At 39.2% G+C, this 288,358-nt stretch overlaps 3 protein-coding genes and 1 pseudogene across 8 annotated transcripts; 2 read left to right on the forward strand and 2 right to left on the reverse strand.

The window, feature by feature from the left end:
• Positions 1-45,181: 45,181 nt before the first annotated feature.
• On the reverse strand, positions 45,182-134,494 carry METTL8 (methyltransferase 8, tRNA N3-cytidine). The gene is made up of 11 exons (XM_082631549.1): positions 134,272-134,494; positions 97,447-97,601; positions 79,147-79,238; positions 69,356-69,726; positions 67,708-67,757; positions 62,416-62,479; positions 61,068-61,207; positions 56,495-56,601; positions 56,288-56,353; positions 55,381-55,544; positions 45,182-46,103 (listed from the first exon to the last, which is right to left on the reverse strand). The coding sequence occupies exons 2-11, from the start codon at positions 97,587-97,589 to the stop codon at positions 46,002-46,004; spliced, it is 1,299 nt and encodes a 432-aa protein (XP_082487675.1). The 5' UTR covers positions 97,590-97,601; positions 134,272-134,494; the 3' UTR covers positions 45,182-46,001.
• Positions 134,495-134,703: 209 nt separating this feature from the next.
• DCAF17 (DDB1 and CUL4 associated factor 17) lies at positions 134,704-172,504 on the forward strand. Of its 4 annotated transcripts, XM_082630376.1 has the most exons (14): positions 134,704-135,139; positions 135,583-135,686; positions 141,372-141,462; positions 144,861-144,997; positions 145,757-145,835; positions 147,321-147,410; positions 150,231-150,335; positions 150,787-150,892; positions 156,376-156,518; positions 159,883-159,992; positions 162,964-163,054; positions 163,774-163,857; positions 166,091-166,246; positions 167,034-172,504. In XM_082630376.1, the coding sequence occupies exons 1-14, from the start codon at positions 135,014-135,016 to the stop codon at positions 167,199-167,201; spliced, it is 1,590 nt and encodes a 529-aa protein (XP_082486502.1). In that variant the 5' UTR covers positions 134,704-135,013; the 3' UTR covers positions 167,202-172,504. The 4 variants fall into 4 exon arrangements, with proteins under 4 accessions (XP_082486502.1, XP_082486503.1, XP_082486504.1 ...); XM_082630375.1 differs by lacking the exons at positions 134,704-135,139; positions 135,583-135,686 and adding an exon at positions 135,911-135,988; XM_082630377.1 differs by lacking the exons at positions 150,787-150,892; positions 162,964-163,054; positions 163,774-163,857; positions 166,091-166,246; positions 167,034-172,504 and having other exon boundaries at positions 134,903-135,139; positions 159,883-159,970.
• An 11,749-nt stretch (positions 172,505-184,253) lies between these two features.
• Positions 184,254-188,206, reverse strand: LOC309809799 (structural maintenance of chromosomes protein 6-like; annotated as a pseudogene). The gene is made up of 2 exons: positions 187,076-188,206; positions 184,254-186,226 (listed from the first exon to the last, which is right to left on the reverse strand). The product of its transcript is annotated as a structural maintenance of chromosomes protein 6-like (transcript).
• Positions 188,207-208,221: 20,015 nt separating this feature from the next.
• Positions 208,222-245,266, forward strand: CYBRD1 (cytochrome b reductase 1). 2 transcript variants are annotated; one of them, XM_082629990.1, is made up of 4 exons: positions 208,222-208,513; positions 224,376-224,584; positions 240,651-240,805; positions 241,521-245,266. In XM_082629990.1, the coding sequence occupies exons 1-4, from the start codon at positions 208,321-208,323 to the stop codon at positions 241,819-241,821; spliced, it is 858 nt and encodes a 285-aa protein (XP_082486116.1). In that variant the 5' UTR covers positions 208,222-208,320; the 3' UTR covers positions 241,822-245,266. The 2 variants fall into 2 exon arrangements, with proteins under 2 accessions (XP_082486116.1, XP_082486117.1); XM_082629991.1 differs by lacking the exon at positions 224,376-224,584 and having other exon boundaries at positions 241,521-241,776.
• Positions 245,267-288,358: the final 43,092 nt, after the last annotated feature.

The following is a 288,358-nucleotide window of genomic DNA, read 5'->3' on the forward strand; positions in this document are numbered from 1 at the left end:
TAATAAAAGTAGACTATTTAGATGGCCAATAAGCACATGAAAATATGCTCAACTTCGCTAATTATTAGAGAAATGCAAATCAAAACTACAGTGAGGTATCACCTCACACTGGTCAGAATGGCCATCATTAAAAAGTCTACAAATAATAAATGCTGAAGAGGGTGTGGAGAAAAGGGAACCCTCCTACGCTGTTGGGGAAAATGTAAATTGGTGCAGCCACTATGGAAAGCAGTATGGAGGTTCCTCAAAAACTAAAAATAGAGTTGCTATATGATCCAGCAATCCCACTCCTGGGCATATATCAGGAGAAAATGCTAATTCAAAAAGATACATGGACCCCAATGTTCATTGCAGCACTATTTACAATAGCCAAGACATGGAAGCCACCTAAATGTCCACCAACAGATGAATGGATAAAGATGTGATATACAGATATATATATATCTCCATGTTTATCCATTCTCTCTCTCTCTCCCTCTCCACACACACACACACAGAGGAATATTACTCGGCCATAAAAAAGGATGAAATAATGCCATTTGAAGCAACATGGATGGATCTAGAGACTATCATACTAAGTGATATGCTATCACTCATACGTGGAATCTAAAATATGATACAAATGAATTTATTTACAAAATAGAAACAGACTCACAGACATAGAAAACAAACTTACGGTTACCACAGGGGAAACTTGGGGGCAGGGGCAGGGATAAATTAGGAGTTTGGGATTGGCAGATGCAAGCTATCGTGTATAAAATAAATAAACAACAAGGTCCTATTGTATAGCACAGGAAACTATATTCAATATCTTGTAATAAACTATAATGGAAAAGAATACGAAAAAGAATATATATATATATATGTATAACAGAATCTGTTAGCTTTCTGTACACCAGAAACTAACATAACATTGTAAATTAACTATACTTCAATTTTAAAAAAATAGAATAGGCTATTTAAAGGATAAGAGGCCACAGACAGGAACACTGGGAACATACCCAGGTTATAGGCCAGTTCTGCTGGATGTGTATTTGTAGTTTCTCCAACATCAGGTAGTCAAACATCTCCCCTTAAAAATCCCACATAAGAGATATTTATTGTCATCGATGTTTATACTCAGCATCTGAAACTCTCTCCTCCGTTTGGGGAATGAATGTTATGAGTCTCAATGGGAAACAGTGACTACTTCTCACTGTAGAGGCAGAAAATGCCAAATGCTTATTTCCCAGCTTCCATATTGGAAGGTTGTGCCACAGTATGGGTAATGCCAATGAGAAATACCTGCCTCAGTGACCTAAAAGTGAGAGTCCCCCCATTTTTTCTTTGCAGGGGATGGTGGCATCAGCAGCAACTTCAGTTGGGGGGCAGCCTTTGGTGACATGGTTTTAGCCATGGTCCTGGCTGCTTCCTGCCCTCCTTATTCTTACCCATTTTTCATTTGTGGGAGTTGCTCAATATTGTTTCAAAAAATTTCTTTCTCACACACTACCTTAAAAAATTTTTTTTCCTCTTAAATCAGCCAGAATTAGTTTTTGTTGTGTGAAATTTGTGACCAAATTGTAGCTCTGACACCTTGGTCGCAGGTAAACTGCTATTTTAGGGGGTTTGAAGGGCACTTTGAAATTTTGAGTAGTTCTCTTAAGTATTTAAATATGACTCTATCCTGAATTTTAAACCTTAAAAAGAATGTTGACATCTATTATGATCATTGACCCTCACTGTAACACTTAAATAATTGGTGCACATATTATGAATCCAATTTTACAGCTTAGGAAACTGAGGCACAGAGAACCAGAGTGCTCTAAGTAACAAATCCACTTAATGGCAAAGCTGAGAATGTTGAAACCCAGTCCCAGATCTTTCTCTTTTTCCTTTACTAAATCTTTATTGTGAAAGCAAAAGAAAAGCAGAGAGAAAGGTCCAGCACCAGAACTCAATTCATATAAAGAGCAGAAAGGTAAAGACCAGCATCAAAATGACTTGAGGCAGCTGCTTCTGTCAAGGCAGCCCCTCAACTCAAAACAGGACGTGAAGGCAGCAGAAAGGGCTTTCAGGTCCCTCACTGTCTTCTGCTGCTAAAAAGACATCTCAAGAGAGTCCTCCTTTTCCTATGGCCAGCTTAGACTGTGGCTGATTGGGAAGTGCAGTGACAAGAAAATCAATCATCAATTTTCTGTGTTTAAGAATGACCTCTGTGAGGTTATCTTAAGGGGAGCAATTACTGCTAAAAACACAGTCATGGAGTAGTAATCAGAAAGGCTTTCTCTAATAAAACGACCAAAGGAGATATTTGTACTGAATAACATCCTTAAAACAAACTTACTTTGCAGAATACATTTCAGTTTCCTACTAATGCTTCTGCTTTATATAAAACTCAACTCTGTAAAGAGTAACTTGAACAATCAGAGCCCCAGGATATCAACTCCCAAACAGTCGTATGCGTTTAATGAGAACTTCAAGGAACATTCCTTAATTTGGAAGAGGTGCTGTCTATAGGCAATGATTGTAGTTATTGCAGGAAACCACTGAGAGTTCAGCTGTTGTGTTAAAAACAAACGGTCGGATTCCATCTTGGAGTTTCTCACAGATTATGTTCTATTCACACAAAAAACAAAATGCTTTGGGAAGTTATATTTTTTTGCTTTAATTCTGGTTTTTGTCTAAATTAGTTTAAAAATGTGTAGCTGATCCTTTATTTCCTCTATCACCCAGCCGCAGATAATAAACTGCAAATTGAGCGCAATGTAGAGAGCAACTGCTATCTCTGGTCGTCTGTGGAAGGATGGGGAATAAGTCTAGCAAAAGGGAAAGTCTAATTTTTTCTTTTTTTTTGCGCGGTACACGGGCCTCTCACTATTGTGGCCTCTCCCGTTGCGGAGCACAGGCTCTGGACACACAGGCCCAGCAGCCATGGCTCACGGGCCCAGCCACTCCACGGCATGTGGGATCTTCCCGGACCGGGGCACGAACCCGTGTCCCCTACATCGGCAGGCGGACTCTCAACCACTGCGCCACCAGGGAAGCCCAGTCTTTCCTAGTTTTAAAGACCTTCTGAGGAGGACTGGTCAGGCATTTTGTAGAATGAGATTCACCCAGTGTTTTTCTCATGTTTACACTGAGGTTATGGGCTTTGGGGAGGAAAACCACAGAGGTAAAGTCCCATTCTCACTGCATCATACAATCAACACAACCTGTCACTGTTGAAGTTTGGAGAGTCCACTTTTTCTTTCATTCTTAGGTACCTTCTTCCAGGTCCCCAAATAACACTCACTTGCTTTCTTTTCCAATTACTGAATTATTATAATTTCAAAAGTAAAATTGAAGATCCAGTATTCAAAGGTAGCGAGAGTACCTAAGGTAGGCAGGAATTCTATAAATTCCAAACCTGTAACATAGGAGAAGGCAGAAAGAGAAGCCTTCTTGTCTAAGCCTCTGCCTTCCTATTGTTCCCCTGACAAATCAAATCACCTCAGACTGAGGAGGCTCTTCCACGTCAGCATATAAACCAGGTGATACTGTCAGTAAAGGACAAGAGGAATTGCCAGTTGTGTCAATCATACTGTCCAGTATATTTTTATACAGCTTTCGTTTGGCTAAATATAGTTGCAATCCATTTCTGTTGCTAAGCATCATATTTTTTATTAGGCAAGGTACTCTATTTGAAAAAGCAAACAGAGTCTGAGTCTTGTAGTGAAGTGCCTGGAAAAAAAGGGACAGACTCTAAATGTCAATGACTTTGGTCAGTTTGAGCTTCCAGATGATTGTGGTACAGTTTCCTAAACCTACCTTACAAATGAGTCCGGGGAGTGACTCATCTTGCAGCCTCCTTGATTTTATTGCCATTTCTGTGTGTCTTATTTCACATATCTTTCCTGTCAGCTATAGAGAGGCTGAGCTACGGCTATGGCTGCTGAGCTGTGTCTCTCCACAGTCATGTGGTTCAGATGACAACAAAACAAATAGCTCACTCAGATGAGCAAGGGCTCTCCAGAGCACGGTGATCTGTAGGAGAGGGGAAGCAAAAATCTATTTAAAATCCTTCCTCGTGAAGAGATGCTTGGAATATATTAGACAGTGCAAGGAGTCTATGGGTTGCTAAAAATTGCAGCAGCTGACCCGTGGAGGTTTATGTAGAAAATTCTTCTCTGGCAGTTGAAGAAAAGCAGAATGGATGTTTGTCTATCTCAGTGGCTTAAGAATAAACTTCTCTGAAACAGGCATAGGCTAAATGTATTAGTCCGGGCTCCTAGTTGCAAATCAGACACCAACAGTAGGTCCTTTAAGCACAAAAGGAATGTTTTTGCAGAGCTCAGCAAATTGACCTGCCACTTATTTTTGTATGGCCCGAAAGTCAAGGATAATGGTTACATTTTAAAATATTGGATAAAATTTTTTAAAAAAGAATGATATTTCCTGACCCATAAAAATTATATGAAATTCAAACTTCAGTATCCATAAATAAAATGTCATTGGAGCCCAGTCACACTCATTTGCTTACATATTGTCTTATAGCTGCTTTCAGGCTACAGTGGTGGAACTGAATAGTGACAAAGACTATGTGACCCACAAAGCATGAAATATTTACTAATGCCTTAGCTCAGGCTGCCACAATAAAATACCATAAACTGAGTGTCTTAAACAACAGAAATTTATTTTCTCACAGTCCTGGAGACTAGAAATCCAAGATCAAGGTGCCAGCATTGGTTGATTTCTGGGGAGAGCTCTCTCCTTGGGCTGCAGACGGCTGCCTTCCTGCTGTGTCCTCCCATGGAGGAGAGAGAGAGAGAGATAGCAAGCTCTCTGGTGTCTCTTTTTTATAGGACACTACACCCATCATAAGGGCCCTATTCTCATGACCTCACCTAAGCCTATTTCCCAAAGCCCTATATTCAAATAGCATCATATTGTGGGTTAGGACTTCAACATATGAATTTTGGGAGGACACAATTCAATCTGCAGTAACTAACAATTCCTTTACAGAAAAGGTTTGCTAATCTCTGTACTAAAGGATATTAGGACACACACAGACTCTCCCAAGAGTGCCCGAGAACCATGCTACAAACTGTGTTGGAGGCAACACAGCTAGGAAATTCACAAAACACACTGCAAACTGGTTCAGGGAGACTCCCTCTCTACCACCCCAAGGTGCTGCTAATACTCCCAGCACCAGGCACTGGACAGGACTGCTAGAGGCCTTGGCATTGCTGCCTCTGTAAACTGGGGTGTTGCTCTTTGCATCCTACCAGAATGCATTCAGCCAGTGTCTGCTACTTGCACACAAGCTTTTGATTCAAAGTCTGGTGTGGGTGAAGCTGATTGGTGGATCCCAGATCACATGTCTGTGTTACCTACAGCTGCAAGGGATGCTGAGACAATGAGCTTCTGCAGGGAAGGGGGTGGGGAACCCATGATGTGACAAACTCTCTAAAGGTACTATCTAACAGCAAGTCACAATGTTAAAATGACTTCTTCCTACATTGTTTGTCCTCCACCACTTCCCCTGAGAATTGTTACCTCTTGAATAAACCCCTCTTCTCCATGGGAAATATCCCCATGTGGCATCCCAATATTTGACTTCCTGGATCCAGAGATTGTTTCTAACAAAATTCCCATTTTGGGAAAAAGTGGGGCTCAGTGATGAGGAACCTCTCTGCAATGGCATGATATGCTGTGTCTCTCCCTCCTTCCCTTATTAAATTCTCTGTTTAGAGATGAGTTGCTATCAGTGTTTCCCACTTTGGAATTAGGATTTGCCTCCTCTATCTGGGTCAGAATTTATTTTAATTCTTTCTTATGACAGCAACATGGGAACTCTGGGAGAACTAGAAAGAAAAGACTCAAAGGATTTCACATTCCCCTTATTCTTTTTAAAATACCATGTGAGGAGAACCTCCACTTTTAGCCAAGAAGGGGTAACAGGGACCAGATTTGGCTTCCATTCCAGAACAACCAGATTTTCCCCTTTCCACCAACACCCCCACCCCAAAGCTTAAAAAAAAAAACCAACCCAAAATATATAAAACAATGGTTTTCTAAGCACTGGACATCCAGCATTGAAAGATACAAGATGAGCCCTATGACTGACCTTGAGAGAGATTCTAGGTAATAGCGCAGGGAGGAGGAACCCAGAAGGAGTATGGCAGACTCTCTGAGTTGAGAAGAACAAGCTGAGAGTCCTGGGTGATCAAGAAGCCTGGAGTTCGAGGGAGGAAATTGCTCCACAGAGAGAGAACTCTGGAAATCTGCAGAGATTCCCACTTGAGCATTCAGAAGAGTACACACCAACCCATGTGAACAAGGAAACTGTCCCAGGCTGGAGAAAAAGCAATCTTAGGGCTTGAAAGAACAGTGTTCATTAGTAACACAGGACAAGAAATACTGACTGTTCCCACGAGCTAATCTGATAAACCTCAAAATTCACAAGGCATTTAGGAAAGTACTAAGTAAGACCTTAGTGGGGAATTGGTCTCACCTAACAAATCTCAAAAGCAAGATGCAAAATGTTCAATCTGCTTCCAAATAATTTAATTACATCCCAGAACAAAACCCAAGAATGTTTATAAGCAAACAAAAACATCCATCTCCCAATAGAGTAAAATTTACTATATTTGCATACAGCAAAAACTTATCAGGTATGCCAAGAAGCAGGAAATGAGGAGAAAAATTAACCAACTGAAACTGATAGGAAGCTGATACAGGAATTAGTGGCAAGGACATTAAAACAGTTGTTATTATTGTATTCTAGATATTCAAAAAAATTATCAGAAACAGGGAAAAATCAAATTTCTAAAGATAAAAACTAACATCTGAGATGAAAATTTCACTGATGAAGTCAATGGCAGAAGAAAAGATTAATAAACTTGAATACATAGCAATAGAAATTATCCAAAAATAAAACAGAGAGGAAAAAAAGATTTAAAAAAAAGAAGGGAAAGACCATCAGTGAGCTATAGGACAACTTCAAGCATCCTAAAATACATGTAATTGTATATCCAAGCTGGGGTAGGAACAGAGAAACTATTTGAAGAAATGATAGCTGAAAATATTCCAGTTTTGATGAAAACTATAAACTCACAGATCCAAGAAGCTCAATGAATTCCAAGCATAAGAAACATGAAGAAAACTACACTAAAGCACATCAGAACCAAATTGCTCAAAATCAATGATGAAGAGAAATTCTTAAAAGTAGCCACAGAAAAAAGACACATTATGTACAGAAAATCAAAGATAGGAATGACAGAAAATTCCTCATAGGAAACAATGCAAGGATAAGACAGTGGAGCAACATCTTTAAATAAATGAAAGAAAACAAAGCGTCACCTAGAAATTTATACCCAGCGAAATATCTTTCAAGTCAGAGGTTAGAACAAAGGCTATTTCAGACATACAAAAGCTGAAAGAATTCATCACTAACAGACCTGCACTATAAGAAATGTTAAAGGAAATCTTTCAGGCAGAAGGAAAATAACACCAGATAAAAATGCCTAACACCAGGCATATCTCAGAGATATTGTGGGTCTGGTTCCAGAACACTGCAATAAAGCGAATATCACAATAAAGTGAATCACACAAATTTTTTGACTTCCCAGTGCATATAAAAGTTATGTTTACACTATAATGTAGTCTATTAAGTGTGTGATAGCATTATGTCTAAAAACAATGTACATACCTTAATTAACGAATACAATAAAGTCAATAAAGCTAAAAAATAATAACCGTCATCTGAGACTTCAGTGAGTTGTAGTAGTAACATCAAAGATCACTGATCACAGATCACTGTAATAAATATAATAATAAAGAAAAGGTGTGGGGCTTCCCTGGTGGCGGAGTGGTTGAGAGTCCACCTGCCGATGCAGGGGACACGGGTTCGTGCCCCGGTCCGGGAAGATCCCACATGCCGCCGAGTGGCTAGGCCCGTGAGCCATGGCTGCTGAGCCTGCGCGTCCGGAGCCTGTGCTCCGCAACGGGAGAGGCCACAACAGTGAGAGGCCCGCGTACCGCAAAAAAAAAAGAAAAAAAAAGAAAAGGTGTGAAATATTGTGAGATTTACCAAAATGTGACACAAACACATGAAGTGAGCAAATGCTTTTGGAAAATTAGTGCTGCTAGACTTGCTAGATGCAGGGTAGCCACAAACCTTCAATTTGTAAAAAAACTTGAAGTATCTGCGAAGCACAATAAAGTGAAGCACAATAAAGGGAGATATACCTTTATGGATACACACAAGAATAGAGAGCAACAAAGATGGTAACTACATAGCCAAATATGTTAAATTTATTTTTCTTATAAGTTGAATATCTTTTAAAAGATAATTGATGGTTTAAACAAGAATAATAACAATGCATTGTGGGGATTATAACATATGCATAAGTAAAACACAGGAAAACAATAGCATAAGTGTTGGGAGGGAGACATAGAAGTATACCATTATAAAATTCATATAGTATATGTAAAGTGGTATAATATGTGAACATTATATTAAATAATGTAATAAGTTAAACATATAGTAACTACGTTAAAACAGACACTAAAATAACAAAATGAAAAGTTATAGCTAATAAATCAACAAAGGAGATAAAATGGAATCATAAAAAATACTCAATCCAAAAGAAGACCAGAAAAGAAGAATAGGATAATCAAGAATATATAAGTTGAGGAACTTCCCTGGTGGTGCAGTGGTTAAGAATCCGCCTGCCAATGAAGGGGATATGGGTTCAAGCCCTGGTCCGGGAAGATCTCACATGCCGCAGAGCAACTAAGCCTGTGTGCCACAACTGCTGAGCTTGCGCTCTAGAACCCACGAGCCACAACTACTGAGCCCCCGTGCCACAACTACTGAAGCCCATGCACCTAGAGCCCATGCTCCGCAATGAGAGAAGCACTGCAATGAGAAGCCTGTGCACCACAATGAAGAGTAGCCCCCACTCGCTGCAACTAGAGAAAGTCCATGCGCAGCAACGAAGACCCAATGCAGCCCAAAATAAAAATAATGAATAAATAAATTCATTAAAAAAATACAACACATCAAAATTTGTACAATGCTGCTAAAGAAGTACTTAGAAGATCATTTATGGCTCTAAATGCCTATATAAAAGAAAAGAAAGGACCCAAATTAATGACTCTATTTTCTACCTTAAGAAACTAGGAAAAGAAGAGCAATGAAACTCAAAGTAGGCAGAAAAAAAGAAATAAAAATCAGAGCGCAAATCAACGAAATAGAAAACAAAATCAATAGAAGGAATTGATGAGACCAAAAGCTGGTTGATTATCCTTACCTGCAAATGAGATTTGCAAAGCTTATATCTGATAAAGGACTTGCATCCAGAATATATAAAAAAACTCAAAACTCAATAAGGAAACAAGCCACACAATTAAAAAAAAAATAGGCAAGAGAATTAAACAGACATGGATGGCAAGTACACATATGAAGCATATGAAAAGATGCTCAGCATCACTAGTCATTAGGAAATGCAAATTAAAACTACAATGTAGTACCACTATATACCTACTGAGGGCTAAAATTAAAATAACTGACCATATCATGTGTTGGCAAGAAGGCAGAGGAACTTGAACCCATATATACTGCTGTGGGAATATAAAATGGCACAACCACTTTTGAAAACAGTTTGTCAGTTTCTTAGAAAGTTAAACATACACCTACCATATGATCCAGACATTCATTCTTAGGTATTTACCCAAGAGAAAAGAAAGCATACATCTACAGTCTTGTACTTGAATGTTCATAGCAGCTTCATTTATAATAGCCCCAACTTGGAAACAACCCAGACAGCCATCTATGGGTGAATGGGTAACAAACTGTGGTATATGCACCCAATGGAATACTACCCAGCAATAAAAAGGAATAAACTACTGACACATTCAACAACATGGATGAATCTCCAAATCATTACACTGAGCAAAAGAAGCCAGACAAAAAAGAGTATGTGCTGTATGTTTATTAATATAACATTCTAGAAAATTCAAACTAATGTACAGTGACAGAAAACAGGTTAGTAGTTTCCTGGTGGATGAGGAGATGGAGAGGTACAGATGAAGGGATCATAAAGGGCACAAGGAAACTTTCAGGAGTGATGGATATTTTCACTAAATTGATGGTGGTGATGATTTCATGGGTGGATACATACATCAAAACTTATCAAACTGTACATTTCAACCTTATGTTATTTGTTATATGTTATACCTCAAAAAAAAGTCAGGTATTTAAAAAAAAATCAAGATTGGGCATTACGCATACTATGTTTCTTCAGCCATTGTAATGGTTCAGGCCCAGAAACTGGTAGTTCTTTTGTGGGGTTTGGGGTGTTCTCTTACAGCCAAGTCTTTGCAAGCCATCCAAGGTGATAGGAAGGGGAGGGTGCCACAGTGTTGAGCTTCTGTATTTCTTTCTTCAAGGTAGAAATCAAAGGTCTTTGGGGTCTTCCAATCACAATTCTTTTATCTCATTTGAGTCACTGATGGGTAGGTTTCTTTATTTTACAGAAACATAAAGAGTGAGCATGATTCCTAAACAAAGTAGGGTATTTGCAGATGTTCTTGTCCTTTGACGCAGATATAAAGCCTATCTTCTGAGGCTGGTGGTCCAGTGGTTAAGACTCTGTGACTCTGTGCTCCCAATGCAGGGGGCCTGGTTTGATCCCTGGTCAGGGAACTAGATCCCGCATGCCACAACGAAGATCCCGCGTGCTGAAACTAAGACCCGGCACAGCCAAATTAAAAATAAATAAATAAATAAAGCCTATCTTCTGAGAAAGGACAAAGAGATTCATACGTGCCTTGCTTAAGAACAACAGACTAAAGTCGCAGCCTGTTAATTCCGTCTGCTTCCCATAGCAAGAAAGATTTTTTACAATGAGGTGTCAGAGGGTCTTCAGGCCCCATGGAGGGAATTTTCCTCAGGGGATCCCTTAACAACCTTCCCGTGTATTTAAGCCAACATGCTCCATCTCCTAGGGTAGTATGCCTTATCTCTAATTGTGGAATATAAGGCTTCGTTTTATTAAAAGAATTTGAGGCATGAGGAGGATGGAAAGTATTTGGTTGGTGGGGGTGAAGTCACATGGTTGCATATTTCTCTGGCCTTGATGAAATCATTTGTGCAGGGAAGAAACACCCAAAGTAAAGTCCTGTCAGATATATTCCAGAAATTGGTAGCTTTCCCAAGGCATTCAGTGACTGGAGCAGATAACTTGCTGGCAAAAGACAGTAAGGACCAAAATAAAAAGCAAACAAACTCAACTTTGAAGTCCATATTTCTCCATGCTTTCTTTTCTGGGTTTGTGGGGATATGTTTGCATAGCAAGAGGTGCCCCTTTCCCTCCCTTCCCTAGCAGAACTTCCCAGACCTCAGCTGCCTCCCTGGCTCCAGGGCTTCTATCCCAGCAGGCCAAGAGGCAGGCTCCTCTGCAATGTGATGCATGGGCGTCCAAAGGGCTTCCACCCAACACACTTACCTTCTTTTACAATGATTCTAGCCATGTTTCCAGTCTTCTGCATACTCGGAGTGTGTGAGGGAAATCCTCACAGGGGAGTTACTCATGTGAAAATGAAAAAAAGGAAACTTCATTTAAATTGGAGTCAGGGGACTTCCCTGGTGGCGCAGTGGTTAAGAATCCACCTGCCAATGCAGGACACACGGGTTTGATCCCTGATCCAGGAAGATCCCACATGCTGCAGAGCAACTAAGCCTGTGCGCCGCAACTACTGAGCCTGCGCTCTAGGGCCCGCGAGCCACAACTACTGAGCTTGCGTGCCACAACTACTGAAGCCCGCGCGCCTAGAGCCCGTGTTCCACAAGAGAAGCCACCGCAATGAGAAGCCTGCACACTGCAACGAAGAGTAGACCCTGCTCGCCGCAACTAGAGAAGGCCCTCACACAGCAATGCAGACCCAACGCAGCCAAAAATAAATAAATATATTTTTAAAACACACAAAATTTATTTAAAAAAAAAAATTGGAGTCAGGAAGGCCAGAAGTGGGAGCTCTCACACTCTACAACTCCGTGATATCTGCAGACCCCAAATAAGACTAGACTACCTTGCATCTCCAACAGGAAAAAGTTACTACTTTCCTACCCCAGCAGGAGGAAGATTTTCTCCCTCGCCTGGCAATGGCTCAGCCAATGAGAGACCATCATCACAACTCAGCCAATGAAAAGCCACTACACTTTGAACTCCCAGTTTCCTCCAATGGACTCTTTCTTTATAACAGCCCAACCTCCCCTTTCTCCTATAAAAGAATGTTCCTCTGCATTGTTTCTCCAGACTTGCCCATAGTTTTTGCTACAGCGTGCTTATGTGAACTGCAGTTTTCTGCTATACCTGAATGAACCCATTTTGCTGGTAAAATAACTGGCTATTTTAGCTTTAAGGTCAACTCTTCCCTACTCCAGGCAGGTTTCCCTGCCAAGGAATGCGGCTTTGGCCTCAATCAGCTGGATGGGGCTGGAATGTATTTTGCATATCCAGGTTCCCAGGATATGTGTTCCTGCTTCAAGAGAGTGTGAAACTGGGGGTCAGCTGTATGGCTGGGGAGATGTGTGAAAAATAGTGTGGGCATTTCACATTATGCCTGAAAACTACTATGAAACTCTAGGGAGAGCCTCAAAAGTGCATAAAAATAAAAATTGTCCTCTAGTAACGTAATCTCTCCTCATAAGACCTCAGAGAATATTTTCTAACAAAGGTAAGATCTGAATAAAATGAAAAGTGTTACTTTTATCCCCATTACTTGTTGGACAATGTTAGGCTACTCTATTCTTTAGGGACCTGTCACCAGTCCCAGAAATCTTCTGAGTATAGGAAAATTTTGTGTGTGCACAGAACATTAAGATAAACCATAATGACCAACCTTGAGTGAAACCCAACTCTGTGCTTTGTCCTCCCTCAAAAAGTGCCTAGTGAATTAGTTTGAACAGAAATGAAACCAAAATTTAATTTGAAAAATAAATACATAAACATGAAAAACATTCAACAATAAAAAAGGGGAATACAATGAAAGTAATTCCTCATCTAATCTCTGCCCCTTGTTCTCCTCCAAGGAGCACTGTTAATAATTACTTAATCTATACATAATCTATATATGGCATTGACATATATGTATACATTATATATATTCAGACATACACACAGAGAATAGATGGATTGATAAGTAGATAGATATAGATATCTCATGTATTCTTTTTTAGATTGTGAATTTCTCCATATATACAAAAGATTATAATGTATAAGTGAGGGACAAAGATTATGACTAACATGAACACTACTGTATCAGTCATGGTCCTAGAAACAGATGGCAGGCTCAAACTGGGAAACTGAGGAGACTTGAATAAAATATTTTCAAAGGTGCAGGCAGGTTTACGGGAACAATAAAGATAAGGCAGTACTCAACGGTTTATCCAGATTTTGTGGAGTTCTAAAGCATATTCAATTTTTAAAACCTTCTTTAAGAAAAAGAATGCAAAATCGTTGATATAAAAGTATGTACAGGGCTTCCCCGGTGGCGCAGTGGTTGAGAGTCCACCTGCCAATGCAGGGGACACGGGTTCGTGCCCCGGTCCGGGAGGATCCCACATGCCGAGCGGCTAAGTCCGTGAGCCATGGCCGCTGGGCCTGCGCATCTGGAGCCTGTGCTCCGCATCGGGAGAGGCCACAGCAGTGAGAGGCCCGCGTACCGCAAAAAAAAAAAAAAAAAAAAAACTAAGGAAACTCTCAGTCCATCTTCCATGCCTAAGAATGGTTTTGTCACTGCCTATGACAAGCACTTTCATGGCTCCTTATCCATTCAGGACAAAGTCTCAACTTCCCTGCATGACAAATGAGGCTCTTCATCCTCCTATTTCTTCTCACCGGTCTGGCCTCATAGTAGCACCTTCCTTCAATTACCTTTACCTGTTCTGTACAGTTTATACTCCAGGAACACTCAGCTACCTACAGTTCCAGAACATCCTATGCTCAGTCCCATTCCTGAGGCTTTCCACATGATGTTCTCTCTGCTTGGAATACCCTCTCCAGCTTGTGCACCTGGCAAACCCACCCCGTGCCTTCAAGTCACAGATGAAATGCTGGTCCTCCTACAAAGCTTTCTTTCACTCCCTCAGACACACTTCAGGTTTTCTTCTTTGTCACAGTCCCACTGATGCAATGATCTCACACTAATGCAACTGTTTGTAGGCTTATCTCCTCACTAGCCTGTAACTTTCTGGAGATCACAGACTGAAACTTCCCATCCTTGGATCCTAGGCACCCAGCACAGGGCCTGGCACACAGTAGGCACTCAGTGTGTTTTCAATGAATGAGCATTGAGCAGACTTCTATATGCCTAGCACCGTACTAAAATGTTATCTCATTTGTGCTTATAACAACCCTATGAAGAAGTAGTGTCATCCTTATTTTACAGATGAAGAAACTGAAGTTCAGTGAGTTTAGTTGGCACATAGCTCTTTCCACCCAGTTCTGATGCCAAAAATTTATGCTGTTTAATACATCATCCTGTTCCTCAAAGCAGGTAAACTGTGCTGTTTCAGTAGCACTTAAGCTAGCTGCATACGGCATGGCTGATCCACCTTTTTCTGAAATAATATACTGTTTTTCCATCTCTCAGAGATCAAAACCCCCATTATGTTTCTGTCCCAACCACTCCCACTGAAATTGCTCTTTTTCAAGGTCACATGTGATCTCTCTGCTGCTGAATCTAACAACCATTTTTCTCTTATCTTTTTTTGACTCTGGATAGTTTTCTACAAAGTTGATCACTCCCGTTGTTCTGGGAATAATTTTCTCTCAGCTTTTGTGACAAACCATTCTCAGTTTCTTCCTGGCCTCACTGGGCACTCTGTCTCAGTTCCCCTTTCTGGCTCTTCCTCCTCTTTCCTACCTCTAAACACTAGATTTCCTCAGAGTGAGGTCTTGAACTAGCTCCTCTTCTCTACCCAACCTCCTGCCCCAGGTGAGTTCACCTGGTCCCGTGAAATTAAATAGGATCCACATGCTGTTCGCCAATGGTGTATCTCCAGCCCAGTTGTCTGCTTACGTTCATATATCCAACTAGCTACTTGATATCTCTACTTGACTGTTTCACTGGAATGTCCTCAATTTTCATTGGCATCTCTTAATTCCTCCAGTCTCCCAGTGTTCCAGTTACTATAGCTATGTGACAAACCACTTCAAATCTTTTTTTAATTGAAGTATAGTTGATTTACAATGTTGTGTTAGTTTCAGGTGTACGGCCAAGTGATTCAGTTTTATATATATATACAACTTCCTGTTTGGTAACCATAAATTTGTTTTCAATGTCTGTGAGTCTATTTCTGTTTTGTAAATAAGTTCATTGGTATCATTTTTTTTAGATTCCACATATAAGTGATATATTTGTCTTTGTCTGACTTACTTTACTTAGTATGATAATCTCTAGGTCCATCATGTTGCTGCAAATGGCATTATTTCATTCTTTTCTATGGCTCACTTCAAATCTTAATAGGTCAGGAATTTGATATATGATAGCTAGCTAGCTAGCTAGATGTATTCATCCAATGGCAGCAAAAGAAGAGATATTTCTTCCTCAGTGCCTCTTTAGCCAGGAAGAAAAAAAATTCCCTTAAGAAGTCCTCCCCCAGGAGAGCCCAGGTCCAGACTTCTTGAGATTCCAGACATTAGATCCAGGTCCTGGAATGGACTTGGCTTCTTGGATCATGCTCTGTCCCTGGAGAAGTCATGCTTGTCAAATGATCAAAGCAATATATCACCTATATCTCTTATAGGAGGTGACCTCATTAAACCACACTTGTTTCTGGAGCTCAGAGAGGTCTGTGTTGGGTTTCCTAGGATCCCCATTTTTATCCAGGCAACCATCTGCAGCTAGGCCTGACCATCCACTTTTAGATCATCTCTGTAAATATTGTGCAATTCCAAACATTCAAAGACACAGACACAGTGGTTTCCAAACACTCTGGATTTGTTACAACACTACATTTATGCTTTGTAGTCCCCACTTACCTAAGAGCTATAGGCATCTATTTGATTTTCTTGAACTAAAAAGAATTACAGTGAAGTGATTTTGAAAGCATTTTTGAAACTTTTGCCAATTTCTTTAAGCTTGGTAAACAGCCTCAGGTGTCAAAAGACCAGCACTCCAAATCACCCATCTAAAGGCCTCTTGACAATGTCATTAGTACTGAAGGTTGGTTTACCATTTCATTTGGCCTTTTCAAGATGTTATTTTTTTCCCTTTTATTCACACTAGAGCTTCAGCCAAGAAAATGTACTCCCAGCTTCCCTTTCAGGAAGATTTTGCTTTTATTGTTTTTACTGCACTTATTTTTCTTTATTTTTTTTCTTATGATAACTTGCCATATTCTCTCTATATTTTATTCTTAAGATGATATTTAAGCCCTTGATACCTGCTACCTTTATTGATAACAAAATGGAAGCTTATTTGTCTCTTCCCTTTGAAACTCAGGAAGGATTTGTCAAGTGTGATGTTTTTTTTAAAAAAAAAAACCCAACAAACCAACTGTATCGGTTTGGCAAAGATTCACTGCTGCATTTGTGACGCTTTTCTCCAGTACTCTTCCTGGGACTGACAGTTTTTTGGTCTATTTCACTAGCTGCTGTAATGTGTTCCCTTACACTGTCTCATCCCCAATGGTTTGGTAGCAAGTCTGTGTGATGAATGAGTCATGGCGAACTGGAAACCAGAGTTAACACGTGGAGCCCTCCACACTCTCCCTCAACCCTGTAGAGGCCACCTCACATCCTTTCCCTGTTGCAAAGAGCCAGGTAATTTACTCTAATACCAATTCATCGGTCCAAAAGATGAGATTGTACAGACCTCACTGAGAGACTATGAAACTTTAGTGAGTACAAATCTGGGATTTTCTCAGCTACCCATTTCCCAGTGGAGAGTTTGCACTGTTTAAAATTTAACTATTCTGATATCTAAAGGATAGTTTTCTGGTTAGGAAAAAGAGTGAACGTTAATGAGCAACATTTTAATTAATTCTCTCAAGCTTTACCCAAACCCCTAACTATCTTATTGCTAAGGAGGATTCTACAAACTCTTTTCAGATGGAAATCCTTTGGACTGGTGCCTTACAGACCAACCTTGAGAACAATTTAATGTGACTGGTCTTTTATTGTTTTCAGTTCGTTCAAAGAAAAGCAAATATTTACTACATCGGATACTTTGTCTCTAGTCAACTGATGTTTTAAAAAGACAAGGTCTCTTTGAGCACTTTATTTTCTTCTAAGTACTCGGAAAAGTATTCTGTTCTGCAATGCTTTTCATAATGTCCCATCTGTTCTGATTTTTCAGAGGCTTTTTTTTTTTTTAATCTCCTCAGAAAATTCAATGAAAAAAAGGTAAAGGCTTTACTGCCAGTAAATTTTTGTTCCTCTTCTTTCTGGGAAAGAGCCAGTTTGAGTTTAAAAATAGACCTGAGAAATGTCTACAGCTTGAGATTCTTTCAACCCACTAATATTTGCTCTAGAATAATAAGGAGATTTGATACATCTGAACTAAAATGATCCCCATATTTGTTACCTTTCCATTTCAGATCAAATGAAACACCAAAGCAGCCTTCTCTCGAAGCAAAATCCATTATGTCAACCACCCCTTCTCTTATTTTTTTTTTTGCGGTACACGGGCCTCTCACTGTTGTGGCCTCTCCCGTTGCGGAGCACAGGCTCCGGATGCGCAGGCTCAGCGGCCATGGCTCACGGGCCCAGCCGCTCCGCGGCATGTGGGATCTTCCCAGACCGGGGCACGAACCCGCATCCACTGCATCGGCAGGCGGACTCTCAACCATTGCGCCACCAGGGAGGCCCCTCTTATTTTTAATTTATGCTGAAAAAAGTGAAGTTGGCAGTTTAGGTCATTCTAAATGCCCCATGTTAAACATTTATCAATTGATGCTATTTATTATTAATTTCCAATAGCAGTTACTGTGGTTCTAACACCAGATTTTTCTCCACTGGGAGAAACATATTGAGGCAATAAGAAAGAATGACTTAAAGTTAAAAAAAATGATATTACTGAGGTGTAATTGACATCAATAAAATTTACAAAATTTAAGTGTACAATCAATGAATTCTCTTAAGTGCGTATATTTGTTTAACTGCTCTCACAATTATGGCATAGAACATTTCCATCAACCCAAAAGGTTACCCCTTGTCTCTTTGTAATTCTTTTCCTATCTTGGGCAACCAGTGATCTGCCTTCAGTGACTCTAGTTTTGACTTTTCTAGAATATTACATAAACGGAATCACACAGTGTGTGGTCTTTCATGCCTGCCTTCTTTTGCTTAGCATAATGCTTTTGGGACTCATCCATGTTGCTGTGTGTATCAGTAGTACGTTGCTTTTTATTGCTGAGTAGTATTCCATCATTTAGATACAGCACACATTGTCAACCCATTCACGAGTTGATGAACGTTTGGGTGTTTCCAGATTTTGATTATGAATAAAGTTGTTAGGAATATTCAAGTACAAGTCTTTGGGTGAAATATGTTTTCATTTCTCTTGGGTGAATATCTCGGAGTGGGATTGCTGGGTCTGATGGTAAGTGTATGTTTAATTTCATAAAGGATGGCCAGTTTTCCAAAGTAGATGTACCATTTTGCATTCCCACCAGCAGTGTACAAACATTGTGGTTGTTCCACATCCGTATCAACACTTGGTATTGTCTGTCTTTTTTATTTTAGCCATTGTAGTGCTGGTGTAGTGGTATTTCATTGTCATTTTAATTTGCATTTCCCTAATGACTAAGGGTATTGAACATTTTTTCCTGCACTTATTTACTATACTCTTCTTTGGTGAGATGTCTATTCAAATCTCTTGCCTATTTTTTTTTTTTTTTTTTTTTTTTTAGTGAAGAAGGACGTCGGCTCAGCTTTTTATTTATTTATTTATTTTTGGCTTTATTGGGTCTTCGTTTCTGTGTGAGGGCTTTCTCTAGTTGCGGCAACTGGGGCCACTCTTCATCATGGTGCGCGGGCCTCTCACTATCGCGGCCTCTCTTGCTGCGGAGCACAGGCTCCAGAGGCGCAGGCTCAGCAGTTGTGGCTCACGGGCCTAGTTGCTCCGCAGCATGTGGGATCTTCCCAGACCAGGGTTTGAACCCGTGTCCCCTGCATTGGCAGGCAGATTCTCAACCACTGCGCCACCAGGGAAGCCCCCTCTTGCCTATTTTTAAAAATCAGGTTATAGGCTATGGAAATAGCTCAGTTGGGAGAGCGTTAGACTGAAAAAAATTAGGTTATCTTCTTATTACTGAGGCTTAAGAGTTCTTTATTCTGAATATAGGCCCTTTATCAGATATGCGTTTTGAAAATATTTTCTTTCAAAACAATGACTTAATTTAGCTAAAAATCAGAGGACTTCTGATAAGCTGACAAATCCAAAAGTGTGGTTGCTTGAATTTCTAATGTCAAAGTAGAGTTCTTGCCACGAATACATTGATGCTGTGATGCAGCCTCAAGGACAGTGTCAAAAGACCTATGTAATAAGATGGTTTGGACGTTTTGCCCTAGGAGCAGTTCATCTAGGCATACAAAAGCTATTCTAAAGGAGCTGTGGGTAAATTTCTCATATAAACTGTTTCCAGAGTGAAGTAAATATCCCTCTCCCCCACAATGGGGATGAACTTAAATTATGGCAATTCTAAGGCTTAGAGGAGTAGGGTGTTTTCTAGGAAGAGGAGTAGATAAGGGACATTTAGGTGGCCAAGGTCCTGTGTGTCCTCCACTGGTTTCTGTCTTACTCTCCTTAAAATAAGATTTTCCTCTTCTTGGTAACTTTTTATCCTGATATAATTTCAAACTTACAAAGAAAAGTTGCAAGAATAACACAAGGAACTCCCATATGTCCTTACCCAAGCTCACCAATTTTTCATTTTGCCCCAACTTAAATAAATTTTACATTTAATTTTTTGTTTCAGAAAAAAAACTAAGGCCTGGTTCTTTTTGAAGTTTTTATTCCCACTTATCTCCAGCCTAAGCGGCAGAAAAAGTAACAATCAACACTCCCATTTTACAGCCTGGGAGACTTGACACACAGAGAATCCTATCGCAGGACTCTGGGGACCCAGTACTGCCTGTAGCCACCATAAAGAAGCCAATCACCATTCAGCTTTGCTTTACAATCCATTTCCTTACCTCCTCCTGGTATCCTTGGCTCATATCCAAAGTGCTTGCACCTGACTCTTTGTTTTGATAACTGATATTGCTCTTATTATCCTGATCGTTGATGTGTCCTCTACCTTTGGTCATTCTGGGAAACAACGTAAGGCACCTGAACTTGGTACCCTGCTTTGCCTCAGTTTTATCAGCAGGCAACTTGACAAGCAGTAGTATTTTCAAGTCTGCATAACTAGTGATACCAGGTATCCCAACACCTACAGTCAGAGAACCAAGACATATTAGTGCTGAAAGGACCTTGAGATCATTCAGTACAAATCTTTCATCTTCAGATGAGGACACTGAGGCCCCAAGAGATATAGTATTTTGTCCAAGGTCACACAGTGAATTAGTAGCAAAGGTATGACTAAAATTCTAGTTTCATGCTTTTTTCCTACAATATACTGTTGCCTCAGATTTTATTACTACTAATAATTAATTCTCAGTTGTAAAAGTTCATGTATTTTTTCATGGAGTTAACATATATTTATTGCGCATTTATGAAGCACTATGCACTAAGTGTACAAGAGACTTAATTTCTCCCCCAGAGCTTACTTTCTGGCAGATAAATAGATGAATAAAAAGTAATTATGCATGGTGGATAATAGTATTGTGGTTCCTCAAAAAATTTAACATAGAACCACCAGCAATTCCATTTCTCGGATTGGAAGCAGGAACTTGAACAGATACTTGTACACTGTATTTGTCAGCTTGGGCTACCATAACAAAATGCCACAGACTGGATGGCTTAAACAGAAATTTTTTTTCTCACAGTTCTAGAGGTGAGAAGTCCAAGATCAAGGCACCATTTGGGTTAGTGAGATCTCTCTTCCTGACTTGTACATTGATCATCAGGAAGAGTATTCAGAGAAGTATTGTTCTGGTATGGCCAAACCCATAACCATAGTCTAATCATGAAAAAACATCAGATAAAATCTAATAGAGGGGCATCCTACAATATACCCTTCTTGCTATGTCCTCAAATGGACTCTTTTCTGTGTGTGCAGAGAAATCTCTCATGTCTCTTCCTCTTCTTCTAATGACACCAGTCTTATTGGATTAGGGTCCCACCCTATGACTTCATTTAATCCTAATTATCTCCCTAAAGGCCCTATCTCCAAATATAGTCACATTGGGGGCTAGGATTTTTTTTTTTTTTTGGCTGCACTGCGCAGCATGCAGGATTGAACCCATACCCCCTGCAGCGGAAGCACGGGAGTCTTAACCACTGGACTGCCAGGGAAGTCCTGGGGGCTAGGACTTTAACATATGAATTTGAGGGGGACACAATTCAGTCCATAACATACACCAATGTTCATAGCTGCAATAGTCACAATAGCCAAAAGATGGAAACAACCTTAATGTCCATCAACAGAAGAATGGAAAATCAAAATGTGGTATATACGTACAATGGAATATTAGCCTTAAAAAGAAAGGAAATTGTGAACCATGCTACAACATAATTGAGCTTTGAGGATATTATGCTAAACGAAATGAAGTGAGCCAGATTCAGAAGGGCAGATTGTATACAATTCCCCTCATTTAAGGTATCTAGAGTAGTCAAATTCATGGAGACAGAAAGTAGAATAGTGGTTTTGAGAGGCTGGGAGGAAGGAGAAACGTTATTATTTAATGGGTTAAGGGTTTCAGTTTGAGATGAAAAAGTTGTGGAGATAGATGGTGGTGATGGTTGCACAACAATATGAATGTACTTAATGTCACTGAACTGTACACTTAAAATGATTAAAAGTAAGTTTTATGTTATCTTTATTTTATCACAATAAAACAAAAAAGTAATTTTGGCTTCAGTATGCAGCTATGATACTGAGAAAGTGTTATTGCCCCCCTCCCCTGCCCATTTTAAATTGAAAAACAAGACAAAATATGAAGTAATGGTTTTCAAACATTGGAAACACAACACCTAGGACAGTAATTCCTCAGAGAAAAGAAATAAATGAGGTGAGCCTTATGACTGCCCTAGTTTATTGCCTAGAGAGTTCCAGGCTACAGCACAGGGAGGAAAAACCCAATCAGAGCCTAGCAGTCTTCCTGAGTTACGTAGCCAGAGTTGAGAATCTGGAGGATATAAAGTAGAGAGAATTCACAGGGCAGAGTGTCAGAGAGGAGAGAGCTGCACGGAGACAAAGTGAGGGCTCTTTCTGAGTCTTCAGTTAGGAACTAACCAGATATGTGAGTGAGGAACCCATCCAAGTAGAGGGCAAGACCCATTGGAAAGAAGCAGACACACAATCTTCAGACTTTACATAGGGCCAGGAATAATTCATGTTCTCAGCAGCCACAGTGGAAAAATTCTGTGCTACACTGATCATCAGGAAGAGTGCCCATGGGACTTCCCTGGCAGTCCAGTGGTTAAGACTTTGCCTTCCAATGCAGGGGGTGTGGGTTCGACCCCTGGTCAGACAGAGAAGCTCATGCACCGCAACAGAGTAGCCCCCACTCGCCACAACTAGGGAAAACCTGCGTGCAGCAATGAAGACCCAATGCAGCCAAAAAATAAATAAATGAAAATTAAAAAAAAAAGATGATTATGCTTCATCCAATCTTCTTACCACCTGTTGTAACCTTAGTATAGTGATACCTAGGTTCACCATTCCTCTGGGAGTAAGACTCCATTCTTTAATAAAGTCTGGCTGGAGGAATAAGGGGCTCAGAGTCCTGTCTTTACTGATTTCAAACATAATCCTTTAAAATAAACTTAGGCTTAGCTTCTGCTACAACTTGATGGGATGCTCCTTTTGGTGAGGCAGAAGTATCTGCTTAAAAGTTAGAGGCAGACATTTGATGAAGGAGATCATACATGGCATAGCTAACTCTGTGCCCTTTCTCAACTAAACAGAGGAAAAAAATTGACACAATAGGCTGGGCTAAAGATGGAATAGAGGATTTGGGTTAGTAAAATGGTCTGGATATTTCCTTATTCTCATACATGCCCTTATTAGAAGCACCATGTTGGGTCACTGTTTTTTTTTTTTTTTTTTTTAATTTTATTTTATTTTATTTTAGATGTTGGGGGTAGGAGTTTATTAATTAATTAATTAATTTTTGCTGTGTTGGGTCTTCGTTTCTGTGCGAGGGCTTTCTCTAGTTGCGGCAAGCGGGGGCCACTCTTCATCGCGGTGCGCGGGCCTCACTATCGCGGCCTCTCTTGTTGCAGAGCACAGGCTCCAGACGCGCAGGCTCAGCAGTTGTGGCTCACGGGCCTAGTTGCTCCGCGGCATGTGGGATCCCCCCAGACCAGGGCTCGAACCCGTGTCCCCCGCATCAGCAGGCAGACTCCCAACCACTGCGCCACCAGGGAAGCCCTGGGTCACTGTTTTATAGCCTTATGTTATTTGTCATTTTTCCCAAGAATATGGGTCTTGCTTCCCCACGTAGAGAGCAGAATGCTTGATGGTAGGGACCGCACTTTGGCCTCTCTGAAAGTACAGCAACTAGTCCATGGTAGGTGTGGCAAAATTAATAAGGAGGAAAAATGCTTTATATTTATGTAAACACAAGTGAGTTAAAAAGTGATTGTAGGGAATTCCCTGGTGGTCCAGTGGTTAGGACTTGCCGCTTTCACTTCTGGGACCCGGGTTCGATCCCTGGTTGGGGAACTAAGATCCTGCAAGCTGTGAGGCGTGGTCAAAAAAAAAAAAAAAAAAAAGGGATCAGGCCTGCAGGTTTGAGAGGGGTTGAGAAGAAATCAGTTACCGTTTGGTACCTGTTTGGACTTTTTTCAGCTTTGTTCAGGTATAATTGACAAATAAAATGGTAAGATATTTAAAATGTACATTGTGATGATTTGAAATATGTGTGCATTGTGAAAGGACATTGAGTAAAACAAGTAGGTAATAAGATAGTGTATAGTGTGTGGCAAGATAGATATTTATCAAACTGAGTGGTGTGATCTTACTTCTTTTTTTCTTGTTTGCTCATCTGTATGTTCTACTTTCTTTACAAGGGGCATATTTTTTTTTAAGTAGGAAAAAATTATACAAGTATGTTTTAAATTGAATGAAATTCTGGATTCCCATTAAGAATTTGGACACTCAGGAGACTTTTCAAAATTCTCACCTGTCTTCAGTGGCTCAGAGGTGTGCTTATCTGGGAAGAGGGATGTGGGCGCATTTCCTTCGATGGAAGATAAGCCGCTCTTCAAACAGCCCACGCAGGTCTTAAAAGAACAGGGCTCAAGAAACTGACACAGAAGCCTCAGGGATATTGGAAAAAACCTAATGGTCCAACATTACGGGATTTAAAAAGTAAATTGTGGGACTTCCCTGGTGTCACAGTGGTTAAGAATCCACCCGCCAATGCAGGGGACACGGGTTCGAGCCCTGGTCCAGGAAGATCCCACATGCCGTGGAGCAACTAAGCCTATGCGCCACAACTACTGAGCCTGTGCTCTAGAGCCCACAAGCCACAACTACTGAGCTTGCGTGCCACAACTACTGAAGCCCGCACACCTAGAGCCCGTGTTCCACAATAAGAGAAGCACTGCAATGAGAAGCCCGTGCAGCGCAACGAAGAGTAGCCCCCGCTCACCGCAACTAGATAAAGCCCATGTGCAGCAACGAAGACCCAATGCAGCCAAAAGTAAATAAATAAAAATGTATAAATAAATAAACAAATAAATAAATAAAAGTAAATTATGGTACCTCCTGGTAACTGGAATATTTGCAGTCATTAAAATCTGTGGTTTATAAGAATATTTAATAACACGGGAAAATGCTCAAATTTTAACATTAAGTCTAAAGTTACATGCAGTTTACGCTATTTCAAAAGAGAATTATATGTGTAGTTTAATTTCCATAAGGAAACAGACCCAAATATTAATAAACATTATCCTTGGGTAATAAAAATATGAATAATTTGGGCTTCCTTACCCCTTTTGCTATTTTCAAAAATTCCTACCATGACTTACTTTTATAATTAGAACACACACAATATTATTATTACAATTATTTTTTAAAGAAGTTGGCTTGTAGAACTGGAGAGTGGTTTGTGGCACTGAAGCAGACAGCCTGGGTGTAAATTCCAGTTCGGCCAGTCCAGCAAGCCACTGTCCCTTTCTGTGTCTTAATTTCCTTACCTTAAAACAGACATAATGATAGCACCTACATAATAGGGTGACTGTAAGATTAAATGAGTTAATTCGTGATTAACATAATGCCTGGCAGTAAGCACCCCTCCAATTAATCTATTATTATTACTATTATTATTGTAGATTGAAAGTTCCAGCACCTTACCTATTACAAGTTTAGCTATTTCAAATAAAGGCTATTTTCTGAATATAATCACAGACCTCCAAGACCAAGGGGACTGCATACAATATTTATTGCAAAAAACTGTAATGATTTCCTTGAGGATTGGGTATATTTAGCTGTTGAATTAGGCAATGGAGAGCAAACTAGCTAGAGAGCAGCTGTGGCTGCTTTTCCTCTTTCTCTATGGCTTTAATACCCCAGGTGGGATCACTGCGTTATACCTGTTTATTCAAAGAGCAGAAGGATAAAGGAGCCCTCTCCGAATTTTTCTTTGGTGGGCTCTAAATTTAGAGCTGTATCTCCACCTCTCAGAGTTTGGTTCAATCCCATGAACCAAATTTGGGTGAAGAGATTCCCTGCCCACGATTACCCAGCTAATAAGGAGCAAGCAGATGTGGAACTTGAACTCATGTCTATCTGGCTCCACGGGTTAATGTTTAATTTATATAATACCTTCCAACTGCAAGACGAAAAGCTTCAAGAAGGCCACTTCATCCAAGACCCAACAGTGGGACATACAGAGGATCAATTTGTTTCCCACTTCTCATTCCTAAATGTCATCAACATAAAACAAATCAAGATCTAGCATGGCATTCATACAAAGATCAGCTCCTGACTCTAACATAGAGTATAGGGCAGAAGGGACCTACCTTCTTCATAAAACAGAGAAAGAGTTATAAAAGTGGCCCATGTGCACCATGAATTGGGTTAGAAATCTGTGTCCCAGTGTCATTATCTCAGGGAAATCAACCTCAGTTGAGGCAACAACTCTAGGTGACTGCTTAGGAAGGGAGGGGCAGCTTGGTGCTCTGAGAGCCTAGAGTTTCCCTGGCTCCTGCATCACTTAACAGTCTGTGCCATCAATCCCTGTCTGTTGTCTGTATCTCTGCCTAACTAGTAGTGATCTCTTTCACATGTCTCGTTCCTGCTTAATAACTAGAATACCACCACCTCTGTGAAGCCTGCCCCTACTCTCTGGGGGCAGCTAATTATTTCCTCCCTACTGAGCTCATCAGCTCTGGGCCTGTTCCTTCGTGGCAGTGCTTCTCCCACTGTGTATTGTTCTCTGTCCTGTCACAACCCTAATTAACTCTCTGAGGTCAAAGACTACAAGTTTTTTTTTAAGGTTGATGGGAGAATAAGTTGAGATGATGTAAGTAAAGTGATAGACAGTGCCTGGTACACAATAGGTACTCAGTAAATGTTCTCCCACTTTGTTGGTTCTCTCACTTGTAGACCCAGTACTCAGAGCAATTCCTTCAAGGCCACAGTCACTAAACACATTTTTCTTGAATAAATGAATGAGTAAATTAACAAGTGCATTCCACCTCCTGCCCCCAGGGCAGGCGTCACATCTTATACTGATCTATATCTCCTGGAATATCTTCTTCCTTTTATGTATATCTTCTGAAACATCTGTAACAATAGTGATCACATGACTGGGCACAGTACATGATGGACTTTCTCTTCTTGCAAAGGGTATTGAAAGATTGAACATTTACCTCTAGGACAGCTACAGGAAATATATTTTCTATCATCTGTTTCATCTTGAGTAAGTGAGATTGCCTGGGGTCTTATAGACAAAGCTTTCAATCTTGCTAGTAAAACTCAATTTAACCCACTTGCCAAGGAGAGGGCTGTTTTCCTTTCTTTCTTTCTAAACAGTTAAGAACGAATATAAACTAAAGAAGAATAAGCCCTCCAAAGTGAGAACCCTGCTGAAATCCAAGGGTTAACTGTTTTGATCCTAAAATCTCATTTATTTCCATATCCCCATGCCAGCCTCATAGGTACTCAAAAAAGTGTTTCTTTAATAAATAAAGTCCCTTTTAAGGAGATAAAGAGAAGGAAAGTGATGAACTCTACAGTGTAATTTTGTGACAGTCTGTGGCTTTAAAGGTAAACAGTACAGAGGAGAGATGAAAAAATAATAATTCACATATCTGGATAGCATTACACAATTGTAAAAGCATTTCCCCCACGTTATATAGTATTACTTACATAGCATTAATTGAACCCTTCCTGTATAATAGGTGATTTAAATACCATTGTGGCTAATCCTGACAACAAATCTTGAAACGTTATGACAGGGCTCATTTTATAGTTGGAAAAAACAAGCTTAGACAGGCTAGATGATTTGCCCAAGGTCACAGACCAATATTGATTACCTTCCCCACCATTAAAATGTGAGGTTCATGAGGGCAGCATCTCTAGCACCTAGAACAGTACCTGGCATATAGCAGATGCTAAATAAATATTTGCTGAGGAATTAACCTTGTTGGCTGACTCCAAAGCCTTAGCTCTTTCTGTAATGTCACCTGCTACTCTGTCAAATGGTCTTTTGAAGCATCCAGAAGTAGTACCCTCTTTACACCCATGAGAAACTGGGGTTCTAGGAGATGAAGTTAATTTGCCTAGAGCTAACAAGGATAGCTGGGCCAGGACTGGAACTCAAGGTTCCAGACTCCTAGCAGTGTTTTTTGTTGGCTAGTCTGCATGGAGGCCACGAGGCAGACTCAAGCTATAGCCCACTTTCTTTCTCCAAGAAAATCCACGGAGTCTGGCCTGAAGAGAAACAGTTAACAAAGAGTTCGGGTGAGGGAGGGATAAATTAGGAGTATGGGATTAACAGATACACACTAACATATATAAAATAGATAAACAACAAGGATTTACTGTATAGCACAGGGAACTATATTCAATGTCTTATAACAATCTATAATGGAAAAGAATTGGAAAAAAATAAAACTGAATCACTTTGCTGTACACCTGAAACTAACACAATCTTGTATAACACTATACTTCAATTAAAAAAAAAAAAGAGTTACATCCAAGACTTTCTGCCTAGAAAACAAAAGGCAACCTGATGCTGGAAGAAAATTATGTCCCCCAATAGATGAGTGGACATTTAGGGTTACCTTCTTATTACACCAGAATTTGATGTTTTGAGATAGGGCTAGTCATGTGGTGATGTCTAACCAGGCAGCAGCAACCTGACAGAAGCTACTTCATCACACAATTGTTTTTTTCTCCTAATCATATTACTTCAAATGGCCATGGGCCTTTAATTTTTCAAGGAAGAGATATGTATTCAATTAAACATCTTAAGGTTATACAGACATCATATATATATATATATTTTTTTTGCCAAAGACTTTTTTCTTCTTTTTTCATTTTATTTTTAATACCAAAGAAAATGTCTATGTATATCCTACAGTTATTATAAGTTAGTAGCTATGGCAACTCCTATATCGATTTGTTAAGTACCCAACTTAACACAGTGTCCCTATGCTAGGTATAGTGTAAGACAAGTAAGTAAATATATACATACATAAGTTAAAAGTTTACAATATTCCACACAGCATTAAAGAGGCCATGTAAAAGTAGATAAATTTATACCAAACCCACAGACAATCAAATAAAACTATTATTATCTGATATAATGGACAATGAAATATTTATAGCTATATAGGTCAAGGGACTAGCCCATCTCAACTGCCATTCCTTTTATACTTTCAGGCTATACTTCCTCCTTCTTTTTTATTAAAAAACAACAACAAAAAAACTTCAGAGTATTTTGTCTGTTTTTCTTTTCAAAGCATCAAAATCAGTGGAGACAAATCAGAGCCTATTCTGGTTACATCCACCTCAGGAATCCCCAAACCTAAGTATCTGGCAACAGCTTGCAGAAGAGCCATACAAACTACTCCTGGTGGGGAAAGAAGTCATCGACCTACTAGCCGCTCATGTGCTGACAAAGCCCCAACAAAGGAGATTATACATGGTCATAATAGCCGCATGGATATGCCTTTTGCAGCTGACACATCAGTCCCTGGATTCTCACACTGTGTCTGCTGTATGCCCTGGCAAAGCTCACTCTGAGGACACCGTGGAGATCTGGAGCCATGTTTTCCTTGGCTATTGTTCCTTCCCTCATCTCCACATTTAATAACTCCACATTGTACAGTGAAATCCTTGGCAAGGTAAGAAAGAAATCAAGCCTGGAAGCCAGGGACAGCTGCTGTCACTGGAAGGGATTCGTGACTGTCTCTTGCCCTTCTCTCTCCTCCTCAGTGCACTTTTGCTCCCCCCTAATTTTTCCATCGTATATATCTTTTATTGTTTTCTAAATATAGACTTGCTAAAACCTCAGTGGAAAGATCGTCTATTGAAACCAGAGTGATAGCAAGTAATGTGCCGGCAAATCGCAAAACAAATAGAGGGTACACTCAGCACTTTTGCTTCTGCTGCACAAAAGAACCCAAATAAGGCTCCTGGAAACATGGGTTGAGTAATCAAGTCTTTTTCCTGGATGTACAACCGCACAGCTTTGGGAGATAACGAATTCAGCTCGTGTAACTGTATACTCATCTAGAAGAGCAAAAGGAAGCACAAAAAGCGAGAAAAGGAGAGAGGGCCAAACTTTTAACTGCTTGCCTTCCTTCTGCACCTGCCATGACTCGCAAGCATAATATCATGTCCCTGCTGGCCACCTGTCCTGAATTCTGAGACCCCAAGACACCCATTGCCCTTGGAATTAAAGAATTACAAATGGAATTTTTGTACCTGCGAATTAAAAAAAAAAAAAGATAAGTGAGAGAACTTAGAAAAGATCCTTTGAAATGTTTCTATCACCCTTGTCAGGCTGTTTTCTGCCCCTGGTGAATGCTAACCAGACATATGAGTAAGGGCTCCTGAGGACCATTTGGCTGTTTTACTGAAATTAATTTTGGTTCCTACAGATTAACCATAAAGAATGCATTGGCTGCAGGTGTGCCAAAGCCAGCGTTAGGAGCAAACCCAGCAAATTTTGTGGAGATGGCTAATGACTCCTGCAAAATTAATTTAAATTGAAATAGGATAAGAACATATGGAAAAAATCAATCATTCCCCATTTTGAGCGAATATTATTTTAGTATGCATAGATTTCTGATATAATTTTCTTTCTTTCCCTTAAGGGCTGGGATGTACTCACACACTAAGTCTTTTTGCAAAAGAAAAGATTTTCTTTTTTCCCCAGGAAAGAGGAGATATGTGTTTCATAAATCTTTTTCCTTGTCTAATGTTGAAACATACATCTGGGGCTTCACAGATGCTGATAAAAGCCCTTGCAGAAAACACAACTCTGTTCTCGGGGTAATTATGCTTTCCTAGTGTCTGGACACTGGCTCTGGCTTCCATTTAGAATAAGATCTGGGCCCACTTATTATGCACGTCCACATTAACTGGACGATTTATAGAATTTAAATGTGAAATGAGGAGAAAGCAGAGAGGCAACAGCAACAGAATGGAAAATATAAAAGAAAAATATTTTTCAAGTGTTTGGAAAGAAATGACTACATTAACAAAAATCCCACAGCCCCATGTTCACACTCTTGTACTCCCATTTCATGTGCAAAGCCATCTCCAAAGTTTGGCTCCAGTTTTTCTGGAGGAGAATAAGACAGAAGTAGACACACCCATTTTAAGGGGTGGGTTCCCAGAGCAGGACACCAGTGTAATCCCTTCTCCTCCATAGACATTCTTCTAATACTATTTATAGTTTATGTACCTAAGTTATTTATACCTTATTCCAGAAAATATTTAAGGTAACGTTATTGATATAAATCCTCATCCACATCAAACACAAATATTTACTGATATTTATTTAATGTTCTTTATTCAACAAATATGGATTAAGATTCTGTTCTGCACCAGGTATTGTGTTAGGTACAGGGTAGGGGAGGATACAAAGAAGAATGAAGACTAGTTCCTGGCCTTGAGGACCACATAATTCAGGGATGAAACTGCCACATAACCTCCTAAATTTAAATATAGTAACATCGTTCATGCAAAAATGATCTACTGATTTTTTCCTCTCTTTTCACTTTGGATTTATTTTCACATGTATTTATTGGACATCTATTATGTGACAGGCAGTATGCTAGGAACTGGGGATATAAATTTGGATACAAAAATCAAAAGAAGAATTTCAAAACAACATTCCACAATTCTAGGGACAGCAGATGAGAAGTCAGAGGACATCTATTTGTAATATTGTGCCAGTGGAGGTGGAGAAGAGAATTCAGAAAATTAAAAAAAAAAACAACATTCCTATGTGGCTTTGGAAGAGTTCCTAACTTTTGTGGAAAGCAGGGAAATAGGGAGTGGTGAAGAACTAATGACTATCTAATTCAGTTTTCCTTAGGCTAATGTTATCACTAATCCCTGTTCCCTGAGCATTCATCAGCTGGGGACAGGGTGGGGATGGGAGGTTGGTGGCGAAGATTAAATCCAGATTCCAGTAGTCGGGTTTCAAACTTTAATTGTACAAAACCCACAAAAGAGATCATCTGGAATTGGGGATGGTAGGGAAAGAAAGGGGACATGAGGTAGCCAGGAAAGGAAGTCCTCAAGAGAAAAGGCAAGCTGGAGGAGAGTAAAATAAAAGACCAAGTCAGATAGTAACAGACCAAAAGAACAGCACTCTTCTTCCAGCCTTGCTGACTAGAATCCTGGTGTAAGCACTTAACCAAGTAATCAGTTTATGTGCTCCATCTGCCTAGCTAATCCCTAGGGGCCTGTGACTATGTTCTGGTCATCTGTAACGCTAAACCTCAGCAGGGTGCCTGGCTCAGAGTTGGCCTTCAGTAAGTGCTGGTTAAGTAGATAAGAAAATGAATCAAGTGAAGGAGAAGACAGAAATAAGTTCAACATGCATACGTATTCTGTGCACAGGAGGCTTTAGCTGCATCCTCTAAGTTTTGGTAAGTTGTATCTTCATTTTCATCCATCTCAAAGTAGTTTCTGGTTTCTTCTTTGACCCACTGATTATGTAGGTGCATACTGTTTAATTTCCACATATGTGTGAGTTTCCTAGATTTTTCCACAGGAAAATGATACTGTAAACTGCCCTAGTCTGGGAGGCCCAAGAAGAACACCATTTGGAGAGGACATGAGTGTACAGATTAGAAAAAGCACAAGATTTCCTGGTAACCTCTGCTCAGGATGAACTTATCGATATAAACCTGCCCTTCAGCTCTCCACCCAGAGAACACAGATGTGTTCAGCAAGTGAATATTCTTCCAAAATATAGATGAAATATATATCCAATCACACATGATCCCAGACACGGAAAGGCGTGGCACATAGCAGAATCAGGATTCCAGGCAGGCCACTGAGCATCATGGTTAGGAGCTTAGGTTCAAATTCCTATTCTGCCATGTTTTTGGCTGTATGATCTTGAGAAAGGTGTTAATTTCTCTAGGTTTCAATTTCCTCCTTTGTAAAATGGGGATAATAATAGTACCTATCCCATAAGGTTATTGTAGTAATAATAATAACCACATAAAACACAGCACCATAGGAAGCTTTCAATAAATGTTAGCAGGTATTATTGTTAGCACTTTGCGGCCTGGAGTCTGAAGCTTTCAATATCAAATATGCTGCTGTATGTATGCCCCCCTGAATAAAGGAACTGGAGCCATCCTTCCTGAGTTTGAATCCCTGCTCTCCCACATAATAGCTATTTGACCTTTATCAGATTACTTAAACTTTCTGTGCCTCAGTGTCCTCATTTCTAAAAGGGGGGTCAAAAAGACCTGCACAAGGTTATTCTGAGTAGATGAATTAATATAGGCAAAGCTCTTACAATAGTGCCCTTCCCATGCTAAGTAGCCAGTCCCTGCAATGATGAGACTTAAATTTTTATTAAGGCAACAGACAAAAACCAATAAAGAGACAATTAAACAAAAGTTACAAATTGTGGTAAGTGCTATGAAGGCAGTAAAATAAGGCTGAAATAGAGAATGGGGAGGGACACCTAATTAAGCTATCAGATGGTCAGGGAAGCCCTTCCTGAGGAGTAAACATTTGAGTTGACAGTTAAAGGAGGAAATGATTGAGGAACATTCCAATCTCAACCTTGCCAAGAACTGAAGGAAAAGCCTCTTAGGCATAGGGAACAGAAGAAGCAATGGCCAGAAGTGTATTTCAAGTTGAATTCCTAACAATATCTGCAATCGTCACATTCCTTAACATATCATGTCTATGTATCTTGTTTATATCAGAAGCGTGATGTAAAATGATGTAACATGATGAGACGTGAGGACATGTGCCAAATTCACATGCCTGAACCTTGCTGGGCACTTCCTTGAGCTGTGCATGTGTGTTACAGTGGTCTACTAAAGTGCACCATTTTATATGAGAACATGTGTAGATCTGAATTTTTATAAAAGACTAACGCAGACCTAAGCCTTCCTAATTCATGATCATTTAAGACATTCAAATAAAAGTACAGAAGAGGCAGGAGGATTCTTATTTTTAGGCTTGCGCAAAAACAAATTTACCTGGCAGCACAAGCTGATGATGACTTGTTTCCAGTGTGGTCACAATTTTGATATGGAACATGTGTGTGTGTGTGCGTGTGTGTGTGTGCGTGCATGTTGTGTTTTAGCAGTCTTTTCAATAGTTAGGAAATATATATATTTAAAACAAAGAAAGAAATGTCTATGGAACCCCTAATTTCACTCAACTCAGTGTCACAGACAGTTTGAAAAGTACTGCTGCAAAAATATCCCAGGTGGGAAAAAATTAATTTATCACCGTCCTCCATTCTCTCCCCATTGGCTGCTTTTATTTCATTCATTCATTTAACATATTTATTGAGCTCTGTGCTAGTTATTCTTCAACCTCTGCCCCCTCCTGCTCTCATCTATTTATCCTCCACTTTTCTCTGCACTGCTTAGGGCCCTGGGAGGCACATCACTCGGGGTCCCTTGCCCTTAGGCTTTTGGTTCCCTACAGCTGGTGGGTGCAGAGCAGAGATCAAAGGTGAGTCCTCTCCCGGCTTGGATCCTGGTTCTGGCAGTGACTGGGTCCCTCTGTAACTAGAACTGCTGCTAGGTGATCTCCTGCAGCACCTCCAATGCTCATCAACTCTAGTAACATCAGTTCCTCCCCTTCCTTTTAGACTGTTAACTGCTCCCCTCTGTTGCTAGTCTCTTGGTGCTTCGGCCTCCTTTGTGGATTTCTTTAACCGCACTTCTGTGAATTGTCCCTTCATTAACACCTCTTCAAAATCTAAACTGAGTATATCTCTTTTTCCTGCTAAGGCTCTGACTTGAACAAGCCTCTGCTACGTTCTAGACCAGTCCTGTCCAATTGAAATATAATTTTAAGCTTTTTATAGTAAAAAGGAACAGATACAATTAATTTTAATAATACATTTTAACTCATATTCAAAACATTATCATTTTAATGTGTAACCAATATAAAAACTTAGGAGATATTTTACATTCTCTTATTCATATGTCAAAACCCGATGTGTATTTTACATGTCTCAATTTGAACCAGCCACATTTCAAATGCTCAATAGCCACATGTGGCTGGTGGCTACCTTACAGGATAGTGCAGTTCTAGATACTGTGTTGGGGCTGGAGATACAGAGAGGAAAGATCTTATCCCTCCCATCATGGAGTGGATGCTCCAGTAAAAAATATGGACAAGCAGAGCATTACAAAATAATGCAGTAAATGCATAATCAGTGCTATGCATAAGATGCTATGGAAGCAGAGCTCTCTCTACCCGGGGGGTTTAGGGAGAGAAGATAATAGGGAACACTTGAGTGGGTCCTGAACACTGATTAGGATTCCGCCAAGGAAAGGAGAGTGGAGAGAGCAATGCAAGCGGACAGAGAGTCCTCACCTTTCCATCTGCCCTAGCTACGTCAGGCCTTTGGGACTACATCTGAAATGGACATCCTGACCACTTAGAGTACACTTGAATCTCCCTAATTATTCTGGTACAGATTTGGATAGATCTCTGTAGTCTTAGGCTTTGGGATGAAAAGTTTTCAAAGGAAACTCAACTAGGCAATAATGGGGAGGGTGCTGGTGAGACGTGTGTGAGGAGAATGCCTATAAACAGACACATTGAGAGAACCTGGATTCATTTTCCAAGGTAACGAAAATCTGGCCACTGATTGGCTTAGTTGGTTCAGGTTCCTGGGCACAGAGTCCAGTTTTATTTTCCTTATCTCATCTGTTGCCCTTGCTATTCTATAAGTGTTGTCACTGGACAGATATTAAAACTCACTGTTCCTATCTTTTGGAGATGCTTCTTTGTTGTTGTTGTTGTTTGTTGTTCATTTATTCTCCTTATATGAGCCTCATTTCTTCAGCGGTTCTGAGGACTTAAGGCTCAACATCAACATCCCCGAAGTCTGTATCTCATACGAAAACCCTACTGCCTTTAGCCAAATATATCTGTCTTTTCCCATTTCAAATGCAGACTCCCTTTAGGGCAGCTCAGAAAGTTCCTATTTCCTATCTGAGAGGCACTGCTGGTTCTCTGCCCTTTGAAGAGAGGATATAACTTAAGTGACAGTAAGGAATGGTCACATCTTTTCTGCCTCAATTTACCTTCGCAGCATACTTCATCAGATATTTCTGGAAGACTCACCTGACTCTCCTGAATCCCCCAACTTGTTTTCTAGCATAAAAGTACTTCACACATATAACAATAACAAAATAGAGCTGCTCACCTTTCAAGCCTAGGGCCTTGTGCGAGGTTCCTCTGATCCTGTTTAGGAGGTAATAAAGTACACTGCAGATCTCTTTGGGTAATTTCACAGTGCTTAATGGCTGGTGAGGATTTTTAAGGATACCCAAACAGTAATGAGAGAGGAAAGGAGGATAACTATTCTTAGATACTAAAAAAGAAGTATGTGCTTAACTCAGACAAACATTCTGCAGTCTTTCTGTATGAGCAGAGCTCTGATTTCCAAGAGGTTGGAGAACTATGGCTGTTTACATCCTTTGTCTGCAGCAGTCAGATGGTATATACACTGCAGCCTTATTTTCCTTGTCTCCTTCTTAAGTCAACCATAAATCATTTTCGATGCCGAGCTTTCCACAAAAATTCCCTGTGGTTTCTTTCAGTCTCACACTCCAACTATCACGTTGCGATTTCCACTGGCAATAATGTCAGCATCTGTTCTTCATATCAGCACTATTTGCAAATACTTTGAGACCAAGTCCTGATTACTACTCAAAAGTTCAACTTCTGTTTTCTCAGAGCCAAAACACATACTGTATTATCCAGTTTAAATAGTTTCCAATCCTCAACTGGGCAGCGGGCTTTTTAAGTTCCTCCCACTACTCATATTACTATTTTTAAATTTCTCTTTATCCTTTTCTTTCAATTCATTCACTGTATAGATGATTAACTTGGGTCTTGAACATGGCTAACTTTGCTCTTCTGCGCTCCCTATATCCCTTCTGAATTCCCCCCCACTAAGGATTTCTTCCGTCCATGCTGATGTGGACTCTGAGTTCTCTTACTCCCAAAGGCAATTTACTGATTGACGCCACCTTTTTGTTTTTCCTGAGTGGTCTAAGTCAGATCTCAGTGTGCCAGAAATCAGGCAACGATTGCACACAAAGAGTCAATTACTCTTAAAGAGAAATTTCTATGGCTTACATCTGGCTATCTTTCATCTCTCTGGCTTAAAACCTCCACAGTTTTGTTTATTTGTAATGTGCATGTATTTACATGGTTTGTTTTTGGTTTTGGTTTTATAAGTGAATGTATGTATGTGGTTTGATTTTGCTTCTGGTTTTATTTGTTATTTTTCTAAATGACTTGGTTGAACAGTTCTTCAAGGGAGCTGGGCATGCCATTCTAGGCACTGTCTGCAATAAACATTTTTATGAGCTGCCCCTTTTGCATAGACACTGTGTTTCTGGATTTGTGAGAAAGTATGTACTCATATGCTCGTGTGTGTGTACACATACATATGCAAAATACAGAAATTAAAACAAGAAACGGGAAACTACCTTACCAAACCCAATAGACCGAAGGACTTACATCTATATTATATAAAAAGGTCTTCTATAAGTTAATCAAAGATAGGTATGCATTTATACAAGAACTAGAAAAAATCATATAAATTATAAAGAAAATCACTAATATCTTACTAGATAACTAATACCAGTGTTACTACTAGCTCTAATTCTAACTTTTTTTTGAAGCCCCTCCATGTGTCAGGTACTCTTCTTATGCTTTACATTTAGAAATCCATTTAATCCAACAATAACTCTATAGATAGGCACTATTATTAGTCTGTTTACAAATGAGAAAACAGAGAGTCACAGAGAGGTTAGGTGACTCATCCACGGTTGCACAGCCAGATAAATGGAAAAAGGGACAATGAGAAAATTCACAGAAGATAAAATGCAATCACAAATGGAAAAATGTTCAAGATTGCCAGTAATCAAAGAAATGTACATTGACAGTAAGTATCCTTTCATACTACACCTTTAATGAGGCTGTGGTTAAACCGTCACTCTCAGATATAGTGAAAACAATGTAAATCATTGTAAGTTTTTAGGAAATCCGTTTGTCAGTACTTATAAACAACTGTAAAGAGACTCTCTTGAACTCAGTAATCACATCCCTAGAATTTATTCTTAGAAAGGTATTCAAAAGAAGACTCATATGAATAAAGTTTGCTGCAGCATTTTTATATTATCAAATATTAAAAGCAATCTAAATTTATAAATACAGAAATACTTAAGCTATGGTACATCAATGAAATGGAATATTATGTAGCCATTTAAACTATAATTATGAGTGATAATGATAATATAAAAACATTAGATAATGTTAAGTAAGGTAAGTCAAATATAAAATTTGACCTATTTGTAATTATATAAAATTATGTATACATATGCTCAAGGACCAGAATGGAACATAAAATGAAAACACTTGCAAATGTTAGGATGGCAAAATTTTTTTTTCCTATTTTTAATTGCCTTTATTTCTGTTATTTCCCATAAGATGGCAAAACCAGGAGTTGGGACAGAATAGAAGATGCTGTCTTTGCCTTTTGATAATATATAATTTAGCTGAGAATTTATAGAATCACTGACTTTTAGAGCTGAAAGGGACCTTATTGGACTCTTGGTTCAACTCCCTGATTTTACAAATAAATACTCTGAGGCAGAAAAAGACTGACTTGCTCAATTGCTCGTATTTAATTAGGAGCTAGAAATTACAAACCCAAAATGACTCACAATCATTTAGGGTACATTTGTTACAGAGAAATTAAGTTAATAGGACTCTATCTTGAAATATATTATATCCATAAAAATGACTATTTTACTAACTCTACCTTCTCATCTGCATTATCAACTGCCTCCTTTCCCCACATGAAATAAGCTTTATGCCAAAGCAAGAGCTCTAATTCTTGACTGTATGGTACACATCATGCATATTTTTGGCATTTCAAAGAATGTCAAAATATTTATCAAGGAGATGAGTATTTCAATAACAATAGGGAAGCTGCTAGTCATTTTCCTCTGATGATAACAGCAGGAATTCAATTAAGATTTGATAAATCAAATTGAATTTCACTTTAAAGCATTTAAAAAAATGTTTTCTAACACTGACTAAAAATCTATTTAAACCTCTTAAAAACTAATTTCTGGGATAGGGGCTTCCCTGGTGGTGCAGTGGTTAAGAATCCACCTGCCAATTCAGGGGACATGGGTTCAAGCCCTGGTCTTGGAAGATCCCACATGCTGCAGAGCAACTAAGCTCGTGCGCCACAACTACCAAGGCTGCGCTCTAGAGCCCGTGAGCCACAACTACTGAGCCCGCGTGCCACAACTACTGAAACCCACGTGCCTAGAGCCCGTGCTCCGCAACGAAGAGAAGCCACTGCAATGAGAAGCCCATGCACTGCAACGAAGAGTAGCCCCCGCTCGCCGCAACTAGAGAAAGCCCACACGCAGCAATGAACACCCAACGTAGCCAGAAAACAAAAACAAAAACAAAAACAAAAACCCACTAATTTCTGGGATAAAAATGAAGAATATAAATGTTTACACAGGTCTTGTAAAGACGCTCCCATCTACTCACGCATGATCACAAAAGAAAAACATGTCTTCAGGAAAAGTAAGACCCACCTGGCAGGTGAAGTTCTCTACTCATAAACCCATTTAGATTATGATCAGTTCTGGCTGGGCTCCTCTGAAAGGACGAATGAAAAACAAAAAACATGGTAAGAGGCTAAAGAAATTTTGGAAGTTGCAGATTGGTGTGGTGATACTAAAGTTGTTCCAGTGCATGTGTGTTGGGGCCGTTACGTCATGCCCCCATGGCTGATTTGCAAGAAGTGTGTATAAGGACAACTTGAGGTCATGAGGTCCTCACTGCTGGGATTCTAGCATGCCTGGGCAGAGTGCACTAGTACAGAGAGTTTCTGGGGGCATCAACCAAATAGCACCAGCAGCCAAAGTGATAGTAACGGCTGCTCCCATCAGTACCCTGTACCTGAGCCCTTGGCAGCAGCAGGAAGCAGCACCAGCTTTGGGCGCTGGGACAGGAGCATGGGCTGGGTGGAAAGCCCTGGATGCCATTTGATAGAAAAGAGCTGTTGAGACACTCTAAGGACTGAGGAAAAAGATAATAAGACACAGATAAGGAATAAGAGAGGAAGACTTTTAAGTAGAAATTGCTTATACATACAATCGGTAGGTTTTTTTGTTTTCTGATACGTATTTTATTAATCTCTCGTTCTCTCTCTCCCCTCCTCTTCGTCTCTCTCTCCCCTCACTATATTTCTTTTTTTGTCCCAGGAAGTTAAGAGATTTGATATACTAAGAAGACCTTTCCTGAGTATATAATCTGTAGTTTCAAGTTAATATTCATATATGTAGGTTCAAAACCTATTCAGATTTAACAATCTGACTCTACTTTTTTACAACTCCAAATCAGTTCAAAATCCATGGAATTCTATGCGATAGTTTCCTTTAAGTCATACCCTCAATGGTCCTCCACCCTGGCTAAGTATCAGAGTCTCTGAGAGAATCACAAACACCAATTCCCAGGGCCCCCGTGGACGGATAAAATCAGAATCAGGTGGTGGGACTGAAGCATCAAAACGTGTTAAGAGCTTCCCAGGTGCTTCTAATGAACAGCCAAGGTTGTGAGATCCATTGCTCCAACAGGAGCAGTTAGAAGCTTTCTAGAACAATTCTAGTTTCAATATGCATATGAATTACCCGGGGATCTTGTTAAAATGCAGATCCTGATTTAAAACGTCTGGGATGGGGACTGAGCTGAATTTCTAACAACCTCCCTGGTGATGCTGATGCTGCAAACCACCTTTTTTTTTTTTTTTTTTTTTTTTTTTTTTTTGCGGTACGCGGGCCTCTCACTGTTGTGGCCTCTCCCGTTGCAGAGCACAGGCTCCGGACGCGCAGGCCCAGCGGCCATGGCTCATGGGCCTAGCCACTCCGCGGCATGTGGGATCTTCCCGGACCGGGGCACGAACCTGTGTCACCTGCATCGGCAGGCAGACTCTCAACCACTGCACCACCAGGGAAGCCCCTGCAAACCACTTTTGAGTACAGAAAGGATCTAGGATAATTAGGTCCAGAATAGAGTGGGCAGTGATAAGCAACTAACAAAATAATAAACTTTTTAAAAAAGGGCAAAACAGAAAGTGTGTATAGCCTCATTTTATATGACCAAAACTTTTAACTTGGTCACAGATTCTAAAGAATCTAGATATTCTCGAAAGTCAAGGAAATACTGAAACTGGTAGCACGGACCTTTCTATATTGCCTCCTACCTCCCAGGTTTGCCATGTGTGTCATATTTGTGACACCCCTTAAGACCAAGCCTTAGGGACCACATTTGTAAGGGATATTTGGATTGAAATAGCAGGGAAGCCAAGGTAATAGGTAAGAAGATGAGCATGAACTCTGAAGGGAGATGTAAGAATCAGAAAAAGGGAAATGAACTTTTTTGTCCAAAGGCAGGAGGCAGAGAGCTGGAGTAAATGCAGTGCCTAGAATTCCAACTAAGACCCTCAACAAATGCTGGGGTGTTTTTTTTCTGTTGCGCCAGCACACTGTGCGGGGAGAGCCAAATGTAACACATTTGCTTTAGGCCCTCTCCATTTACCCATCACTCCCAAACACAAGGGTTGGTGGAAGGTCTGAAACTTTTCCAGGTCTGCTTGGTGAAGGGTTTGATGGTACATTCTTAGTGGTGGGTGTTATGAGAAGGTACTGTGGTGGTGGGAGCCCAGGATCTCTTGTACTTAAACCCTCTCTCCTGGGAGTGGGCAATGAGAGTGTATGCAAAATGCCAGGCTGAGGCCAAGTGGGCTGGGCATAGTGAAGACTGGTGGAAGGCAGGGTGGTGTGTATGGAAAGTGGACGGCAAGGGCAGAGAGCTAGAGACAGAAGGCAGCAAGTTCATGATTTGGGAAGGCCAGGCTGAACACCAGGGCTAGTTTTTGTTTTTAACTGTGGTAAAAATACACATAACACAAAACTTACCATCTTAACCATTTTTAGTGTACAGCCCAGTGGCACTAAGTACATTCACACTGTGTTACCATCACCACCATCCATCCACACAACTCTTTTCATCTTGCAAAACTAAAACCCTGGCAACCCCAGTCTACTTTCTGTCTCTATGAATTTGAATACGGTGTCATATTCCAAGAAATCATTGCTAAATTCAATGTCATGAAGCTTTAGTGTCTCTATGAATTACATGTACCTGTAAGTGGAATCATACCTTGTCCTTTTGTGACTGGCTTATTTCAACTACCATAATGTCCTCAAGGTTCATCTATGTTGTTATAGCATGTGTCAGAATTTCCTTCCTTTTAAAGACTGAATAATATCACTTTGTATGTATACACCATGTTTTGCTTACCCATTCATGTGCTGATGAACACTTGGGTTGCTTCCACCTTTTGGCTATTATGAATAATGCTGCTATAAATGTATATGTACAAATACCTCTTCAGGTCCCTGCTTTTTAAATCTTTTGGATATATATATAGAAGTGGGATTGTTGGGTTACATGGTAATTCTACTTTTAATCTTTTGAGGAACCACCATACTGTTTCCCATAGGCGCTGCACCATTTTACATTCCTACCAACAGGGCACAAGGGTTCCAATTTCTCCACATTCTTGCCAACAGTTATTTTCTGTTTTTTGACAGTGCCATCCTAATAGGTGTGAGGTGCTTTGCAACTGTGGTTTTGATTAGTCATGTTGAACATCTTTTCATGTGCTTACTGGCCATCTGTAATATCTTCTTTAGAGAAACCTCTGTTTAAGTCCTTGGCTCATTTTTTTTTCTTTTGCGGTACGCGGGCCTCTCACCGTTGTGGGCTCTCCCGTCGCGGAGCACAGGCTCCGGATGCGCAGGCTCAGCGGCCATGGCTCACGGGTCCAGCCGCTCCGCGGCATGTGGGATCTTCCCGGACCGGGGCCCGAACCCGTGCGCCACCAGGGAAGCCCCTTGGCTCATTTTTTAGTCGATTTTTTTGTTGTTGAGCTTAGGGGTTCTTCATATAGTCTGGCCATTAACCCCTTATCAAGTCTATGATCTGCATATATTCCCTCCCGTTCTGTGGGTTGTCCTTTCGCTCTGCTGACTGCCTTTTGACGTGCACAAGTTTCACGTTTCGATGTATGTTCCAACTTATCTTTCTGTTGTTGCTGCCTGTGCGTTTGGTGTCATATTCCAAGAAACCATTGCTAAATCCAACGTCATGAAGCTTTTCCCTTATGTTGTCCTCTAAGAATTTTACAGTTGTAGGTCTTACGTTTGGGTTTTTATCCATTTTGAATTAATCTTTCTATGTGGTATAAAGTTAGGGGCCAACCTAATTCTTTTTTTTAATTAATTAATTAATATATATATTTTTGGCTGCGTTGGGTCTTCACTGCTGCGTGCCGGCTTTCTCTGGTTGTGGTGAGCAGGGGCTACTCTTCGTTGTGCTGTGCCAGCTTCTCATTGCGGTGGCTTCTCTTGCTGCGGAGCACGGGCTCTAGAGCACAGGCTCAGTAGTTGTGGCTCATGGGCCTAGCTGCTCTGTGGCACGTGGGATCTTCCCGGACCAGGGCTTGAACCTGTGTCCCCTGCATTGGCAGGCGGATTTTCAACGACTGCACCACCAGGGAAGTCCTCAACTTAATTCTTTTGCACGTGGAAATTCAGTTTTCCCAATGTAATTTGTTGGAAAGACTGTCCTTGCCTCATTGAATGGTCTTGGCACCCTTTGCAAAAATCATTTGAGGATGTATGTAGAGGTTTATTTCTGGGCTCCACAGGGGCTAGTTTTCGAATTTATGTGATCAGGTGATGACTGTGGCAAGAGATGAGCCAGATGAGCCAGGTTTCTTGCTTGGATGACCAGCTCAGGTGAACAGGGTGTGGGGTGGGGCTTTGTAGCACTGGTAGCGGGAGTTTACAGCTCCCTTGAAGGCAGCTCAGACCTCATCTCAATTGTGACAGGTTGGATGGGTTGTGGTAATGCAGAATGGTGCTGAGAGGTATTCTAAGTGGAAGTCCTAAATGCTGTGGCAGGAGGTGATCTATGTAGAAGTATGGGCAGAATTATTAAAAGGGAACTTACACACAAGAGGGTCTGTGACACAGGGGCTACACCTTGTTTCACATGATTTGTTTGGCTTTTGCTGGGTAGTACGTGACTAGATTTATTCACGGAGGGCTTTGAAAAGGGTCTCAAAAACTAGGATGCAAATTAATATGCTGGGGTTGGGTAGACTATGGTGGTCGAATGGCAGTGGCCAGCTGAAGCCAAGAGATTTAAGTAGGAGATACCACATCTCAGACAAATGGTCATCCATCCTAAGTTGTGGGCATCTAAAGAGCAAGGGCCGAGTCTTATTCATTCCAGCATTGTGTCTGGCAATTTCTGGCACACAGTGGATGGATGCTTAATATATGTTTGAACTGAATTGAATGTAAGTCAAGAAAACAGCAATAATTTGAAATAAGAAAACTTAACTCTTCATAGTTAGGAAAATTTCTTATGGCTAATTTAAAATACGTATATTATAGGAAGAGTGCATTTCTCCTCCCTTAAAAAAAGATAGACTTGATCACCATCCTTTGTTTAAAAAAAACTATTAATTACCACTTATTAAGCACCAATTATCTCCAGGCATCATGTCTTGCACTTGATGTGCATTATATTTAGTCCTTACAACAATCTTCAGGTAAGCAATATCATCTCCAATTACTGAGGCTCAGAGATGTTACGTGTCTTGTTTAAGGTTACACAACCAGTAGGAGCGAAGCTAGGATTTATATCCAAATGGGCCCCATGTTTCTTCTCTGAGAACCCTTTTCACCTGTTTCTACCTGGGAGCTAGCATTCTCATCTTCTAGCATGCTCTTCTTCTAGGGTTAATAAACACATTTTCTTCAGCCTCTAATCATGGCCCTTATAACAAATTATTACTAATCATTTATCTGTCTCTGGCCTTTCCCCAAGTTCTCCACGTTCTTTGAGTTTGGCATCAATCTAGCATTTAAACACTATTGAGCAGGGGAAAAAATTACAAGTTTTGACTTCAACAAAAGAACTGAATCATCTCCCTTTCCATTTTACATTGGCATAGAAACTATTTTGCACTGATTCACATATTCACAAAAAGTCAAAATTTTAAAAAGTGAACAAATAAAAGGAACAATAACCACCAGGAATCCTGGTGACAGCTGGGTGGTGAGCTGTGGTTTTGTGTACTTAACACAGACAACTGTATGAAAAGGATAGCAGCGAAAAGCACTGAGCACCTGGACCAAGCATTTCTACGTGCAAGAGCCCAGGCCCTGGCATTGTACACTCTGAGGTGAAGAGAGACAACAGGGCTCAGGAGGCAAAGCTGGACAAGTACTGTCACATGGATTTTTAGTCTCCCTGTGGTTTAGAGCAGTGCAGCTCAAGGGGTCGGTCGTGACTGGGTGCTGGTCTGGGAACTGTTTCATTCCTGGTCTGTGACAGGGTGAGCAGAAAGACCGAGTAAGTTTATAACTGATGAATCTAGTAAAAATCTTGGGCCTGTCTTTCCTTTTTCCTGTTCAACCCTTCATTCCCAAAACCTAGAGCAATGCCTGACATGTAGCTGGTAAGCACTGGCTGACAGGGCAGTAATATGGAGAGATTGTGGGGAGAGGGCAGAGACCAGGAAACAATGCCAGAAACTGGAGTATATCTTTTTTTTTTCCTACTAATTCATCTTTATTGTGTTTTATAAAAGTACTGGTCTGTGACAGGTTGGAAATGGGCAAAACAAAACAAAAAGCAACTACTGGTCCTTCACCTCAGATAGTTGGAGAAGTGCTGGTGTACAGTGAGTCGATGTAGAGGCGGTGCTTGGCAAAGTTGCTAGACCTCCTGGCCATTTATTTAGCAATCTAGTAAAGGTTTAAGTGTAGTAGCGTTCCTAGAATAAGTCACTGGTTATAACTTTGCAAATTGATTCTGTTTGCAGTCCCCGGTATTCTAACCACATACAAGTGTCAGTGCATACCCTGCGGATTCCACCCATCACTAAGGCAGATGCTTACAGACCAGGTAAGCTGCCACAGGCTTACAGGTAAATGCTGAGCAGATGACTCAGCAAGTGACTAAAAGACAAAATAGAGTCCACTCCACATTGCTCTAGTCTTGGTAGATGTGGGGTATGCTTTACCCAGCACTTACAGAACGTTTAGGTAATTCCCACTCCCGTTGTTTCTCGCCATGTAGACGGACAGCAACTGGTCTCCTCAGTGCTGTCTTCCTCATTCCTGGGAGAGGTGAAGTGACTTAGCTAAAAAGTGAATTTGGGAAATGAATTAGGCATGTTTAACCTAGTCCTTTTTCACTCTCTCTTGGAAGCCAGCTACTCTGTAAAAGGCTCTACAGGGGCAGACACCCCATGGGTAGAGTCTCATGGCTGTCCAGCTGTGGGTCTTGATTCTGGGGTTCAGTACTGGGGGGCAACTGTTTCCCTGCTCCCTGAGCCATTCTCTCCTGTACCAGCTACATTGGCAATTAAGCTCATGTTTTAATCTTCATCTGTTGGCACCTCAGTCTCTCAGTTGGTTTAAAATGTGGGCAGGGAACACAGGAATAGTACTTTGGGGGGCTTCTCAAACCTCACCAGATGGTTGTGACTGCATACCATGGTATTGTCTCATAGGCTATTCTGGCCTGTATTCTTTACTTGCCCTCCATTTATTTCCTTGCAGAGGGTCAGCAGATCTTAATCACTTGGTGACTCTATTATATTGATACCTAATCTGTTCCCCTGTGCAAAGTAGGAGCTAGACCTTCCTCTGTCACACTGGGGAATGAGGACGATCTTCTGGCTTGGCCAGTGTCCCCTTCTGCCTGTACCTCTCTGGGCGTGTTTATCCTAAAGCTGCACCCCATTTTTCCAGGTTTATGAACATCAATAAACTCATACTTTGTGACATGTCATGATGGCAAACAAGCACAAGGGCTCTGGAATCAAAAGTAAGAATCAGATAAAGGCAAATCTTTGCTCTTCTAAAAAGTATCAAAGGGGCTTCCCTGGTGGCGCAGTGGTTTAGAATCCGCCTGACAATGCAGGGGGCACGGGTTCGAGCTCTGGTCCAGGAAGATCCCACATGCCACAGAGCAACTAAGCTTGTGCGCCATAACTACTGAGCCTGCACTCTAGAGCCTGCGAGCCACAACTACTGAGCTTGCGTGCCACAACTACTGAAGTCTGCACACCTAGAGCCTGTGCTCCACAACGAGAAGCCACCGCAATGAGAAGCCCGTGTCCGCAAAGAAGAGTAGCTCCTGCTCGCCACAACCAAAGCCCACGCGCAGCAACGAAGACCCAACACAGCCAAAGATAAAAAAATAAAATAAAAATAAAAAGTACCAAAAAAAAGTATCAAGAACAAAATGTCTTAATGGCTATTTCTGTGATATAATTCAGGCAAACAGAAAAAGAGCTCATGGCCTCTGCAGCCTTCCTATTCCCAAGGCTCAGTGAAGTCTCTTTCTTTGGTTCTTCCTGAGCCAGGCTAGGAGGCATTTAAGCTTACAGTCTAGTTCTCTGAGGTTCAGTTTCAAGTCACTCTTGCTACAAACTTCTCTGACCTCACATTTTTCTTTGGGTCACTGGAACAGTATTTGGCTATTCTGCCTGTGAACACTGCCTACTTTCTCTAGGCCAGTGTGCCAGATGCTTCTGCTGGTAGCCTTTCCTAATGGTGACTGTTTGTATGTGTCTGGCTGAGCTTTAGAGGAATGACTGACCCTAGATTCCATTGTCATCATATTGACATGGTACGCTTCCTCAAATGGACCTTGTCTATGCCAATAACTTTGTCTGTAACTCCCCCCATATGGTATTTTATATTATAGATTAAGTCCTTAAAGACAACGCCTACCCCCGATGTAGTTAAGACCTTTGTCAGTCAAGGTTTTCTATTTTTATTATACAACTAACCTCAACTAACATCTTTTAGGGCTTCCCTGGTGGCGCAGTGGTTGAGAGTCCGCCTGCCGATGCAGGGGACACGGGTTCGTGCCCCGGTCCAGGAAGATCCCACGTGCCGCGGAGCGGCTGGGCCCGTGAGCCATGGCCGCTGAGCCTGCGCGTCCGGACCCTGTGCTCTGCAATGGGAGAGGCCACAACAGTGAGAGGACCACATACCGCAAAAAACCCCCCCAAAAACCCCATCTTTTAATGTAAAGAATGTATTAATATATAAAAATATAGGCTCCAGGTTTAGAAAGCCACTCTCTTTGGAAAGTTACTGACACTTCATAACAAACTATTAATAAATACCCCAAGGCAGGATGAATCAAGAGTAACTTACATTCATATATAAACATAACTATAGTATAGATAAAGTTTCATAACTAGAATAAAATTTAATGTAAACGTGCCAAAGAGAAGAAAGCACGAGATTTATAAAGCTTACATGAAGTCAGAAAATGTTCAACTGAGTAATAACCAAAGCTTCATTAACTTGGCAGTCTTGGGGACTTAGAAAGTGAGGTAGCTCAAGCCAAATTCCTTGGGTGTTACAGTCCCTCCCGTCCCAGGCCAGGCAACTGGCAATGGAACTGCAGTAGGGGTAAACACTGCATGTGTTGTACATCGTTTTCATTGTAGGTAAAAACCAGCAAACAGGGAATTCTTTATTCTTAAGAGTTTCCCTGTGCCCATGATCAGCTTCTGCATGCACTTGGAGGAGCGACAACCCTATTAAAATGTCTTTTAAAAAGCTAAAGCTAAATGACTAAACATTAAAGCTTTGAGGAATGGGGGGAAAAAACCTACAAGGAAAGCGTCAGCTTGCTTATCCAGGGAATGAGCAGAATTTAATTCTCATTCCAGCATGGGGCTGCTAGGCACCCAGCTCCTTTCACTCTGGGTAGAAAACAAATCCCCAAGTTGCTACCCAGCCAAACTTTAAAGGCCAGTCAGGAAATGAGCAGCACTCCCGAATGGGAAACGCTGGATCAGTGTTTTTTCTAAAGTAAACAAAAGATCTGCAAAAGTATTTCCTTGCACTATTTGGCAAGAGAAAGAAGCACCTGGAGAGTGAGTTAGGAAGAGAAAGCCTATAAGACAAGGGAGTAAAACAAGGATGGTTATAATGAAGCTTTGTCTTTGTCTCACTAATCTCCAGAGCCCAAGTATTCTATTACGAAACAAAGCAGCAAATGAAGAGATGCTCAGAAAGACTGGTTGATTAAGAATACATTCATGGAGAGGATAAACAGAGTAAATGCTTTTCTGGATCCTGAATTTCATCTTTCATTTGGATTTTTTAAAAAACCTTTAAAAATATCTTCCAAAGAGTCAAAGTGGAATATATACATTAAAATAAATGAGGGCTGTGAAGGAAGATGTATGAGCAAGGAGAAAAGCTATTATCCTTAGAGGCAGAAATTTCCTTGCTTCAATGCGGCATGTGACACTGGCAATTTCAGCCATTCTCTTTCAGTGCAAGTTCCAAATACTGCTTAAGGGGACGCTGTTCCAGCTCACCTGAGGGAGTGCGGCGTAACTAAAAATGTATGGAGAATTATCACGTCTGTTCAGCAGGACAGCCTCAGGAGAAAGACGTTACTCTCAAAAGGCAGGAGGTGAGAGAAATGAGGCAGCAATTGCATAGTGTTCCTTGTGTTAAGTACACAGCATTAAAAAAAAAAAACCCATCAACAAACTAATGCAAGAGACTCAACAGCATCTCATCATTAATTTTAGGAAGTTACACAGTTTTAGAGCTTTTTCTCAATGAGAAAGGCTTAAAGACTTGAAGGGTGACTGACCTTCCCCAAAGTTTTTTTTTTGCGGTACGTGGGCCTCTCACTGCTGTGGCCTCTCCCGTTGCGGAGCACAGGCTCCGGACACGCAGGCTCAGCGGCCATGGCTCACGGGCCCAGCCACTCCGCAGCATGTGGGATCTTCCCAGACCGGGGCACAAACCCATGTCCCCTGCATCGGCAGGCGACTCTCAACCACTGCGCCACCAGGGAAGCCCCCCAAAGTTTTTTGAAACAACCAACAACTGATATATAAAGATTAAGTAAGAAAAAACTAATTTTTCTGCAATGAACTAGGAAGTGTCACATAAAGGAGCAATGGGTTGAAAACACTGCCAAAGAATTTGTGTAAGGATAACAAAACTCATAGTTTTCCTGGACTAAACCCCACCAGCCCAAGTAGGAGATGTTCGGGGCTTTTTAGGAGGCAATGAACAGCTCACCTAATTTAGTAGTTAACACCTGATAGAAAAGCATATATTTTCTGGAGTCCAGACTCTACTTAGTGCCTATCTGCTGGAGAAAATCAAAGATAAAGACATAAATCACTGGGATGCCAAGGACACAGCTAACTAAATGCTATTTGTGACTACTTGAAGTCCATGTGCTCCTAAATATTATTTTTTTCTCCTTATGTAATGTTAACATGTATTTATCCATTCACCTGCCTCTAGCTGTTCCTGACTAAAGGTTAAGTGGTTGTGAAACCACATGCACCGTAGAATCCAAAGCAGCTGTTTTAAACTCTTGGACAGTGGTGGTGCCTCGTAGCTTGCTTTTGATGAGCTCCGGGAGCAGCTGAGGGTGAGCTGTCTTTGACCATCCGGAGGTTTTAATGTGCTCCATGCAGATCATGCCAACCTGGCTTGCCAGAGTTGGGGTCATTGTGCACTGAGACACTTCAGGATGGTGCTCAAGGCAGCTGTGCTCTACCGCCACCTGGGCCCCTCTGGCAGGTGAACTTGCATTTTCAATTTGATGCTGTTTTTCTTACCCTCTGTAGGGACTCACACGCAGAACTATTATTACTTGCATGTTGCTGACTCATATGCAGAGGAAAAAGTAATTTTGTCTTAACACCTCTTCCCTGTCATTTAAGGCATATGTTAATGAAAGATAGATTTTGGCATCCACTCTCCTCTGCAGCTTTGAGGCCACAGTATATATTCATTATAAATGAAGATGCAACTGTTATTTTACTTCTATTTATATTTATAACTACACCAAAGCCAACCTGCAGGTAACTGTGCCTCTCAAATCCCAAGCCATATTCCAAGAAATGCTCAACATGTCATGCTTGAATTGGCATTATTGTACATACAATGTTTTAAACAAAGATGTTTTCACTCATTTTATTATTGACACTCCCTGATCACATATTTTAGATTATGCTGGAGCTGATCCCTTTGAGGGTTCCCCCTACCCCCTTGCAGTACAGACTGATTTATTTTCTTTAAGTGAGGAGTGTGCAAGTGATGGGTGCTCTGTGTGCTCGCAGGGGAGCCAAGCAGAAGGCTGAAGCCCGAAGGGGGTGGGGCGAGAGCAGAAGTAAATATATGCAGAATGCTGAAAAGAGCTGACTGCAAGCTTTTGCTTTGTCATTCCTCTCTGTTCCTTTCCATCTCTTCCTTCCCAGTTTGTAACTGTGGATAAGTACTACCTACTTATTTCATACAATCACTGGATCTAGAATGAGCTGTCTCCTTGAAGATCGTCTGATCCAAACTCCCACCCATTGCTATAATTCTCCGCTTGATTCAGGAGCTCTTTTTCTTCTCCAGCAGCTTTCCCGAACAGCATTTGAGTCTATCAATTAAAAGTGTACTGATGAGACTAGAGGTTTTGGAATCAGACACTTCTGGGCCCAAATTGTGTTTCTGCCACTGACTCGCGGTGATATCCTAGGCAAATTACCCAATACCTCAGAGCTCCAGTCTTGTCTGTTAAATGGTTACAATAAAAACTAATTCATAGGAGTCTGAGGATTAAATGAAGGAATAATGTGGTATATAAAAGTGTAGTGTATAAAAGACTTAGCACCCAGAGGTAAATTAAGAGCAGCTAAGCGGTTCAACAGGAACTAGGACCCATGCTTCCTGTCTGACTTGCAGGCAATATTTTTCCATGCATTTTACTGTCTTTCTCACAAGGTCTCATAAAACCACTGAGAAAGTTTCTGTTGCTGGAGTACTCTGTATGCTGCCTTGTAGACTGTAAATACTGTTATTAATAACAATACCTCACATATATTCAGTGCTTTAGATTTTACAGTGCACTTTTCACAAGGAGGGCAGGTGAATACCCACACCAACACGTCCACTGATGACTCACAGAGGCAGAAAGCAGGAGCAGAGGCTCAGAAAAAGGCCTATTAATGATGCAAATGTGAAGTTATCTGCACTTGTGAGGAGCATAACAAACATTAAAACCAATTAGAAGTAATAATGCATGATATATTCTGGCTTCAGAAATTGGCTTTGATGAGTTGGAAAACCAGAGGAATACAGCATAGGAGTCTGGGGGCAAGAATTTAAGTCACCTGATGTTGAACGGTTTACATGGTCCTGATGCCCCGGAGGGCAGCTCTTTGCATACAGGTGAATAATTTTCACGTACAAATGAGTATAGCAACGATTTAGACTGCATGATGGTAGAAACCTCGATGTGTTCATAATTTAGATAGACGACGTATACGGAACTGAGACAAGCAAAGCAAGTAAGTTCTCAGAAGTCAACATTAACTGAGTGTTTCAATACGACAAATGTGTCATACCGAAATGCAAAACTTTTAATAATAGAAACCGTTACCTTGGCTTTCTCACAACCTTATGAAACAGTACTTCATGTGTGTGAGAATTTTTACATTTGGAAAATGCTCAAAAGTGAATTTTTATAAATGGAGGAAAACAGAGGGTGCATTTTTAGTACAGCATATTTCATTGTTTCTGTATTATAAAATGAAGGAACACATCTTTTTCTGTTAGAAAGAAAATAGTCCTTTTGAAATTCAGCTCCCTCAGCAGATGAATTTTTAAGATTCAAACTCTGACTAACTAACTAGTTCTAGCTCCATGGATGTGAGGGAAAAAATGAGAATTTCATGCAGTTATCAAATATTTTAAACTAATACCCAAGCAGATACATTTGCAACATTTCATGATTTCTTAATATCTATAGGCAATATTCCAAATCAGGTCTTTCTCTTTTTTTTCCTCTGCCAAAAAAATCTACATTTTGGCTGGCACCAAACTCTAAGTAGGGGGTTGATTCAGGTAGGCTAAGGGAGAGAAGGACTGACCAGACAAGCAGAAGACACTGATAGAAATGGCCCATTGAGCAGCCATGTGGAATAGGAGGTCTATGCTAGACAGAGCCCAAAAGAGCCCAGTTTGTGTCTCACAGTCCAAATTTGGTTGATGTATTTTTGAAGTTTCTAAAGGTTAACTACATGCTGTAATACATTATAGAAAGACACGGAGCAGAATTTTACTGTGCCAGTCAAGAAGCTGGCTTGAATCTGCTATTTAGGACAGAGAGAGACAGTACAATTTACATGTATGAGAATGTGGGAATAATTTTACCTTCTGTTGTTTTTAAAACCACCTTGGGCCATGATTTTTAAACTGAGACACAAGAAGATCTGCTGGGGTTCCCATAGCAACATTAACTTATCTAACTGCCCTTGCTGTACGTAGTACCTTCGTTACAGGTTTGGCTTTTAAATACATACTTTAATTAGGAAAACAACTGAGTTAAGAGTCTCAGGCAAATTTTGACTTTTATATTTACTGCATATTTAAACAGAAACCTTGATATTGTACTTCTGAGGACTTGTTATCAAGGCAAATGTATGCAAAAACCTTCTGTGGTTTTCCTTGCCCCGATCTCTGACCTCACTGCATTCCATTCTGTTGACAACTCCTCAATCAATCTCTAAATATATTTATAACACACCATGGCTAGGATAAAACAGAAATAAACCAACCTCGGATGGCTCTAGTCCAGAGACTAGAACCCAATGCACCCTCTATTCAAGGCTGTCTATAAGCTGACGCCCTCCCCATCTTTTCTCCACTATTCTGAATCATGAATATCCCCACCAAACATACCTGTCTTCTCACCATCTTCTGAGAGCATATGTTCTAGGACTAGCCTGAGACCTACCTCCTCCCCAGAACCCTGATTCTTTCCCTTGCATCCCACAGCTGATCTTTCTCTCTCTTCAGAACCATTATTACTCCTGCTACCACCACACGATGTCTGTGACTGGGCAGCAACCCTCCCCTCTTTTTTGATAAGAGTGTCTTGATTTTCCTTTGAGGAACTTGCCTCCATTCCATACAGTCTGGTGGTGCCATCAGGTAACCTGTCCTGCCCCAGTCTGTCAAAAGATGAATCCATGATCCAAATCGGACCAATCATATTCTTCCAGGAAGTTGAATTTTAAGTGAGTTCAAAAAGGAAAAATAGTTGGAACTGATCATTCTGATGGTGGTCCTTTCAAGAGATTGTCCATGTCTTCCAGATTTCTGTGGCTCATAATCAATCAAGCATATCAGCTAGCTGATAAGCTCCCTATTTGAGTACTTGCTCACATATTATCTTAGATCATGATTTAGAGGCTTGGGATGCACAGTTTGCTTTGCCAGCTAGAGCCTATTTATGCTCTCAGAAGACAGAGCTGGGTCTTTATTTATTGTATTATTCCATATAATTCAGCACAACGTAAGTACTCAGTATATGCTGTATAATGAATGACAGACCAGTTTTAGAAACTCCATTTTTACCAAGTGCAATTTGCAAGCCAATTTATGTCTTTTTTGAAGCAAGGTGGTAAATAATTTTTTTTTTTTTTTTGTACGTGGGCCTCTCACTGTTGTGGCCTCTCCCGTTGCAGAGCACAGGCTCCGGACGCGCAGGCTCAGCAGCCATGGCTCACGGGCCCAGCCGCTCTGCGGCATGTGGGATCCTCCCAGACCGGGGCACGAACCCACGTCCCCTGCATCTGCAGGCGGACTCTCAACCACTGCGCCACCAGGGAAGCCCATAAATAAATTTTTAATTGCTACGATTTAAGAATTTTCTTGGGTATGACAGTTGTCTTAAAGAAGGCTTCCAACTTGTACACCTAAGAATAGCCTGAAAATAATATTAGCATTGGTCATACTTCCCCAATTTTAGGAAAGGAAAGAGAAACTAAAATTCTGTTTCAGACATTAGTCTGTGAATTAAAAAAAAAACAAAAGTTTTTTTGTTTTTTTATTTTATATATATATTTTTTATATATATTTTATAAAAATATATATACTTTTGTCTTGGTCTTGTGACTTTCCTTGGAAACAAGGTGAGCTGCTTCTCTGCTATCAGTTAACAGTGGAGGAGAGTTCAACTGTGTTCAACTAATGTATAAATAAAGTAGATGGGTTTTTCTCACTTCTAAAAAATGGGAGGTTTCTGCTTCTCAGAATCATCTGACTTATATCGGTAATTTAACTAAATGCTTATAAAACTCAAAGAACAAACAAAATGGTTAAGATGTAATAAATCCAAACAAGCTTTAGCATATTAAGTTTTGAAAACACAGAATATTGTGCTCTCTTCCAAATCACTTACATGTGCTTAAAATGCACAAAAGAGCCCACCTATGGTAAACAGCAGGATATACAAATTCTCTTCTTCTGTCTTTTCAAAAATGAAAGATTTACAGAAAACTTTGAATAGTGTAATCCTCTGGTTTGTACCTTAACATGATACATAGTTCAGCCATGAGAAAAGAGTGAAAATACCAATTTGGAGCTTCTCTGAGTGAAGGGTAATGGTTTCTGGAATTTTCCTTGAACCCACACTCGGTGCATTTTCACTTTTTTTTTCCTATTAACTTGTAAGCGACGATCGACCAGATTTTGCTTCTCATTTAACCCAGCCTTGCAGAACATATCGTGGACTTCCCCTGTGAGACAAGAATGGCAGTCAAATGTATGATATGTGACTTGGGGGGAGGGGCAGTCAGGAACAATGGAACATTAATGGAATTAATGACCATCTGAATTTTCATTTATACCAAGAAACATTCTCTAGTACAAATTGGTGAAGGAAACCCATGACACCAAGTGGGTTTCTTCTATTTCACACAAACACACCAAGTATAAACAGTTGAACACAGCAGGTGTTAACAGATATACAACACTATCGGTTGCAGCTTTCAATATTTTGAAAGGTGCCCAGATCTGAGTTTTTGTTGGTTTGCAGAGACCCCAAATGGCACATTGTAAAAGTACTCACATAAGTTTGGGGAAAGTCCTTGAATGCAGGATTTATTTTAAATGCTTTTTTTAAAATGAGAAATTGACAAGAGATAAGTAATTTTCTAAGGACTCTTAAAATCACATTCCCTCTTTTGGCTGTGGCACGTCATCAATTTTTTCATATCTGGGTTAACAGTACCTCAGAAATGGAAGCTTCGTTAGGGTATGAGGATGAAACAAGTGATTCTTTAAATTGGAAAAATATTAAAAGGCAAAAAGGCCATTTTCAAGCTTTTACATATAACAGTTATAATCACTAAGGTGTAAAGACATCTAATGTTTATTCAACTCTTGAAGCCACATTTTTAGAGCTTTTAAGTTTCTCCCTGCAAATAATACCCAAGGAAAGTTTTTACAGCTAATTATTTCCTCTTATAGATAAGCATACCTTTTGTAAAGAAATATGCTCTGGTACCATCTCCTCGAACATAAAAGTTTTCAGATAAACAATGCCCTAAAAAAAAAAAAAGTGTGATAAGAGAAACTTAGTATTCCTTAAGAAAACCACCACCAACAACAACAAAATTGACATGAAATGTAAACACAGCATTCTTTAAAACACAAGAAAATAACTCCAAACTGAATATACCATTACCCCTTTTAAAACGAAGCTGAGTCTTATCATATCTTCCATAGTCCCGAAATAACAGCATGCCCCCAGGTTTCAATAACTTGGACAGTCGTTTTACAACACCTTGCATCCTTTGAAAACAAAGCAAGAGACTCTGTGGAAGTCTTGTTTTATACGTCACATGTAACCTCCTTAATGATAAAATAAGCACAGCTCAATGAGGCCAAAGAAATGTAAGCCACAAATATAAGGGGAACAAAACCAAAAATATTTTGTATAGAAAGAAAAAAGGACACCAACCTTCTAAATAATCAGATTCAAAAAGCCTAGAATATCAAGAAATCACCCAAATGACCAGAGTGGTAACTTCACAGAGCTTGATGTATAATGTCAATGCTGAACTGCAAAACCACATAGACATTCCTGATATTAACAGCAAATTAAGGTAGTTCCAAGGCAGAAAAAAATGAAGTCGTTTCATTTTCCTTGCAAGATAAAAAATATGCCAGAACTGTCCCAATCAGACATACCTAAACGGGGATCACCTTTCCTCCAAAACTAGCTGCTTTTCCTCCTGACTTCTTTATTTAGTTCAAAGGTACTAAATTCACCGAAGTGTAACACCTCAGATAAATCTTTGACTTCTTTTATTTTTCTCTTCTTCCACTATCCTCAGCACAACCATTTGGTCATCAAATTGTATGTCTTTTTTAAAAAACTACATATTTGATAGTTTCTCTCTCTCATTTCCCATTGGTACTCCCTTAGTATACAAACTCCAACATCCTCAGGCTGGAAACAGAATTGCTTCTTAACAGATGTTATTATTCTCCCTGCCAATCCTTCCTGCATATTATTGATGAATTAGTATGCTTAAAATGATGGTTTTGTCAAGTCATCCCTTTGCTCAAATTTTCATGATTTTAATCCATAGGATAAAATCTTAGTTTCTTATTTGAGCCGTTAAGATCACCTACAACTGACCTCAATCTTTCCAACATCTTTCCCACTACTTCCTAATCTGAAGCATCTTTAGCCAAACTGTTACATGCTTGGCTCTGAGCAGTCCATGCCTTTGCTCACGTGGTTTCCCCTCAAAGAATTCTCTCCTCCTTACTCTTTGCCTATTTAAATTCTATTCACACTCTAAGCCCCAGCTCAATACTGGGAAGCTTTTATTACTTTCTTTTACTGCTTATTCTACCCATCTGGTTCCCAAACATGACCCCTTGTGACTGTTTTTTTTTGTTTTTGTTTTTGTTTTTTAATTTATTTTTGGCTGTGTTGGGTCTTCGCTGCTGCATACGGGCTTTCTCTACTAGTGGCGAGCAGGGGCCACTCTTTGTTGCAGTGTGCGGGCTTCTCACTGTGGTGGCTTCTCATTGCAGAGCACAGGCTCTAGGCGCACGGGCTTCAGCAGTTGTGGCATGCAGGCTCAGTAGTTGTGGCTCACGGGCTTAGTTGCTGTGAGGCATGTGGGATCTTCCTAGACCAGGGATCGAACCCGTGTCCCCAGCATTGGCAGGCGGATTCTCAACCAATGTGCTACCAGGGAAGCCTGTGACTGCTTTTGATTTAATGTTTTTGGTTAAGTGTTCAAGGCCTTATATGTGATTATGGTACAGAGATGACAAAGATTTCAGATCTCGTATCAAGCCAAGTGACTGACATTGGCTGCCAACGGAGCTCTACTGAAAAGGACTCTTAAGACTCACAGGGAATGACAATCTACAAAATCAATTATCAATGTCTGCCCTGGGCAGAGAATGGTAAATGGCAGCCTGTGTACTAAGACCTTGCTGTCTCTGCTTTATCCAAGCTTCTTAAAGCTTCTGAGCATTCCTTATTTTAAAAATGAGGGGTTTTGATCAGATAATCTGTAAATTCCTTCCAATTAAAACACTGTTCAGGGACTTCCCTGGTGGCGCAGTGGTTAAGAATCCACCTGCCAATGCAGGGGACACAGGTTCAAGCCCTGGTCCGGGAAGATCCCACATACTGCGGAGCAACTAAGCCCATGCGCCACAACTACTGAGCCTGTGTGCCACAACTACTGAAGCCCGCGTGCCTAGAGCCTGTGCTCCAAAACAAGAGAAGCCACCGCAATGAGAAGCCCACGCACCACAAAGAAGAGTAGCCCCCGCTCTCCGCAACTAGAGAAAGCTGGGACGCAGCAATGAAGACCCAATGCAGCCAAAAAATTTTTTTAATTAAAAAAAAAAATTAAAACACTGTTAAGTGGAATAACGGGGTGAAACAGTATGTCAGGTTATGAAAGAAGTAGGTAATGAGAAAATGAAAGTAACTATGAAAACAAGACAGAAATGACAGAAAAAGGTGCCATGATTAGAAAAAAAGCTCTTTAAAAAAAACTGGAACATAAGTACATGAAAGAGAAAAAGAAAAGTATTTTTCCTTGTTTATTTTATTACAGGTTATTTTCACACTGTGCTCATATCCTTATAATTTGGCAATTAAAGAAAACCATATCTAAACCTTAAAATATTCACTTTCCGGATAAATGTTTTATGTACAGAGAAAAAAAAATCTCTTTCTGCAATTATTAGCAAAACAAGCATGAAACAAAAACACAAAAAAACAAACAGCCAAATACTTCAAAATGTAGCCTCCTTCTGCAAATCCTCTCCTCCCAACTATCCTTTAAAGTCTGCGTTGCAGGTGAAGGCAAGAGGTGGGGAGCTGCTTCTCTTATCAGCCCATCTTGGCTCATAATGCAATTCCAGAGCCAGTTCCTGAGAAATGCAGGTGGGAGTGGCCTGCAGGTGAGATGGACAAGAATGGGGGAAAGCCCCTTTTCTTTTTTTTATCTGACTTGGGCCAACTCTGCTATCCTCACCTATCGCTGGATGGAGGGAGAGAAGGAAAAAAAGAGATTAATTTAAAAAAAGAGTGTTTATTGACTATTCTATGCTTAGATCTTTAGAAAACATATTATACTTTTATTTCAATAACAAGAAGGACAGCTACCTATTTTTTTGTAGCCTTCTATGGTTTACTCCCATTTAAGCTGGGACCCCAAGACTCAAGATCTAGCTGAATTGCTTTTCCAAGCTGGCAATAAGCCATTTTTCTAGAATTTTCCTGGGGCTGAATCTACTACCACAGTGCTAGATGACCCTAAAGATACTACCTTACTTTTCACTTACTATTACCCAACTTCTACTCATTCACCTCATTTTTAGATCATTTCCATGTAGGTAAGAAAGTAGCTACTGACATGATACATCTGAACTTATTTTATAATAAATAAATAGAATGAATATATGTACTATAAAAACAATCTTTCCAAGATATCTGCTTCCCCTCTTTAACATTCAATTCAAATCATGACAAATATACATTATCTAAACTAATTCAAATAGTCTTTTTGAGGTCTCATTTTGAATTTAAACATTTCCTGTTATAGGTGTCAGATAGAAAATCTTGTTCACTATCCACCTACTCTATCCTTTTTACTATTCATCCTTTTAACTGTGAAACAAAATACATAGATGACATCCTTCTACCAGTATCTGAATAATGCCAACAGTATAAACAGATTAGCAGAAAGAAATAAGTTATAGAAACTGGGAGGAAGTAACTTCATGGAACTTGATATATCTCACCAGGTGCAATTATATATTTCATTCGTCATTTGGAAATCTAATTTGCTTTTCCACAAGTAATCAAAGTGCACATCTCTGAATGAGAAGTAAAAGGACTGTAAAGGGTCCTAGTGACCTTATAATAGCAAAGAAAGAAGGACACAATACTCGATTTCTTTGGGAAAGAGTCACACTCACCAAACAAAAAGCGGTTGATGCCAAGTCTGTATCTATTACCAGAAGATCACGAAAACCCAATTTTAAGAAATGTTATGAAGGCACAACCCCTGACACTTACCACACATGTGTCTTAATACATATAAGGTGGCAAAATTTTAAGAAAAGTGATCATTTTAATTGCTGGTAATATCTCTTTGTGCTTCCTCTTTGGAGAAAAGCTTTATTTATTATTTCAAAACCTTATGTGAACAAAAATATTTAAGTCATGAATATTTAAATGATGGCACTAGGCCAATCTTAGAGTATAAAGGTCCAAGGTTAATCTGGCAAATCTTGATAACCCCTAATTCCTTAGTGGGCTTCTTTAAAACGAATATTTTAAAGCCCATCGACAGACCAGTGTGAAGCCAAACAGATTTACAGCCCACCTCTTCATGAACATTCAGCAAGATGCTAAATCAAAAATGTTTGTTTCTGATCACCATGTACAATTTCCCTCTTGGGAGTCTATTAGGCTGTTCTGAATTTGTAATTTCCTTGAAGCTCTGTCACTTTTAATAGGTATGTGTCTTGCCAGAAGATGTTTACTTCATTCTGACAGTGACAGAAAGCTCACTAAAGAAGTAGTGTCACCAGTTTCTTTCTGAAAGTCTGAAGAAAGGAAAAACTGCATTTAAAGGGCTGCATATTATACATAATGTAGTTCATTAAATAATAAATTCAAGAATTGTCATTTTTGCTTTGATAGTTCTGAAAGCCACTCCTGATAAAGGGGCTGTACACATTTGCTCTGCCCTTTCGTCTTCATTTACCTGTCAGGATGAATGGAAGAGAGCACAAAGACGAGGAGAATGACATCCAGGATCCCATCTGGAAAAGGGTAGGGTAGGCCATCGTCACAAACGTCATGAACAAAGGCACAGCACTGGGCTGCTCTGTATGACGCGTGCGACTGTCATGATAAAGGAATGAAAAGACAAAAACAGTTGTTAGCAGACTTCTAGTGTTTTTCTCAAATTAAAAAGGTCAATTTAACTTCTCTCAAGTGCTGTTCTTCTATAAATTTGATATTTGGATTAGGTATTCTGTTAGGTTATTTCAAGCTGTCGTTAAAAATTAAGTCTAGCACTTGGACTTGATAACAAATATTCTTTTGCAATCCCTCCTTAGCTTGAAAAGTGGAGTAGCGTAGTCTTTCTGAGTCAGTAGGCAGTGTTGCTGGAAGCCCACCCTGTGTTACTTCACAGGCACTGAGATGGTCCTTGGTTCTCTCTCTCACTGCTTATTCCATGCCTCCTTTGGCATTAATATATAAATATCCTATAGTACATAATTAACATTGGGTAATGGTGATGGCTGTACAACTCTAAATATACTAAAAATCACAGGATTGTATACTTTAAAATGGTGAAATTTATGGTATGTGAACTATACCTCAATAAAGATGCTATTTTAAAAAACCACATTAGCGTACATACACACACAATTTGCCTATAAAAACAACACTAGAAGGATATATACCAAAATACTAACAGTGATTCACTCTAGGACTCTAAAAAAGCATATTATAGGTAAATTTTATCTTCCCCTTTAGGCTTTTCAATATTTTAGAAAATGTCTACAATGAAAAACTATTAACTCTTATTATCAGAAATTATGTTCCATGTGTTTACTATACATTTTTGTTAGAATTTCCATTCCTTTTCCATTTCCTAAAATTACCTCTTTTTGCTATGATAATGCTTACTAGCAGTTGGGAATTGGTCAAATAAGGCCCGGTTCCCACCACTGTTTTCCTTACAGTTGAGGACATTTTAGATTTGTAATATATACCTTTTCAGACCTTTTTTTTTTTCAAAATTTTTAATTTAACGAGTGCCTACTATGTGCCAAACTGTGTGTAAAGCTCTAGGGACATAAATATAAATACCACCTTGTAGGAACCACTCCCTTGAACTCTATATTAAATCCCAAACAACTTCTATTGTTTTAGGGTACCATCTTAGGCATCAGTTGATGATATGATTTGCAAAATTTTAAAAGCTCAGTTAAAAATGGTCACAGATTACATTTGATGCAGTTACATTAAAAAAAATCACTTCAACAGCAAAAAATTAGATTTTTTAATATAGCTCTCTTTAAAGAAAATATAAGGCATACCTTTACCAGCTCCACAGCTCCAGAAGCAAAATCACAACAATAAAGAAAGAACTCTGGAGCATTCCTATGAAAATGGAAGAAATATTTAAATCTAGAGCCCAGATATGCTGAAGCTACAGAAGAAAGGAAAGTGTAGGTTTGAACTTGTTAGTATTTCTTTAACAGAATTTTGGATGACACTTGGCTTGTTTCTTCTTTTTTGACACTGTTCTCTGCAGTGGTGTGTGGATGCCTTCATGTTTCTGAACCAACATTATCTCAAACACTTATCAATTACAGGGTGACTTTCAAATTCCTGCCCTGATTTTAAGGCCCTCCATTATGTGGGCCTACTTGCTCTATATCCCATCATACTCTCCCATGGGAAACCTCCAAAGCCATCCATCAGCATTGCTCAATCTTCCTTCTATCTCTCACAGGCACTCTTTCTTGTCTGCCTCCAGCCAGCATGGCCTGTAACTCCTCTTAGCTTAGCCAAGTTCTATCCTCTCCAAGGACCCTCAATCCCCAGTTGCATTTACGTGCTGTTAAATGTAATATTAATATGTTTATATTAACAGCATGTAAATACAACTTCTAAAAAATAATAAAACACTAATATATTCTTATCTTTTCAAGTGATTTTCAAACTTTTTTTTTTTTTTTTTGCGGTACGCGGGCCTCTCACTGTTGTGGCCTCTCCCGTTGCGGAGCACAGGCTCCGGACGCGCAGGCTCAGCGGCCATGGCTCACGGGCCCAGCCGCTCCGCGGCATGTGGGATCTTCCCGGACCGGGACATGAACCCGTATCCTCTGCATCGGCAGGCAGACTCTCAACCACTGTGCCACCAGGGAAGCCCAATTTTCAAACTTTTATTGAGCCTTTTATATGGACCAAGCATTAGAATACAAAGTAGTAAATGAAACTGTCTAATAAAAACTGTCTAGTAAGAGTATGGGATTTGGGAGCCAATTACACCTGTGTTTAAATCCTGGATTTGCCACTTATTAACACTGAATTTGACTTAACTTCTCCGAGACTCAGTTGCTTTACCTACAATACGTAAATAAAGTAAGCAAATTCATGGGGTTTTTTTTGGGGGGGATGTTTACCCATATGAAAATCCTGACTAATTTTAATTGGCCTCCACTGAACTTAGACAAGTTCTATTTGGTCTTTACCTGAAATTCAGTAACAATGGCTGAGCCATGGTTACTAATGGGCAGGCACATACAGCTGTCCCTTGAACAATACAGGTTTGAACTTCCCAGGTCCACTTACACATGGATATTTTTCAATAGTAAATACTAAGTGCTATATGGTCCGTGGTTGATGGAATCTGCAGATACAGAAGGAACCACAAATACGAAGGGTCGACTATAAATTATTCATGGGCTAACCCCACACATTGTTCAAGGGTCAACTGTACTTTGAATTTTGTGGGTCAGTACCCTTCCTAATCATACCTTGTATGCTATTAGCAAAGGATCCTTGCATCATCTTGCTTAGTAGTGTGTCTGAATCACAGAAAGAGATCAGTATGTCCTAAACAGTAATTATAGGTATGGTCCTGGCTCTTGTGGATTTTATAGCCTAGTTGGGGACATATACAATTTCTATAGAAGTGTGCATAAGGCAGGCACCCTCAGGTGAAAGTCGTAAGAATTTTGAAGGAGGGGGATGGCATTGCTAAGTGGGGAGAAGGGGAAAGGGTTTAGAAGTGGGAGTCACATGCTAGGGATGAGAAGCAGAGTTGATCCTGAGAGCCCAGTGTGTGACAGGATATATGGGCTTTGAAGCACATAATTAGAACTTCTAATTTGATTCAGGAGGCATTTCAAGCAAGGAGGACTTCTAAATAAATGCGGAATATAAGCACAAATATGCATTTAGCAAAATCTCACCCAGGCTCGCATTACTCTCTTAAATGCTACTCACTGATGAATACTACATTCATGTATAATATTCATATACAGTATAGTATTCATATATAGTGCCATTCTGTGGCACTAGGGGTTTGTATTCAAATTAATATCTGTCTAAATAAATTAATGTATCATGAATAGGATTTGGTTACGAAAAGTTAACCAGTACTGAATCAAAGTTAAAACTTGTGCTGCTTGTCTTTTCTCATCCATCCCATATAAAAATTGTGCTTTATTGCAGCATATATACCCTTATTGTTTCCTATGAAATCCATATATTTGTGACTTGTAATTGTTGGTCGGTCACACATGTTTGAAATGTCTCAAAAAACACTCAGATACATATAATACTATCTGGTATGATGGCTAAGGGCAAGGGCTCTGAAACAAGACTGCCAAGGGTTGAATCCTGGCTCTACCACTTAGTTGGGTGACCATGGAAGAGTCATCTAATCTCTCTGTAATTGATTTCCTCTTCTTTTATATTGGAGTATAGTTGATTAACAATGTTGTGTTAGTTGCAGGTGTACAGCAAGGTGATTCAGTTACACATATACATGTATCTATTCTTTTTCAAATTCTTTTCCCATTTAGGTTATTACAAAATATTGAGCAGAGTTCCTTGTGCTATACAGTGGGTCCTTGTTAGTTATCTATTTTAAATATAGTAGTAGTGTGTATATGTCAATCCCAAACTCCTAATAGAGATAAATATGGCATCTAAGTTGGTTGTAAGGATTGAATGGACTCATATATGTAAAGTTTCTAGAAAGGTGCCTGACTCAGAGTAAGCACCTAATAAATGTTAGTCATTCTTATTATTGTTGCTATCATCATCACCATCACCATCATCATTATCATCATTGTTATCATCATTAAAGGAAGATCTGCCTCTGCCTTCCAGGAACTTAAAAACTTAAGAAATTAACATGGTTCTATAAATACTTCCATATAGCTCAAAATGCTTCTCTGGACACTGGCACATCTAGCTATTATGAAAGGTATGCAGTCTATCTTTGGGCAGTAGTTACTAAACACTCACAAGATACAGAACAGTCTAGTAAGCTAAAGGAAGGCATGTGCCATTTGCCATGTGTCCTACCAGACGGCAGCTTGACCTATGAAACTGAATTCCAACAGCAACCCAAGTTGGTCTTGTGGTCACCCAATGACTTTCCAGAGCTTTTCAGTAAAATCGGCTGACTGCCTTGGCCCTTCTCCCAGCAAACAGGTGTAAATATCACCACTACCACCATACCACCAAGCACTCTCTTGGCAAGGGGTTTAAGAATTAAGTGATCCTTGGAGAATGATATGACCTCTCAATTCCAGAGGTCTAATTATGGTAAAATATTCTAAAAATGTAAAACATTAATCTTACACTCTCCAAAAGTAATAAAACACAATTTCTGTGGTGGGAAAAAAAAGTCTAATCCTCCCTTTGGAAGGCTAATCACTGGTTGCCTTTTAAAGATGAATTAATTATCTCAGGTTATTGAGCTACAGTGATTTCTAAAATATGAATATGAGGCAAAAAAAAAAAAAAGACACATCCACAAAGAAAGAGTCAGGGGGTGAGGAGGCAAGAGCTTGCAATTATTAGTTGGAGGGAGAAGTAGAAGAGGGAAAAATACAACTAACAAGTGGGGAGCCAGAGATATTAATCAGTCAGTATGTACCAAGCTCTATCTATATTGTATTGTTAGGCTACCTGAAAAATCAGATTAGAGTAAAATATGCTCTTTATCTCAAGGAATATACGAATAGTAGTTGAAGAAATAAGACATAAAGAAATGATATGCGGGCTTCCCTGGTGGCGCAGTGGTTGAGAGTCCGCCTGCTGATGCAGGGGACACGGGTTCGTACCCCAGTCCGGGAAGATCCCACGTGCCGCGGAGCAGCTGGGCCCGTGAGCCATGGCCACTGAGCCTGCGCGTCCGGAGCCTGTGTTCCGCAACGGGAGAGGCCACGACAGTGAGAGGCCCACGTACCGCAAAAAAAAAAAAAAAAAAAAAGAAATGATATGCTAAATAATAACTTGAGATGAGTCATAAAGTAACACATAATCAACTGCCAGTGTAGTAGATTTATGTGTATTAAACGTTCAGAGATCACAGGGGTGAAGGAATCTGACTATGTGGTATAAAAGTACAGGAAATTTTGGCCCAGAAATTGGAAAAGGGAAAACAAAGAAATTAAGTCCCGAAAGAGAAAGACCATTCAGAACTGCAAATTGGCCAGCACCACTTCTGGCTGGACACTTTAACTGGTAATTTGATGATTATTAGGGAATTACTTAATTTTTACTATGTTAGGCTTATAATAGTAATGAAGTATGTCCTGCTTTTTGGAGATCCATCATAAGTACTTAAAGATAAAGTGTCATGATGTTGGCCTTATGTGAGTAACTGTTGAAACAAGGTGGTGGGTGTATGAGAATACACTGTATTACTCAGTTTTTCTGAATGTTTTTACATTTTCACAATGGAAAGTTAAAAAAAATACTTTCTTAAATTTAAAAATAGGCATAGTGAAAAGACTGAAAGGAATTATAACAAAAATTCTGTCAGCAGCTATGCTATGGTGGTGGGAATAATGGGTGATTCCCCCCAACCCATTTTCCTCTAATGGGAACGTTCTACAACGTGCTTATGTTGATTTTATAATGGAAAAATAATGGGAAAGCTATCATGTAAACTTAAAAAAAAATAGGGACTTGACAGACCAGCCATAGGTAAAAGGTGTTAAAGTTTTGTAAGGTGTATCTTCTTCATCACCTACTAAAACGCATAGGTGAGGTGGTGAACTGGAAGGGCAGGTCAGGAGAACATCTTTGCTCCTATCCCCTACTTCTGCCTTTTTGAATCTTAGGGTTAGGTGCTATAACTCCAAACAATTTCAAGTCTAGATACAGTCATCTGACATAGGAAGGTTTTATACTGGGTGCGGCTCCAGAAGTGATGACAAAATAAAATGAGTTTAAAGCTTACACTTTATTTTGTGTAAGCTTTAAACTCAATTCTGTATGTGTAAAATGACACCTAAATAACCTGAAGGGGTAAATAAATCTCTAAAGCTCAGCAATTCCCAGATTAGCAGAAGGATCAAACCTCTTACTCTCTTTTATTCCCTCATCCACATAAACACAGGCTTAAAAAATTACTTCAACTCATGGTGGACAACCCATGCCTGTGAAACATAATTTCAGAGTAATTCTCAGTTCACATGAAATTAGACACTTAGACCAAGACACTTCTTTTGAAATTTCCTTTAGTCATTGTTTATATGGGAACAAGAACACTACTGGCATATATATGACTTTTTCCCAGAATTTCTCAACCTCCCATATGTATGTAGAATTTTGTAGGAGAAAACTCTAAAACTCACTGCAAAGTGTTCAGAATTGGAAAAACACTATTCCCAGCACCACAGCCAACCTAAAATCAAAGAATAAACAAATATCATGAAAATAAAGTTAAATTTTCCTCACCAATGTCAGATTTTTTTACTAAAAAAAAAAAACTAAAAGAAATTTACTGGATCTCTGGGTATAGGAGAGTTTTCTAAACTCAAAAGCAATGAAGTAAATCACAAGAATAATATGCACTGAGAAATTTGACTATGGAAACATTTAAAATTTTTACATACCAAACCCCAAAATAAACCAAATTAAAAGGAGACAGGGCTTCCCTGGTGGCGCAGTGGTTGAGAATCCGCCTGCCGATGCAGGGGACGCGGGTTCGTGCCCCGGTCTGGGAGGATCCCACATGCCGCGGAGCGGCTGGGCCCGTGAGCCATGGCCGCTGAGCCTGTGCGTCCGGAGCCTGCGCTCCGCAACGGGAGGGGCCACAACAGTGAGAGGCCCACGTACCACAAAAAAAAAAAAAAAAAAAAAAAAAAAGGAGACAAACATACTGTGAAAAAAACATTTGCATTAAATATGATAAAGGGCAGAGCTCATTTTTTAAAAAGCATCTGATAAATAAAGGAAATAAACAGAACACAAAAGAAGTACAAATGACTTCTAAACGTTTGAAGAACTATATGACCTATTTAACAATCAAAGGAATGCAAATTAAAATAAGGTATAATTTTTGTCTAACAAAGCAGAAAGCACTAAAATAAGAATATTCCAATCAGTAAGGGTGTGATGAAACAGACCTACACTGCTGTGAATTGGTATTAGTACAACTTCTTAGAAAGCAATTTGGCAATATATTTTAACAGTATTAAATTTTTAAAATAAATTATGAACTAGTAAATTGAACCCAAATAATAAAAGAAAATGCAGAAAAGTCTATACCCAAAGATGTTTGCTGTTGAAAACCTGAAAACAATTTAAATGCCCAGTCAAGTGAAAACAGGTAAGCAGAATCATAGTATTCCACATAGTAAAGTATTTTGCAGCCATGAAAATGTTTATAGAGAATTTTTAAAGATAGGGAAAACTGTTTATGTTATAATGTTCAATACAAACAAAGCAAAACCCCAAAATGCAGGTAGAGTATAGCTCAACTATACAAACAGTATAAACAAAAGGAGAAAAAAGTCAGTTAAATGTTAACAGTGGTTAAATTAAATCCCTTGTTTATGGGACTGTAGATTATTTTATTCTTTCTCTTTAGCAAATTCTCTGTAATCAGTATATATTATCTTTACAATCAGAAGGAAAAGGTTTATTTTTTAAAATAGAAAATCAAGGTCTACACCAGATTATAGCAAATTACATACTTCACTTATTTCTATTTCACCTAAAAGCAGGTAATAACAGAAAGAGATAGAAATTAAGGCTAAAACTTTATTGGTATTTAAAACTTCCTTCAAGTTAGAAATTAGACAAATTAAAAAAAATTTAAATCACAAACTTAAAACCTGACTAATTAAAGATGAGTCCCTTAAATAATTTTTATGCACAAAAGTATATGAACACTTATTTAATAGTTAGATTTGATCATTTCCCCCCTAAAAAATCTGGATCGTTATTAAAGTAATATGGAATGTACATTAAAAAATTTTTGCCCCTGCAGTACCATACCTCTAGGATTCTGAAAGTGGCGCTGCTACCAGGAAACAATTCAGTCTTCAGAGGTCCTTTTCTGGGTTCTTTGGAGTCTAGGTTGGAAAAATCAGATCCTGCTTTGTTTTGACCATCTGATGAGCCAGAACTTTCTCTATTATGATTTTTTTCTTCAGGCATAGTAGGGCAGTGCATTCTTGAGAAACAATTTGCAGCATGAACTTTTACATGATTCCATGATAATTCTTTTACCTTCTCTTCAGGTTTTTGACCAACTGGAAGAATTTCAGGAAATTCCCTCAACAGCCAATTACGATCTTTGAAAAACTTATTCTTATGAATCTTATAAAATGTGTCCCAGTATTTACTAGCTTCACTCTCATACTTTACTAAAATAAAGAGAAGAAAAAAGATTTATTTTACTATGAATTATATTTATCATTAGCTACTATTTTAATAACTATATTTAATAATTAAATACTGTTAAATATATTACATATACTATTCATTTATAACAATTATATTTACTATTGAATAACTTTAATATTATAATAATTTTTATGATTTTTTTAACCTTTTAAAGGTTAAAACTACAGAGTATTAATCCTCACAAAATGTGTCAATGTGTGGGGTATTTGGGCTTACCCTGGTAAGTCTGCTTCTGTCTCAATAGTTTAGCCAATACATTTTTGTGAGGAATATAATCATTGCACACTGCTTTCTACAGTCTAATCTTGAAATCTTAATGATCACATTTTTACCAATAACCTGTAAGGCTCTTTATTATCTTAGAGAAATGATACCTCATTTTTCATGTCTCTGTAAATGCAGCTTCAACACGACAAACGTCTGTGCAAACTGGTAATCAAACAGGAAATTGTGGAATAATAAATGACATAACCTTACAGCTAGAACGGTCCATTGAAATAATCTACTCCAACCCCCTTGTTTCACGTTTGAAGAAAGGACACACAGAGAAATGAACCCACTTATCCGGGTCCTGGAGCCTGGTCACAGCAGAAGCAGGACCGTATGTTCTGACTCCTGGGGTCTAGGGGCCATCCCGTAACTCCATTCTTCACCCACCTCCAGAGGCACCTCTTCTTATTGACATCTCCTAATATGAAGCCTTAAAGAGAATTTCTGATGCAATTTAAAAAGAGATATGCATTTTGTGATGTCATCCCTTCGATTACCCTGGGTCCCAGCATCAGGGTTAGGTCAGCAGTCTCAGACCTTCAGGCAGTTCTTAGCTTTCTGCCTCTTTCTATCTGCAGCTTAAATTAGTATAATCATTAATTCACTCACTTTCTCACTCACTCACTCAAGAAACATTTCTTGGATACTATTATGTACCAGACCTAATCCCTGGGTTAGGAATTACTTTCACCCAGTGTAGACACGTGACATTTCTAAAGTGCCTTCAAAAAATTTAAAAAACCTTCCATTAATATAGAGTAATTTTCAAGACTTAATGTTAGGTGAGAAAGCAAAATGTAGAACAGTAAGTATATGATGCAACTATTTATTAGAAACAAAAGAAGAAAAAAAATACATGTGTGTACATACACAGAAAAACAGTCATGTATGTATATACACGTATTTACTGCTATATGGGCAGAATACTTCTGGAAGGATAATCACATAATTAGTAGTACTGGTTGCCTCTAAAGAGTGGAACTGAGTGGCTGGGGACCAGGGTTTGAGGAAGAATTCTCATTTGAATTTTGATCCATGTGAAATTACAATCTATTCCAAAAATAAACTAAAACTAAAAACAACAGACTCATTTCTTTGAGAATTTTAAAGAAGCCCTTACCCTCAGAACAAGCAGTTGCCTATAGTCAGGTTTGTCTCTATTACAGAACCCTGTCCTGAAGCCCTTATATTTTTTCTTTTCTTTCCACTTTTATCTTTATGGCCTTGTACCATGGATCTCCACCCATCTGGCCACAAGACTTCCTTCCCATCAGGGCTGAACTGTATCTGGCAGCAGGACTGCTAGAAAGACAGAAACTCCCATCTGTATTTAAGGTCTGAGAAATGAAAGTAGATCTCTGTAACAAAAGAATTATGTGATGTTGAAGTCCAAAACATGCTCTCATCTGCACTAATGGGAGGAAGCCTATTTATCACTAATCTAAAAATGCTGTATATCTTTAAAATAGTTCTATCTCTACTTTTAAAAATTGGAGTGTACCTGATATACTGTGTAAGAAAACAAAACAACATTCCGAAAATCAGACTCAGGAGGAATTAGGAAACCATCAAATTTCCCCAGGGTCTTCTCGCACCTTCTCTTCTTCCTTTTACCTTAAGAACTCTCTGTAACTCACTCTATGCTGGTAAAAGATTTTTCTGCTTAATAAAAAGTGACCCACCTAAGAAGACCTATATTTAGTCAAATCTCTAGCATTTGAGTTTCCAATACCAAGTTACTTGTGAAGTGAGTTTGAACCTAACTATAAGTAACTAGAATGTAATATAAGTGATTAATTTGTGGGAATATTCCCCTCGGAATTAATTGGCAGGGGAAGAGATAGACAGCAGGGAAGTAACTTGAAAGAAAAGATGTTCATAGCAGTGCTATTTATAATAAGAAAAAGTGGAAATAAACATTCAGCAACATAGGAATGACCAAGCAAACCATGCATGTCAAAACAGAGTAATCTTATGTAGTAATTAAAATGATAATAATATTAAGAGAAAATATTCACACAGAATGGTCTATACACTGACTTTAACTCTAAAATTTATTTTATATTCATTTATAACCATCAGATGGAATTTTGGAGTGCTGGTAACAATTTAACGATTATTAGGTAGTTCTTTCTTTTGCAAAGTTTTATCTACATCTTACATGAAGATAAAGAATCTTGGTTGAATTCTTCATTCTACTTGCCCAAAGAGTTTCCTCATTTGATGAGGGGTTGAATTAGAGCAGCGACCCCCAACCTTTTTGGCACCAGGAACCAGTTTTGTGGAAGACAATTTTTCCACGGAGGTGGGGGTGGGGGGTGATGGTTCAGGAGGTAATGCGAGCGACGGGGAGCAATGGGGAGCAATGGGGAGCAATGGGGAGCGGCAGATGAAGCTTCGCTCACTCCCCTGTTGCTCACCTCCTGCTGTGCGGCCTGGTTCCTAACAGGCCACGGGCCGGACCCCTGAATTACAGTATCTCTATGTTTAAGCTCTAAAAAGTCTACATACTTTCCTATTAAATCCCATGAATTTATGGAGAACATTAAACATTCAGTTCTACAAACTGCAAAATCTTGGATCAGATTGCTGTCATAAATATGAGCCTGTACTACTGTTTAATTTCTACAGTTTATAAAGAAAATGAATCTTCAGTGAGGTGACCAGAATCTGGTTCAGGTACCAAATATATCAAACACCTAAATTCAACCCTAGCTTATCCAATCTTTAAAAAGGATCTGATTACTATTAAATGATGATGGTCAAGGTCTGCTAATATATACGCTTTCAAGCCTTTTTCAAGTATTTCCCACTCAGGAATTAGGAGGAAAAAACCAAACATCACATAAATCATTGTACCAATAAACAGCAGCACAATAGTACATACTAAGTGTTTATTTTGTGCCAGGCACTATGTCAAATGTTACTTGGATTTTTTTCCCATTTAATCCTAATAATACCTCTCAGATAGACATGTTATTCCAATTTACAGACAAAGAAGTTCAAGGTCAGAGGGGATAAAAAAATTTGCCCAAGGTCACCCAGCAGAGCCAGGACCTGAACCAATTCTGTCAGACTTTATGTTCTTAACCATTATACTACACTGCCTTCCTAACACAAAATCAAGATTAACCCCCTCCAAAATCTCTCTGAAAATAATGTTTTTCTGATTTTCTACTTTCCTCTCATTATGAAGCATTAAGCTGAAATTAAAACCTCAGTACGACTTATAATAAGTATAACCAAATAGTAAAAATAATGCTGATTGGAGTGAACCTACATAAAGACAGATCGGAAAAACAGACTTAATTAAACCCCATTTGAATTATATAAAAAATAAACTATGCAAGGTTGTATGATGAGCAACAGGAACATAAAATGCTCTATGAGAATAGATGGGTTTGTGGGACAGCAACAAAACAGAAACAAAACAGGATAGTCTGGGATAAAGGCTAATGAGCTGGAACTTTTTTTTTTTTGCTTTTTAAAGTTGTGCTTTTAGCAGTACCTTCAATCAATTCTGGCAACTCCACAGTTTCCAGTAATGTATAACAGCTTCTGAGACCCCACGGAAGCTCAATCAAACTCATAATTATGGCTATGAGACAAGGTAAACACCTCCAGCATATAATTTAATTTCCTGAACTGCAATTTCCTCTGTGATAACAGGGGAATTGGAAGAGCAACTTTTCTGACCATGAGTGAAAAATTTAGCTTAATCCTGCTGGTTCACTCAACTCAAGTTCAGGCCAATAATGATAAAAGAGTATAGTGTAGAGAAATCTGGTCTTCATCTTGTCCAGCTGATTTTCTAAACAGGTACATTAATGATCAATTTTTCTTGGAGGAGAAAATTTTCCCTTTACTCTCCAAGGTGGCCAATTCAGAGTTAATTGCTCTCAGCCAACAGCCGTAAAAGGAATGTAGTGATCTGTTTAACCACAGCCAGATGAAGCAACTTCTCAATTATTTATTTATTAAATTCAATACTGCTGAGGGGAAGAAGGACTATGACACACTAACCATACTTAAATATTCAGAATTCACCCTGAATCACACTGAATATAACGACTAAGAAATTGAATTAAACCATTTATATGTATCTGACATATACGATATGATTAATATGTATTATGAAAATTTATTCTAAGTTGCAATGTAACAAAAAGCAATTTATTTTTATTTTATTTATTTATTTATTTTTTTGCGGTACGCGGGCCTCTCACTGTTGTGGCCTCTTCCGTTGCGGAGCACAGGCTCCGGACGCACAGGCCCCGGACGCACAGGCCCAGCGGCCATGGCTCACGGGCCCAGCCGCTCCGCGGCATGTGGGATCTTCCCAGACCAGAGCACGAACCCGTGTCCCCTGCATCGGCAGGCGGACTCTCAACCACTGCGCCACCAGGGAAGCCCCTATTTTATTTTATTTATTTTATCATTTTTAACATCTTTATTGGAGTATAATTGCTTTACAATGGTGTGTTAGTTTCTGCTTTATAACAAAGTGAATCAGTTATACATATACATATGTTCCCATATCTCTTCCCTCTTGCATCTCCCTCCCTCCCACCCTGCCTATACAAAAGGCAATTTAAAGCTATTTTTGCAGAGCAGTTACACAAACACCTGAGCTCTCAAAGTTGGAAATTTCCACGTCACTGATAAAGTTAATTGTCTAATAAAAGAAAACTCTTAAAGTTATGAAATTTAAAGTATACTTCTAAGAGCACTGTATGAAATTAACAACCAAAGCTGACCTACAAACAAGTATCCTAAATTTATCAGCACACAAAACTTTTAGCTACTCTATTTTTTTTTCTCACATAGGACACTCTCAAGTGGTAAGGTATTCACAAAGGAAGGTATAGTGGAATTCTCTTACTATTTTCCTTGTCATAGATAACACATCCTAGGTAGATAGTTATTTACAAGGGTATTTTAAAGTAAAAATAGCAGCTGCATTTGTTATTAACTTTTAAAAACCCATTACATTTGCTAAATTACCAGCTGAGATGTAACACACTGGAGATGTTTTTAGGAAATTATAATCATGTTAACTCAAAAATTGCCAAATGTATCTTTCTCATTTCTCTGAATTAACCTGCTTTAAAAAGAAATCTGAGCTATTATAAAATTTAAAATAAATTACCAAAAGGAAATGTGGAATTAAAAATCATTAATCTGGGCATCTAATTGAAAGAAATATTGCTAATGAGAGCCCGGATGCTTTACATTTTAATCACAGGAATGAATATGTCAACCATCGTACAGCAAAAGACTGTCTTATTTGTGATGAATAAGTTCTTATTTTCAGAATTGTGGGGGTGTTTCCGGATTTCAGTTCTCACCAAAGGCTGAGACAATAGGTGACAAATGGGAAATGGGAGTGACAGGAGAGACGAACACACAGAGACCAAGAGAAACTTGCCAGAGAGTTGGCCAGCATGGGAGAACAACCAGTATTTCCTCCCAGTGGCATTAAAATAAGTAAGATAAAATCAGTAGACAGTGCTCATGCCGTATACTATTCTGCAAATGGAATACTTTATGATGGGAGAAAACTGGCTCTTTCAAAGTCTTAGGACCCTCCTGGATAAGAAGAGATGGTGATTAACAGGGGCAGTGGGAGAAGAACCGGGTCACAGCTTCCTTTGGGTTTTCACAACGTTTGGGAATAGAGCTTTTAAACGGACCTATTCACCATGACCCATATTCATCAGAGACATTAGATATCCAATTAGAAGCCTCACCTAGGCTTCTGCAGACTAGCAGGTCGATGATCCCTGGTGGAGACTGGACTGGGTGGCTGGGTAGGTATTTACTCTCACTGTAATGTCCTGTCACTCAACATAGTTCCTCAGGACAGAAGTTTTCTTTCTTTGCCACCCTCAACTGCTGCTCTGTGCAACCTTGCTTAAGTGTGATGTAAGGGTCACCCTCACTGTGTGTGTTCCTCTACCTGTAGCAGTGCTCTGACATGTGTGAAGTCCACTGCACTGAGTGGTGTTACGGGGGGGTGGGGGGAGGTAGGACGCAAAGGGGACCCAGCAGAAGCCTTGATCACTTTGAGTCATTTTAAAATGAACTCTTTTGTGTTGTTTCTCCACGGCGGCCAGAAAACTTGCTCAGAAACAGAATGCACATGCTAATAAGCAAACCAAATGCTTCAAAGCAGTATCATCAGCCCTCTCCAGTCTGCTTTTCCTGCTTCTATAGAGGAAGGCCAGTCACCACCTTTCTATTTCAGTCACATTATGGTTCTGTGGGAACTGTCATTTTCCTTTACTGTGGTTTCCAAGGCCTGAAAATAACCTCATTAGCTCCACTCAAGTTCATTGTTAAGATAAATAGGCCAAAATAGGCAGCCACGTACAGAGCCCTTTAAGGGAACATTATCAGAACTGCTCATCTATTTATGTTCTAAACAGAAATACTCAAAAGAGCATGAAAAAAAAATCCTTGGTTTTTCATATTCTCAGGAAATATACTGTGGATAATTTTTAACTTCCTGGAAAAGAATTAAGATGACTGATATCTTTTAATTCTGTTTAGGCTCGACTCTCTCTGTCACATCCAGGTGGCCACTAGCAGAAGCTTGAGTAATGTGGAAAATATGTCTGTGCAGCTGCTGGCAAAGAAGCAAAATTATACTTCCTCAGAAACAGTGTGACAGAGTTCCTGCAAAGGAATGCAGTGCGGGCTGATCTGTGAGCAGAACTGCCACCGGTATGCACTCTCAAATCCAGCCCCAACACTCCCTGGCCACATCCCACTCTGGGACTGCATGGCTGGAGCTCATAAAAATAGAATGGTTCTACTGTGGATCAGGTGCGCTTCTTTCTTGTCTATCCTCCAGGACATATTCATGCTTACAGTAAGGAAGGAAAACTAGCTCTGAGGGATAACAAATGATGCCAGAGGATAAGACAGGGCCACACTGCCCCCTTCACTGGCAAAGGGCAGCTCATGAGGGCTGTCTCATTAGCTCAAGTTGCAACAGCTACCTTTGCTTCAAACTTTAGCCTCAGGTGTAGACTAAAGTCACCAGAACAATAGCTAACTACCAGTGGGACTAGTGCTTTTCACTAGCTTGGCTTGCACAGAGGAATGCAAACATCTTCCTCTGGGGAGTTTCAGGACAGCTGATCAATCTGGAAACAGAATTCTATCTCAGGGGTTGGCAAACTTTTTCTGTAAAGGGCCAGACAGTAAGTAGTCTGTGTGGGCTACATAAGGTCCCTGTTGCAACTACTCAGCTCTGTAGATGTAGCTCAGGAGCAGCCATGGACCATGTTAACAAATGAGTATGTGTTCCAATAAATCTTTATTTATAACAATAGGCAGTGCGCTGGATGTGGCCCCTGGCCATGGTTTACTGCCTCTCACTCTATCTAACGGGTGCACTGACAGTGCTACATGAGTGACTGAGAAATGACGATGACCACAACCAAGTTCTTCTGGAAAACTAACCTACGGTATTGGAAGCCAGAATAGTGGTTGCTGTTTGTAGAGTCCTAGGGGTTTGGGAAAGTAATTGGGACAGAGCATGAGGAAGTTTCTGGGGTACTGGTAATATTCTATTTCTTGAAGTGGGTGTTGGGAAAATTCACTGAGTTTTATGAAAACTTTATGAAAATTTATGAGTTGTGTTCATTTCTATGGGTATCTGGTACTTCAATAAGCTGTTTTTGTTGTTTTTTAAAGAAAAAAATCAACCTGTTTTAGAGGAGAAATCATTGAAGAAAAAAAAGGTAGGAAAATCCTCTCTAGAGAGTGTAAGTGTTGGGCCAACTGCCTGTCGGTTCCCAGCTATGCACTGAGAAGGACAGAGGTCTAATGTTTTTTAGTGTGCTTTTTAGAAAAAAAAATTTGTGGTAAAAAACACATAACATTTACCATCTTAACCATTTTTAAGTGAAGAGCCCAGTAGTGTTAAGTATATTTACATTGTTGTGAAACAGGTGTCCAGAACTTTTTCATCCTGCAAATCTGAAACCCTATACCCATTAAACAACAACTCTGTGTTTCCCCCTCTCCCCTCAGCCCTTGCTAACCACCATTCTAATTTCTGTTTCTATGAATCTGACTACTTTAGGTACCTCATCTAAGTGGAATCATATAGTATTTGTCTTTTTGTGACTGGCTTATTTCATTTAACATAATGTCCTCAAGGTTCATCCAGATGATAGCATGTGACAGGGATTCCATTTCTTTTTATGGCTGAATAATATTCCATATGAAAAGACCACATTTTGTTTATCAATTTATCTGTTGGACATTTGGGTTGCTTCTACCTTTTGCTATGGTGAATTGTGTTGCTACGAAAATGGGTGTGCAAATATTTCTTCAAGACCCTTTCAATTCTTCTGGCTACATACCCAGAGATGGGACTGCTACATGATATGGTAGTTCCATTTTTAATTTTTGGAGGAACTTCCATACTGTTTTCAGTAGAGGTTGTACCATTTTATAATTACTCTAACAGGGCATATAAGGGCTTCATTTCTACACATCTTCACCCACACTTGTTATTTTCTGGTTTTGTGATTGTAGCATAGGCCAATACTTTAGAAGCCATTTTTAGGTTGGCGAGGCCTTACCTAAATTAAACTCTAAATATCAAAGGCCTCTAAGAAAAGTACCTCAAATCCTTATTGAAACTTTATGTTCAATAAAAGACCAGAAACATTTTGATATGACTTTACCTTCTTTGCTCAAAGTTTTTGAATCTGTTGAATATTCCTAGCAGGTCAAGTGCACAACAGCATACTAAAAGATGCATAACCAAAGGAAAAATTTTAAATTATGTTCTCATATCTTGTTTGAAATGCCACCCTTAAGTATCTCCCAGAGAAAGCAATAATATGACTATAGAAAGAGATTATACTTATAGGGTGAATACATAATTTATTTCTTTAACTTTGGTTCCACTACACTGGAATAACTGGGAATTCTCCCAAAGGAACAAGTAGATTAGCAAAGGTAGAAGCTAAGAACTCTCTAAAGTAGTGGCACAATTAGGAGGAAAAGAGACTGAGGTGTGAACTGAATCAGTGGAAGGGCAAACAGGAAAGCCAGGCTCCAGGAGACACAACATGTAGTTGTTTTACCTTGCTCTTCCAGAAGGACTTGCACAGATGAGTTTTCCTCTACTTTTTTTCTGGCTGCTTCTTCTTCTTCTTTTGACCACTGCATGTGATCCCTTTCAAAAAATGAAGATTATAAAACATGCTTTATAATTGAAGAAGGCAGAAAAAGAGTGATAAGGGATACCTCTTTCATTCTAGGTCAAAGGCAAATGACACAAACAAATTCCCAGGCAAATGAATACGTTGTGTCAGATGTTCCTTGTGACAGCGCTGGTGCAACCCTGGAGCGCCTACGGTTCTTCTAACTCTGGGTGTGTTGCAAGCCCCAGCCACCTTCTGGAGATAACTGCTGAAGTGGTGTCCCAGGAGCACCATGGTGCATGTTTACCTGGGTGCTGGTATGGTTTGCTGTGTTTCATTCTAAGGCTAAATTTATTTGCTTTTCTGTTAATTTATGAACAGGGAATTCTTTAATAGTTTTTTCATACTCCTTTTGCACTATTCTTATTAGCTGCCTTAATTTCTGTATATGGATTCATTTATGTTTAAATGATAGACTACTTGATATAGTATATAAGAAGGTCATCTTTCTAAGATCTGGCACTTTCTATAAGTATTTTCAGTTTCAAAATTTACTCTATATGAGAGAATATTATTTCCTGCCACCAAAATATCTTTCTTGGAATAGAAGCAACATCTTTATAGAAAAAAGGTAATTTTTGTTTTGCTTTGTTCTTACAAAGTCTATGTTTCTTTTTTTGCAATAGGTAAAACTATAAGTAGGTGATGTAGTTTCCTGGAATAAACCATTTTTCTTAACAATAAAGAAATCACATACCCAAAATTCAAGTCTGTTGTAGTCGTCTGGGAGTAATGAGTCCCAGCACTAAGGTGGTGGCAATGGGAAACAGAAAGGCAGAGTACAGGGAGAGACACTATGAAAGAAAACTATAGTTATGATCTGGAGATTAACTAGATATTGAAGGGAGAAGAATGAGAGTCAGGAATGATTCCAAGGCATTAAAACTGAGTACTGATGAAAGTGCGGGCAACAGTGACAGAATAAGGAGTTGCTTTGGGTGGAATGATGATGAGCTTGGTACTATTTTAAGTCATGTTTATGCAATCAGATATGAGAGGGTATATTCCAGTGACCTGGCTATAAATACACCACTGAAAGGTGAGAAATTACATTTAAGAAGGATCAAAACTGGTATACTGAAGTTCCCAGGAAAAGTATATGAATAATGTAAAAATCAGAGTTTCACAGATGAAAATTTAACCACTGTTATTTCAAATAAAACCCAATCATTTACAACCCAAATAATCACTAAACAGCTTTATCACTTGCTTTAATGAATGAGATCAGAACAAATTTTTGCTTTGACTTATTTTAATATATGTGAGCAGTCACATATATAACTTGGAGCTGGTAACTACATTTTATATTCTGTACCTATAAATATATAAAGAATATTATTATATGACAGTTATGATGTTAAAGGCAATAAATCACTTATTGAAAAAATAGTATTACTAAGGCTGGGGACAAGTTTCTCATCTATGAATTTCTAAAAAATATAACAAGGAAAATAGAACAGTCCATTTCCCTGTAAAAAAATCAAGCTCTGAGACAAAGAGAGCGTATATGGTTTTCACCCTTACGCATTTGTTTTAAACTGTTAGTTTAACTTGCTTCTTCCTGAGTATTTAATAGATTTAGTTATTTCTTAAATTGCTCTAACTTCCTTATACTGTTTTTTATGTTGCTTCATTTTCTTAACTGCTAGGTGAGGGGGATATTATACCCTTAGCCTCAAGAGAACAGATTTTCCACTATATAGTTACAGAATTCCCATAGAAACCTAAAAAATGTTTCTACTGTATTTATGGGGACTTCCTCCAGACCAGCTGCTTTATGGACGTTCTTATATTAGAAGAGTCTGATTCATGTATATCCAAACCCAACAGACAGCAATAAGAATCATTCAGGTTTATAAGTAACAAATACAATTACAATAGAATTTAAGCATAGAGACACCTAACAAACAAACTGAAAATAATCAGGTATTTAACAACCACCACCACCACCACCACTACTGAAGGAAGAAAATGGTTCATACTGTTTGACTTGCAAATTATACTCTGGGAATTTATTGTAACGAAGCCACTAAAAAAAAACCCCAGAGAAGTTCTGTACAGAGAAGTATCTGTACAACAGTATTTACTGGAATACCAAATATAATAGCAAAAAACTGGAAACAACCTCAGTGATAGGATAATAGAAAAAGTATGGTAACTCAAAGGAATATTATACAGACATTTAAAATGATAGATATGAAGTTTATGCAACAATATGGAGAAGTATATATGAAATAGCATGAGGTTAAAACAACAGATCCCCAAACTGTATATGTATTATAATCACAACTATACAAAATAATATACACACTGGGTGAAATAAAAACAATTATAGTAGAATAGCGGAATTAAGAGTAACTGCCTAAAAATATCCTTAATATTGTAAAGCTGCTTCAACTAGAGATAATCTTTCTAAAAACCATATTTATAAAAAAACTATACTGCATGTTTAAGACATATAACAATGGTCATTAAAACGTTATGCTATCCTTCTTGGGGGAAAACCCAGCAATCTTTATAATAAAAAAGAATATATGTTTTCTTAAAAAAAGAGAATTGAGGGCTTCCCTGGTGGCGCAGTGGTTGAGAGTCCGCCTGCCGATGCAGGGGACACAGGTTCGTGCCCCAGTCTGGGAAGATCCCACATGCTGTGGAGTGGCTGGGCCCGTGAGCCATGGCCGCTGAGCCTGCGCATCCAGAGCCTGTGCTCCGCAACGGGAGAGGCCACAACAGTGAGAGGCCTGCATACCACACACACACACACAAAAAAAAAAAAAAAAAAGAGAGAGAATTGAGAAGAAAATATAAAATATGCTGAATATTTTTCCTGAAAACTTGAATTTGAGAAAAATCTTAAAAATAAAAGATAGGATTTTTAGTATACTACAAAGCTACAGTAATCAAGACAGTATGGTACTGGCACAAAAACAGAAATATAGATCAATGGAACAGGACAGAAAGCCCAGAGATAAACCCATGTACATATGGTCACCTTATCTTTGATAAAGAAGGCAAGAATATACAGTGGAGAAAAGACAGCCTCTTCAATAAGTGGTGCTGGGAAAACTGGACAGGTACATGTAAAAGTATGAAATTAGAACACTCTCTAACACCATACACAAAAATAAACTCAAGGGGCTTCCCTGGTGGCACAGTGGTTGAGAATCTGCCTGCTAATGCAGGGGACACGGGTTCGAGCCCTGGTCTGGGAAGATCCCACATGCTGCGGAGCAACTAGGCCCGTGAGCCATAACTACTGAGCCTGCGCGTCTGGAGCCTGTGCTCCGCAACAAGAGAGGCCACGATAGTGAGAGGCCCGCGCACCGCGATGAAGAGTGGCCCCCGCTTGCCACAACTAGAGAAAGCCCTTGCACAGAAATGAAGACCCAACACAGCATAAATAAATAAATAAATAAATAAATAAATAAATAAATAAATAAATGCCTACCCCCAACATCTTCTTGAAAAAAATAAAATAAAAAAATAAACTCAAAATGGATTAAAGACCTAAATGTAAGGCCAGATACTATCAAACTCTTAGAGGAAAACATAGGCAGAACACTCTATGACATAAATCACAGCAAGATCCTTTTTGACCCACATCCTAGAGCAATGGAAATAAAAACAAAAATAAACAAATGGGACCTAATGAAACTTAAAAGCTTTTGCACAGCAAAGGAAACCATAAACAAGACAAAAAGACAACCCTCAGAATGGGAGAAAATATTTGCAAATGAAGCAACTGACAAAGGATTAATCTCCAAAATTTACAAGCAGCTCATGCAGCTCAATATCAAAAAAACAAACAACCCAATCCAAAAATGGGCAGAAGACCTAAATAGACATTTCTCCAAAGAAGATATACAGATTGCCAACAAACACATGAAAGAATGCTCAACATTATTAATCATTAGAGAAATGCAAATCAAAACTACAATGAGATATCATCTCACACCAGTCAGAATGGCCATCATAAAAAAATCTAGAAACAATAAGTGCTGGAGAGGGTGTGGAGAAAAGTTAACTCTCTTGCACTGTTGGTGGGAATGTAAATTGATACAGCCACTATGGAGAACAGTATGGAGGTTCCTTAAAAAACTAAAAATAGAACTACCATACGACCCAGCAATCCCACTACTGGGCATATACCCTGAGAAAACCATAATTCAAAAAGAGTCATGTACCAAAATGTTCATAGCAGCCCTATTTACAATAGCCCGGAGATGGAAACAACCTAAGTGTCCATCATCGAATGAATGGGTAAAGAAGATGTGGCACATATATACAATGGAATATTACTCAGCCATAAAAAGAAACGAAATTGAGTTATTTGTAGTGAGGTGGATGGACCTAGAGTCTGTCATACAGAGTGAAGTAAGTCAGAAAGAGAAAAACAGATACCGTATGCTAACACATACACATATGGAATCTAAGAAAAAAAAAAAGGTCATGAAGAACCTAGGGGCAAGATGGGAATAAAGACACAGACCTACTAGAGAATGGACTTGAGGATATGGGGAGGGGGAAGGGTAAGCTGTGACAAAGTGAGAGAGTGGCATGGACATATATACATTACCGAACATAAAATAGCTAGCTAGCGGGAAGCAGCCGCATAGCACAGGGAGATCAACTCGGTGCTTTGTGACCACCTAGCATGGTGGGATAGGGAGGGTGGGAGGGAGGGAGACGCAAGAGGGAAGAGATATGGGAACATATGTGTATGTATAACTGATTCACTTTGTTATAAAGCAGAAACTAACACACCATTGTAAAGCAATTATACTCCAATAAAGATGTTAAAAAAAAAAAGAAATTTTCACACCAAGGCTAGTAGAATTAGTTCATAATTTTGGAGTGGCCATGAGTCCTATGACTTCAGTTCATATGTCTGCATGTGTGTGTGATTTCATATTCCTTCTATATGTATAGCACAATTGAATGATGATTCCTTGCTTTAGCTTTAAGTTGATGGCAATAACAGTCTAAATAATCATGCATTTGGTTTGGAAAAGTTAAAACACACACACTCTCTCCCCAATCATTTAGCTTGGGTACTAATGTTTCTGAGGTTCCTACTTACAGAAAACTGCTGAATGTGGTGTCACTTCCTATTATAATTTTTAACAATCCGATATAAACCAAAGTACCCAGTGTAAGTTACACAGATAAAATGTTTTTGTCTTGGTCATTTACTGTGCATGAAAAAGTGTCATTATAGAAGAAAATTTAAAGACAAATTTAACAAGTGTATTAGGTGCCTAGTGAATTAAAAATAAAATATTGTTAGGTAAAAGGAAGAAATAAAGTTTATTAATTTCACCTTAAAACTATTTCAGTAATCTTTAATTCCATAACAAAGTCATTTTATTACATAGTTAAAATTATATTAATAGAAAAAGTTAAAGAGAAGAAGTCTTACCTTTCGTTTAAATATCCTAATCAGTTAACAGTTCTTAATTTTTCAAGTTCCCTTCCTGTATTTGTCGATACACACACACATACAAACACTCTTCTACACAGCTACAAAATATTCATAATTATGGCTTAAAACTGCTGTATAGGACTTGTGATTTGCACCATGACAGAGTACCTAGAAATAGGCTTATCCTTCTGCTATAAACAATAATAAAACTGGATAAAATAGTATATAAAGCAATTGCTTTTAGGCACTGGACTACACTTCAGACAGCACAGGACTGTGATCCTTAAAAGAAGAGAAACGCAAAAGGTCAGCTCCCACACGTACCCTGGCTTTCTGTCTGGGACATGTTCTAGACTGTGCTGCAGAGGTAGAGCCCAAGCAGAGCCTGGCTGACTCACTGAGTGGCAGTTTTGTGAGTTGAGAAGGCAGAAATCAAGGTTCAGCGCTGCTGAGATGGTGAGACTTTGTGCAGCAGAATACTGAACAAGAGGGGGTTGGACAAAGGGGAGGGCCCCTGAAGTCTGCATAGGCAGTGCAGTGCAGTGCTTGAAGAGACTGGAGTTCTGGCTAAGCCAGAATGGAGAGACCTCTCTGGACACTTCAGGCATTCAGTTAAGACCCCAGATATGCCACGCTATAGGAATAAGAAGCACGCTAGAAAAATATCAAAATAATTTCACCTGAACAGAACCTAAAATTAAATCTGACTTGACTAAGATTTGGCAATAACTTAACCACTTGCCAGGAAAAAAACCTCAACACCTTTAAAGGAAGACAACATAATCCAGATTCCACATATCATCCATAATGTCCACCAGATAGTCAAAACTTTTAGCATGTGAAGGAGGAGGATAATATATCACCCTTCAGTAAATATATTTTTAATATTCTATATGACAAAATGGGACGCATGCAAAAAGCTGCACACTGAAGTCTGATGACTGACTTGTAGAAAAGTACTTGTATGATTGTTTGCATTGTGAACTAAATTATATGCTTTTTTCATGGAATGCTATTTTTACTTGAAAGAGCAACTGTAGACAAACTATAGCTATTCAGACTTGAGTATTCGGCATCTTAAAAGTAAACAAAATGAGCCTATCACTTTAAGAAAAGAAAAAGTATTTGCTGTCAAAGATAAATTTTGTGCTTTCAAGCAAAAATTAGGATTTTGGAAAGGTTGTTTCCACCACCATGAGTTGGATAGCTCCCAATACTTAAGAGATTTTTCCTAATGGGAATAATGGTGTATTAACAAATGTGATTTCTGAATATTGTATAATGAAATGTGTAATCTGAATCTACATAAAACAGGGAACTAAACTTTCCAAATTATCCATACATGATGTCATAAAATGATGCATACGTAAAAAAAAAAATTCAAAATATAAGGTGTGGGCTTCCCTGGTGGTGCAGTGGTTAAGAATCTGCCTGCCAATTCAGGGGGCACGGGTTTGAGCCCTGGTCTGGGAAGATCCCACATGCCATGGAGCAACTAAGTCCATGCACCACAACTACTGAGCCTGCGCTCTAGAGCCCATGAGCCACAACTACTGCAGCCTGCACGGCTAGAGCCCGTGCTCCGCAACAAGAGAAGCCACTGCAATGAGAAGTCTGCACACCGCAACGAAGAGTAGTCCCCACTCACCGCAACTAGAGAAAGCCGGGGCACAGCAACGAAGACCCAACGCAGCCAAAAATAAATAAATAAAATAAATAAATTTATTAAAAAAAAAAAGTATAAGGTGTAACAATGGATTGTAATATAGCACAATACCAAAAGTTCATTGATATGGTTTCATATTCCATATTGCAACTAAGAAACTGCTGCTGTTGAGATTTAATGTAGTATCAAGAAAAATATGGGGGGGCTTCCCTGGTGGCGCAGTGGTTAAGAATCCACCTGCCAATGCAGGGGACACAGGTTCGGGCCCTGGTCCGGGAAGATCCCACGTGCCGTGGGGCAACTAAGTCCATGCGCCACAACTACTTAGCCTGCGCTCTAGAGCCTGTGAACCACAACTAGTGAAGCAAGCAGGCGCACCTAGAGCCAGTGCTCTGCAACAAGAGAAGCCACCACAATTAGACCCCCGCGCACCACAATGAAGAGTAGCCCCTGCTTGCCGCAGTTAGAGAAAGCCCGTGTGCAGCAACAAAGACCCAACACAGCCATAAACAAACAAACAAACAAATAAATAAATATTTTTTAAAAAGGAAAGAAAAATATGGGGAATTCCAGGTGGTCCAGTGGTTAGGACTCCTGTGCTTTCACTGAGGGCCAGGGTTCAACCCCGGGTCAGGGAACTAAGATCCCACAAGATGTGGGGCACAGCTAAAAAAAAATAGAAAAATATCTAAAATTATCTTAAGACGCTATTAGAAAACTCCTCTCTTTTACCAGTATATATCTGTGTGAGGCCAAATTTCCTTCATATAATTCAACCTAAACAACATTACACAAAAGATTAAACGAAGAAGCACATATGAGAATCCAGCTTTTTCCATTAAGCCAGACATTAAAGAGACTTACAAACATTTAAAACAATGCACTCCTTGCACTATATTTTTTGGGAGCAAATAGATATTTTCATGAAAATATGTAATTTATGTTAACTTGTAATGAGTTTATTATTGTTGTTTTAAAATGAATTAATATTTTAATGTTCAGTTTCAATCTCTAATATGGAACATATCAATAGATATAATCCACATAAATAAAAGGTCTTTGGGGTCCTCAATGATTTAACAGTGTACAGGGGTCCTAAGACCAAAATGTTTGAAACTATTGATCTAAAATAACATACAAAAAATAATCAAAAGATGTATAGCCAAAAAGCCAGTAGAGAAAAATAAAAGAACAGATGAGACAAAAAATAAACAGAAATATAACCAGATTGTATTAACTTACACTGCTACCAGGATACGGTGTTATCTTAAATTTCTCTCTCTCTCTTTTTCTTTCTTTTTTGGTGTTATTTTAGTAGCTCTAAAAAGGTACCAAATTGTTTTGATCTGTATTTCTTTTACTGTTGTATATTTTCCCATATGTTCACATGTACTTCCTTCTGGGTCAATCTTTTATGTCTGTTGCCTATTTATCCATATAACAAAAGGTTTTCATGCTTTTCTAACAATATAACAAATATTCAAATGTTAACCTTGATGTATGGCAGTGGAAAGTAATTTATATTTTCTATGTCTCTTAGTTTTTGTATTAGTAAAATAAATGTAATAGTTCTCAAAACAGTGTACAACTAAGACTATGTACTTTGAAATTATAATTATCCTATTTTATCAAATCTAAGATACCATTATTTTCTGTACAAGTAAGAAAGAAAAAATCACTTCCAATTACAATTGTAAGATGCCATCAATTTTAAGAAATGCCATGACTTCACAGAGCTGTTAATCGGTAAAAAAAATGTCTCAGATGGATAAAATATAGCTGTTATAGGTAAATCAGAGAATAATTGAACTAACTTCAATTAAATCTTTTCTACTATTGACACTAATTTACATTTCTGAGTCCTGGCTTTCCACTTATCTTTTTTGGCCGTAATAAATATTTCAGTTGATTATTTTTATTAGTAAATCATTTTCTTACTTAGGAATGAATGACATACAAAAGACACACAGAAAGAACCAATGCCTTCCCACTTCTGCATACAAGGGATAGAGGTCACAGCTGCTGGAAAAAAAACAATATTTACTTCTCTCATTAGACATTTATTGACAACCTGTATCTATTAGGCACTGGGCTGTGAACTGGGGACATGAAAATGAAGAAGATTTGGTAGAACTCAAAACTGTTAGGAAGATGAGGAAGATTAGTATTATGATGAGCATAATACTAATGCTTATAAAATACGAAGTTTCATCTCTACCCTACTTCTTATCCCCATGTCCATCCCTGAGATAAAGTGTTATCAGTATGATGTGGACCTTTCCAGACATTTCTGTGTATATAAAAACAAAGATATGTATATACTGTAGCACACGTATAGAAATTCCTTAATAAAAATGAGGCCATACTAGAGATACTTTTCTGCAACTTGCTCTTTTTGTTTAATGACATACCATAGCCATCCCTTGATATCAATACACATGGATCTCTCTTATTTTTATTAACTGCTACATTGTTTTCCAATGTATGGATGTAACCATATTTTTTAATGGCTTTATTGAGGTATAACTGACATACAGCACATAGTTAAAGTATATGATTTGATACATTTTGACAAATGTAATATGCATGGAAACGTCACCACAACCAAGTTAATGAATATATCCATTACTCTCAAGTTTTCTGGTGCACCTTTGTAATCCCTTCCTTCCACCCCTCTGCTTCTCGCCACACCCCCCTCCTGCTTCACTAACAACCACTGATCTGTTGTCGGCCTCTAGATTAGTTTGCATTTTCTAGTACAGTAAAAGTAAAGTACATACTCTTTATTTCTAGCTTCTTTCACTCAGCATAATTATTTTGAAATTCATTCATGTTGTTGTGTGTATCAATAGTTTCATTCCTTTTTTATTAGTAGTGTCCATTATATAGATATACCACAATTGGTTTATCCATTTACTTGTTGGACATTTGGGTTGTTGCCAAATTTGGCTATTACACATAAAGTTGCTATGAACAATCATGCACAAGTCTTTGTATGCTTTCTTTTCTCTTGGATAAATATCTAGGAATGGAATGGCTGAACCATATAGAGGTTGTATGTTTAATTTTTTAGGAAACTGCCAAGCTGTTTTCCAAAGTGGTTACACCATTTTACATTCCCACCAGCAGTGTATGAAAATTCCAGTTCCTCTGCATCTTCACCAACAGTATTGGTACAATATTTTGAATTTTAGCTATTCTAATAAATGTTTGGTAGTATTTCATTGTGACTTTAATTTGCACTTCCCTCATGACTACTGATGTTTGAGCATCTTTTCATATGCTTGTTATCTGTGTATCTTCTTCAGTGAAGTGTCTGTTCAATATTTTGCCCATTTTTATTGGGTTGTTTGTTTAACGAATTTTGAGAGCTTTTTATATATTCTGATTTTATTCTGTCTTTTATCAGTCATAAAAATAAACAAACTATTGATATATGCAACAACATGCATAAACCTAAAAATAATGATCCTTAGTAAAAGAGGCCAGAAAAAAAGAGAGTATAGGGCTTCCCTGGTGGCGCAATGGTTGGGAGTCCACCTGCTGATGCAGGGGACACGGGTTCGTGCCCCGGTCCAGAAGATTCCACATGCCGCGGAGCGGCTGGGCCCATGGGCCATGGCCGCTGGGCCTGCGCATCCGGAGCCTGTGCTCCGCAACGGGAGAGGCCGCAGTGGTGAGAGGCCCACGTACTGTTAAAAAAAAAAAAAAAAAAAAAAAAAGAGTATATATTGTGATTTCCTTTACATAAAATATTGGAAAATGCAAACTAATCCATTGTGCATGCTATGTTCTTTCTCCCCTCCTTCCTTCTTTCCTCTCTGGTTTGTTGGCAGATAAATTCTCTTGACACCAAACCTTACTCAGGTTTATCTTCCTCTGCAAGCTTAGTTTGAAGGCTGGGTATTATGTATCCTCTGCACTTTTCTGTAATCTGAGGGTGTCAGAGGTGGGGGAGAAGGGGGAACTCCACTGGGTAGTTGGCAGCCTTTATTTTATGAGGGTCTGGGTCTGCGATGTTGTTTTTTTTTTTTTTTTGGAGATTTATTAAGTCCTATCTATGCTAGGTTTCACTTATCTAGTTAGGATGTGTCCTATTCCTAAGGGGGTTTCCCTTGGGCTTTGGATAGTTTCAATTCAGCATGGAACTCTGGAAAATGGTGAGTCCCATGATTTTCCCTGCTCTACTAAGACCTCAAATTCTTCTGTGATAGGTAAGAACATTTATTTTCAAGGGCTCTTTCTCAACATTTGCCAGGGCTGCCTAATGAGTATTAGCAATGATTTGTCAGCTGACCTTTCCCTAGTACTGCTTCTGAAGGATAAAGATAGGGTTAGGAGCCACTCTGAGCCACACATGAATCTATAGTTTCTTTCCTTGGTCACTAATTGTCTATGTATGAACAGTATGAACTCATGTAGTTGCTGTTGGCATAGTTTTTGCTTGCTTTTACTACTTCTTATTCATTTTGTTGGAGGAGGAATACTTTGTTTTTCAGATTCATTCCATCTTCTTTACCTGGAGGACTCAAGCTTATTAGTGAAACAGACTAGAGCTCCTTTAGAGCAGTGATCATCTGCTGTTCCTCTCGAGTACTGCTCTGAACCTAGCCCAGTGATGGGTACATGTCAATATAACAAAAATGCTAAGGAGGGCTTCCCTGGTGGCGCAGTGGTTGAGAGTCCGCCTGCCGATGCAGGGGACACGGGTTCGGGCCCCGGTCCGGGAAGATCCCACATGCCGCGGAGCAGCTGGGCCCGTGAGCCATGGCCGCTGAGCCTGCGCATCCGGAACCTGTGCTCCGCGATGGGAGAGGCCACAACAGTGAGAGGCCCGCGTACCGCAAAAAAAAAAAAAAAAAAAAGCTGAGGAAAAAAGATATCATTTCATGTTCTATAATGGTTAACTCTAGGTGTCCTGAACAACAGAGCCTGATTAATTCTCCTAAAATACTTCTTTTGTCACACCATTTACCCAGTTTCAAAATGTGAAACCTCTCTTCCAAGTGGGCTGGTCTATTTGCTTGCTTTTGTACAGGAAATATACCTCATGTACAATGCAGATCTTTGCTCATGCTCATGTCTAGAACAAAATGGTTTTCACTATTTAAATCCTCCTCATCCTTCTGAGCCCAGGTTAAATCCTACCTACTCTATGAAATCTTACTGACTTTCTTACATCCCCATCTCAAAAATCTCTTCCTATTCTGAAGACTATTCCTATGGTCTTCACTGTCTTCACTGTATGACCCTGCATAGTCCTCTATACTGTTTATTTATTCATTGGTATATATCTCAACTCTCCATCTTATAATAATAACAAGAATGATGCCTTTTAGGGAGCTTACTACTACTAAGTGTTTTACATATTTATTTCCTTTAATACTCATAACACCTCATGAAAAAAACTTGCTCAAATTCCTACAGCTGGAAAGGGGTAGAGTCAGGGCTTAAATTCAGATTTTTTGGGTTCTGAAGCCCATGTTTAGCTATGATATTTTTAAATTTTATTTTTTATTTATTTAATTTTATTTTTTATAGCTACGATATTAACTCTCAGTCCAGCTGTAAATTTCGAGTAGACATGAACTGGACCTCCTATTTCTCTACATTGATTCACTTATTCAAACAAACTTATTGGGTGCCTATGATATAGAGAATATAGCAATGAAACAGATATAAGCTAAGTTCTTCTCTGAAGAGTCATACAATCTAATAATGAAGATAAAACAGATACATAAGTAACTAAAGTACATGTTAGGAAATGGTAATAATAATAATACAGCTAATTCTTATGTGTTGCTTATTTAACATGTATATACAATTTATATAATAATATATATATACACTAATTCAATCCTTACAACAACTCTATGAGGTTAATATTACTATTATTATCCCATTTTAGAGATGAGGAAACTGAGGCACAGAGAGATTAAGTAACTTCCTAAAGTTAGACATGTAGACTGCCTCTTTTAACATCTAGATTGCCTCTCATGACAAATTATTGCATAAAGAAAATTCAGACTATATAGTAAGAAAGAATTCTTGATACCTGAACTCTATTGGGATACTGGAAACAGTCAACTATTTAAATGGGTTATGTAATAGAAAGTCATGTTACAGGATATAGGTCTTACCTTGGATCTAGAGAATCACTTAGCTCAGTGTTTTTAAACTAAAGGTCATGACACTTTTAGTGAGTCATGAAATCAATTTAGTTAGCCCATCTACATTTAAAAAGAGAAATAAACAAAAATGGAGCAGAAAAGAACAAATGGAAACTATGAGTGCATGTCTTACATGGTAAAACTGCATAGGAAACTTCTGTTCCTGTTTCATATATGTGTATGTGTTATACATACAGGTACTGTTCCATGATGTAAACTATTCTCCTTACTGTGGGTCTTGCCAAAAAGCTTGAAAGCTGCTGGCCTAGCTGATTTAGTTGTATGATAATACAAGTGCTTACTGCTTCCTTATAAATTTCAGGGATTCCCTGAAAAGTTCCTATACACTTAAACCAGGAGCAGCATGGAATAAGGAATGATTTTTCCAAGTAACTGTGTAATTTGCTCAATACAGACAGATGTCTGGGCCATGTCTCATAAGCACTCTGAATATAGTTTCATGTCAGTGCCCCCCAAACTGATAAATGTAGTAAGTATAACTAAAAGTCTCTAAGTGGAATACAAAATGATTTAGTCACTGTGGAAAAGTTTGGCGGTTCTGCAAAAAGTTAAATGTAGAATTACCACACGACCCCACAGTTCCACTCCTAGGTAACTCAAACAAGTACATGTACACACATGTTCACAGCAGCTCTGTTCACAAGAGCCAAAAGGTGGAAATAGCTTAAATGTCCATCAGTGAATGAGTGGATAAACCAACTGTGGTATATACACACAATGGAATACTATTCTGTCATAAAAAGGAATCAAGTACTGATACATGCTACAATATGGATGGATCTCCAAGACTTTATGCTAAGGGAAAGAAGCCAGACACAGAAGATCACATATTGTATAATCTCATTTACACGAAATATGCAGAAGAGGTAATTCTCTAGAGACAAACACAGATTGGTGGTTGCCAGGGGCTGGGAACTGTAGCATGAGTGTAAGAGGCCTAATGGATAAGGGATTTTACTTTAGAGTTATGGAAATGTTTTGGAATGATGCTGGTTGCACAAAATCGTGAATGTAATTAATGCCACTGAACTGTTCACCTAAAATGGTTAATTTTATGTTACGTGAAATTCACTTAACTAAACTATTAAGAATTAAGAGCCTATAGGCAGACGTAAATACTAGTAATATCCAGAATCTGGAGGGCAAATATTACTCAGGATATAGAAACTGAAGAAAAAGGGTATTTTTATTTTTTCTCAAAAAAATTTTAACAAGAGGTTCATGTATAGAGTAAATAGTTCTTATTTAACTAGACTAGAGGCTAAAGGGAAAAATGAACTGTACACAATTCTGATCAACATCTCTGAGAGAAAACTGACATGTACTTGTTAAGAAACTTCTTAAAAATCAAAATTCAGCATGAGGAGACATTATTCTTAAATATAAAGGAGGAAATAAGGAAGGAAGTGAGAACTTTTAGACAGAACTTTGGACTTGAAGTAAGGAGAAAGTAAACCAGTCTTCTGGTTTTCAGTTTAATTTACTTATCTTCTCTTCAAGCAAAAAAATGGGACCTGGGGTGGGGGACGTGGGGAGGTGATGTGAAGCAACTACTTTCCTCTTCCCTTGGAGAAAATTATTATTTTTTTATTATTACAGTATGTATCTGCTTTGGAGAGAGTTCACTAGAGGTATCCTGCACAGGCAGGGTAACTTCTTTGGGGGTATGCTATGGAGGAGGATGGCTGTAGAGATCAGATCAAGGTTTCTCAAACTGTGGTCAGCTGAACCCTAAAGGTCCTCTAGGCTGCTAGAGGGAGGGAGGGATGTGAGAGGAAAAGGGAAGTGGAGCTGTCGATGCCCCAAGCCTCTATGACCACTTCACTTCACTCAGAGTAGGTTTGTTTTTACCTTTTAAATATTGGGATTCTATGTTAAGCGTTCACTTGGAAAAAAAATTCTGCTAAAGTTTGAAACAATTGGACTGCATCAAGGATTCCTAAACCTGGTAGCTCAACAGAATTACTAAAAGAACTTTTTCAAATTACAAATTCCTGGGCCATACCTCAAGGGATTCTTGTGCAGCAGCCCTAAGCTAGACCACAGTATTTGAGAGGCACTGAACCAGATGACCCTTGCTTCCCTGAGAGCCTATGACAAAACAGAACTTAAATGGGCAGGCAGGAATCCTGGGCAAAAAAGCTAGTGATAGCAAATGGAAAAAGAGATGTAGACAACTAAATCACTAGAGTCTACTGACAAAAAACAAAAACAAAACAAAAAAACTGGCAAATGAGGAGCTTGCCTAGGACCAGAAGTTCCTCTGGAGGTTTAACTGTTTGACAATTATCTCACAGCCTATTATAACTGTCCAAATTGGTGATGATAGTCAAAATGGTTTAACTTAGCAACTGTCCAAGAAAGTATTATGTCGGCCACACATGTAATTTAAAATTTTCTCGTAGCCATGATAAAAAAAAGTGAAAAGAAAGGAAATTAATTTTAATAATATACTGTAATTCAACATATCCAAAATAATATCATTTTAACATTTATTGAATAATTAAGTACAAAAATTATTAATGATATACTTTACCTTTTACTTGTATTAAGTCTTCAAAATGTTACAGCACATCTCAATTCAGACTAACCAGGTTTCAAGTGCTCAAAAACCATATGTGGGTAGTGGCCACCATATTGTATAGTGCAGGACTAATTAATAAAAAGTCAATCTATTTCCTTTTAAAATTGATATTCTGTTGCAATATAAACACAGAAAGTCTATGAATTACTTTCCCAGCCCTAGAGGTCCTGCTCCCAAGGCTAGTCAGATAACAATCTTATCTGCAGATATTATACCCAACCTCACATCTTCAGCCCTGACTGCTCTCTCTTCCTAGCAGTGGAGTCTATGTTCTGGACATTTTTCTCAGGATGTCCCTCTCTCAAAACCTATTCAAAATATCTAAAATTAAATGCACCATCTTTATTCCAAAATAAAAAATCAATTTACCTCTTATTTTGTCAAATTCCTATATCTGTTATGAGCACTCATATACAAGTCCTTATGTGGACGTATGTTTTCATTTATTCTGGTAAATACCTAGGAGTGGGTGGAATTGCTGTGTCATATGGTAAGTGTATATTTAACTTTATAAGAAACCACCTGTTTGACATAGAGAACAAACCAGTGGTTACCGGGGTAAGAGAGAAGAGGGAGGGGCAATATAGGGGTAGGGAATTCAGAGGTACAAACTATTATGTATAAAATAAGCTACAAGGATGAGAATATAGCCAATATTTTATAACTATAAATGGAGTATAACCTTTAAAAATTGTGAATCACTATATTTTATACCTGTAACTTATATAATATTGTACATCAACTACACTTCAATTTAAAAAAAGATAAACCACCCGTTTTTCTTCTATTATATTTTTTAAAAAATCAATTTACCTCTTGATTTTTCTATTTATTTATTTTTTTTGCACCTTAAAAATTTTTTATTTATTTATTTATTTATTTATTTATGGCTGTGTTGGGTCTTCGTTTCTGTGCGAGGGCTTTCTCTAGTTGTGGCAAGCGGGGGCCACTCTTCATCGCGGTGCGTGGGCCTCTCACTATCGCGGCCTCTCTTGTTGCGGAGCACAGGCTCCAGACGCGCAGGCTCAGTAGTTATGGCTCACGGGCCTAGTTGCTCCGCGGCATGTGGGATCCTCCCAGACCAGGGCTCAAACCCGTGTCCCCTGCATTAGCAGGCAGATTCTCAACCACTGCGCCACCAGGGAAGCCCCGATTTTTCTATTTCTATTAGTCATCTAAGATCAAACCTTCAGAGTCAAATGTTTCCTTTTCCTTTATTCTACAGAAGCACCAAGTTCTATTTTTTCTTCCCTTACAATCTCTCTCTTATTTGCCCTCTTCTGCTTCTAGTTCTACCTGCTGATCTATCCTTATACTGTTATCCAAATACTTATACTTAATATACCATGTATAATGAATGCCATTTCTCTTTAGTGGCTCTGTAATACCTTTCACTTTAGGTGTGAATTTAAGACCACACACAATCTTGCTCCTACCCCACACCTGGCCTATTACCATTCCAACCTTATCATTTACCAATCTCCTAGAAGAGCCTTTATTTTAGGCAAACTATCCTGTTCTCCTGAATATGCCTTATACTTCCTCATCTAGGTGGATACGACTATCTACCCACCTAGAATGCCCTTACTCCAGCTTTACCTATCTATTATTCCACAAATATTTATGTGTCAGGCACCATACTGGGTACTGGAGAAAGAATAAATATCTCAGTTTCCCCACTTAAACCTTCCTTTATATGCCAATTATAACTCAATAAAGCTGAAAAAAAAATCTTCCTGACTATGCCAAAATAGAAGTGATTCTCCATTGTTGAGTTGTTCTTATACAGACCTATGCCTTATAAGAACACTCTGGGCCCTTACAATTTGCTGCCTTGTATTTCTAATTATCAGTTTTTCCTATAAATACCCATCTATCTTCACAAATAGAGGGTGGATTTCCTAAAAGCATGAATTAAGGTCAAACCAATGTGTTCTCCCTGGTGCTCAGTAAGCAGCAGGTACTGAGTACACATTTGCTGATTGATAAGTACTTGTAAAAGAGGCAAGTGGAGGGCTCTACCTAGAAAAGCAGCCCCCTCAGTGATATGCTGCCAAATCAGGATCAGAGGTGAGCAGGGAGGGCCTGCAAGAACCCAAAGCTGAGGAAAGCACTTGGGAAACTTCACTTTTCTAATTCTCTTTGCAAAGAAATTCAGAATTGGCAACATCTAAGTTGGGATCAGTTACCCTTGCTTTTTAACTTCAACAACATAAGTGCTCAATTTAAAAAATCCTTTTCTGGCACTAAATGAAAATAATAACACTGGTGATGCTTAATGTACATACATTATATCACACCTAAAAAGATAACTTACCACATGTTGTGTTCAAAAACTTTGGCTGGATCAGTTAAAATCCTTGATCCCAGAGGGGCCACTGGGTGATAACTACTTTGGTATCTGTGAGGCACTTTTCTTATCCTTAGACAAGAAAAATAATTTCTCCAAATCACATTCATCCTAATCAGTACCTGGAAAGTTACAAACAGTTAATTAGTCAATATGGATTAAACACTATATTATTTATCTAAGAGCCAAAAACTGGCCTAAAAGGTTTACAAGCTGAGAAAGGACATGAAAACTAAAAAATTTGAAATGAAAGATGGGCATGGTAGCTTCTTTCCTGAAGTATTTTTCAGGTCAAGAGAAGGGAAAAGAATATTTGGAGTGTACAACATTGCCTGGCATTCTTTATAAGTCACAGCCTTGACCAACTTGGCTTTGTTTGGTATTTGCTTATATAATTTTTAGCACATGGCCAAAGCATGTAAGCCCAGAATCTGGATTTTGTATACTAAAATGTTTTTTAAGTGATTTTATTATTTTGTTTTGGGAATTCTACGCAAATGTATTTCTAGGGAATATTTGATGACCACTAGACCAAAAACCCAAGTATAGGAGCAGAATAAGAGAACAAATTTTTAAAATCTCATTCCCTGGGCTGGGCTGAATAATATGAATATTGGTAAAATAAATAAGTAAATACTATATTAAGATATGATCCCAACAATTCTTAATTCTAACAACCCTGTATACATACATTTTAAAGAATAATCAGTAATGCATTTGCAAAACAGATTTCCCTGTACAAAACACATGCTTAAATCCCAGCTCAAGAGGAGAATCATCATTTGATTAGCCAAATCTATCTCCATTTCTGGAGAATAACTTAAACATTTAAAGAGTATGTTATTTTAATTATGTACTGGCATATATGTCGGCTTAAAATCTTCATGGAAAAGTATCAAAAATAAGCTCTAAAGAGCTTATTTTTTCCAATAAGAATCCATTGTAATACCGCTTGGCATTTCACCCCCACTCAGTTGTTAATCGCAACATTCAGCCTAACGCTGTAAGCTGTCAGGTAGAAACAGATGCTAAAAGGTGTGTATAGATAATATGCATCAGAGACTATCGCAGGTGCTACCAGGCATAAAAATGACATGTATTGTACACCCTTTACCATCTTACTGAAAGCCAATAGGTTTTAAGACTATGAATTCCAAAACAAACTGCAGAATGTCAAAAACATCTCATTGTGCTTTTAAACATAAAATTCAAGATTTTCCTTTTGGGAAAAAAAGGTTTAGTTATACACACCAAAAAGACTGCAATGATTCCATTCAAATGTGACTAACAGTGATGAGAAATGAAACATTCAATAGCTAGTGCAGATCTCCCGTTTCTTATTTGTTTTTCCTTCTCCACTAAATGCAAGCTCTTTGGTGGAGGCAAATGAAATCAAATGCTCTGCCTACCACTACCTTTCCTCTGACGTGCCTTTGTTCTTTTCTCCTGTCACTGTTCCACATAAGACTAACAAAACCCTACCAGCACAATTATTTTTAGAACTCTCTTTCTGCACTGAACATTATTCATAAAATCTTCCGTATGCTGAAGAGTAGAAATGGATTACACCTAGAAAAAGAGGCAATTCATGCTCAAAAGTATGAAATGATGTAAATGTTTTCCACCCAGGAAAGCCAAATCAAAATGAAATTTCAATCCTTCAGATAATCACGTGATACTTATCTATATCTATCTATATATAGAAGAGGAAGAGAAGGGAAAAAAGGATGTTTCTCTCACTATAAACGACCAAGAACATCTATAGACAGCTGGAGACAAAAAGGCATAGCCAGATTGGATATTAGGCAATTCAGGAAAACGTCAGAGAAGTGTGTGCCTTGCAGACTGCTGGCCCATAGAAAAACATGGTATAGCCAGGGTCTAAACATGTGGCAATTTGTCCAGCTTAGGCAGCTTTTTCTAATTAACCACACAAACATCTTTATTTCATTTATGTTTTTATCTACAACAGCCTTGCAATGCTCTTTATCTTTTTATTATATAAATATATAGTAAACTATTTAATAAATATAATAGAGATACATAATAAAACTACTTAACATAAACGCTTTCTCAACTAAATCGCAAACTTCTAAGGGCAGCACCAAGCTGCTTGTGAATTAATTGTTTGACTGACTACACAAAAATGGTACTTGTCTGACATAAATTTAATTGGAAGGAAGTTACTTCATATTTCCCAAGGTAGCTCCTTAGATCCCTGCAGTGTGGAAGAAGGAAGTGACCGAAGAGTTGACACTGTACAGGCAGCTATCCAGTTATAGTCACTGCAATGATTAATAAATATGTGCTTTATGTTATTACTATCATGTTAGCTTAATGTTTACTAGGTCATGGTTCCATTTTGTGATGAGAAAAAAAGAGAAGGGCAGGGTCAGCTCCCAAAAGAATTCTGGTAGAGAAAATTGGTTTCTACCACCAGAGAGTCCCGCTCTCTTTATGTACCCTCTATTAACTAACTCTCTTTTGGCATATGCTAATTTGTTTTTGTTGGGTTTTTTTCTGGAGTGCAAAGTTTATTTAAAACATCTTTATTGGAGTATAATTGCTTTACAATGGTGTGCTGGTTTCTGCTTTATAACCAAGTGAATCAGCTATACATATACATATATCCCCATATCTCCTCCCTCTTGCGTCTCTCTCCCACCCTCCCTATCCCACCCCTCTAGGTGGTCACAAAGCACCGAGTTGATCTCCCTGTGCTATGTGGCTGTTTCCCACTAGCTATCTATTTTACATTTGGTAGTGTATATATGTCCATGCCACTCTCTCACTTCATCCCAGCTTACCCTTCCCCCTCCCCGTGTCCTCAAGTCCATTCTCTGCATCTGCGTCTTTATTCCAGTCCTGCTGCTAGGTTCTTCAGAACCTTTTTTTTTTTTTTTTAGATTCCATATATATGTGTTAGCATACGGTATTTGTTTTTCTCTTTCTGACTTACTTCACTCTGTATGACAGACTCTAGATCCATCCACCTCACTAAAAATAACTCAATTTCGTTTCTTTTTATGGCTGAGTAATATTCCATTGTATATATGTGCCACATCTTCTTTATCTATTCATCTGTCGATGGACACTTAGGTTGCTTCCATGTCCTGGCTATTGTAAATAGAGCTGCAATGAACATTTTGGTACATGACTCTTTTTGAATTCCTGGTTTTCTCAGGGTATATGCCCAGTAGTGGGATTGCTGGGTCATATGGTAATTCTATTTTTAGTTTTTTAAGGAACCTCCATAGTGGCTGTATCAGTTTACATTCCCACCAACAGTGCAAGAGGGTTCCCTTTTCTCCACACCCTCACCAGCATTTATTGTTTCTAGATTTTTTGGTGATGGCCATTCTGACCGGTGTGAGGTGATACCTCACTGTAGTTTTGATTTGCGTTTCTCTAATGATTAGTGATGTTGAGCATCCTTTCATGTGTTTGTTGGCAATCTGTATATCTTCTTTGGAGAAATGTCTATTTAGGTCTTTGGCATACCCTAATTTGAATACAAGTTTAACTAAGATATTATTTGCATAATGAAACTGTATGGATAAGTAGTACTTTTATTTGAAATAACATGAAGAAGCATAGCTAAAAATATTCTATTCACCCAAAAGAAGGCAGGAAAGGAAGAAGGAGAAACTAAAGATCAGATGGAACAATTAGAAAACAAATACCAAGGGCTTCCCTGGTGGCGCAGTGGTTGAGAGTCCGCCTGCCGATGCAGGGGACACGGGTTCGTGCCCCGGTCCGGGAGGATCCCATATGCCGTGGAGCGGCTGGGCCCGTGAGCCATGGCCGCTGAGCCTGAGCATCCGGAGCCTGTGCTCCGCAACGGGAGAGGCCACAGCAGTGAGAGGCCCGCGTACGGCAAAAAAAAAAAAAAGAAAAAGAAAACAAATACCAAGATGACATATTTAAATCCAACCATATCAGTAATTACATTAAGTGTAAATGGATTCCAGTTAAAAGACACAGGTTGTTAATTTGTATGAAAAAGCAATACTCAACCATATACAGGTCTCCCCGACTATCCAAAAGTGGAGGATTCCTGTGAAACCTTTTGTAAGCCAAAATGGCGTAAAGCAAAAAAGCAATTACCTTAGGACACATCTTGTTAATAGATGCACAAAATAAATCAAGATAAAACACAGATGCTCAAAGCTATGGCGGCTTAATGCTGGGATGCTGAGTGTAGTTCCCAGGGAAGGAGCTTGGAGGTGCCGCTCTTGAGGCTCAGGGTTTGCACCGCCTCTGTAACAGCTCACTGCAAAACAAACACTGAAAGCTATTTTCGGTTTTCACCTTTTTTTCGTAAAAGTGAAAATCGTCTTCAGATTTCTTTCATTTAGCAACAACAGGTACCAATGTAGGTCTTTTATCAAAGTGAAGGAGGTAAAGCAAACTTTCAAAAAGCAGGGCATACCTGTATTGTCTATAAGAGAAGCACTTTAAAGATACAAATAGATTACAATTAAAAAAGAGATGGGACTTGGTAGCCCTACAAGAATTTGGTGTTAAACATAAACTCTGTGCAATGATGACTGGTAAAAGAGCAGGACAAATATTTGAGCAGGAGAGCAGTCCTTTCTTGATTCCTTCTGGTGAGCAGGGGTTGCTGCTGACATTTCTTCTGATCTGAGGTGGTGGGATCTAGGTCTTTCATAATAGACAAAATAGACTTTTAAAAAGACTATTACAGGGCTTCCCTGGTGGCGCAGTGGTTGAGAGTCCGCCTGCCGATGCAGGGGACGCGGGTTCGTGCCCCGGTCTGGGAGGATCCCACATGCCGCGGAGCGGCTGGGCCCGTGAGCCATGGCCGCTGAGCCTGCGCGTCCGGAGCCTGTGCTCCGCGACGAGAGAGACCACAGCAGTGAGAGGCCCGCGTGCCACAGGAAAAGAAAAAAAAAAAAAAAAAAAAAAAAAAAAGACTATTACATTTAATAATGATGAGCCAATTCATCAAGACATAAAAATCCTAAATGTACACGTACCTAATACCAGAGCTTCAAAATACACGAAGCAAAAATAGAATTTTTTAAAGGAAAAATTAACAAATTCACGGCAATACTTGGAGATTTTAATAGCCCTCTCTCAGTAATAAACAGAACAACACTCAGAAATGAACTATCAAAAAATCAATAAGGACATAGAAGTTTTGAACATTATCAACTTGACGTGAATGACATTTATAGAAAGAGCAATATACCTAATAACAGCAGAATATACATTTTTTCAAGTGATCATGAACCATTTGCCAAGGCAGACCACATATACTGAGCTATAAGACAAGTCTTAATAAATTCCAAAGTATTCAAATCATACAGAGTATGTTTTCTGACCACAATAGCAATATTCAATGTTAATATTTTTGATGAATTGACTCATTAATAAATATCCCTCCTTATTTCTAGTAATAGTCATTTTCTTGAAGTCTGCTTTGTCTAATATTAATATAACCTCACCAGCTGTCTTATGCAGTGTTGTGTATGATATATCTTTTAAAAAATATATTTCTGTGTTTACATTTTAAAGAAGGAGCGTATTGCTTATTTTTGCTTCTTTATCCAAACATAAAATAATAATAAGATATCTAGAAAAATTCCCAAATATTTTGAAATTAAGCAATGTACTTCTAAATAACCTATGGGTCTAAGATTTACATGAGTTAGTAAATCTTAAGGTAAATTAGAAAATATGTTGTACTGAATAATAATCAAATCTTAAAATATCAAATTTTATGGGATGTAGCTAAAGCAATGTTTAGAAAAATTTAGTTTTAAATGCTTCTATTAGAAAGGAAAAAAGATCTCAAATCAATGATCTCAGCTTCAATCTCAAGAAACTAGAAAAATAGTAAGTTTGACGCAAAGTAAGTAGAAAGAAGGAAATAATAAAAAATAAAAGCATAAATCAATGAAATAGAAAATGGACAAAACAGGGAAGATCAAGGTCAAAAGTTTGTTCTTTGAAAATATTAATAAAACTGATAAACCTCTGACAAGACTGATACCAAACATTTGTGTTTCAGAAAATACAAATTTCTAATAATAGGAATGAAAGAGGAGACATTGGGCTTCCCTGGTGGCGCAGTGGTTGAGAGTCCGCCTGCTGATGCAGGGGACACGGGTTCGTGCCCCGGTCTGGGAAGATCCCACATGCCGCGGAGAGGCTGGGCCCGTGAGTCATGGCCGCTGAGCCTGCGCGTCCGGAGCCTGTGCCCCGCAACGGGAGAGGCCACAACAGTGAGAGGCCCGCGTACCGCAAAACAAAAAACAAAAAACAAAAAACAAAAAAAAAAAAGAAAGAGGAGACATCACCATAGACCCTATAGACCTTGTAAACACTAATAGGGAGCTATTATGAACAATTTTATTCCATTTATTAGATGGGATAAATGCCTTAAAAATACAGTTTACCAATAATAACTTAATAAAACAGCACAAGAAAAAAATCTAAAGAGCTCTAAATTTATTAAGTAAATAAAATTTATAATTAAAAGCAAACAAACATCACATCCATTAGGATGGGTATAATTAAACAACAAAAAAAGAAAATAACAAGTGTTGGTAAGGATATGGAGAACCTGGAGTCTTTGTGCATTGCTGGTGGGAATGTAAAATGGTACAGCTGCTGTGAAAAATAGTATGGCAATTCCTCAAAATATTAAGCATGGAATTACCATACAATCTAGCAATTTTACTTCTGGATATATACCCAAATGAAGTGAAAGTGGGGGCTCAAAGAGATATTTGCACACCATGTTTATAGCAGCATTATTGACAATATACAAAAGGTGGAAACAATCCAAATGTCCATCAAAGATGAATGGGTAAACAAAATGTGATATACACATAAAATAGAAAATTATTCAGACTTTAAAAATAGGGGAATTTTGGAGCATGCTACAACATGGATAAGCCTTGAAGGCATTATGCCAAGTGAAATAAGCCAATTGCAAAAAGACAAATGTTATATCATTCCTCTTAAATCAAGTTCCTAGAGTGATCGATAAAGTTCACAGAGACAGAAAGTAGAATGGTGTTGTCAGGGGCTGGGGAGAGGAGAAAAAGGGGAGTTAAGTTTTTAATGGGTATGGAGCTTTAGTTGGGAGAAGATGAAAAAGTTCTGGAGATGGCTGGTTGTGATGTTTGCACAACTATGTGAATAAACTTAATGCCACTGAACTCTACACCTAAAAATGGTTAAAATGGTAAATTTTACCACAATAAAAAAACAAACCAAAAAACCTTCCTACAAAGAAAACTGGAGGCCCTGATGACTTCACTAGTGACTATCAAATGTTTAAGGAAGAAATAACACCAATCTTACACAGACTCTTTCAGAAAATAGGGGAGAGAACACTTCTCAATTTCTTTTATGAGGCCAGCATAACGTGGAAAAGTAGTACAATTGTATGAAATAAAGGTCTGAATATTGGCCACATTATTACAATGCAGTTTTCCCACAGACTTAGGGCTTCTCATTATAGTTCCTAGTTATCAGGTGTTTGTCAGGAACAAAACTTGCAGATATCCAAGAGGGAAGCCTGGTAAGAGTTTTCTAGGCATGTCTTGGTGTGCTTTAATTGCTAAGGCAGTTTGAGTTACAACAGTCCAGAGCAGAGAAATACGAAGGCAACAAGAATCTCCACAAATCCTTGTTAGGTGTTTGAGTTTTAATTTACTGTTGGAAGCACCTTAAAAGGTTGGTGGTCCTGATGCTTCACTTAACTTAGCTCAAACTGATTCTGCCATATCAAATTCTAGTCCATATAATCAAGTGGTATTTCTTTTACTTACTTGGCCTATAGGTTCTCACTTTCAGCTCACCATCCTACGGTGGTTCTTCCTCTCAGGTCCTATCAAGGTCAAAATGGGGGCTTCCCTGGTGGCGCAGTGGTTGAGGGTCTGCCTGCCGATGCAGGGGACACGGGTTCGTGTCCCGGTCCGGGAAGAAGCCCACATGCCACGGGGCGGCTGGGCCCGTGGGCTGTGGCCGCTGAGCCTGCGCGTCTGGAGCCTGTGCTCCACAGTGGGAGAGGCCAAGGCAGTGAGAGGCCTGCATACCGCAAAAAAAAAAAAAAAAAAAAAAAAAAAAAAAAGGTCAAAATGAAACAGAATGAAGAAGGAGCATGGCTTTAGGGCCACGGCCCTCTGAGATCTCAACACCAAGACTCAGTCATGAATAGTCAGTTGGCTAAAGCAATCACTGAGGAACAGATCTAGAAAGGAACTGAAGCTCATATGGGTATCAGAGTGAGAGAACTTCATTATCAACAGCATTTATTATGCTATAACTACATTGGTATGCCATGAAGAGCTGACAGACTTCCTGCCAGCTCTCAGATGTAGGTAAGTGTGCGCTCATTTTAGAATACAAGGAAACAAACAAATGTATAAAATGACCTGGGTTCCACATATATATCGTATGACAAGCCAAGGAGAAGGTGGTTTTAATACTCACAAGTTTTCTGAGCTTACCACTAACACCATATTATGCTTGTAGCAAAAGCAGTAGCCTTGGTGTAGAAGGATGACTTGTAGGGAAGAGATCTCTGCCCTACCTCCAAATTTTGGCTAAATGCTTTGCTTTCCACTAAAATGTGGCCCTTTTCACAATGACTCACAGTTCTTACCATACTAACAAACTATATCACATTCTTCTGGAATAGGTAAGATGTATATAGGATATTTCATGTTTTCAGTAACTGCAAATGTTATTTTTGTAGAGTAATTGTTTTAAGTACTTCTTAAATAAAAGGGATGATTTTAGTAAAAGGAAATACTGCATGCTATACATTGCAATTTGGAAAGATCTTTGAAGAAGTAAATCGCCAATCCCAATTTATTTTTCATATAAATATTAATTTTAAAAAAGTTAAGTATTTACCATGTTTGAGGCCCTGTTCTAAGCACTTTACATTATTATCTTATTTAACCTCTATTTCCCTACCAAGGGGTCCTATTTTTATACCCATATTACATAGGAAAACCTCACACAGAATGAAGTAAAGTAACATGCTTAAAGTTACCCAACCAATAACTAATGGGGCTTCAACTTGACCCCAAGCGGTTGAACGGGAGAGCCTATGCTCTACCTTTTTGGGTTTTTTTGTGGTATGCGGGCCTCTCACTGCTGTGGCCTCTCCCATTGTGGAGCACAGGCTCCGGACGCACAGGCTCAGCGGCCGCGGCTCATGGGCCTAGCCGCTCCGCGGCATGTGGGATCTTCCCGGACCGGGGCACGAATCCGTGTCCCCTGCATCGGCAGGCGGACTCTCAACCACTGTGCCACCAGGGAAGCCCTACCTTTTTTTTTAAACATCTTTGTTATGCACATATATACAATTTGCGCCCTACCTTTGTACATACAAGAAGGATCACAGTATTGACTCCCCAGTCTTTACTGGGGTTGCTAATTTATTGTATTTGATTTAAGGAAGCCCAGAATTTCTTCCCTCCCTTCATCTTTCTCAATTCTGTTTTTTTCTCTTGGGCCTTAATCAAATAGCAAGCAATGCCACTGGGAGACACCAGTCCCCAGATGTAGGGCAGCGCAGTCATTCTCTTTTTCAGGACTCTAATCTCAAGATACAGGCAAAGTGCTCTTGCATAACCTAAATAACATAACATTTTAACACCCTGTTCGTTTCACTGGTCTTTTACTTTTACTCAGTTGAGGAGTAGGGGCAAAGAAGGACTTCTTTCCCTTACTATTTAAGCTGGAGCCTGAGATTGCTTCCTCACATCTCAATACTATTGGAAGGGCACCAAAGAACGAGAGCAAATAGTACTGTTGTTTGTGTGACTCTGTAATGATTATCCTTGGAGCACTTCGCTGGCTCTGAGCTGCCTCCCTAAGAATGATTCCCAGTTGTCTCAGCTGACTGAAATCTCAGAGAAAGAAACTGCCGTTAATCATACACTAAATGCCTGCCCTTTGCTTAAAAGTTAACTTCCCTTGGATGTTTCCTGGGTTCTGAGCGTCCTTTAAATGAATAAATTAGGGAGACATTCATGTTCTTACCTTTGTAACCGTTTAGCTTTCCTTCTCCGGCTGGGAAGCTGGTACCATTCAGAGGAACAAACAACGCCTCGATAAAGCTGCACTAACATCACCTGAGAGGCTACCGTTAATGAGAGCACATTCAGGTGCTGTTGTCGTACTGTTTTGGATAGTGAAAGCGACAGGGAAGAAACACCTAAGTATCAACTGCAGGCGTGAAAACGGAAGCTTCGATTAACTCTGTCAATTTCAGAGAACTCTGAGGGTGACCATCTGTGAGGCAAAGAGCTCAGGCAACTCTTAGACCTTGTTTTAACCTTTCTTTGGATGAGTATAATTTCAGAGAATAAATAAGGTTATTAGCGAGAACAGAACAACAACAATAATTACAGTAAGTATTCGCAGAGCACTTGGCTCACACTATGACGTCAGGCACTCCGCAGCTTCAAAATGGGAATCTCGTGCTGTGTTTCCTCTCTAAGACCACCCTTAAAGGTGTCACCATGCCCTCACACGCACAAGAGGTTACTGGGACTCCCACGTTATATGAAGGATTTCATGTAAATCCATCTCAAAGCTGCATTAAACCTGAATAGCTGAAGGGTATTCTATTCTAATTGCTCTGGCAGTTGTCTCCAAAAACATGCTGGACCAGAATGAAATCTGTTTTAACTCATTCACCTGCCATTTCACATTTGTGCACACTACGGTAACTTCTGGAAGTAGTAATCAGATCTGGTGGGCTGAGAAAAGGTATTAGGTTACATGCATACTTTATGTGTTACCAGTCCTTACAAATTCTAGTAAAAAACTCACATGAATGAAGTTAATGGAGTTCTACACTTAATGAGACTTCTGCTTTCTGATTCATTGCAAATGGCTCTAACCCTAGGTACTCTAGATGGCAGGAGATGCTTGCACCTGTATGCAGGATTTACCCAGTCATGTTCGGACTAATGTATCAATAAGGCTGTCCTGGCACAAAATGGAATATTATAAAGAATTCAAGTCATAAATGAATGTTATATATAAAAACCTTGGGGGGGCTTCCCTGGTGGTGCCGTGGTTAAGCATCTGCCTGCCAATGCAGGGGACACGGGTTTGAGCCCTGGTCCGGGAAGATCCCACAAGCTGTGGAGCAACTAAGCCCGTGCACCACAACTACTGAGCCTGTGCTCTACAGCCTGTGAGCCACAACTACTGAGCCCACATGCCACAACTACTGAAGCCTGTGCACCTAGAGCCTGTGCTCCGCAACAAGAGAAGCCACCGCAATGAGAAGTCCATGCACCACAATGAAGAGTAGCCCCCGCTCGCCGCAACTAGAGAAAGCCCGCACGCAGCAACGAAGACCCAATGCAGCCAAAAATAAAAATAATTTTTTAAAAAAACTCGAAATATAACATTAATGAATAAAAGCATCCAAATGAATGTATTTCCATAATTTCAAAAGAATGTGGGATTTAGGTAGGCAGAAATTATAGAACTGTGTAAATTCTATTTTAAAGAACTACAATTAGTTATAACTTGCAAAAAATCAAGGCAAACTGCACCATGGTCTATCAGGTAAAATTCTGTCACATCACAGGAGGTATGACACAGAAAAGGCGCTAGAGAATGGAAAGTAAAATTCACAAGAATGACACAATTTCCACATGAAAACAGACAAGTTGAAAGTTTCCAGGGAGCAATACAGAATGCTAGGAATATAGAGTGGGTGGTCAGAGTATGTTAGATTCCTCATTAGGTACACTTTTGCTTTCTACCAATAACAGATGTTGTTCCCACTGAGATCAAGCCTTTTCTCCTCTTGTCTTACAGAGTCTTCTTGGCCTGGTCTTCTGTCTACCCTCAGGCCTTTTATTCGATAGGAAACAGATTCCTGACCTCCTTGTGGCCTTGTGATTACTTGGAGCTTAATTCCAACATCTTGGTCTTATTGAAAAGATTAGCCTTCCTAAAAATACACCTTCCCATCTTCTCTTGCAGTTGGAGGAGTCATGTGACCATGTGCTGGATGACAGAAGTCTGTTAAAGGGCAAAAGTCTTTGCCTCCAAACAGAAGAGAAAGGGGCTGGAGGATGGCTTGCTGACACCCTTACTCTGCCTCTTTCCTGAATAAAGGAAAGTGATGCTGTGTACAGGGGAGGGAAAGGGCCTGGTTCTTGACAGTATCATTGAACAGGTAAACCAATGATAGTTACCACTTTCCTCTGGATTTCCTGCTAGATGAGAAAAATAAATCCTTATATATTTTAGCTACTATTAGGTTTTCTGTAATTTTCACCCAAGGGGATTCTAACATAACATCCATTACTACTGAGTCCTAGGAATCCAGGGACAAATCTATTTGGTTCCTGCCCTCAAGAACCTTATCACCAGGGCTTCCCTGGTGACGCAGTAGTTAAGAATCCACCTGCCAATGCAGGGGACACCTGTTCAAGCGCTGGTCCATGAGGATACCACATACTGTGGAGCAACTAAGCCTGCGAGCCACAACTACTGAAGCCCGTGTGCCTAGAGCCCATGCTCTACAGTAAGAGAAGCCACCGCAACAAGAAGCCCGTGCACTGCAACGAAGAGTAGTCCCCGCTCACCGCAACTAGAGAAAGCCCACATGCAGCAACAAAGACCCAATGCAGCCAAAAAGAAATAAATTAAAAAAAAAAAAAGAACCTTACCACCAAGTGAAGAAGAATGAGATGCAAACAGAGTCCTGAGAAATGTGTAATAGAGGTGGGCATAAAGTGCTATTAAAGTACAGAGGCATGAGTGATTAAGTCTCTCGGTTGTGGCTAGGGAAAGCTTCCTGGTGAAGGCAACATCTGTGCTGGGTCTAGAAGAGTGAGTGGCAATATTCCAAGGAGATAAGGGTAAAAACCAGGGCACCCCAGACAGAGGGACTAGCACAAATAAAGACAAAGAAGTGTGAAAACATATGGTATATTCAGGGAAGCAAAAGTAATTTGAAGAAAGATGCTAAGTAACTTTGGAAATGAGTAGAGTCTTTAAGACTAAGGGCAGTAAGAATTGTAATAAGCACTGTGCTTTAGTTGATAAAGGGTTAACAATTCTGAAGTCACTATACAAATATACTGGAATTGAACAATTAAGAAGCAGATGGTGGGAATCAGGCTTCTCACCAGGAGTGGAAGGTTATAGATAAGTGAGGGGAGAAGGCTAGAATAATTCATATGGTAATGAATTAGAATTGGAGTCATCAGTATGAACTCATATTTAGCTTAATATAAATACAGATGTTACATACAGAACTAATTATAGATGTGTGTATATACATGGGTTAGCATACACACATACATTTCCTTATTCTGTTAGTTGAGAGGCAAACATACCCCTGTAGCAACAAGCACACCAGGGACCATCTTGGTTTCTAATACCATTCTCTAATAAAAGGAAGCAGGGCTCCTTGGAAAACTAGCTGATGCTAGGATTGGGGCAGGGAATATATAAACTGAGCCTGTAGCGTGGTGCCAGAAAGTAAGGAACTGCTCAAACACAAAAAAACAACCCATAATGATAAGCATATGTCAAAGGGACACATAAGCCAACCGAAAGCACTCCCAATGGCCAAAGCTGAAACACTGATACTCTGAGCCACAAAATAATTTTGGCTTATAACCCAAAATATAAAATAAATATCCATGTGTTCATATTGATAGAAATGGTTGACTGAATAAATAAATAAATGGGGGAGAAGGGACAAATCTCTCATGCAGAAGACTTCCAAATAATTTATGTAGACACTCCACCCTCAAGGAGGTGGAACATAACTCCTCATTCCTTAAATGTGGGCTGTGCATAGTTACTTCCTTCTAAAGAGTACAGTATGGGATGTGGGGGAGTGACTGCAGTGGAGAAACTTGACAAACACTACCTCAGTCAGGTGATCAAGGTTAACATCAACAATGATAAGTCAGGTTGATAGTATATATTCTTTATATGATATGATGAGAATGGCACTTTGCCTCTGTATTCTTCTTCCTCCCCCAAACCCATAACTCCAGTCTAATCATGAGAAGAATATCAGACAAACCCCAGCTGAGAAACATTCTTCAAAATACCTGACTAGTATTCCCCCAAACTGTCAAGGTCATCGAAAACAAGTTAAATCGAGAAACTGTCAGAGCCAAGACGAGCCTAAAGAGACACGACAACTAAATGTAGTGTATCTTGGATGGGATCCTGTAACAGAAAAAGGATATTAGGTGAAAAAACTTTTTTTAATCTGAATAAACTATGGACTTTAGTTAACAATAACGTATCAATATTGGTTCATTAATTGTGACAAATATAGATACTAATGTAAGATGTTAATAACAGGGGAATCTGGTATGGAGTATATGGTAACTATACTATTCTCACAATTTCTCTGTAAATCTAAAACTGTTCTAAAATTAAACGTTTATTTTTTAAAAGTAATTTTATATGCTTAGAGCCTACGATGTGAGGGACAGATGGAGGTTGGAGTGGAGAAATGATTATAAGGCCGGAAAATTAGGCAGGGGCCAGATAATGAGGAATCTTTATGTATACCAAATAAAGCAGTTTGAATATTTTCTTATAGACACTGTCAACAACTGATGAGTTCTAAACAGGTAAACAACATGTTCAGATTGTAATTTATAAAGATTGTATTTTATAAAGATTGTTATGATGGTCTTATCCTGCCATCTTATCACTGCGCTCTAAACAAGAGCAGTAAAAATCAAAGCTCTAGGGGCTTCCTTGGTGGCGCAGTGGTTGAGAGTCCGCCTGCTGATGCAGGGGACATGGGTTCGTGCCCCAGTCCGGGAAGGTCCCACATGCCGCGGAGTGGCTAGGCCCATGAGCCATGGCCGCTGAGCCTGCGCGTCCGCAGCCTGTGCTCCGCAATGGGAGAGGCCACAGCAGTGAGAGGCCCGCGTACCACAAAAAAAAAAAAAAAAAAAAAAAATCAAAGCTCTGGGACTGGGGCACCTACAGCTTCTAAAATCTTCACATATGATCCTGGTGCACATCAATGACTGAGAACCACTCCTATACAGAATTGATTAGATGAGGGCTACACTCAAGAAGAATTTGTCACGGATCATGAGAGCCAAAGATAGTGGCATGAGAATCAAAGAAGGGGCAAAGTCAAGACACACTTTAGAAGCTGAACCAATAGATTTTTTGAAATGACTAGCTGTGAAAGCAGGATGAAGTCAAATATGAGCCAAGATTTCTGGCCCGGGTAACTGGGTAGATCATGACACTATTCACGACAGAGTTCAAAAAAGGTGGATAATGGTGGGATGTGGGTAGGGAAGGGAAGAGAATAAGGTCAGTTTGCACATGACGAATTTTAAGGATCCCACAATACATTCAAATGAATATCCTCAAAAGATAGTTGGAAGTTAGTTCAGGTAATTAGTAGGCATTAGAGATATAGATTTCAGAGACAAGTCACTGGTCTACAGGTTGGTGGGTGAAGTCATGATGAATTGATCAAGGAAAAAAGGAGATAGGCAGAACTCAAGGGAATACAATACTTAGAAGTCAGGTAGTGGAAGAGGAACCAGTTTATGTGATCAAATACTAAAAAACATTAAAAAAGGAGAAGCTAAAAATAAATAATTGGTTTTGAAGGCACAGACCAATGATGACCTTTATCAAAGTGATTTGAATCCTGGCTGTGCTGGCAGAATGCAGACTAGGAATAAGTAGGTCATTGGGGTAGGGGAGGTAGTAAATGTAGACGACTCTGATAGGCAGTGGCGAAGAAAAAACAGAACTTGGGCCTTATCTTAAGGGATTCCCTAGGTCAAAGGAAATATTTGTTTAGATACAAAGAATCCTAAGTATCTTTGTAGAATGAGAGAAAACCCAGTGTCGGAAACAAAACAGACTGAAGATAGTGGAAAAAGATGGATTGTTGACAAACAAGTTTCCAGAAGTGGGAGGTAGGGAGGGGGAATAAGTACACAGAAAACACGTTATCCATGTAAGGCATCAAGAACAATCTCATCCTCTGATGAGTGAGAACAGGTGTGTTTGTAGTGGAAGGAAAGATTGTTAAGAGAGCCCTTTCCCAACGCTCTCTTCTTTGTGAAGTAAGAGGCTGCAAGGTAGGGAATTTGAAAAAAGAAGGAACAGGAAAAAAAAAAATGAGAAAGGAAACTAACAACATTTGAGTAAAGTAATGTCAACAACATAATTGGCCCACATCAAGTTGCAACTCAAATTAGTGATCATTTATTAGCTGCCCCCTGAGTACTCACTCCCCACTTCCAATAGCTCATGGACTTGGGATCTATGAGTTTGCAGAGAAGCCACAGTGGACCTGGCTGAAGCCAGAGATGGACCGCATAACCTACACTGAGCCAATCAGTACATTCCAAATCTGTGGGCATCGTGACTGGTTCAGAGGTGAGCATCAGACTAAATCTGGCCAACAGAGTGCATGTCTTAGGTCTAGTGCTAGAGATTTTGGGACAAAGATGATTTCTCATACCTGTTACACATGAAAGAGGAAGCATGAAGCCCTGGAGCTACTGAAAGCTGTATTAGTCAGCTCAGGCTGCCTTAACAAAATACCACAGCCTGGGTGGCTTAAACAGTAGAAATTTATTTTCTCACAGTTCTGGAAGCTAGAAGTCCAAGATCAAGATGGCATCAGGGTTGGTTTCTGGTGAGGTCCTTCTTGCTACTTTCTTGCTGTGTCCTCACATGGCCTTCCATCTTGCATGCTTGTGGAGAGAGAGATGTCGGGTATCTCTTTCTCTTCTTATGAGGACACAGTTCTATTGGATTAGGGCTCCACCCTTATCACCTCACTTAACTTTTATTTCCTCCGCAAAGCCTTATCCAAATATAGTCACATGGGGGGGGGTTTGGGCTTCAACATATGTATTTGGGGGAAGGGGACACAATTCAGTCCAGGACAAAAGCAATCTTGAAGCTACTCGGCCTAAGGGTGATGGCACTGTACACATTTAGGATGAAGCCAACTCTGAAGAAGGAAAATTGGGAAAATAAAAAGAAGTTCGGTCCCACTGTTAATTAGTTAGATTAAGTTTCATTTGAAGCCAGTCCCATCTGGCTTTTTCAGTTATTGAGCCAATATATTCCCTTAATTGTTTAAGCCAGTCTGAGTTTTCTGTTATCTCCAACCCAAAGTAACCTAAATAATATAGCAGTTATGTGATTTCCTCTACCACCAGGCAGTCTGAGGGGAAAATATGTGGTTTTACCTAGATAAGGCCTGTCTAGGCTTGTAGTACAGAAAGTAATGGTGATTTAGGATGTGGAATTGAGGGAGAATATAACAAATGACCATAAAAGCCCAAAATGACTAGAAATTTAAAAATAAAGAGGAGAGAGGAGAAGGAGGGATTGGGGAAGGTTGATGGACTTGATGTGGTTGAAGCCTGGGTTTAACAGAAACAAGGGGAAGGAAAGACAGAAGGTACTGGTTAGTAATTAGGCCTTCTGAGTTTAACCTATGTCACCTAGTAACAAAAACAGTAATGCTGTAACAAGGAGAAGGAAATCCTATTTGAATGAGAGATGCTTACAGTGTGGGAGAACCACAAGGCCATGAACACCTAGGAAAAAGAAACTTTTTAGCTTGGACAAAAAGCTGAAATATGGACCCCCAACTACCACCTCATTTTAATCTTCAGCAGGTCATTATTATTATTATTATTATTATTTTTTTTTGCGGTATGTGGGCCTCTCACTGTTGTGGCCTCTCCCGTTGCGGAGCACAGGCTCCGGACGCACAGGCTCAGCGGCCATGGCTCACGGGCCCAGCCGCTCCGCGGCATGTGGGATCCTCTCAGACCGGGGCACGAACCCATGTCCCCTGCAACGGCAGGCGGACTCTCAACCACTGCGCCACCAGGGAAGCCCCCAGCAGGTCATTATAACAAATCTCCATCCTTTGCTCCTCAGGAACAATCCCCCACTGGACACATCTAAGATCCTATGACAACTTTTTAAATTGTATATTTATTATGATAATCTAAAAAATAAAATCAGTAGGAGCAAATGTATAACTGCTCCTTGATTTCAGTGCCTATATGTGCATTTATGATCTTGTTGCAACAAGCAGCACAGATGTAAGAGAGAAATGATGCACCTGAGTATACAGCACACTGTAAAAAGATTCTGCAGTATTCTGAGTTGAGAAAAGTGGTGAGGGAATTGAGAAGACACAGAGCACACACAGTACAGATGGGATGAAGTCCAAAGAACCTGTGTGGTGGTGGTCAGTACCTTGTGTATAATGAGAGCTGCAATTTAGTTTTGGTAAAACATCAGCAGTCACGTTATAATGTTGTTAATTTGAATTTTATTGGCTTTGTGGTTGTATTTGTGCTTACTTTGATTTTATAGTTGAATAATAGCTCTATGTACAAGGAGCGTATAACCAGATTTGTGTTAATAATATAGTAAAATATCAACTCAGGGGTCTGAGAATTTTTTTCCTTTAAATGAAGGTTTATATATTTTTCAACATTGAGAAATACAGTATTAGAAGATTCTGTTCCAGAGAATTCTTCTCCCACTCTTCCTTAACAGCAGAAATACTCCAAGTAGGGCAGAATCACCTCAGTTCTCCTTGGAAAACAATTTCAGGTGAAGAGGCAAAGGGTTTGGATTAAGTTGAATCCAGGATCTGCCACTTACTACCATATAACCTCTAACATGATACTTAACTTTGTTAACCTCAATTTCCTCAATAAAATGTGACTAATAAGATTATTGCAAAATATGGGAGGGTTATAGAAGGTGATCTATCTAGCATAATGTAGCATAGTGCTAGGTGCATGGTAAGTGCTCAATAAACTTTAGTTGATATTACTGTTGTTACCGTTAGTCTGGCTCTCCTTACAATTTCCCTAGGGCTTCATTAATACCACAGGATCAAGCTTCCTACTTGATCTGCTATGCTTATTATTCAGCCCTAAAGTAGTCCCAACTTCCCAAGAAAGTGAAAGACTAATTTACCAATGAAGTGGGGTGGTATAGTAGAAAGTGCTGAACTGAGAACAGGATAAGCCTCAAGTTTAAGTCATAGTACAGCAGCCAATCCATTAATCATGATTTTTGGGAAAGTCACTTACTTTGCCTAAGGCTCATTTCTTAAATGGAGATAATTCCTAAGTCACAAAGTTTTTACAAAGAACATTATAAACGACATAGTGTTTCACAAAAGTCAAACTATTATTCAGTGAATTCCAGAAACATTTCTAAAAGACACCCCTTAAAGCTTGAAAAGGAAAAAAAAATCACAAATAATTAGGAACCCCATTCCCACTTCCCTCTATTGAGCAATCAGGTATTGAGGTGGCCCATTAGGACAAGAAGGCAAACTGAAAGTAACAATCAAGCCTTTTACTTACCATAACGGTGTAAACAAGAGGCAAAAAGAGGCAACGGCTCCCCAATGTTCCATTTTCCCCTGTGGAATGACACCAGGCAAGGATCGAGTGGATGCAACAAAGATGGGGGAAACTGTCTCACTACCCCAGACCCCTGAAAAAGAGACTAATGCCTTTTTGTGGGTGCACGGACCGGCGCAGCGTGGGGGGTTTAGGAAGAAGGGAAGAGCTAAGAGAGGAATGGTACTGAGCCAAAGTGGAGAAAGGGTCTCCGCAGAGGCCCCCAATAAGGAGTCCTCTGAATGCAGGCATCTGGTCTAGGAATTGTCTAATGAAAAAACTAGCAGTGGAACACTCTTCCCAGGGGATTTTGGGCAAGAGCAAGTTTTATAGTACATTAGAAGAGGCAATGTGGAAACACAGCATGATTGCCTAGGAGGTCAGGGATTTCCTTATAAGGCTAGCAGGTCCTGTTTTCTAGGGTAAGGTGAGCTAGCTAAAAATAGGTTGGAGGACTGCGATTGTAGTATGTTAGGTTTCCTTGACTGGTGTTTCCCATAAGGGCAGGCTGACTAAGGTTTAGAACTGTGACCTTGACTAGGCCACTGGCGTGACACCCATTTTGTGGGTCACTTTATCAGAATGTAGATATACATAAAAGCATGGCCACACAGAGTGGGGAGAGGCAGGGCGGGGGGTGGGTGGGGGAAGGCTTGACTGGAATCCCTACAGAAAACTGCAGTGCACTGGCTGTATACCAATTCTGGTGTGCGGATGGCAGCTTCTCCCGATGAGGCCTTGCAGGAAAAGTCTTAATTGCTAACTGCCAGGCCTGAAAGATCACAGATACGACTCTGACCTAGAGTCAGACTCCTCACCCAAAGGAAAAAAAAAACACAAGCACTCTTTACTTAACATATAATAAACTTATTCAGAAATTACATAAACTAAAATATCAATACATTTAAGAATGATTAAAACAAATAGCCCGTGAATAGTAATGCCACAGCAAGTTGCTTGAGAATAATTGAGAATGTTAATTATAGTCTTAACTTCCAAGGACCACAATATGTAGAGAAACCATAGTAATCTTCAATCTATAAAAGGTCTTATTTCTAAGACCATTTGTAAGTCAGCTGTTAAGAGCTCAGAACCACATTTTCCACAGGAGCATTTTAATTGGTAATTAAGATACCAGGCTAGACTACACATGCTTTCAAAATCCATAATGTGGATGAAAAGAAATTTGTTTATTTTAGATGATTTTAGAAAACTGGCAAATTCCATTTTCCCAAACAGCTGAAACACTGCCAATCCATAATGCCTGGGGCAACTGGAATTTTATTTAATACAAAAAACAATCTGATTACATGATTCTTTTAAAACAACAGTAGCAAACACAAAAACCTGTCGGCCATCTCTTTGCCACCTGATAACATAAGGTGTGCCTATAAAGTTATGTTGTTTAACTAAAAATTGCAACTTTACATCAAAATAAGTGTTGTCCTTTCAAATAAATCACCTTAAGAGATTGCTATTTATTCCAATAACAGTAAAACATCTTTGAAAACATTATTTTCAGATAATGTCCTCATAGCAAGCTAACTGATTCTTTTTCATATCCTCAGTGGTGGCAATTTTTTTGCTTTAGGATATATACCTTTTGTTGCTTTTAGAGTAAGTTGTTCTCGTTGCCATAAGTGTACAGATTCCCAACAAAACCAGCTTGGAAGGATCATATTCATTAAGATATAGCTTCTGGTATGTTCTGTTTCCTTAAAAAGTCTCAAACAGTCATACCTCATAAATCAAGTGCACATAGTACACACTATACTGCCACAAATGATAGTATCCTTTGTGCTTATTCTGTTTTGAGAAGCTAAAACCATCTGGAAATATGAGCTAGATTTTTTAAAGTTTTTTTTTTTTAATATTGATAACAAAAATAGAAAAATATACAGGGGGAAAGAGCCCTCTTACAATTACAACAAAAAAATTATATGGAATACCTAGGAATAAATTTAGCCAGAAATGTACAGGACTGATATGAAGAAAGCTATACAACTCTACAGAGGAGCATGGAAGATAATTTAATAAATAGGAAGACAGTACATGGGTTTCTGGAGCTGAAGATTCAATATTGTAAAAAAAATGTAGGGCTTCCCTGGTGGCGCAGTGGTTGAGAGTCTGCCTGCCGATGCAGGGGATATGGGTTCGTGCCCTGGTCCGGGAGGATCCCACATGCCGCGGAGTGGCTGGGCCTGTGAGCCATGGCCACTGAGCCTGCGCGTCCGGAGCCTGTGCCTCTCAACGGGAGAGGCCACAACAGTGAGAGGCCTGCGTACCGCAAAAAAAACCCCCCAAAAAACAAAAAAACCCCAAAACAACAACAAACAAACAAACAAAAAAATGTAAATTCTCGCCAAAATTAAAGTAATTCCAATCAAAGTTCCAAAAATGTTTTTGGGGAACTTGAACAAATAATTTTAAAGTTCATCTGGAAGAATAAACATGCAGAAAGTACCAAGAAAATACTGCAGGGGAAATGAGTGCTGTTGATTGTGGTGTGGTAGGGTTAAGGAGGGTTGGGGTAGTCCTTGCCCTTCCATACGTTACAATACTCTAGAAAGCAAATATATCCTGGCCATGTCTATAGTGCCAGGATATACAGTCAAAGCACTAGAACAGAATAGAAAGTCCAGAAGCTAGTCAAATTATATATAAGAATTCCATTTGTAATAAAGCTAGTATTTCAAATCAGTAGGTTAAGACTGGCCTATTCAAAGAAGCATATTAAGAAAAGGGGTTACCTATTCAGAAAAAATAAAGTTATATCCCTACTCTATCTAACACCAAATAAATTCCAGATGAGTTAAAGTTTTTAATGTAAAAATACTTTTTATAGGCTTAGAAAAAATATAGGTGAATACTTACTAAAAAGTGGGGTAGAAAAGACTCTTTTAAACATTATACCAAATCCATAAAGTATAAAAGAAAAAAGAAAAAGACTAATTGATTGCTATAGGAATGTACAGGATGATATACTATAAAAGACACTCATGGAAATAAATGCAAAATATTACAATGTGTTAATATGATTAATATATAAAGAATGTTTAGAAAATAATTAGAAATGACCTCAGTAGAAAATGTGCTAATACCATCAATAAGCATTCACAAAAGAAATGCAAATGGCCACTAAACACTTAAAAATGTTCATCACACTAATAATAAATAACTTTTGGGGATGCTTCTGACTGCAAGTAACAGAAGACACTATTCAAACTGGTTCAAATAAATAGAGCATGTTATCTCTCAGAACTAAGTCCAGAGGTTGGGCAAGTTCCAGCTATGGTTTCAGTTCTATAATGTCATCAAGGACCCAGGTTCATGCCATTTCTCCATCTTGCTCTAAATAGCATCACCTTCATTCTAAGGCTGGTTCGCTTTGTTAATTACAAAACAGCTTCAGCAGTTCCAGGCATCACACTGGTATGGCAATATCCAGAGCAGGAAAAGGATCATTTCTTTCTTATGTCTCTTTTTAGTGATGAGGAAACTTTTTCACAAGTTCTTCAGCAGACTTGCTCTCAGATTTCACTGGCCAGAACTGGGTCACAAACTATTCCTAAACCAGTCTCTGATAAGAGAATGAGTTCCTATGATTACCTTAGACCTTTTAAGGTTCTCAAAGTGTGGTCTACAGATCCCTAGGGGCCCCCAAGACACTTTTAGTGGGTCTGCAAAAGGTCAGAATTATTTTCATAATACTATCAACATGTTATTTGCCTTTTTTACTGTGGTGACATTTGCACTGATGGTGTACAGGCAATGATGGATAAAATTGCTGGGACCTTGGTCTGAATCAAGGCAGTGGCACCAAACTATACTAGAGGTCATGCCTTCTTTACCAACCATGCATTTGAAGAAAAAAAAGAAAAAAACCAGTTTCACTTAAGTATATCCTTGATGAAGCAATGAAGATTGTTTTCATGCAACCCCATTTTTACTTTGGCATTTTCTCAAAAACAAACTAAGCCTGTCAAGAAAACAACTGACAGCATTTCTTGCCATTGATAAAATTCAAGCTTTCAAGGAAAAATTAGAATTTTGGAAACCCTGTGTCCACCACTGTGAGCTTAACAGCTTGCTGACACTTAAACACTGTTCTGATGAGAACAAAGTATTTTTGATATTGTATAATGAAATGTGTCAACATTTGGAAGACCTGCACAACTCAGTGAACAAATATTTTCCAGATGGCCAACATATGATATCACAAAATCATGCATGGGTAAAAGATCCACTCAAAGTGCAAGACAGACCAATGGATTTTAATGCAACAGAGTAGAAAAAGTTCACAGGTATGATTTCAAATATTATATTGCAATTAACCTTTAAGAAACTACCACATGGACTTCCTTGGTGGTGCAGTGGTTAAGAATCCGCCTGCCCATGCAGGCGGACACGGGTTCGAGCCCTGGTCCGGGAAGATCCCACATGCTGCAGAGCAACTAAGCCTGTGTGCCACAACTACTGAAGCCCGTGCGCCTAGAGCCCGTGAGCCACGACAGGAGAAGCCACCACAGTGAGAAGCCCCAGATCACTGCAACTAGAGGAAGCTCGTGCACAGCAACAAAGACGCAATGCAACCAAAAATAAATAAATAAATTAATTTAAAACAGAAGCTACCACTTACTGGGATTTAATGTAGTATTAAAGGAGATTCTTCACACCCATCTGAATAGACTTTTAAAGTACTCTACCCCTTTCTAACTACTTATATATCTGTGTGAGATCAGATTTTCTTCATATATATCAACCGGAACAACACATCATAATAGACAGTGCAAAAGCAAATATAAGAATCTAGCCATCTTCTTTTAGGCCATACATTAAGGAGGTATGCAAAAATGTAAAACCATGCTACTCTTCTAATTTTTTTCTTTTGGAAAATACTTTTAATAAAAAGGGTATTCATACTAATATGCAATACGTTTATTATTGTTTTAAAAGGGCTTAAATAAATATTTAAATTTTTTCTTAGGTTTAATTTCTAATACAGCAAATAATGATAACTATGATCCACATAAACAAAAGCTCTTGGGGGGCCTCTATAATTTTTCAGAGTGTCAAGTCTCAAAAAACTTGAGAACTGCTGCCATAGATTAACTTTCTGGAGTGACATGGAGAGTGGAAAGTCCACCAATTAAAAAAAAAATTGGTGCAATGGGTTACTCACCATCATTTTGGCAAAGGTGAAATGTTGTGATCAGTGGTGTGCAAGAACAAGCATCCTCACACATTGCCAGGGAGATTGTACCAAGAGACCTTTCCTGAGGGAACTTTGGCAGTACACATGAACATTTTTAAAGAAGAAATCTGATGAAAAATTCCATTTCTAGAAATATATCCTAAGAATATAATCAGAAGAATATATTAAGGATTTGTCACAGCATTATACTGAAAAACTGCAGACAATCCAAATATTCATCGTTAGAGGACTGATTAAATTATTGTACACCTATATAAAGGAAAATTATGTAGTTACTTAAAATGTTGCTAAAAACCTAAAGTTGTTGATATGGAAAGAAGTCCATGATTTATTAGGTAGAGTAAAAAAGGTACAAAAGAGTACCTATGGTATGATCTCATTTTAAAAAATTAATACACATACCAACACCTATGTGTATTCATAGAGAAAGTCTGGAAGAGTTTATGGTAGTTCCCTTTAACTGAAAGGCTCAAGGAGATCCTTATATTTTCTTCTTAATGTGTCTCAAAATGTTTTTTTCGAGAAAACTCAAATTACTTTTATAATCAGAAAATATAAAAATATTTTAAAAAACAGTAACTATATACATTCTATATACTATCCACACTTGGGAAGGAAGGGGGAGAAAACGATGATACGGGCAGTACTGACAGTAACACTAAAAGGTTACAAAATTTTCTGATGGTCACCCATTTCCATGGAGGAAAAGATGCCACGGAGTTTGTAAGAGTTTGGTTAGTGGGACCCAGACAGAATGCTGTAGTTGGCCGGATTCAGGACCCAAATACCTTAGGGTCAAAGAAGTCCAGGGAAAGGCTACTTTCAAAAGACACCAATTTGTTAGACCAGGTGAGGCAGACAATTGCACATGCTGAGAAGGTGGGGTAAAAAACCCGGAAAGAGAAAGAAATGGGAAAAAGCAAAGAGTAGCAGGAGAAGGTGGAAAACAGACAAATAAACCCACATTAGAATATCAAATTCCAGTTATCCAGAAACTTCCGATTCACCAACTAGGGAGGTGCTTCCTACTCTGCTGTGTGACATTATGGCTGCCGTCTCTTTCCATTCGGTAACTGTGTTTCCGATGTGCTAGAACCTTTTCATTTATAGTACTTGTTCATCATCAGGCAGCACACACAGATGGCACCAGTCAGGTCTGCCCAGCCGAGCTGCTGGGAAAGCTTGTGCACCCTCTGCTGGTCAGCTCCACACCAGGACAAGAGGGTCTGTGTCTGTAGGAGACAACTTCTAAATGACAGGAATACACTTTTGTGCTCTCTATACAGCCAATTTCAGTGAAGAGTTTGGAAAATATTTCCTGAAACTGCCGCCTCAAAGAGACAATTCCAGATTAAAACAATGCCTTCCTTTGGTACACCAAAGAAAAACATCATAAAAACTAAAGTCCTATGAGAAAATATACCATCTAAAGCATCTTAAATTTGAATGACTTCAGTTTATTACATAGTAAGTAAGTAAAGGTGTGCAGATGACTGCAACACTTAATATGACTATAAAGCTCCATAAGAATTTTACTCTGGTTGAAAACCTGAGATTATCATAACAAATAATACTTGTATAGGTTTTACAACTTACAAAGAGCTCTCACATTCATTTTCACACCTAATCCTTACAACAATTCTATAAGCAAGGGAGGAAGGCAGGACAAGCACTTCTCTTATCACCATTTTACAGATGGGAGCTGAGGCTCAAAGGGGTTAATGAGTGGCCTTGATCACACAGCTACAAGAACCCACACTCCAAGCAGGTCTCCTGACTCCAAATTCTATGTTCTTCTCAGAGCTCTATTCTACCTGAGCTACTGATCTATAAGGGGTTTTCTGAAGAGTTGGTATGTATTCTAGGCAGAGAAGTAAAAGGCCTAAAACATATGTTTCTATAATACATTCATTCCATTTTGTTTCAAATATCACCAAAATTTTAGGTGCTGAACCCTAAATCTGAGGGGTTTGCACTGCAAAAAAAAAAAAAAGAACATCAGTTTAACAAGGGAAGTGCATGTTTTAATAAGGAATCTACTGAAAACCAAAGTTAACTTCAGAATCTCTATGTTGGCATGTCTAGGCCCATAAAAAGTATCCTATCAGGTTTCATGGCTTCTGCATTCACTCAGTCAATATATATATGTAGCAGGAAACTGGGGTTGGGAATCCTCAAGTTCTGGTCCTACTTTCTCTCGAATGTTTACCATCTTGATGATTTTTCCCTTATAAGCAAAACATTATGAATACTGTTTTGTCAGAGTGCCAAGCTAAAACTCAGTATGCTGAAGGAGAGTCATTGAAATTCAGCTATAATCACAGAGATCCCCAAAGCTAAAGAGCAAAGCAAAGTAGTAATAATAGACTCAAACAATTATATAGTGCTGGCTATGTGCCAGGCATTACTCTAAGTGCTTTACATATATTAAGTCATTTAGTCCTTCCAAGAACCCATTTAACAGATAAGTAAATCGAGGCACACAGAGGTTAAGTAATTCTAGTTAGGGTAACCAGGTTCACACACTAATAAGTAGTGAGGCTGAAATCTGAACCCAGGCACGCTGGTACCTGAGTTCATCTTCTTAACCACTAAAGCTACGCTGCCTCTATTCAGTGGTATCTACCATATTCCTGTAGCTTTTTTTTTTTTTTTGCTATACGCGGGCCTCTCGCTGTTGTGGCCTCTCCCGTTGCGGAGTACAGGCTCCGGACGCGCAGGCTCAGCGGCCATGGCTCACGGGCCCAGCCGCTCCACGGCATGTGGGATCTTCCCGGACCGGGGCACGAACCCGTGTCCCCTGCATCGGCAGGCAGACTCTCAACCACTGAGCCACCAGGGAAGCCCCCTGTAGCATTTTTAAAGTAAACTTTTAATTTTAGAACAGTTTTAGATTTACAGAAAAGTTGCAGATAGTACAAAGAATTCCCATATATCTGACATAGTTTCCTCATTATTAAAATCTTACATTAGTATAGTGTATTTGTTACAATTCATAAGCTAATATTAACACATTATTATAAACTTAAGTCCATACTTTATTCAGATTTCCTTCATTTTTCCCTAATGTCCTTTCTCTCTTCCAGGATTCCTTCCAGGACACATTACATTTCGCCATCAAGTCTCCTTAGGCTCCTCTTTGGCTCTAACAGTTTCTAAAACTTTCTTTGTTTTTGAAGACCTTGACAGTTTTGAGGAGTACTGATCAGTTATCTTTAGAATGACTCTCAGTAAATATTCATCAGATGTTTTTCTCAGGATTAAACTGGGGTTATGGGCTTTAGGGAGGAAAACCACAGAGGGAAAGTGCCATTCTTATCACATCACATCAAGGGTACATGATATGAACATGACTCACCACTGTTGATGTTAACCTTGATAAATCGGCTGAGGTAGTGACTGACAGGTTTCTACTGTAAAGTTACCAACCCCCCTCTTTTCCATACCATATGCTTTGGCAGGAAGTCACTATGCACAGCCAACACTTAAGGAGTGGGGAGTTATGCTCCACCTTTTTAAGGGTGAAATGTCTACATAAATTATTTGGAATGTTTCTGTAAGGAAGATTTGTTTTTTCTCCCCCATTTATTTGTTCAATCACTTGTTTATATCAGTACAGACTCATAGATATTTATTTTAAACTTTGGGTTATAACCCAATACTACTTTATTTTGTTGTTCAAACTATTCCTGCTTTGCCCTTTAAGAGCTCTTTCTGTTGGCTCCTATATCCTTTTGACACATTCCCATCACTGTGTTTTTGAGCACTTCTTTACTTTCTGGCACTACAAGATGTTGCAGACTCTTGTATATTCCTTGACCCAGTCCTAGAATCAGCCATTTCCTCTAAAGAGTGTTGGGACTTCCCTGGTGGCGCAGTGGTTAAGAATCCGCCTGCCAATGCAGTGGACGTGGGTTCAATCCCTGGTCTGGGAAGATCCCACACGCCACGGGGCAACTAAACCTGTGCGCCACAACTACTGAGCCTGTGCTCTAGAGCCCGTGAGCCACAACCACTGAGCCTGCGTGCTATAACTACGGAAGCCTGCACACCTAGAGCCCGTGCTCTGCAACAAAGAGAAGCCACCGCAATGAGAAGCCCGCGCACCACAACGAAGAGGAGCCCCCGCTCACGGCAACTAGAGAAAGCCCGTGCGCAGCAATGAAGACCCAACGCAGCCAAAAATAAATAAAATAAAATAAAATAATTTATTAAATAAATAAATAGAGTGTTCCTTTTATTGGAGAATGGTCTGGGCGCTGGGTGTGCTCTTTGCTACTACGCTGTCCTTGCTTCTAGGCCCTCTCAACTGACAAAGCAAGGAAACATATGTGTGTATACTAAACCATGTATATCCACATATCTTTATCTATAAATGTTTCATATGTATCCATCTGTATCTATAGTAAGCTAACTAGAGTTTAGAGTAATGTCTCCAACTCTAATCCATTACCACATGGATCATTCTAGCCTTCCCCACTTGGTTGTCTATAACCTCCCACTCCAACAGTAAGAAACCTGGTTGCCATCATCCACCATGCAGCTATTAATTGTCTAATTCCAGTACTCATGTGTAGTAGTTTCAGAATTATTCACCCATACCTCGGTGGGAAACTTTTATCAACTAGAGGACAGCGCTTATGTATATAGTTCCTACTGCTTTTAGTCTTACAGTCTCATTTTCAAAGTTACTTAGGTCAGCACCTTTTCTCTTGCCCCCTTCAGTGAGGGCACCGCATACATTTGTAATACAGTTATATTCTTTTGTCACCGTCTGCATTATATCCTGGAACCCCCTCTTCCCCTTCTTTTTCAAATTTTGCATACATTAAGTTTTACTCTTTGTGCTGTAAAGCTATATGGGTTTTAATAAATGCATATTCTGGGACTTTCCTGGCACTCCAATGGTTAAGACTCCACGCTTCCAATGCAGGGGGCACGGGTTCAATCCCTGGTTGGGGAACTAAGATCATGCATGCCGTGCATGGCACTACAGGAAAAGAAAGAAAAAAGAAAGAAAGAAAGAAAGAAATGCACAGTGTTATGAATCCATTACAGTATCATACGAAATTTCTCCACCCTAAAAAAAACCAAAGCCCTGTGCTACTTAATCAACCCTCTCTCCTCCCCAAAACTCTCTACAGCAGTGTGTTCATGTTTATAAATTCATGTGATTCACTTCAATCCTGTTTCCACTTAGCAGATGATTGAAGGAGACAGAGTAAGTGGCTTAGTCAGAATTTCACTATGTGGTGCTGATGGCGCTACAACTTGTGCCTTGTGACTCCTGATGTGATGCTCTTTCTACCACACAACTCCACTTCCTTGATTTCAGCAGGGAGAGGCATGGTTGTGCACACAGACAAGAAGAAGAGAAGACAGAAATGGTGCTAAGTGACCGTACCTTACATTAATGGAAGCTTTTACACTAAACATATGAGAAAGTGGAATTCCTGTTCTGGTAATTTGGTGAACCTGATACCCCAAAAACCTTTCTGCTATAAAATATTCCCAAAAGCCTGGACAAATACATTAAAAAATATATCTTGTTAAATATCGATACATCAGTGAGCCAGCAAAAAAGAAAGAGAAACCCTCAGAGACCAAAAGCTAGCAAAGATCCAAAGAGCTGAGAGAGCAATGAAGCCAGCAGTTGCCCAAATTCCATAGTGTTTAAAAAACAAAACACATCACATCACCAAAACTTATCTAAACTCAAGTTTGGTTTAACATTAGAAAATATATTTATGTAATTACCACATTATCAGATTACAGGAAAAAAGTATATTATTACCCCAGCAGTTACAGAGAAAGTCTTTGATAAAATTCAACACCCATTCATCACTAAAAATAAAATGAACAAGACTTTTAGCAAATATGGAATGGATGAGAATTTCATTAACCTGATAAAAGGTAGCTACCAAAAACCTACAATGTCATCCTTAATGGTGAAATATTAGAAGTATTCCATTTATAAACATGAATAAGACAAGGATGTCCATTATCACTGGTTCTATTCAACACTGCACTGGAGGTCCTGGCCAGCACAGTAAGAAAAGAAAGACGAAAAAAAATAAAAGAGTTGAGAGGGAAGTAATAAAACTGTCACAGTTTCCAGAGGACATGATTATCTATGTAGAAAAATCCCCCAAACCTTACAAATGACAATTATTGCTATTAAAGATAAATGTTGGCAAACAAAAGATCAAAATACAAAAACAACGTTGCTAAACATAAGATCATATACAAAAAGACAACTGCATGTTTACATACTAGCAAAAATATAGTGAGAAGACCTAATTTGAAAATATACCATTCACACAACGAAGACCCAATGCAGCCCCCCAAAAAAATTAATTAAAAAAATAAATATACCATTTACAACACTGACCAAAAATATAATGCACTTAGAAAGTTGCAAAATATGCAATCCATTAAGAAAAAGATTATAAAATTTCATTAAAAGACACTAAAAAGATCTAAATAAATGGAGAGACATACTGTCTTCAGAGATAGGATAATTTGATATGGTAAAGATGTCAGTTCTCTTCAAATTGATAGGTAGATTTAATGTCATCCCAATCAAAATTCCAGTAAGGTTTTTGTAGAACTTAAGCAGATTTAAAAATGTATATGAAAGTGCAATTCCAAAAAAGAAATAAGACCCTCTTGAAGAAAAGGAATAAGGTAGAGGACTTGCTCTACCAGCTGGAAAGACTTATTATAAAAGTGGTCAGGTATTCATTAACCCAGGGAGAGAAAAATAGAATAGACCAGAAAATAGAGCCTAGAAATACACTGTGAATGTAAACTTGATATATAAACAGAGTTAGCACTACAGATCTGTGGAGAAACGAGGGCCCCTCCAATAAATGGCTCTGGGACAAGTAGTCATCGGTGTACAAAAAAAAGAGGGACAATAAATGGGTGTTAGTTTAAGGTGCTTAGTTTGGGGTAATTTGTTACACAGCAATAGAAAAAGAACACCTTTTTTAATGTGTGTACCAAAACACAGGTTTAAGGTCTATAGAAGCACTTTTCTAGGAATAAAAAGCCCAAAAGAAGCAAAAGCCCAGCCAGTAGAAAATGGATAAATAAATTGTAGTAAATTCACACAATGAAATACTATATACTGGTAAAAATAAATGAAATGAACTACAGGTACTCTGTCAAGTGTAATGTTGAAGCAATAGACAACTTGTAGAAGAGTACATATATGCAGTATGATTCAATTTATATGATGTTCAAAAACATTCAAAACTTAATGTTTTATTTATATAAAGAGGAAAGAGGGATCCAGGAACAACGATGGGCACACAGGAGACGTCGAAGTTTTAGGTAATGTCCTATTTTCTTAAAGTTGATGATAGCTATCTGGGTATTCACTTTATAATTATTATTTATATATTATGCTATGTTACCTATACATATTCTTTTGAATAAATAAAGTATTTTTTAAATAAGAGGAATAGTTTGTAAACTTTACTATCAATCCTTTAAAGCTAAATCTTTCTGGATTTTGTATATGAATGAATCTACTACATGTTCAGACATATATCAAAATATGCAGAGAAAAAATAAAAGAACCAAATTTATGGTTAAAAGCCTTAATAATTTCAAAATAAATTTCCAAAAGTGACTCACTCTCACCTGAACTACTACAATTACCTGCTAACTGGTCTCTCTACTTCACTCTTGTCCTGATGCTGTACCTAACTATCTCTTTAAGGGAATGTAATATCACTCCAGAGATTTTTCCCATCACATTGCCATGGGCTCACATGCTCTGACCCCTGCCTACTTCTGGGACCTGATTTTATTCCTCTCTTCGCACATGCCCCAGCCATAGAACAGATCCTAACATTCTCCAGCATTAATGTCTATAATGCTAATGTGTACATTTAATGAAATCTTGGCGTCTTTCATTGACAGCACATCGTGAGTATTTCCCTGCTTTCCATTTGTTCTGGGGAATTTGGGGATGTTGATTTGTGGTTCTGCTTTATCATGATTTCACTTGACTCTTTTCTTCATCTTTAATATCCACTACATCAGAAGTCCTGTCAGTTCTACTTTTGAAATAAATATATCCTGAATCTGCCTTCTTTCCACCTCTCCTGCTACCACTCTAGTCCATCTATCATCTCTTATCTGGACCAATGCAACAGCCACCATCTCCTTGTTTCCATTCTTGTGCCACTGCAGTACACTATAGCCACAGTGATCTTATTATAACAAATTAGATCATGTTACACTCCTTCTTCAAAGTGTCCCATGGCTTCCCATCACAACAGAATAAAATCCAAAATTCCTTATACCCGATGTGACTTGGTCCCAGCCTACCTTGGCAAGTTCACTTCCCTCACGCACACTAAAGAATCACACTAGCCTTCTCACAGTTTTAGAATAATCCAACGTTGTGATTGCCTTGGGGACCCTGAACTGGAGCATCCCTCTGCCTAGACTACTCTAACCTTAGTTCATGCAGATTGGCTCATCCTCATCATTCAGGGCTCAGTTCAAACTCCACTCTTCAGAGAGGCCTTTCCTGACCATTCTGGGTACAGCAGGGCTCTCAACCACTCACTGTCGAGCACATCACTCTGTTTTCTCTTCTTCCCAACACTTTATCACTACCTGAAAATCTTATTTTTAAAATCTATGTATTTGTCTATCTCTCCCAACACGTGAGGACCTTGTTCCCTGTTCATTGTTATACCCTATGCTGAAATAGTTGCCAGCACATTGTAGATGAAAATAATTACATGTTGAATGAATGACCTCTTGTGGCCTTGGTTCAAATTTCTTTGTCTCTGAACAAATGTTCAGGTTTAATAACCGGAGTGTTTTATACATTTATTCTGTTATGCCTCTTTAAATGACGTATGTGAACAAAAAGCATTTTATTAACTTCTGAACTCATATGTCCTCTTTTCTGTCTTTAAAATATCAATGGCCAAGGGTGGTTAAGTATTCTGTAAACATCACACAGACACAGAATGAAAAAAAAAAAAAAGAACTAATGTTTGTTTTATGCCCCAAATTAAGAGAAGTCATTTCCAAATCTTAACCTAGGGATAGCTAGCTGTTCATGACATTTTACCTTCAACAAGAAAATATCTACTTTATAGGTAGAACTGTTAGGGATTAAAGTTTTTTTTTGTTTGTTTGTGAAGAAAAGAATCTTTATTTATTGATTGATTAATTCCCATAGGTTTATTTTTTATTTTATTTTTTTAACATCTTTATTGGAGTATAATTGCTTTACAGTGGTGTGTTCGTTTCTGCTTTATAACAAGGGATTAAAGTTTTTAAAAAGTTATTTCTTTTTATTAATATTGTGGTTTCCTACTTATTTAAAGAATGAAGACTAAATCTGATTCTATGTGAAAAGTACTTAGTTCCTGACAATAGAATCTGTACAACATTGTTTTTAGAATAGCCCATTCATTCAACATATATATGCATCCTTAGCGCACTGCCTAAAATGTGGTTACTGTATATGTATGTTGAATGAATGAATGGACCTCTCTAAACACAAACGTTGGGAAGACAGGCAAACAACAATTCTAATATAGTGCCACAACCAGTGTATGCAGAGTAACGTGTTAGAAGAGGCAAGGCTATAACTTGCCTTGCCTCTTCTAACATGTTAGAAGATGGAGGGGTCAGGAAAAGTGTGTGAGTGGAGCTGTGATACCTGGGATGAGTCTTGAGATAAATAGATAAGAGGAAAGGAAGGGCGCTCCAGACTAAGAAAATTTTAAATGTAAAGGCACCCTGGCTTGAGCAAGTAGGCAACATGTCAGAAGCACAACAGCAAATGTAGGGTTTCCCTGGTGGCGCAGTGGTTAAGAATCCGTCTTCCATTGCAGGGGACGGGTTGGAGCCCTGGTCTGGGAAGATCCCACATGCCACAGAACAACTAAGCCCGTGCGCCACAACTACTGAGCCTGTGCTCTAGAGCCCGTGAGCCACAACTACCGAGCCCGCATGCCGCAACTAATGAAGCCCACACGCCTAGAGCCCGTGCTCCGCAACAAGAGAAGACACTGCGATTAGAAGTCTGCGCACCGCAACGAAGAGAAGTCCCCGCTCACCACAACGAGAGAAATCCCGCGTGCAGCAATGAAGACCCAATGCAGCCAAAAATAATAAATAAATAAATTAATTAATTAAAATTTTTAAAAAAGCACAGACTCTAAAAAAAAAAAAAAAAGGAGCAAATGTGAAAGATGGACAAAGATGAGGCTGAAAATGTGGGCAAGATGCAGGTAGTAAAGTGCCCTATATACTACACTAAGGCATTCAGATTTTGTCCTGTAAGGCACCTATACTGACCTCGAGGAATTCGTATATGTAGCCTCGAGGTTATGAGATTTCTCTAGAGAAATGTTTTATTTTTAATTTGTTAAAAATCTAAATAAAAAAATTTTTTTGAACAAAAGGATACTCTGGATCACCTGGATGACTACCTTTTAATTGATTACAGTACTGTCACAAGATTTCAGTTCACACGTTTGTGTTTAGGACTGCACTGGCAAACAAGTGGTTTATCATTGGCACAGGTTAATGAGAGACATGGAGACTTTTACGTAAGTGATATTTGTCAAGTGAAGGTCAAATAAAATCATGACACAATGAACAAAGGAAGATTTTTACATTGGTTTAAATAAAGAAAAGAGGTGAAGTCACTGAGTAATCTCTCAACACAAGGACAATGCGGACAGGCCTTTCTGTAAGGAGTTTATGCCCTGGAGGACAGTGAAGGTTTACTTTTTAGAGCATGATCGGTCCAGCAAAAACAGTCTCATTGGTAACAACGAATAAGCATTCATCAGAATTTATTTGTTTTATAGTTCTGCTTCATTTAATGTACAACCGTTTATACCGAACATATTTTAAGTTCACCATAGAGAATCCTAGGTATCTATCTACTTAGGTTTGAGAAATTCTGCTCTGGGTGACTGGGAGGCACTGAAAGATTATATAGGGAAATGACAGATTTGTGCTTTAGAAAAATCACTCTGGCAGCAGTGTGGAGGGTTGGAATTGAAAGTATTTAAGTAAGGCAGAAAGGAGGCTACTTAACATAATAATGTGATAAAATGGTGAGGCCCTAAATTACTCTGGGGGGGATATGAAGAGGAGATGGATAACAGAATCAAAAGCACTTGGTTAGGGTGACAGAAAAGAGGGCATCTAGGATGACTGTCCCTTGGGTGACTTGGTGGTGAGATACAGACCACTGGGAGACAAACAAGTTGGGGTGAAGGGGAAGGAGAAAAAAAGAGGTGATCAATTCAATTCAGCAATGATTTGAATTTCATTTTCGCCAAAGAAAACCCAGTTATCTTTTCTGGGTCCGTTTTCTCAGTGACAGCTGCATTCATGAATTACCAAATTAACTATTATAGCGCTCTCTAAAAATATACAAAGCACTCCACAGTATGCTGTAAATAAGTCATGAAAAAATCAGCAAAAGCCCAGGCCCTAAAGGAAATTCAGCAGAGTTAAAAAGAGATATGACAAATTTTTCCTAAACACTTAAAACCAATGCACTCACCCAGTATTGTACTTTTTGCTCTGTCAGTCAAATGCAATCACTCCCTAGCCCACGTCTGAACAAGAGGCCACGTGGGAGATGCAAAGACACCATCCTCAAGGCACTTAAAAGCAAAGCAGTGGGCCTCGTCTGGTGCATGATTCCTGAAACCTTAGTGTGGTAAGAATGTCATATCCTCAGTGACCCAGCCCTTGAGGATATGACAGGAACCTTGACCTTACAGGCAGGGCTGGTCACAAAATTATCTTTTACTTAGAGGAATCAACGTGGAGTACCCTAGGCAGTTCAATAACAATGTAAATATTTCATATTTCATTCCCGATAAGGGGGGAAAAAAAGGCGAGAGTAAGGACAATGCAGCAATTATCGCAAAACCAGCCTGCGTCTCCGCGGACCACAAGAGGGCGGGCCTCCGGGAAAGTAATTCAACTCTAGTTTGGTGGGAATGTCAGCACCTTCACCACTAACTCATAATAACAAAAGCATAGTGTTTACGGACCCAAAAGGTTTAACCGTCCACCTTATCCACAACGTCCAACGCGTGACTGAAGGGAAAGCCGAGGGCGTACCTTTCTTTAGCACAGGACGCTGCCTTCGGGGGAGAGGGGCGGTAGCACACGACACTGCGCCCCTCTCGGCGCCCGGTCAGGGCCTCTCAGAGCAAAAGTCGGGGGCTGAGAGACGTAAGGCTACCGGGGCGGCAAGGGACGGACCCCTGAATGCAGGGCTCAAACAGGTAACGAGGACGAACAGACTGCAGCACAGCGCCCCCAGGGCTCTCCCCTGGCGCCGCGTGCAGAGCCGGAAAGGCGCGCCAGCCCTACGGCGCAGCCTCCGCCGGCGCCAGAGGAGGCGGGGTAGGGCGGGGCAGCGGCCGGTTGGAGGCGGGGCCGGGGGGGGGGTAAGCGCTCGCTCCCCACTACCTTGTGGGGGTTGTAGTTCTGGGAACAAGTCAAGATCCCTCCGAGGGCACTGGGGACTACATTTCCCAGTGAGGGAACGGCTCCGGCGGACCGCGCGTTACGGGCGTCGCAGTGCCGGCCGCCGGGTCCGGAGCCGGAGAGCGTTAGAGGGGCCAGCCAGGAAGGGGGTTTCTTTTCCTTCCCAGTTGTCCGCTCTCGGGCGGCACCGGCTCTGCCTTCCCTCGCCCCACTGCCGTGCGCCCCCAGCCCGGCTCCGGGCGTCAGCTTTTCCTGGCCCCCTCGGGGAGCTGGGGCCTGGAGGTTCGGAGGTAGCGGCCGCTGCCCGGCGCCGGAGTGAGGGGCGCACTCCTCTTGGGCCCTGCCAACTCCGCCACCGGCCGGCACCTCCATGGGCCCAAGCCAGAAGCCCAACGTGTGCCGCAGGCTGAGTCGCCGGGCGCTGGGCTTCTTCTCTCGGGACGCGGGCGTGGTGCAGAGGACGAACCTGGGTATCCTGCGGGCGCTGGTGTGCCAGGTGACCGCCCGTCGGCCGGGAGCCGAACCAAGGGCAGCGGGGCGACTGGCGGGGGTTGGGGCTAGGGGTGGGAATCAAGCTTCCGGCCGGGGTGCAGTTTTCACGCAATACAGCCCCGTTTTAAGAAGATCACCCTTGATAGGCAGGGTGATCCAGGCCTTGAACCTGGAGGATTAGTAAATAGCCTTTAATAGAACCGGCACATACTTTTAGTTTTAACTTTCGTATGTCTTATTGCAGACAGTTGTTTTTTTTTCTAAAAATTGGTCACCCCACTTAAGCCAAAACGTGAAGGCAGAGTGAGGAAGAATTGGACATAATGTTTTTTTAAGAACGTACATGAAATTACTTTGAAAACTGTAAATGTAACTATCCAACTTAAAATTGGTGCACAGTAGAAACTTAGGAGTTATTTACTAAATCGAAATTCCTGTGTCTTTCAGGAAAGTACTAAGTTTAAGAATGTTTGGACAACTCATTCCAAGTCACCTATAGCCTATGAGAGAGGAAGAATATATTTTGACAACTATCGGTACTGTGTCAGCAGGTATCTTTTTGGTGAAACTTTTTGCTGTAATTCACTTGACTGTTGATCTTAACTCTAATTTTTATAGAAACACATGCCTACATTAGTGCCTAGTGAAATAGGAGAATGGAGAAATCGGTCCAAAATAAGGGGAGGGGGTAAAATGCATGTAATTTTAAAATCTTGTTAAGTCTAAAGTTTGAGGTTTTATCCTTGTAAACACCAATTTAAAGCAAATTTATATTGCAGGCAAAATGACAGGTTGCTGAGTACAATGTAGTATTTTATTCTGCTTAAAAGATAACCGGAGTCAAGAGATCCAGGTACCTACTAATTAGATGCTGTTGCAGAGAAGACTTTCTGTGTTTTGTTTTGAAACTACTTGCCTTTGTTTTAGAAGAAAATTTTCAAACTTGCTCAAGTAGAGAATAGTATAGTGAACCCCATATATTCATTACCTAGATTCAAAAAGGATCAAGATTTCGCCACATTTGCTTATCTTTTCCCACCCCCTTTTCCATTATTCCTTTGCTAAATATTTTAAAGCCTATTCCAAACATCATGCCATACTTAAGTTTGCTTCTCTAAAAAAATATGGCTATTTTCTTTTTCTTTTTTAACCGCTTTGTAATTCACCTTTTTAAAGTGTACGATTCAATGATTTTTACTTCCTTGAAATTCAATGAAAATGAATTTGATGAACCACTGATGGTTCATATAGACAACCATCACTACAGTTAATTTTAGAACATTTTCATTACCTCACAAAGAAACACTGTACCCTTTAGCTATCACCAGGATACCTTCATCACCCTCAGCCCTATGCAACTGCTAGTTTACTTTCTGTCTCTAGATTCATCTGTTTTGGACATTTCAAAAAATTGAATCACATAATATGTGATTTTTGTGTGTGACTGGCTTCTTAGTAGATTACCAGTTTATTATAAAAGTTTATAACTCAGGAACAGCCAGATGGAAGAGATGCATAGGGCAATGTGTATGGGAAGGAGCACAGAGCTTCTGTGCTCTCTGAGCCCGCCACTCTTCCTGAATCTCCATGTGTTCACCAACCCAGAAACACCTCTCCTTTTCTAATATATATATTTAATGCCATACATTTCCCTCTAAGGACTGTTTTTGCTGCATCCCACAAATGTTGATACATTGTATATTCATTTTAAAATTTGAGAGCTTCTTTGACCCTTGTGTTAATTAGAAATGTGTCATTTAATCTCCAAATATTTTGAGATTTTCCAGCTATCTTTCTGTTATTGATTTCTAATCTAATTCCACTGTGTTCTGAGAGCATATTTTGTATTATTTCTAGTTTTTTAAATTTGTTGAAGTGTACTTTATGGCCCAGAGTGTGGTCTATCTTGGTGAATGTTTCACATGGGCTTGAGAAGAATGTGTATTCCCTTGTTGTTGGATGAAGTACTCTAAAGATGTCAGTTGGACCCAGCTGATTGATGGTACTGTTCAGTTCAACTATATCCTTATGGACTCCGCTTGTTGGATCTGTCAGTTACTGATAGAGGTTCTTTTGAAGTCTCTAACTATATTAGTCTATTTCTCCTTGTGTTCTATAAGTTTTTGTATCACATATTTTGACATTCTGTTGTTAGATGCATACACATTAAGTAATGCCACTCTTTATCCCTGATAATTTTCCTTGTCAAAGTCTGCTGTGTCTGAAATTAATATGGCTACTCCAGCTTTCTTTGTTTCTTTGTCTTTTATTCTTTTTCTGCCTTCTCTGGTTTCAACTGAGCATCCTATATGATTACGTTTTCTCTCCACTTTAACATATCAATTATATTTCTTTTTAAAACTTTTTAGTGGTTGCCTTGGAACTTGCAGTATACATTTACAACTAATCTAAGTCACTTTCAAGTCACTTTCTCCTACTCTCTTCATGAGTAGTGCAGCTACCTTATAACAGTGTTTCTAATTCCTCCCTCCTGTCTTTTATAGTATTGATGTCATTCATTTTACTTATCCATAAGCTATAATCATTGAATACCTTGTTGCTGAATACATTATTATAAACACATTTTTATCTGTTAAATCAATTAAGTATAAGAGAAACAGTGGATTTTATTTTATCTTTATTTATTCCTTCTTTAACATTCTTCTTTTCTTTATGTAGATCTGAGTTTCTGACCTATATCATTTTTCTTCTCTCTGGAGAACTTCTTTGAGTTCTTAAGGCAGAACTTTCTTATAAGGCAGGTTCACTGACAACACATTCCCTCAATTTTTGTTTGTCTGAAAAAGTCTTATTTCTCCTCAACTTTTGAAGGATAACCTCTCAGGATACAGAATTCTAGGTTGGTGGGAGTTTGTTTTGTTTCATCACTTTAAATATTTCACTCCATTCTCTACTTGCTTGCATGGTTTCTGAAGAGAAGTCCAGTGTAATTCTTAACCTGTTCATCTGTAGGTAAGGTGATTTTTTTCCCTCTGCCGTCTTTCAAGGTGTTCTCTTTGTTTTTGATTTTCTACAGTTGGAATATGGTATGCCTAGGTATAGATTTTTTGGTATTTATCATGCTTGGTGTTCTGTAAGCTTCCTATATATGTGGTTTGGTGTCTGTCATTAATTTTGGAAAATTTTCAGCCATTATTATTTCAGTATTTCTTCTGTTTTGTTCTCTTTCTTCTCCTTCTGGTATTCCCATTATGTGTACATTACACATTTTCCAATTTCCCACAGTTCTTAGATGTTCTGTTCTGCTTTTTTCATTCTTTTTTCTTTCTAGTTTGGGAAGTTTCTGGTGACATATGTTCAAGATCACTGATTCTTTCCTTGGCTGTGTCGGGTCTCCTGATAAGCCCATCAAAGACATTCTTCATTTGTATTATGGTGTTTTTGATTTCTAGCATTTCCTTTTGATTTTTCTTGGGATTTTTTTCTCTCTGCTTAATTACCCATCTGTTCCTCCATGTGTCCACTGTTTCCATTAGAGTCCTTAGCATATTAATCATATTTATTTTAAGTTCCCAATCTGATAATTCCAAAACCTCCACCATAACTTTAGTCTGGTCCTCACACTTGCTTTGTCTCTTTAAACTTCGTATTTTGCATTTTAACATGCCTTGTAATTTTTTGTTGAAAGTTGTACATGATGTATTGGGTAAAAGGAATTGCAGTAAATAGGTCTTTAGAGTGAGATTAATGTTTATCTGGCTAGGAGTTAGGCTGTGTTTGTTGTTTGCTGTCGCTGTAGGTGTCAGAGCCTAGAATTTTCTCTGGTGTTCTTGTTTTTGTCTCCCCAGTACTGACTCCAGAGGCTTGCTCCTGGGTTTTTGCTTCTAGTAAGCTGTGATTCTTGGTATCCACCTCTCTGTCCAGTTTTGGGGGCAGCAATTTGCCCTCTGACCTCAATTATCTGATGTAACTAATAAGAGTTGTTGATTTTCAGTTTGCTTAGCTGTTTTCTTGTTGTGAGGACATGACTGATGTACCAGAAACCAGAAGTTAGAGACAATGGATTTTTAGGTAGTGTTTGAGATTTGTTCTGACCCTGGAGGGCTCCTCCCAGCAATCTTTTTCTGGTTCTCTCCAGCAAATTAGCCAGCCTACAGTTTAGCCTGTATGGCCAGTGAATCTACAGATCTCTACTCATTTGCCTTTCATCACAACCTCCACTGGTTGTGAGAGTGCTCTTAGGCTAGAACTTCTCACTCTGTTACAAATGAAGTCAGTTTCTCTGGTGAGAGACTTGGGGCTATCTGCTTTATGGCCTGCTTCTCTGCCAGGCAAAATCCTCAAGCCAAGGCTCTCAAGCTGGTGGGGGGAGAGGGTCAGTGGCACTTTTGCCTCTGAATGACTCCCCTACTCTATCTGAGCACATGAGGTTGGGGCAGACATTAGCCTCGGATTTTCTTGCCACTCTCAATGTGGAACCACTGCTTTATGAGGTGGGATAAGGGTAAATCAGAGCTCCAGTATTCTTAGGCATGGCAGGCCCAAGGTAGAGCCTCCATCCCATGAGTAGGGGCTAGGCAGAAGAAGGGAGTCCCGCCTCTTGACTGCACTAACCTAGGACCCAGGCCCAGCAACGAGGAGGTGGAGGCTGGATGGAAAATGCTGTCATTCTACCCTTCGAGGGAAGGTAACCCTCTAGGAGCCAGGGGTTGAGGGAGCCCTGTGCTCTTGGCTGTACCAGTCTGGAGTAGAGTTTTCATCTTGCTGAGCTAAGAATGGTGGAGAGGGAGCACATATTATTTCATACACCATAGACTCTTACTGTTCTTACTGAGTTCTAGTAGATTTTTTTGAGTAAGTGTTTTTTCATTTGTTATATGCCTCTAGGACCATTTCCAAAGACTTTAATTAGTTGTTCTTTTATAATTCTCACCATTTTCCTGGGGAGTGTGTCCATAGAGCTCCTCATACTCTCATGCTAGAAGTGGAAATCTGGACATCTTCTTATATCATCATAATGTCATTATCATGCCCAGCATAATTAACAGTAATTCTTTGGTATCTTTTTTTTTTTTTTTTTTTTTTTTTGCGGTACGCGGGCCTCTCACTGCCGTGACCTCTCCCGTTGCGGAGCACAGGCTCCGGACGCGCAGGCTCAGCGGCCATGGCTCACGGGCCCAGCCGCTCCACGGCACGTGGGATCTTCCCGGACCGGGGCACGAACCCGCATCCCCTGCATCGGCAGGCCGACTCTCAACCACTGCGCCACCAGGGAAGCCCTTTTGGTATCATTTAATGCCCGTATTGTAACTTTTCCAATTTAGAGATAGCTGCTTTAATTGAAAATTTTTAAAAAATCAGAGTAAGTGGCATTGATTGGTGATCCAATGGTAAATACCATTGGAGTTCTTTAATATTCCATTCAGGGGTGTTTTACCTATAGGTTAGAATCATATATGAGGTTGCTTTCATTCCTGTGAAATTCTGTTTGGTTTAAACCTTTGAGTCAATGAGAGTACGTCAAAGTTGAATAAAACTGTCACCCTAAAAATTGTTTCTAAATAGTAGTTTAATTTTAAAGTTCATGAGTTTAAAAAAAATGAAAACATCTATGTACACCTCTCAGTAGTAATCAGGGAAGTATATATTAAAGGTAAGAGACTATTTTTCATATCAGAAATACAGTGTTCAATATCGGCAGAAGTATAAACTCATTCAACCTTTCTGAAACACAACTTGGGAGTTAAAAAAAAAAAAAAGCCTTAAAGGGTATTTCCTTTTTTATCTACTAATTTGCATCACAAATAAAGGAACTCTTTATCTAATTAATTTTCATTTTACTATGTTGGAATAACAATTTATGAATGTGGAATTCAACAGAGATATTCATAATAAATGTTAAAGGGTAAAGAAAGAATTCAATATGCTCCAATTTTGGAAAGTGATCAGCAGGTGGGTATGTGTATATAAAGAAAAGCTAGAGGGAAATGAACCAAGATATTAATACTGAGCCAAAATGTTAATATTGGGTAGTTTTATACTATTATAATTTATTTTAATTTATTATATATTTTAGATTTTTTTCTATGAATGTGTATTATGAATTTTGTGATCAGAAAAAAAAATGTTAACGTTTAATCAAGAAGAGGAAAGCAAAGTAGCAAGTTGTATTTTTGGTATTCCAAATCTCTGAATTTAAAAAAGAAAAAAATCCCTCAAATCTGAGCAAACACTACCTCATTTATAAAGAAGAATAATCTTTTTTTTTTCCCCAGCGTTGCATCAGAGCCAAGAAAACTTTATGAAATGCCAAAGTGTTCCAAATCAGAAAAAATAGAGGATGCTTTATTATGGGAATGCCCAGTGGTAAGATTTGTTTTTTAGAGCACTTATTTCTAAAGCATTTTTAGCCTAGAAGAACAGATTATTGTTAATATACTGCATAAAGAAATAAAACTTAAGTATCATAGTGATTCTTAAACCTTGAAAGGAATCAAGAAGAGAGCATATCTTTTGATTATCATTTTTCCTCACGAAGTAACTCCTGTCCTAAGAAATTATATATTAATACTATGAATATATTTTTAACTTTTAATACCATTTGTAAATCTTGAAAACTAGAAAAAGTTATAAACTGATTAAAAGTTTTATAAGCAATATAAGCTAGTTTATAGTTATTCTTAGCATTTAAGAGATTATTCTACTTAATATATTGAGACAATAAAATATTTATTTAGGGCAACAGTTACGTTACATGACTCTTTGAAAGTGGATTCTTATGGGTTTCCTCTATGAATCTTTTTAGGAAAATAATAAGATAAAAATAAAAAAATAAAATAATAGATAAGCTCATTCCATCAGATCAGTGTTGCCCCAGTGTGTATTTTTTCAGAACACCGTTTTCATAAGATGTTAACATCTTATAATTGCTAGAGGAGTTGGGAGAATTAGGTTGTTTAAAGGGTTAAACAAATTTATTTATAGAATTACTTCTCAGAGCCTTTAATACTATTAATACTTATAATAATACTGCTGTTCATGGTGATTGTCAAACCGTTTTCCCAGCTTTTTTGATTATAGAACTTTCTATTTTGAGATATATTTTTATTTTATTTTATTTTATTTATTTATTTTTTTGCAGTACACGGGCCTCTCACTGTTGTGGCCTCTCCCATTGCGGAGCACAGGCTCCGGACGCGCAGGCTCAGCGGCCATGGCTTACGGGCCCAGCCGCTCTGCGGCACGTGGGATCTTCCCGGACCGGGGCATGAACCCGTGTCCCCTGCATCGGCAGGCGGACTCTCAACCACTGTGCCACCAGGGAAGCCCGAGATATATTTTTAAATATTAATTTTCCATAGGATCAGTGTTCTAAGAAACACACTTAAGAAGTGCTGCAACACATATATACAATGGAATATTACTCAGCCATGAAAAGAAACGAAACTGAGTTATGTGTAGTGAGGTAGATGGACCTAGAGACTGTCATACAGGGTGAAGTAAATCAGAAAGAGAAAAACAAATACCGTATGCTAACACATATATATATGGAATCTTAAAAAAAAAATGGTTCTCATGAACCTAGGGGCAGGACAGGAATAAAGACACAGACAGAGAGAATGGACTTGAGGACATGGGGAGGGGGAAGGGTAAGCTGGATGAAGTGAGAGAGTGGCATGGACATATATACACTACCAAATGTAAAATAGATAGCTAGTGGGAAGCAGCCGCATAGCACAGGGAGATCAGCTCGGTGCTTTGTGTACACCTAGAGGGGTGGGAGGGAGCTGCAAGAGGGAGGAGATATGGGGATATATGTATACATATAGCTGATTCACTTGGTTATACAGCAGCAACTAACACACCATTGTAAAGCAATTATACTGCAATAAAGATGTTAAAAAAAAAAAAAAGTACTGCAACAGGGGCTTCCCTGGTGGCCCAGTGGTTAAGACTCCTTGCTTCTACTGCAGGGGGCATGGGTTCGACCCCTGGTCAGGGAACTAAGATCCCACATGATGTGTGATGTGGCCAAAAAAAAAAAAAAAAGTACTACAACAAACTAATCAGGTCTCTGAATCTGGCTGTTTGTTTTTTAGGAAAAATAGAATATGTGACCAAAAATAATGTTTAAAGGTTAAGAGACTATGCTTTGCATTTATTATTAAAATTCCTTTTTCTTTTTAAACACTTGTTTTTACATAAAATTGTAGTTTTCTAGAGCTGCTGCTTTCTTTTTCTCTGGACAGTTACTTTCTTTTCATAGAAGTCTCCTTTTTAAAAATCAGGAAGCTTTAAATCTACGTTCACTTCCCCAACTCCTTATTGAAAGTTAAAAATAACTATTGTGTCCCCACATCTAAAGCCTTTTAATCCAGTCTCATTGGTGAGGGGAAGAGGATGACAGATTTCCTAACTGAGAAAAATTTTGAAGATACCAGTGCAGAACACCAAAAATTTAGAGCAATCCTCTAAAAATAAAGTTTCTAGTAACCGAATTCCTAATCTCAATTCTCTTTAAACATTTTATTCTTATTTGAAGTGGAGCAAGATTTTCCACTAAGAAAAACTACAAAGCATATTGTATTAACTTGCTGATGTGAAACTACATTTAAACTAGCACCCTTCTTCTCTGAGATAATGTGTGAAATACAACTTATAGTTTAGGAAAATAGCTTGAGCCTATTATGTATGCTACTTAATCCTTGTTTTTTTAAGTAGACAAGGTATAAATGGTACATTTTTAAAAACTTTAAAAACTCCATGAGGTGATAGTTATGTAAGACACCAAAGAATAAAAATATTTACATCATTGCCTGTGATTTTAGTGTAAGACTTCAGTAGCTAATAAGCTTAAACACACACACACACACCCTCAAGAAACAAACAAAAAAACCGTGTTTCTTTCCCTAACATTTGAAAGGGGAGACAAACCTTAGGAGTATAAATAAAATAACTATGCTTACATTCTTTTCTATTCACTCTTCAGCCCAAGCAATATAAGAGTAATTTCAACTTCCTTCTTCTTCACTTTCCTCTTAGAACATCTTTTTTATTCTATAAATCAAAGTAGAACCCTTGGCTTCTCTTTCTCTTTCTGCCTTAGTCTTCCACCTTATGGCAACTCCTCAGTGGCAGGTACGCCCAAGCAGCTGTCCTCTCCCTTTGTTGGGGGTTATCCATTGGAGACAGAGGTTCTCTTTAAAATTTGGTCTGACTCTTCTTCTTTGGCTGCCTTGATTCTGGATTTTAGGGTTTCATTTGAGCCACAGTGACTAATGGGATAATTTGCTCTTTTGCCATTTTAACCTGTATCAAAAGGAAAACAAGTCTTGGAATAAAGAAACGTCTGTTTTGGCAGATGACTCTTACTTGCGTATATGCCATTATACATGGTTTTAGGAACTGTTATTGTTGCTCTTGTGACCGTAGCAGCATCAGTAGTACTCCTGTTACTGTTGTTACAATGACTGGCTAACATTTGTTGAATACTTAATGATTAATACTTAATAAGTAACCAGTTCTTTCAGGTACTGTTGAAGCACTCTGTGTGAACAAACTCACTTAATAAATTGATGATGAAAATAATTATTCGCGATTTTAATCTCTCCTTGTCTTAATTCTTTATTTGTGCATTAATAGTTCTTTTTTAATTTACTCATTTGACTATTTCTTTAAGTGTTTAGCTGGTTTTTTCGGATATGGATTACTGCAGATTGTTTATGACCACGCAGTTTCAGTTTTATACCTCATTTTTTTTTAAGGGAGAAATGCTTCCCAATACATCAGATTATAAATCCTCACTCATAGCACTGACTGCTCATAATTGGCTACTTCGTATATCAGCAACTACAGGAAAAGTCCTTGAGAAAATATATCTTGCTTCATATTGCAAATTCAGGTATTAACTGTGATTTTGTTATTTAAAATTTTATCATGAAAAATTGAGACTTGTGGCCCAGGATATTTCAAGATTTTTTTAAAGTTTTCCACTGTATACATGGATATGAGTTTAAAAATCTATTCTGTTTTTCTCTCCTCATGACTACTTTTGAAGATCTGAGGATGGAGACCCTTTATCATTTATCTTTGTATTCCTCATAAGTAACTAACCTCTAGTAGTTGGCAGATACCCTTTCTTAAAAAAATTTACTTTTTACAAATAGTATGTTATATGTAGGATGTATTTTATGGTAGATTTTTCTGAAGGCTGGTCTGTTGCAGTTAAATTACCTACGTAATATAATCTAAGAACTGTTAGTTTTTAACTAGTAATTTTATAAATTAGATATAAATTTTTGGAATGAATATGTGCATGCAAAATGGGAATGTAACATTTTCAATGCTTTTTGTAACTTCCATTTTAAATCAGGAATGGTTTTTTGTTTTCTAAGTTTTGAATGCTGACAGATCAAACATAATTTGTATTCACTGAGACTCTAAAAGGATTAAAATTATATATATTTAAAAATAGGAATAAATGCATATAAGGATCCAAGGGAATTCTTTTAGTTAGTTATTTGTTTTTAAAATAAACTGCTTTGCTTTTATAATTTAAGTAACTGAAAAACTGTTCACTTATAAAATATCTATTATATTTTTATTTTAAGTATAAGGAAATTGACCCAAAAGAATAAATTTCTTTTTATTCTTTTAAAAGATACTTGAGCTGGGACACTCCTCAAGAAGTCATTGCAGTCAAGTCAGCTCAGAACAAAGGCTCATCACTGGCCCAGCAGGTAGACATCTTTAAACATTCAATAAAATAAAGAATTTGTTTCCAGAAGAATTTGTCTGAAAATTTGTTATGAAAGAACTAATGATCTTTGATTTCTGAAGCATGCTATAAAAGTTGTTTACCACAAATTTAGGCAATTCCCTTCAAGCCACTCTGGGGAAGTACCACAGATTATTTTATATTCCATAACGGAAAGAAATCTGAACCTTATTCTTCAGAGTAAAGGAGCTATCTTCTTCAAGCAGAGAAATCACTTGAGTTTTAATTGTTGATACTTTTTTCTATTTCTGTTTTCTCATGTCAGTGTAATACTGTTTTGTAATGCTAAATGCTATGACCATGATAACTCTGTGTCTTTTGATTAGGCCCTTGATTATTAGAATTCCAATTCACAATATAAATTATGTTGTATAATAATATAATACAATATATTAATTTATATTATAATCTATTATATAGTATATAAATATATTTTGTTATATAGTACATAAAGTATGTTTTTGTAAAATATATTGTTAAGAAACGTTTACTATTATGCTTACTTCTATAGATTTTTGTGTGTATATGCAGTTTGTAGTATCTGAAGAGCTAAAGGTTTAGTGGACATATTTTGAACATGCAGGCCTTCCTGTTTAAGTAACTTTGCAATATAGATAGAGGAATGTTTTTAATTCATGAAAACAGAGTGTTTTTATTTTTTTAATTAAAAAAACTTTTTATAGAAGTATAGTTGATGTACGATATTATATGTTATAGATGTACAATATAGTGATTCATGATTTGTAAAGGTTATATACTCCATTTATAGTTCTTATAAAATACTGGCTTTATTCCACATGTTGTACAATATATCCTTGTAGTTTGTCTTTTTTTTTTTTTTTTTTTTTTTTTGCGGTACGCAGGCCTCTTACGGTTGTGGCCTCTCTCATTGCGGAGCACAGGCTCCGGGTGCGCAGGCTCAGTGGCCATGGCTCACGGGCCCAGCCGCTCCGCGGCATGTGGGATCTTCCCGGACCGGGGCACGAACCCACGTCCCCTGCATCAGCAGGTGGACTCTCAACCACTGCGCCACCAGGGAAGCCCTGTAGTTTGTCTTATACATAATAGTTTGTACCTTGTAATCCCCTACCCCTATATTGCCCCTCCCCCACTTCCCTTTCCCCACTGGTAACCACTAGGAAAACAGCAGTTTTAAAATACCCTTGGGCTTCCCTGGTGGCGCAGTGGTTGAGAGTCCGTCTGCCAATGAAGGGGAGACGGGTTCGTGCCCCGGTCCGGGAAGATCCCATATGCCATGGAGCGGCTGGGCCCGTGAGCCATGGCCGCTGAGCCTGCGCGTCTGGAGCCTGTGCTCCGCAACGGGAGAGGCCACAACAGTGAGAGGCCCGCGTACCAAAAAAATAAAAATAAAAAATAAATAAATAAATAAATAAAATAAAATAAAATACTCTTGAGAGCTGCCTATGATTTTAGTCTTTCCTTTTAGGCAGGCATTCAACAGCCTGTTTTGCTGTACCTTGCAGTGTTCCATGTGCTACCTTTTTCACTCATAGGGATTCTGGAGATCAACAAAAAGGTAGGAACTCATTTCTGATTTAATTGTAGTATTAATTTTTTGACAATAAGATGTAATATCATTGTTTAATTATTTGTTTATTAGGTGTTTGGATTGGAAATGTTCCCTTGACTGTACAAAGCTTGCTGATTTAGTTTATTTCATATCAAAATACATGAGAACATTTGATGTGGGAAGAGAGTCTAATAGTCCCTTCATCTTTCTACATGTTTATTTAGTTAGTTAGTTAGGTAGTTATTCTTGGCTGCTTTGGGTCTTTGTTGCTGTGCATGGGCTTTCTCTAGTTGTGTTGGGGGCTACTCTTCATTGCAGTGTGTGGGCTTCTCATTGCAGTGTCTTCTCTTGTTGTGGAGCACGGGCCTAGGCATGTGAGCTTCAGTAGTTGTGGTGCATGGGCTCAGTTGTTTTGGCACGTGGGCTCTAGAGCACAGGCTCAGTAGCTGTGGCACATGGGCTTAGTTGCTTCACGGCATGTGGGATCTTCCCGGACCAAGGATCGAACCTGTGTCCACCGCATTGGCAGGATTCTTAACCACTGCGCCACCAAGGAAGTCCCTTTCAGCATGTTTTTATGCTTCTCAAGTGGATAGTGTTGAGTACCAGTCATTAACAAACCACTGTTCTATAAAATTATGAAATGAGTAAAATATTTTTTTCATTGGGAATATTCCAAAGCTTGTTAAAAATGATCATAAAGAAAGGTAAAAAGCTGCAACAAAGTGCCTCATTTTAATTGCAAAGTATAGATCTAAAACTTGTTTTATGGTATATAAACAAGTCTTATAATTAAATATGTAAGTTCTTCAACTCATTCAGTGTTGGGGTTTTTTTTTTGCGGTACGCGGGCCTCCCACTGTTGTGGCCTCTCCCGTTGTGGAGCACAGGCTCCGGATGCGCAGGCCCAGCGGCCATGGCTCACGGGCCCAGCCGCTCCGCGGCATGTGGGATCTTCCCGGACCGGGGCACGAACCCCTGTCCCCTGCATCAGCAGGCGGACTCTCAACCACTGCGCCACCAGGGAAGCCCAGTGTTGGGTTTTATTGTTGTTGCCATTGTTCTTGATTTGTGGGGTGGTTATTTGGGAAGAAAGAAAGGACATATTTCCTCTGAGTAAAAGAATCAATAGTTTGCTAGTTTCCTTTAAAAGAATTGTTCCTTAGTTTGGGTGAATAGTTATTTATTGGTCTATTCTACTAGTCTTTAATTAAGCACCTGAAGCGTTATTGAGGCCAGGTCTTGAGGGTCCACTAATACTTATAAGCAAACAAGATGAATGTATTTTAAAAATTTTATATAAGCATAATATACTAAACTTCATAAAGACTAAAGAATTAATTATTTATTGTTCATTTTGTATAGGCACTTTGAATATTTTATGACATATAGTAATAGTGTAACATATAAAGTATTTAACTAGGAGGTTAAGCAGCTACCAAAATCCTAAAGGTAGTAAATGGAGAAGCTGGAATTTGAACTTAGATTTGACTCCAGAGATTAAACCAAATTTTAAAATAAGAGTGGCTACTTTATTATAGCACTCATCATTTGAAAATACATTTGAATTAAACAAATCCTCCTTTCAAAGTGGGGAATGAGGATCAGGGAATAAAAAGTCATAGGCTAGTCAAGAGCAAAGCAAACCATGATTATCCTTTTAAGAGATGATACAAAACACAGCTCATAAATGTAATTGTTCTCTTTGTGCTTGTGGATTAAGTAGTTGTGTATACTTATTACAGTCTTCAATAGGAATGAACACTTAGCAAAGTCATAAATTGTTTCTATTTATTCTTACATGTTCGAGATAATCATTTGAGGGATTTGATTTTGATTACAGTTATTTGAAATTGAAGTGTATCTTTCATTTACCATGCATAATAAGACTACCTATGGGCCAGGCTCAGAATGTACTTAAAGCTATTTGTTGGGGTAGTAAATCTTTACTAAATGATTTGTCTTGAGTAGAAACAGAAACAGATTTTCACTTAATTTCTACTTGTTCTTTCTTTTTTCTTTATTTATTTTTGGCTGCGTTGGGTCTTCGTTGCTGCATGCAGGCTTTCTCTAGTTGTGGCGAGAGGGGGTACTTGTTCTTTCATTGCTATGAATATTTGTTTATGTTAGTTGGCTTTTGTTAGATATTAAAATAGGCACAGAATCAAGTTCTTTTTAGAGCTCTGTGGAACATCATGACAGGATCCAGTGCATAGAACAGAGACAGAAGGGGAACAGTGAGCCAAAGCTTCTCAAGGTCAGCTAGGCTAAATGTTTCTGTATGTATTTGGTTTTTAACATGTTCGGTTTTAACAGTATTAGATATTTAAAGAACAAGGAAATGATAAAATTCTCGAGTTGGCTATTTTTTATTAGAATTACTTTCTTAGACCCAATCTTTTCACCTCCAGCTAAAAAATGTCCCTTTATAAATAACAGTTTATGAAGAATAGGTCCCTGTATTTATTCTGCCATGCATATTCTGCATGGTAGAATTAAGTGGACTCAGTTTACACCTATGTCCATGAGGAAGAGGATTTGTTATTAAAAGATATTGACAAAACTGTGAAGCAAATGTATGCTGCTGCATCATTTTGAGGGATATGTCTTACACTCCCATTAGTGCTTCAGTTTGAGACCCCAGTGGCTTACCACTCTGCCCTAATAACACCTTAGCTTCCAGTTTCTAAATTATAATTAAGTTATAATGTTAGGCAGCAGTGTTGTAGTGGTGGCCTGAATATTAAACAGATGCACAAACCACTGTGAAACTCAGAGGATTAGCCTTCTGGTCTTTTCTCAGGTGATATCTACCTTTCCCCTCAGATTTTCGGGAGCGTAACAGATGCCACCTTGTCTCATGGAATACTGATTGTGATGTACAGCTCGGGACTGGTCAGACTTTATAGCTTCCAAGCCATCACTGAACAGGTAGAGAAAACTGAAATTTGCCATATTGAAATTAACTTGAAATTTGGACTGAGGTATGAATTTTTTTTGGATTTTATTTATTTTTTTATATAGCAGGTTCTTATTAGTTATCCATTTAATACATATTAGTGTATTCATGTCAATCCCAATCTCCCAGTTCATCACACACACACACCCCCACCACTTTCCCGCTTTGGTAGGACTGAGGTATGAATTTTTTAATGAGATGTTTTTAAAGTAAGGCACTGTGTAGATTTTAACTCTACCAAACTGTACAAATGCAGAAAGACAAAGTAACCTTTAAAAGAGGGGTGGGAAGATAAACAGAAAGGCCCTTGAATAAATAAAGACATTTCCTCTGTCATATACATGTGAATTTGATTTTTTTCTCTCTCCAGACAGCAAATAAGTAGGTGCTAAAGCCACCATTTTTGTTTTGTTTTGTTTTTAGTTCATGCAACAGAAACTTGACTTAGGGTGTGCATGCAGATGGGGTGGGACTACTGGAACTGTAGGAGAGGCTCCTTTTGGCATTCCTTGTAATATTAAAATCACAGGTATGGCTACTATATAGTACTTTCTTCACCTTAAAAATTAAGTGGTCATATTAATAGTTATTAATTGTAATCATCCAAATGTTTTTTGCATGATTTAATTATAAATTAATTCATTTTATTCCTATGAAGAGTATGCTTTGCTTTTGAATAGGCATTCACAAAAATCTGTTATTCATCTAGATAAAGGCCTGGGGATGCTGGACCTTGCTTAGCCAGAGATCTGTTACCTTTGGCAAGTTACTTTTACCTTTCTGGTCTTGATTTCCTTATCTGCAGAATAATAAGTTACAGCAAATGATACCATCCTAGTTCCTTTATAACTTAAAATTTTACAATTCTGTGAAATTTACCCAACTTAAAGATCAACAAAGCACACAAAAAATTAGACATAATTTTATAAATATAATAAAAATGTTCTATATTTAATTAGCTTATCAAATTCAGCAGTTTATTAAAAGGAAATGAACTGCTACTCAAACTGAGCAATGTGTGTTAGATAAACCATGACTGACCAGAGTTCATCTCAGCAATACAAGAATTATTTAATGCAGACAGATGTAAAACTCATATGAATAAATTTAAAAAGATAATATATTTTGTTATCCTAATATTTGTTTATCTTTAGTCTTGGTTCATTAAGAATCATTCTTGGGACTTCCCTGGTGGCACAGTGGTTAAGACTCCAAGCTCCCAATGCAGGGGGCCCAGGTTTGATCCCTGATCAGGGAACTAGATCCCACATGCATGCTGTAACTAAGAGTTTGCATGCCACAACTAAGGAGCCCACATGCCACAACTAAGGAGCCCGCCTGCCGCAATTAAGACCTGGGGCAACCAAATAAATTTAAATAAATAATTTTTTCTTAAAAAAAGAATCATTCTTTATCATATTGAGGACATTTCCTTTTACTTCTAACCAATAAACATTACATATTTAGGTGAAACTCCAAAGGTTTTTCTAACATGGGTCAAAATAAGACAGTAATTTTTTTCTGTTATTACTATTTAACATTACATCATCAACAGATCAAGAAACAAATGAAAGATTTAATTGTGAGAAAGGAGATGTTCTTTTTATTAGTAAATGACAGACTATAAAAACAGAGAGTCCAGTGTAGCCATTATCCAAGAAACTCAAAATAAATATTCTAAAAATTACTCGGGGGTTTTAGATGTCTTGGACAAGCTAAATTAGGCAGTTCTGTGATAACTCAGCCTCAGCAATACCTCCTATATTTGATACAAATATGCTATCAGGAATCTATTAAGAATTTTAAAACTACAGGCTCCAGTGGTAACTACAGTGTATTATTTTGAAGAGAGTTTCCCCAAATGGTACATTGTTCTCATTGAAATGCAGATAATCAAGTAAAGCAAAGAACAGGGTGATAAAGACAGCTCATAGAGCCTTTGATTGTGCTGTGATTTTGGTCCCTGTTTGTAGAGAGAAGACTAGATTTGGGATCACAATCTTGGTCTGCTACTAGGAAGAGTGAAATTCCACTATAAACTGGTGGTTATGATAGTGAGCAAATTACTTAACCTCTCTGGGCCTCACTTTTATCAACTTTAAAATAATAACATTTGAAAATATCTGTGAAACCACATGCCATTGTAAAACAATACAGTGATTGTTGGACATTTAGCTTAGAAAAGTAGCATACTATGTTGGAAGCTTTGAGTATTTTTTCAAACTATATTGACTGAAATCCTATTCATTTCTCCAGATTTGTTTTTCAGGATCATTAAGGTCTGTACAAAATAATATACCTTTTAACTTTAAATAACTTTTTTTTTAATGCAAAGCAATTCATTTTCATTACAGAAGAATTAGGAAATAATGATAAACAAAATAGAGAAAGTTTAAAATACTCATAGTCCTCCTGCATGGAATTAACTGTTATCACCTCAGTGTGTTTTTTTGGTAATCTTGTAACGTATATATGTCTGAAACCAAAAAAGAATCATATTGTGAATACTCCTTCATAACTTTTTAAAAAAAATCAAAAATAAATAAATAAATAAATAACATAAAATAATGGCAATTCCCTGGTGGTCCAGTGGTTAGGACTCCGTGCTTCCACTGCTGGGGGCCCAGGTTCGATCCCTGGTCAGGGAACTAAAATCCCGCAAGCCACACGGCGCAGCCAAAAATAGAAAAAAGAAAAGAAATAATAAAATGATTAAAATAAAATAATTTAAAAAAACAACTCGAAGTATAATTTACATGCCCTTAAATGCCCTCATTTTAACTGTACAATTTGAGTTTTGCCAAATGTTGATATCTGTGAAACCACTACTACAATCAAGATTTAAAATCTTTTCATCACTCCAAAATGTTCCCCTGTGCCCTTTCCAGTCAATTCCCTCACCATCCCCAGCCTTAGGCAACCAATGAACCTGCTTTCTTTCACTCTAGTCTTCTAGAGTTTCGTATAAATGGAAGCACATGATACATACTTTTTTGTCTGGCTTCTTTCACTCACCATATTATTTTTGAGATTCATTGCATATCATTGCATATATCTGTAGCCTAACCCACTTTTAAATATTAATGTATTACAAATATTAATTTCCATCTAGATTATTTAATAGATGGTCTTATGAAAACAAAGTCGGAGTTCTATCTTACTCTTTACATCAAAAGAAATAATAGATGGATCAAAAATTTAAAGTTCTATAAGAAAACTTAGAGAATCTTTTTATCTCAGAGTTGAGAAGAGCTTTCTGACAGAAACGCAGAGCCATTAAAGAAGGGATTGATAAATTTGGCTACATAAAAATAAAGTGCTGCAAGGTAAAAAACAAAAACAAAAACACACACATAAACCAACTCAAACATCAAACAATGAACAAGGGAAATATTTGCAACATACACTGTAAAGGGGTAACTTCCTCTTTATATATGAGTTCTACAGACCAGTGAGAAGTGACTACAACAACAGCAGCAACACAATGAGCAAAGGATATTGTTCAGAAGAAGAGGAAATAGAAATGACTTTTAATCTGGGGAGGACAAAGCCCAACGTCACGGATCAGAGAATCGCAAGTTAACACTATCATAGGATACTTCCTTTCAGATTCTCAAATACCAAAAAGTTAGGTGACAGGGTTGGTGAGGACAGTTTGTCAGTATGTTTCAAAATTTTAAATGCATGTATTCCTTGAGCAATTCCATTTTTAGGAATTTATCCCAGATACATTCACATGTGTACAAAATGACAAATGTACAGTTACAACATTGTTTCTAACAGCAAAAGATTGGAAACAATGTATACTGATAACACTGATAGGTGACATTAGTATTCTTTGATTGTTTGGCTATGTCATAAACTTAATTATTAAAAAGAAACAGGAATTCCTTTTGCGCTGGTATAGAGGAGTTTCCAATCTATATTAGTAAGTAAAAAAAGGAGTGCAAAACTGTGTATATAAAAAACCTCATTTGTGTTAAGTATTCATATGCATATATTAAAAGTATAGATATATGAGTATATGCCTTTAGGATTGCTTGAAATATCTGGAAGGGCACACAGAAAACTGATAAATAGTAGTTATCTTTGAGGGATACAGATGGAAGGAAAACTTAGTTTTCATTATATTTCTTCTGATGCTTTTTGAATGCAGTACTTATATTACCTTTGCCAAAGAGTGGTCCTGTGTATATGTGTGCACACGCTAAGCTCCTCAAGGTTTTACGATCTCGACTTATGTACCATTATATGCATGAACTGTAAATTTATTTAACCAGTTTACAATGGACATTTAGGTTGTTTTTAATTTTCTGTGATTATAAATAGTATAAGAATGTTCCTGTAATTATTAATGATCCTAAAATTTCCTTATCACAAGACATGGAATCAGCCATCCTCTGAGAACTCTTAGGCCCTTTCAATTGAGAATAGTATTAGAGATCAAAATTTGGGCTCTTGGGGCTAATGGGGTCCCACCAGGGTTGTGGTGAGCAGAGTCCTGCTGCGCTCTTGGGCGATTTTTAGCAACTGCTGGGAAAATTATTTCTTTTTAAATACATCTTTTTGCATTGATTTTTTTTTCTATTTTGAATTCCTATTTTATATTCTCTACAACATACCTACTTAAATTTTTAACCCCAAATTCAAACTCTAATTGTATTTTTTTCTCTTTATAATTCTTTTCCTCATCCACCATCATTTGGTAGCCACCATATTATCACACGTGATGTTCATGTATCTTTCACAATTTACCGACTGATGTCCTTTGCCCATTTTTCTATTGGGGTGTCCATAATTTTCTTATTACTTAAAAAAGATTTCTTTATATATTAAGAATATTACCCTTTTCTTAAAAGGTTTTAAAAAAAGGTACTTTAAATATACTTGATATGTTTATACCTATCTCTTCTTTCTCCTCAAGATTGTCAGTTTGTGAACTCACTTTTCATTATTTGTTGTTCTCCTTTGTGTAGCTTTAAGTAGTAAATTGCCCTTATGAAGAAACCTAATAAGGCACACACTTCTATATGTAACATGTGATTTTTTGAGTGAATGGTCTCTCTAAGACAAGTTCCTTTACTGACAGTGGTGGCCTCATAAGCCAAAGATTAAACTGTCAAGTTAGAGGCATAAACAAAGGACTCTGATTAGTCACCTTCACAAACAGACCATGTGGTATTTCAGAAGGGCTGCCCCAAAGGAATTCTGGTCTTCATAAGCAGCACTACCTTCCATTTATACATGTCTCCAAAAGTAAGTCTGTTATGCTCTATATAAAATTAATTGTCATCAAAGAAGACTAGGAAGCACTGACAGTTCTTTTGTGTTGTCAGTCTCCAACAGACAGTGACTGACTGGATGTATCTAAACTACCTTAAAATTAACTTGTCTAATGATTATACTAGTAGTAGTGGCTATCCTTTGATAAAGCTTCCACGGTAACAGGACCCATCCTAAGTGGTTACTTTTCATTATTTCTGAAGTGGAAATCTTATGCAACACTTCTTTTGTAACGTTTGCTAAATATAACCTGTTAGTCTAGAATATGAAGGTTCTCTTCCTCACATTTGAAGGAAGTATTAGACCTAATACCTTGTTGGATTGTTACGAGAGATGGAAATAGTATCTAACCAAGCCTGTAGATAGCAGGTGCTTATTAAATGGCAGCTGCTTTTGTTAGGTATACTTTGTCATTTTTGCCATCATAAGCACCTTCAGCCCATTTTTTATCTCCATCCAGCTGCATGTCACACATATCCTGAAAACGGATGTCTAGAAAGTTGACTCATAACCTAACAGTTGTTTCCTACCAGCTTTTTCTTTTCTTAAGACTATAGAAATAAGCAATAAGCCTCTTTCCCGATTGTATTTTCTTTCTTGAACATAGTAATTTTTCATTAGTGGAAGTTCATAGATGATGCGTGCAAAGAAAAGTTGAGTTCAGTTAATGAATGTTCCAAGGCTACCAGAATAAAGAAGCTAATACATTCCTTTTGCCCATCTCTGCAGATACACCACCACTGCTCTTTGAGGTATCCTCCCTGGAGAATGCTTTTCAGATTGGAGGCCATCCTTGGCACTATATCATCACACCTAATAAGAAGAAACAAAAAGGAATTTTCCATATTTGTGCCCTAAAGGACAATTCCTTGGTAAATCAAGGTGGTCAGACTTCAGTAGTAAATTTATATCAGAAATTCTTTATTCTCTACTTCTGTAATAGGTGCACATTCCTAAGAATTACTTTTTTATTTGTATTAATAATTTGTAAACAACGTAAAGTACAGGAGAGTACAAAGAATATAGCAAACACTTGTATGTGCTACCCAGAATTTGAAACATTAACATTTGAAAATTCTCAGGGCACCAAAGATTTATTAGGTTTTTTTTCCTTACCATCTCCTTGATCCCATTTAAACATCTCTAAAGCTGCATAGTGGGAATTGTTGATGGAATGTATTCAGGCTGCCTCCGAAATTACTGGTGGAATGTGTAGTTGATTCTGCTTCTTCATGGTTTGTTGCTCTTGGCTTTCCAGAGCAGAACCAGGTAGAACTCTGTTGGTCACGGTATAAACACTGAAACACTTGGGAGTTTTCAAGGATATTTTAAAGTTATATATGGCAGAATAGAAAGAAAGGGTATATGGCAAAACAAGACAAAAAATTACCCCTTGAGTTAATTTTTCTTATTTTTCTTTTTTAAAATGACTTAGGCATTGATTTATCATTTAATAAACATTATTGAGGGCCTACTGTGTGCCATACTTGGCTGGGGACACATTCTCTTCCCACAAGTTGCTTACACCCTCAAAAGAAAGCAAATGTGTAGGGAAATAAGATGCAGTCCATTAAGTACAGTGATTGAGATAAGTGCAAGAGTGAGTGCACAGAGGAGGGGGGTTCTATCTTTGTTTTATATTGCTGATTTAGTTTAGTTTATTTCTGGAGCCTCTTGATACATTAAATGAACTTTTTATGAGGCAGACTCAGCTTATTCCACACCCTTCTCTTCCAGAATCTTTCTCCATCAGTCACTGTTGGATCCAGTGGCTTTGAGAGTCACAGGTCACCTTTCACCACACTGAAGACGTACACAGTCTTGGGTCCATTTATCTATTTCCTTTGGTGTCATGGCCACCAGGGAACGTGGTGTATAGTGTGTTCTAGTTTTTTGTTTGTTTGTTTGTCTTTTTGCAGGAGCATTCTTCCTTTCCATTTTCTCATTAACCTATCACATGTGGGAGCTCCTGTTTGGCCCAGCCCAGTGACATCCTCTTTTACAAATGCAGACTGTTTCCCGCAAGTCTGTGGTTTGATTATTCACCTCCCAGCAATGGACATCCTTCAGTCACCAGGACCTGTCACATCTCTTTGTTGCTGAACTTTTCTATCTAGTCAAACCCTGCACAGTTCACATTCTAGACATTTAGTACATATTCTTCTTATATAAGAACTGATAATACATATTCTTTTATGTGTGTGTACAAAATGGCCTTCAACATCTACATCAAGCATGCCTGTCAAGTATTCTCCTTGTATGATTACTGATTATAACATTTAGTCAGATCTTATTTCAACATATTTATAAATAATTGCTAAATCCAGGGGAGTTTTCAGTCCTTTTGCTGGACAACTTTGTTGAAGTGATATTGCCTTAATGATGCATATGTGCCTTACCTCCCCACCTGTCAGTCAGAAAAATAGATAACCCGAAAACATATATGTAGGCAAACTGAAGAATTCAGAAAATGATTCATAGCTTTCTATTAAACTGAGCTTTAAACTAGCATTTGAGCAAATAATAAAAACTACAGAAGCTGATAATAATGCTGCCTAGTATTTAACACAAAGAGAGATAATGTTTCTTTTGCATGTTGTATTTAGATATTATAATAAAGAGAATAGTCTCCTAAAGAAAGAAAGATATGGGGTTTTTTTTGTGTGTGTATATATATATACTTACATATACACACAGCATAAAAAAGTTTTATATTAAACAAAGAAGCATTTGGAGCTAATGCCAAAATGTACACATTGTTTTAGTGGTTGCAACCAAGATGTTTAATTGTATTGAGTTTCTTATATGTAAAATGCAGTAATACCACCATTTCTATTAGAAATCGTTAGGATACTTATAAAAATTCTTGAAAAATTAAAATGCATGTGCTAATTTGATACCTAAAATGTGTTAAATTCCAATTTTTAAAAAAGCATGGCATACAAAGCACTTGTGATGTAACCCCAGCCTACCTCTCCAGTCTCATGGCTGGACACTCTACTTCTCAATTTAATTTTATCTGCTACTCGTGTTTGTGCATATACATGCTAAATGGATCAACACTTCTGTGCTTTTGATTTTGCTGTCTCTTCTTTCTAGCCACTTTATTCTCATTTCAAGGCAGAGTTCAGGCTCCTGAAATTCTGCTTACCTGGGTTGGATGCTTGATAATATCCTGTGCATAGCTTGACCACTTTGTTTTCTACACTGCCTTATTCTATTTCTGTTTCTATCTCCCTTCTTGAATATGAGCTTCTTGATGACAAGGATTATGTTTAGTGCCTAGTGTGATACCTTAAACATAGTGTCCTGTCAGTATATGCTAATAGAATTAATAATTTTATATGGCAGAAACTTTTATGAGTATCTAATAGGAAAGATGACATCATTTCATTTTACATTGGAAAAATTAAGTTAAATGACTTGGATAAAGCCAGTGAAGTTAATGTATCCATGCTGGTATTAGTCCCCAGTGCTCCTGTGTGTAAGGTAAAACATTTATTACATATGTGATCACATATGGAGGTATCTTTTTCTTTATTTTAATGTCTAAATATACTACTATGAAATCAATCTCTCTACTTACCTTAAGTGCTAAGCAGTATTAGACCATTTCCTCAGCATTAGAGTTTAACATCTGACTTTTGCAAGGAGATTATATGACCTGTTTGGTTGCATGTTTATTTTTGTGCTGTCTACTCTTCTGATTGACAGTTTGTTCAGGATAGGGAAGGGAGAAGGATGTTGTGGGGGACTGCATGTACATAATTATGGCAGAGTTAAATAATGGAAAATCCATGGACTTTGGAGTCTAATCTGCTGTTTAGTAGGTGCAGAATACTAAGCAAATGATTTATCCTCTTTGTGCATCAGTTTCCTCATCCATAAGATGGGGATAGCAATATATGCTTCAAGTATTGCTGAGATGAAAAGAAATAATGAGTATAAAACATCTAATGCAGTGCCAGACATACATTAGGTGCTTGAGATATGGTAACTTATTATTTATGAGCTATAATATATAGTGCATGGTGCATCTATGAAATTTCTGAATTTAAATGTTCTGGATTTCTCAAGTTTGAGTGTCCTAATTCAGCCTTAATACACATCCCAGTTCAGCTGGTTAATGATTTCTCTTCCTTTACTTTTGACTTACTGACTATCACTGATGCTGGATTGGAAAAATTATTTTATTTTTCCTTAATTTTTATTTTCAATATTTTGTTCCAACTTCAGGCAAAAAACGGGGTACAAGAAATGGAGTGTTGTTCTCTAGAATCTGACTGGATCTATTTCCATCCTGATGCTTCTGGTAGAATAATACATGTTGGCCCAAATCAGGTCAAGTGAGTATTTTCCTTAGTTACTTTAAAGTTAAAAGTAGCCTTTGGTAGTATTTATTGGCATCTTTATTTTTGCCAGCTAACTACTGAGCAAATTTTGGAAATAATTAACTTGTTGTAGGGTGCTTCCTCAGAGAATGGCATCTAGAAAACCTGACTTTATTCTTTCAACCTCATCATTACTGTTTGTAAGTATTACATTTGAGTAAGTTCTTTGTTAGATGATAGATGACGTGTGAGGAAAAGGAGATTACATATTGGTTCATCCTCATGAGGTCTTAATTCATTCTCCAGGATTAATGAGAGAGATGATTTATCTTTGTTCTAAAATACAGCCTTACTGCTGGAGAAGCAGCAGGTTGTTTGAAGTAAATCTTGTTTTATTTAGTTTACCCACATCTTCCACACAGTTAACCTCTCTTCCTTGAAACACTCTTCATTTGGCTTCCCTGACACCACAGTGCTCCTGAATATTTTCTTCCCTCTCTGATCTGTCTTTCTTAGTATCCATTCACGTTCTTCCTCTTCTGCTCAGACTTTAAGTCCTTAGGACTTAGACCCTCTTTTCTCACTCTTCGTTCCCTTTCTGCTTGATTCTCCTGTTTATTCCCTTGGCTTTAAAGATCATGTATACACCAAAACTCCAAAATTTCTCTTAGCACAAACCTCTCATCTAAGCTTATGTCGTAAGTCTGGAATCATTCTTGACACTTTCTTACCTTCTTGTCTTTCATCAGTATACGTGTACTTAAACACTCACTTGCATTTTCTCTCTCTCTCTCTCTCTCTCTCTCTCTCTCTCTCTCTCACACACACACACACACACACGCACCATATATTCCCATCAATCCAGTTTATTTTGCTGCTAAACATTTCTTAAATCTGCCTCTTTCTGCCCTTGGCCACTGTCACCACCTTGGTCAGATCATTGTCATCAGTAGCCTAGACTATAATAGTTGCCTTCTTACAGGACTCCAAGAATCTAGTTTTTACTCTTTAAGTCTATTTTCTTCTCAGCATCTAGAGTGATTTTTAGAAACATTAACAAACACAAAAACCTAACCAAGTGAATTCTGCTTTAACCTTTTTATGACTTATTGCACTTAAGATAAAGACCAACATACTTAGCTGGTCTAAAAGATTCCTCCCACTCAGTTTACTTCAGTCATGCTGTCTTTTCACAAAGCTGAGGACCTGTTCCCTCTATTTGAATTCTGCTTCCCCTACCTGTTTTGCCTAATTTCTATTCATATTTTATGCCCCCTTAAATGTCCCTTTTTCAAAGAGTACTTCCCTGGCACCCTTCATTAGATTAGCTGCCCCATCATATTTTCACTCTACCCACTATGTAATCTTCTGTAGCACTTACAGCAATTTAAATTAATTATTTGTGTGATTATCTGTTTGAATATCTAGGTTGGGAATCATGAGCTCCATGACAGGGAAAGAATCTATCTTGTTGACACCTGTAACCCTGGCACTGAGCATAGGTCTTAGTACAGAGTAGGTGCTCAGTAAGTATTTGTTGAATAAGAAGAGTAGTGTCTGCATTCTTTATTTCGTATGCTTCATGATAATTAGTCTACTCTGGATCAGTTATAAGGAGGATGAAGGGACTTAATGAAAAAAGGTTATGAACTTTTATAAAAAGTCATAAAAAGTAATGGTCAGCTTTAATAAACCTTACTCTTAATGTTTGTTACCACACATCTTTTATATTAGTTTGAGTTTAAGAAAATAAGGTCCACAAAGAGTGTGTGCCCTTTTGCTAGGTTTTAAAAGATAGGCACTCTTAAATATTGGCACTAATTAAGATAACTAATTAAGGAATTTAAAATGTAATCTGATTTCTTTGTCTCTGGCAAACTCTAAGGCCTCCAGCTCTCTCTGGCCACAGTGGCTGCTTCTCCCTGCTGTTCTCTTTGCCTGCATTTGAGACTTTAAGCTTTGAGGACATCGTGCTTTTTAATTTTTTTAATGGTACAGTTACTTTTTTATTTTATTTATTTATTTATTTACTTACTTACTTTTGGCTGTGTTGGGTCTTCGTTTCTGTGCGAGGGCTTTCTCTCGTTATGGCAAGCGGGGGCCACTCTTCATCACGGTGCACGGGCCTCTCACCATCGCGGCCTCTCGTGTTGCGGAGCACAGGCTCCAGACGTGCAGGCTCAGTAGTTGTGGCTCACGGGCCTAGTTGCTCCACGGCATGTGGGATCTTCCCAGACCAGGGCTCGACCCGTGTCCCCTGCATTAGCAGGCAGATTCTCAACCACTGCACCACCAGGGAAGCCCGACATTGTGCTTTTGATGCTTGTTAATGCTGTGAACAGATTTGTGTAGGTGGTGAGAAAATTCTTTTACTTTCACTTGCTTAATAACCTTGATCCGTGAGGTCATTTGCACTCAGAAAACCCAAATCTTTAAACATAACTTTAAGAAAAAAGAAAAGTATTAAGTCATTTGCAGTTTTAAAATATTACTCTACCGTGAAAATTCTCGGTTTAGAACTTAGTTGCTAATCCAGTCTATATTATATTTAACTCAGTGTTGTTCATTGATACCTCATTCTATCTTCAGAAATAAAAATGTAAATATCTACTATAATGTCATTGTTAAAGCTGAAATGTTGAAGACCTGCTGCAGGATGGTAGAGAGGAGGTTCTTTAGAGTAACTTTCATTAAGTCAGTTTGGAAGATAGTGTAAGCCTCAGCAAGCTGCTGCATTACTTACTTCAGTAGCACCTGTTGTCATATATCCTGTTTTTCTGTTTAACAGAATCTCTAAATTTGAAGAAATTTATGGACACTTAAGTTATCAGACATTAATATTTTGGACTAATCAGGAGGAGAATAGAACTAACTCAGTGTTGTTACTATAATTTTCATTTGCTAGGTTTCTTTTCAGTAGTTCAACTTTGACATTTTGACGGTGTGTTGAGGTCTTAGGTTCTTAGAATCCTTTTTACCTTTTCAGAGTTTTAAAGCTAAGTGAAGTAGAAAATAATAGTGCCCAGCATCAGATCTCTGAAGATTTTGTCATTTTGGCCAACAGGGAGAAGAACAAAGTAAGTCAGGAGTACTTTAAAATCCTTTGTATATCACTGTCTTTCTATATAAGAATATAATATGCAAATGTATTTATCTTTTAGTGGCAGAAAAGAAAAGCACAGTCCTATAAAAGTCTGTTCATTTTGTCTACATGGGTAGCTAGTCTTAGCCCCATGTATAATATCTATGAGATTTGAAGAGAGTTGATTATATTGACTTTATCTTTTGCTTATTTCTGTTTCCTTTCTGGGTTTCTCTTTAAGTTTTTATTGCTGAATTATCAACCTTTGGGTTTAATTAATTGTGCAAACTTAGGATAAGAAAGGTTAGATATAAACTTTAAAAAATTACACACTATTCTTTAACTCCAAACGGTTCTTTGTCTTTAGCATACAAATTAAGAGCCTGAAGAAAATCATGCAGAGGGAAATTTCCAAAAGCAGATCGACTCTTTATTTGCTGTGCTATACTAAGGCAAAAATCAGAAGGGCAGGTGAAGTAACAAATCTGTAACCTTTGTATTTCTATTTTGGTATTTTATCCATTAAGAACTTTACTATAATAAAGTATTTTTATTAATTGGAGGATCCAAAATCCGGTTCAGAATTTTCTCAGTTGAGGAAAGAATTGTGGATGTTAGAGAAGGGTTGGTTAGTTAACAAATTCGTTAATACAGTTTTGCCATTGACTACATAATAGGACTTGTCATATATTTTTATTTCTCTCCATATGATAGAATGAAAACTTACCCACTGTTACAGCTTCTGGACGGGTGGTTAAAAAAAGCTTTAACCTTCTGGATGATGACCCAGAACAAGAGGTATTACTTTAGCCAGAAATAATAAACTAAGCTTGTATGAACTTGCCCTGGGGTAGAGGTTGGGGAGCTCCATGCAATCTTAGTCTGTAGCATTGTGTGTGCTATTTGAACCGATGTGTCTCTGTCTCCTCTCTTTTCATATTGGAATTATTCTTAAGATTTTGTTTGCAGAAGATTTCATAGGACCGAAATAATTTGAAAACACTATTATTAGCTTATTGTTTTGTTGATGTGCACACTTCCTAGGGTAATCTCTTAATAGAAAATTATTGAGTCAGATCTTGATGACTATGGCTTTTGCCTTGTTTTTCACTTACTAGACATAGATGTGTTTGTTAATGTTCATGAGCCAGAGGAGGAGGGTGTAAGGGTGTGGTAAATCAGTTCAGCCTTTGGCCTCAACTTGCCATTGCCAGTCACTAAGCTAATACATTTTTATCCTTTTCTTTTAAAAAAAAGAAGCACTGGAATTACTTATGAACTCAACTCAAAGGGTTCATACTTCAAATATATAGCCTTTGCGTAAATACTGAATCCCTTTAGACTCTATAACTATATAGTTCGTATGACCATTTCTAGGTAGAAATATTGAGTAGCCCTCTAAGGATAGTTTTTTTTTTTTTTTTTTTTTTTTGCGATACGTGGGCCTCTCACTGTTGTGGCCTCCCCCGTTGCAGAGCACAGGCTCTGGACGTGCAGGCTCAGCGGCCATGGCTCATGGGCCTAGCTGCTCCGTGGCATGTGGGATCTTCCTGGACTGGGGCACGAGCCTGTGTCCCCTGCATCGGCAGGCGGACTCTCAACCACTGCACCACCAGGGAAGCCCTAAGGATAGTTTTTGAAAATCTTTTAAAATAGGTTGGAGGTGGCACAGTATGTAGCTACTCTCAAAATATATATTTCTATATATATATATATTCTTTTGAACCAAATATATATTTATTCTTTTGAACCATTGAGAACAAAGCAGAAAGCTTCCTACCCTGTATGTAAAACTGTATTCAAGAAAAACATACCAAAGTTACCAAAAGATGGCAAGAATACTTAAGAAGGGAGAAGGCACTAGCAAAGAGAAAGATACTCTGCATTGTGAGATTAGAAAACAAAAACTTTTCACCTGTAAAGGAAAAGTTGAAAGGGGTTGTGACTAAAATCTATAAAATTACTGACACTCGGGCAAGAAGTCACCTTTTGAAGTTTGCCCAAGGTAAGATTAAGGCAAAAAGTAAATTAAAAGGAATCACTGGTAATAAATCTACATAAATTTTTATGTCATAGGTGGTAAAGGCAGAAAATGTAAATGGATTAAAAAGCAGTTTGACCAAATGTGAGTGAAGGTTTAGTATTTGGTGATTAAGAGAAACTTGCTGTACCTGCCAAGATGTGCCATCCCTGGATGGGTGAGCATAGATCTGCTTCCCCATGAGGCTGTTGGAGTCCCAGGTTTTCTTCCTTGAGACAGAGTTCTGGGGTTAGATTTTTCTCTCTTAATGTCTTTACCATCATTAATCATTTCTAACTAACGTCTCTTATCCCAGTCCTGTTCTGTGGGTTGGATTTCTGTTCCTAATATTCTCCCTCAAGTATAAGCAGCCATTTTTGCTTTCTTTAGGGAACCAAAAAGGTGTTTTTTTTCTGCGCCACGTGGCTTGCAGGATCTTAGTTCCCTGACAAGGGATGGAAAGCGTGTAGTCCTAACCACTGGACCACCAGGGAATTCCCTAAGAAAGGGTTTTTTTAAAAAAAGGATGGCAAATAGGGTCATAAATAGTATATGATGGGCTATCAGTTCTTCTTGAAATGACTTGTGTTTTTCTGGTATGAGAACCTTCCGAGCACAGTGGGCAGTCTTCAAGTTTCAGAACTGAGTTTTATATATTTAGTCCTATCTGGAAACCAGTGAACACACCTATCAGTGTCAGCAGTTGAATACCTCTTTCAAATTTGGAGACACTCTGGCTTGCTGTCATAATAGAGAATTTCAGTTATACTTTGGCTGAGATCTACATAGACTTGGTTGTGTTCATCAAAATCTGTAGGATACTTCTTGAGTCTTAAAAATCTTGAGACTGATGTTTTACTAGGCAGATAAGTGGAAGCACATTTCTGTCTATGCTCCCACCCGTTCATTTTTCTTTCTACATATTTTTATAAATAATAGTTAAGCCACAAATGTAGAAATAATCCTAACTGCATTTTGCCCCTCTTTTCTTTTGCTTTATCATCCCCCAAGACTTTCAAAATTGTGGACTATGAAGATGAGTTAGATTTGCTTTCTGTGGTAGCTGTTACTCAAATAGATGCTGAAGGAAAAGCTCACCTGGATTTCCACTGTAATGAATATGGAACTTTACTTAAAAGCATTCCACTCGTGGAGTCATGGGATGTGGTGAGTAGAGTCCATGGAATACAAAGTTGTAAGAGTTTCCTTTATAGGTGACATTTATTGGAACAGATGTTACGGTGTTCACGTCAGTCCAGGTTCACCTATACCAGTGACCACATGGAAGAGGTTATCATCCTACATGCAGGACAAAATGAGTACTTCTTTAGACTTTCTCCTCTAGGGAGTAGAGGATGCCTCCTTACCAGTGGCCTTAAAGATAAAGCTTTATGCTTTTTTCATGAGACATGCTGTCTATTTCCTTACCATAGTCTAGTTTTCTCCCATTTTATAAGTTTGGTAATGTTCTAAAAAATAAAAATATACTGTATCGAATCCCCACAGTTATTTAATAGAGACAAATCTAAGCGTGTAGGGTTTTCAAGCACTCTTGGGAGTGTTTGTCTGCTCTTCTAAGTATTATAGAAAATAAAAGTTATAAAGAATAGTAGATGTTACTTTACCCAATCATTGTTTTATCTGTGGAGAACCTGAAAGATTTAGCAACTTGGCCACGGTCACAAGTGAAATAGTGGCAATGTTGGCAATAGAATCTGGGTGTTCAGACTCCTAAGTCCAGGGTTCTTTTCATTCTCAACATTTTGTGTCATGCTTTTCTCATAAGTCGTCTGCATATCCACAAATAATGAAAAATAAACTATTTCTGGCAGCTATTTTGCCTCCAAGTGTATATTTGAACATCCCTAGCATAGACGCTGTGACATTTTAATGACCCAGTAGTGAATATGATTATGTGAAGAGGAGATTCCATTTGCCTTTGTTTTCGTTACAGACTTATAGCCACGAAGTTTACTTTGACAGAGACTTGGTACTACACATAGAACAGAAACCCAGCAGGGTCTTCAGCTGCTATGTTTACCAGATGGTATGTGACCCTGGGGAAGAAGAAGAAACCACAAACAGAAGTTGTAAAAAAGATTGCGGTAATTTTAAATTTTGAGATGTAACTTCTGAGACTTCTAGCCAAACACCCCAGCAGCCATGTCCAGTCCTCCTCTTTATTATCTGCATAGCATATTCTCCAGTATTTTCCAGAAAGGGTCTTGTGTTGACTTCAGATGACTGTGACTTCTTTTTTAAACTCTTGCCATACAAGGTGGTGAGGACTTCATTTTATGTAGAGATTTTTTACAATGACATCCCAAGAAGTCTAACATTTTGCAGTTTTTAGGCGGGTAGTGATGCAAATATAAAACATTGAAGAGCAGAGAAAGAGGTTAATTCTAATTATTGGGAGAGGGTCATTGATGAGTAGGTGTTTAACGTGGTTGTTAAAGGATGGCCTGGGATTTTGATTGGTAAAACTAAGGGGGAGAGATAAAAAGAAAGATACAGAAAGAAATCAAGAAATCCTGTATCCTCTCACCCAAACTTTATTTAAGGATGGAAAATGAGATGTATAATATGAAAGCATACTTTGAGCCAAAAATGTGTCATCACAGTTTAAAAAAAATGTATATGTATATATGTTTTGTATTTGTATATAGTATCAGGAATTGGCTATAGTTCCCCAATTATCTTTTCTTCCATGGTTTTATTCTCTTGGTTTGTTGTTCCCATTGGTTTTTTGTGTTTCTATTAGGCTAATGTAAAAGATATCAAGCAAACTGTAAGTGAACACTTTTTCTCTCATATGTAGGCTGTTTAGCTGTTACTATATCTAAGAATGTTGTATTCATTTCACTCTTCTATTTATTTGGTGAGTCTTCCAATTCTGCTTAGGCAATCTTTTCACACCTAGGCAATAAGATAAAGGTATCCTGGGTTGTACCAGCCCTGCTCCCTGTAGAAGAGTAGATAAAGTCCCAGGAGTTCTTACGAGCTTAGAAACTGACTGGCAGCTAGAAAAAGGTTTTGGCTCTATCTTAGCTGTGAGATGAGTATTTTTTTTTCTTTATTAGAACTGATCAAAATATGATCCTTGAACTCAGATAATCATGCTTTGGAATGTTAACTAAAAGCAACCCAAGTAAAGGGAGGAAAATGTTTCTTTGTGGTTCCTGTTTGAAAAATCCAGTTGCTTGCAATCCACATGTTTAGCACATTTCTCTGATTCAGGCTCAAAAGAATAACTAGTAAAAATAGAAGGGGAGGAGACAGCAGTGAAAATCATTGCTGATTCAAATTTAAAATTAAAAGATGGGATTTTAGCTTAGATGATTTACATCAAAATCCTCCAGTTTTTCCTTCAATTTTGGCCTGATCCCATGTTAAGAACAATGTGAGTTCTGCCCTCTTCTGCCCTTGAAGTTTGCAGATAAATTTCAGGCTAATTATGATCAACAGGGCTGGTGAGAGAAAGGCGTTAGCTATTCCAAAAGTCTAGAAATCAGTAGTAGAGTCCATAAATTAAAAAAAAAATAAAGGGAACAAACCTAAAACTGTCTTTTGTGCAATAGAAAAGAAGATTGCTAACATTTTAGAATAAGGGAAAATATTTATATGTTGGCTAAAAATAAATCTTTCTGAATCTGCACTTATGTATAATAACCACTTGGGAAAGTAAAAGTGATCACCTCATGAGCAAGATGATAAAACTATCTTCATATATTAAATTCTCATACTTTCATATCTACTAGTTGAAAAATCCATTCTCGTTTTATGCATATTTAATAGTACTATTTAATATAATATTTGAAGTCAGAGTATTTTGGAGATATGATTGTGATTACAAAGCACAGTTATGAATAGCTGAATAGTTATGATGTGCTAGATATTGCCCCAAACTTCCAACTAGACATGAGCTATATCTAAATAGTCCTGCCCAGTGAATTTATATCTTGAAAGAAGTTCGATAAGAGGAAGTAGATAAATACCAGAGGAAAGAAAAGAAACCAGTATGGTGGGTTTCAAAGCAGATGCAGTGCTATGTAAAGGCAGAAAGCCTGCTCTCCATTTCCGAAAGTGTTTCAGAAAGGGATGTCTTAAGACTTCAATCCTGTCAGATTTTTGTTAAAAAGCAGGTTTGTTGAGTTTACCTTTCTCTAAGTCATTGCCTTCTTTTGATGAAGGAATTCATCTGTTCAGAAAGGCATCTGAGAACTATCTGAGATTCTTGGCTGCTTTTTTGGTGGGGGCAGGGTTGGGTGGAATACTTCAGTCAAGACAGGAACTGACCGCTAAGAAACGCCTGCTGTCTGACTGCTGCCCACATGAAACTAGACCTGGGTCCACATGCCATATGGGCCAGGCAGGAAATGCACCTAGTGTGAAAGACAATAGGGAGTTGTGGACAGTGTAACAAATAGGAGAGCTATGCCCCAACTAAAGGGACAAGCTGCTACTGCTTAGTTTCAGCCAGTTGTAACATGATGTGGGAATGTGGACTGCATGATTGTTAACAGGAAGGTTAATTAAAAGGGTGCCAAAAGATAAAGAAGATAGCAAAGGATGTGGGAAATGCACAGGTAACAGACATAGCAGGAAACAATAGAGCATGCTTCCCCCAAAATTATTGGCTTCCCAGCTCCCCACAGTGGCATGCAGCTGCTCATTCCGCCGCCTGCAAGACATGAGACTGCTGTTCCCCTGAGGGTAGAGGGAAGTGGTAGTTAATATCCTCCTGCCCCTCCTTAACCCTCCTCTCTCTCTGACTATTTTAGAGGCTTTAACTATGTGCCAGCCTACTTAACAGGTGCTAGTGACAGGCATAAAACATTATGGGTGACATATCTGAGATTGGGTGAAACAGGGTAGCAAGATTGGGTGAAACAGGGTAGCTTCTTTTAGCAGGTCCAGATATTAAGCTGATAAGAGGTATATTTCTGCATTTCTCTCTTTGATCTAAGAGTCTGAATTCTCACAGTATCAGTGCAGCAAGATTATTGTTCTTTGACTTTCTAAAACATTTCTCGCAACTCAGAGAGAAAACAAAACAAATCCTATCGTAGTTGCTATTTGAACTACATTGTGAGGAGATGATACTGTTCTATTTAAACAAACTAAGGTTTTGTTCCACATTTTTCCATCAGTTGAATGTTTTGTTTCTTGTACATACTTTTTTCTTAATGATAACATATTTATTGAGTTCTTTCTATCTGCCAATCACTGTGATACATGTAAAATGAATTGTCTCACTTAACATTCAAAATAACCATATGAGGTATGAACTACCATTTTTCTTCCTCATTTGTAAAATGAGGAAAGTGAGGCTTACAGAAGTTAATTTGCCCAAGGGCCTACAACTAATAAGCGCAGAGATGGGAAACACATTCAGATTTGTTTGACACAAACTTATGCCAAATTTCCTCTAAAGCTCTCAAAAGGCAAAGGATGTTATTTTATCCCATATGTAGCATATTAACAATGATAACATTGGGTAAATAGGAAAATGCTTAAAAGTCTTTTTAAAAAATGATTAGATACCGAATTTTGGATAAAGTTTGGATGAGAAACAATTGGCCTATTCATGTATATAACGACATAAAAGATGGCTCTTCATGCAATGGCTGAAAAAAGTCAGTTTTTAAAAAGGTACAAAAGAAATGGTACTCTCATCTTGTTTGTGGTGATAATAAACACCAGTATTAGTAATTACTCTTAATGTAACTTGGCTTTCTTTTCAATAATTAATATGTTTTCTTACCTTCCTTACAATGTTTACATGTATGATTTACCTTTTAGAATCCCAGGGATTATGCTGGGCTAATTTCCAGTCCCTGTGTTTCTATAGAGTCTCTATCCTATAGAAAGAATAATTTATTTCAGGCCAAGGATAGATAATAGAAAGATAAGGCCAACTGGCTTTTCCTAATCATTTTATTATAAAAATTTTCAAACATACAGCAAAATTGAGAGAATTTTACAGTAAATACCCAAATACCAACCACATGGATTCTACATTTTATTCTACACGTTTTATTACTTATCCATCCATGTTATTTTTATGATGCTTTTCAAAATAAATTGCAGACATCAGTATATATCCCCCTAATACTTCAAAAGGCATATCATTAAGTAGGGTTTAGTATGGTTTCATTTTTTTCATTTTTAAGGTACATTCACATGCAGTGTAATGCATAAATGTTAAGTATAAATTTGCTAATTTTTCCCAAATCCATACACCTGTGTAACCCAAACCCTTTTCAAAATTTAGAACATTGCAATCATGCCAGAAAGTTTCCTCATGCCCCTTCCCAGTCATTCCCTACCCCAACTCTCAGATGTAACTACTGTTCTGATTATTTTGCCTCACAGATTAAATTTTTCTATTCTAAAAGAAATCATGCAAAGCATAATGCCTCTTTCACTCAGCATGTTTTTGAGATTAATTCATGTTGCCTGTATCAGTGGTTCATTCCTTTTTATTGCTGAGTATTCTCTTGTATGCATATGTCAGTTTGTTTTTTTCCATTTTCCTGTTGATGGACACCTGGGCTGTTTCCACTTTTCTTTTTTTTTTTTTCCTGTTATAAATAAAGCTGCTATGAACATTCTTATACAAATTTTTTTGTGAACAGAAGTCTTTATTCCTCTTGGGTAAACATCTAAGGATGGAATCATTGGGTCCTAGGGTAAGTGTATGTTTAGTTTCATAAAATGCCAGACCTTTCTTCCAAAGGATTGTACCATTTTACATGTCTTCAACAATGGGGACTTACCGTTACTCCACATTTTCTCCAACATTTGTGTTTGTCTTTTTTATCTTAGTATTTTTGGTGGGTGTGTAATCATTTCCAGTTGATACTTAGATTGTTTCTATAATACTTGTGCCTAGAGTAGCCCTCTTGTCAGATCTATCCCTTCATCTTTTTTGACACCACCCCCCAAAAGGAACTGCTGAAAACATTCTTTCTTTGTGATAATAGTTAAAGTAACCTAAAACTCAGGTTGAGTTATTCTTTCTCAAACATGGAATACATTGCTCATCAGTTTCTTTTGCCTTTAATGGAGACCAGCATCTGAGGAAAAACCTGGGTTGCTAAAGGGACATGTCAGACTGTTTCCACATGACTGCTGGAGCTGGACAGGATGGCACCAAAACAGTGTAATAAAACAGAATATGACCTTTTCCTATAATGATTATGAGTTCATGTTATTTCTAAATCAGGTGAATTTTTGATGCTAATAGGAAAGCATATTAAACAACCTTTATCCTTTGCCTATTAACTATATTAGATCTCTGTGTGGTTTTAATTTATATTTCCTTATTAACTAATGATAGTAAGCACATTATGTGTTTGTTTGCCATGTGTAAATTTTTAGTTTTCTTAACAAATTTATTGAGGTATAATGTACTACAATAAACTATGCATATTTAAATAATACAATTTGATCGTTTTGACGTGTATGCATCCATGAAACCATTGCCACAATCAAGATAGTGAATACATCCATCACCCCAAGAAGTTTCCTCTTGCTCCTTTGTAATCCCTCCCTCCTGCCTCTCGGTTCCCTTCCCCCTTCCCAAGTCAACCACTAATCTGTTACTGTCACTTTAGATTAGTTTGAATTTTCTAGAATTTTACATACATGAAGTCACATAGTAACTACCTTTTTTCTGGCTTCTTTCACTCAGTGTTGTTACTTTGAGATCCATCTGCATTGCATGTATCAATAGTTCATTTCTTTTTATTGCTGAGTAGCACTCTACTATATGTATATAATCACAACTTGTTAATACATTTACCTGTTAATGTACATTTGGATTATTTCCCTTTTTTGGCTACTATGAACAGTTGCGTACAAATTTTTATGGACAGACGTATACGTTATTTCTGTTTGGTAAATACCAAGGAGAGAATGACTGAGTCATAGGTTTAGGTGTATGCTTAACTTTTTAAGAAGCTTCCAAACTGTTTTTCCAAAATGGCCAAACAAAATTAATCTGCATGATGTGATACTCTATATAGAGAACCCTAAAAACTCCACATAAAAACTAGTAGAACTAATAAATGAATTCAGGAAGGTAGCAGGATACATGATTAATATACAGAAATCTGTTGCATTTCTTTGTACTAACAATGAAATATCAGAAAGAGAAAGTTTTTTAAAAAATCCTGTTTAAAATTGCATCAAAAAAATACTTAGGAATAAACTTAACCAAGGAGGTGAAAGACCTATACACTGAAAACTATAAAACATTGATAAAAGAAATTTAAGGTGATTCAAAGAAATGGAAAGATATCCCATGCTCTTTGAGTGGGAGAATTAATATTGTTAAAATGGCCATACTACCCAAAGCACTCTACAGATTTAATGTGATCCCTATCAAAATACCCAGGACATGTTTCACATAGAACCAATAATCGTAACATTTATGTGGAAACGAGGAAGACCCAGAATTGCCAAAGCAATCCTGAGCAAAAAGAACAAAGCTGGTGGCATAGCTCTCCCAGACTTCGGACTATACTACAAAGCTACAGTAATCAAAACAGCATGGTATTGGCACATAAACAGACACATGGATCAATGGAACAGAATAAGATCCCAGAAATAAACACACACCTATGGCCAATTAATCTACAGCAAAGGAGGAAAGAATATACAATGGAGAGAAAACAGTCTCTTCAGCAAGTGGTGTTGGGAAAGCTGGACAGCTACACATAAATCAGTGAAATTAGAAAACTCCCTCACACCATATACAAAAATAAAATGGTTTTAAGACCTAAATACAAGACATGACACCATAAAATTCCCAGTAAAGAACATAGGCAAAACATTCTGGGACATAAATTGTAGCAATATTTTCTTAGATCAGTCTCCCAAGGCAATAGAAATTAAAGCAAAAATAAACAAATGGGACCTAATGAAACTTAAAAGTTTTTGCACAGCAAAGGAAACCATCAACAAAATGAAAAGACAACCTATAGAATGGAGAAAATATTTGCAAACAATACAACTGACAAGGTGTTAATTTCCAAAATACATAAACAGCTCATACAACTTAATTAAAAAAAACAAAAACAAAAACGGCCAAAAGACCTAAATAGACATTTCTCTGAAGAAGACATCCAGATGGCCAATAGGCACATGAAAAGATGCTCAGCACTGCTAATTTTAGAGAAATGCAAATCAAAACCACAATGAGGTATCCCCTCACACCAGTCAGAATGGTTATCATCAAAAAGTCTACAAGTAATAAATGCTGGAGAGGGTGTGAAGGAAAGTGAACGCTCCTACACTGTTGGTGAGAATATAAATTGGTGCAGCCACTATGGAAAACAGTATGGAGGTTCCTTAAAAACTAAAAATAGAACTACCATATGATCCAGCAATCCCACTCCTGGGCATATATCCAGAAAAGATGAAATTAATTTAATCTTCTTAATTCAAGAAGATACATGCATCCCAGTGTTCATAGCAGCACTATTCACAATAACCGAGACAAGGAAGCAACCTAAGTACCCATCAACAGACAATTGGTTTAAGAAAATGTAGTATATATACAATGGAATATTACTTAGCTATAAAAAAAGAATGAAATACTGCCTTTTGTAGCAGCATGGATGGACCTAGAGCATATCATACTAAGTGAAGTAAGTCCGACAGGCAAGTATTGTGTGATATCACTAATATGTGGAATCTAAAAAAATAATACAAATGAATCTACGTACAAAACAGACAGACTGGGCTTCCCTGGTGGCGCAGTGGTTGAGAGTTCGCCTGCCGATGCAGGGGACAAGGGTTCGTGCCCCGGTCCGGGAAGATCCCACATGCCGCGGAGCAGCCGGGCCCGTGAGCCATGGCTGCTGGGCCTGCACGTCCGGAGTCTGTGCTCTGCAACGGGAGAGGCCACAACGGTGAGAGGCCCACGTACCACAAAAAAAAAAAACAAAAAAAAAACAACAAAAAAAAACCCAGACAGACTCAAACTTATGGTTATCAAAGGGGAAATGGGGGGAGGAATTAGGAGTATGGGATTAACAGATACAAACTACTGTAAATAAAGTAAACAGCAAGGATTTATTGTATAACACAGGGAACTATATTCAAAACCTTGTAATAGGATTTCCTTGGTGGTGCAGTGGTTAGGAATCCGCCTGCCAGTGCAGGGGACATGGGTTCGATCCCTGGCCACATGCCATGGAGCAACTGGGCCCATGCGCCACAACTACTGAGCCTGCACTCTAGGGCCCGCGTGCCACAACTACTGAAGCCCGTATGCCTAGAGCTGTTCTCCGCAACAAGAGAAGCCACTGCAACGAGAAGCCCGCGCACCACAACGAGGAGTAGCCCCCGCTCGCTGCAACTAGAGAAAGCCTGCATGCAGCAACAAAGACCCAACACAGCCAAAAAAATAAAATTAAAAAAATGTCTTGTAATAACCTATAATGGAAAATAATCTGAAAAAGATACATATATATAACTGACTCATGTTGCTGTACACTTGAAACTAACACAATATTGTAAATCAATTATATTTCTATCTTTTTAAATGTAAATTGCTATGGACAAAGACCAAAAAAAATTAATCTGCAAACTCATGACTGCTTTCCAGGATACCAAGGGCCAACTGTGTTTCTAAAGAACCTCTTTTGCCAGTTATGTGTTTTACTGTCATTATATAATTTATTACATTAATCCATGAAATGTGAGTATTAAAAAGAAAAGTTTGCTTTTACTATTAAAAAGTTAAATGCTTTAGAAAGACTTGCTATAATCAGGTCACTAAAAATTTCTGTCAAATGAGTGGACAAAGTAGCTGTGAAGGATTGAGAGATGTCTTAGCCTTGGGTTCCCTCAGAAACAGAGCCTGAAGCAAAGCATCTGTGCTACTTTGATAAGGAGTGAAATCCCTGCAGGAATGGTGAGCAGGAGGAATGAAGCAGCTACAGAAGGAAATCCAGTATCAAGCTGGCTAAGTGCAACTAAATGCTTAATCTCATGAATCAACCTCTGAGAAGGCACATGAACTGCCCCTGGGCAGTATGTGAGGGACAAGATGGGGAAAAATGGAGAATAATCTATCCCCCAGTTCTTATCATCTGCCACTCTTCAAAGCTCACCACCAGAACATCATTCCCCTGAATTTCCAGACTGCACAAGGCTGAGTTCACCTTGACATCAATGGACAGAAACCAAGGGGAACTCAGAGAAAAGTGATGAGTGAGGTCGTTAGGCAGGTTGTGCCAGCATGAAGTTTGCAGAGTCCACATAGAATGGTGTTGGTCTCAGTGGCTGGAACAAGAGAGGGGTGAGGCCAACAGAATTTGATTTTGTACAAGGTGTCTGATAAAAGGGGGAATTGAAAAAAATGGAAGGATTCTGGACTCAGATTTCTTCACTTGTATCTCTGGGTTCTGGTCTGCTTTAAAAATACCAGTTCTGGAAATGATATCCAGTGAGTGTGGTTTATGCCAGAAAGATGGCAGAGAACACCAATCAGCAAAATCAAACCTAAAGAAAACTTCTTGGCCTTATATCAAAGATAGTTAAATGAATGTACCCTTTTATATTTTAAATTGGAATCAAATGTTTATAAGTTGTGTATATCTTTATACAATGATTTCCTTTTTAATTAACTTTTTAAGTTAACTGACCAGCCTTCCTCAATAATGTCAGATAATAGAACTTGTTTATTCTTTCTAAAAGATTAAGCCTTGATCGTTTGATTTTAATAGTTGGGAGATACTGATTTCTTTTTAAATTGAAGTATAGTTGATTAACGTTGTGTTCGTTTCAGGTGTATAGCAAAGTGGTTCAGTTACACATATATATATTATTTTTCAGATTCTTTTCCATTATAGGTTATTATAAATATTGAATATAGTTCCCTCTGCTGTACAGTAAGATATTGATCTTTAATAACAGCTTTATTGTGCTATAATTCACATACCATAAAATTCACTCTTTGAAAGTGTACAATTCAGTGATTTTTAGTATATTTACAAAGTTGTGCAACCATCATCACTATGTAGTTCTAGAACTTTTCATCACCCCAAAGAGAAACCCTGTACACATTTGCAGTGATTCCCATTCTTCCTTTCCCCCAGTCCCTGGCAACTGCTACTCTACTTTCTGTCTCTATGGATTTGCCTATTCTGGACATTTTATATAAATGAAATCATGCAAAATGTGGCCTTTTGTATATGACTTCTTTCACTCAGCGTAATGTTTTCAAAATTTCATCCATGTTGTATCAGGTATCAGTACTCCATCCCTGTTTTTGGCCAAATAACATTTCACTGTATAAATGTAATATATTTTGTTTATCATTTCATCTGTTGATGGATGAGTTGATTACAATATTTAGCTATTTTCAATAATGCTGCTGTACACATTTATGTACACGTTTTTGTACAGCTACATGTTTTCAATTCTCCTGATAAATACCTAGGAGTAGAATTACTGGGTCATATGGTAGCTCTATGTTTAACTTTTTGAGGAACTGCCAAACTGTTTTCCACAGCAGCTGAACCATTTTACATTCTCAACAGCAGTAGGCAAGAGGTCCAATTCCTCCACCTCCTTACCAACAATTGTTATTTTCCATTTTTTATTATAGCAGTACTAGTGAGTGTAAAGTGGTGTTTCATTGTGGCTTTGATTTTTATTTCCCTAATGACTAATGATGTTGAGCATATTTTCATGTGCTTATTGGCCATTTATATCTTCTTTGGAGACATATCTACTCAAATCCTTTACCCATTTTAATGGGATTGTCTTTTTATAGTTGAGTTGTAAGAGTTCTTTATATATTCTGGATATAAGACCCTTATCAGTTGTGTGACTTGCAAATATTTTCTCTCATTCTGTAGGTGTTTTTTTCTCTTGATGGTGTCCTTTGAAGCATAAAAGTTTTTAATATTGATGAAGTCCAATTTATCTGTTTTTTCTTTTGTTGCTTTTGCTCTTGATGTCATAAGAAACAATTGCCTAATCTAAGGTCATGAAAATTTACTCCTATTTTTTGTTTGTTTGTTTGTTTTTTAATATTTATTTATTTGGCTGCGTCAGATCCTAGTTGAGGCATGCCGGATCTTCATTGCAGCATGTGGGCTCTCTAGTTGTGTCTTGTGGGCTCAGGCTTAGTTGCCCTGAGACATGTGGGATCTTAGTTCCCTGAGCAGGGATCGAACCCAGCTCTCCTGCATTGGAAGGCAGATTCTTAACCATTGGACCACCAGGGAAGTCCTACTCCTATTTTTTTTCCAAGAGTTTTTCATCATTTAAGTTGACTGTTAAATCTATAATCTTGGGATGAATGGATTTAATGTTAACACTACTTACTTTTTTATTCCTCCATCTATTACCTGGAAAACAAATGGCAGTTTGATTCTAAATTTATTCACAAACTCGAGGCTGGGGACTGCCCTGGGAAGGGTGAGCATGAGGGCTAGGAGGGATGTTGCTGGGAGTCCATTCCCAGTAAGAGTTGGTGAGAGAAACAGGCCCCAGCCACTGGCCTCACTTAGAGCTAGAGGAATAAGATTTCATCCACTTGTAAAAGGAAGTGCGGGGGAAACAAGGTACTGCCAACATATCAGTTCAGGCCCACTGGTGGGTTATCTTAAATATTTTTACTTCCCCAAAGTTGAGGTGGTTGTGGTTTTCACATGCTCCTACAGTGAGTGAATACACATTCTATGATCAGTGAGATTAATACCTGTTATTTTATAAATATTGACTAATAGGTGACAACAAAATAGTGTCTGTGATATAAGCTTGTATGACTTTCTGAGCAATAATTAACTTTTTCTGTCTCAGAATCTATCTTAGAATTTTGATAATGTATTATGATAAATATCTGTTACCCATTTTATTTATTTATTTATTTATTTAAATTAATTTATTTTTGGCTGCGTTGGGTCTTTGTTGCTGTGTGCGGGCTTTCTCTAGTTGCAGTGAGCAGGGGCTACTCTTTGCTGCGGTGCATGGGCTTTTCATTGCAGTGGCTTCTCTTGTTGCGGAGCATGGGCTCTAGGCGCGTGGACTTCAGTAGTTGTGGCTTGCGGGCTCTAGAGCACAGGCTCAGTAGTTGTGGCACACGGGATTAGTTGCTCCGCGGCATGTGGGATCTTCCCCCACCAGGGTTCAAACCTGTGTCCCCTGCATTGGCAGGCGGATTCTTAACCACTGTGCTACCAGGGAAGTCCCCCTGTTACCCGTTTTAAACTTAGTAGACTACACAGAAGTGTCTAAGAATGCTTTTGAGTCATCACAGGGACGTGACTGCTAACAAGGACTAAAACATTGAGACACAGCAGCTTCTGTGGCTATCTCATGAGTTTGATCATTGAACTCATTTGGTGCTCTATCTTCAAAGAGCAGCATTGTTAATTGTGCTTTTAATGACATAGGAATAAAACAAGATGTATTTTAACAGCTATTGATACCTGCTAGAAGAAACGTATGTTAGGCAAGGAAGTGCAGGTAATCCATGTCAATGAATACTAAAATTGCATACAGATTAATGAAATAAGACTTTGTATCTTCTGATGTTAATCTAAAATTCTGATGATGGAAAATGCTATATTTAGGTGAGTTCAAAAGTGCATAGTCACTGACAGTCATTCTAATAAACAATATCGTTTGGGGTATAGTACTAGACTTAATACCTAGAACATTTACTCATCTTTGAAGTTTTGAAAAATATATTGGTGTTCCAAGGAAAATCAACAGATTAATCAGGAGGGAGGGGAATTTGCCGAGTTCTTTTTTTAGCAGCAAAATAGTACAGACTCATGAAAGACTATGAGGAGTAGGGAATGTCCTTAGTGAAGTAGGATCCAAGGTGTTGGAAGCAGCTGGAAATGCCCCGTTTGGGATTGGTCTGTGTCAGTATATGACTGAGGACAGGAAACCTGGGAATCACAGCTCACTGAAGCTCCTTGGCCTCAAGCTCCTTATCACAAGGGAAGGAACTTAGTTTGAAGTGGTTTCTGATGGTGTCTCTCCTAAATCCGGGTCTGTATTTCAAGAAAGGGGTCTAGATCTCTTCAAAGAACCAGTTACTGTCAGCCTCTATATCTCAGTGTCACTCAGATATTTTGTAACAGGGCACCTCACTGTTCCATTGCAGGTATGAATTTAAAAATGTTCAAAAGTGAGAAGTAAATCTCTCTCTCTCATGCACTTTCTGAGTCTGTCTGGGCTGTCTCTAATCCTTATCTTTTACGTTTGGAGCTAAAATCCACATGGAATTGATTTTTGCTTATAGTGTGAGATGGCGGGGTGTCTCTTTTCTTTCCCTTTTCATAGAAAAATCTAATTAATCCAGCACCACTTTGTAATGACACCTTTGTCATCAACCAGGTGTCTATATAAGGACTCTACTCCATTCCATTGGTCTATTTGTCAATATTTTCCTAATATCATACTGTATTAATTACTGTAAATTTATATCTTAATATTTAGTAGAGTATGTCCTCACATATTTTTCTTTCTCAGGAGTGTCCTGGTTATTCTTGACCCTTGACATATTCTTTACTCTTCCACTTTAGAATCTACCTGTCAGGGACTTTCCTGGCAGCGCCGTGGTTAAGAATCTGCCTGCCAACGCAGGGGACACGGGTTCGATCCCTGGTCCGGGAAGATCCCACATGCCGTGGAGCAACTAAACCCGTACACCTCAACTACTGAGCCTGCGCTTTAGAGACAGCGAGCCACAACTCCTGAGCCCATGTGCCACAACTACTGAAGCCCGTGTGCCTAGAGCCCGTGCTTTGCAATGAGAAGCCACTGCAGTGAGAAGCCCGCAAACCGCAACGAAGAGTAGCCCCTGCTTGCCACAGCTAGAGAAAGCCCGTGCACAGCAACGAAGACCCAATGCAGCCATAAATAAATAAATAAATAAAAGAATCCACCTGTCAATTCCACAAAAATTAACTCACTCCAGTTTTGATTGGGATTACATTGACTCTATAGATAAACCCAGAGAGGAATGACATCTTTACTATTTTGAGTCCTCTAATACATTGACATAGTATATCCCTCCATTTATTTACATCATTTTCAATTTCTCTAGAAACGTTTTTAGGTTTTCTGTATAGAGGTATTGCACATCTTTCTTTAGATTTATTACTAGGTGTTTGGTATGTTTTGATGGTATTGTAAACGGTATCTTTATAAATTTCATTTTTTAATGGTTTGATGCTCAACAAGGGAAGTTCCATTGATTTTTGCATACTAATCTGTATCTTGTAAACTTGTTAAACTCATCTAATAATTCTAATATCAATCTGTGGATTTTATTTTCTAAGAATGCAAAGAATTCAATTTTTTAACATAATTGTCCCCTTTTTTCTTTTTTTAAAAATTTATTTATTTATATTTTGGCTACATTGGGTCTTCGTTGCTGCATGCGGGCTTTCTCTAGTTGCATCGAGCAGGGGCTTCTCTTTGTGGTGGTGCGCAGGCTTCTCATCGCGGTGGCTTCTCTTGTTGCAGAGCGTGGGCTCTAGGTGTGTGGACTCTGTAGTTTGCAGCAGGTGGGCTCTAGAGCACAGGCTCAGTAGTTGTGGCACACGGGCTTAGTTGCTCCATGGCATGTGGGATCTTCCTGGACCAGGGCTCGAACCTGTGTCCCCTGTGTTGGCAGGCAGATTCTTAACCACTGCGCCACCAGAGAAGTCCCAAGAATTCAATTTTATTTCCTCTATCTTTAACACTGTTATCTATTTTTCTTGCCTTATTGTATTGGCTAGGATCTCCAGTGTGTTCCTGATTTCAGAGTGAACAGTTCTAACATTTCACCATTAAGTACTATGTTTCCTGTAGTTTTGTTTTCCATAGATACCCTATAACAATTTCAAGATGTTTCCTTCTATCTATAGTTTGCTAAGAGTTTTTTTTCATGACTACATGTAGAATTTTATCAATGCTTACATCGTTAAGATAATCATGATTTTTCCTCATTTCTTCTGTCAATGTGGTGAATTGCACTGATTAATTTTTATATGTTGAAACAGTCATATTCCTGAAATAAACTCAACTTGGTTGTGATGTATCCTTCTATATTTTGCTGGATTCAATTTGTTTAATGAAAACCTTAACTTCTCAGTAGGATATATTAATTTGCAGTATTCCAATGTTTTTGTTGCAACAACTAGAAAATAACATGGATAAATTGCAAATTTATATTTGTAAAGATATCAGAGGGTCGTGGAACAAAGAGGAATGGGTGAACTAAAATTCCAGAACAGTAAGAACCCATCCTAGGTGAGCTAATGATTGTTTTCTTCCCTGGTGGGCTTGACTTAAACAAGGAGACTGTACTAGAAGAAAAAGAAGCCAGCAGAATTTTTGACAATCACACAGAGCTGATGTGACCTATTAGAAACTGGAAGAGCCCAAATGCAAGGCTGGTTTTCCCCATGAGACATTTCCTGAGGGTGATGTGAGGCTGGGTGCTGGCCAGAAAGGCAGATTGTGATCTCCCATTGTCTTGTGGTGCTTGGGGGAAAGAAGTCCTACTAGGGAAAGTAGGCTTTCACAAATTCACAACTAATCTCTCCCTCAGGTATATGTACATGGGTGTATAAGCTTGCTAGGGCTGCCATAACAGAGTACCACAGACTGGGTAGCCTAGAAAAGTTTATTTTCTCACAATTCCTGAAGCTATATGTCCAAGATCAAAGTGTCAGCAGGGTTGGTTTTTTCTGAGGCCTATTTCTTTAGCTTTTGGGTTATGGTGATCTCCCTGTGTCTACACATGGTCTTCCTTCTGTATATGTGTCTGTGTCCTAATTCCTCTTATAAGGACATCCATCATATTGGATTAGGGCCCCCCCTAATGAACTCATTTTAACTGAATTACCTCTTTAAAGACCCTATCTCCAAATACAGTTACATGCTGATTACTGGGGGTTAGGACTTCAACATGTGAATTTGGAGGTGAGAGGTGATGGGAGACACAATTTAGCCCATAGCAATGGGGTTGTATGCAAAGAGCTAAGCTCAAACCTCTGAAGGACAGAACTACAGGGCTGAAGAATCAGAGACTTTATAAACTCTCAATTAAAAGCCCTGACCCAACTCAATCACTGATTGGATTGAGATGATCTGTCCTTCAATCTATCTGTCTAACTGAGGAAACGGGGACCCTTCACTAATGGAAGATATCAGCTGGAGGCTTCTTCTTTTACACACAAAGTCTGTCATATAATAAAAGATTATTAGACGTGTAAAGAAGGAAAAGGTGACCAATGACAAAGACAAAATACTACTAATAAAAGCAAACCCTTCCTTTCATTGAGAAGGCTTTAAATTACAGATTCAATTTAGTTAAGAGTTACTGGATTATCTGGTTTTCTCTTTCTTCTTGTGTCAATTTTGGAGAATTGGGTCTTGCTAGAAATCTCTTTCATCTAATTTTTCAAAATTATAAAGTTTGTTAATAGTATCCTTTTGTGATCTTTTAATATCTAAAGGATTTGTAATAATGGTAAGCACATGTAAAACGCCAGAAAGTTCAGTTCACAGCTGATCCAGGCTGTAGTAAGGTAAGATATTTTCTCTTTTTTCCTGATCAGTCTCACAAGAAGTTTATTAGGTTCATTAGCTTTTTTCAAAGAACTATCTTTTAGCTGTGTTGATTTTCTCCATTATATGTATGTTTTTATTGCATGAATTTCTACGTTTTTCATTATTTTTTCCTTTCTTCCACTTTTTTTGGGTTTTATTTCTGCTCTTTTTCTTTCTTTTTTCCCCCAGATGCTCAAACTTTTAATTCTTACAAAATATTATAGAAATGAACCCAAACTAAACAGATATGTAAGTATGTACAAAATTTTACTTGTGAAAAAAAATCTATAAAAGTAGACAGTTAAAAAAACCAAAAAGATTTAAAACCAGTACTATGAAATTGATTTTCTCAAAGTAAAGTAAAAATAATTTAAAATTGCTGATTGTAGTTGGTTTTCTAGGCTTATTTACATAATTTATTGTGGTCAGATGTATAAAGGAGCTTTTTTTTTTTTTAGAATATCTTTGGTTTCATTTTATTTCATCAAATAATCCTGAATTTTTTTCCCTTTGCAAATCTTTCAACATGAGGACATGGCATTTAAGTTACAAATCAGCTTTGGTCTTCTTGCTATTGAGTCACAGGTTAAAAAGGCAATGTGATTTGTCCTCTTTCAGGATCAGACATTCAAAGAATTCTAATCAGTTCACTTGACAGAAGTGAGCTCGTGCTTTGAGGGGTAAGCAAGATAAATTGACTGAAACATTGGGAGTCTGCTGTCTTGAGTCTCATGTTCATTGCAGTTCTTTGGTTAACCATATCTTGTAGACATCAAACTCATCCAGGCATCTGAAAGGAGATTCAGCAGTGGACCACAGGGAAAGAATGAAGCAAGCCATGGAAAAAACAAAACAACATCACCAACAACAACATTCACCTCTGGAGAAGGCCCTCATGTTATTGAAAGGAGCTTTGTTTCCCTCTCCAGGCTGAATTGATGTAGTAACAGTTTCATTCTTGTGGTCAAAATTCATTTTTCCACAAATAGGCTGGCTGAGATAATAAGTTGTCAAAGTACAATTTGCATTGTAAAGTCAAAGACCTTCTAAATTGTTGATATGTTTCATATCTATGGGTTCTTATTTCTTCTAGTAATTTAATAAACCTTTCAAAGGTTCTTACTTTATTATCCAGATCAAGATAACTTTCTCTTGCTTCTTAGTACTGCCTCATTATTTCCTCTTGATCTCCATGACTAGCATGTTCTGCCTATATCTTTTGTCTTAATCTATTAATTTCTTTGTCTAGAATCGATGCAGAATTTTTTTTCTCCTATCTGCTCTGGGCAGATTTATCTTCCTTTTTTGTGACATTTTCTCTTCTAGTTCTTTTTCTTTCATATCTAGCTCTTGTTTCTTTTTAGTTAAAGTATCCAAGTGTTCTTTTTGTTTTTCTTCAAAATGCCATTTCTCTTGTTTTTGGTTATCCACTTCAGAATCAGCAGGGTTTGGTTCATCCTTAAGTGGATCTGCTAGCTGATTAATTTTCAGTTTAACTGCATCATCATACTTGTTTTCTGCTTCTATTTTCAGACTTTTAAGATGTTTTCTTTTTGTTGTTCCATATTTTTCTCAACTATTTTCATTTTTATTTTATTTTCCTGAGACTCATCTTCCAAAGTTGCAACATCTGCAGACTGGAGTTCTTCTATATTCTCAAGTTCCCACATTTTAGAAATACTTTTTCTTATTTTAATCTTAACTCTTTATAATGTAGTTGGCACCTTCTAAGAAAATTTTCATTGTGTTTAATATCCTTTCCAAGGATAGACAAATGTTGCTGAAGATTTAATATCTGGGCTTACTTATTTTCATCCTCCTTCTCCAAGTCAGTTTGAAATAAATCCACATCTCTGTTTAGAAACTTAGGTCTTAAATTTTCAGATAAATAATAACGTCCCACAAAAACGTGATCACCATCAGCAGTAAAAGCTACATTTCTTGGCTAGCTTTGGGACTGCATTACTGCACAAGTTACACAATTATTTTTGACTAGTAGCACTGTCTCTATGCCTCTCATGTCAGTTAGGCTATCTGCAACAACTGCATTTTCTATTTCTAAATCTGTCAGAACTGTTGGAAACTGGATGATAAGCAGCTCTGTGTCTAACATCATACGTCTTATTCCAAAACTCAGAAAATATTATCTGTGGCTTGGTGGATAAAACCTTTTCATCAGTGCCTGAAGCAGTCTTTCATCAGCATGATTATGGCAACAGTAGCTTTGAAGAAGTCCTCTTAAGCAAGATTCAATAGCCAGAGCAAGCTCAGGGTCCCAAAGATGAATGCAAGCTCCTGAAGAGCCTATGGGTTTATAGGTAAAATGTCCACATCTATAAGCATCATCTCTGGCTTCGAGAAGAGTTGGAACATGAGGGCCAAATCCTTTTAGTCGATCAGTATTACTTTCAGTTCTTTCAGTTGTTGCTGATTGTAGTTCAGCATTTACTTCACATCTAATTCTTCTCTCAATTCTGGTATGTTCCTCTTTGTTCTTTTCTATGGCTAAAACTGTTCAATCTCTTGATTGAACTTTCTTGATCCCGTAAGGCCTTTACACTCTCTCATTTTTTATATATATAATTTTTATTTGATTATAGTTGATTTAAAATGTTGTGTTTCTTCTGTACAGCAAAGTGAATCAGTTATACATATATCCACTCTTTTTTAGATTCTTTTCCCATATAGGTCATTACAGAGTATTGAGAAGTGTTCCCTGTGCTATATAGTAGGTCCTTATTAGTTATCTATTTTATATATCAATCCCAATCTCCCAATTTATCCCTCCTCCTCTTCCCCCCAGTAACCATAAGTTTGTTTTCTACATCTGTGACTATTTCTATTTTGCAAATAAGTTCACTTGTACCATTTTTTAGATTCCACATATAAGCGATAGCATATGATATTTGTCTTTGTCTGACTTACTGCACTCGGTATGACAATCTCTAGGTTACACTCTCTTTTATTTATTTATTTATTTTGTTTCTGGTACGCGGGCCTCTCATTGTTGTGGCTTCTCCTGTTGCAGAGCATAGGCTCCGGATGCACAGGCTTAGCGGCCATGGCTCACAGGCCTAGCCGCTCCGCGGCACGTGGCATCTTCCCGGACCAGGGCATGAACCCGTGTCCCCTGCATCGGCAGGTGGACTCTCAACCACTGCGCCACCGGGGAAGCCCTACACAATCTTTTTTTTTTTTTTTTTTTTTTTTTGCAGTACGCGGGCCTCTCACTGTTGTGGCCTCTCCCGTTGCGGAGCACAGGCTCTGGACAGGCAGGCTCAGTGGCCATGGCTCACGGGCCCAGCCGCTCCACGGCATGTGGGATCCTCCCGGACCGGGGCACGAACCCGTGTCCCCTGCATCGGCAGGCGGACTCTCAACCACTGCGCCACCGGGGAAGCCCTACACAATCTTTTAACTAAGATATTTTTTTTGCCTTTTCAGCTGCTCAAGTCCCAAAGATTGATTAGTACTTTTTTTTTTTTAATTCTTCAATTCTTTTGCAAAGCTACTCATCATCTTTCTTTAATGTTCAATATGCATTTAGGGAATGGTTATATAAAACTTCAGCTTCATTATAGGCCCTTTTCTTAGGAGTAACATCTCCTTTCAATACCATACGTTTTGGTGTTCATGCAGTTGTCTCTTGACTAATCTTTTCTATTTTATCTTGAATATCCTTGTATTTTTTCTGCTTCATTAAGTCTGACCTGCTGTTTTTCCATTTTCCTGTCAAGTCTAGCAGCACGATCTTCTCCAATTTTTATGTTATCTCTGATAGCATTCAGTTGTTTTTCAGTTTCATTGACCACTGCCCAAGGCATTTCACATTTCAAGTACGTTAAATTAGCCTTCATTGTACTTACACTAGGAATACTTTGTAAACGTCTTTCTCTAATCACTGGCACTTTAGTTCAGTAAATTACTCTTCCTTGATTTATCTACTCCTTTGTTCTTTGTTTCCATAATGTGTAAACAATCTTCCTTCATCTGTTCAAGTGGGGTTGCTTTCATGAAGAATTTGTATTTGCCTCTCTCAATTTTAGACAGCTATAACTGGTTGCTCATCTCGTGTTAAAACAGAAACTGGATTATCCACCTGCATGTTAAAATGATCAAAAACTGCAATTAGCTCTTCTTTCCTAGTAGAAGCCGCGTTTCCATTTCACTTTCTAGTTTATAAGATCAACTTCCGTCCATGCTGATGAGATGTCGCACAGCTGTAGAGTCACCATACACATTTGTTTTATAGGCATCACCTCCGCTGTTCCTTAATGTTATTGAGACAGCTGCTGAGTTCCATTGTTGCCAGCAACAAAGTTGATATTAGAACCAAATTTAAAAGGTGTAAGCATGGAATGACACATGAAGTTTCTTAGCTGAATACTCTCAATTATCCCAATTTCTCCTGCAAAGTAGAAGTATCATTAGTGAAAGAAACTGTACGTTCATCTTCCTCATTTTATCAAAATCCTCCAGCTCTTGTCTCAGTCTTTTGGAATTTTTAGGAGAGAAGTTTTCTTCCTCTCTTTTGGCCATCAGGTCTCAAACAAGACGAAGTCTCCTCAAGGAACAGATCAGCGGGACTGTCGCGGTGCAACCCTACGCTAAGGCTACTCTGGGCGCGTCCTGGCCTCGCCTGGCCGCCATTGGCCCACTGGAACCGCGTGCCTGCCGCCCGGTGCTCTGCACCTGCCTCTGCTGTTTTTCTAATTTCATGAGACAGATTTTTAGATCATAAGTTTTTCCGTCTTCCTTCTTTCCTAATATGTGCATTTTATATGCTGTAAATTTCCCTCTCAGCATGGCTTTTACTGCATCTCCCAACTTGTGACAGGTTGTACTTTCAAGTGTTAATCTGCTTAAAATATTTTCTAATATCCTTAATGATTTCAATGTTTGAACAATGGACTATGTAGAAATGTATTTCTTAATTTACAAATGTGTGAATTTTCTACTTAAAATTTTATTTATTTCTAGCTTAATTCCACTGTGGTCAGAGAATATGCTCAGTATCATTTCAGTTCTTTGAAATTTGTTGTGACTTGCTTTGTGGTCCAGCATTTGGTCAGTTTTGCTTAATTTTCCATGTATACTTGAAAAGTTCTACTTTCCCCTAGAATTTGCCTGTTCATTCCTGGCACTCTCTTGTGGCTTGTTTATCTTAGTAGTGATTTCCTTTACTTCCTTTTTTGAAAAATTAAACTGTGAAGTATAACATGCATCATGGAAAAAACCATAATTCAAAAAATAACCACAAAACAACAAAACCCATCCTCCAGGTCAAGATATAGAATATAATTAGCACTCGAGAAACCACATGTGTGTGCCTTTCTGATCACAATTGTATCTCTCCCCAGGATGTAACCGTTATCCTGATTAATTTCCTTGCTTTTCTTTATAAATGTACTACCTCTGTGTGCATTTCAAAATAAAAGGGCTTACTTTTGCCTCTTGTTGAACTTTAAGTATATAATTACATTGTATATACTCTTCTGTGTTCTGCTTTTTTACTCAACATTAGGTATATAAGATTCATTTATGTATCTCCAGCTTGTTCCTTTTGTTGCATTTCAGTTGATTTTTATTACTGTATAACATTCAGGTGTGTCAAAATTTACTTACCCATTCTACTGTTGATGGGCTTTGGGGTGATTTCCAGTTTAGGCCAATTAATAACACTACTACTGTGAACATTCTTGTACATACATCCAGATGCACATCTGCATGTATTTCTCTAAGGTATAGATCGTGGATTTAAATTGTTGGGTCAGGGGTACATATATGTTCAACTTTATTGGATGCCACATGATATTTTCAGGAAGAGTATACCAGTTTACAATCTCACCAGCATTGTTTGGATGTTCCTGTTGTTCCATTTTTCTCTCCAACACTTAATGTTGTCAGACTTTTAACTTTTTTCCCAATCTGATAGGTGTGTATCCCATTGTAGTTTTAATGTGTACTTCCCTAATTACTAAGGAGTATGTCTGTTTATTGATCATTTGGATATCACCTTTTGTATAGTACCTGTTAAAGTCTTACCCATTTTTCTGTTTGGTTTGTGCTATCAGTTTGTAATAGTAATGCTTACTAGGCTTTGCTGATTATATGTATTGCAAATACCTTCTCCTATTTTTTCTTTTTCTTTTTACTCTAATACCTAATAATAATGGAGTCTTTTGAGGAACAGAAGTTCTTAATTTTAATGTGGTTAAATTTATCAATCTTTATTTTATAGTTGTTACTGTTTACATCTTCTTTTATAAATTCTTTACTGTCCTGGGGCTATGAAGATCTCTCCTCTATTCTTTTCTAAGAGCATTATAGGTGCCTTTCTCATCTAGGCTTTAATCTATCTGTAACTGATTTTTGTGTAGCCAAAGAAGCCATCATTCTGGGATCACTTCAGGGTCTTGGCTCAGTTCATCCTTCCCAACCTTGTGTTGGCCAAAGCCTCAGTATCCTGATAGCAGTGTTACCACTATCTTCATTTAACTCAGAACAACTCTGGTTTGATTTTGATTTTTGGAGTGAGAGGGCCTTCAGAGACCTCCCCTATCTCTTGAGAGACCAACAATGCCTCAAAGAGACAGGTCCTATCCAAGGTCTAGTTGTTCCTTAGCAGAAGGGCGCCTCTGTGAACCTAATCAGTCACCACACCATTTGGAAATCCTTAACAATATATTTTGCATATTGTTCCAGGTCAGTACATATAGAACATTTTCATTCTTTTAAAAGGCTGCATAATGGTCTATTGTATGAAATTTATTTAACCAGTCCCCAATGGTGGACCTTTATATTCTATCCAATTATTTATTTTTACAATACTGCAGTGTCGTTTCACACCTGGTATATCTGTATTATAAATTCCTAGAGATAGAACTACTAGATCCTGTACCCTCCCCCAACCCCCAGCATAGAGTTTGTATCAATTTAAACTCCAGAAATGTAGGAGCGTGCCTATATTTCCACATTCTCACCAAATACATTATAAAACTTTTATACTTATCCATCTGATAGTCGAAAATAATCTCATAATTTCAATTTGTATCTTTTACTATGGGTGAGATTGAGTGCCTTTTTATACATCTAAGAGAAATTTGTGTTTCCTTTTCTTGGAACTATAATGTTCCTAGTCTTTGCCTTTTTTTCTCTGTTGGGTTTTCCAGGTACTTTTTGAGAATCCAAAAGTTTGCAAGGTCTTGTACTGAAATGTACATAGAATATTTGCTTTATGCAACTTTAAGGAAATATACCACAGTGTTCTTTGACAAAGTATATAGATGCAGTGTTGCAATTTAGATATTTTACTGAACTCATTAAAAAGAAGATTTTATGGGGTTTAGAGAAAAAGTAGAACTTTGTAAGTACATGGGGAATATTAAGCAAAACTGTTCAGTGCTGTACCATAAAGCAAGTCTGAACTGTCCCAAGTGTTATTCTTTACCTATGAAAGATTCTCTTGTTTTTCTTTCTCTATGAAGAACCAAGCTTTACAAAGATTTATTACTGCTGAAATTTTAATCTACTCAATTAATTTGTGAATTTGTAAATTAATTTAAATAAGTATGCAAATCTGAAGTCCTTTAATAGATTAGATGGGGCTTCCCTGGTGGCGCAGTGGTTGAGAGTCCGCCTGCCGATGCAGGGGGCACGGGTTCGTGCCCTGGTCCGGGAAGATCCCACATGCCATGGAGCGGCTGGGCCCTGAGCCATGGCCGCTGAGCCTGCGCGTCTGGAGCCTGTGCTCCGCAACGGGAGAGGCCACAACAGTGAGAGGCCCGCGTACCAAAAAAAAAAAAAAAAGATTAGATGTCATGGAATTGAAGGTCCACAGCTAAAATGGGCAACAGATTCCATTATCTTATTTCCTCTGCACTTAAAGCTAATTGCACTTTCAATGATATTTTTATGATAGAGTATTAACCCAGCTTCTTCAGCATTCATAAACTTTAATATAGTTGAAACTTAAGAATATAAACACTAATCATTAACTTAGTACACTGTTAATTGAAGCTGAACTCTGTTCTTGTTTTCAAATAATAGTAGTAAATTCCTTTGGAAGCAAACAAGGGAAAAGGATTTTCATGTCATCCAGTTTTTCTGATTTAGGACGCTAGCATATCTAATGCAGAATATCTTCAAAGTAAAGCAAGTTCACACTCTCACATTACTTCAAAGACTTTTGATGTCTTTGGGGACTTGATAATTTATGTGTATTTGACCAGTAGAATATATTCTTATACTTCCTATTTTTGAGCCACTGATTAAATTATATTTAATTAAACTGCACAAGCATTTAACAATTCTCCTGTAGAGTGTATCCATACTGAGCATATAGCCTTAACACTATGGTTAAAAAATCTGACAGTTAATCTAAATTATTGACTTTGCAATGTATGTACTCCTTAGCACTTGCCCTTGGAAAACACTAACAGACATTTTAAACATTTGGGCCACAGGTAAATACCATTTTTTAAAGATGAAGTTATTTTAGGATAGGAGGAATTGCAAAGAATACCTGGTTTATTCCCCTACTTCATCCTAGATAAAAAGTGAGGCACAGAAAGATTGTGGCTTGCCCACCAGATAAAAGCAGCTCAAATGTACAAAACTTTCTGATTAAGTCTGCTTCCAGGATATTAATAGAATGATCATTCTGTTCTAAGTTTCACTTTTGATGTATGAAAGATGCAAGTGATGGAGACCATCCAAAGAAACTAGCCCCTCATTCTTTGGAGCTAGATTTTAGTAATAAAGAGGACATTCTGAATAACTAAAATAGTCATTCTAGTGCTTACAGAGAAGCATCACTTAAAAGGTTCCCACCAAAAATTTAAGTTTGATGGCAAATATCCTTGCCCTCCAAACCATACCACTCTAGAATCAATGTATAGTGTTCTAAGTTTAATCTTGGAAAACTACTTAGGGACAGAATAAATGGAGTTATTCTTCTCAGTTTTAATGTCTATGTCAAACTAGAGAGCTAAGGCTGGACTTCCAGATCCTTATATATTTCCATAAAACACCTTCCCATGAGTTTAGCCTGGGTGAATCATGCAAATTAAAAGAAAATTATTAGTACCTAATTGCCCCCCCCAAATAAAGACTGTTTCCACACAGACAGATATGGGCAAAATTTGAGTCAGAGCAAACATGAGAAACATGAAAAAAGAAATACCATACTCATTTCATCGTTGGCAGGTAGCCCAAATCAAAGACCTCAAACCCAGTGGCTTTTATGACTCTGTACATAAGCAAGGAAAGCCTTTATGATGTCACAAGAGGGGAGCCAGGAAGTTACTAGAATCTTGTTTTAGCACTTTAGACTTAAGTAATCATCTTGATATACCTCAAATGCAAATTTATTACCTAAGAGATGTGTTTGGAGGAGCTTCTAGAAGCTAAGTTTGTTGCAGCTTGGAACACAGCCGGACCTGGAGTGGCCTGGTCCACGATGGTCTGGGATGCACTGATTTTTATAGTTGCTGATTCCTAGAGTTAATCTGCCTTTCTAGCTGGGGAAACACTGAGGGAACTGACCTGATGATGGCTATGAATGGATGTCCAGCCAGCAGACAGAACATGTTATCCAAAAGCTATGGCCACAAACTACAGAAAGATCAAGTCAGCAACAGGAAGATGCAACCTGGGGTAACGTAAAACTCGTGAATATAGTTGTTCAGATCATGCACTGCACAAACCTAGATGATACCATTTGTGTCGATGGTATGTCCCAGCAGGTGGACCAAACATAGATATTGGGAATGCAGGAATAATAAATAAATGGTTGTCCAAGTAGGTATATGGAGACAGTTGGAACAGGCAAAGTCTACCGATGGTTAAGGATTCAGAGACAGGACTCCAGCCTAAGAAGATAAACCATAAAGGAAATTGTCATGTCTTTAACGAAAAAGAGAATCTTAAAGGTTTTGTCACCTTGGGGTGTCATCAGGAGGTGATTCAGCAAGTGGGTCTGACCACCTCCTTTTGAATTTCCCCTCCTCTGGATTCTTGCTACTGCCATGGGCACTGTAGCCCACTGGTCCAGTGCTCTGCCATTAAAGTTCTGGTGCAAGTGTGGACAAAAATACCTTATTTTGAGTCTTCCTAATAAAGGAGAAACAAGCTAGAATTTTTCCAAAAAAGATTTCACTAAATAAAAAACATGAACCAAAAAAATATTTAAGGAACATAAAAAGAACTATCTCCACCCAGCTTTTGCACTTCTAGGAATTTATCCAAAATAAATAGTTATGAATGAGTGTCAATTAGGGTTTGATCAGAGAAGCAGAACCACTTATGAGTGATATAGTGAGATCTGTATAGAGATTAGACCTTATACAGTTGTGGAAGCTGGTTGTGCAGTCTGTGCAAGACTGCGGCTCTTCATCTGGTGCCAAGCCTGAAGTTGGCACGGCAGCGATTAGGACAGGAAAACGCATGTGAAGTAGGAGAGAGTGGGGACAAACTGGAACCCACAGGATGAGCTAAAACCAAAAGGATGGAACCAGAACTTGCACCTGCCTCTCACTGCTTGCAAACATCCAACTTCAGTGATGTGGAAGACTTCTAGAAGATCGAGTGCACGTCACCATAGGGCTGCACATGTGCCTGGGCCAAGATTTGGAGAAGTTGAAAGAGGAGATCTGGTGGGAGCTGGATCTGTGAGGCCCAGGTATTATCCCATGAAGAACTAGCTGGAGTTGCCACAGGCCTGGCTGCTGGCCCCTCTAACAAGATGATCCATGACGGTGTGCATGAGCTCTGACAGTGCCTGACCCTACACCAGTCTTCCAGGTATAAGTATGACTGTTGCTTCATTTCCACCATCTAAATCTCAGGCAAAAATAATTTATGGCTCTCATTAACTCAGAACCGTGCAGGGCAGGGGGTTCTGGGAAATGTAAGTCCAGATTACTTGACACAGTACAAAGTCACCATAGAATGTGTGCCAAAAATTAACTACATAGATTTTCACTGCAGTGTTATTTATAACGATAAAGAATAGAATATGGGGCCTCCCTGGTGGCGCAGTGGTTGAGAGTCCGCCTGCCGATGCAGGGGATACGGGTTCGTGCCCCGGTCTGGGAGGATCCCATATGCCGCGGAGCGGCTGGGCCCGTGAGCCATGGCCGCTGAGCCTGTGCGTCCGGAGCCTGTGCTTCGCAACGGGAGAGGCCACAACAGTGAGAGGCCCGCGTACAGCAAAAAAAAAAAAAAAAAAAAAAAAAAAAAAAAAAAAAAAAAAAAAAGAATAGAATATGACCTAACTGTCTAACAGTACAGAAATGGTTAAAATTTTATGGTATATCTACACATTAGAATATATTACAAAGGATGTAAAAGAATATTTATGTCCATAAACCTATGTTCACAACACAATTATAATTGTACCTGGTTGTATAAAAACAAAGTTTTGATTAAAACGCTATGGTAGGGTCTTCCCTGGTGGCGCAGTGGTTAAGAATTCACCTGTCACTACAGGGGACACAGGTTCAAGCCCTGGTCCAGGAAGATCCCACATGCCGCGGAGCAACGAAGCCCGTGAGCCACAACTACTGAGCCTGTGCTCTAGAGCCTGCGAGCCACAACTACTGAGCCCGAGTGCCACAACTACTGAAGCCCACACACCTGGAGCCCATGCTCCACAAGAGAAGCCACTGCAATGAGAAGCCCGCACACCACAACGAAGAGTAGCCCCCACTCGCCGCAACTAGAGAAAGCCCGTGCGCAGCAATGAAGACCCAACACAGCCAACAAATAAGTAAGTAAGTAAGTAAGTAAGTAAATAAATAAATAAATAAATAAAATTAAAACTGTGGAAAGCAAGAAAAAAAAAATCACCTGAGTTTATACAATAATGATCCTACCTATCTTACCTTCTGAGTTCACAGGCCTTGTCCCTATCACATTCTGTGAGAAGCCCTGAGCCCAGAAGGATGGGTATAACTTCCTAGGGACCTGGCCCAGATTCCTCACTCTCTGGTCTCTACTCTGTACCCACATGGAGGGTGCTGTCTTGTGACCTGCCAGATGGGAGCTGGACTCCAGTATAAAACTCAAGGGTCCGTATCTTTGAATATGACATTGTCTGCTTGGGACTGCCTTACAGCACTAACCCTGGCTTTCATCCTTGAGACTGACCTCTCTCCAGGTATTTGGCAGGAACCTGGAGATTAACGTAACATATTTCACTCTTTAGGGGAAACCTGCACTCCCTCAATCCTAGTCACTAGGATATAAGCTAGGATGTAAGCTTTAAAAAGGCACTGGACTGGTTTTTGTTTTGTTTTGTTTTGTTTGGTTCACAGATGTGGTCCCAAGGTCCTGGCACATAATAGACTCTTAGAACATTGAACTAATTTTTTTCTGTATAGCAAATGGCTTAGTCTTTTATTTATTTTTTATTTATTTATTTTTTTGCGGTACGCGGGCCTCTGACTGCTGTGGCCTCTCCCGTTGCGGAGCACAGGCTCCGGACACGCAGGCCCAGCGGCCATGGCCCACGGGCCCAGCCGCTCTGCAGCATGTGGGATCCTCCCAGACCGGGGCACGAACCCGCGTCCCCTGCATCAGCCCATGGACTTCCAACCACTGCACCACCAGGGAAGCCCTGGCTTAGTCTTTTATAGACAACACAGCAATCTCTTATTTTTAAATTCTAGACAAGGCCGTCTCCTATGATTTCTCCCTCAATCTCCATCTTTATCTCATCCCCTAGGAGAAGTTGCTGATTGGTTAGTCAGAAACCTGGACAATGACTGGGCTGAGTTTTCTAGAGATAGAGGTTTCATATGTTTAAAGCTCAGTAAAAGGTCAGTTCTTGTGGAATGACCCTTGCCCAAATATCTCCCTTCCGCATTCTCTCTCAGTTATATTCTCAGCACCTACCATAGTGTCTGGCATCTCTCTCTTAGATAGATAGATAGATAGATAATAAATAGATGATAGAGACTGACTGATGTATATAGGTAGGTATAGACAGATATACAGAGAGAGAATCTCTAAATCTTTCTATAGGGAGAGGTTGTTTTGATTGAATGAATGTGGAAAGAGCTCAAAGCATACTTTAGGAAAAAGGAGACTTTCACATGATTCTAGCTCAGCATACCAGATTTCTACTTTGAGGTGCTGGGTCATAATCAGCTTATTGTAAAACGCCATTTTACCTTGTATGTGTTGGTCATTGTCCTGTGGATACATTTTCACTAAGAACCTTAAAGTTTTACCAGGTTCTGCAGTGATGATACAACCATTTAAGAACCCCAAATCTCACCCTGTTTTCCAACATGAGTCAATTTTTTTAAAAAAGCCATAGCATTTATACAAGAAATATAGTCAGACTTCTTAAAGGAAGCCTATCAGGATAGCTGCTAGCCTTCCTAAAATCTCACTGATTTGACATACAGATCCTTGGAGAAACACAGACCCCTGTCCCTGGCACTAGATAAGCATCTGGGAGAGTCACAGCTGGCCAGGCTGTGGTCATTAGGTTGTGATTGTCAGGTGTTAAAGCATCTTGAGGTAGTGCTTTTTTTGTCCTAGGATAGCGCTTCTCAAACTTAAATTTCTTACTAACCACCTGAGAAGCTTATTAATATGCAGATTATGATTCAGGAAGACTGCAGTAGAGCCTGAAGTTCTGCATTTCTAACAAGCGGGTCCAAGGACCACATTTTGAGTAGCAAGGACCTAGAACGCTGACCTCTCTTCTTTCCACATGCAGGAGGTGCTTTTGTCTCATGATAGTGGAGAAAAAGTAATTTTTGAAAGTGGTAAACTATTTAAACATTCTGTGCCTCTGTTTAATCACTTTTTTTTTTTTTTTTTTTTTGCGGTATGCGGGCCTCTCACTATTGTGGCCTCTCCCGCTGTGGAGCACAGGCTCCTGACGCGCAGGCTCAGCAGCCATGGCTCAGGGCCCAGCCACTCTGCGGCATGTGGGATCTTCCCGGACCGGGGCACGAACCCGTGTCCCCTGCATCCGCAGGTGGACTCTCAACCACTGCGCCACCAGGGAAGCCCCTAATCATTTTTTTGATAAAAATAATATTACAGGTAAAGTCCTTTTCTTCAGGAGGAAATGAGTCTTCCAAATGTCTCAATAGCTTATCTACATAAGGTACTTTTCTCCACCTTATGTGGTAAACAGAAATCACAAAAGGAAATGGTAGGAATCAGTCTAATATATCAATAATCACAATAAATATAAATAGATTAACTCACCTATTAAGAGATAAAGACTAGCAGAGTGACTTTTTCCCTAATGTTTTATTATGAAAATTTTCAAACGTGCAGAAAAGTTGAAAGACTTTTACAGTATACACCCATATACCCACCACCTAGATTCTGCAATTAATATTTGCTGTAATTGCTTCATCACTTGTCTCTCCACAAACTGACTTTTTAAAAAAAATCCAGTTATATGCTGCTTACAAAAGACACATCTAAAAACAACAGAAATTTGCAACTATGTGTGGTGATGGATATTAACTAAACTTGTGGTAATCATTTTGTAATTATATACATATATCAAATCATTCTATTATACACTTAAAACTAATACAATGTTACATATCAATAGTAAATGAATAAAAAATAAATTATAAATAAATAAATTAATTAATTAAATATAGAACAGAAAAGTTAAAAAAATGGGATTCAAAAGTCATTTGCTGCTGGGCTTCCCTGGTGGCGCAGTGGTTGAGAGTCCGCCTGCTGATGAAGGGGACACGAGTTCGTGCCCCGGTCTGGGAAGATCCCACATGCCGTGGAGCGGCTGGGCCCGTGAGCCATGGCCACTGAGCCTGTGCATCTGGAGCCTGTGCTCCGCAACGGGAGAGGCCACAACAGTGAGAGGCCTGCGTGCCACAAAAAAAAAAAAAAAAAAAAAGTCATTTGCTGGAAGGCTAATGATGCTACCCATCTTGTGAAGTCCTATCCATGTTATCAGCTGGATATACTAATTGATCAAGGAAAAGATGACCAGTTCCTTTCAGATGGACAGTTACTACCTGAAAACTTCATAGCTGCCTGTACAGAAAAGAAAATCCCTGTTGTTTTCAGATTGCAAGAGGGTTATGATCATAGCTACTACTTCATTGCAAAGTAGCTTCATTGCATAGCTACTACTTTATTACCAATCACATCAGATATCATGCAAAATACCTGAATTCCTGAAAAACTTCAGATAAGAGAATCTCTTCAGGATTACAAAATTGTAATAAACAGAATTGCAAGGAAAAAAGATTTTAAAACATTGGATTTCTTAATGCTAAAAATGCTTTATTCTGTAGTTGATTCACCCTCTGGATAAATATAACAAACCTGAAAAAAAAAGTCATTTGCAATACCATATGATATCACATATGTGGAATCTAAAATATGACACAAATGAATCTATCTATGAAACAGAAACAGACTCACAGACATAGAGAACAGACCTGTGGTTGCCAAGGGGGAGGGGAGGTGGGGGAGGGATTGACTGGGAGTTTGGGATTAGCAGATGCAAACTATTATATATAGAATGGGTAAACAACAAGGTCCAACTGTATAGCACAGAGAACTATATTCAATATCCTGGGATAAACCATAATGGAAAAGAATATGAAACAGAATGTATATGTATTTATAACTGAATCACTTTGCTGTACAGCAGAAATTAATACAACAATGTAAATCAACTATACTTCAATTTTTAAAAAGTAATTTGCACATCATTTTATCTTTATTAGGAGTTCTAGTTCTATGTGTTCAAAATAATGGGGAAATACTGAAAAATAAAAAAGGATTAGGTTTATACTAAATAATTTGAAGATTCTTCCTTATAGTATCCATAGTTACTACTGGCCTTCTCAATCTTTTTTAAAACATGGAATTACAAAGGAAACCAGCTACACTGGAAGAGGAGTTATCAAAATTAAAAAAAAGAACAATTTGTGATACGATGGTATATGTGCTTCATTCTTGTTGCATTACAAGATCTAGCTGCAGGCTTAATAACTGTTGTTACTCTGAAGAGGTGCTGAGCACAAATGGAAAGTTGAGATACCTGCAACAGCTCTCCATGGGACATGAGAATATCAGTGATTTCTATTGGTGACAAAATCACAGCCACTGCGAATAGTAGTGGAGCTTGTTGTCTGCATCCATAATTATAGAAATTGCTAAATTTCAGTTACAAAGTTAATGAAAATAAAGGTGCAATTTTTCTCCCATTCAGGTTTTATCCATAGATATCAGGTTAAGAACCCCAGACTAGTCTGAAGCTGTCCTGTCACAGATCAGCAAACTGCCTCCCAGTTTTGGGCCCGTGTAAATTGTCTGATTACACAGCAGATTGAAATCCTGGAACAATGTATGTTCACTTATTCCAAACTGCTTCGTGTTGACTGGAATCTCAAGGCTCTAGGCTTGGAGCAACATATAAATGACAGAAGCCATGCTAAATTTATTTTGGTACAAAAGTAAAATTTGGACTTATACCATTTGGGTTTTCTCTTTAAAAAAGAGCTTTACCTGCTACCAGAAATTATAATCAAGGTTTCCCAAGATTCTGTGAGGTCTGTCTAAGCTGTTTGCAGATAAAATTTGTTTAGTGAAATATTTGGCCAATTAAGAAAGCCTCTCTGGTCTGCTTTCAGAGTTCTTTTTTGGACACGATCCCTTCATACTTTAATAAAATCCTGACATCTGTGAGCCAAAATGCTGGAAATATATTTCTGAGACACTCCCTCTGTGAACACCCTTTAAAAAAATGCATCAGTGACAGAGAAGACTGTAATTAGAGCACTTATTCCTATTATTACACAGCCAAACAAGGAAGCATCCCATAAAAATTCTCCAAAAGTAAACAATGTTTTTGGCTACTCGTTAATAATAGTATAACCCAGTTCTTCACGTACTATAAAGTCCCATCCAAATAGTCCAATGTGCTTGTAAAATTTGATTTATGTGGAAGAAAGCTTGGTCACAAGAAAAGTGTCCCAGAGCATTCTTTCCTTTGCTAATTCTCTGACTTGATTTTAGGCTCTGTATTCTAACCTTGTCAGTCTGTCAGTCAGTCCTGGAGTGTTTTTTTGTGTGTGTGTGTCTGTGGTACGCGGGCCTCTTACTGTTGTGGCCTCTCCCGTTGCGGAGCACAGGCTCTGGACGCGCAGGCTCAGCGGCCATGGCTCACGGGCCCAGCCGCTCCGTGGCATGTGGGATCTTCCCGGACCGGGGCACGAACCCATATCCCTTGCATCGGCAGGCGGACTCTCAACTACTGCGCCACCAGGGAAGCCCCAGGAGTGTGTTTTTGAGCGCCTTTTCTCTGTCAATGATTGTTCTAGACTGTATCAACTATATTTTCTTCCTTTCCATATTCTTTTTTTCCTTCCAGTTCTATTTAGATATAATTGACATACAGCACTGTATAAGTTTAAGGTGTACAGCATCATGATTTGACTTACATACATCGTAAAATGATTAACACAAGTCTAGTGAACATCCCTCATCTCATATAGACCTAAAATTAAATAAATAGAAAAAAAAATTTTTGTGTGTGATGAGAACTCAGGATTTACTCTCAACTTTCATATATAACATACAGTGGTGTTAATTATATTTATCATGTTGTACATTATAGCCCTAGTACTTATTTATCTTATAACTGGAAGTTTGTATTCTTTTCTGTATTCTTTTATTCAATTAAATTTTTTTTTTTTTTTTTTTTTTTTTTTTGCGGTATGCGGGCCCCTCACTGTTGTGGCCTCTCCCATTGCGGACGCGCAGGCTCAGTGGCCACGGCTCACGGGACCAACCGCTCCGCGGCATGTGGGATCCTCCCGGACCGGGGCACGAACCCGTGTCCCCCGCATCGGCAGGCGGACTCTCAACCACTGCGCCACCAGGGAAGCCCAATTAAATTTTTAATTGAATTATAGTTGTGCTAATTTCTACTGTACAGCAAAGTGACTCAGTTATACATATATATACATTCTCTTTATATTCTTTTCCATTATGGTTTATCCCAGGATATTGAATATAGTTCCCTGTGCTATACAGTAGGACCTTGTTGTTCATCCATTCTATATGTAATACTTTGCATCTACTAACCCTAAACTCCCAGTCCATCCCTCCTCCCCCTTGGTAACCGCAAGTCTGTTCTCTATGTCTGTGAGTCTGTTTCTGTTTCATAAATAGGTTCATTTGTGTCATATTTTAGATTCCACATATAAGTGATATTATATGGTATTTGTCTTTCTCTTTCTGAGTTACTTCACTTCGTTTGATAATCTCTAGTTGCATCCATGTTGCTGCAAATGGCATTATTTCTTTCCTTTTTATGGCTGAGTAGTATTCCATTGTATATATGTACCATATCTTCTTTATCCATTCATCTGTCGAAGGACATTTAGATTGTTTCCATGTCTTGGCTATTGTGAATAGTGCCTCTATGAACATAGTGGTGCATGTATCTTTTCAAATTATAGTTTTGTCTGGATATATGCCCAGGAGTGGGACTGCTGAATCATATGGTACTTCTATTTTTAGTTTTCTGAGGAACCTCCGTACTGTTTTCCATAGTGGCTGCACCAACTTACATTTCCACCAACAGTGTAGGAGGGTTCCCTTTTTTCCACACCCTCTCCAGCATTTGTTCTTTGTAGAGTTTTTAATAATGACCATTCTGATCAGTGTGTGGTGGTACCTCACTGTAGTTTTGATTTTCATTTCTCTAATAATTAGCAATGTTGAGCATCTTTTCTGTATTCTTAATGCTCTAGCATTTGGGGCCTTGTGGACTGGAAACCACCCCTCCCAGGGTTAACTAATTCCTGGAGATAATTTGCCTGCCAGCATGCCTTTTTGTGCAGACTGACCACTTTGGAGTCTATCCCCCCACTCGGCTCCTTTTATTAGATCCAGGAGAAGAGGAAGGAGAGGAGGGTGGGTGTGGAGAGCACCTTGAGAGGTGCCCAAGGAAAGGCCCAGCTTGATAGAGCTTCTTCCCCATGTCAGGGGAGGGGGCGTAGGTTAGACCAAGGCATTGCTTCTGTTCCTTCCACACTACACTGCTTTGTAAGATCTTCCTGACCCTTTGATTATTTTTTTTTAATTTAATTTATTTTTTGGCTGCATTGTGTCTTCGTTGCTGTGCGCAGGCTTTCTCTAGTTGTGGTAAGCGGGGGCTACTCTTCGTTGCAGTGCACGGGCTTCTCATTTTGGTGGCTTCTCCTGTTGTGGAGCCCAGGCTCTGGGTGCACAGGCTTCAGTAGTCGCAGCACATGGGCTCAGTAGTTGTGGCGCGTGGGCTTGGTTGCTCTGTGGCATGTGAGATTTGCCTGGACCAGGGATCGAACCCGTGCCCCCCGCATTGGCAGGCGGATTCTTAACTACTGCACCACCAGGGAAGTCCCCACTTAATGTTTGAAATCGCTTCCATCATCACCCCGTTCGAGTTTGGTGAAACAGGAAGCACTTAGGAAAGAGATTGTTCTCTCTTCCTAATCATCTTGCATCTCCCTAATCATCTGTCAAGATAAAATTACAATGGCCCTATTTCCTCAGCCCAGACATTAGGAGTGGCATTTAGCTGAGGCATTCATCCAGACAGAAGAGAAATAGGATAAATTCCTCAATTCCCCAATTTTCATCTACCACCTTTATTCCATAGGTTAGCAGGAAATAACCAGGTGAAGAAGAAAGGAAAGGGGCTTGATCCCACCTAGGTTCTGTTTATTCTAGAGCCCTCCTCCCCATGCAAATTTATAAAGCCAAGGTTAAAACATAAACTCCTTCAGGGTGAGGATTTGGTCTTATTTGTTGCTGTTCTTCCAAGGTCTGTGTTCTAAAAATGTGCTGGGATTTGTTTTGAGCAGGTGTAGTAGGACACACAGACACAAAAATGATTGCCACGAAGGAAGAAGTTATTTTCTTGTATTCACAGTGCCCTAGGAGCAAGAGGCACAGCCCACCATGCAGGGCCACACAGGGCCACACAGGGAAGCACCACAGCAAGATGAGCAGGCAGAGAAGGGAACTGCGGGCAGGAGTTTTTGTTGTGGTTTTCAAGGGAAAGAATGAACGAAGCAAGACAAGCAGGTGGAACAAACTTACCATTGGATAGTTTGAATAATGTCGGCGGGCTCTGCTTGTAGGGGTGTCCTCAGTTGGCTGGCACCTGGCCCTGTAGTGATGGGGCAGGGGATGGTGTCCCTAGTCTGGTAAAGTCTGGAAGAGGGTTACTTCCTGCTTCTTCCCGCACTGGGGCTCCTCAGGCTGTGCCAGATACAGATGAAATCTTTCCTTGCTGCCCTCTTAGGGCAGCTGGACTCTGGGAGCCTCAGGTGAGGGAAGTGGTAGCGGCGGGCTCCACCGCCAGAGCGGGGGGCCAATCTCAGGAGTTCACTCGGAGGAGAAACACCTCAGCAAAGCAGACATTTGGTTTTTGCCCTGAAGACAACACAGGAGGAAAGAATATTCCTCCCATTAACGTGGATTTGTGTTCTTTTCAAAACTGTAACCCTTGTTTTCTTTCCCTAAGGAGCCTTTGAGCACTGCCTGGGCTTGGATTACAGCATGAGTCACGGCGTGAGCTGCGAGTCACTTTATCTTAGTCATCTGAGACAGCTTTCTGATTCCCAAATCTCTGGTCTAGTAGAAGAGAAGGGAGGAAGATGTGTGAGCTCACTTCTCCTGCTTGTGATTTTTTTCTTGCTTCATATATTCCTCCTTTCATAGTATGTCCTAAGAAGGCACAGACAAGGCTGGGGAAACAGTAGTATTAGGCAAGAGTATTTTTCCACTTGTCTCTGTCACGGTCCTGCAGGAAACAGCTGGTTTGCACAAAGTCTTTCATTCAAGAGAGTTTAATAAGGGGACTACTTACAGGGGTGCAAACAGACTCTTCTGTCTGGGTTACGAACCCCACAAGGAATGGTGAGGACCAGGGACGAGCACGAGCCGGCAGCCAATACCACGCGCAAGCCTGTAGAAGGGAGCGGGCATGGTGTTACTGGTCCCAGGGAGAGCTGTAGCTGGGGAAGAGGGGACACTCAAAAGTCCCCATGTGTTCCTCCAAAAGAGGAACACAACCACTGTAAAAACCATGGTCTGGCAGGGCTTCCCTGGTGACGCAGTGGTTGAGAGTCCGCCTGCTGATGCAGGGGACATGGGTTCGTGCCCCATTCTGGAAAGATCCCACATGCCGCAGAGCGGCTGGGCCCGTGAGCCATGGCTGCTGAGCCTGCGCGTCCGGAGCCTGTGCTCCGCAACGGAAGAGGCCACAACAGTGAGAGGCCTGCGTACCGCAAAACAAAAACAAAAACAAAAACAAACCATGGTCTGGCAAGGGGACATGGTGGGATAAATAGGTCGATGACTCCTCTTTCTTCGTGCTCTCTGATCTTCCAGCACCACCCATTGACCAAAGTCAATTGGAAGCCAGAGGACTAGGAGTCTGTCAGGGCACAGGGCAAGACCAAGAAGGGTAGAGAGTGGAGGGGCAAACAGTGTAACCAACACACAGTTAACATTTGAATGTGTAAAAAATGGTCCACTTGGGCTTCCCTGGTGGCGCTGTGGTGGAGAGTCTGCCTGCCGATGCAGGGGACACGGGTTCGTGCCCCGGTCCGGGAAGATCCCATGTGCCGTGGAGCGGCTGGGCCCGTGAGCCATGGCCGCTGAGCCTGCACGTCCGGAGCCTGTGCTCCTCAATGGGAGAGGCCACAGCAGTGAGAGGCCCACGTACCGCAAAAAAAAAAAAAAAAAATGGTCCACTTACTCCAGACAGCAAACCACTAAGTACAACTTATTAGACTTTACATTAGAATACTGGACTTCTGTATGCGCCAAAGAAATGCAACACTGCCTCGTGGGAGATCAGCAGATAAATGGCAAACAGGGCCCCTGGTTCCTGATCTCTTGATGAGTGGGGTTTAGATTTTCTCTCCCTGGCCCTTCACAACTCTCCTCACTCTGCATTTTGTGTCTGTCAGGGACAATAAAAATCTGTGCCAATATATACATGTTTCTAGAATCATAGGTTTTTCGGAAGGCTATCTTGTTCAGTGCCCCACCCCATCCCCACACATCAGGCAGCCCTTTGATAGCATTGATGTAAAAAGTACTTGAGTAAAGTAACTTTGTAAACTTTACAAAGTACTTCACAAAGTATCTGAGTAAGTACTTTGGTGGCAAATTGTTTACCACCCCCTGAGGGAAACTTATATAACAAATCTGTTTTTAAAAGTTGTTAATACCAAGCCACAACAAACTTTATTAAAAAGTTTCCTCTTTCAAGTGACAAGTTTTATCAAAGTTAGGTCCTTAAAGGACAACTTAAAAGTTGAAATTTTTCTCCGTTTAGCTGGTAACTTCAAGATGATTCAACATCATCCGTACTATTTGGCCATGTTTTCATTCTCCTGAGGTGTTTTGTTAAATGGAGTCTGGAATCCCACAGATTCTTCTTTGCTGCTGCTGCAGAGTAAAATCAACTCGAGAGTGGAGTGAAGGTGTTGGGCTAAGGGGGTGAGGAAGTTACCTGGGGACAAGAACTAGATACTTTTAGGGAGAAGAATAGGGACACAATGATATTGTTGTTAAAGGATTACTAGTTAAAGGTCGAAGAGGAAGAGAAACAGCATAAAAGTAAACAGGGAATCTTTGTAGCACTCAGGAACCCAAAAGGTGTGAAAAAATAAAACTGGAAGATTCAGTGATAGTTTATTCCTGTTTATTCCTATGGATCTATTCTCACCCTTCTCCACTCTGCTGTGTCCTGGAGGCTGACCTATATGGGCTACATCATCTTCCCTCTGGGTTTCAGATTAGCTTCAGCCATTTGGGACCAGGCAGGAGATTGGAGGGGAAGAGAGTAAGGCTGGAATATTCATGCTGCCTCCCATTCTTCCTCCCTGTGGGGTCCCTGCTGGCTGACTGCATCCCTCAACTCAAGGCCATAGCCTCAGTCAGCCTGCCCTGTTTACACTGTTCTCTCTCTCTCTCTCTCTCTCTCTCTCTCTTTCTCTCTCTGGATTTCAGTAATCCTCTCCCATTCAGGCCTGGGTGCTGCAAAACCCTTGTGGTTTCCCACACCCTGCCCGCAACTTTGTAAGTAGCCCTGTTCGTTATAAAATTGCCCAACTGGAATGAGCCATCTGTTTCCTGCCAGCACCCTGACGGACACACTCAGTCCCATTCTTCTCCCAACATTTACCGAATAGGTACTATATTTCAAGGAAGAATAAAATGATAAATTAGACAGTTACTACTCTCAAGGAGGCTGTCTGGGGAGTGGAGACAGTCACAGGAACAGATGGTTATATCACATTTTGATAAATGATGCAGAGAGGCACTGGATGGGGAGGTGGGTAGAAGTGTAAAATAGGGGTCTAGGCAGACTCAGGGAAGGTTTCTTGGTGGAGATGGGGTTGGACAATTTTAGAGGCAGGGACATGGATAGGGAGTGGTGAGGAGATGGGAGAGAAGCCATGGACATCAGGGCCAGACTGTAGAAAGCCTTATACTGTGGGTAGAGGTCCTTCTTTTCCACTTGTTTACTCTCTTTCTTTTTCTCCCTTTCTTTTTACCAACAAGGGAAAAATAGTGACATCAGTGAAGTCTGCATCCCCTTACTCTTAGACCTCAATCTTGCCCCACTACCAGTGCTTGACACTCCTACTTCCTTGCCTAAAACCTGTCTTTTCCATTGAAAATCACTCCCATACACCTCCTGCATATTCTAAGGCCTTTCAAAATGGCAAGATGACAATTTGGTAAACCAGTCCTTGGAGGGGAGCTACAGGAGAGAGCTAGAAGTGAACGTTCCCAAGTGCATTCTAGGAGCCCTAACAGCCAGAGCCCCATTTTCTTTAACAGCAGTTGATAACACTGACACTTTTCTTGTCCAATGGAGAAGGGTAAACTTAATGTTGGAAAGAAGGCAGGGTGTGAGTGAGCTTCGCTCCACCAAGGTGGGGCTTTAGTGCAAATAGGTTTGAGCAGGTCGCACTTTTAAGATCCATTTTTATCACATATGCACAAGTCCAGGGTCCAGGAGGTATCTGCCTTTTCTCTCTTAAGCACACACTGCCAGTAGTTTCCTTGCTAGGTAAGGCCAGGTCCACACAGTCCCACAGTTGCCTCCTTGGCATCAAAGACAGCCAGTCCTCTAGAACTGAGGCTCATGAGGCTTCGTTAGTCAAAATCACACACACAAAGCCACCCAACAGATCCCTCTCTTCTGTTAACCGAGAGTGCGCACCACTGCCTCCCCTCATATAAGGAAAGAGACACGGGAAGAGTTAAAAGAAAGTGGAGGGTATGGAACCCTCAGGACTCTCGCTCTCAACAAGTAACCGGATCGGTTACTCGAGCTCTCCGCAAGCATGGACGCCGGGCCGGGGGCGGCCACCCCGCAGCGAGATCTCTGGGCGGCCACCAGAGCCCGAGGGTGGGGCTCGTCTCTGAGCACCGACCAGCTGCCCGCCCCCTGGAGGCCCCGCCTCCCAGACAGGCACGCGAGAAAGCCCCTCCCCCGGGCGGAGACAGCTCCTAGAAGTCGACGCCGTGTCCCGCTGCTGTGCCAGTACCCAGAGGCCGCCGCCGCCACTTCGCGGAGTTCCTGTGGCTACCACCGCGCGGAGTATGGGGCGCTGATGGCCATGGAGGGCTACAGGGGCTTCCTGGGACTGCTGGTGTCGGCGCTGCTCGTCGGCTTCCTGTCTGTGATCTTCACCCTCATTTGGGTCCTCCACTACCGGGAGGGGCTCGGCTGGGACGGGACCGCGCTCGAGTTTAACTGGCACCCTGTGCTCGTGGTCACCGGCTTCGTCTTCATCCAGGGCATCGGTACTGGCATCTCCTGGGAGGAGGCGGGGAGGCAGGGGCCGGGAGTTCCCGACCGAGTTCCAACCGAGTGGGGTTGGGTGAGGGAGGGGGTGAGGGAGCAGCGCGCGGCGGCCCGGGAGCGGAGTCGGCGGGGCGCGGCGCTGGAGGGAGGTGGGCGGGCTCCGAGGCCCGGGGGCCGCGGGCCGGGCAGACTTGGGCGAGCGCTGGGGCGGAGCGCGCGGGGCCGGGGTTCGCGGTGAGACGCGTGGCGGGGTCGGCTGGGCACTGACGCGGCGCGGGGGGCTGGCCGGGCGCTCTGGCCCGGCTTGGTAATTAACTCTTTGCTGCGAGTGGTTGCGACGCGACACCAGACGACACCAAACGCGGGAGCGGAGGAGAGATGCGGGAGCGTGGTGCGGCCCGGCAGCCCACGAGCCCCCGAAAATCGCCCCCTGTGGACCGAGCCTGCGCCATCACAGGCGCGGAGATCTCTTTAGGCGACGCCTTTCGTTGAACTTGCTTCAAGGCTGCGGGTTAGGAGAGGAAGGCAACGTGGGCGGGGGGTTGGCGGTGGGAATGGAGGGGCGAGAATTTGCCTCTTCTTGTCTCATCCTCAGCCCTGAGCGAAGGGGCCCGTCAGCGGTTAGCCGGGGTGAGTGAAGGAAGCATCAGCTCTGGTTTCACTCATAGAGCGTTAAACGCAGTCGAGCAGAGAAGCTGCTAAGACTCTGAAGGGTGTTTCGCTGCCCTGCCTGGTTATTGGACAGTCTTGAGCCCGACTTGTTTTTGTGGCTGCTGCCCAGAGAAAGTTCCCCTGCGGGGCTTCCTGTTGGGCGCTAGCCCGGAATGCGGGGCCAGAGATGCCCGAGGGGGCCCCGCGGCTGCTGGGCTGGGAGAGACGCTTCTGCTTGGAACATCTTTGGGGTTTGCTGCCTCGGCCTGCAGCCTCTGGGATGAGGCTGGCACGGAGGGAGCGCTCAGCTGATGGCAGTTTTTGTTCTTGTTTTTGAGATATAATTGACATATTAGTTTCAGGTGTATAACATGATTATACGTGGAAATGTCTAATTAACATCCATCACCTCACGTAGTTACAAGTTTTTCCCGCTTTGGGATGAGAACTTTTAAGATCTAGTCTCTTTAGCAATGTTCAAATCTACAGTATAGTATTATTAACTGCCGCCATCATTCTGTACATTACATCCCCAGGACTTATAACTGGAAGGTTGTACCTTTTGACCACCTTCACCCATTTCCCCCCTTACCTCCTCTCTCCGTCCGTGTCCGGTTTTGTTTTCTTTGTCTAGTGCTGCTCACAATGTCCTGACGGCTTCCTTTCCTTCAGCTGCTGTTGAGCTGGAGGAACCTCTAGCTAGTGGTGCAAGCGCCATTTATTTGTAACCACTTTCCAAAAAGTGAAGTCAAGGCCTTGGCAGAGAAAGTATTTAGAACAAGGCAGAAAGTAGTGGACTGGAGTTAGGTCGTAGAAAGTAATGGAGAGGAGTGGAAAGGACTTGGTAAACAGGTGCCCACCAGCCGAAACCTCTAGCCTTGCCTCTGAGCAAGCTGCCTTTTCTCCACTAGTATTTAACTTTCCACAAACAAAGAAGAGAACAAAAAAGCGCCGACCTCCTTCCTAAAGAAAAGATTTTTGTTTCCATTTAAAACGTGGGCAGCAGCCTTGGCCAGTGTGGCTGGCGTGGCTGGCATCCTCCCACTCTGGGAGGTACTGGAAGCTGTTGCCAAGGCCCAGCTGCGGTTCTGAGGCTACCCTGGTATGAGATGGCACCCGGGTGTGAGTACCACTGGCTGGCTAAGTTATTCGTTGCATATTTTGCCACTAAACTAAAATGAGAAAAACATACTCAAGTTCCAAATTCGCTGTTGGCAGAAGCACTCTTTCCTTTGTGGTGGAGCCCTTAAATTTGGCCAGAGCTGTCAACACCTTTCGTTTGCTCACAGCAGTAGGAACAGTCTCTTTATCTCTTCAAACCAACTCCTCAGAGCAGCTTCTAATACTAAGAAACTTTCCGGAGGGGCTAGAATATCATCTCCTCACCATGGAGGGTAAGGGAAACACAGGTGATAATGCTTGTTTCTTGACTTCTTTTTTTTTTTTTTTTTTTTTTTTTGCGGTACGCGGGCCTCCCACTGTTGTGGCCTCTCCGGTTGCGGAGCACAGGCTCCGGACGCGCGCAGGCTCAGCGGCCACGGCTCACGGGCCCAGCCGCTCCGTGGCACGTGGGATCTTCCCAGACCGGGGCACGAACCCGCGTCCCCTGCATCGGCAGGCGGACTCTCAACCACTGCGCCACCAGGGAAGCCCGTTTCTTGACTTCTAAAGAGGAGATGGTCTAACATTTATTGAGTGCCTTCTGTGTGCCCACTAAGTGCACTATTTCACAGATATATAAGAGTAAACTGAGGCACAGAGCAGGTGCTACTTCTGTGTAGCACTACTACACAGAAGTAGTGTGTTTTCAGGGGCTTTATTTTCAAGGTTCATTTCTCTGCTTTTATGGCAATACGCTTATTTTCTGTAAGATATTCTTTTTGAGAAGCAAAAAGCTTCATGTAAAATACACTTTGAAACTCTTCGTTCATGTTAGAGTCCATTACAGTTTTCCTAAAATAATTTATAATTTGTCTAAACTTTGGACTTTTCTTAATCTGTTTATATTCACTTTGGGGCAAAAATGTGTGCATGGATATTTTGGAAATTTTCATCTGCTGCTTTTATTTAAGCTTAAATTATTAGTTTTGTATTAGTTTTGGAATGTTTGTCCTGTCAACATTACCCATCCTGTTTACTATTTGGATTCCAGGTATGAAAAGCACTTTAATCAGATGACACACTTATTTTTAAAATTTATTTTATTGAAGTATAGTTGATTTACAATGTTGTGTTAATTTCTGCTGTACAGCAAAGTGATTCAGGAATACATGTATACATTCTTCTTCATATTCTTTTCCATTATGGTTTATCACAGGATATTGAATATAGTTCCCTGTGCTATATACAATAGGACCTTGTTGTTTATCCATTCTATATGTAATAGTTAGCGTCTGCTAACCCCAAACTCCCAATCTGTCCCTCCCCCACCTCCCCTCCCCCTTGGCAACCACAAGTCTGTTCTCTATGTAGGTGACACATTTAATTGACATGAACGTAAGCTTTCTCATACATATAGGCACATGCATAGCACTCATGAGTTCTTGCAAGTCTTGGCCCACCTGCATGTCCTCACATCCAGCAGTAGGAAGCCTCCAGTAGAAGGACTAGGAGTAAATAGTTGACTTTATAGGCCGGGGGAAACACACATGTTACAGACTACCCATGTTATAAAAGCTTTTTTACTGTGTATAATTGATTCAGGGAGCAAATTTTTAAGCTATGTTATTTCAGATCTCTAATAGTGAATGTGATGTAATTGAGTTCTGTGATACACAAATGTTCAGCAATGAGAAGGGAAGGCCAAAGTACAGTTATTACTCTAAGCATAAAATGCTTTACAAATGCAAACAGTAAACGATATTTAAGACTATGTGAGAATAAGTATGTGTCCTTTGAAACACCTTTAAGAAGTAAGCTCTGAAGAAAGCAAGGGTAACATAGAAGTTACAAAATAAATATCTGTGTGTCTTTTGGAAAATATATGTGTTCTAAAATAAAGTATAAGAGGGCTTCCCTGGTGGTGCAGTGGTTGAGAGTCCGCCTGCCGATGCAGGGGACATGGGTTCATGCCCCGGTCCGGGAAGATCCCACATGCCGCAGAGCGGCTGGGCCCGTGAGCCATGGCCGCTGAGTCTACGTGTCCGGAGCCTGTGCTCCGCAACGGGAGAGGCCACAACAGTGAGAGGCCCGCGTACTGCAAAAAAATAAATAAATAAAATAAAGTATAAGAGACTACAGGATAGTTAAAACTGAAATAAAATTTTAAACTAGTAGGAAATCCAGCAAACATGAATGAGGAAGTTTCAAAGAGAACTTTAGAAGAGCTTGGTGCTCTCTGAAAGGACTGTTTCCCATGAAATAAGTATACTGCCAGGAAATCAGAGAAACAAAACTTGAAAAGGCCACAGAAAAGACTGAAACAAATAAATGCTCTCAAAGTGGCTGTTGATCTTTTAAAAGGTTCAGCAAGGTGGAATGTGTTCTTTAGTAAAAGGTAGAAAATTCAAGTATATAAATTTAGTGAAAAGAAGTCTCAGCAATTCTATACTCCTTACTTTTCCACATGTAGAACTCTTTTGACTGTATAAACTAAAGGAAGAGAAATTCAATAGTATAATGATCTCAAGTTGGTTTTGTGAGAGAATATAACTTCATTGAAGTCACATTTAAAAGAATAACAAAAAGAAATTAAGGGTAGTTCTTAAAAGGCAAATGGGATATCCTATTAATGTATCTAAAAGTGACCAAATTCCAAGACCACTTAAATATATTTGGAAAGGCTCTTGGCATAAAACCTGGCAAAGAATAGAATGGAGAAAGTGCCCCAAATACCTACTCCAAAACCAGCCTTTGGGACGACATAGATAATTAAACCTATCATTCATAAAGAAACAAGGGTTTTTGCAAAGCATAAAGACACAATTCAAGACAACCCCAAGCACATTTTTTTGTTATAAATAAGTACATGCAGATCTCTTTGTAATACATCTAATAAAAATGTTTTAGGGCTTCCCTGGTGGCGCAGTGGTTGAGAGTCCGCCTGCCGATGTGGGGGATACGGGTTCGTGCCCCGGTTCGGGAAGATCCCACGTGCCGCGGAGCGGCTGGGCCCGTGAGCCATGGCCGCTGAGCCTGCGCGTCCGGAGCCTGTGCTCCGCAACGGGAGAGGCCACGACAGTGGGAGGCCCGCATACCACAAAAAAAAAAAAAAAAAAAAAAATGTTTTAGACATGATTATTTTGCTCACTGTTGTATCCCCAGCATCTAGAATAACACCTGGAACTGGCACAAAGTAGGCCAATAAATAGTTGTTGAATGAATGAATGATTATTTCAGTACCATTGTCAATTGTTGGTAACAAAATGCAATTTTACAGCCACTCATTTGTGGTGATAATAGTAGCATCCAAAGAAAAAGTGCCCTCCCTTCCCCTCAGTGATTCTGCTGTTTACAGCCGGTTTGGAAGCACTGCTTTAGTCAGCCTCAGGGGAGAATGGGCATCATGTTATATTGGAAGCGCATCTCTACTCTAAAGGCCTCAAGCTCATTAGAATGTTACTGCCTAACTACCACCTGTGCCTCCTCACTCCATCAATTCTCCCCTTTACCTTGTGCATCAAGTTTCTCCCCCATTGGATTATTTTCAGTATGTTATAATTTCTGTCATCTTTTTAAAAAGATTAATTAATTAATTAATTTTTGGCTGCGTTGGGCCTTCGTTGCTGCGCGCAGGCTTTCTCTAGTTGTGGTGAGCAGGGGCCACTCCTCATTGCGGTGCACGGGATTTTCATTGCGGTGGCTTCTCTTGTTGCAGAGCACAGGCTCTAGGTGTGCGGGCTTCAGTAGTTGAGGCATGTGGGCTCAGTAGTTGTGGCTCACGGGCTCTAGAGCACAGGCTCAGTAGTTGTGGTGCACAAGCTTGTTGTGTATCTCTTGCAAATACTCTATGGACCTGGTTTTCTTATCCCTGAAAAAGATATATAGTGAGTTGAACAGTGGCTCCCAAAAGATATGTTCAAGTCCTAATCTCAATGACCTGTGAATAGGGCCTTAGCGTCTTTGCAGATGTAATTAAGGATCTCAAGATGAGATCAGCCTGGATTCAGGATGGACCCTAAGTCCAATAACTGATGTCCTTATAAGAGGAAAGAGAAGGAGATTTGAGGCACAGACACACAGAGGGGAGGCCATGTGAAGATGGAGGCAGAGATTGGAGTGATCTGTCTACAAGTCAAGGAATACCAAGTATTGCTGGCAGCTACCAGAAGCGAGGAGAGAGGTATGGAATGGATTCTCGCTCAGAGCCTCCTGAAGGAACCAGTCTTGCCAGTACCTTGATTTTAGACTTCTGGCCTCCAGAATTGTGAGAGAATACATTTCTGTTGTTTTAAGTCACTCAGTTTTGGGTACTTTGTTATGGTAGCCCTAGGAAACCAATACAGGATATAACAGTTACCACTGCACTCTGGGAAGCCCAAAGTATGGTATTTTCATCAGGTTTTTACAGACTTGTTGTTGTTCTTCCCAGTCTGGACACAGTTTACCAACCAGAGGCCAATTTTATTATAAGCAGTGTTGCCTAATAACATTGGTGAGAAACCTCTCTGTTTACTAGCGCATTTGACCAAAGGTCAGATCCTCGTTCAGCAGGGTATAGGTAGGGAATCGGAGATTGCCTACTCCTGGCAAAATAGGAACCTCTTAGCTCCAGCAGATTGTGGCTATGTAGGGATGCCCACAGTGACCAGAGTTTCTCATTATCCAGGAGAATCTAGATTTTAAAAAACTGGTTCAGTCTAAAAGTAAACAAGCCACAAAACCAAAATATAACCCCCAAATCGTGCTGATCAAACAAAACACATCTGTGGACCAAATCCAGTATATATCTTCCAGTGACTTCTAGAGTTTTCTATCTTGACTTGGTGGGGTTTTAAACTTTTCCCTTGAAGAGTAACAATCTTCCCTTTTAAGAAAGATAAACCAGGGGCCTCCCTGGTGGCGCAGTGGTTGAGAGTCCGCCTGCCGATGCAGGGGATACGGGTTCGTGCCCCGGTCTGGGAGGATCCCATATGCCGCGGAGCGGCTGGGCCCGTGAGCCATGGCCGCTGGGCCTGTGCGTCCGGAGCCTGTGCTCCGCGGCGGGAGAGGCCACAGCGGTGAGAGGCCCGCGTACAGCAAAAAAAAAAAAAAAAAAAAAAAAAAAAAAAAAAGAAAGATAAACCAGAAATCTTTGTTTTACCTGTTTTTCTTCCTATAGAAACTTTCTTAAAAGATCAAAACAGGCTTTGAAATGACTGCAGACTTCAGCTGTACTTTTCTTTCTTTTAATTAATTAATTATTTATTTACTTTTGGCTGTGTTGGGTCTTCGTTGCTGGGCGCGGGCTTTCTCTAGTTGCGGCAAGCAGTGGCTACTCTTCATTGCGGTGCTTCTCTTGTTGTGGAGCATGGGCTCTAGGCGCGTGGGCTTCAGTAGTTGTGGCACGCGGCTCAGTAGTCGTGGCACGTGGGCTCAGTAGTTGTGGCTCACAGGCTTCATTGCTCTGCAGCATGTGGGATCTTCCCGGACCAGGGCTTGAACCCATGTCCCCTGCATTGGCAGGCAGATTCTTAACCACTGCTCCACCAGGGAAGTCCCAGCTGTACTTTTCTAAGTCTGTTCATTCATTATTCATTTGATTTCTTCATATATTATCCTATTTATTTAATTAGCATGCATTTATTAAGCACTTACTGTATGCCAGACAGTGTAAAACAAATGAGTAAGATGCAGCTCTATCTACAAGTTGTTCTCATTTGAGTTTGTTAGAGGCGAGTTATGGTTTTCTTTTAGAAAACCTGAGCCCTAAATATTTAAAGCTGTCTAGGACTTGTAGTTCACCTCCTAATTTTAGAGATCAAATGCCTAACCAGGGTTAGACCACCAATGATATCAGAGCCAATATTAGTTCTAATGTCATAACATTGATATGAGGCATAAGAAAATATAGCTGGTGTTTCTGGGTATTTGTAAACGTCTAGCCAATTAATTGAATTTTTCTCTTCTCATACACTATTTCGTACCAAGTAGGTGCCTTTGTTAGGGTTTTAGTCACTTCAAAGAGATGCTTCTAGTGCCAAGTTGCTAAAACAAATCTTCTAAATCATCCAGATTGCTTCTTTCATTTGGATTCTCCAAAGGTTTTCAGTTTCATGGTATTCATGCTGTGAGACAGTCTGAGAGCACAGGCATGTTTCAGAGCTCAGATTCTCTTTGGTAGGCACTGCAGGAATCTTTTCAAGAAGTGTATTTAAAGAGGATTCTCTGCTTTTACATTTAAACTTGAGGTCCTTTGGACTGAGTCAGGTGAATTCTTAGGTGCACAGGGAAATAAGTTGTAAATCTTGACAATCGTGCTCAGAACATTCTACCAAGGAGGTCAAAGTAATATGTTATTCAAAGTGTTAAGAAAAGTGTAATGGGCACACCATATTTAAGTAGAATTTATAAGTGTCTTAAAATTTCAGTGTACTTCAGTCTCAATAACTTACTCTTATTTTATTTTGGGGTTCACTTAAAGCTTACCTAAAGCTATTAGGTGGGGCCAAGTGCAGAATACTTTTTACTTATTTGAAAGGACCATTTTTTTAAATATAAATTTATTTTTATTTATTTATTTTTGGCTGCGTGGGGTCTTCGTTGCTGCGCGCAGGCTTTCTCTAGTTGCTGCGAATGGGGGCTGCTCTTCGTTGCAGTGTGCAGGCTTCTATCGTGGTGGCTTCTTTTGTTGAGTAGCATGGGTTCTAGGTGCATGGGCTTCAGTTGTTGTGGTGCATGGGCTCAGTAGTTGTGGCATGCGGGCTCAGTAGTTGTGGCACGCAGGCTCAGTAGTTGTGGCACGCGGGCTCTAGAGCGCAGGCTCAGTAGTTGTGGCGCACGTGCTTAGTTGCTCTGTGGCATGTGGGATCTTCCCAGACCAGGGGTCGAACCCGTGTCCCCTGAATTGGCAGGCAGATTCTTTTTTTTTTTTAAGTTTTTTTTTCTTTCATTGATTTTTCCTCTATTGTTTTTCCGTATTCAATTTCATTGATTTTTTTAAAAAAATTATTTTATTTATTTATTTATTTTTGGCTGCATTGGTTCTTCCTTGCCGCCCGCAGGCTTTCACTAGTTGCCGTGAACAGGGGCTACTCTTCAGCTGCGGTGCATGGGCTTCTCATCGCGGTGGCTTCTCGTTGCAGAACACGGGCTGTAGGTGCGCGGGCTTTAGTAGTTGTGGCTCAGGGGCTCTAGAGCGCAGGCTCAGTAATTGTGGCGCGCGGGCTTAGTTGCTCCACGGCATGTGGGATCTTCCCAGACCAGGGCTCGAACCCGTGTCCCCTGCATTGGCAGGAGGAATCTTAACCACTGCCCCACTAGGGAAGCCCAACCATTTGGTTTTATATGAACTAACACTTGGGTCAGCAGTTGAGGTTTTCATTTGTGCGTTTTGTTTGTTTGTTTGTTTGTTTTCGGTGCACGGGCCTGTCACTGTTGTGGCCTCTTCCATTGCGGAGCACAGGCTCCGGACGCGCAGGCTCAGCGGCCATAGCTCACGGGCCCAGCCGCTCCGCGCCATGTGGGATCTTCCTGGACCGGGGCACGAACCCGTGTCCCCTGCATCGGCAGGCGGACTCTCAACCACTGTGCCACCAGGGAAGCCTGATTGATGCGTTTTAAAAGAGGATCTGCTCATTTTCTGGGAAATAATAAATTACTATACTTTATCAAGATTTGTATATTCAGCACATACTTACTGAATTCCTACTATGTGCTAGTCTCTGTGCTAAATGCTGGGATCTGACAGTGAGCAAGACTGACGTACTCCTACCTTCGTAAATCACAAGATTTAAGCACAGAAGAACTGGAGTCAAATTGTTTTCTATGTTTGGGGACATTTCTCTCCCTCCAAGTGCCCTTCTCCCCACATTCACTTTGACAAATTCTAAATTTGCATTGCCTGCTATGAGACAAATTTGTATATGTGGATAGTTTTGTAATGGTATATGGATGGAAAGCTGGTGTCAAACCAGAGATTACATCTTGGAGAATATATATTTCACATATTCCTGAGTTGATTATGCTCCTAGGAACTGAGAAATTTTCTAATAATTAAATTCAATTCAAGTTACTTCATTTTTCCCTTCATTGTTGAAAGAATAATTGTACACAGGTATTGATTTCTTTTCCCTTTCCTCCTTCCCTCCCTCCCTCCTTCCCTCCCTCCCTCCCTCCTTCCCTCCCTCCCTTCCTCCCTCCCTTCCTCCCTCCCTCCCTCCCTCCCTCCCTTCCTCCCTCCCTTCCTCCCTTCCTCCCTTCCTCCCTCTCTCCCTCCCTCCCTCCCTTCCTCCCTTCCTCCCTCCCTCCCTTCCTCCCTTCCTTCCTTCCTTCCTTCCAAGTTTATCACAATAGCATGTTCCACCACCAATAATTTTTCTTTTAGAAAGATTTAAAATGTATTTTTCACATTATATGTGTTCATGTTTCCCCTCATTTTCTGGGCAAAAATGGTTTTGCCAACTAGGGCCTCTTACAGAAAAACCCTTGTTTCAGTCACAAGTAGCTGTTTGATAGCATTTTCCCTCCTCATGGGCTTATGAGACCTTTTTCTTCCTTCTCACTGAACCTCAGGAATGGTGTCTATGTAAGTGCCAAGCCAAAGAAGCAAGAAATATTTAAATTCCACTCTCCAGGCAGTTTATACTACTGTTGAGAAGAGCTACTTGTTTAAGAAATGTGGTTGATTTGCTAAGGTTGCCCTTTCTCCTGAAGTCCACCGTATTTTGGTTACTTACGCATTTTAAAAAGCATGTAAACACCTTATGCAAGTGCAGCATTTTGCAGTTATCCTCCATCTATCCAGAGAGCATTTTGAAACTTCTCTGTTGCCAGGATAGGTGCTGAAAACTCCACGCCTCACTCCTATGAGAGCTGCTGAGATTTCCACAGGCTGCCTACTTAGCAGTTGAGACTAATTGGCTATTGGGTTTGCAAGCTTACAGAAATATTGTTCTAACTTTAAAACTATTATGAACTCTTTCAAACATACAGAAAATACTATAACAGATCCCCATGTACTCATCACCCAGATTTAACAGATGTTAAGATTTTTGCCATCATAAAAGTTTATAAACTTAAATAGAACTTAAAACTGGTAGGAATAATAGATAATGCAGGCTGATGGAGGGGAGAGGTTGGAGGCAGGCACCCTTACCTGAGCAAGAAACTAAAAGAGGAGATAGAAAAATTCTACACTAGACCCAGGGACTAAGAGAAACGTAATTGTCTGGGCCCGTTTGGGTCAGAAGCAAGTACCTCTCCTGCTTCAGAAGTTCCTAGGGGCTTTCTCTTATAGTAATAGGACAGTGTGTTTTGTTGATAACCCCCAAACCATCAATAAAAGATTAAATTGTGTTCCACTCATGCTACTGCTAGAGAAGGAAAGCTAGTGTGCAACCAATTTGAAGAACATTTGAGTAAATGTGGAAAGTTTAAAAGTCAAGTTTTGACACTCAAAGAGGGTAGACTTCAGTTTTTTTGGAAAATTTGACGCATTTCTCTGTGGTGCCCATAGTATTGAGAAGAGTGAAAATTCTTCATTAGGAGCATAGTTGTCTATGAATTTTGGGCAACCTTTTTAAGGTACTTTTAATTGAAGAAACACATACATGCAGAAAAGTACCTAAATCATAAGTGACATGTTTTCATCACATGAATACACTCATGTACCCGTCATGAAACAACATTCCAGGCATCCCAGAATCCCCTTGGTAACCCCTGTAACTCTCCTCAGTCATGATAACTATTCTTGATTTCTGACATCCGAGGTTAGTTTTTTTTTTTTTTTTTTTTTTTTTTTTGTGGTACACGGGCCTCTCACTGCTGTGGCCTCTCCCGTTGCGGAGCACAGGCTCCAGACGCGCAGGCTCAGCAGCCATGGCTCAAAGGCCCAGCTGCTCCGCGGCATGTGGGATCTTCCCGGACCGGAGCTCGAACCCGTGTCCCCTGCATCAGCAGGCAGACTCCCAACCACTGCGCCACAAGGGAAGCCCCCGAGGTTAGTTTTGATTTTGGAAGTTTTTGATATAATATGACCCAGATTGGGGAGGAAAAGCTGTTGTGATTTATTGCTTATAATTTGCTATTTGAGCAAACATCCTGAGTATTTCCTTTTTGCATGTGGATGTTCAAGTTCCCTCATCTAAGCTTCCTTCCCCTGGGGTGGTGCCTGGAGGATATAATGGTGGTGACCACGATGATGATAACAACAGTGATATTAATTTAGAAACACTAAATGATATTGAGCAAACTACTTCACATCTCTGTACCTCTGCTTCCTGCTCTGTGTAATGGTAATAATAACCATACCTTCCTCACACAGTTGAGTTGAGGATTATAATGTAAACATGTAAAGCACTTAGCATGGTGCCTACTACCTTGCAAGAGCTCAGGTGTGTGTGTGTGTATGTATGTGTGTGTGTGTAATAAATGAGGCTAAACCAGGAAAAAGGGAAATGTGTTACTAGGTTTTTGGGTTTTTTTAAATAAATTTCTTTATTCTATTTATTTATTTTTGTCTGTGTTGGGTCTTCGTTGCTGTGCATGGGCTTTTCTCTTCGTTGCAGAGCATGGGCTTCTCATTGCGGTGGCTTCTCTTGTTGCGGAGCACGGGCTTTAGGCGCGCTGGCTTCAGTAGTTGTGGCTCGCAGGCTCAGTAGTTGTGGCTCGCGGGCTCTAGAGCTCAGGCTCAGTAGTTGTGGCGCACGGGCTTAGTTGCTCTGCAGCATGTGGGATCTTCCTGGACCAGGGCTCAAACCCGTGTCCCTGGCATTGGTAGGCAGATTCTTAACCACCGCACCACCAGGGAAGCCCCACGTTATTAGGTTTTAATATTTTGTAGATTTTTATTTTACTGCTGCCTGATCACAGATTGATTGCAAAAAACTTGATTGTGTAGATAAAAGGTTAGTAAGTCTTTGGGTAAAGAGGCATTTGCTTTCCTTAAAAACTAAAGAATCATATAATTACGACAGTGAAATTTATTTTACTTCAACTTTTTGTTGAAGTTAGTAAATATTAGAAATAATCTATATGTCAATTGTAAGTCAACATACAATTGATTATTATCTAGAAAATCCAATATGTATGAGAATATTATACAGTCCTTAAATTCATGTTTTCAAGGATAATTTAATGATATGTGAAATGTTCATGATATAATTTTAAGTATAAAAATAATTTAAAATGCAAAAAACAAACCAAAACCAAAAAACCCATTAGATCATATAGAGTGTGCCGCTGAGTCATCAGAGGAGAAAAAGCATGAGGAGGGGAAACCACAGTGTTAGAGTTGATATCAATTTAATTTCTGGACTTTGATCAGTCTGCAGAAAGTGCTTTACATTTATTTATTTAAAAAATACTAGGGCTTCCCTGGTGGCGCAGTGGTTGAGAGTCCGCCTGCCGATGCGGGGGACGCGGGTTTGTGCCCCAGTCCAGGAGGGTCCCACGTGCTGTGGTGTGGCTGGGCCTGTGAACCATGGCCGCTGGGCCTGTGCGTCTGGAGCCTGTGCTCTGCAACGGGAGAGGCCGCAGCAGTGAGAGGCCCGCGTACCGCAAAACAAACAAACAAACAAAAAACCAAAAAAAACTTAAGGGTCATACACACACAAATAAAACTGCTGAAATTCGAAAAAGGTTAGCGGATTATATTGACGTCAGTTTCCTGGATGTAATACTATACTGTAGTTATGTAAGATGTTACCACTGGGGGAAACTGTGTGAAGAGTATATGGGATCTCTCTGTATTATTTGTTACAACTGTATGTAAATCCACAGTATCTCAAAATAAATTAAAAAAAAATACTAATGGAGCTACATACATATTTTGAGCCCAGGGCTGTCCTAGGCTCTGGGGATACAAGGAGAAACAGCAAGACACATTTTTGCCTTCAAAGAGGATGAAGTAGGGATGAGAAGGGGCCTTGAACTAGCTTTTATTTTTAATTAATTAATTAATTAATTAATTATTTTGGCCATGCGGCAGGGCTTACAGGATCTCTGTTCCCGGACCAATGATTGAACCCAGGCCATGGCAGTGGTTGGGACTCAGGCACTTTCACTGGCAAGGCCCAGGGTTCAATCCCTGGTCGAGGAACTAGGATCCTGCAAGATGTGCAGCACGGCCAAAAAAACAAAGTGTACCTTTTAAGGTGTTGTATTAAATGGTTTGAAAAAATTTGTTGAATATAGACATGATTGTCTACAAAGTTTACATATCCTTAAAGAAATATAATCAATCAACATTTATAAGATAGCCATATATGCACTAAAATTAGTAAGTGGTAGTCCTTCAGAATTTGTATTACATAAAAGGAATACTGTCCTAATGGTGAGGCCTGTCAAGTGTTGGAATGGAACCAAATAATAGGAAGATTGACATCTTGTGCTGAAAGCTCTAAAGAGGCTGAATTCACATCTATCTTTGTAGGATTTTTGTGTTTCTGCCTGAAAATAGACAAGATAATCTTTTACATTTTTATGATCCAATTAAGTTTCATATATTCAAATTATAAATGTCTTTGAAGGGAAAAGGCAGCAGCAGTGTCTGCTTCTTTTCTGGAATTAAGAAATATACATGATTCACTGCTGATATAATAGAATCCATTTTCCAAGGAAGTATTCTTTAAACATTTTCAATCCGCCATATATTTCCAGATATCTAAATTTTCCCTGACATGGGCTGAAGGAGTGGAATGAGGGTGGGTTGGGGCAGGATATTGTCTTCAGAACAAAAATTAATTGCATGCTGGGTAAGGTGGGTATATAACCTATTGCTTAAGCCAGGACACTAAAAAAAAAAAAAGCTTTTTAAGTATCTTTTTGTTAAAGTTTAATCTACATGCAGAAAAGTATACATATAAATATATAGGTTAATGAATCTTCCCTCAGTGATTACCTATCTAACCAACACCTAATTTGAAAATCAGATTATTAGCAGGAGCCCAGAAATCCCTCGTGCATTCCTTTCCAGTTGCTATACCCCTTCCTCACAAGGGCAACCAATATCTTGACTTTTCTTTCATATCAATTGAATCATACAGTATATACTTGTTTACGTCTGGTTTCTTGGCATTGACATTATAGGTTGGTCCATATCATTGGGTGAAGTTCTAGATTTAGCTCATTCATCCTCTTTGCTGTATATTATTCCATGGTGTGAATATATCACAGTTTATTTATTCAATCTCTTAATGATGGACCTTGGGAAGTTCCCAGGTTTGGGCTACAATGAATAGTGCTGTAATAATATTCTAGTACTTGTCTTTTGGTGAACTTATGTACATACTTCTTTGGGGCATATTCCCAGGAGTAGAATTACTAGATCATAAAGTATGCATGTGTTTTGCTTAAGTAGATGCTGCTAGTTTTCCAAAGTGTTTGTTCTCATTTAAGCTCTTATCAGCAGAACATGAGCGTTCTGATTGTTTTACAACCTCTCCAATACTCAGCATTTTCCATATTTAGCCATTCAGATATGTGGCAGAGGTAGTCTCATTTCTCTGTTGACCAATGAAGTTGATATCTTTATTATGTTTATTAGTCACTTGGATATACTCTTTTGTGAAATACTTAGATGTACTCTTGGATATACTTTGTCTATTTAAATCTTTGCGCATATTTTTCTATTGTTTAGTCTGTCTTTTTCTTGTCAAATTAAGACACTTATATGAAGAAACCAGATCATAAGATTAAGAATTTCATTTTGGACATGTTGATTTTAAAATATTTGAGAAGCATCTATGTGGAGATGTCAAGAAGCCATTGGATTATGTGGGTGTGGAGCTCAGAAGAAAGTTCTGGGCTGGAGATGAGAATTTTGGAGTCCCTACCATGCAGGTAGCATTTTAATGAAAGATTGAATGAGATCACGCAGAGAAAGAGCAGAGAGAGGAAAAAAATCCTAGGACTGGGCCTGAGAGGCAGCAAGGTTCGTTCATAAGTTGGGAGTAAAGAAGATGCCAGCAAAGAGTCCAAGAAGGAACCACTGAGAGGCAGGGAAGAGGCGGGAAGCAGAAGCCATGAGACAAGGGTTTCACAAAAGGGAGTGTTCACTGTGTCGAACTGTTCATCTTGTGTTGATTAAAAAAACAGCACCACTACATTCTGTCCACTTTTGTCTCTTTTTAGCCATCATTGTATACAGACTGCCATGGACCTGGAAATGCAGCAAGCTCCTGATGAAATCCATCCATGCAGGGTTAAACGCTGTTGCTGCCATTCTTGCAATTATTTCTCTGGTGGCTGTTGTTGATTTCCACAATGCCAGGAACATCCCCAATATGTATAGTCTGCACAGCTGGGTTGGACTGACAGCTGTCATTCTCTACATCTTACAGGTCAGTATCTCAGTGTATTTCTTTTTAATTTTTTAAAATATTTATTAATTTATTTATTTACTTTTGGCTGTGTTGGGTCTTTGTTTCTGTGTGAGGGCTTTCTCTAGTTGCGGCAAGCAGGGGCCACTCTTCATCGCGGTGCGCGGGCCTCTCACTATCGCGGCCTCTCTTGTTGTGGAGCACAGGCTCCAGACACGCAGGCTCAGTAGTTGTGGCTCACGGGCCTAGTTGCTCGCCGGCATGTGGGATCTTCCCAGACCAGGGCTCGAACCCGTGTCCCCTGCATTGGCAGGCAGACTCTCAACCACTGCGCCACCAGGGAAGCCCTCTCAGTGTATTTCTAAACAAGATATAAAAAGTAAAACAACTCAGATACTTTCGATGTTTTCCATTCATTCATAGTTTCTTGGAAATCATCTCATTCCCACTAGTCACTGTTCCATTTGTTTCCATTATAAGTATTTCCCCCTGAGGGGGCACCAGAACTGCAGAATTCAGTTTTGAGCTTGAATGTAAGGGTTTAAATATGGACATATGTATGTAGAGAAATTGCCATCTCATAATATCTAGGCTGCCATTGTTTGGACTTTAAAATTCCATGTGCTGGATAAACTAGCATAGGCAAGAGCTATAGATTTCTTTCTAACATTCTCTGTCACTTCTATTTTGTAGGTTTAACTTTATGAGTAAAGAGGTGAATTTTTACGTCTTTGTTAGATTTTGAAGGCTCAGTGATTATTTTATTTTCATTTCATTTATTAAATGTCTTCATTTACTAAAAGCACATACTCTTTTTTTTAAGTATTTATTTATTTGGCTGTACCAGGTCTTTGTTGCCGCATGCGGTCTCTTAGTTGCGGCATGGGGGATCTAGTTCCCTGACCAGGGATTGAACCCAGGCCCCCTGCATTGGGAGCACGAGTCTTAACCACTGGACCACCAGGGAAGTCCCCAAGAAACATACTCTTAAGAGCACTATATTTAAATGTAAGTTAATGGAGTGAGATAGGAATTTGGCTGTTCTAGATCACAAAAGTAAAGGTTAATTTTTAGTGTTTTTGGTGTTAACCATTTTGTTGAAAAATCTTTGTCAATTTTTTTGACAAACTATGTCAATTCCCTTCCCTTCCTTAGTACATATATCCAACTCCTGATTGGGACATCATTGTGAACTTACTTTTCTGTGGATATAGGAGAAGAAACTGGAGTGAGTTCATAAAACCTCAAGGCATATTTTAGAATATATGAATGTATGACCTCTTTAAAAAAGGATCTCTTAGCAGACATGTATTTGTCATTTTTCTGCCTCTTAAAGTAAGGTTTTTAAAGCCTTAAGCCTTTTTGAATTTTAAGTAAGTAAAAGTTGATATCTATATGGACACTATTAATAATTTAAGTTTGCATTAGCATGCCTGGAGGTAGGGATTGGCGGATTGGAAGGTGCCAGGCAGAAGGGGAGCATAGGGAGAACCCTGTATCAAACATGATCTTACTGGTCAAGAAGGAACAAGGAAAATATCTCAAATTGGGTGACTGAGCCTAGCCCAGATCTCCTGCCCTCAAAGTTGATTTTCCCTCATTGTTCTCATCTGGGAGACAGCAACCTACTCTGCTGCCAGCTGGTGGACCCTCTCCCTTCAGAGAGTAGGATGGCAAGAGCAGGGGCCATTGAGGTGCTGCCAGTTGCTTTGGGGACCCCCTTGGTCTACTAGCATCTCTTTGGGACTTTCCTAGCTTTCTGTTCTGCTTTCAGCGGTTTGTTCCCCTCACTTTGCCTCACCTCCTTTGTGCCACACCAGAATGCAGGATACTAGAGCCAGAGCGCAGTGTGAGGCATTCTGCTTATCTCACATAGTCCTTCAAGTGAGATAGTCTTTACAGATGCTGAGGACGCACAGGTTACACAGCAGGTGGCAGAGCTGGGACTCAGGCGCTGGTCTTTCCAATCCTGAGCTCTCCCCACATGGTCCTGCTGTTTCTACAACATCCCCACCATCACTCAGCCCGTGTTTGATCATCCTCAGTGGACGGCCATATTTCTGAGGAGCAGAATGGAGACTACCCAAAACTTTATGTAGCTTGCCTGTGAGAGGGTTCTATGGTTTTGAGTACAGTAGTTAAAATGGATTAGATAAAATGCCTTTAGTGCGTTAGTTATATGCCAAGGCATTCTCTGAACATCTGGAAAGATATGCATCAGAATGTTAACAGAAATGATCTCTAGGTGCCTGGATTCCAGCTGATTATTTTTCTTTTCACTTTTTGTATCTCCTAAATACACATGGATTTCTGTATAACAATAAAAGCTTTTAGAGCTAAAAAAAAGTTTCCTATATTAGATATACCTTTTGATCTGGAATTTCTAAAAACCAATTTATACTGTGCTCTATATCTTAATATATAAGATTAAGAAGTATCTAGGGATTAGCAAAAAAAAATATTTATTGAAAAATATATGGGTCTTAGATAAAATGGTTCTCAGAGGAATACAGGCTTAAATGCCTTTATTTATTGAAAGAAAAACTTAAAGTACGTAAATGGAGTATTCACTTAAGAAACTGAAGGTCAACTATATCTCAATAAAACCAGGAGAAAAAAAAGAAGCTAAAAGAGAACAGCAAAATATACAAGGAAAAGTAAACAACAACAACAACAAAATCCATGAACAGTTGTATTAGTTTTCTATTGTTGCCATAACAATTTACCACAAACGTAGTGGCTTAAAACAACCCAAATATATTACCTCACAGTTTCTCTACATCAGAAGTCCAGATTGGCTTGGCTGGTTTCTCTGCTCAGGGTCTCACAAGGTCAAAATCAAGGTGTTAGCTGGCCTGGGCTCTTATGGAAAGACTCTGGGGTAGAATCAGCTCCCAAGCTAATTTAGGTTGTTGGCAAAATCTAGTTCCTTGCGGTTGTAAGACTGAGGTCCCCATACTCTCACTGGCTGTCGGCTGAGGGTTGTCCTTAGCTCCTCTCTCTGTTCCTTGCACATGGTCCCCTCTGTCTCACTGGCTTGGAATCTCTCTGACTTCTCCTTCTTTCTCCTCTTCATCTCTTCTTCCTCCAGCCAAAGTTCTCTGTTTTTGAAAGGGTTCATGTAATTAGATTGGGCTGCCCAGATAATCCAGGGTTTTCTCCCAATCAGAAAATCCATAAACTTAATTACATCAGCAAAGCATCTTTTGCCATGTAACATAACATATTCATAGCTTGCAGGGATTAAGTTGTGGACATCTTTGGGAGGCGGCATGATTTAGCCTATCACAACCATAAATTAAAAATAGAAGAAATTACAAATAAAATGAAAAGCTGGTTCTTTAAAACAAGGGGAATAAAATAGATAAACCACTGCAAATCTGATTGAGAAAAAGCACAATATACAACATTAAGAATAAGAAAGAAATACAGTCATATATATAAATATTTTAAAATTAGGACAGTTTATTAAATTTATTAAATTATTAATATATGGTAATATTCTTAAAAATCTTAAAGAAAAAAGGATTGTTTTCTTGCCAAATATAAACTACCAAATTTGACCCAAGAGGAACTAGAAAACCTAAACAGACCAATAACGTTATAAGCAACTGGTAAGATCATTTGAAACCTATCACTAAAAAAGACATCAGGTCCAGATTGTTTTATACCTTTGACCTACAAGGAACAGATACTTTAAACTGATCCAGCACACTGGGAGAAAACAAACTCCTCTTAGATGTTGCCCCATTGTGCACTACATACTTCACATCTAAGGTGGCAGCTCTCATGTTAAACACCTTTATCAATATCAAACAGCAAACATCAGCTTAAACTGTGAAATACTGAAGACATTTCCATTAAATAAATAAGTCATTGATGCTTGGTACCTTTGTCATTCAACTTTGTTTTAGAGGTTTTAGCTAATGCATAAGATAATGAAAAAAATCTGTATAAATAATAGAAAATTTGTGACTTTTTTCCTGTTTGCAGATCATATAATACATGTCTAGAAACACAAGAGATGGCTAAAATAATGAGAGAATTTGGAAAGGTATCTGGATATAAGATAGCCATGCAGAATCCAATAACTTTTGCCCATACTAGAGGTAACCATTTAGAATAAGAAGTAGAATCCTGTAAATCTTATAGTAGAATACTATAAAATCTTATTTTTTTTTTTTTTTTTCTTTTTGCGGTATGCGGGCCTCTCACTGCTGTGGCCTCTCCCGTTGCGGAGCACAGGCTCCGGACGCGCAGGCCCAGCGGCCATGGCCCACGGGCCCAGCCGCTCCGCGGCATATGGGATCCTCCCAGACCGGGGCACGAACCCGTATCCCCTGCATCGGCAGGCGGACTCTCAACCACTGCGCCACCAGGGAGGCCCCTATAAAATCTTATTGAAAAACAGAAAACATGGTATGAATAGAAGGATACCATGTTACTGAAAGAGAAAAATTAATATAGAAACATCCTTCCCTCTTCAACTAATATTTATAGTTAATATAATTCTAATTTTAAACCCAATGGGAGTTTTAAACTTTATGCAGAAGAACAAGTATCCAAGGATAACCAAGAAAATTTTGAAGAAGTGAAGGGAGACCTGCTTTATTCAAAACAAGGTATTCACACAGGAATAAACAAAATATATCCATGGCAAGAACAGAGAGGACAGAAACAGCCCAAGTGTGTACAAGAACTTTTTCTATGACACTATGGTATTTCAATTTACCAGGGAAAGAATGCTTATTTAATCAATGTTACCTTCATAATTGGCTATCCATTTGGAAGAAACCAAACAAACAAAAAGACTCTGTACATCACATAAAAGAAAAAAAATTCCAGATACAGTAGATTAAAGGTATGAGTATAAAAAATCCAAAATCAGTGAAAAGAGCAAAAGAAAATTAAGAAGCATATAATCTGTATAATGTTGAGGTAGGGGAGGCCATAAGGTTGACAAGAAGTCTAGAAACCATAAAGGAAAAGAAAGACATTTATGACTACATAAAATTTTTTAAAAATTATAGTCATCTCTCATCTTTGGGGGATTGTTTCCAGGACACCCTTGGACACCACAATCTGAGGATGCTCAAGTTTCTTGTATAAAATGGTGTAGTATTTGCATGTAACCTGCACACATCCTCCCGTATACTTTAAATCATCTCTAGATTACTTACAATACCTAATACAATGTAAATGCTCTGTAAATACAATGTAAATCCTATATAAATAGTTGCTGGTCCACGGCCAATTCAAATTTTGCTTTTTGGAACTTTCTGGAATTTGTTTTTTTTGAATATTTTTGATCTGTGGTTGGTGGAATTTATGTATGCTGAGCCCGTGGCTATGGAGGGCTGACTGTATATGTGACAAAAGATATTCAAGTCAGCAGGAACTGCACAAGGAGATATGGGGAATAATCATGTCATGTGTTAAGGGTTAATGTGTTTAATATACAAAACAACTCCTAAAAATTAATAATAAAAGTCAACCTAATAGAACAATGAACAAAAGAGTTGAACAGGCAGTTCAAAGAAGAATTAAATCACCAACGAGCATATGATAAAATGTCCAACCTCACTAAAAAGTTAGGGAACTGTAAGTTAAAACAACAATAAAGTAACATTTTCTCCCATGAGACTGACAGAACAACAATAGTGATATCCATTGCTGTCATAGATGTGAGGTAAGGATGCACTTTTGCCCTGCTGGTGGGAAAGTGAATTGCCACCGAATTAGGGACGTAGTTTGTTAATATCTATTATTTTTTTAAAAAATATACTTACTTGGGCTTCCCTGGTGGCACAGTGGTTGAGAGTCCGCCTGCCAATGCAGGGGACACGGGTTCGTGCCCCGGTCCGGGAGGATCCCACATGCCGCGGAGTGGCTGGGCCCGTGAGCCGTGGCCACTGAGCCTGCGCATCCGGAGCCTGTGCTCCACAACGGGAGAGGCCACAACAGTGGGAGGCCCGCGTACCGAAAAAAAAAAAAAAAAAAAAATATATATATATATATATATATATACGTACTCTTACACAACATTGTAAATCAACCATACTACTGTAAAAATTTAAAGTATATATATATATATAGTTACTCTTTAACCTAGTGATCCCACATTTGGGGAGAGTGGAAATAAAATACTGTCACAAAAGGAACTCTAAGAAGGATTTTTAGTGCGGCAATGTTTGCAGGAAACGGGAAGCAACCTAAATGTCCATCAACAACGGAATGGCTAAATAATTTGTGGTAAATCCATGTTGAATATTATACAGCTGTTACAAAGAACGTAACTATGTCTACTGTTCAAGAGTGAAATCAGGGACTTCCCTGGTGGCGCAGTGGTTAAGAATCTGCCTGCCAATGCAGGGGACACGGGTTCCATCCCTGGTCCAGAAAGATCGCACATGCCGGGGAGCAGCTAAGCCCGTGCGCCACAACTACTGAAACTGCGCTCTAGAGCCTACCCTACTGAGCCCACGTGCCACAATTACTGAGGCCCACATGCCTAGAGCCCGTGCTCTGCAACAAGAGAAGCCACCGCAATGAGAAGCTCACTCACCACAGCGAAGAGTAGCCCCTGCTCACCACAACTAGAGAAAGCCCGTGCACAGCAACAAAGGCCCAATGCAGCCAAAATAAATAGATAAATAATATTTTTTTTAAAAAAGGAGGAAAGAAAGGGGGCTAACAACAAAGCAATACAACCAATACAAGCTGAAAAGTCTTCACCCTTCCTCATGTTTGTCTACGAGTTGCAAAGCATTTTAAGTTGTAGGTATTTTTTCTACTTGTGATATCTAGCCTCCTGGGGATTTTAAAAAAAATAACAAACCATTGTGTGTATGTAGAAGTTGTGAATCATAATAAAGTTAACTCTCATGATTCCACCATCCAACTTAATTTAGAAAACACAGAACACCTCCTCACCCCCAACTTGATCCCACATCTTTCTACCTATCCCAACCCCTGGAGGTAACCATTCTCCAGAAGTTTTTTTCTCATTCCTGTTTTTCTTTATAAGTTTACCACATACTGTAAATTCCCAAACAATATGTTTAGTTTTTATTTTTTACTTTTTAAAAAGCAGTATCAAATGTATTCAATTACAACTTTTTTTTCTTTCTACTGATTCAACTGTATTGATTCCTCTAGGTGTAGTTTATTCATTTTTACTTTTTTTTTCCTCAAAGAATTTTTTTTAAAATTAATTTATTTTTGGCTGCTTTGGTTCTTCGTTGCTGTGCTCGGCGAGCGGGGGCTACTCTTTGTCGCGGTGCACAGGCTTCTCATTGCGGTGGCTTCTCTTGTTGTGGAGCACGGGCTCTAGGCATGCAGGCTTCAGTAGTTACAGCACCTGGGATCAGTAGTGGTGGCACACGGGCTTATTTGCTCTGTGGCATGTGGGATCTTCCTGGACCAGGGCTCGAACCCGTGTCTCCTGCATTGGCAGGCGGATTCTTAACCACTGTGCCACCAGGGAAGCCCTTCATTTTTACTTTTGTATTCCACTGTATAAATAAGCCATACATTTACTTATCTGTTCTCCTGCTATTAGACATTTGGGCAATTTTCAATTGTTTTCTGTTACAAACAATGCTGCACTGAACATTCATATATACATCTCTTGGTCCTCATATGCAAAGGTTTCTCTGGCAGTATACTTAGGAGCGCAGTTATATACTCAGTCTAAAAGAGTAACATCAACTTGTTTGCCAAAGTGGATGACCCAAGTATGTTCCTGCCAGCAGCAAATAAGAGTTCCCATATGGCACATCCTTGCCAACATGCATCCTCTTCAAACTTTTAAAATATTGCCAAACTAGTGGGTACAAAAGGGTGTCTTCTTGTGGTTTTATTGTTTAATTCACTGATTACTTATGGTTCACCTCTAAAAAAATACCTGTTCACGTCTTTTGTCCATTTCAAACATGAGTTTGTTTTCCTTTTTCTTAAAGATTTATAGGTATTCTGTGTCAAATTCCTTTTCATTTATATGTATTGCATATATCTTCAAGCTTTTGAAACTTGTATTTTCTCTTTTGTTAGTACTTTTTTTTTTTTTTTTTTTTTTTGCGGTACGTGGGCTTCTCACCGCTGTGGCCTCTCCCATTGTGGAGTGCAGGCTCAGCGGCCATGGCTCACAGGCCCAGCCACTCCACGGCATGTGGGATCTTCCCGGACCAGGGCACGAACCCATGTCCCCTGCATCGGCAGGCGGACTCCCAACCACTGCGCCACCAGGGAAGCCCTGTTAGTACTTTTTGACAAATAGGAATTCTCAATTTTAATGAGATGAATTAATCATCTTTTCCTTTAAGGTTATTATATTTTGTTTTGATGCCTTGTGTACGAAATCCTTCCCTACCCTGAGGTCAAAACAAACGAGATTCTCAGGTTCTACTCCAGACCTCCCGGATCAGAAAGTCTGGACTGGTGGGGGACGGGGGCGAGCCCAGCTGTATGTGCTTTCATAGGCCCTCCAGGTGATTCAGAGGCACACTGATATTTGAGAACAATTGATCTAAGAGAAAAGCCTACAAATAGCCAAGAGGTTACATTACAGTAATATTATTGGAAATTTTAATTTCTCTTATGTTTTCTAAGAATATTAAAGTTTTATCTTTGATATTTAAGTGCGTAATTCATTTAGAAGTAACTTAGTTCATGATGTGATATTGTTATCTAACTTCATTTTTTTCCATATTGATAAACTCTTTCCCTGGCACCATTTATTGAATCGTCCCTATCTTTGCCACTTATCTGCACTGCCAGTTTTATAGTTATGTCTTTTCCTCTGCATCCTAGCCAGTGCAATTGAAGAGTATAGAAGTATTGAAGTATATAGAAGTATTTACAAGGTATAGAATAGAGGTAGAGATAAAAATCTTTGAGTTGTTCTTATTTTAAAGAGAATACTTCTAATATTTCACTATTCAGTGCAGATGCTTCACATTTCCTCTAATTCCAGTTTGTGAAACCATTTTGCTTTTCTTTCAAAATCATGAATGGATGTAGAATTTTATTGAGTATTTTTTGTGTATGTTGAGATGAATATGGTTTTTCCTCTTTAATTTGTTAATGTAATCAATCACATCATTAGATCTTCTAATATTAAACTTGGGTGAATTGAAAACATTTTTAATTGTTTCAAGATTCTCTTTTGCCCTCTGAAATATTCAGATTCTTATCTCTGGTTGTTTTATTTGTGTGCTAACTAGGCTTCTTAGAAATGTCATGTCACAACTTTCTGACTTTTGTTTAGTAGGAGAAAATGTGGTCCCTGGCTTCTTCCTTGCTCAGATCCAGAGAGCTGGTAGTATTTAAGAACACAGGACTTGGACTCAGGAAGACCTCAGTTTGAATCAGTTTCATTCATTTGCAATTTGTGACCTTGGACATGTTATTGAACTTTTTTGGACTTAGTTTGCTCACCTAGAAATTAAGATTTTCATACACCCTTCACAACATCGTAAGAACCAAAGACAAATAATGCATGGAAAGGCTCAGCCTAGGGCTTAGCATACTGGAATGACACAAATAAGCTGTTGTTATTAGAAGTGTAAGTCTTGTGGTAGGCTCCTTTATGACCTGAAGATGGCATTTTTCATTTCAACTATAGATCATAGACACCTTCATGGTTGAGAATATGCATTTTATGTCATTGAAATTTTATTCCTAAATCCATCCATTTATTCAACAGAGTTAAACACCTGTTATGTGTCAGATACCTGTCTAGGTTATGGGGCATACATTGTTCCACAAGACATGCATGGGCCCAAAGAGACATGCTCTCCGCCCTCATGAAGCTTACAGGGGAAGACAGGTCATTGAGTATTTGGTAGATTGGATGGGTATGGAGTGTTCTAGGAGAGCTCTCATATGGTATAGAGAATAAAAGAAGTCAGATCAAGAACTGGAGTCATGAGGTCTGTGGTCAAAGCAGAGAGAGTATTCTATGAATGGAATAGTATATGGGTAAAAATTTGCTTTATTTGAGAAACAGGAAGGAGTTTGAGCTGCCTGGAGTGGGGTATGGAAGATGAATTGGAGGCTGGACAGGAGTAAATTTAGGGAGACTAGGTTGAGGATGTTTACAAAGGTTCTGATGAGAAATGATGGTGGCCTAGAGGAGTAGCAATAGCAGTTAGCAAAGTGTATAGTTCCTAAAGATATTTAGGAGGTAGAATTAATGAGATTTGGAAAGTCAGTGATACAGGGCATGAGAAAGTCACTTTCAGGCTTGAAAAAGTGGGGGTGGGATGAGAAAGGGAACATTAGAGGGGGAGGAGAGGGCTTTAGGAGTGCCAGATGCTACTGAGAAGTCAAGGAAAATAAGGTCTAAAAACTATCCATTGGATTTAGTGATCTGGAAGTCACTGATGACCCTGGAGAGCAGTTTCCTTGGTGGGCAGAAGCCAGATTTCAGTACATTGAACAGGAAATAGAACGTGATGTTGACTGAAAGAAAATGCACAACATAAGAGCTGTGAGTTTAAGTTTTATTCAGGGTCTTACTGAGGACTATAGTGTGGGAGACAATCACTCAGTAGCTCTGAGTGAACTGCTCCAAAAAGGTAGGAGAGAAGCCAGTAAGTATATATGTGATTTGGGGCTTGGGAATACATGCAGTCAAGTAACATCTTGGTAAAAGATTACTGCTAGTCCCAAAGAACAGATATCTCAAGTTTATGACTTTAGTGTTTTTCTAATGTATGGGAAGATGCAAGAGTCTGAGCTCATTAGAATTCTTCTTGAGATGTACATCTAACTATCTAAGGGGCCTCTTTGTCCAATGAACAGAGCATCCTATTTATCTCTTCCTTTCCTCTGTCTGTTGGTCAGTGACTGCAGCAGGTTAATCCTTGTAGAATTGGGTATTGAGCAAAATTCTCTTTTTTCCTCCTTTGTTTACAGTGAGAAAATAGAGACAACTCAATAAAGAGGTTTGGGTAAGAAGGGGAAGAGAAAGAGAGGTTGGTAACTGGTCAGAGACAAGAGTCAAGTCAGGTGCTTGGGTGCTTTCTTTTTTACTTCATTTTGTTGTGAGAACCTTGGGCCTGTTAAAATGCTCACTGGATAGCACCATAGAGAAGGAAAGGTAGTGATTACTGGAGAGATGCAATAATTTATAGCTATGTCTTCAAGAAGTAGGTTGTGGAGACTGCTGGAAAATTGGAGGACACCAACTCCATTGCAACTGAAGAAGGAAAGGAATTGTTCGCTTGGGATGGTTTTTTGGTTTGTTTCGTTTGGTGGCAGAAAAACGAGGCTCTTCTCTGAAGTTGCCTCTGTTTTCCCATGAGGTGGTAGTAGGATCATCTGCCAATAGTGGGGAGGCACACAAGAGAGCCAGAGGTTTGCGCATGGGAGAAACATGGAGGACCAGTTGATAAATCATACAGTAGAAGGATCGTTGAGCAGCACTGAAGTGCTTATAGCCACGAGCATCATAACCAGGAACTTATAGCGATGCTAGTCCCCTTGACTGCGTGATTTACTCCAGTGGGACCTAGCATACCAGGGATAGTCCTGAAGATGTCTGAGCCAGGTTGGGGTATTGCCAGGTGGACTTGATAAAAGACAGTGCAGCAAGAAAATGTAGGATATTGACAGGAGACTTCAATTTGAATGTCTGTCATTTCTTTTTACAAAAAACTATGGACATGTTCTAGTTGGTTATGATTAGATGTTTTTACCCCTAGAAGACACGTGCCATTATGTTTGAAAAACACAACTTGCAAATAACCTAAGACAGAGCTTCTCAAAGAGGGTCCCTAGGACAGCAGCATTAGCATTACCAGGGGAGTTAGAAATAGATTCTTAGGCTCCACTCCAGACCTACTGAGTCAGAAACTCTAGGGATGTGGCCCAGAAATATGTGCTTTAAATGAAGGAATATAGTTATCCTTCAGTATCCACGAGGGATTGGTTCCAGGACCCCCATGGATACCAAAATCTGTGGATGCTCAAGTCCCTTATATAAAATGGTGTAGGGACTTCCCTGGTGGCACAGTGGTTGAGAATCCACCTGCCAGTGCAGGGGACACGGGTTCAAGCCCTGGTCCAGGAAGATCCCACATGCCGTGGAGCAACTAAGCCCATGCGCCACAACTGCTGAGCCTGCACTCTAGAGACCGTGTGCCACAACTACTGAAGCCCACGCACCTAGAGCCTGTGCTCTGTAGCAAGAGAAGCCACCACAATGAGAAGCCTGCATACCGCAACAAAGAGTAGTCCCCGCTCGCCACAACTAGAGAAAGCCCATGCGCAGCAACAAAGACCCAACGCAGCCAAAAATAAATAAATAAATTTATTTTTTTTTAAATGGTGTAGTATTTGCATATAACCCATGCATATCCTCCTGTATACTTTAAATCATCTCTAGGTTACTTGTAATACCTAATACAATGTAAAAAATTGCCTGGCAAATTCAAATTTTGCTTTTTGGAACTTTCTGGAAATTAAAAAAAATATTTTCCATCAGGGCTTCCCTGGTGGCACAGTGGTTGCGAGTCTGCCTGCTGATGCGGGGGACACGGGTTTGTGCCCCGGTCCGGGAAGATCCCACATGCCGCGGAGCAGCTGGGCCCGTGAGCCATGGCCACTGAGCCTGCGCGTCTGGAGCCTGTGCTCCGCAACAGGAGAGGCCACAACAGTGAGAGGCCCGCGTACCGCAAAAAAAAAAAAAAAAAAAAAAAAAAAAAATTTCCATCAGCAGTTGGTTGAATCCCTGCTGGCTGTGTATACAATAGCAGAAAAATGAAGAGGAGCTGGGAGGAGCCTCCATATAATAATCTGTAAATCACTTGATTCTCATTAAATCTACCTCTGCCCTTAAAAAAAAGCAAATCATACCTAATACAAAAGCTAGCTAAGCAGATGTTTCCTTGTCTCATTAATGACTTTTGCAAATAAAAGCTTTTATTATGTCTAAAAGTTTACACATATCTTTTTTAAAAAAAATCATGTTTCATAAAGTGAGATAAAACTGGCATAGTAAAATACATTTGTATCTTTAAAGGACAATAATAATTAACTGAGAAAAGCCCAGATATCTAACACAGGAACTTTAAAAGTAAACTTTCATTGTCTATTTCTAATTATAAAAGTAATATACATTTATTTAAAATTTTATAAAATCAGAAAAATGGAAAGAAAAATCCTCAAATCAATGATAATGCCATAATCTAGAGATATCATTATATTTTGGTTTATTTCCTTTAGGCTCTTATTATGCCCATGAATATATAGTTAAGAAAAAATTTTAAGCATAATTAGAATCATACTTCATCTTCACTTTCATATCTAAATAATAACTTTTTAAATGAGATTTTACTTTTCTTTAGCTCTCCTAAGAACTCCATAGTGGTGAAGAACAGTTTTCTGTAGGTGATGGTTCCTAAACTCTGGAACACTTCGTTTGCACTTAATAAGTGTTTGTAGACTGAAGGTAACAGTCTACTGCCTTCACTTTTAGGGATTTTCCAGAATGCACTTAACCCATATCTCTGAAATAATTTGAGCGAATCAAAAGCAGTGGTCTTCAGACTGCAACATGTAGCAAGAATCACCCTGGCATTCCATCAAAATGCAGATTCCTAAACCCTACTTCCAGAAATTCTGATTTAGCAGATTTGGAAGTGGCACAGGGATCTCTTTAAATAAACACCTTAAGAGTTTCTGATACAGGTCTTCTATGAACAACATTTCAAGAAACACTGACTTAAAGGTACTTAAGGATTTTGTAATATTCAGTGCACTAGGATTTAAGTTGCCCTATTACTTGTAAGATAGTAAGGCTAAGATGGTTAAAAGGAAATAAAGAATGATTAATATAAATTTTAACTTTTTATAAGTAATTATACATTTGCATAATTTGGAACACTTTTTTTTTTTTTTTTTTTTTTTTTTTTTTGCGATACGCGGGCCTCTCACTGTTGTGGCCTCCCCCGTTGCGGAGCACAGGCTCCGGATGCGCAGGCCCAGCGGCCATGGCTCACGGGCCCAGCCGCTCCGCGGCATATGGGATCCTCCCAGACCGGGGCACGAACCCGTATCCCCTGCATCGGCAGGCGGACTCTCAACCACTGCGCCACCAGGGAGGCCCTGGAACACTTTTAATCAAAGTTAAGTGTTCTGTAATTTTTTCCTTTCCTTTTAAAAGTAATTTTCTGTTGTTGAAAAAAAATGTTTTCATGGGGAAAGTAAGATTTAGGAAAGTTAAATCGTCCTGGGGTCCTGTACGCAAATTTCTGGTGTCCCATCTACTTAGATCATTAAGCTTTATGGGATTACAAGAGACACACATGATAAATCCTGAAAGAAATAAGAGAAAACAGTAAGAATCACTCAAAACAATAAGAATCTTAGGAATAGAAGAGGCAGGATAACAGGAATGTGGAAAAAAATATATATTTACATGGGTAAGTCACAGAAAAGATATGGTGACTTACTCATAGAAATGTATTTGTGCTAAATCCTTGACAGTCACTCACCTGAGCCCCATTTTTGTATAGAAAGCACAACCTGTACCCTTTGATACTAAAAGAATCACTAAAGATCACTGAAGGAGAATTAGGAACACTGAACCACCAAGGGGGACTCTCTGAACCATTTCTAATATACTCAGGCATCTGTGGTATTAATGGACAATAAAATATGCAAACCAGCCTATTGCATGCATTTTCAGTTACTTTCCATTCTTTACTGTTGCCTTTAATCAGATTCTAAATGTGTTTTAGGGCACCACACCCCTTCTGCCTTCCTTCCTCTCTGTCCCCCGTTAGTCCTGTGATATCAATTAGGAAAAATGAACAGTGATGCTAGCGTTTCTCCTCATTCTCAGAGTTGTTTTGTTAGAGTGGTAGATACCAAAGAGATACCTGAAAAAAAAGCTCCTTTAAACTCAGTAACTCAATGGTCACTGAGTCATCTTTATTTTCTGGAAAAGAGATTTCTTAATGGACAGGGGTCTGGGGCAACAAAACAAAACTGTGAAAGCATTAACAGACTTTAGTTTATGTAATAATCTTGTTGTCTTCACTGCAGAGAAGTATCCCACTAAGGATTTAATTATCAAGGAAATGGAGAGAATTTTCTGCAGAACTCATTTCTTCCTCATAAAACAAAATTGCCAGTTTTTTTCCACATAGTTTTTTAGGTTGAACTGAATAAATGTGTTCTATTGTATTTGGATTTAGTGACTTAAAAATCTTTTACTTCCCTTCCTACTTGGCAACCTTAAGGGAATTGATAAAAAGCAAATAAGTAAGTATGAGAATGTTCACTGTAGCCTTGTTAATGATAGCAAAAAACTAGAAACAGAAATGTCCATTAATAGGGAACTGAATAATTTGTTACAGTCTTAGAATGTCAGCCATTAAAAAGAATAAACTAGATACATGCATCGATATGAAAAGATCTCCAAGATATACTATTCAGGGAAAAAAGCAATATGCAGAACAAATATGTATAGTAAAATCCCACTTGTACTTTAAAATATTGTCCCTCTCTCTCACTCTCTTTTTTAAAAAATTTTATTGAAATATAGTTGATTTACAATGTGTTAGTTTCAGGTATACAGCAAGGTGATCAGTTTTATATATATATATATATATATATATATATATACACACACACACTGTATATATACACATACACACACATATATATTTCTCTTTTAGATTCTTTTCCATTATAGGTTATTACAAGGTGTTGAGTATAGTTCCCTGTGCTATACAGTAGGTCCTTGTTGTTTATCTGTGCTGTTTATACAGTAGTGTGTATATTTTAATCCCAACCTCCTAATTCATCCCTTTGGTAACCATAAGTTTGTTTTCTATGTCTGACTTACTCTCTCTTTAAACACACATGTGCACACACACACACGCTTGTTTAGTCATAGAAATTGTCTGGAAGGATACTCGAGAGAGTGAGTGGAACTGGAATGGGGAAACTTCATTTTATGCCCTTGGTTCTATATGAAATGTTTTCTCATTTTGTACATATTGCTTCTATAATAATTTTAAAATTAGTTAAAACTTACAATTAATTGATAACTTTTGTACTTTTTGATGTTTAGCTTCTCCTAGGTTTTTTTGTCTTTCTGCTTCCTTGGGCTCCACTTTCTCTCCGAGCACTTCTCATGCCCATACATGTTTATTCTGGACTTCTCATCTTTGGAACAGTGATTGCAACAGTACTTATGGGAGTGACGGAGAAACTGATTTTTGCCCTGTAAGTTGCATAGTTTTCCTAATTGCAATTCTTAAGCTACAAAATGTTAAATACTTTTTCATTGGACAAATATAATATAAATGTAACAAAAATTTTTAAATGTTGAAAATAAAAAATTTAAATATTTATTTTAAAAAATGTATTATATTATACATGTGATATAACATTAATAATGCTTGGAAGAAAAACCAAACAGTCCAACAAATTGTACTACTCTTACAAAACAACTATTGAAGTTATGCATGCCCTTTCAGTCATTTTGATGTGTATGTTTTTGTGTTAACTGTAATTATGATATACCTACATTTTTGTATCATTTTTTAAATTTTAAGTGATACAGGTGTTTTAGATGCTATATTATTTTCATACTTATGATTTTTAACAATTTCATACTAATCCATTGAGTGAATTATAACATATCTTAAATTTCTTCTTAATGTCAAGCTTTAATGGAATTTACGTTGAAGCTGTACTAGTGTGCATTTTGAGCAGATAAATTCAAGACTGTTTGGCATGTTGCTGTATCACCCTAATTTTTTTAAATTTAATTTTATTTTTTTATACAGCAGTTTCTTATTAGTTACCTATTTTATGCATATTAGTATATATATGTCAATCCCAATCTCCCAATTTATCCTCCCCCTCCCCCCCCAGCTTTTCCCCCTTGGTGTATCACCCTATTTGTAATTGGACACACTCTCTCCTTTTTTTGTAGGAAAAATCCTGCATACAGTACATTCCCACCAGAAGGTGTTTTCACAAATACCCTCGGCCTTCTGATTCTGGTGTTTGGGGCTCTCATTTTTTGGATAGTCACCAGACCACAATGGAAACGTCCTAAAGAACCAAATTCTGTCCTTCTTCAGCCAAACGGAGGCGCTCCAGAGGGAATGGAAGGTTCCATGGCAATGAACTTTGGCAATATGGACAAATCAGATTCAGAGTTAAACAGTGAAGCAGCAGGAAGGAAAAGAAACATCACCCTTGATGAGGCTGGACAGAGATCCACCATGTAAAATGGGCTAGAGATGTAGCCATATAACTTCCATTAGTTCTACAGTTTAGCTTCTCTTATTTAGCCGTAAGATGATTGAGCTCCACAGACGCAATATTTATTCTAATCATAAAGTAGGATTTCTTGAAAGCGTTTGTATTGATTGAGGCCTATGAACTTACCTGAATTGGAAGGGAGATGATCAATGTAAATAACAGCAGGTGTAAATTGTGGTTATATTACCTTGTTCTTGTTGAGGACCAAAGCATTTAGCACAGTGCCTTGCATAGAACAAATGATCAAAATGTATCTATTGGTTGGTAAATTTGATAAACTGGCAGCTTCCCTGGCCTCTTTTCATGGAGTCATTTTCTGTTAATTCTGGGAGTCCAGTTGTAAAGTTTTGGAATCAGATCATGAATATGTGGGACAGGGTTAATGCTACACAGATGTCATGACTAGAGCACAGAAAAAAATTTAGGAAAGTAACTGGTTCCCTTTTCCCTGTGCCTACCCTTTGCTCCCTCCCCAGCTGGTTTATCCTTAGATTGGCCCTGGAGACCAGGGTTTATATTAGGGCATTTTGGAGCAGTGATAAGGCTGTAGGTAGCTGAAGATCTTGCCTGGTCGGACCTGGAAGTTTTTCCGAAACTGACTTAATCCCAAGGCTTCCTTGTGTTTGGTATACTTTATGATCCAAATTCTAAACTTAATTAGGATGAGAATATGCCTGAATGCTTAAGCAGTATAAACTACTCCACAAACCTTAAAGAGCACTTTTCCCTAAGTTTCTGTTTTTTTTTAACATGGAACTTACTAAGTGTCAGACACTATTCTAAGCACTTTATAAATCTTAGCTAATTCAATCCCCAGACAAAACTTTTGCAGTAAGCACCATTAAAAGCTCCATTTTACAGATGAGAGATCTGAAACTTGGAGAGGTTAGTAACTTGCCCAAGGTCACACAGCTCATAAGTGGTGAAACTGAGATTCAAAACCTGGCAGTTTGGCACCTCAGGTCAGTCCATGATCCTAACCACCTCACTATGCTGTTTTTTCTGTTATATGCTAATTTATACCTGTTTTGACCCACCCGTGGATAAACCTCATTTGGTGGAATGCAGTAGAGTTGTTAAAATTTACCTTCTGGCTCTGTTTCCAAGGAGATTTCCCAAATAACCAAGGAAAAAGGCCTACCCTTACCTGGAAATTCATCATGGGCACCCTGCCACGGCCAACAAGCCATGGCTTACCTTGATGCCCCTTTGATCTTAAAACTGTCTTGGTAACAAAGAAAGGTTTAGGCAAGAATATCGCTGCTGAACAGCTTTGGGTTTGGAGATAGGAGAGATGGACTTCATGGTCTGCCCTTCCCCAGGGGCAAAAGCTAGGGTCCCTCCTGATTTGGGTGGAATTTTAGGGGACATCTTGTGCTTTGGTTCTCAGTAGCAAATTAAGACTCAGAGATGACAGTTTTCCTGCATGAGACCTCTGTCTAGGCTCTGGGCTGACTTAAATTAAAACCTAGAGTGACACCTATGCTGAAATGTTGCTTTTCATTTGGGATTGATTTTTGGTTTCCCTGCAATTTTAAACCATACAGTTTACACCAAATAAACTTAACATTTTTGGTGCTTAGTGAATTTCCTTTTAGGGTAACTGGTAATTACTTCCATAGACTGAGTACAAGCTATACTCCATCACATCCCTGAAGCTTCACAATATCCATTCAAGAGTCCCTCACCAAAACACTGTTTTCTTACTTAATTCTATTTCCAAAACTGGCAATAGTGTCATAAGAATCCCTAGTGCCCAGCCCAATGCCTGGCACATGGTAGACACATAAATTCAGTATAAGTAGAGCATGCTACAATTAGGGTGCTAAGTGGAAGGAATAATTGCATTGTCGCACACAAACATATTTTGGTGAATGGATATTTCATTACATAGATGTGCACAAAATTCCAGGGCTTTTTAGGGGGAGGGGAATAGTGACAGCCCCAAGGATTGAAGCTGCCATTCCATTTCATATAGGCCAAGAAAGAGTTATTAGTTAAAAGTTAATTATGGATTTGGCACTATACTATTCTGCTCCATTGAGAAGTATCTGAATACCCCTCATCTCAGCCCTTTATTTTATCCCTCTTGTGGGCTAATGTGAGGGTAATCTTACAGATATTATAGGAACTTCTTTTCTTTCTTTGTCAACCTTTATGAAAACAATGCATAGTCAAATATATCTAGAAAACCTTTCTGTTTGAGACTCTTCTTTTAATGGGCTTTTTATTCTAATGATAATTGTACCTTTATCTTTCAAAAGCTGGTGTGTCCTGCCTAAAGCATCTCCCCCCAGAATTTCTCTTTAAAAAACCCACAAAAAGAACAGGGGAGAAGAAAGCCTTAGGTATCAGTTCTAAAACAGTGATTGAAACCTTCCCAAATAATTATAGCTTATATCACCTGCAGAGATAGTCTGGCTTGGCTTACCCCATAATCTAATTTCAGAAAAAAAACGCCTTAACATTCACCTGAATCAACACTAAAGCCTTTTGTCTCAAAGGGTTTATTGAGAAGCTCAGATGAATATACTTTTTGAATTAATGTTATCAAAAGTGTACAGCTTCCTGTGCTCCTTGTGTCAAACTGAATCCACCCTCCAAAGCACCTTCTTCCCTTTCCTCTCGTGGTTTCATTTAAGCTGTGTGGGTTGGAAACAGCATCTCAGAGCTTACGATCAAATGACAAAGAAGGTAATTGCACTTTTTAAGGAATACTGACAAGTGGTTTCTGTCTTCTAAAGCAGGGGTCCCCAACCCCTGGGCCGAGGACCAGTACCAGTCCACAGCCTGTTAGGAACTGGGCTGCACAGCAGGAGGTGAGTGGCAGGCGAGTGAGCGAGCGAAGCGTCATCTGCCGCTCCCCATCGCTCGCATTACCGCCTGAATCATCAGCCCCCCAACTTCCATGTAAAAATTGTCTTCCACAAAACCGGTCCCTGGTGCCAAAAAGGTTGGGGACTGCTTTTCTAAAGGAAAAAAAGTAAGAGGATGCCTTGTTTTTAATTAGGCTGTTTTCCCTGCTGAGTTGGAAATTCCAATGCAATACTGGTTGACTACAACTGCCAAATCTGAAAGCCCAAAATAAAGTTTTTTGCTAATTTTATTGCAACATGATGGAATTTTTATCTTTGTATGTCCTTTTTTAGGTAACTCTGACAGAAAGCTGTAACTGCTATGTCTTAGAGCTACACATAGGAAAGTATAGAAGAAAAACTATTCTTTATCCCCTACAAGGTACCTGAAAACTTTATGTGGAAAATATTTCTATGTTTAAGTTTGCCCTTTTATCTTAACACATTTATGGAAAAATATTAAATAGCCTGAATATTTTATAATTTTGTAGAAAAAAATGTATCTATTTTTTCTTGACCTGTTTTTATATAGTAATAAAAGTTATTTTGGAAGCTATTTGTGTATGTTACAATTTGTCCAGACAAGAAGTTGAAGAAGTTGTAGGCATTATTCCTTTTTTTTTCTTGTCCATGCCACACAGCATGTGGGATCTTAGTTCCCTGACCAGGAATTGAACCCATGACCCCTGCATTGGAAGCACGGAGTCTTAACCACTGGACTGCCAGGGAAGTCCCTGTAGGCATTGCTCTGAAAGTCTCTTTCCCAGGTTTTTTTGTTTGTTTTTCAATGGGGAAATTTTTTTTTTAAAGTTTGCTTATTGAAAATGCTGTCAGATTTCTCTATAAATTGTACGCTGAGTACCATACCTTTTACATTGCTAGAAGGTTCAGAGGACTGTTTCAAAACTGTCATGGTGTCCTCTATATAGAATCTGAGCTGGAACTATACTCTGTAGTGTGGAAGGGAGCCAATATGTAGGCAATCAAAGCAGACGCACTTTAAGTTGGGAAAAAACCTATTAAAAGTGCTGGTTATTACAGAACTCTGTGTTCATAGTAACATATCCTTGAGAAAATAGATAATTTGAAATAGATAATGGATGAATTATTGGATTTTTTTTCCAAATAAAAAAGGATAATTAGCATCTAAGTAGTGCCAATACTCATCGAATCTTAATTTAACTGTTCATTTAGTCTTTTTAAAATAATGAATTATTTATTTATTTGGCTGCATCGGGTCTTGGTTGTGGCATGTGGGATCTTTCATTGTGGTGTGGGCATCTCTCTAGTTGTGGCTTGCAGGCCCTAGAGCGCGCGAGCTCAGTAGTTGCGGCACGCGGGCTTAGTTGCCCCGTTGCAAGTAGGATCTTAGTTCCCAGACCAGGGATGGAACCTGCATCCCCTGCATTAGAAGGTGGATTCTTAACCACTGGACCACCAGGGATGTCCCTCATTTAGTCTTTTTTTCACCTACTTTTTGCTACCTGGGAAATGTTAATGGTATTTTATGATGTGTAGGTATAATCGCACCATAATAGTATATGTCCTGTTATGCAATAGAGCCATGATATTGTGTGAATTGAATTTGTATAAGTTACATCATATTTTGTCACTGATTTATATTATTAATTTCAGGGGTACTCTTTCATTTCAGATTGATCTTAATTGGCAAGTACTTTGGACACTTTTTAAATGTATGGCTCAAGCACATTGTCATGTAATTTTACATATATCAGTTCATTCAGTTCAATTTGCAGTCGTGCTAGACATGTAATAGTGCCCACCATGCCCCGACCCCTCCAGGTAGCTCCATTTTACTGACTACATATTGCCTGCATTTCCTCAGTCACAGCTAATTGGATGAGGTGGGGACAGAACACGTTGCCCACATGCAGCCTCTCTGTAGCTGGCCAACACACTATGGAGTGGCCTGGCATGAAATGAGAATGTCCTCTTTCATTTCATTCCAGATTGAGGAATAAGCATTTCAGAGGATTTTGGTTTTCTCTCTTCTAGGAACTTGAACTGGGAAATATTTCAAGAATAAGTCAGTGAGGGCTTCCCTGGTGGCGCAGTGGTTAAGAATCCCCCTGCCAATGCAGGGGACACAGGTTCGAGCCCTGGTCTGGGAAGATCCCACATGCTGCGGAGCAACTAAGCCCGTGCGCCACAACTACTGAGCCTGCACTCCAGAGCCAGCAAGCCACAACTACTGAGCCCGTATGCCTAGAGCCCATGCTTCACAACAAAAGAAGCCACTGCAGTGAGAAGCCCACGCACTGCAAAGAAGAGCAGCCCCTGCTTGCCGCAACTAGAGAAATCCTGCGCACAGTAACGAAGACCCAACGCAGCCAAAAATAAATAAAATAAAAAATAAATTTATTAAAAAAAAAATAAGTCAGTGAGAATGAAAGCTAAATGAATGCCTAGAGACAGGAGCCATAAGGGATCAGGAAAATGTCTATAAAGAGCCAGATGGATTTTGTAGACCACACAGTTTCTGTTGCAACTACTCTGCCATTGTAGCCAGTAGGGACCACAGACAATAGTAAATGAATATGACTGTGTTCCAATAAAGCTTTATTTACTTATTACTTATTTTGTATTTACTTACAAAAAAGCTTTATTTATTTATGCAGGTCATATTGTACCCATAGGCCCAAAGTTTGCCAATCCCTGGCCTAGATCATGAGGTAGGGCCATGATATTTCATGGCAGGCTGAAATGATGAGAAATCAAGAACAATGTGGTAAAGAGACAATGCCGATGGTAGAGAGGAAGAATTGATAGTAGATGACAGGAAACACAAGTGGACAGTGGAGGAGTCTTAGGGAGGTGGCCAACTCAAATTAATGGTAGGTACTAGAGTGAAGATCCACAAACTTTTACTGAACTCACAACTTCTGTTTTCTTTTCTCGGAGTTGAGCCATTATGCTATTGAGGAAGGTTAGACTAGACCACCTGAAGGCTACCCAAAAAGAGACCTTGGAGGGTGAGAAATCACCTTGGATGTTCAAGCTTCAGATGAGCTCAGATGCATGAGAGATTCCAGGTGAGATCAACAGAACTACCCAGGTGAGCTCCAGTCAACCCACAAAATCATGAGAAATAACAATTGTCCTCATTTTAAGCCACGATGTTTTGGGGTGGTTTGTTACAGATCAATGGATGTGAAACACCATTCTTATTTTAAAAATCTAAATGGGTGTAAACTAAATTTAAATAGGAAGTGTTTTCCAGAGTATGTTCTGCAGGGCTTATTACATTCTCCCTAGGGGTTTTGTTTATTTTGTTCTGTTGAACAAAGAAGTTTGGGAAACAGAGTTAAACAGACAAGCATATTTCTCTAATGTAAGACTTTGCAGACTTTCCCTCAACATTTATTATGAACATTTTTTGCGGGGGCAGGCAAGCCAAAAGTTATTGTCTTGTTGTGGTTGTTGTTGTTTTTGGCGGTACGCAGGCCTCTCACTGCTGTGGCCTCTCCCGTTGCGGAGCACAGGCTCCGGACGCGCAGGCTCAGCCGCCATGGCTCACGGGCCCAGCTGCTCCGCGGCACGTGGGATCTTCCCGGACCGGGGCACGAACCCGTGTCCCCTGCATCAGCAGGCGGACTCTCAACCACTGCGCCACCAGGGAAGCCCTATTGTTGTTGTTTTTAATTGAAGCATAGTTTATTTACAGTGTTGTGTTAGTATCTGGTGTACAGCAAAGTGATTCAGTTATTCATATATATATCACGGGATGTTGAATATAGTTCCATGTGCTATAAAATAGGACCTTGTTGTTCAACATTTTCAAACATACAGAGAAGTTGAAGAATTACAGACTGAACAACATTCACATACCTACCACCTAGAGTCTATAATTAACAATTGCTATATTAGCTTTATCAATTTCTATGTATCCATCCCTTTATTCATCAAATACTTGATCTTAAACTTTTATACATCAAAATGTTGCAAACATCAGTAAATTGGTGTGGGGGACATTCTTAGTTTGTTCACTATCATAAAGGGAAAGTATTCAATATTTTATCATTAAATATATCATGTATGACCTTCATACAGTTGATGAACTTTAATTTGCTGAATTTTTTTTGAAAGTCATGAGTGAAATTGTTAAATTATCAAATGATTTTTCTGCATCAACTGAAATAATCTTATTACTTTTCTCCTTAATTCTGTTAACATGGTGAAATACATTGATGAATTTATGAATATTGAACCAACTCTGCACTCTCGTCATCTGTATTACAGCTAGATATATTATAAACCCACAATATAGTGTTAAAAGTTTTGCTTTATATAATCATAAGTATTTTAAAGAAATGAAGACATACTACACTCATGTTTCTCAGACCATATTTCAAATTAAAAATCTTCTTACAAAAAAAAAGAAAGAAAGAAAGAAAGAAGGAAGAAATGCAGAAGTAAAAAAATAACCTTTTAAAACTTACCCACATATTTTCTTTTCCAGTGTTCTTCATCCCTTCCTGAAGTCTGTTTCCATCTGGCATCATTTAGCCTCATCCTGAAGAACTTCCTTTGGTAATTCTTTAGTGCAGGTCTGTTGATGATAAATTCTTCCTTGGTTTCATTTTTCTAAAAACAGTCTATATAATTTTCATTTTTGAAGGCTATATTCACTAGACGTAGAATTCTGGGTTGACAGGTTTTTCATTTTGGCACCCTAAAGATGTCATTGTACTGTGTTTTGGCCTCAATAATTTATAATGTTAAGACAGTAGTCAGGGGAACTTCCTGGCGGTCCAGTGGTCAGGACTCGGCACTCTCATTGCTGGGGGCCGGGTTTGATCTCTGGTGGCGGAACTAAAATCCCACAAGCCAGGAGGCATGGCCAAAAACAAACAAACAAACGAAGACAATAATCAGTTGTATTATTGTTTCCTTGTAGGTAATGTGTCTTTTGTTCCTGGCCACTTATAGTCTGTCATACAGAGTGAAGTAAGTCAGAAAGAGAAAAACAAATACTGTATGCTAACACATATATATGGAATCTAAAAAAAAAAAAAAAAAAATGGTTCTGACGAAACTAGGGGCAGGACAGGAATAAAGACACAGATGTAGAGAATGGACTTGAGGACATGGGGAGGGGGAAGGGTAAGCTGGGACGAAGTGAGAGAGTGGCATGGACTTATACATACTACCAAATGTAAAATAGATAGCTAGTGGGAAGCAGCCGCATAGCATGGGGAGATCAGTTCGGTGCTTCAAGATTTTCTTTTTACCTTTGCTTTTCAGCAGTTTAATTATGATATACCTGGGTGTACTTTTTTTTTTAAATTATGCTTTGCGTTTACTGAGCCTCTTGAATCTATAAATTTACGTCTTTTATCAAATTTGGGAAATTTTTAGCCATTGTGTCTTAAAATATTTTTCTGCCCCATTCCCTCTTCTCATTCTAGAACTCCATTTACAATGTGTTTGAGCTTTTGATATTGCTCTCAGGTCACTGAGGCTCTGTTCATTTTTTAAAATTATATACATTTTTAGTAAATAAGAGTTTAAGTCATTTTACATTTCTGTATGTTATATCCCCTTTTCTACTAAAAAAAAAAAACCCAAATTTTAATTTTGAAATAATTATAGACTCACAGGAAGTTTCAAATGTAGTACAGAGGTATTTGACCCAGTTTGTCCCAATGATTATATCTTATATAATTATAGTATAATATAAAATTGGCATTGGAACAATGTGAGTATATAGTTCTATGCCACTTTATCATGTGTAGATTCATGATATCACCACCACAATCAAGATCCAGAACTATTACAACACCACAAAGATCTCTCATGGTACTCTTTTATATTCTCATCCACTTCCTCTCCCCCCATACCATTTATATTCTCTACCTTCCCTCCCCACCCATTTTTATTATGGTTGTTTTAAATATTTCCTCTACCTATTGAGAATCACATCAGACAGTATTATAATTTTTTAAAATTTATTTATTTATTTATTTATTTTATTTTTAGCTGCATTGGGTCTTCGTTGCTGTGCGCGGTCTTTCTCTAGTTGTGGTGAACGGGGGCTACTCTTCATTGTGGCGCACAGGCTTTTCATTGCGGTGGCTTCTCTTGTTGCAGAGCACGGGCTCTAGGCGCATGGGCTTCAGTAGTCATGGCACGCAGGCTAGACTAGTCTAGAGCCGGTGGGCTCTAGAGCACAGGCTCAGTAGTTGTGGTGCACGGGCTTAGTTGCTCCGTGGCATGTGGGATCTTCCTGGACCAGGGCTCGTACCCATGTCCCCTGCATTCGCAGGTGGATTCTTAACCACTGTGCCACCAGGGAAGCCCTCAGTATTATAATTTTTGATTCAACCATCAAACAAAGTTTAGAAGACCCAAGATTAGGAGGAAATCTATTGTATTTACCCTATATATTTACTCTCTCCATTGTTAGTCTTTCCTTCCTGATGTTCCAATATTCCTTTCTTTTTAGAAAACACTCTTTAACCATTCTTTTAGGGTATGCCTGCTGGCAACACATTCTCTTAGTTTTCCTTTGTCTGAGAATGACTTTATTTCCTCTTCATTCTTGAAGGATATTCCCAGTGAATATTGAATTCTGGGTTGACAGTTTTTTCTTTCAGCACTTGGAAAATGTTACCCCATTCCTTTCTGGCCTCTAAGGTTTCTGATGAGAAATCTGTGGTCATTTAAATTGTTTTTCCCTTATAGGTCAGGTTGTTTTCTCTCTTGTTGCTTTCAAGATTTTTCCTTTGTCTTTTGTTTTTGGAAGTTTGATTGTGATGTGTATTGGCATGAATTTCTTTGTCCATTTATTACAAGCACGTTTCCATTTCTATCCCTGAGCATAACTACAATATCCACTTTATAATCTTTGTTTACTAATACCAATGTCTTGATCATTTTGAAATGAGTTCCCATTGATTGCCTTTTCTCTTGAATATGGACACGTTTAGGTATTTCTTTGTATGTCTACCAATTTTTATTGTATCCTAGACATTGTGAATGGTTGAAGAGACTCTGGGTTCTGTTATATTCCTCTAAAGAGTATTGACCTTTTGTTTTAATAGGCAGTTAACTTGGTCAGACTGACACTATACACTACTTATCTTGCAGCAAGCAGCAGCTGAAGTTTCTGCTCAATTCTTTTAGCTTAGATGAGTTGCTTGGAATCTACCCATGCATATATAGTTCAAGGGCAGCCAAAGATGTGAGTAGAGTTTATGTGCAGAATTTAAGGCTCTCCCTTATAGGCTCTATTCTTCCCAGGATCCTCCCCCTTCTTTCAAGCTCCTGTGGTCACACTGAATTTTGTCCTCTGGTCCTTCAACCAAGTAAAACAGAGTTTTCTGTTGAGTTTCAGCCTCCTTGCTTTACAGAGACCAGGGCCTTCCCTCAGCAAAAAAGCTAAAAATGGAAACTTATCTAGTGCCTTTCCCTTTTTACAAACATAGGCTGTACTCCAATTTCTGTCTGGTTTTCATTGCTTTCCGATGTCTTCAGGTAGTTTTAAAAAAATATTTTTTCCAGAACTTTTAGTTGTTATCTGTGGAAGCGTTTATCCAATAGAAGCTACTCCTCCATTACTAGAAACTAGAACTTTGCAACACTTTTAATTGCTAATATATAATATGAATCTCCAAGACAGACAGTATAATGTGCAGTATTTTACTAACTGATTTTGACCAGAAAGATCTTGTTTGTTTGTCTGTTTGTTTTAATGGAACAGCTGCAGAATGACTGCTTTGCTTTGGGAAAAGCTGATCAGAGGACAGCCTTATTCAAGGTGCCCTTACAACTTCTTGCCAAATCCAGACGTTGCTTATCATCCACTTAGATTTAATGCTCACTTAATTAAATGCTGTAGAAAACATACCTGCTTTAAACACCTTGTAATTAAGATGACTTTAACCTTCATTATAAGGTAAGAATTGTAAGGTAATATTAAGTGATTGTGTTCACCACTTAAAAATGTCTGAGCATCTAGGTTTGTGCCACTGGACAAGAGAAAAATTCTGAATATGAGATTGTATTCTGGTAGCTTGACACTTAGAGATGGGAATACAGACAAAACAAATATGTACAGAGATACGTACATGAGGTGATATGCACCATGTGAAGGCAAAGGCGTTTTTTACATGGACTCTGAAAGGAATCTACTACTGACCAATTCAGTACTTTGTTCCAAGTGAGCAACCCATTTGTATTTTCCCAACTTTTTATTTTTTAATTTTAAACTGTAGCATAATTGAAAAATTGTATAATAAACACATATATCCTCTATAATGATTTACATTTTGCATTTCCCACATTTGCTTTCTCTCTGTTTCTCTCTGTGTCTCTCCCAGTCTCCTTCCTCACCATAGTTCTTAAGGTAAGTTGCAAACATAAGACTTTACCCATAGATACTTCAGCTTGCATCTCCTAAAAATAAATTAATTGCATAATATCATCTAATATCCATTTGAGAAAAGCATATAGATCTTGTCCCAGGTGATGTCTTTGGGATAAGTTAATTTCCCTCCTTAGTACAGAAATCATATCTCTTTTCAGAAAAAAAAAGCTTGTGAAGTAGAAGAGGGAAGCAGAGGGAAAAAAGGGGGGAAAAGATCTTGTGAAGCTAATACTGGTTACTAGTGTGTAAAGTACACACAGTACCTAAGGTCCTATTGTATAGCATAATAGTCTCTGCAATTCTATTCTGGTTTACAATACTACATTGATATGGCAAATTAACTGCTTTAAGTAGTGGTTGCCTGCGAGGCTTAGGACCAAGCACCTCCCTGAAATAGCTTACAAGGTGGTCGGGAGCTGGTAAAACAGACCAAACATTGCCCCACCTTCTATGCCTTGCTAAACTCAGCATCTCATCTAAAACTCGAATCAGGCATCACCTAGGAAAACCCCTCTCTGGCTCCTGGTCCCACCACCCCTTGGTCTGGGTGGAGCATTTCTCCTCAGAGCATTCAGAGAACCCTGCTCCTGCCACAAGCCCTTCTTATCAGACTGTACCTGTTGCTCTTTGGCTCTCCCTTCCTGATTTCTGTAAGTGTAGAGAGTTTGAATTTGCACCCCCAGGTTTATGGTAGGGCCAGATAGATAGATAAATGTTGAATGTTTATGAAGGGTTAATCACCAAGAGAAGTAGATAGCAAGACAGATGGCCGGTGGTGGGAAAAGAGAAACTGGGGCGGGGCCGCAGAATTGCTGAAAGCTGCTTCCCTCTGTGCCTGGACAGTGGGATTGTGGGGCTGGTCCCAGGCTGAATTAAACTTCCCTTCCTGGCTCACTGGCCTCTTTTTTTTTTTTTTTTTGGCTGCGTTGGGTCTTCGTTGTTGGGTCTTCGTTGCTGCGCACGGGCTTTCTCTAGTTGCAGTGAGCCAGGGCTTCTCTTCGTTGCGGTACGTGGGCTTCTCATTGCAGTGGCTTCTCTTGTTTCGGAGCATGAGCTCTAGGCGCACAGGCTTTAGTAGTTGTGGCACACGGTCTCAGTAGTTGTGGCTCACGGGCTCTAGAGTGAAGGTTCAGTAGTTGTGAAATCTTGCCCACAAGATCTGCAGGTTGTGAAAATTTCTGGTCCTCCTTCAAGGAGGACGAGAAGAGGAGCCCAGAGCATCGGTGGTCGAGAGTCGTTTTCCTCTGGCAATCTGCTAGATCCTTGCTCCCAGAGGCAACCCAGTGCATGGCCACTGCGCTCTCGTATTTCCAGAGCACTGGATTGGAAGCAGGTGCAAGTGGAGACCGAGAATCATTCTTGTCATGACTATCTGTATGGCAAATCTTCTTTAAAGATTTCTTGTCTTTGGAAACAATGTCTGATAGAATGGACAGATACAATGTTATGCTATAAAAAAATTATGTCAAAAATTGTGTTGTAGGTGAATACTTAACAGTATGGAAAAATATTATTAAGTAAAATAATATATGAAACAATTTGTAAATGTGAATGTGCATATATATGTGTGTGTGTATATATATGCATATATACATAACTGAAAGCATAATATACCAAATAGTTAATTAGTTAATAATGGTTCTCTTTGGGTCAGAGTAGGATAATGGGCATTTAAAATTTACCTCTTTTTGTTTTATCTGTATTTCCTATAATTAACATGCATTACTTTTGTACTAAGATAAATATTTACAAGTACTTAAAATTATGTTTTATTAGAAATTCATCTGCCTGGTTGACATCATCCAAATCTTGGTTTAGTCTAATTTAATAAGAAATCAAAGACAATATTTTTAAAATCAAAATAAGGAAAGAGGAACCAAAGCATCTGCTAAAAGCCCAACTTGGTCAGACACCAGACTGGCCCAAGGATCCTCGTGCTTTGCAGCACTGTTGATCCCCCAGATCCCCAGAGGCATAAATGTTGAAAGTTTCTCAAGGTAATGCAAATTACTGGAATCTGGGCAGTGTAGAAGCGTGAGAACTGGACAAAACAGGAAGATCTGGATTCTGGTAAGAATGCTATCATCGTCCAGGAGTGTAGCCTAGAAAAAGTTCCTTGATCTCTATCCTCTCCAAAAACAGGCCCTTCTTATTCACTCAGTAATTATTTATTGGGGCTTCCCTGGTGGCGCAGTGGTTAAGAATCCGCCTGCTAATGTGGGAGACATGGGTTTGAGCCCTGGTCCAGGAAGATCCCACATGCCGCAGAGCAACTAAGCCTGTGCGCCACAACTACTGAGCCTGCGCTCTAGAGCCTGTGGGCCACAACTACTGAGCCTGCATGCCACAACTACTGAAGCCCACGTGCCACAGCTACTGAAGCCCGCACACCTAGAGCCCATGCTCTGCAACAAGAGAAGCCACCGCAATGAGAAGCCTGTGCACCCTAACAAAGAGTAGCCCCTGCTCACCGCAACTACAGAAAGCCTGTGCACAGCAACGAAGACCCAACACAGCCAGAAATAAATAAAGTTATTTTAAAAAATTATTTATTGAGGCTCTCCTGTGTGCACAGGCACTGACCTAGGCTCATGCTAGAATGCTGTGAGTCTATGTTATTTTACAGACTTGCACTCAATTTAATTTACACCACCATTTCCATTTTTCTGCAACAGAATTATCTAGAATTCTCAAGGTTTAAGGGTGGAGTAAACTTTGTAATCTAGATATGGAGGACTCTAGAAAGGAGAGGAAGTGAGTGGCTCCTTGTAACGAAAAGGCAAGACTGTGGTAAGGGATAAATGGAGGAAAGAGTTGGAAATGGACCAGAACCAAACCCACGTGGCTCAGAACAGCCTGGGGGAATGGAGAAACCCTGAGCCAAAACAAAGGGGAAAATTGCAGATCATGGTGGTAAATTCCTAAGCATGATTGTCTAAGTGCCTTATTTTCCTTGAAGTACAATACATTATTCTTTTCAGGCAACCACAATCTGAACCAAACAATGTTGATTGTGTTTGCAATTACTGCAGGAGAGGGAGAGATTAAGCTAAACATCTTTGTCCTTGGAAATTAAATACTGTACCTAATGGGTAAGATCATAGATTTTGACCAATATAGGGAACATGTGCCAAAATCAGTAGGAACTGGTGTTTTGTTCCAGAAAAACTACACAGACTAACCATGATCATAAAGGACATAATAGGTCAGGGAAAGTTGTTTTTATACTTCTCAGAGGATACTTAGTTACATTGCTATACACGGCACTTTATTTTGGTTTTAATATATCATCATTTGATTGTTTTTCCTCATTGCACAATAAGGTGCTTGCCAAGAAAATTCAAAGGCCTATCAGTAATTAACAACTGAGAAACAAACTAGTTGGAATATGCTCACGTAAGGACATGCACTCACATTCAAACGCAAACACACACAGACATGAATAAAGGCCATCTGAGAAAAAGAAATACGAGGCATTCAGCAAGGAAAACTGACCACTAATAAGACTTTCACTTTGAGACCAAAAATAACTTTGGGCAAAAGTTGGTGAGCATATTCCCTCTTTATGAGAATCCAAAAAGCCCAATGTTATGTTACGTTAAAGGGCTCCCCTGTGCTCAGTTATCTTAGCTAAATATGGAGCCAATGTACTGTATGTCAAACTAGACTGTGGTTGATAGAAATGTAGAACCTAGTTAGGTGCTCTGACGTCAGGACTGAAGATGTTTCTGGCCATTATGACAGTTTGATTCATTAAAAGAACACTAACAGCAAAATAAATTCCTGTTTCATTACACATAAGAAATAATCAAGTTCTTTGATTAATAACCCATATGGCTGATGGGTTCTCGTCCTTGTGTTAAGAAGCTAGAAAAAGCTCAACTGAGATCATCTTAATGTTCACTCAATTAATAATTGAGATCATATGAATCCAGAAATGTGCCATTTGAGGATTTTTGCAGATATTACATGCACGGACTAGTGCTCTGTGTATTTTCTAACATTATTGGAGTATTTTATGTGTGCAAAGGCCTACTAGAAAGCTTCTGGCCCTTGCCTCCCTCTCCTTCAGACATCTACAGCTCTGCTTTCCTAAGTAAAATGTTGTAGCATTATAATGCTTCACAGATTGTACATTACATATTATGTAATTAAGTATGGAAAGTACACTCTATGGTTCCAAACTTTATCACTTACTAACTGTAAGACCTTCAGCAAGTCAGTCTCTCTGAATTATAGCTTCTACATCAGTAAAATGGAGCTAAGAATACCTTTTTATTGGCGGTTTTAAAACAAGTCCTCAAGTTCTTTGACACTGTTCCCATCAAAAGTTGGAGTCCAATTCCCCTCCCCTTACACATGGGCCCAACTCAGTGACTCACGTCTAAAGAATGGAATGTGGCAGAAATAATACTATGTGACTTCTGAGGAGACAAATTTCCCCCTGGCTCTGTCTCTTGGAATGCTTGCTCTTGGAGCCTAATCACTTCACCATTTAGTGACAAAGCCAAGCTGTTGCAGGGAAAGTTCATGTGTAGGTCACACGTAGGTCAAGTGTAGGTATTCCAAAAACAGTTAGAGATGAGCTCCCAGCGGACAGCCAAACATTAGCCACCAGACATGTGAATGAGTGAGTGAGTTTTCAGGTTATTCTAGCCCCCGGTCCTGTAGCCAGCCCAGCTGACACTGAGTACAGCAGAGAGAAGCTGTCTTCTCTAAGTTCTTCCAAAATTGTAGATTAATGAGCAAGTAAATGTTATTACTGTTTTAAGCCATGAAGGTTTGGGGTGGTTTGTTTTGTAGCAACAGATAACGGGAACAGATTTTGGTATCACGATGAGAATTGAAAACATACAGCAACGACTTCAGGACTGGACAGCAGGCAGAATTTGGGAGGGTCTTCAAGAGACTGTTAAAGAAACCCTCATGGTTCTTGAAGATGTTATTGGTTAGGGGTGACAGGAAAGTGAGGAAATGTTATTGGGAGCTGTCATATAGTGGTAGAAAGTTAGCAACAGTGTCACCTATGGTAACATGGAAGATAAAAAATATACCAATACTCTGGTTCCTCTTCAGAACGCATAAGTCTTTCGCCTTTTACTAAAAATATACCAAATTACGCAAATGACCTATCTAAGGAGATTTTCAGGAAGAGCATTGCATTGCTGCCTGGTTATTCTTACTGACTACAGTAGAATGCAAGAAGAGAGAGAAACTAAAGAAAGAACTGTTAAATATATAGCAGGCAGGAATTGCTAGGTTTGAAATAACCGTTTCTCCTTCCTCACCTCTTCATATGGCAAAATACATGGCTTCCAAGTGAAGATGAAATCCAGAGTCCTGTCATGAAACACGGCCCAAAGGTGAAGTCAGGGGTGTGACTATAAAACTCTTTGTTAAGACCTCAGGAAGTTTTAAGGTGTTGCTTCATTGACCCTTTCAAGCATACAGAAGACCTGCAAACCATCAGGATGTTCTCAGACAGCAGCTTTGGAGACACTGAGGTAGAGAAGGGCTAAATAAGATTTGTGGGTGTGGCTTTTGCCAAATAGAGTTGGTTATAAATTGATTCATAAGATGCCTACAAAAAAAATTTTTTTTTTAAGAATTATAATCAGCTTAGACCAAGAGGGACATTCAGGCCTTTGAATTCCCAAAGGGCACAAAGCAGTCTAAGAGAACTACTTGGCTGCAAAAATGGACTACTTTTAGTGGAAAAGGAAAAATGACTCAAAGGGTGGAATCGAGTCCAGCGATGGTGAACAACTTCAGGAAGGAAGACCGGGTCCTAATCAGGGAACTGGCAACACACTCTCAGGTGGATTTCAGAACAGCTGTGAACCAGGGACTGCCGTGTGCTTCCCATTTTTCTCCTTTTTGAACAAAAGTGTCTACAGCTAGACATGTCATCGTGTATTGAGTGTGGTGGGCAGATGGCTTGTCTCTTGATTCACAGGTCTTCAGATTGGGAGAAGCTGCACACAGGGGACAGGACCCAAGGAGCCTCAGCCACCCCTGGCCCTGATTTACGTGTCCAGATCATGGACCTCAAGCCTGATGTTACTGTAGGTACAATGTTTTAGGGATCTAGAGAGAGGCGAGTGAGTATATCTTACATGTAGGGGGAAATGTAAATAATTCATGTTCAATGGGCAGATTGTGAGGTCTTAAAACATGTCCACAAATTCTTTGATATTCTTGCCAACAAAAGATGCAGCCTAATTCCCATTCCCTTGGAAGTGGCTGGCCTCAGTGACTTGCTTCTAACAAACAGAACATGGCAGAAGCAATCCTGTATGACTTCCCAGATGATCACAAAAGAAGAGGCAGCTTTTGCCTTGTTTCTTTTCTCTTGGCATGTTTGCCTTTGGAATCCAGCCACCACTGTGGTAGGCGGCCAAGCAGCCACAGGGAAGGGCCGTGTGGAGGTGTTCTGGCCACAGCCCAGCTGCTGTCCTGGCTCCCAGCCAGCATCACCTGGCAACCTGTGAGTAAGCGAGTTTGCAGATGGTCCCAGCCACCAGTCTCAAGCCACCCCAGATATGCCCTGGGAAGCAAAGACAAACTGTCCCTGCCAAGCCCTGCCCAAATTACAAATTCACGAGAAAAATAAATGCAATCATTGTTTTAAGGCATTAAGTTTTGAGGTGGTTTGTCACGTGGCAAGAGATAATGGGATGTTGATGTGTAAATGGTTACTAGAAATATCCACATATGTAAATACCACCTTGCAACAGTTACAAGATTTTAGGCATTATAAACTACAATTTCTTTATGGTCCTCAGCTTTATCACCTACTAATTGTGAGACCTTTAGTAAGTCAGTCTCCTGAGCATCAGTTTCTGCAACTGTAAAATGGAGATGAAAATACTTGTCTTAAAAAAAATCATTTATGAAGATTATATAGCAACAAAGTAAATGATGATATGTTATTATAGGTTATAAAACTAGAGTCAAATGATTGCAACTGTAAAAATGTGCAGATGAGAAATAGATGGATTAGGTTAGTAGGCTTAAAAGTCATTTTTCCTTCCATTTTCCAAATTTCCATAAGATTATTTACTTCAGTAATAATAATTTTTTTAAAAAGTATTTTCAAAAATCCCACTGTGCACTCCCAGCCCAAACCCAGGGAGTCAGTCAGTGGTTATTTCTTCTCAACCTCCCTGCCAGTTAAATCAGGTAAATGGTTAGGAAGAGGAACAGGGACAAAATGGCTTCTCGTCCCTTAGAGTTTGGGGGTCAATAGAGGATTGACTCCAGAACCCAGATTTCTTACCTCCCCAGTTAGTGTGCCATTTCTTCCACCTGTAACCTCAGTACTACTTTAATCTATGTGGGCTAAGCATTAGAACCAGTGCCACATGAGATGCCCTGTATTTAAATAACTGGCAGTCCCAGCCATCTGAGCTTAGAGGCATGTAATCCAATGATCAGGGGAGCCTGTCAAAATGCATATGGTGGGGGCTTCCCTGGTGGTGCAGTGGTTAAGAATCCGCCTGCCAATGCAGGGGACACAGGTTGGATCCCTGGTCCGGGAAGATCCCACATGCCCCGGGGCAACTGAGCCCGTGCACCACAACTACTGAGCCTGCGCTCTAGACCCCGCAGGCCACAACTACTGAAGCCCGTGGGCTTAGAGCTGGGCTCTGCAACAAGAGAAGCCACCGCAGTGAGAAGCCCGTGCACTGCAATAAAAACCCAATGCAGCCAAAAAAAAAAAAAAAAAAAAAAATCAGATGAGTTAATTGGGTAGGAAACACTTGTAAAAAAAAAAGAAATGCATATGGTGGAGTCTGCCTCCACCATATAATACCTGGGGTCTTTGCAGATTAAGTAATGATTCTGAGAGAAAATCATCCTGAATTACAAGGGTGCACCCTAAATCCAATGACACAGACAGAGAGCACAAGGACATGTGAAGGTGGAAACAGAGGCTGGAGTTATGTAGCCACAAACCAAGAAATGTCTGGAGCCACTAGACGCTGGAAGAGTCAGGGAACGGATTCTCCCTTAGACCCCAGAGGGAGGACAACCCTGAGGACACCTTGATTATAGCTTCTAGCTCTCAGAACTGTGAGATAATAAATTTCTGTTATTTTAAGACACCAAATTTGTGGTAATTTGTTATGGTAGCCGTAGGAAAGTAATGCAGTGGATGAATCTCACAAACCATAACATTGAAGGAAAACAGATTCAAGTTACAGGAAAAAAAACACTTAAATGAAGTTTTTAAAACATGAAAACTGATGCTTTATAATACTTACAGATACATATATATTGACAAAACCATAAAGAAGCAAATGGGAATGACAAACACCAAATTTAGGGGAGTGGAAGGTGTGAAGTGATGGGAAGGAAGGGGACACAATGGAGTTTCACGGAGGGCTTCACCTGTGCTGATAACATCGTGTTTCTTAAGCTGGGTATTGCAGTCAGGCATGATCAATTTCATATTTTTATGTTGTTGTGTAGGACTTAACTATTTAATAATAATTAAATTTTAAATAAAATTTAAAAGGAAAAGGAAAAACGACAAGAAGGGAAGTCGATGATGGCACCTTGAAGGCGGGGGCTTCTTTCTTGGATAACACATGACCTTTCAAATGTCAGCCAGGACTTGATTTGGTGCATATGTATCTTCAGATACTTAATAAACAGATGAAAATCACTTCGTTAATATTCAGTGTTCTCATGTCGTTTATAAATAATTCCAATAGTAACCTTTTTCACTGGAAAAACACCTGTACAGTGTCGACTCTGATTACTCCCTGTGGATATTGTTTAGCTAAAAATTAATATATCATACTTTCTAGAATGACAGACTGTGGGCTGGAATAAGAGAAAACAGTAATTTATAAGATGGAGTAATTATTGGAGGATCCAGGTACTATTTACTGACTTTCTTCTTTGTTCTCAAGCCAACAAAATTATTGAGTCCACATTCCGAGTCCTTTATTGGCCTTAATCTTAGGTTGTCTATCAAAAGCAATAGTGTTGTGGATTAATAAACACCACAAATCCATAATAAACCACACAGGCCCTTTGTCTTCCAAGGTAATAAGTGAGCTCAGCTGAAGCATTATCAAAGTGTCACCGACTAGCTGGGCTGTGGAGCCCTTGCTCCCTTGGGTGGCTGAGGCCGCCTCCCTGGCTGTGCTATCTGGACTGTCCACGAGATGGCAGCAACTGCACGGCTGTCAACCAGCGGCCTCCAAGGGCAACCAAGGCCGCCATTGACTACCTCACCACCAACAGGGCGGTTGTAGTTTGTCAGATTTGGTTGTTTCTTTTAGTGCTGGGATTTAGAAAAGCATTGTGACCATTTCCAATTAAAAATTATTCAGGTTTAATCACAAGTAACATAAACAGTAGTTTGACATCTAGTATAAACAGCCTCACCTTGTTTTCTCTTTTTCTCAATATACTTGGTGAAATGCTTTACTATTTTGCCTATTTCCCAAAGTGTACCAGTCATGTGAATAATTTCACATAATAAGACATACATTTATATTGTGAAGGTACAGTGGAAGTCAACAGCTAAAATATTCAGAGAGAGTCTTTCAAACAATTTGCATTTTACAAAGGGCAGAGTCATTTGACAGCAGGTAAATTACAGCTGGTTCCAGTGGCCTCTTCTTGTAGGACACTTTTGCTAAAATCCAGATTCAGCTAGGAAATGTCACACCAAGTTTCTAGCTTTCTTAGTCTTACATTGCCAGATACGGAAGCTCTGAATCCCTTAGCACCTAGGCCCCAAAGTGTTAACAAATTAAGTCTTATGGACCCCAGCTCAGACGCTAGTCCAGCCATGGCCCTCTGCTTTGGTGGGGAAGGTTCTTTTTCTGTTAGGGTTGGTGCAGCCAAAAATGAAACCAAAACCGAGATTAAAGCATCACAAGCTTTATTCAATGGCCAGAGAATGGAGAAGTGGGAATTTAGTAATCTCGCCCACCTGGGGAGAGGGATTTGATTTTAAAGAGTGAAGACAGAGAGGGAGGAGAAGTGAGGCTGATGATGGGGAGGCATATGCATTAGTTTTCCAGGAAAGGGACAGGGCTTTCTGAGGGAGTGGGGTGACACCCTCTTTTTATCCTTTTTTTGGTCCTTGACTTCCAGTTATGGCCACCAGTAAGTGTGTCATTTAATATGCTAATGTAGTAAAATCAGCAAATAATGAGACTCAAGGTCTGTTGGAGGTCAGATTCATTGCCATCTTGGTTCCACCTGGTTCCATCTGGGTTTTGTTTTTCTCTTCCTATAGCTTCCTTTCTTATCTTCAGACTCTGTGATTTAAAGATTTATATTAACTCCTGTTAAAGTTGGGGATTGGTGAGTTTTGAGCAAGGATCTGGTGCCAGCTCTGGCAACAAAATGATGATTATAAGAGTGGTCCTCAGAAATTTCTGAGCTGACACTGCCTAATTTTCAAAGCAGTGTAAAGGAAGACTCTTGCACATCCCTCAGTTATAAACATTCTAAGTATGCTTAAGATGTATAAAGAAAAAGAACGAATGAACTAGAAGAGTGCCTTCTTGGGCTTCCCTGGTGGCGCAGTGGTTGAGAATCTGCCTGCCAATGCAGGGGATATGGGTTCGAGCCCTGGTCTGGGAAGATCCCACATGCCGTGGAGCAACTGGGCCCGTGAGCCACAACTACTGAGCCTGCGTGCCTGGAGCCTGTGCTCCACAACAAGAGAGGCCGCAGTAGTGAGAGGCCCGCGCACCGCGATGAAGAGTGGCCCCCGCTCACTGCAACTAGAGAAAGCCCTCGCACAGAAACGAAGACCCAACACAGCAAAAATAAATAAATTAATTAATAATAAAAAAAGAAAAGTGCCTTCTCTGAACTGAAGATAAATGTGGAACACTAGGAGCAATGGGATGACGGGAAGGACACTGGCTTTGCTTCTGGGAACACAGATGTGAGCCCTTTCCCAAAGGAACTGTGGGATCTGAGCTATCCCCTCTGTGTAATGGACTTAATACCTCTCCTACTGACCTCCTGGGTTATTGTGAGACTCACAGGGAACAAATAGTGTAGATGCTCAATAAATGTTTGTTAAATATTGTTAAATAAAATGATGGTGGAGGAACTTCCCGGCAGTCCAGTGGTTATAGGACCCAGCACTCTCACTGCTGGGGCCTGGGTTCAAGCCCTGGTCAGGGAAATAAGGTCCCTCCAGCCGTGTGGCATGGCCAAAAAAGTAAATAAATACAACTAAATGATGGTGGGAGAACTTTAAAAACTGTACTTGCATAAACAATCCAAAATATATAACCATTGGGTTTTATAACTAAAACAGACAATGTAGGAATCGTTTTCAGGAATGAACTGACTATTAATATCCTTCCATCTGTACTTAGCAGTGGTTCTCAACTCTGAGAAGCTTTTTAAAATTCCCAGTGCCCAGGTTTTTTGCGTTTTTTTGCGTTTCTTTGCGGGGGGGTGGGGGGGCGGGGAACCAGACCTTGTTTTTGTACTGTTGTTTGGTTGGCTGGTTGGTTGAAGCTCCCCGGGTGATAATAACATGTAGCCAGGATTGAGACCCACGGCTCTAGTGCAAGAGTCAGTGTCATTTTGAATATTGGCTATAATTGATTCATAGTAGAAATGAGTTTCTATTTGATAAAAATTTCTACCACTTACGGCCAGAAATACAGGGTTGTGTCTTGATCACTTTTTTTGGTTATAACACTCTTTCTCTTTGTACAAAATAAAAATTGCTTTGATGCAGAAAATGTGAAAAGTACAGTGAAAATAAAACAAAAAATCACTCTAAATCTGTAACCACTGTTAACACATGTCCTTGCAGTTCTTCTTCCTTGTGCGTATATGTGTGTTTAAAACATAACAATGGTATCAGGCCATGTTTTGTAGACAGCTTTGTTCACTCAGGAATACAATGCAGACATTTTCCCATGCCAGTAAACTTTCTTCTGTGACATGGTTTTTAATGGCTACTTTGCAGCCATAATTTCTTTAATCTCTTGTTGTTTAACATTAGATTCTTTTCAATTATTCTATTGTTATTAAAAATATTGCAATGAATTCCTATAACATGTTTTTTTTGCACAATGCCCTGATAATTTCTTTGAATAATTACCCCACCTTTCATCTTTACTCCTGACCAGTTTGGGCAGGCTTTTCGATGAATCAGCGAAGATGAGCTTCTTGGAAGTGCTGACACCAGTGACCTATCTCCACATTCTACAAGTGGAGCTGGATCTCTTAGCCAGTACTGTCAGGGCAGCTCAAAATTAGCCAGACATTCAACACATCAGTGGTTCTCAAGGTTTAATGTGCCTACGAATCACCTGGCAAATGCAGAGCCTGTCAGTATGCAGATCTGGAGTGGAGGCCGAGATTCTGATTGTCAGACAGGCTCCCAGGTGATGCTGTGGCTGGTCAGTGGACCACACTTGAAGAGCAAAGACAAAGGTTACATTCCCCACTACTGAGGACACCTGTGTCTCCTCTTTCCCAGTTACCTAAAACATGATGACTTCACAAATAAAGGGTAGGGTTGAAGTGAGTATCTACTTTCAATACTGTAATGTGTTAATTCAAGCCAGTTCTTGGACCTTGCTTTTGAAAGAAAAAAATTTTTGATCGTGATTTTTAGTGCTCTAATTTCCAGGTGACTATTAGGCAGCTTTTCTTTCAATGTTAGTCATTATATGAAAGAGAAAATTCAAGGTCTTATAGCTGGGACTGATGACATACAATGGATCCCAAGAGTGACTAAGGCAGCATACCCTTTTGTCCACTCGTTATAGGACTCTTTCCACCTTCATGGGTGGCTTATCTTGGAAACATGAAGTGTAAAGAACATGCTTCATGGTTGATGGGATTTTCCAGGAACCATGACTTTTTTTTTTTAACCAGAAAAAGCTAAGCAAATGCTTCACAGTTTTTGTTTTAACAAGGTGAGCTAAGCTACCATCTACTTTTTTTTCTTTTAATTAATTTATTTATGGCTGCGTTGGGTCTTCATTGCTGTGCTCGGGCTTTCTCTGGTTGTGGCGAGCAGGGGCTACTCTTTGCTGCGGTGTAGAGGCTTCTCATTGTGGTGGCTTCTCTTGTTGTGGAGCCTGGGTTCTAGGTGCGTGGGCTTCAGTAGTTGTGGCACGTGGGCTCAGCAGTTGTGGCTCGCAGGCTCTAGAGCGCAGGCTCAGTAGTTGTAGTGCACAGGCTTAGTTGCTCCGTGGCATGTGGGATCTTCCCAGATCAGAGATTGAACCCATGTTCCCTGTATTGGCAGGTGGATTCTTAACCACTGGGCCACCAGGGAAGTCCTCAACATCTACTTTGAACATTGACAACACTTAGTATTTAAACAACTTTTATTACAAAAGAACAATGCATGTTCATTGTAAGAAATTTGGACAAGTTAAAAAGTAGAAAAAAAAATTACCCCTAAATCCCATCACTCAGAGATAACCGTTGATAATAATCTATGGATATTACAAACATGCTCAAGTACCTCAGCAAGTTAGGAAAACCCTCATTTCCTCTCTGGTTCATACAACCCCTCCAGATACAAATCCTGTCCATTTTTTCTGCTTCTTATCCTAGGAGGTGGGGACAGTAAATCCGAGACACTTAAGAACTATTTCTTCTTCACATCCTTCGTCAATCATATTAAATGTTTTATTTGGGGAAAATGATTAATAGGTCATCTAAAATTTTATGATACATATTTTCATAGTGAAAAATTTCCACTTGTTCTTACAAGTGGAATTTCAATTGTTTAATGATTTTAGCTTTTTTCCAACATCAGTTTAGCAACCCTTCCTTGAGTCAGCTGCCCATACTATGACAAGCTAATTAACTACATTAACTCTTGTGTGTCAGCTCACATACTGTATTCAGTCACTTAAAATATCATAGGGTGCTGCAGAATAATTACTAGAACTACGATTTGATCAGTGTTTCAGAGTTTACAATAGGTCCATATACAGACATTTCACATGTACTTTATTGTGTTGTCACCATAGCAACTCTATGAAACATTAGTTTTATTTCTGTTTTATAAGTGACAAAACTGAGGCTCAAAGATAAGTGATTTGGTAAAAAAATCTCATGTTCAGGGAGTGGCAGAATAAAGAAAATGTTACCTTTTTTGACTTTCTGCTACTGACCAACTCTTGTCCTTAATTTCCTTATTAAAATGTTGCAGAATAAAAAAGGCTTCATGTAAAAATATAAGACAAATATGCATATGTTCTTGCTTCCTGCTGTGCTGTAATAAATTCCTTTATCTCTGAAAATAAAATAAAATTAAAATGTAAGATATGTATGGGAACTTTATCTTTTCAGTTTTTCTGTAAATCTAAAACTGTTCTAAAAAAGTTTATTTAAATGTAAAAAAAGATAATCTTATAAAATAACATACATCAATCAGAATATCTTTTATATAAATCGTTCTTTCCTAATCTCCATTTCTGCCTTCACTGCTTTACAATCCTGTGGTGTCCTGTAACCACAGACCTCTGGCCCTCTTGACACTGAAGACTAGACTGCTGAGATTTTCCAGCCAAGAGACCACATCCCGCATAATCCAGAGGCTGTCAGTATAATGAAGTATTTTTTCCAGTGTGGCCAAAGACACATTTCCCTTCTAGGTTTCTAATTCTTTCAGTCTCAGAAATGTGCTGGCATCACAAATTAAATTTCACTCCTTTGGAAGATGAGCATTACTAGGGATGATTGCCTTAGAACACTGGGTGTATTTCAGATCCCAATTCAACAAGCAGGTGCCTCTCGCCTTCCAAGAGCCCATGTCATTGCCTCAGGCTTCTCTGGAACTTCGCAACAATTACTAGCCAGCAACTCTTCTGTTAGAAGTGGGACCCTAGCACAAGATGAGGTCACTTTACCTGCCTGCTGGCGTTACACTTATAGTCGCCATTCTTTTAGGAGTTAAACAAAATCTAAGTGCTTAGCAACCCCTTTTTGTTCAAGAGGACTCCATCTTTTTCCTTTCCATCTTTTGTCTTCCAAGGGTGGATCTGCCAGACAGATTCTTCGGGCATTTGGAAAATTGGATTTGGAGGAAAGACTGAGGCCAAGAAGCACCCAGGCTAATGGTGGTAGAGAAATTTCTCAGGGAGAAGCCCTGAGTCTGGACACATGGCCTTCCAGAATTTCTAGCTTCCTTCACAGCTAGGTGTGGCCATATGGTGTGGCCATATGACTAAGTTCTGGCCAATGGGATGTGAGCCAAAGTAATGTATGCAACTTCTGGGTTAAGCCTTTAAGAGGAAGGGGTGTGTCTTCCCTTCTTTCCCTCTTTCTCCTAGCAGGAATACGGGTGGGGGAACGAACCATCTTGGTTACAAAGATGAGGGCAACATCTGAAAGACGATAGACCAACAAGAGGGAAAAACCTGGGCCCTTGATTACTTTGCAAAGGAAAGCCACTATACTTCCACATGAGAGAGAAATAAACTTCTAACATGTTAAAGCCATTGGATACCATTTCTTACCTGCCTGAATAGATTTTCTCCCAATGTCAATGTCAGTGTCAGCCCGTGGAGTGCATCTTTCAGGCTCTGGGCCCTCCCAGCGCCCTCTGCCCCACTGTAATGAACTAGGGCAGGTTTAGGGTGCTGCAAGGTACGATTTGTTCTGTACTTCTTTCTCTACTCTCTCTCTCTCCTGTGGTTCTTAGATAAGTTCTCTTTGAAAAACATTACACAATGTTCTTTCTCTCATTCTGTTCTCTGCTCTAAGCTTTCAGTCAATCAATCAATCTTTCTCACTCTCTGTAAGGCTGTGTTATTAAGCTCACCACCTTTGTGCTGCTGGCCTCTATTAAGGCTGCAATTCTGTTGTTCTACTGCTCATTCCCAGCTGACTTGTTACACAGTAGAATGGGGCAATTTATCACCTTCAGAAAACCCTACCACCACTTACATAGTAAAAGGACAGGCTCTCTCACATAAAACCACTGCGAAGATTACTCTTCTAAGGAAAACAAACACATTCTCACTGCCATATCTCATGACACAGCCCCTCTTAGAAGAACTAACTGGATCTCAACTGGATCCAAAGACTGAAATCAGCCCCACCCCATCCCTGAGGGAAAGCTAGCAGGTGCGATGGGTGGAGAGCCATTCACTCAAGCCAGAGAAAACTGTATCTTGAAACAAAACAATTGGTAGTCCAGGCAAGCTGTTGGCGCCAGCAAGATGCTGCAAGAATTACAGTGGCCTCTTTACAGGAAGGCAGAACATGGCATTGGGAAATCCAGGAGCAAGCTGTATTTGGAGAACTCAGCTTGTAGTTGGTATTTGGGAAGTCTGTCAGCAGATAGCAGGACTCCAAGCAACAGGCAGAAGTTTAAGGACAGGACTTCAGGCCCTAGAATAGTGATTCTCAACTGGAGGCGATTTTGTCTCTCCAAGGGATATGTGGCAATGTCTGGAGACATCTTTAATTGTTATAATTGGGAGATGCTAATGGCATCTAATGAGCAGAAGCCAGGGATGCTGCTAAACATTCTAAAATGCATAGAGCAGCCCCTACACACAGTCACACACAATAGAAAATCATCCAGCATAAATGTCAATAGTACCAATATGGAGAAACCCTGCCCTAGACACTAACATTTACAGGGCATGGCCCCTATCTCGGGAATGTCAGGGGTTCTGAGCTGTCTGCCAAGACAGGCTCGAGAAGAAAAGTAAGACCTGGCCCTGATTACCAAAGCTAAGCTGCAGGTCAGAGGAGCAGGACTGAATCCCGTTTATCAGATGGGGTCACGGTGTCACAACCAGAACTAGGAGTGAAGTAAATTAATCCCAAATCCATAGGGTATCCCACTAGAACAGTTTAAATTCCTCTAGGAATCCAGGAAGATTGTTCTATAGCAGGATTCTCAACCTGGTTCTATAAATCTTTTGGAGGCAGGGGAAGATCTAAGCACAAAGATAAGGGGATCTTGACCTTCCTCAAATTATATGCAAAATTATGTATTTTTGCATTTTCCTGGGGTAAGGATCCAAAGCTTCTCTCAGGTTCTAAAAGTGGGAATAAGACGCAAAAAAGGTCAAAACTACTGCTGAAAGCCTAAGGTATCAGGATGAACCTGGCAGGAGGGGAACATGTAGTCTTAAGTAAAGGAAGAATAATTAAACACTTACTGTTTACCAGGTACTGTTCTGTTGCCTAACTTGGATTAACTAATTTAATCCTCATAACAATCTTATAAAGCAGACACTTTTTATTTATTTATTTATTTATTTATTTTTGCTGTACGCGGGCCTCTCACTGTTGTGGCCTCTCCCGTTGCGGAGCACAGGCTCTGGATGCGCAGGCTCAGCGGCCATGGCTCACGGGCCCAGCCGCTCCGCAGCATGTGGGATCTTCCCAGACCGGGGCACGAACCCGTGTTCCCTGCATCGGCAGGCGGACTCTCAACCACTGCACCACCAGGGAAGCCCAAAACCAAGCCCATTTTATAGATGAAGAAACCAAGGCTAAACTTTCTCTGAGGCAATGCTTACCAACCTTTTTCCCATCGTGGCATACACGCAAAAGCTATTATATAGAAAAATTGTGAGTATTCATAAGAAAGTTTAGTAAGGTTGCCATAAATAAGATCAGTCGACAAAATAAAATTGCACATCTATATTTTAGCAACAAATAATTAGAAAACACAATTAAAAGAAAGATGCTAATTGTAATGGCATCAAATTATAAGGCACCTTGGAATAAATCCAACAAAACATGTGCAAGATCTTTATGGAGAAATCAGAAAACTGCAGTGATATACATCAAAGGTACAGTGGGGTAGAGGGATGAGGATGCTCATGACCAGAGACAATTGGTCCAGGGGCTCCTGCAGCCCATGTCCACTTCTCACCTATCTGCCTTGGCCTCGTCAGGGCTGAGGGTTTAAAAACCCTGAAGCCCATTCAGAACACATCAGTTTGCTTACATGGCCCACCAGATAGGAAACTCTGCTATTACCATTAAAGAAATTTAATTAGTAGTAACAAATTTTGCAACAAAGAAAATGCTAAGCCTAGCTATTTCTAAAGGCAAGAACAGCCAAATATTCGAGATGGTTCCAACCATACATGAAATCTTGCAGAACAGAAAAAAAAAGGAGGAATAGCGTCCAGCTCATTAACTGAGGCTAGCACAACCTTGACACTAAAACCAGACAAGAACTGGAAAAAGAGGTTTTCAGGCCACTGTAAGATCAACAGACAAAATCTAATTGCAAATCTACCCTTTAGCAATAAATATATAGAAGACACAATTAAAAGAAAGATGCTAATTATAATGGCAACAAAATATATTATATAAGGCAACTTGGAATAGCTCTAACAAGAGATGTACAAGTCCTTTATGGAAAAAAAATCATAAAATGTCAGTAAAGGACATTAAAGATGATGTAAGCAATATTTTGCTAAAATGACCTATAGATTTAATGACATTCTATTCATGGAACTTGACAAGCTGCTTCTAAGATACAGGAAAGCAAAGAGCCAAGAATAGCCAAAACAATCCTGGAGAAGAACCAGGAGAAGCAATGGTCTTACTACCAGATACTAAGACTTATTATTATTAAGCCATTAAAAACTTAAGAACATGTTATAAATTCTGAGATAGATCAAAGGACCAAAACAGAGTCCAAAATAATCCCCATGAACAGATGAATATAAGGAAAACTTATCTATGGCATTGTAGATTAGGAGGAGGGATACAGACTATTCAATAAGTGTTAATTGATTAACCATGCGAGGGGAAAAGGTAAGTGAACTCCTATCTCACAACTGTACACAGAAATCAATTCTTGATAGATAAAGGCCTTAAAGACAGGATTCTAAAACTTCAGAAGAATATGTAGAACAGTATCTTTCTCACTTTGAGGTAACAAAGGATTTCTTAACATAAAACCGGAAGCATAGATTCAACTACATTATAACAAAACTGCTGTTCCTCAAAGAATATCAAGTTATCAAGAGAGTGAAAACAGAAGCCAAAAACTGGAGGAAGATACTCATTACACATAGAGTGGACTCAGGGTTAATAAGCAGACATATGGGCTCCTTTGAATCAATAAGAAAAAGATAAAAATCTAATATAGAAATCAACAAATTTGAATAGCCTTGCACAGAAGAACACATCTGGGTGATAAATAAACATACGAAATTATGTTCAACTTCATTAGTTACTAGAGAAATACAAGTTCTTGTTTCATACCCACCAGGTTGACAAAAATTAAAAAGTCTGACGATAGCAAGTGTTGGTGAGAATTTGTAATAATGGCAACCATCACACAGTATTAAATAGTAATCTGGAACTATCCAGTAAAGCTGAACATGTGCATTAACCCTATCACCCAGTGATTTCTCTTCTGGTGTAGTAAGCAGGCTTCTAAAATGGCGCCCAATAATCTCCACCTCCCGGTTTTCATGCCCACGTGTAATTCCCTCCCCTGAAGGGTGACCTGCACCTAATAACTTGCTTCTAATAGAATACATCAAAAGTGGTGGGACGCCACCCTGAAATTAGGTTTCAAAAAACCGACTTCTGCCAAGCTCTCGTTCTCTAGCGCTTCCTGCTTTCTCGCGAGAAGTAAGTTGCTGAGGCAAGCGGAACCAGCTCAGAGACCCACAGCGCAAAGAACTGAGGGCTGCAGCCAGCAACCGGACAGGAGCGAAGCAGCCTTCAGCCCAACAGCCCCGGGGGAACCGATTCCCTCCAACAACCAAGTGAGTACGTTTGGAAACGGATTCTTCCCCAGAAGATAACTGCGGCGCCTGCCCACGTCTTGATAGCAGCCTTGTGAGAGCCCCGAGCCAGAGGACCCAGCTAAGCCACGTCTGGATTCCTGACCCATAGCAACTGTGAGATAATACATGTATGTTGTTTCAAGCCATTTAAATCGGGGGAAATTTTTAATGCTGCAATAGATAATTAGTACGTCTGAGTATAAATCCTAGCACAGCGCTTCCCAGCGGGTGCAGCAAGGCACACTGGGATATGGAGTATGGATTACAGGTAAGCCCAGATATTGCTCCTTCGATCACTGGGGCTGCCAAGAACAGGTAGGTCAAGGCGGGCCTGGGATAAGCCGAGTTCAAGAGCATATTATCCCCAGCCAAGGGCAGCCTCAGCTGTTTACCCCAGTGTGCCATACAGTGTTACTGGGTTTTGTGTGTATGTGACATGATGTGAAAAAGGTAGGAAAGCACTGGATTAGAAAATAATTTCTATTTCTTTCAGAATGTGTTTGGTAATTTATATTTCCTAGGACTGTGTTCTCAATGTTTCATCACCTGTGAACTTACTAAAAATGCAAATTTTCAGACTCCATCTCAGACCTAAATCAGATACTCTAGGGAGGAGTCTCAGCAATCAGTGGTCTTAAAAGGCTTTCAGGTGATTCTGATACGTGCTGAAATCTGAGAAACTGTTGTAGGAATTTATGCATTTCACCTGTTTTCAAATTTATTGGCAAATTATGTCCTCTTTCCACTGCTAATGTTATTAGTGTTTTCTCCTCTTTCTTGGGCAACTCTCTGAAGGTTTATCACTATGATTAGTCTTTTCAAAAGACTGTACTGTTTCTTCACTTTCTATCTCATTAATTTTTTCTCTTATTATTTCCATCCTTCTGTCTTCTTAAGGCTTGTTCTGATATTCTGTTCCTGTTAACCAAATATTTGGGAGCATTTTTAACCAAATATTTGGCTCAGGTTGATTGGGGTGTGGGTAACACAGATGGTATAAATTCTGGCCTCAAACACATGTGATGACAAACTTGTGGTTAGGTATTCTCCAAGTATTTTTCCCCATTTTTACGTTTCATTTAGATGCAAGGACGATAGGTAAATTCCCTCCACTATCTCTCTCTCTAGGGTACCCCACTCTCACCACCACATCCCAGATCAGTGCTCTTGAACGTACCTAGTATAACCTTTCTGGAATCCTGGCTTCATATGGATGTTTCCCAGCCCATCATCTCAGCTTTTACAGGCCTCATGCTTTTGTCTCTCCTCCTCAGCACGTGGCCACCTAAGACAGCCAGACACCTCCATGGCAAACATCAGCATCAGATAGGCTTACCTCTCTGAATTTTTACTTGCTTACTATCTATAGCAAGGATATTCCTCCTTTTCCTGATAGGCCAGCCAAGTATTTTTTTAAAAACATTTTAAAGTATGAAAGCTGTGACAAAGTGAAAGAGCGGCATGGACATATATACACTACCAAACGTAAGGTAGATAGCTAGTGGGAAGCAGCCGCATAGCACAGGGAGATCAGCTCGGTGCTTTGTGACCGCCTGGAGGGGTGGGATAGGGAGGGTGGGAGGGAGACGCAAAAGGGAGGGGATATGGAAACATATGTATATGTATAACTGATTAAATTTGTTATAAAGCAAAAAAAAAAAAAAAAAAAAAGGTGGTATTCCATAAGAGACGGTACCTTTTGAATATCAAGGCGATGACAAAGTCTGGGTTCACCTTTATTCTCCAGTCACACTCTTTCCCGGGAGGATAGGGCTGCGGGTAGTTGGGGGACAGGATGACGCCAGCCGGGCCGGTCAGATTCCCACCACATGCCGCTGTCACAGGAGAGGAAGGTTCAGGGGAGAGAAGGGTGCTGGTCAGTGTGAAAGGAGATGGCACAGGGTTCATCGAAGACACTGTGTACTGGGTTATTAAACAACTACCCAGAGGAAATTTTAAGACCCAGAAGGTCTGTACATGTTTTTATGTGATTGTTACCAAATTTTATATAATATTCCACTCTATTTTTAAGGAGGATTTTCAATGCTGACAAATGAAATTTACTTCCTATAATTTTAAACTTTACCCAGTTAAACTGAACAGATTACCTGAATCCTCCACACTATAAATATATGAAAACAAACCTGCACAGGAAAAAAAAAATCCCCATGAATATCAAAAAAATAAAAATAAAAATAAAAAAAAAATAAATAAAAACATTTTAAAGTATGTTTTATCCAGAATTTTTAGTTCCATACTGGAAGACTTCTCTGGACATCTAGTCTTCCATATAATCAGAAATGGAGGTCATCATATTTGTAACAAACATATTCTTTGTCTTTTCCTAACTTTTAAAGTTGAATGCTTATCTCATTTTTAAGGCTTTCGTATTTTTTATATTTTTAAGCTATAAATTTCCTTCTGAATACCACTTTACCCCACAATAACAATAGAGATAAAATCTTGTTGAGTATTTACCATTACTATGCAACATTACTATTGCATAGGTGCAATGCAAAACGCTCTTTATGTATTATTTCATTGATCTTCACAAAACTCAACGAGAGGTATATTATTATGATTCCTCATTTTATCAGTGAGGAAACTAAAATGAAAAAAAATTAATTTCCCCAGGATCACAAAGATAGGTAGCATGCAGGGAAACTAGGATTCCAACCCAGGTTTGCCTGAATTCAAAATGAGTTCTTGCAATTAACTCGATATATTTTATGGGGGAAAAGAGGGGGATATTTGAAAGGAGGGTAAAAAGGAAAAAATTACATCATTTTATTTTATTTTTTTAATTAAAATAATTTTTAATTGACGTATAGTTGATTTACAGTGTTGTGCCAGTCTCTGCTGTGCAGCAAAGTGACTCAGTTATACACATACAGACATTCTTTTTTCATATTCTTTTCCATTCTGGTTTATCCCAGGATATTGACTATAGTTCCCTGGGCTCTACAGCAGCACTTTGTTGTTTATGGACATCATTTGATTTTAGAGTGCTAGAGTAAAAAGTATCTCACAATTTGAATTAACGGAGAGAACAAGATGCAGGTTATTAAGGGACTAATGACAATCCAACCCAAGTTCAGAGAAGACGGGCAAACTGAGAAAGTGTGGCAAGAAGTAACAGGTGTGCCTGCACAGCGTGTGGGATCCCAGATACTCATAGAAACCTGTCTTTCCCTGCCTAATTCAAATCGTTATTAATTTGTGCTTTCCCGGTAATGTCTCAATTTGCAGAAAAAAGAAACAATTTTTAATCCAAATGGCCATATTTGTAATGTACAGAACCATCACCGGCAAACATATTTTTAGCCCCAAATAAAATAGTCTCTTCTGCTAATCCCAGACCTTGGCTCCAAGCCAGCGGGCTTCTTGCTTTTATTATTTGCAACAGAATCCAGGATTCAGCGTGAATAAAAGAGCCGAACAGGAATATAACTCCCGATAATATTGTCTTTGCACCTTGTGCACTTATCCTTTTTGTCTCTCCCCAGGGGAAAAGCAATTATTCTTACTTATGCTAAATCCTGTTGTTCCCCACCGTGGCCATGTAAATCTTGGCGCAAAGTACGTGGCAGAATAAAAAGTCAAGGCGGTGGGAGGCGCTCACCCAAAAGCAACAGGCGGCCCTAAAGCCCCAAACTGTTCCATCCATTTTCTCCTAAAAATAAAGGGTTCTATTCATCAAAAATTTTTATATGCTCTTGTGATTTTTCTTACCAAAAAAAGCCAACATGATATGCAGGCAAGAATAACAACTCCTGATTCACAAACCATGCCATCCTTTCATTTCCCAGAGTAAGCAAATAATCCAGAGAGAGGACAAATAGGAGAGGCTCTGCGTTTGCTGTGTTTGCCAAACAAACAAACAAAATCTTCTGCTAAAAGGGATCCGACCTCAAATTAGACATCTAAATTGTTCAGTTGGAGGGAAACTATCTCCTTTCTGCACACCCATTTAATGAAATGAATTACGCAACGCCTACATGTGAGAGACGGTGGAGCTTTGTTTTAATGTGATTTCTAAATATCATAGATTTCTTGTCATTTCTTCCCAGATGAGGAGAATTGATTAGTTAGAATTCACCAGGATTTTAATATTATTTAGACTTTATTTTTCTACTCTCTCTCCTATTTCCTCTCAATCTTTAACAATGATCTTTCTGTTGTAAATCCAAATTATTGTGTGCTTTAGAATGTTTCCTCTATTTAACACAATAATTTTAGCTAAATATTTTAAAGATCTAAAAAATCACAATCCCACCTCACTAAAAAGTCAGCTGGGTTTCCACTTTCCAGGCTTTCTTTATGCCCTGAATTTGCATGCATTCATTTTACATAGTCATAATCCTAGCATGGATTGGGTTTTTAAAAATTTGTTTCTCTTATTGAAGTATAGTTGATTTACAATAATTGTGTTAGTTTCAGGTATAGAGCATAGTGATTCAGTATTTTTGCAGATTATACTCCATTGTAGGTTACTATAAGATACTGGGTATAATTCCCTGTGCTATACAGTATATCCTTGTTGCTTATCTTTTTTATACATAGTAGTTGTATCTGTTAATCCCATACCCCTAATTTGTCCCTCCCCCTTCCCTCTTCCCTTTGGTAACCAGAAGTTTGTTTTCTATATCCATGGGTCTGTTGCTGTTTTGTATATACATTCATTTATATTATTTTTATATTCCACATGTTAAGTGATATCATACAGTATTTGTCTTTCTCTGTCTGACTTGTTTCACTTAGCATAATACCCTCCAAGTCCACCTATGTTGTTGCAAATGGTAGCATTCCATTCTTTTATATGGCTTAGTAGTATTCCATTGTATATATATACCACATCTTCTTTATTCATTCATCTGTTGATGCACAATTAGGTTGTTTCCATATCTTGGCAATTGTAAATAATGCTGCTATGAACATTGGGGTGCGTGCATTTTTTCGGATTAGTGTTTTTGGTTTTGGGAGATATATACCCAGGAGTGGAATTGCTATTTTTAGTTTTTAAAGGAACCTCTGTACTGTTTTCCATAGTGGCTGCACCAGTTTACATTCTCACCAATGATGTAGAAGAGTTCCCCTTTCTCCACATCCTTTACAACATTTGTTACTTACAGACTTTTTTTTTTTTTTTTTTTTTTTTTGCGGTACACGGGCCTCTCACTGCAGAGGCCTCTCCCGTCGCGGAGCACAGGCTCCGGACACGCAAGCCCAGCGGCCATGGCTCACGGGCCTAGCCGCTCTGCGGTATGTGGGATCTTCCCGGTCTGGGGCACGAACCCGCATACCCTGCATCGGCAGGCGGACTCTCAACCACTGTGCCACCAGGGAAGCCCGTTACTTATAGACTTTTTGATGATAGCCATTCTGACTGGTGTGAGATGATACCTTATTGTAGTTTTGATATGCATTTTGCTTATATTTAGCAATGCTGAGCATCTTTTCATGTGCCCGTTGGCCATCTGTATGTCTTCTTTGGAAAAATGTCTATTCAAGTCTTCTGCCCATTTTTTGATTGGATTGTTTGTTTTTTAATATTGAGTTATATGAGCTGTTTGTATATTTTACATATTAACCTTTGGTCAGTCACATCATTTCCAAATATTTTTTCCTATTCTGTAAGTTGTCTTTTCATTTTGTTGATTGTTTCCTTTGCTGTGCAAAAGCTTTTAGGTTTAATTAGGTCCTATTTGTTTATTTTTGCTCTTATTTCTTTTGCTTTAGGAGACTGATCCAAGAAAATAGTGCTACAATTTATGTCAAAGAGTATTTCACCTATGTTCTCTTTTTGGAGTTTTATGGTTTCAGGTCTTATGTTTAGGTCTTGAAACCATTTTGAGTTGTTTTTCTATATGGTGTGATGGGAGTGTTCTAATTTCATAGATATACATATAGCTAACCAGTTTTCCCAGCACCACATGTTGAAGAGACTGTCTTTGTATATTCTTGTATACATTGTGTATTCTTGCCTCCTTTGTCATAGATTAATTGACCATAATTGTGTGGATTTATTTCTGCACTCTCTATTCTGTCCCATTGATCTATGTGTCTGATTTATGCCAATACCATGCTGTTTTGATTACTGTAGCTTTGTAGTAGAGTCTGAAGTCTAGGAGGCTTATACCTCCACCTTTGTTCTTTTTTCTCAAGGTTGCTTTGGCAATTTGGGGTCTTTTGTGGTTCCATATAAATTTTAGGGTTATTTGTTCTAGTTGTGTAAAAAATGTCCTGGGTATTTTGACAGGGACTGCATTAAATCTGTAGATTGCTTTGAGTAGTATGGCCATTTTAATAATATTAATTGTTCCAAATGGAGTGGGTTTTAAAAATCTCTACCATTTTATCATGTCCTGCCTTTTTTTCTGTTTCCTCTTCCTTAGTATCTTCCTCAAGGATTAGAAAAGGAAAAATTCCAAACTTGTATTTTAATTATTTTACTAGATGTAATTGCTCATGCCCATAAAAAGAGTATGTTTAGATTGATGTTAGAGATAATGGTGAAAATGAATTTAGTAGATTATCTGTGGGTTTCACATATCTTACATGTAAAATTGAAAGAACTAGTTATGTAGAAAAATCTAGTAATGAAGCTATTTCAAGAATTGGTTGTATCTGGGCTTCCCTGGTGGCGCAGCAGTTAAGAATCCGCCTGCCAATGCAGGGGACACGGGTTCAAGCCCTGGTCCGGGAAGATCCCACATGCCACGGAGCAACTAAGCCCATGCGCCACAACTACTGAGCCTGTGTGCTGCAAGTACTGAAGCCCATGTGCCTAGAGCCTGTGCTCTGCAATAAGAGAAGTCACCACAATAGAAGCCCGTGCACTGCAACAAAGAGTAGCCCCCGCTCGCTGCAACTAGAGAAAGCCTGCATGCAACAACAAAGACCCAATGCAGCCAAAAATAAATAAATAAATAAATAAATAAATAAATAAATTTATTTATTTAAAAAATAATAATTGGTTGTATTGTGGGTTGGACAGTTTCCCGTGGACAGAATTATGTCATGCAAACCTTGTACTGTAATTCAGGAAGTCTATACTGTAAATTATCCTGGAGCACAAATATCAGCATTTTAAAGGGGATTCCGGTGATGTGTTGCACAGGTTGTAAGAAACTTCACCAAGATACTCAAGTATTGTTATATAGTAGATAACGCTTTGCAATACCATTAAGGTTTTCTCCTCAAGCTTTCTTGTAACCATTACACTCCCTCTCCCTTTCAGACAGCAGGCAACTTTGCATGCTCACTGGAAGACAGTGTATGAAGGCAAGAAAAAAGAAATCATACTTCACCTCTGAGTTCCAATTTAGATTCTTAAAACTAAGAAGAGAAATGAAACTAATCTTATAAGTAAATTTTCTAATGTAGGAGCCAGACCAGTTGAGAGAGGCAAGCCTGTGTTCCCTGAAAGGGCTCAGTACTGAGAACATGAAGCAACAACCCCCAGAGAGAAGTGTGCATGAACATACAAGAGCAGGGTACCTATCTTTCCAAAGTGAATTTTGAGCAGGGAATGGGAAAGAAGATTCTAGAAGAACTCATCCAGGGCTTGGGTTTTATTCAGCCTGGCTAAATCATGTATGGCAGAGTGCAGATTGTCAAATGAAAGCTAGCATTTGGGGGAGCCCCAAGGACAGAAGGGGCTGTGCCTGGGCCCAGGGTTGTAGCTGGGGAGAGTGCAAACCTCACAGAGAAGTGTTGCATCCAACACTGTTCCTGAGTAGACTGTGATGCTGGGGGTGGGGTCCAGGCACATCCTAGATTGTCTCGGACTAGATTAGGGCATTCCCAACCTGCCTCCTTAGTGCAGTAGGCAGCATGTCAGTCTCATAGATTAGGGCATCCTCTCAGGTCCAGTGTACTCCTGCATGGTTCAGGGAACACAACCAAGAGTCTCTGACCCTCAAAGCAAAAGTGGGGTTGACAACTTTGGCCACTGAAGGAAGAAGAGGCACAGTGTAGGACCAGCCTCAGAGCTATCAGGGTTAGGTCATTAGCCAGGGATGCTGTAGAAAGGAAGGAGATCACCCAGGACCACATGGGCCTCGGGGAGGGTGAACATTGCACAGGCCAGAGCTCCCCCTTACTGCCAGGGCCCATTCCTCTCCATTGTGAGAATTACATCCCTCCAGGGAGAAAGGAAGAAGAGAGGGAGGGAGAATTCCATATTTGATGTGTATTTACCCAAAAGAGACTGAGTTGAAACCAAAGTTGAAATGACAGTTGAGTTAGAAAAACATCTTTGCACATCTTAATCCTAAGACCTCAAGTTCATACCACCTATAAAAGGATGAATATGCAAAGAGACCTTGGAAAAATCCAAATATCTAGACTAAAATCAGAAGGGCAGTTAGGTTGGGCCATAGGAGCTTCTCACTGGTGTTTGGCCATTAATGGGATTGAGCTTCTTGCTCTTCATGTATTTGCTCCCTTCTCCCTTCTCTCCTCATTCAACTAGCAGATTCTTTCTGCATTTGCAGACCAGTTTGCCTGGAGAAGAAATCATATTGGCCCAGCTCATCTGTTCATAGCAAGTCTCACCATAGTCAGGCAGGCCAAAGACTTCCCTGTGTCAGTCTCATCCCATGATGCACAGCCCCATCCTCCCCACACTCCCCAAGCCCCATGTATACATGAAGACCAACTAAAGTTGATTGAGGCAAACTTGGGGGATGACATTCCCAGTACCTACAGTTAAAACATGGGAGAAAAATATCCATTATATTTTTCTGGATATAATAGATATAAAAATATCCATTATACAAGTCACTGGGACCTCGATTTTTCTGTTCATGAATCTGAGCTTAAATGAGGTAGTATGAGTGCTTCACACAAGACCTGACATGTCCTGGAGTCCTCAGTGTTGGCTGCCATTACCAACAAAATTAGCTCAGGGCCTCCCTGGTGGCGCAAGTGGTTGAGAGTCCGCCTGCCGCTGCAGGGGATACGGGTTCGTGCCCCGGTCTGGGAGGATCCCATATGCCGCGGAGCGGCTGGGCCCGTGAGCCATGGCCGCTGGGCCTGCGCATCCGGAGCCTGTGCTCCGCAACGGGGGAGGCCACAACAGTGAGAAGCCCGCATACCGCAAAAAGAAAAAAAAAAAAAAATTAGCTCAAATTAGAGCAAAACCCTGGCCTTTTTTTTTTTTAAGTCTCTTTGAAACTCTGTTTTTTTGCCTTCCTCAGGAATTCTCTCATCATTCTCTGTGATTATTCCACACATGTAAATCCTACTTCTCTATCAAGACCAGAAAATCCTTTAGGAATTTTTCCTATTTTTCTTTTGGACCCTCCACAGACTCTGGCGGAGTGTTAAGTGCATAGAAACTGCTTAAATGATTGAATATTTTCAGTTATTCATTTGCTTTGCTAGGTATTAATTAAACTGAACTGAAAGTTTATTGAATTGAATTTATTGAACTGAATTGAAATTTACCATTAGTAAGACAGTAATTACTTGAATTTTACTAATGAACACCTCCAGAGCAGTGAGGCATGCTGTGTGCAGTCTCTCAAACATGCCAGCTCCTTCCATGCCTGTCTTTGCTCCTCTTGTCAACCTCTAAAGTATGTTTTCATTCTTTCAAAATGTTGTGCGAGGGCTTCCCTGGTGGTGCAGTGGTTAAGAATCCACCTGCTGGGCTTCCCTGGTGGCGCAGTGGTTGAGAGTCCGCCTGCCGATGCAGGGGACACGGGTTCGTGCCCCGGTCTGGGAGGATCCCACATGCCGCGGAGCGGCTGGGCCCATGAGCCATGGCCGCTGAGCCTGCGCATCCGGAGGCTGTGCTCCGCAGCAGGAGAGGCCACAGCAGTGAGAGGCCCGTGTACTGCAAAAAATAACAAAAAAAACCCCCAAAAAACAAAAAAAAGAATCCACCTGCCAATGCAGGCGACACGGGTTCGAGCCCTGGTTTGGGAAGATCCCACATGCCGCGGAGCAACTAAGCCCGTGCGCCACAACTACTGAGCCTGCACTCTAGAGCCTGTGAGCCACAACTACTGAAGCCCGTGTGCCACAACTACTGAGCCTGCACTCTAGAGCCTGTGAGCCACAACTACTGAAGCCCGTGTGCCACAACTACTGAGCCTGCACTCTAGAGCCCACAAGCCACAACTACTGAGCCCACGTGCCACAACTACTGAGCCTGCACTCTAGAGCCCATGAGCTACAAACACTGAAGCCCTCATGCAACAACTACTGAAGCCCGGTGCCTAGAGCCCGTGCTCTGCAACGAGAGAAGCCACCACAATCAGAAGCCCGCGCACCGCAACGAAGAGTAGCCCCCGCTCACTGCAACTAGAGAAAGCCCGCACACAGCAACAAAGACCCAATGCAGCCAAAAATAAATAACTAAATTTATTTTAAAAAAATGTTGTGCGAAGTCCACCTTCTTTATACAGCCTTTCTTCAACACTACGCCAAGATATAATAGACCAATCCCTTCTTCAGTCTTCTCTAAACTTTGTGACTACTTTATTGTAGAATTTATGTATTATGAATTATATAACCACCTCCTCGTGAGAGTGTAATTACCCTGAAGTCAAGAACTATATTTTCTTCATCTTTGTAATTCCAGCAGCTTACATGTTTCTTTGGATGCAATGATCACGTCGTAGTGTACATTAATGTCAAATGGCTGCTGGACACCTACCCAAGTGGTCTTACAGCTAATATAATGGGAAAGCACATTTACGTAACTTGTCAAAGGGTGAGAGAGCTCGTCAGAGAACAAAGTGGCATGATGTGATGCCACCATTTCTGTGCTGCAAGCATTCTGACGTGGAGAATAAAAAAGGTACAACAGCAGATAGTACCAAATGGCTTCAGACCTGCTTTATGAATCTAAAAGATAAACCAGTCATTTTTTAAACTTTTCTTATGGAAGACTTCAGACCTATACAAAAAAATAGAATAGTTTAATGGAATCTCTAACTTCAAGAGTTATCAACGTATGGCAAATCTTATGCCATTTATGCCCCAGTCTGCTTTCTCTCCCTACTGGATTTTAGAGCTAAATCTAGACATCAAATCATTCCTTCTATTACAGGATGTATCTCTGAAAGATAATTATGTATTAGATATAACTGAAATATCACTGTCACTAAAAGGTAATACTACATTTATAGTAGCATCAAATACCTAGTCAGTGTTCAGATGAGGTCCATACTTTACATTTGGTTGATGTTTTTCTTAAGTCTCTTTTAAACTATAGGCTCTTCCTCTCCACCCCCACTTTTCCCCTTGTAATTTATTGGGTGAAAGACCTGGGTCATTCGTCCAATAGAGTTTTCTACATCCTGGATTTGGTGATTGAATCCTCAAACTGTGTGAATAGTGTTCTTCTGTTTCCTGTACTTCCTGTAAACTAGTAGTTACATTTTCAGCCCTGCCCAACATAATTTTCTGTGATGATGGAAATGTTCTGTATCTGCACATGTGGCTATTGCACTGATGTGACTGAGGGACTGAATTATTTTATTTTGTTTTAATTAAGTTAAATTTACTTAGACACAAATGGCTAGTGCCTACCATATCGGACAGCACAAAGAGGTTAACTGAAATTTGAATTAGGTTATTTGAAATTGTTAATTGCTACTTTATTGGATTCAGGTTTGCCTGTTTATCAAGAATACTTCATAATGGTGAGCTTCCACTAGGGGGCGAAAAATGTCTGGTCGTCTCTGTAATGTTAGCAGCCCAATGAGATTGTTGCCTATATCCACTAATTCATTAGAGGGTCGCAAAATGATCATACTCTATTTCTATCATTCCTTCTTCATTTACTAGCCTAAATCTTATCAAGAGAAACTTCCTCTCATCAACAATTTGATTGTCCTGAGGTATAATTTATACAGGAAAGGAAGAATAAATGCTTGATTCTTTTCTTTTTTTTTCAGAAAAATGATTTGGTTGCTAGCATTCTCCAAAGATGAAACTCATTTGTTTTAGTGTGTTTCATTTCATTGCAGTTATTCATCTTGATGCTTGAATTGTCCCAATTTTGGCCCGTGGGAGACTCTTCATATTGGCTTCTGAATCCTTTTGTCATGACTCCAGTAGTCTTTCATAGCTTCCTGATTTTCTAATATGACAAGGTATTCCAAACTTGTCGTAATCATTTCCTGCCCCAGTTAATTAGCTATTTCCCCAGGCGGCCTTGGTTGATTTTGGTGGAAAGTTGTATTTAGAGACTGTAGTCTGAGTGCCAGAGTAGATCAATGAGATTCATCATTGTTCCTAGGCCTTTCCAGTAGATAGAACTAGGAAATATTTTTTAATGGAAAATGAACTGTGCATTTATATTTCTGATTCAAATTTAGGATTGCATATTTTATACTTCTCTTATTTTATATTTATAATTCTTTTATGTTGAAAATCTTGGCTTCTAATGAATGAACATAATTACTTATTTGCTTTATCCTATTACATATGTAATAGTTTAGAATAACTATATCAATATTATTATTGGCAATATGACTACTGGAAAAAAATTCAAGTTTGTACATTTTTGCTGTTCTTTTTATCTTAGGAAATATCTCAGTCAAATTATTATTTTTAAAATACCTTGAAATAGTTCTCTGTGTAGTTAAGCCACCCACTCAATCCACAGTTGGATTTATTAATTTTGTATTTGATTTTCATAGTTATTTTATTTTAATCATGTAAAACATTTACATAATTCCAAAGTCAAATATCTAAGTAAAGTAATTTCAGAAACGTCTGGCTTCTATCACTATTCCCTCCTTTTGTCCTTTCCATCTCTCTGGGAAATTTTTTTAAATTAGATTTTGGTTTATCTTCCACTTAAACTAATAAATCTGGAACTTAAAATTACCATGTACCTCGAGTCACGAGCATTCCCATCTTATTTCAGCAGGGCTTGTCCCATTCTTCCTTTTTTGCATTTGATTTGCCCAAAATGAGGATGATGGCAGTAACAACTCAGTGACAGTTTGCATAAGCATGGCTCTGGTCAGCAGTCGAAAATGCCAAGTTGTTTCAAACTTCTTTTTATGTGTGTTAGGGTCACAAAGTAGATCTGAAACCATTTCATAGTTTCTGATGATATACCTTTATTCTCTGAGAATCAAAATGGTTGCAACAGTGAAATAGGAGCATCAGAACTCATATACCTTCAGTGAGAAATTCAGGACCATGCATTTGCTGAATCCTGGAAAAAGAAATCATTTGGGGAAATAATTTAGTCCATTACTCTGCTCAGGTCGGCACTTAATGCATCTTAGGTAACCATTATCATGATCAACACCAAACACGTACTTGTGGGAGAGCTTTATGTGTGGTAGCCATGAAAATACACGTTGTAGGTCTGTAACTACAAGGAGTGTAATTGACTGGGGGGCCCCAGCAACTGATGTGCTCTGAAATCTATTGCAGTGTTTAAAAATATAATATCTTCATTCAAATAGAATTTACATACTGTAAAACTCATCCTTTTAAAGTATACAATTCAGTAGTTTTTATTATATGCATAAAGGTGTACAACCATCACCATTATCTAATTGCATAACATTTTTTGAATAGATCTTTATTGGAGTATAATTGCTTCACAATGTTGTGTTAGTTTCTGTTGTACACCAAAGTGAATCAGCCATATGCATACATATATCCCCACATCCCCTCCCTCTTGCGCCTCCCTCCCAGTCTAATTCCATAACATTTTAATTACTCCAAAAGGAAGTTCTGTCCCCATCATCAGTCGCTCCTCATTCCTCACTCCCTCCAGCTATGGCAACCACTAACTTACTCTTTGTCTCTGTGGATTTTCCTGGTCTTAACATTTCATACAGATGGGATCATACAACATCTGTCTGGCTTCTTTGGCTTCCCATAATGTTTTCAAGGTTCATCCATGTCGTGATATGTGTCACTACTTCATTCCATTTTTTTCCACCCTCTTTTTAAAATTGTATTAAAATACATATAACATAGAATACCATTTTAACCATTTTCAAGTATACAGCTCAGTAACGTAAAGTATATTCAGGTTGTTGTGCACCAATCTCCAGAACTCTTTTCATCTTGTAAAACTGAAGCTCCATAGCCATTAAACAACAGCTCCCAACCCCAGCCCCTAGTAACCACTGTTCTACTTTCTGTCTGTATGAATTTGACTACTCTAGGTACCTCATATAAGTAGAATCAGACAGTATTTGTCTTTTCGTGACTGGCTTATTTCATTTACCATAATGTCCTCCAGGTTCGTCGTCTGTAGCATGACAGAATTTCTTTCCTTTTTAAGGCTGAATAATATTCCATTATATATATACAGTTGTTCCTCTATATCCATGGGGCATTGGTTCCAGGACACCCTCCCACCCCCTACGGATGCTCACGTCTCTTTAGCACATGATCTGAAGTTGGTTGAATCCACAGATACAGAAGACTAACTGTATATTGATTGAAAAATCTACATATAAGTGGTCTCACACATTTCAAACCTGTGTTGTTCAACAGTCAACTATACATGTGTATATATGTATGTATGTATGTGTGTGTGTATATATATATATATATACATATACTTTATTTCTTTTTATGACCAAATAATATTCAGTTGTATGGATATACCACATTTTGTTTATCCATTCACCAGTTAATGAGCACTTCTTTTTGGTTAATATGAATAATGCTGCTATGAACATTAGTGTATAAGTTTTTATGTGGACATATGTTTTCAATTTTCTTGAGTAAATATCTAGGAGTAGAATTGCCAAGACTATGTTTAACTTTTTGAGGAACTGTCAGACTATTTTCCAAAGGAACACCATCATTTTAAATTCCCACCAGCAATGTATGAAATTCCAGTTTCACCACATTATAGCCAATACCTGTTATTGTTCACCTTTTTAATCATAGCCATCCTAGTGGGTGTGAAGTATATCTCATGATGGTTTTCACATTTTCCTAATGACTAATGATGTTGAGTATCTTTTCATGCTTATTGGCTATTTGTATATTTTCACTGGAGAAATTTCCATTCAGATCCTTTGCCCATTTTTAATCGGGTTATTCATGTTTTTATTACTGAATTGTGTTCTTTGTATAATCTGGATTCAAGTCCCTTATAAGATATATGATTTTCAAATATTTTCCCCATTCTATGGGTTGTCTTTCACTTTTTTGTCCATCATAATGGTTGCACAGAGACCACGATACCCATAGCTGCTCCCAGCCAATGGCTGAATAAGGAAGGGATACTGAGGCAGGCTCATTCCTAGGAGATGTGGGACTTCTCAACTTTGTCGCAAGGTGATTCTGGCTCGAGAGTCCTTATTCCCATAGCTGGTTTTGTCTCAAGGATCCCTGAAGGCTTTACCAAACCTTCCTTAGATTGCTCTGTGGTCTCATATGCTTCCATCCAATCTTCCTTCCTTTTCTTCTTCATTGGGATTAGACTTGCATCGCAGTCTGACAGCTCTCAGCCTTCTCCCATTCTTGCCCCGTATTCTCTCACATCAGCATTTCC

This window comes from Mesoplodon mirus, assembly GCF_964341445.2.
Source record: "Mesoplodon mirus genome assembly, chromosome: 8".
Classification (NCBI taxonomy): Eukaryota; Metazoa; Chordata; class Mammalia; order Artiodactyla; family Ziphiidae; genus Mesoplodon; species Mesoplodon mirus.

Bases quoted from the DNA above. Each gene is read 5' to 3' on its own strand.
- METTL8 (XM_082631549.1), bottom strand. From the start codon at position 97,589: ATGAATGTGATTTGGAGAAATTATTTTTCTTGTCTAAGGATAAGAAAA. The intron at 67,758-69,355 runs GTATGGTACTGC...CTTTGATTTTAG, and splicing joins CCACTTTCAGAATCCTAGAG to GTTGGCTGTGGTGCTGGGAA. The intron at 56,602-61,067 runs GTAAATGAAGAC...TTGTTTTCAAAG, and splicing joins TCTTCCATTCATCCTGACAG to GATGCAAGGTGTTGTAAAAC.
- DCAF17 (XM_082630376.1), top strand. From the start codon at position 135,014: ATGGGCCCAAGCCAGAAGCCCAACGTGTGCCGCAGGCTGAGTCGCCGG. The intron at 147,411-150,230 runs GTAGGAACTCAT...CTTTCCCCTCAG, and splicing joins TTCTGGAGATCAACAAAAAG to ATTTTCGGGAGCGTAACAGA. The intron at 156,519-159,882 runs GTAAATCAAGGT...TTCCAACTTCAG, and splicing joins CCCTAAAGGACAATTCCTTG to GCAAAAAACGGGGTACAAGA.
- CYBRD1 (XM_082629990.1), top strand. From the start codon at position 208,321: ATGGCCATGGAGGGCTACAGGGGCTTCCTGGGACTGCTGGTGTCGGCG. The intron at 208,514-224,375 runs GTACTGGCATCT...GTCTCTTTTTAG, and splicing joins CGTCTTCATCCAGGGCATCG to CCATCATTGTATACAGACTG. The intron at 224,585-240,650 runs GTCAGTATCTCA...TTTGATGTTTAG, and splicing joins TCATTCTCTACATCTTACAG to CTTCTCCTAGGTTTTTTTGT.